We start from the raw sequence: 243,793 nt of genomic DNA, 5'->3' as shown, positions 1-243,793 counted from the left end.
AAATCTATAATCAACTGTTTCATAATACAGATGCTTTGCATGTACAAATAGGTGCATCTGAGGCGCTGCTGTAAAGTTAGTCTGGTTCACTAATTTCAGCAATTCTAATATGAAACCCATATTGAAACCAATTATCCGGATTCTTCAGCAATGATCATTTTCCATAGTTTTTGCTTTTATGTCATAAGTCCATACTTTAAGGGTAATTTTCGTAAGACTTATGACAAAATCATAAGGGTTGAAAGGTCTGTGATGGTATGCAATGAGTAAACAATAATGTGTACTCAGAAAAATGACTGGATATAAAAGAGCAAATTGCAGTGAAGTTGAAAATAACACAAAAGTAAAATGGAATGAAAGGTAAGCTGTTTATTCCAAAACTTTGAGTCAATGTACCAAAGAAGTTACAAATCTGACTGCTTGATCAGTACAATATACACAATAATATACATTAAGATATTAAAAGTGTACATTTATAATTGTACTGTTATACAGAAGGCACAAATCTGACTGCTTGACCAACACAATATACACAATAATATACATCGGGTGTTCATTATTAGTGGTACTGTTACACAGAAGGCACAAATCTGACTGCGTGAACAGTACAATATACACAATAATATACATTTATAATGTACATTTAAAAAGGAAATGTAACACAGACAGCACATGACTGACTTCTTGATCTATACAATATAAGTGTATACTTATAATTGTAGTTACAACAAAGGCAAAAGTCTGACTGATTGATCAATACAGTATACACAATAATATACATTTATAATGTACATTTAAAAAGGAAACTCAACACAGATGGCACACATGTTACTGGTTGATCTATACAACATAGGTGTACATTTATAATTGTAATGTTACACAGAAGGCATAAGTCTGACTGACTGATCAATACAATATACACAATAATATACATTTATAATGTGCATTTAAAAAGGAAATGTAACAGAGAAGGCACACATGTAACTGCTTTATCTATACAATATAGGTGTACATTTATAACTGTAATGTTACACAGAAGGCATAAGTCTGACTGACTGATCAATACAATATACACAATAATATACATTTATAATGTGCATTTAAAAAGGAAATGTAACACAGATGGCACACATGTGACTACTTGATCTACACAACATACACAATAATATACATCTGGTGTACATTTATATCAGAAATGTAACATGGAAGTCAACAAGTCTGATTGCTTTATGTATTTAATATATACAATCATATACATTATGCATACGTTTATTTTGGTACTATAAGTCAGAAGGCACAACTTTGCTTTATCAATATACAAAATAATATCACATGGTGTTAACATGATCAATAAGTATGGCGTGGTATGACAAATCTTTCAATGTCATGTACACAGAATTAAAAGTCCAATAATCCAGATCTAAAATATTACAAAGACATGCAAGACTGACTCATAAAAAACCCTCCACTAGTGATATTATCCAATGAAATTCATGTTAAAATAGGGCAACGTTTAAAAATATATATTGTACACACATTTCCAGTTACTATAAATATTAAAAGAACTTACCTTTTATAAATCAAACACAAAAGCAAGGTAATGAATATTCATTTCAAAATGAATGTTGAAACATTAAATAAGTACAATAAAATCATCTTTTAAAACAGTAAATACAGAAACAAAATTAAATCCAAAGTAACACGAATGGCACAATTTATGTCTGTCCTATGCTTAATCGTCCTTTGTGAAGGTGCTAGTTGGGTATGGTTCATTCTGGAGATTATTCACTGATGGGTCTCAGTGACCTAGTTGGGTATGGTTCATTCTGGAGATTATTCACTGATGGGTCTCAGTGACCTTAATCTTATTGTATAAAATCATTTTGCTGCAAATCTCATTTTCTTTATGTCACAATGACCTATGTCTTAAACTTTGACCTTTTCACTTAAAAATATAACATACCTCTCTTTCATACCTTAAGAACAAGCCCTCCTGATATTCTTGTTTCTTTCACCTCAAACAGATAGCCTCCTGTTACTCCCCTACATAATATAGGGATGTGTGGTTAGTTGTAACAATACAAATCTTGAGTTTTGACAAGTAGCTGTCCACTTTATGAATAGCTTTCTGATGAAGGTATGTTGTCTACAAGTAAGGGTGTTTGACAAATAAACATTTGTCCACCTTCAGTTACAATGAACTTCACCTTTGATATCTGCAGCCCAAATCAATAAGCTTCTTTCATATCTAACCATCCACAAGTTCTGGTGAAGGTAGGTTGTCAAACACTGAAATATGTGTGCAGAAATGATCTTTCTACTTTCAGTCATAAAATCTTTCAGCTTTGACAATTTGACCTAAACAGGCTTTTACTATACCAAAAGTACAATCCATCCACAAAATTTGGTGACTGTAGATGTGGAGTACTCAAGTCATTTTGTTGACACCACTTTTCTGCTTTCAGTTACAGTGACCTTGACCTTTGAAATTCTGACATCAAATCCTACTGAGTTTTTTTACTTAACCAAAATGCAAACCAATCAGTGTGGTAACTGTAGATGGTCAGCACCATGAGTTGTGCAGAAACTAGATTGGTAATGGATGGATGGATTTACAGAATACACACTTAAAATAAACTCACCTTATGGTAGATGTACAAACTTTTAGAAATTATGTTTTCATATCCAAGCATTAATGAATAAAGAAAAAGAAAGTTATGTTAGTAATTCACAATGCTGATACAAAGTTATTTTAGTAATTCACAATGCTGATACAAAGTTATTTTAGTAGTTCACAATGCTGATACAAAGTTATTTTAATAATTTACAATCCTGATACAAAGTTCAAACACAATTTACACAAGGTTGACACACAAAAAGAAAAGGAAGCTACTCTCCAAATAAAAATATAACCAATATACAAGTAACAGTATTCTAAAGAACAAAGAGAAAAGGAAGCTACTCTCCAAATAAAAATATAACCAATATATAGGTAACAGTGTTTTCTAAAGAACAAAGAGAAAAGAAAGCTACAGCTGACAATAGCTAGGGTGATGTGTTAGTTCTCCAATGACTGCTGTTTGGGAGCCCACTGTGCTAATTTGCATAGGTAAAGTTCATAAATTTGAACACTCCAATTTGTTTTGAGTTATAGGTAGGTCTAAGAGATACTAAATGTGTGTTGAAGAACAAAAGTTTTTACTTAGCATGAGTATGTTTAAGTCATCTGTTTTAAAGGTTACTGTTAAGTTTGTGAACAGTAGAAATGTTTCTTCTGAACTCAAATCTTACTCGATATATCAAATAAAAAGCATGATTAAAATATTTAAATTGTCGGAATAGTGTTCAAGTGTGATTCGTTTCTGAAGGCAATTCAGGAAGCAAAATGCTATCAGCAACGCAAGCAAAGACCAGCAAAAATTAATTTTAGAACTCCTGGTTGATGGAGCTCAACTTCATGAAGCAAAACAGCAAGCAGAACATTTAATTCTTTGCACATACTGCAACAACATATCAGTTTGTGTCATTCTAGGATGTATGCTGTCTGTTGAAATATGACACACTATACTGAACATTTAGATTAGTTCTCTTTTTTACTATTCATTATATTTTTCAGTTTAAACAACTAACTGTTAATTGACCCATGCTTTTCAGGATTTTACACCTCCCCTTTCCCTGCCCTGGTTTCACTCTATGAACTAGCCAGTCCCATTGTGCATATATTCATTTTTCTACAGAGATGGGTATATGTCATGGGCCAACTGCATTAAATACAGTTCTGACAATGCTAACATTATGGTTGTCAAGAAAAACTAACTTGTGACCATATTTCACTAAAGAATCCAACTGGGAAATTTCAACAACAGTAATCATCCAGTCTCTGGTGAGTGCAGAAATGAACACTAACGACACTTGCATTACCTTTATTTAAAGCAGCAATCAAAATGGATTTCAAAGAAAGAAATTTAGTGTATCTTTTTATTTAACATCAGTGTGGTTGCGATTATATGAGTGTTTGCATGTATGTATATGGCGACTATATCTGACAAAGGTAAGTCTACCAACTATTTTTTCTTTGTAATGTATCAAATGCTTTGAAAAAAACATACAAGTTGTTTTCCTTTAATCGGTTTTGAATTTCCAATCATTCTTTATAGGCTTATAAGAAAAGATAGCTTATTCTCAACTGGATGACATCGCTTTTCAGGTCACACAGATTCCCACCTCCCTTTGGATTTCACAACACACTTTTTGGGTCTCAAAAACACCACCAACACTGTGTGAGAGTACAACAGGTATAATGCAGATGACCCTAGGGCATTTTCACAATAACCCAAACACAAACATGAACTTCAACAATGGTGAAATTAGAAAATACAGGCAGGAAAATAATGTTACATTATTATCTATATTCTCCAAATGTGATGGAAAGGCCCTGATCAAGAAATCTTATTTTTCTTTGGAGCATTTTTATTCTTGGAAGGCTCTGAGGCTGATTGGTTCACTGACTGACTCCCCAGAGATGTTGGTGTAGACTGAGACACTGGATTTGCCCTTCCTCCTGTCTGGCCATCAAATAGATTGCTGTGAAGAAGAAAAAAATCATGTACATCAGTGCAAACTCCAACAAAATTATCACAAAAGGTTTATAATAAAGCCTGCTAATTGTCTTGTTAAATGTCAACATGACCTTGACCATAATATCTTAATCCTGAACTCATCAGGCTTCTTTCTCTCATCATGGCCAACCTGTGACATCTCGTTATCATCTAAAAACTTATATCCCTTAGTCAGACCACACTGACAATAACATTTTACTCTAATATGTAAAACTCATCAAACAAACAAAGAAACTGAAGCAAAATACAGATGGCCAATCCAAAACATGATTGGTTGTAAGTATATAAATATCTATAGACTGTAAAATTAACACAAACACATATGAAAAATGAGAGAGACATCTATGAAGCAAGTGAGCATATCTAAGTTGGAATGCATTTTCAATTGTCTGAAGCATCATCAACATTTCAATAATCATAACAATTTACAAATCTTGGGTTATACTAATAGTAGGTATCCATTAAAAAGTTTCTCAGATCAATACGTTTCTTGACATCTTCAGGAGTAACATATCTAAATAATGTAACAAAACATAAACTTTAGCAAGTCAAAGACAATTTTTTTCAGACACAAACCCAGGGCTGCTGACTTAAAAATATCATAAACCTTGACTCGAATTGCAAGAGTCCAAAAGATCAGCTTGTGTCAGAAGTACAGTAAGTAGGGTAGGAGCATATGGGGGACATTTATTAAATAACTAGGCTATTGGTATTTTGTAGCACTTGTTAAGCAGAGATGCAGTTATTGCATAAAAAAACTATTTTAATTTCACAAAACATGGTAACCGTGACCATTAATCTTTCGAGTGAAATCAATTGTCTCTTTAATATTATAGGGCAACATATCTGCCAAGTTGATGCAGACATGTCAAGCAGGACTTAGGTTATTACATCAAAACATCTTACTATAATTGGTCAGTGACTTTCACCTTTATCATTTTGACCCTAAAATCAAGGTTTTCTGTCTACCATAGGTCAACCCACCTGCGAAGTTGAGTAAATGTATACAAATTAAAAGTCATATCACTATATAAAAATCATTTTGCCTCCTACAGAAAAGTCCACCTTCAAGGTGTGGTGAAGGTTTTGGAACAGAGTTAAGGAGCTCACAACAAATGTAAATTGTTAAAAGACAGATGGTCAGAAAAAATAATAATTTTATATGACCAACTTGCAAAAAGCAAATAATAAAAAGCATAAACTTTATGCAATTTCTGATGATCACAAAAATATTCATTAATGAATGAGACATACACCTTGTTTTATTATGCAATTTAGAATGATACATGTACCTTTTTGTACTGTGTATTCTATAATAAGAAATAAACTTGTTTGTATTGTGCATTTCAGAATGATACCTGTAACTTTTTGCATTGTTTTTTTTAGAATGATATGTGTACTTTTTGAACTGTTAATTCTACAATGATTCATTTTGTACTGTATATTCTAGAATGATATATGTTCCTTTTTGTACTTAATATTGTAGAATGATACATTTTCTTGTAGAATGATGTGTATTATGGCATGATACATGTACCTTTAAGATATTCATAAATTCAGATTTAGTGGCTGATCATGCAGTATCTGCAATTATCTTTCCTGTGACTGTTGCTGTTCTCAGCATTGCATTTATGTTTTCATCAAAAAAGGGAATAATGGGAGGTAGCTCACTGTTACCTCTATGCTTGTAATGATAGCACCAGTAAGGAAAAGGAAAATTATACAATCTAAGTTGTCTGATGAAACAACAAAACAGCAAAGGAGCTGCAGTGAATTTCATTCAACAAGACACATATACAAGAATGGATCCCAAGCCATGGTCTTGAAAAGAAAACTGACCCAGGAAAGGCACATTAAAGAGCAGGACAATATTTTGGAAAGCCTGGAGCATCTAGTTATGCCAAACCCTAATAACATTTCAGGCCCATAAAATGACAAATTCTAATGTATACAAAAATCCACTGGTATGTGGTATTGAAGACTCCTGACCCCACCAGAATAACTAAGCTAATAAATAAACCTTTTTTCACAAAACATATGGAATCAGTAAATATTCAAAGAATATTTGAAGAAAATGTTCTATATAAATACTTACATTCAATGATTTTAATGTAAATCTGCCTTGCCTAATCCTATTTTGTTTAAGAAAGGCAATATAACTACCATAGTTGATTGTGTGTTTGCATCAAATTGCACAGACAGGTCAGGATCTGAAGCATTTGTTCTACTAACACATTACGCAAAGACTAATCAAGGTACATGTATGTAGTATTTGTCCTAGTAGCACATCATACAAAGACAGCTCAGGGTATGTAGTGTTTGTTCTACTGGCACTGCATGCAAAGAGAGAGACCAGGGTATGTAGTTTTTGTTCTAGTAGCATATCATGCAAGGACAGATCAGGGTTTGTAGTTTTTGTTCTAGTAGCACATCATGCAAAGACAGACTAGGGTTTGTAGAGTTTGTTCTAGTAGCACATCATGCAAAGGCAGACCAGGGTCTGTAGTGTTTGTTCTATTGGCACTGCATACAAAGATAGACCAGGGTCTGCAGTTTTTGTTCTATTATCACATCATGTAAAGCCAGATCAGGGTATGTAGTGTTTGTTCTAGTAGTACACCAGGATAAGCCAGATCAGGGTCTGTAATGTTAGTTCTACTGGCACTGCATGCGGAGACAGACCAGAGTCTGTAGTGTTTGTTCTAGTAGCACATCATGCAAAGACAGATCAGGGTCTGTAGTGTTTGTTCTAGTAGCATATCATGATAAGACAGATCAGGGTCTGTAGTGTTTGTTCTAGTAGCATATCATGATAAGACAGATCAGGGTTTGTAGTGTTTGTTCTAGTAGCACATCATGATAAGACAGATCAGGGTCTGTAGTGTTTGTTCTAGTAGCACATCATGCAAAGACAGATCAGGGTCTGTAGTGTTTGTTCTAGTAGCACATCATGCAAGACAGACCAGGGTCTGTAGTGTTTGTTCTAGTAGCATATCATGGTGCATGATGCAGAGACAGAATTAGGTCTACTGGTATCTTATGTAAAGACATATCAGTGTCTACGATATTTGCTCTTTTGGTGCATGATCATGCAGAAACAGAATCAGGGTCTATGCTATTTGTTTCACTGGTACATCATGCGAAGCCATTTCAGTGTCTATACTGTCTGTTCTACTGGTACAGCATGTAAAGACAGATCGGAGTCTATGCTGTTTGCTCCACTGGCCCATCAAGCAAAGACATTTCAATGTCTTTGCTGATTGTTCTACTGACATATCAGGGTCTATTCTGTTTCTTCAATTAGTGTATCACACATAGTGAGATCTGGCTTTATTTGGCACATTACAGAAAGGTAGATCTGGGTCTATGTTGTTTGATAATTGGTAGGCATTATACAGAACCAAAAATTATTATATAACAGTTAATTTTGATGTCATCTGATTGGTTACAATGCCAGAACTGTCTCTGTCAAAATGTTTTAACAACCGCACATGCAGAGTCCTCTAAGATTCCTTTCTACCGGATCTGTTTTTCTTGTATTTTATATTTAGATGATAAAATGTTTGGTAAGAATAATGTTTCATAATTTGTGGCAAAATATCTTTTGAAACTTGCCATCCATATGTTTGTCTGTCCATCTATCTCACACATTTTATGTCTATATTTTCATTTCTAATAAACAGTTTTGGTACCAAAATAATTGAGGAAAAAACCAAAATCGTTTTGATCATTTATTCATTCTTTTCCTTTTTTATATTTTCTTCAAATTACATGTCAGTATTTATTTAAAGGGATTTTTACTAAACTTTTCATATGAGTTGTTTTCAATGACACAGCTTACAGATATAATGATTGTTGTATCAATATTTCTAAAGTCAAAGAATATTATGAAATTAGGTCAATCAAGTAAGAAAAAATCTACTGACTTAGATTTAACAAGCCCTGTAAAACTATTCACCTTGGCCTGTGACCTCTATAAATATCATTCTTCTGGGCTTGATAAATCATTATATCAACTTCATCAGAGTTCAATAATTTAAGATTGTCATCACATGTATCGATACATACCATACTTCCAAATCAAAGAATCCCTCACTGCCAAATCGATATATGTGTTTAGACTTGTCTGGCCAGCGAACCTGCAATAAATTTTAATTCATGCATAAAAATGTTGTTCATAATAAAAACATAAATCTTATTTAAATTAAAGATTCTCCAAGCTTGTAGGAAACAACATTATTAGGTGAAAAATCAACACGAACTTGCCAAATTCAAGTTTGATAACTTCAAAAAAGTTACTTGTTATCTTCTGTTCATGAAGCAAACATCCCAACACATATACCTGTACAGCAATGTCAAGGGAATAAGAAACATAACTCTATTTAAACTTTAACATGAAAATATATCTATGTTAATTTAAATGAGAAATCCGAGTGGCATCCATTAATTATTTTTGCATCCTTGTTCTAAGATCACATAATGAACATAGACAAGTCAAAATAATTCCCACATGAAATATAAATTCTACACATAAATATGAGTAAAACTGAAAATAAATCATTTACATGATTATCTGGTGCAAAGGCTACTTTGGGGAGAAAAAGTACAAATAAAAATGTATGCAGTAAAATCCACCATAGCACACCCTGTTATGACATAAACTGGAATATAATGATTGTGGTGTGGCTCCTGAAAAGTCTTTTTTTTTCCACACAGAGATCAATTTTGCCAATTTCTTAAGTTTTGTGCCAAAATAGTAAAAGTTTGCTTCAACTTTCCTTTTGAAATTTTTCCATTATTACTTACATGTAATTCAGACACTGAATGACCAATGACAAAATTGCTAAATATTATACTTTGGTGTGCATACTTTAGATGGATTATGGATTTACTCTCAAGCATGCATTGAGAATGGCTGGTGAGTACATGGTGTTGATGCTTAAACTATTAGGCATGTATATATGTGTACCAGTGTGGTATATATATATATATATATATATATATATATATATATATATATATATATATATATATATATATATATATATATAAAGTTAAATAGTATATATGCAATATCTATTTTTACTACATGTGTATTTTTCAATAATATGCATGAATTTAAGATGGTAACTGTGCCACTAAAGTACAGTTTTACAACCCTTTTTATACCACCACCCACTCACCCACCCTTTATTTGGCCCATGCATCATTTTCTTCAGCTAAGTTACTTGGTTAATTAACTGACTTGGTTGGTTATAGTACGATTTCAGTACATAACATGATGACATTTTGTAATTCCTGACCATCATGTCATAGCAGGGTTACTGTGTATATATACTACCATCATGTTATAGCAGGGTTACTGTGTATATATACTAACATCATGTTATAGCAGGGTTACTGTGTATATATACTAACATCATGTTATAGCAGGGTTACTGTGTATATATACTAACATCATGTTACAGCAGGGTTACTGTGTATATATACTAACATCATGTTACAGCAGGGTTACTGTGTATATATACTAACATCATGTTATAGCAGGGTTACTGTGTATATATACTAACATCATGTTATAGCAGGGTTACTGTGTATATATACTAACATCATGTTATAGCAGGGTTACTGTGTATATATACTACCATCATGTTATAGCAGGGTTACTGTGTATATATACTACCATCATGTTACAGCAGGGTTACTGTGTATATATACTACCATCATGTTATAGCAGGGTTACTGTGTATATATACTAACATCATGTTATAGCAGGGTTACTGTGTATATATACTAACATCATGTTAGAGCAGGGTTACTGTGTATATATACTAACATCATGTTAGAGCAGGGTTACTGTGTATATATACTACCATCATGTTATAGCAGGGTTACTGTGTATATATACTACCATCATGTTAGAGCAGGGTTACTGTGTATATATACTAACATCATGTTAGAGCAGGGTTACTGTGTATATATACTACCATCATGTTATAGCAGGGTTACTGTGTATATATACTAACATCATGTTATAGCAGGGTTACTGTGTATATATACTACCATCACGTTATAGCAGGGTTACTGTGTATATACACTACCATCACGTTATAGCAGGGTTACTGTGTATATACACTACCATCACGTTATAGCTGGGTTACTGTGTATATATACTACCATCATGTTATAGCAGGGTTACTGTGTATATACACTACCATCATGTTATAGCAGGGTTACTGTGTATATATACTACCATCATGTTATAGCAGGGTTACTGTGTATATATACTAGTACATGTACAAGCATATACAAAACAATTTTACTGAGAAAAAATAATTAAACCCCAAAATCCTAACCAGGAATAAAAAAATAATAAAATATGATGCTATAGGTTTTGAGTTATATCAATAACTTAAATAATTTAGTCATCCTCATGAAATTTTGCATAGTTTAAAATATTTTAAATGTTAAAAGAACATAGGGATGCCATATAGTAAAGTTTTAATTGTGGTAGCAAATGGGAATGTGTATGTGACCTCTAAGATTCGAGTATTCTGGACAGTCTAGAAGAGGGTAATCACCATTTCAATGAAGGACTTAAAGTTAGATACATGAATTGTACATAAATCATAATTCAAACTACTATACTTTATTCACAGCCTAGCATGCATAAACTGTAACATTTAATAACTTACATACTATTAGTGGTGAGTGGTTTTTTTTCTTTATTCAAACAGCCTTTTAAATTATGCAATGAAGGAGTATTTTTTACCTCTCAAAGTAACAAATCCCATATCTGAATCATACTGGGTAAAAACAACAGGTTGAATAACATCCTGAAGGTATACAGGAACTAATCCATGGTAAATTCTGAATAAATGAATCAATTTATATTGGTGTAAGATTAGGCCTTCCAAGTTAGTTTCAGGGTACAGTTGTGCAGGGAATGCATACAGTTCCTACCAAGAAACTTTTGAAACATGCACTGTACTGTCAAAGTGTTTAACCCTTTGCCTCATACAGTATATGGCTTTTTAGCCCTTCGATGTAGCAAAGTTACCCAGTGCAGTGACAGAACACATATTACCTATCTGACTCCGTACACAGAGGCCTGCCTGTTAATTTTTAAGCAATGTAGTGTATGTTACATTTAACAGCAATTTTAACCATTTTAAAGTTTTGGTACACATCTATTATGTATGGAAAAATTTAAGAGTAAAGTCTGATCATTATAGCTGTGTAATTATTTTTCACAGAAGAAATTTTTATGTGCTTCAAAATCTTGAGAGAACTCATTTACCGTCAAGTCAGTGAATCCGCGTCACAACTGTAGTTGCCATTTTTCATGATCGAAATTTACAAGTTCTCTGTCCGTGTCTACATCACTAAGTCATCTGAATTTGATAATTAATAAAAACCAATTGCTGCCTACATCAATATCAGAGCCTTTACCTAAATTACTTAAGATTTCATAGTTGTGATTCTAATCGTGAAAACTTTGTAAGTACTGAACAAAATCCACGACCTTCATTTTTGGAGAGTGGAGAATACAACCCAGTTACTTTAAATAGCAGATTTCGACCAGAGCATAAACGGTGACCATATGATCTGATGTAATGGTCATTTGCATAAATGAATGTAGTATCTAATAGGGGGTTTTCTCTTAAGGTGGCGCTACAAAACCCTGCTCAAAATGGCTGAATTTACAGCAGGTGTCAAAAGGTGCTTGAATGCGAATCAGCTAGAGGTGTCCAAAGGTGCTTCTATGTGAATGGAGTAGAGGCATCCAAAGGTGCTTGCATGAGATAAAGGGTTAACTAGTATTGGATGATATCATTGATACTGATGTATTTCTTGGTTAATTTAGTATGTTATGTATACTGAGTCTGTATTGTTTGTAAGTTTTTTTTTCTCCTTGATTACATGTTATGTATACTGAATCTGTATTGTTTGTAAGTTTTTTTTCTCCATGATTACATGTTATATATACTGAATCTGTATTGTTTGTAAGTTTTTTCTCCATGATTACATGTTATGTATACTGAATCTGTATTGTTTGTACATTTTTTTCACCATGATTACATGTTATGTATACTGAATCTGTATTGTTTGCAAGTTTTTTCTCCATGATTACATGTTATGTATACTGAATGTAGTATCTAATGGGGTTTTTCTCTGAAGGTGGCGCTACAAAACCCTGCTCAAAATGGCTAATGTTTTTTCTGTATTGTTTGTAAGTTTTTTCTCCATGATTGCATGTTATGTAAACTGAATCTGTTTTGTTTGTAAGTTTTTTCTATCCATGATTACAAGTTATATATACTGAATCTGTATTGTTTGTAAGTTTTTTCTCCATGACTACATGTTATGCATACTGAATCTGTATTGTTTGTAAGTTTTTTCTCCATGATTGCATGTTATGTATACTGAATCTGTTTTGTTTGTAAGTTTTTTCTATCCATGATTACAAGTTATATATACTGAATCTGTATTGTTTGTAAGTTTTTTCTCCATGACTACATGTTATGCATACTGAATCTGTATTGTTTGTAAGTTTTTTCTATCCATGATTACACGTTATGTATACTGAATCTGTATTGTTTGTAAGTTTTTTCTCCATGACTACATGTTATGTATACTGAATCTGTATTGTTTGTAAGTTTTTTCTATCCATGATTACATGTTATGTATACTGAATCTGTATTGTTTGTAAGTTTTTTTCTTCATGATTACATGTTATGTATACTGAATCTGTATTATTTGTAAGTTTTTTTCTCCATGATTACACATGTTATGTATACTGAATCTGTATTGTTCATAAGTTTTTTCTCCATGATTACACATGTTATGTATACTGAATCTGTATTGTTTGTAAGTTTTTTCTATCCATGATTACATGTTATGTATACTGAATCTGTATTGTTTGTAAGTTTTTTTCTTCATGATTACATGTTATGTATACTGAATCTGTATTGTTTGTAAGTTTTTTCTCCATGATTACACGTTATGTATACTGAATCTGTATTGTTTGTAAGCTTTTTTTTCTCCTTGATTACATGTTATGTATACTGAATCTGTATTGTTTGTAAGTTTTTTTTCTCCATGATTACATGTTATATATACTGAACCTGTATTGTTTGTAAGTTTTTTTCTCCATGATTACATGTTATGTATACTGAATCTGTCTTGTTTGTACATTTTTTTCACCATGATTACATGTTATGTATACTGAATCTGTATTGTTTGCAAGTTTTTTCTCCATGATTACATGTTATGTATACTGAATGTAGTATCTAATGGGGATTTTCTCTGAAGGTGGCACTACAAAACCCTGCTCAAAATGGCTAATGTTTTTTCTGTATTGTTTGTAAGTTTTTTCTCCATGATTGCATGTTATGTATACTGAATCTGTTTTGTTTGTAAGTTTTTTCTATCCATGATTACACGTTATGTATACTGAATCTGTATTGTTTGTAAGTTTTTTCTCCATGACTACATGTTATGCATACTGAATCTGTATTGTTTGTAAGTTTTTTCTATCCATGATTACACGTTATGTATACTGAATCTGTATTGTTTGTAAGTTATTTCTCCATGACTACATGTTATCCATACTGCATCTGTATTGTTTGTAAGTTTTTTCTATCCATGATTACATGTTATGTATACTGAATCTGTATTGTTTGTAAGTTTTTTCTATCCATGATTACATGTTATGTATACTGAATCTGTATTGTTTGTAAGTTTTTTTCTTCATGATTACATGTTATGTATACTGAATCTGTATTATTTGTAAGCTTTTATCTCCTTGATTACACATGTTATGTATACTGAATCTGTATTGTTCATAAGTTTTTTCTCCATGATTACACATGTTATGTATACTGAATCTGTATTGTTTGCAAGTTTTTTCTATCCATGATTACATGTTATGTATACTGAATCTGTATTGTTTGTAAGTTTTTTTCTCGATGATTACATGTTATATATACTGAATCTGTATTGTTTGTAAGTTTTTTTCTCCATGACTACATGTTATGTATACTGAATCTGTATTGTTTGTAAGTTTTTTTCTTCATGATTACATGTTATGTATACTGAATCTGTATTATTTGTAAGTTTTTTTCTCCATGATTACATGTTATATATACTGAATCTGTATTGTTTGTAAGTTTTTTTCTCCATGATTACATGTTATGTATACTGAATCTGTATTGTTTGTACATTTTTTTCACCATGATTACATGTTATGTATACTGAATCTGTATTGTTTGCAAGTTTTTTCTCCATGATTACATGTTATGTATACTGAATGTAGTATCTAATGGGGATTTTCTCTGAAGGTGGCACTACAAAACCCTGCTCAAAATGGCTAATGTTTTTTCTGTATTGTTTGTAAGTTTTTTCTCCATGATTGCATGTTATGTATACTGAATCTGTTTTGTTTGTAAGTTTTTTCTATCCATGATTACACGTTATGTACACTGAATCTGTATTGTTTGTAAGTTTTTTCTCCATGACTACATGTTACGCATACTGAATCTGTATTGTTTGTAAGTTTTTTCTATCCATGATTACACGTTATGTATAATGAATCTGTATTGTTTGTAAGTTTTTTCTCCATGACTACATGTTATCCATACTGCATCTGTATTGTTTGTAAGTTTTTTCTATCCATGATTACATGTTATGTATACTGAATCTGTATTGTTTGTAAGTTTTTTCTATCCATGATTACATGTTATGTATACTGAATCTGTATTGTTTGTAAGTTTTTTTCTTCATGATTACATGTTATGTATACTGAATCTGTATTATTTGTAAGTTTTTATCTCCTTGATTACACATGTTATGTATACTGAATCTGTATTGTTTGTAAGTTTTTTTCTATCCATGATTACATGTTATGTATACTGAATCTGTATTGTTTGTAAGTTTTTTTCTCGATGATTACATGTTATATATACTGAATCTGTATTGTTTGTAAGTTTTTTTCTCCATGACTACATGTTATGTATACTGAATCTGTATTGTTTGTAAGTTTTTTTCTTCATGATTACATGTTATGTATACTGAATCTGTATTATTTGTAAGTTTTTTTCTCCATGATTACACATGTTATGTATACTGAATCTGTATTGTTCATAAGTTTTTTCTCCATGATTACACGTTATGTATACTGAATCTGTATTGTTTGTAAGTTTTTTTCTATCCATGATTACATGTTATGTATACTGAATCTGTATTGTTTGTACATTTTTTTCTCCATGATTACATGTTATGTATACTGAATCTGTATTGTTTGTAAGTTTTTTCTATCCATGATTACACATGTTATGTATACTGAATCTGTATTGTTTGTAAGTTGTTTTCTTCATGATTACATGTTATGTATACTGAATCTGTATTGTTTGTACATTTTTTCTCCATGATTACATGTTATGTATACTGAATCTGTATTGTTTGTAAGTTGTTTTCTTCATGATTACATGTTATGTATACTGAATCTGTATTATTTGTAAGTTTTTTTCTCCATGATTACACGTTATGTATACTGAATCTGTATTGTTTGTAAGTTTTTCTCCATGATTACATGTTATGTATACTGAATCTGTATTGTTTGTAAGTTTTTTCTCCATGATTACATGTTATGTATACTGAATCTGTATTGTTTGTAGGTTTTTTCTCCATGATTACATGTTATGTATACTGGATCTGAATTGTTTGTAGGTTTTTTTCTTCATGATTACATATTATGTATACTGAATCTGTATTGTTTGTAAGTTTTTCTCCATGATTACATGTTATGTATACTGAATCTGTATTGTTTGTAAGTTTTTTCTCCATGATAACATGTTATGTATACTGAATCTGTATTGTTTGTAGGTTTTTTCTCCATGATTACATGTTATGTATACTGGATCTGTATTGTTTGTAGGTTTTTTTCTTCATGATTACATATTATGTATACTGAATCTGTATTGTAAGTTTTTTATCCATGATTACATGTTATGTATACTGAATCTGTATTGTTTGTAGATTTTTTCTCCATGATTACACATGTTATGTATACTGGATCTGTATTGTTTGTAAGTTTTTTCTCCATGATTACATGTTATGTATACTGGATCTGTATTGTTTGTAGGTTTTTTTCTCCATGATTACATGTTATGTATACTGAATCTGTATTGTTTGTAAGTTTTTTCTCCATGATTACATGTTATGTATACTGAATCTGTATTATCTGTAAGTTTTTTCTCCATGATTGCATGTTATATATACTGAATCTGTATTGTTTGTAAGTTTTTTCTCCATGATTACATGTTATATATACTGAATCTGTATTGTTTGTAAGTTTTTTCTCCATGATTACATGTTATGTGTACTGAATCTGTATTGTTTGTAAGTTTTTTCTCCATGATTACATGTTATGTATACTGAATCTGTATTATTTGTAAGTTTTTTCTCCATGATTACATGTTATATATACTGAATCTGTATTGTTTGTACAATTTTTTCTCCATGATTACACATGTTATGTATACTGAGTCTGTATTGTTTGTAAGTTTTTTCTCCATGATTACATGTTATGTATACTGAATCTGTATTGTTTGTAGGTTTTTTTCTCCATAATTACACATGTTATGTATACTGAATCTGTATTGTTTGTAAGTTTTTTCTCCATGATTACATGTGATATATACTGAATCTGTATTGTTTGTAAGTTTTTTCTCCATGATTGCATGTTATGTATACTGAATCTGTATTATTTGTAAGTTTTTTCTCCATGATTACATGTTATGTATACTGAATCTGTATTATTTGTAAGTTTTTTTCTTCATGATTACATGTTATGAATACTGAATCTGTATTGTTTGTAAGTTTTTTTCTTCATGATTACATGTTATGTATACTGAATCTGTATTGTTTGTAAGTTTTTTTCTCCATGATTACACATGTTATGTATACTGAATCTGTATTATTTGTAAGTTTTTTCTCCATGATTACATTTTATATATACTGAATCTGTATTGTGTGTACATTTTGTTCTCCATGATTACATGTTATGTATACTGAGTCTGTATTGTTTGTAAGTTTTTTCTCCATGATTACATGTGATATATACTGAATCTGTATTGTTTGTAAGTTTTTTCTCCATGATTACATGGTATGTATACTGAATCTGTATTGTAAGTTTTTTCTCCATGATTACATGTTATGTATACTGAATCTGTATTATTTGTAAATTTTTTCTCCATGATTACATGTTATGTATACTGAATCTGTATTATTTGTAAGTTTTTTTCTTCATGACTACATGTTATGTATACTGAATCTGTATTGTTTGTAAGTTTTTTCTCCATGATTACATGTTATATATACTGAATCTGTATTGTTTGCACATTTTTTCTCCATGATTACATGTTATGTATACTGAATCTGTATTATTTGTAAGTTTTTTCTCCATGATTACATGTTATATATACTGAATCTGTATTGTTTGTACATTGTTTTCTCCATGATTACATGTTATATATACTGAGTCTGTATTGTTTGTAAGTTTTTTCTCCATGATTACATGTTATGTATACTGAATCTGTATTGTTTGTAGGTTTTTTTCTCCATGATTACACATGTTATGTATACTGAATCTGTATTGTTTGTAAGTTTTCTCTCCATGATTACATGTTATGTATACTGAATCTGTATTGTTTGTAAGTTTTTTCTTCATGATTACATGTTATATATACTGAATCTGTATTGTTTGTACAATTTTTTCTCCATGATTACACATGTTATGTATACTGAGTCTGTATTGTTTGTATTGTTTGTAAGTTTTTTCTCCATGATTACACATGTTATGTATACTGAATCTGTATTATTTTAAGTTTTTTCTCCATGATTACATGTTATATATACTGAATCTGAATTGTTTGTACATTGTTTTCTCCATGATTACATGTTATATATACTGTGTCTGTATTGTTTGTAAGTTTTTTCTCCATGATTACATGTTATATATACTGAATCTGTATTGTTTGTACAATTTTTTCTCCATGATTACACATGTTATGTATACTGAGTCTGTATTGTTTGTAAGTTTTTTCTCCATGATTACACGTTATGTATACTGAATCTGTATTGTTTGTAAGCTTTTTTTTCTCCTTGTTTACATGTTATGTATACTGAATCTGTATTGTTTGTAAGTTTTTTTTCTCCATGATTACATGTTATATATACTGAACCTGTATTGTTTGTAAGTTTTTTTCTCCATGATTACATGTTATGTATACTGAATCTGTCTTGTTTGTACATCTTTTTCACCATGATTACATGTTATGTATACTGAATCTGTATTGTTTGCAAGTTTTTTCTCCATGATTACATGTTATGTATACTGAATGTAGTATCTAATGGGGATTTTCTCTGAAGGTGGCACTACAAAACCCTGCTCAAAATGGCTAATGTTTTTTCTGTATTGTTTGTAAGTTTTTTCTCCATGATTGCATGTTATGTATACTGAATCTGTTTTGTTTGTAAGTTTTTTCTATCCATGATTACACGTTATGTATACTGAATCTGTATTGTTTGTAAGTTTTTTCTCCATGACTACATGTTATGCATACTGAATCTGTATTGTTTGTAAGTTTTTTCTATCCATGATTACACGTTATGTATACTGAATCTGTATTGTTTGTAAGTTATTTCTCCATGACTACATGTTATCCATACTGCATCTGTATTGTTTGTAAGTTTTTTCTATCCATGATTACATGTTATGTATACTGAATCTGTATTGTTTGTAAGTTTTTTTCTTCATGATTACATGTTATGTATACTGAATCTGTATTATTTGTAAGCTTTTATCTCCTTGATTACACATGTTATGTATACTGAATCTGTATTGTTCATAAGTTTTTTCTCCATGATTACACATGTTATGTATACTGAATCTGTATTGTTTGCAAGTTTTTTCTATCCATGATTACATGTTATGTATACTGAATCTGTATTGTTTGTAAGTTTTTTTCTCGATGATTACATGTTATATATACTGAATCTGTATTGTTTGTAAGTTTTTTTCTCCATGACTACATGTTATGTATACTGAATCTGTATTGTTTGTAAGTTTTTTTCTTCATGATTACATGTTATGTATACTGAATCTGTATTATTTGTATGTTTTTTTCTCCATGATTACATGTTATATATACTGAATCTGTATTGTTTGTAAGTTTTTTTCTCCATGATTACATGTTATGTATACTGAATCTGTATTGTTTGTACATTTTTTTCACCATGATTACATGTTATGTATACTGAATCTGTATTGTTTGCAAGTTTTTTCTCCATGATTACATGTTATGTATACTGAATGTAGTATCTAATGGGGATTTTCTCTGAAGGTGGCACTACAAAACCCTGCTCAAAATGGCTAATGTTTTTTCTGTATTGTTTGTAAGTTTTTTCTCCATGATTGCATGTTATGTATACTGAATCTGTTTTGTTTGTAAGTTTTTTCTATCCATGATTACACGTTATGTATACTGAATCTGTATTGTTTGTAAGTTTTTTCTCCATGACTACATGTTATCCATACTGCATCTGTATTGTTTGTAAGTTTTTTCTATCCATGATTACATGTTATGTATACTGAATCTGTATTGTTTGTAAGTTTTTTCTATCCATGATTACATGTTATGTATACTGAATCTGTATTGTTTGTAAGTTTTTTTCTTCATGATTACATGTTATGTATACTGAATCTGTATTATTTGTAAGTTTTTATCTCCTTGATTACACATGTTATGTATACTGAATCTGTATTGTTTGTAAGTTTTTTCTCCATGATTACACATGTTATGTATACTGAATCTGTATTGTTTGTAAGTTTTTTTCTATCCATGATTACATGTTATGTATACTGAATCTGTATTGTTTGTAAGTTTTTTTCTCGATGATTACATGTTATATATACTGAATCTGTATTGTTTGTAAGTTTTTTTCTCCATGACTACATGTTATGTATACTGAATCTGTATTGTTTGTAAGTTTTTTTCTTCATGATTACATGTTATGTATACTGAATCTGTATTATTTGTAAGTTTTTTTCTCCATGATTACACATGTTATGTATACTGAATCTGTATTGTTCATAAGTTTTTTCTCCATGATTACACGTTATGTATACTGAATCTGTATTGTTTGTAAGTTTTTTTCTATCCATGATTACATGTTATGTATACTGAATCTGTATTGTTTGTACATTTTTTTCTCCATGATTACATGTTATGTATACTGAATCTGTATTGTTTGTAAGTTTTTTCTATCCATGATTACACATGTTATGTATACTGAATCTGTATTGTTTGTAAGTTGTTTTCTTCATGATTACATGTTATGTATACTGAATCTGTATTGTTTGTACATTTTTTCTCCATGATTACATGTTATGTATACTGAATCTGTATTGTTTGTAAGTTGTTTTCTTCATGATTACATGTTATGTATACTGAATCTGTATTATTTGTAAGTTTTTTTCTCCATGATTACACGTTATGTATACTGAATCTGTATTGTTTGTAAGTTTTTCTCCATGATTACATGTTATGTATACTGAATCTGTATTGTTTGTAAGTTTTTTCTCCATGATTACATGTTATGTATACTGAATCTGTATTGTTTGTAGGTTTTTTCTCCATGATTACATGTTATGTATACTGGATCTGAATTGTTTGTAGGTTTTTTTCTTGATGATTACATATTATGTATACTGAATCTGTATTGTTTGTAAGTTTTTCTCCATGATTACATGTTATGTATACTGAATCTGTATTGTTTGTAAGTTTTTTCTCCATGATAACATGTTATGTATACTGAATCTGTATTGTTTGTAGGTTTTTTCTCCATGATTACATGTTATGTATACTGGATCTGTATTGTTTGTAGGTTTTTTTCTTCATGATTACATATTATGTATACTGAATCTGTATTGTAAGTTTTTTCTCCATGATTACATGTTATGTATACTGAATCTGTATTGTTTGTAGATTTTTTCTCCATGATTACACATGTTATGTATACTGGATCTGTATTGTTTGTAAGTTTTTTCTCCATGATTACATGTTATGTATACTGGATCTGTATTGTTTGTAGGTTTTTTTCTCCATGATTACATGTTATGTATACTGAATCTGTATTGTTTGTAAGTTTTTTCTCCATGATTACATGTTATGTATACTGAATCTGTATTATCTGTAAGTTTTTTCTCCATGATTGCATGTTATATATACTGAATCTGTATTGTTTGTAAGTTTTTTCTCCATGATTACATGTTATATATACTGAATCTGTATTGTTTGTAAGTTTTTTCTCCATGATTACATGTTATATATACTGAATCTGTATTGTTTGTACAATTTTTTCTCCATGATTACACATGTTATGTATACTGAGTCTGTATTGTTTGTAAGTTTTTTCTCCATGATTACATGTTATGTATACTGAATCTGTATTGTTTGTAGGTTTTTTTCTCCATAATTACACATGTTATGTATACTGAATCTGTATTGTTTGTAAGTTTTTTCTCCATGATTACATGTGATATATACTGAATCTGTATTGTTTGTAAGTTTTTTCTCCATGATTACATGTTATGTATACTGAATCTGTATTATTTGTAAGTTTTTTCTCCATGATTACATGTTATGTATACTGAATCTGTATTATTTGTAAGTTTTTTTCTTCATGATTACATGTTATGAATACTGAATCTGTATTGTTTGTAAGTTTTTTTCTTCATGATTACATGTTATGTATACTGAATCTGTATTGTTTGTAAGTTTTTTTCTCCATGATTACACATGTTATGTATACTGAATCTGTATTATTTGTAAGTTTTTTCTCCATGATTACATTTTATATATACTGAATCTGTATTGTGTGTACATTTTGTTCTCCATGATTACATGTTATGTATACTGAGTCTGTATTGTTTGTAAGTTTTTTCTCCATGATTACATGTGATATAGACTGAATCTGTATTGTTTGTAAGTTTTTTCTCCATGATTACATGGTATGTATACTGAATCTGTATTGTAAGTTTTTTCTCCATGATTACATGTTATGTATACTGAATCTGTATTATTTGTAAATTTTTTCTCCATGATTACATGTTATGTATACTGAATCTGTATTATTTGTAAGTTTTTTTCTTCATGACTACATGTTATGTATACTGAATCTGTATTGTTTGTAAGTTTTTTCTCCATGATTACATGTTATATATACTGAATCTGTATTGTTTGCACATTTTTTCTCCATGATTACATGTTATGTATACTGAATCTGTATTATTTGTAAGTTTTTTCTCCATGATTACATGTTATATATACTGAATCTGTATTGTTTGTACATTGTTTTCTCCATGATTACATGTTATATATACTGAGTCTGTATTGTTTGTAAGTTTTTTCTCCATGATTACATATTATGTATACTGAATCTGTATTGTTTGTAGGTTTTTTTCTCCATGATTACACATGTTATGTATACTGAATCTGTATTGTTTGTAAGTTTTCTCTCCATGATTACATGTTATGTATACTGAATCTGTATTGTTTGTAAGTTTTTTCTTCATGATTACATGTTATATATACTGAATCTGTATTGTTTGTACAATTTTTTCTCCATGATTACACATGTTATGTATACTGAGTCTGTATTGTTTGTATTGTTTGTAAGTTTTTTCTCCATGATTACACATGTTATGTATACTGAATCTGTATTATTTTAAGTTTTTTCTCCATGATTACATGTTATATATACTGAATCTGAATTGTTTGTACATTGTTTTCTCCATGATTACATGTTATATATACTGTGTCTGTATTGTTTGTAAGTTTTTTCTCCATGATTACATGTTATATATACTGAATCTGTATTGTTTGTACAATTTTTTCTCCATGATTACACATGTTATGTATACTGAGTCTGTATTGTTTGTAAGTTTTTTCTCCATGATTACATGTTATGTATACTGAATCTGTATTGTTTGTAGGTTTTTTTCTCCATGATTACACATGTTATGTATACTGAATCTGTATTGTTTGTAAGTTTTTTCTCCATGATTACATGTGATATATACTGAATCTGTATTGTTTGTAAGTTTTTTCTCCATGATTACATGTTATGTATACTGAATCTGTATTATTTGTAAGTTTTTTCTCCATGATTACATGTTATGTATACTGAATCTGTATTATTTGTAAGTTTTTTTCTTCATGATTACATGTTATGAATACTGAATCTGTATTGTTTGTAAGTTTTTTTCTTCATGATTACATGTTATGTATACTGAATCTGTATTGTTTGTAAGTTTTTTTCTCCATGATTACACATGTTATGTATACTGAATCTGTATTATTTGTAAGTTTTTTCTCCATGATTACATTTTATATATACTGAATCTGTATTGTTTGTACATTTTGTTCTCCATGATTACATGTTATGTATACTGAGTCTGTATTGTTTGTAAGTTTTTTCTCCATGATTACATGTGATATATACTGAATCTGTATTGTTTGTAAGTTTTTTCTCCATGATTACATGTTATGTGTACTGAATCTGTATTGTTTGTAAGATTTTTCTCCATGATTACATGTTATGTATACTGAATCTGTATTATTTGTAAGTTTTTTCTGCATGATTACATGTTATATATACTGAATCTGTATTGTTTGTACAATTTTTTCTCCATGATTACACATGTTATGTATACTGAGTCTGTATTGTTTGTAAGTTTTTTCTCCATGATTACATGTTATGTATACTGAATCTGTATTGTTTGTAGGTTTTTTTCTCCATGATTACACATGTTATGTATACTGAATCTGTATTGTTTGTAAGTTTTTTCTCTGTGATTACACGTTATGAATACTGAATCTGTATTGTTTGTAATTTTTTTCTCCATGATTACATGTTATGTATACTGAATCTGTATTATTTGTAAGTTTTTTCTCCATGATTACATGTTATGTATACTGAATCTGTATTATTTGTAAGTTTTTTCTTCATGATTACATGTTATGTATACTGAATCTGTATTGTTTGTAAGTTTTTTTCTCCATGATTACACATGTTATGTATACTGAATCTGTATTATTTGTAAGTTTTTTCTCCATGATTACATTTTATATATACTGAATCTGTATTGTGTGTACATTTTGTTCTCCATGATTACATGTTATGTATACTGAGTCTGTATTGTTTGTAAGTTTTTTCTCCATGATTACATGTGATATATACTGAATCTGTATTGTTTGTAAGTTTTTTCTCCATGATTACATGGTATGTATACTGAATCTGTATTGTAAGTTTTTTCTCCATGATTACATGTTATGTATACTGAATCTGTATTATTTGTAAATTTTTTCTCCATGATTACATGTTATGTATACTGAATCTGTATTATTTGTAAGTTTTTTTCTTCATGACTACATGTTATGTATACTGAATCTGTATTGTTTGTAAGTTTTTTCTCCATGATTACATGTTATATATACTGAATCTGTATTGTTTGCACATTTTTTCTCCATGATTACATGTTATGTATACTGAATCTGTATTATTTGTAAGTTTTTTCTCCATGATTACATGTTATATATACTGAATCTGTATTGTTTGTACATTGTTTTCTCCATGATTACATGTTATATATACTGAGTCTGTATTGTTTGTAAGTTTTTTCTCCATGATTACATGTTATGTATACTGAATCTGTATTGTTTGTAGGTTTTTTTCTCCATGATTACACATGTTATGTATACTGAATCTGTATTGTTTGTAAGTTTTCTCTCCATGATTACATGTTATGTATACTGAATCTGTATTGTTTGTAAGTTTTTTCTTCATGATTATATGTTATATATACTGAATTTGTATTGTTTGTACAATTTTTTCTCCATGATTACACATGTTATGTATACTGAGTCTGTATTGTTTGTATTGTTTGTAAGTTTTTTCTCCATGATTACACATGTTATGTATACTGAATCTGTATTATTTTAAGTTTTTTCTCCATGATTACATGTTATATATACTGAATCTGAATTGTTTGTACATTGTTTTCTCCATGATTACATGTTATATATACTGTGTCTGTATTGTTTGTAAGTTTTTTCTCCATGATTACATGTTATATATACTGAATCTGTATTGTTTGTACAATTTTTTCTCCATGATTACACATGTTATGTATACTGAGTCTGTATTGTTTGTAAGTTTTTTCTCCATGATTACACGTTATGTATACTGAATCTGTATTGTTTGTAAGCTTTTTTTTCTCCTTGTTTACATGTTATGTATACTGAATCTGTATTGTTTGTAAGTTTTTTTTCTCCATGATTACATGTTATATATACTGAACCTGTATTGTTTGTAAGTTTTTTTCTCCATGATTACATGTTATGTATACTGAATCTGTCTTGTTTGTACATTTTTTTCACCATGATTACATGTTATGTATACTGAATCTGTATTGTTTGCAAGTTTTTTCTCCATGATTACATGTTATGTATACTGAATGTAGTATCTAATGGGGATTTTCTCTGAAGGTGGCACTACAAAACCCTGCTCAAAATGGCTAATGTTTTTTCTGTATTGTTTGTAAGTTTTTTCTCCATGATTGCATGTTATGTATACTGAATCTGTTTTGTTTGTAAGTTTTTTCTATCCATGATTACACGTTATGTATACTGAATCTGTATTGTTTGTAAGTTTTTTCTCCATGACTACATGTTATGCATACTGAATCTGTATTGTTTGTAAGTTTTTTCTATCCATGATTACACGTTATGTATACTGAATCTGTATTGTTTGTAAGTTATTTCTCCATGACTACATGTTATCCATACTGCATCTGTATTGTTTGTAAGTTTTTTCTATCCATGATTACATGTTATGTATACTGAATCTGTATTGTTTGTAAGTTTTTTTCTTCATGATTACATGTTATGTATACTGAATCTGTATTATTTGTAAGCTTTTATCTCCTTGATTACACATGTTATGTATACTGAATCTGTATTGTTCATAAGTTTTTTCTCCATGATTACACATGTTATGTATACTGAATCTGTATTGTTTGCAAGTTTTTTCTATCCATGATTACATGTTATGTATACTGAATCTGTATTGTTTGTAAGTTTTTTTCTCGATGATTACATGTTATATATACTGAATCTGTATTGTTTGTAAGTTTTTTTCTCCATGACTACATGTTATGTATACTGAATCTGTATTGTTTGTAAGTTTTTTTCTTCATGATTACATGTTATGTATACTGAATCTGTATTATTTGTATGTTTTTTTCTCCATGATTACATGTTATATATACTGAATCTGTATTGTTTGTAAGTTTTTTTCTCCATGATTACATGTTATGTATACTGAATCTGTATTGTTTGTACATTTTTTTCACCATGATTACATGTTATGTATACTGAATCTGTATTGTTTGCAAGTTTTTTCTCCATGATTACATGTTATGTATACTGAATGTAGTATCTAATGGGGATTTTCTCTGAAGGTGGCACTACAAAACCCTGCTCAAAATGGCTAATGTTTTTTCTGTATTGTTTGTAAGTTTTTTCTCCATGATTGCATGTTATGTATACTGAATCTGTTTTGTTTGTAAGTTTTTTCTATCCATGATTACACGTTATGTATACTGAATCTGTATTGTTTGTAAGTTTTTTCTCCATGACTACATGTTATCCATACTGCATCTGTATTGTTTGTAAGTTTTTTCTATCCATGATTACATGTTATGTATACTGAATCTGTATTGTTTGTAAGTTTTTTCTATCCATGATTACATGTTATGTATACTGAATCTGTATTGTTTGTAAGTTTTTTTCTTCATGATTACATGTTATGTATACTGAATCTGTATTATTTGTAAGTTTTTATCTCCTTGATTACACATGTTATGTATACTGAATCTGTATTGTTTGTAAGTTTTTTCTCCATGATTACACATGTTATGTATACTGAATCTGTATTGTTTGTAAGTTTTTTTCTATCCATGATTACATGTTATGTATACTGAATCTGTATTGTTTGTAAGTTTTTTTCTCGATGATTACATGTTATATATACTGAATCTGTATTGTTTGTAAGTTTTTTTCTCCATGACTACATGTTATGTATACTGAATCTGTATTGTTTGTAAGTTTTTTTCTTCATGATTACATGTTATGTATACTGAATCTGTATTATTTGTAAGTTTTTTTCTCCATGATTACACATGTTATGTATACTGAATCTGTATTGTTCATAAGTTTTTTCTCCATGATTACACGTTATGTATACTGAATCTGTATTGTTTGTAAGTTTTTTTCTATCCATGATTACATGTTATGTATACTGAATCTGTATTGTTTGTACATTTTTTTCTCCATGATTACATGTTATGTATACTGAATCTGTATTGTTTGTAAGTTTTTTCTATCCATGATTACACATGTTATGTATACTGAATCTGTATTGTTTGTAAGTTGTTTTCTTCATGATTACATGTTATGTATACTGAATCTGTATTGTTTGTACATTTTTTCTCCATGATTACATGTTATGTATACTGAATCTGTATTGTTTGTAAGTTGTTTTCTTCATGATTACATGTTATGTATACTGAATCTGTATTATTTGTAAGTTTTTTTCTCCATGATTACACGTTATGTATACTGAATCTGTATTGTTTGTAAGTTTTTCTCCATGATTACATGTTATGTATACTGAATCTGTATTGTTTGTAAGTTTTTTCTCCATGATTACATGTTATGTATACTGAATCTGTATTGTTTGTAGGTTTTTTCTCCATGATTACATGTTATGTATACTGGATCTGAATTGTTTGTAGGTTTTTTTCTTGATGATTACATATTATGTATACTGAATCTGTATTGTTTGTAAGTTTTTCTCCATGATTACATGTTATGTATACTGAATCTGTATTGTTTGTAAGTTTTTTCTCCATGATAACATGTTATGTATACTGAATCTGTATTGTTTGTAGGTTTTTTCTCCATGATTACATGTTATGTATACTGGATCTGTATTGTTTGTAGGTTTTTTTCTTCATGATTACATATTATGTATACTGAATCTGTATTGTAAGTTTTTTCTCCATGATTACATGTTATGTATACTGAATCTGTATTGTTTGTAGATTTTTTCTCCATGATTACACATGTTATGTATACTGGATCTGTATTGTTTGTAAGTTTTTTCTCCATGATTACATGTTATGTATACTGGATCTGTATTGTTTGTAGGTTTTTTTCTCCATGATTACATGTTATGTATACTGAATCTGTATTGTTTGTAAGTTTTTTCTCCATGATTACATGTTATGTATACTGAATCTGTATTATCTGTAAGTTTTTTCTCCATGATTGCATGTTATATATACTGAATCTGTATTGTTTGTAAGTTTTTTCTCCATGATTACATGTTATATATACTGAATCTGTATTGTTTGTAAGTTTTTTCTCCATGATTACATGTTATATATACTGAATCTGTATTGTTTGTACAATTTTTTCTCCATGATTACACATGTTATGTATACTGAGTCTGTATTGTTTGTAAGTTTTTTCTCCATGATTACATGTTATGTATACTGAATCTGTATTGTTTGTAGGTTTTTTTCTCCATAATTACACATGTTATGTATACTGAATCTGTATTGTTTGTAAGTTTTTTCTCCATGATTACATGTGATATATACTGAATCTGTATTGTTTGTAAGTTTTTTCTCCATGATTACATGTTATGTATACTGAATCTGTATTATTTGTAAGTTTTTTCTCCATGATTACATGTTATGTATACTGAATCTGTATTATTTGTAAGTTTTTTTCTTCATGATTACATGTTATGAATACTGAATCTGTATTGTTTGTAAGTTTTTTTCTTCATGATTACATGTTATGTATACTGAATCTGTATTGTTTGTAAGTTTTTTTCTCCATGATTACACATGTTATGTATACTGAATCTGTATTATTTGTAAGTTTTTTCTCCATGATTACATTTTATATATACTGAATCTGTATTGTGTGTACATTTTGTTCTCCATGATTACATGTTATGTATACTGAGTCTGTATTGTTTGTAAGTTTTTTCTCCATGATTACATGTGATATATACTGAATCTGTATTGTTTGTAAGTTTTTTCTCCATGATTACATGGTATGTATACTGAATCTGTATTGTAAGTTTTTTCTCCATGATTACATGTTATGTATACTGAATCTGTATTATTTGTAAATTTTTTCTCCATGATTACATGTTATGTATACTGAATCTGTATTATTTGTAAGTTTTTTTCTTCATGACTACATGTTATGTATACTGAATCTGTATTGTTTGTAAGTTTTTTCTCCATGATTACATGTTATATATACTGAATCTGTATTGTTTGCACATTTTTTCTCCATGATTACATGTTATGTATACTGAATCTGTATTATTTGTAAGTTTTTTCTCCATGATTACATGTTATATATACTGAATCTGTATTGTTTGTACATTGTTTTCTCCATGATTACATGTTATATATACTGAGTCTGTATTGTTTGTAAGTTTTTTCTCCATGATTACATATTATGTATACTGAATCTGTATTGTTTGTAGGTTTTTTTCTCCATGATTACACATGTTATGTATACTGAATCTGTATTGTTTGTAAGTTTTCTCTCCATGATTACATGTTATGTATACTGAATCTGTATTGTTTGTAAGTTTTTTCTTCATGATTACATGTTATATATACTGAATCTGTATTGTTTGTACAATTTTTTCTCCATGATTACACATGTTATGTATACTGAGTCTGTATTGTTTGTATTGTTTGTAAGTTTTTTCTCCATGATTACACATGTTATGTATACTGAATCTGTATTATTTTAAGTTTTTTCTCCATGATTACATGTTATATATACTGAATCTGAATTGTTTGTACATTGTTTTCTCCATGATTACATGTTATATATACTGTGTCTGTATTGTTTGTAAGTTTTTTCTCCATGATTACATGTTATATATACTGAATCTGTATTGTTTGTACAATTTTTTCTCCATGATTACACATGTTATGTATACTGAGTCTGTATTGTTTGTAAGTTTTTTCTCCATGATTACATGTTATGTATACTGAATCTGTATTGTTTGTAGGTTTTTTTCTCCATGATTACACATGTTATGTATACTGAATCTGTATTGTTTGTAAGTTTTTTCTCCATGATTACATGTGATATATACTGAATCTGTATTGTTTGTAAGTTTTTTCTCCATGATTACATGTTATGTATACTGAATCTGTATTATTTGTAAGTTTTTTCTCCATGATTACATGTTATGTATACTGAATCTGTATTATTTGTAAGTTTTTTTCTTCATGATTACATGTTATGAATACTGAATCTGTATTGTTTGTAAGTTTTTTTCTTCATGATTACATGTTATGTATACTGAATCTGTATTGTTTGTAAGTTTTTTTCTCCATGATTACACATGTTATGTATACTGAATCTGTATTATTTGTAAGTTTTTTCTCCATGATTACATTTTATATATACTGAATCTGTATTGTTTGTACATTTTGTTCTCCATGATTACATGTTATGTATACTGAGTCTGTATTGTTTGTAAGTTTTTTCTCCATGATTACATGTGATATATACTGAATCTGTATTGTTTGTAAGTTTTTTCTCCATGATTACATGTTATGTGTACTGAATCTGTATTGTTTGTAAGATTTTTCTCCATGATTACATGTTATGTATACTGAATCTGTATTATTTGTAAGTTTTTTCTGCATGATTACATGTTATATATACTGAATCTGTATTGTTTGTACAATTTTTTCTCCATGATTACACATGTTATGTATACTGAGTCTGTATTGTTTGTAAGTTTTTTCTCCATGATTACATGTTATGTATACTGAATCTGTATTGTTTGTAGGTTTTTTTCTCCATGATTACACATGTTATGTATACTGAATCTGTATTGTTTGTAAGTTTTTTCTCTGTGATTACACATGTTATGAATACTGAATCTGTATTGTTTGTAATTTTTTTCTCCATGATTACATGTTATGTATACTGAATCTGTATTATTTGTAAGTTTTTTCTCCATGATTACATGTTATGTATACTGAATCTGTATTATTTGTAAGTTTTTTTCTTCATGATTACATGTTATGTATACTGAATCTGTATTGTTTGTAAGTTTTTTTCTTCATTATTACATGTTATGTATACTGAATCTGTATTGTTTGTAAGTTTTTTTCTCCATGATTACACATGTTATGTATACTGAATCTGTATTATTTGTAAGTTTTTTCTCCATGATTACATTTTATATATACTGAATCTGTATTGTTTGTACATTTTGTTCTCCATGATTACATGTTATGTATACTGAGTCTGTATTGTTTGTAAGTTTTTTCTCCATGATTACATGTTATGTATACTGAATCTGTATTGTTTGTAGGTTTTTTTCTCCATGATTACACATGTTATGTATACTGAATCTGTATTGTTTGTAAGTTTTTTTCTATCCATGATTACATGTTATGTACAGTGTATACTGAATCTGTATTGTTTGTAAGTTTTTTTTTTCCATGATTACATGTTATGTATACTGAATCTATATTGTTTGTAAGTTTTTTCTCCATGATTACATGTTATATATACTGAATCTGTATTGTTTGTAAGTTTTTTTCTCCATGATTACACGTTATGTATACTGAATCTGTATTGTTTGTAAGTTTTTTCTCCATGATTACACGTTATGTATACTGAATCTGTATTGTTTGTACATTTTTTCTCCATGATTACACATGTTATGTATACTGAATCTGTATTGTTTGTAGGTTTTTTTCTCCATGATTACACATGTTATGTATACTGAATCTGTATTGTTTGTAAGTTTTTTTCTATCCATGATTACATGTTATGTACAGTGTATACTGAATCTGTATTGTTTGTAAGTTTTTTTTTCCATGATTACATGTTATGTATACTGAATCTGTATTGTTTGTAAGTTTTTTCTCCATGATTACATGTTATATATACTGAATCTGTATTGTTTGTAAGTTTTTTTCTCCATGATTACACGTTATGTATACTGAATCTGTATTGTTTGTAAGTTTTTTCTCCATGATTACACGTTATGTATACTGAATCTGTATTGTTTGTACATTTTTTCTCCATGATTACACATGTTATGTATACTGAATCTGTATTGTTTGTACATTTTTTCTCCATGATTACATGTTATGTATAATTTAATTTTGAACTTGACCTTGTCCTGAATCAAGTTCATTTATTTTGTAAACAACATAATATGTGGTTAATATTTCTATATGCATGTGGGTTAAATATTCAAATCATTTATCAATAGAGTAAAACACGTTTTTTTTGGGTCTGGGTATAGGACACTGAAAATTCAACCTTAAAAATAAACCTGGTTGGCCTGAAGTTTCTCATTATCTATATTATAGTTTTAGTAATAGACCCTATATTATTGACAACTTAAAATGTTCTAGAAATTAAATTTTGACCCTCATTTTGATCTTATTTTTGTGTCCTAGCTTTTTAAAATATAATCCTGTGTACTTGAGAAATTACTCATTCTTGCTTTAATATTTTGGACAGTACCATTCTTATTGTTGTATTCAGTAAATGATTTGGATGCAATTATTTATTCAAATTAGTATTCACTGAAAAATTGAAAGTGCTCTATTCTGAGGCTGGAACATTCATTTGAAATAACAGTGAATCCAGACAAAGACATTTTGGGATTATAGTATTATGATACATCAAAAGACATCATCACAATCAAGACAAAAGGCATATTAGCATAATCAAGTCTCAGGCACATCAGGACATTCAGTATTGGAATATATTTGGAATACCACTGAACTTAATACATTTGGATTTGTCATTAAACGTTTACGACTAATGAGGATTTAATTTGCATTCTTGTAGGTTCTTGTTAAATTTTCACTTTGCATTTCAGAGAAATAAATTATTTGTTGAATTTTACACAACTTGATGGTTTTCACTCCTTTCTGATACTTAGTTTAAGGCCATAGAATCCTAACAGGTATTATGATTTCCATTTCTCCCTCAACACTGTCAGTTTTGCTCACTTTTCCATCTTTTCTCTGGCAGACTATGCAAGTTCTCTTACTTTTTTAATCCGAGTTTTCAAGCCCTGTTTAATTAAGCTGAATTTGGATAGACAATTCTAAATTTTCAATATTTGTTATAACATACTCCAATTAATGGTCCCATGTTAAGTAACAGTGGGATGAATGAGAACTGACAATGACATACTGTCATTAATGGTCCCATTTTAAGTGACAGTGGGATGAAAGAGAATTGACAACTACAAACTCCCATTCATCAATCATCCCATGTTAAATGACAGTGGGATGAATGAGAATTCACAATTACATACTCCCACTCATGGTCCCATCTTAAGTGACAGTGGGATGAATGAGAATTGACAATGGCATACTCCCAATTATGGCTCCATATTTATTGACAGTGGGATGAATGAGAATTGACAATGGCATACTCCAATCATGGCTCCATATGTATTGACAGTGGGATGAATGAGAATTGACAATGACATATTCCCAATCATGGTTCCATATTTATTGACAGTGGGATGAATGAGAATTGACAATGACATATTCCCAATCATGGTTCCATATTTATTGACAGTGGGATGAAAGAGAATTGACAATGACATATTCCCAATCATGGTTCCATATTTATTGACAGTGGGATGAATGAGAATTGACAATGGCATACTCCAATCATGGTTCCATATTTATAAGAATCGACAATGACATATTCCCAATCAGGGTTCCATATTTATTGACAGTGGAATGAATGAGAATTAACAATGACATACTTCCAATCATGGTTCCATATTTATTGACAGTGGAATGAATGAGAATTGACAATGGCATACTCCAATCATGGTTCCATATTTACTGACAGTGGAATGAATGAGAATTAACAATGACATACTTCCAATCATGGTTCCATATTTATTGACAGTGGAATGAATGAGAATTAACAATGACATACTTCCAATCATGGTCCTATATTTATTGACAGTGGAATGAATAAGAATCGACAATGACATATTCCCAATCATGGTTCCATATTTATTGACAGTGGAATGAATGAGAATTGACAATGACATATTCCCAATCATGGTTCCATATTTATTGACAGTGGAATGAATGAGAATTAACAATGACATACTTCCAATCATGGTCCTATATTTATTGACAGTGGAATGAATGAGAATCGACAATGACATATTCCCAATCATGGTTCCATATTTATTGACAGTGGAATGAATGAGAATTGACAGATGCATATTTTAAAGCATAAGATAACTCCTACATCTTCTAAGACCTTTAGTACCACAGCTACAGTCAGCCTCTTGGTATCACCTTGGTTACCATTCTCAACAGTGTATGATAATAATGAATGAGGATTGACTGACACATATTTGAAAACATACCACAACTCTTCCATCGTCTAAGACCTTGAGTACCACACCTACAGCATCTGGGGTCCCACCTTGGTTACCATATATCCAATCTTTTCCTAACAGACAAAATATATTCAAGATAAGAATTAATTATGTCAAACTCCATGATGTTTTTATCTGAATTAATGTGCTGATATATTTTAAAAAATAAAACAAACCTTGTATTATGTTCAGATGCATAGAAAGTTACTGCATGTTTCTGTCAAAATTATGTAAGTCATTTAAACTTAATTTGTTCCATCTATTTCTAATAACCAGACAATTAAAACAATATCACAGTTTCTGAGATATAAAGACATCATTCTTACTAACAGATATTCTCGTCATCATTGAAAACATATTTTTCATTACTTCTTAAAAACTGAATCCATTTTAGTTAGAAACATGGTACAGGATAAGACATGGTACACATGGGCAGCTGTCACTGCCAAAATTACATTAATCAAATGATGTAGTATGAAATCAAATGATTTAACCCAACAAATTAAATGATAAATCAAGATTACAAATGATATGGTGTCACATGAAATGATTTAACGAACAAAACCGAATGATGAATCTAGATTCCAAATGATGTGGTATTAAATGAAATGATGTAGTGTGTAATGAAATGATTTAGCCCAAAAAATGGAATGATGATTTCAGATTCCAAATGATGCTATGTATTATAAAAAAATGTAACATGAAATGAAATGATTCAACCCCAGAAACGAATTGAGATTCCAAACAATGTGGTATTAAATAAAATGATGTCATCTAAAATGAAATGCTTTAACTCAACAAATGAAAAAATGAATTTAAATTCCAAATGATTTGGTATTAAATAAAATGATTCAAACAGCAAAACAGAATGATAAATTCTGATTCCAAAAGTTTTATTAATTTAATTTACATAGCATAAAATCAAATGATTTAAACCCATAAATGAAATGATAAATTCAAATTCCAAATGATGTGATATTAAATAAAATGATTTTAAGAAGAAAATGGAATGACGAAACCTGGTTCCAAATGATGTGATATCAAATAAAATGATTTTAAGAAGAAAATGGAATGATGAAACCTGGTTCCAAATGATGTGATATTAAATAAAATGATTTTAAGAAGAAAATGGAATGATGAAACCTGGTTCCAAATGATGTGATATTAAATAAAATGATTTTAAGAAGAAAATGGAATGACGAAACCTGGTTCCAAATGATGTGGCATTAAATAACATAATGTAATCTAAAATAAAATGATCTGATCCAACAAATGAAATGAATTTAGATTCCAAATGATTTGATAGTTTCTATCCATGGTAATATGACATTCAAGCTGAATGGCCCTTTGCTATCAACACAACTCTGATCCTTATGGATTCCTACTGGCTGGTAGTAAATACTGTACACCACCTGCTATCAGTTCACATAGTGACCTTACTACACACTATTGATGCAGGCATCAGTGACTTAATAATAATTGTTTGTATGCATATAAAGCTGCTAAAAAGGACTTTTTACTTCAAGTATTTTCTAGCCGCAATAGAACATTTTAAACGGCTTTATGAATATTCTTTAAAAACGTTAGTATCCCGACCAGTTTTTAATTTGTTTGTCTCACAGAAAGATGTACCTATATTTTTGTAATTTCACAGGATGTGCATTTTAAAATCAAAAGAATATATGACAGTTTTAGAAACTCTGACAGAGAAGACAGATAAACTTTTGAAATAAACCCATATTCTAGGCCTTCATTTTTACAGCTGTTCTAACGGTACACCAAAGATATTTTATCATCTAGTGAAGACTAACTAACAACTGAAAAAAAAAACAGAACACTTGATATTGGTCTTCCTATAATGAAATCCAAGTCACACTCAAATTAAGTTAATTGCATTCAGACAAACACATTCTAGTAAAACATACAAAGGGACATGAGATTTTTACCATCAAAACAGGGGCATCTTTATTTTAACAATATTTTGACAATAAAGATCTATTTACAATGCCTTATATATAGATACATATATATATATATATATATATATATATATATATATATATATATATATACATACACAAACACACACACATACATGTCGTTTGCAATGTATCTGTGGTTCCAAGAAACAATGCATCAGAATTTTTACCGTCAGAATGGGGAACAAATACATGTGTGTACAAAGTGTCAGTGGCAGACATTATAAAATTAAACTGGGGACATTCCACACGTATGTAATGTGATTCTAAATAACTATCAAAATTATCCAAATGCTGCAGCAATTTCAACTCTTTTTACATAGTTCCCTTTCATTTTAACAAACTAAATTGAAGTATGACATTGATTTTTTAAATATGTTTTATGCAAATATAAGTAAAAATGAATCGTTGGAATTATGTGCATTTGAAACATCCCCCACTCCATTACAAACGAGTTAACAATTGTGGTTGTGGATGGGGGTGCTTAGTCATAGCTTTTGAAAGAAATGAATATGTGAATAATAAACAGTTGCCTCCCATGGAGTGTTTTATGACTAAAAAGAAAAGCACGTATCATGTCTCTAATTTTGCAAAATATTTTTTGCCTTCACAATTTTTGATTATCATGAATCGAATGATTAGACTTAAGAAACTTTAAAAAAAATCATATATGACTATCTATCTTCTTTTTTTTTTAAATTTAGACATGGCAGAAATAATATGTAGGTGGAAAACTGCTGAAGAATGAAACTATTTAACTACCTGATTCAGTTAATGCTAGACATTCACAAAAAATACAAAGTTATTGTTTTGGTATTAGATTTAATATATTGGGAGATAAAATACTACAGTTATTGTTTTGTTATTAGGTTTAATATATTGGGAGATAAAATACTACAGTTATTGTTTTGTTATTAGGTTTAATATATTGGGAGATATAAGACTACAGTTATTGTTTTGTTATTAGGTTTAATATATTGGGAGATAAAATACTACAGTTATTGTTTTGTTATTAGGTTTAATATATTGGGAGATATAAGACTACAGTTATTGTTTTGTTATTAGGTTTAATATATTGGGAGATAAAATACTACAGTTATGGCTGATAAAAAGGATAAGATATGGACAGAAATATAAGCTACAAAAGTAATAATTTGACTATTATTCCAATTGCTTCAACTTGTATAAATGCTGTCTGCACAAGCCTCAGGTCAATTTTTATTATATTTGTAATAAAAATGCTTTAATAAACTTCCATGTTAATGTTCACTTCCCAAAATATATATTCTAATGACCATAGTCTCAATCAATATATGCATTCAGCCTTATATTATTATTGCTGTTTACTGATCACACACTTTAAAAATATACCCAAAGACAATATCATGCCTTATACACTTTTCCCTTTATGTACTTTTACCAAAAAATGACCAACACATGAGAAATAAAGCAATATATACACCATTTACATGATTTGTGGAGGCATATGAAACTGACAGGATTAGATTTTTGGAGACAGTCCTATTATTAGTTGATTTTAAACCGAGTCAGTACTGAAAAGTTAAAAGCTAACATTGATATAATAATAATAGCAATAATAAATTGTTTTATGTCGATGAGAGACAGAGAGAGAGAGAGTATCCAAAACTGTCTTTACCCCAAGGGTTAACATGCTATTACTTAGAACTCACTCTGCTGGTTTTATGGGTCTTTTTTACAAACCCTGATGAAATCTATCAATGACACCTTTCCTTGGTATGTTCATACATCATTGCTAAATTTGGGTTTATTCAAGCATATCTGTGCTGATTTCATCACAAAACACTCCAAAGGTGGCAACTGTTTATTATTCACTATTTATTTCTTTGAAAGAGAAAAAATAAAAAATCTGAATGCATTTTTCCATTCAGTTCTTCAGACCATTTAATTCAATACCAAATCATTTTGATTTTAAATTTGTCATTTCTTTTGTTGGATTAAATCATTTCATTTTAGACTACATCATTTTATTTAATACATCATCTGAAAACAGATTTCATCATTCCATTTTCTTTTTTAAATCGTTGTATTTAATATCACATCATTTGGAATCTGAATTCATCCTTTCGTTTATGGGTTTAAATCATTTGATTTTATGCTATGTAAATTAAATTTAATATCACATCATTTGGAATCAGAATTCATCATTCCATTTTGTTGTTTAAATCATTTTTTTAAATACCAGATCATTTGGCATTAAAATTCATTATTTCATTTGTTGAGTTAAATCATTTCATTTTAGACTACATCATTTTATTTAATACCACCTATTTGGAAGCAGATTTCATCATTTTGCTTTGTTCTTTAAATTATATAATTTCATACTAAGTCATTTCATTTAAAATCATGTCATTTGAAATCTGAATTCATTATTTCATTTTTGGGGTTAAATCATTTCATTTCACACTACATTGTTTCATTTAATACCATGTCATTTGGAATCTAAAGTCATCATTTGGTTTTGTTCGTCAAATCATTTCATGTGACACAACATCTTTTGTGATCTGGATTCATATCTTAAATTATAAATGCAGTAACCTTTTCATTATTTGCTCATTTTCTTATTCTACCTAAGGTTTAACTATATAGACAAAAATAGACTACAAAAAACAAAGTAACTAAAAGTATGCCATGTTCCAAACTAAATACACAAGTGCACAGTCATCAATACACAACAACATTATTAATGCACATATAACTCCGACCAGATAAATTTGAATTTGATCATGCGCTAGACATAACTTTCGAGAGAAAATGGTGTTTTGGTCAACTTAAAATTGAAATTTGGAGTCATATTATGAATGGAATCACATTGCAACAACTTTTCCATTTGATCTGGAATGAATAAATTTTGTTATTTTTGTTGATTCTACAGAATTTCATGACTATGGACTGGATTTATCTGTGCCATCAAGTATATCCGATTTCAGCAGCATGTTGACATCTGCAAGTGTGTTTCTGTTTCTGTCACTGAATGTTTGAAATTATAATGTGGAAAAAATATGAAGTCTTTCAATTACAATTATCAAAAAGATGCTATGGAATATAATGTTTATTTCATTTTGAGTGCAGTAAGGAGGAAGTAATTGCACTTGGAATATAGTTGAAATTACAGTACATTTTCAAAATGTGTAATCCAGCTTGGGAAACCATGATGCGGCTCATGTAATTCAGATTTGCAGAATTAGGAAAGTATATTTTGAGGAAATTTAGGATGTAAAACTAAGTATATTTTTTGCCATTCTTATCACCAGCTAAAGAAGACAGTTTATGCCTTTTCACTTGCACGTTATTTGTAAGGACCCTGTCTGTTCCAATTTTTTTTATAACTGTGGAACCTCTGACAAATATGTTGAGTAAGAAAACCAAGTTTCCTTCATCTGAAAAAGGTCAGGAAGCTTTTGATAAGTTAAAGGCCATACTTAAGAGTTCACCAGTTCTTTCAGCTCCAAATTTCAGCCAATCATTTAAGATGTCTGTTGATGCAAGTGATGTTGGGGTTGGTGCAGTATTGATTCAAGAAGACAAAAATGGTTTAGATCATCCAGTGTGTTAGTTTTCTAAGAAATTAAACAACCACCAGAGAAATTATTCAACAATTGAGAATTAATGTTTGGCTTTAATACTGGCTTGCAACACTCTGAAGTGTATATTAGTTCAGCTCCTTCTCTGATTATTACATTTAGTGATCACAACCACCTAACGTTCATTGGCAGGATGCAAAACAAGCAGAAATTATTAAGGTTGAGTTTTATCTTGCAGGAATAAATAATTGACATCAATCACATCAAGGGAATACTTAATTTAATAGCACTTTCACATGTATAGAAATATTACACTGTTTTATGCATATTTTTGGTCATTCATGAGACTTCATCTTGTGTAAATTTTTACCACATGGCATTTGTCTAATAGTTACAAGAAAATTGTATTGCATAGATCTTTCTTTTTCTTGATGAATGACGTGTTATGTATATTTAATTTGCATTGTTGGATAGTTTTTTTTTTAGTTTGTTTTATTTTATTAACTGATGTAGGTGATCTAAAGTCATATTCTGTAGCTTACCTTGTCCAGAATCAAAAGTTCACTGTGTACCTGGCCAAAATCATTGATCTTTTTTATTCTGTAAACAACTAATACATAGCTAATATTTACTCTATGAGTCTGGGTTTAATATTAGGATCATTATTAATATAAGTCAACATATTTATCATGGTCTGAATCAAGGACATTGTATTTTCCATGTTTTGTATTATAATTTTAGTAACATACCTTCTAATTAAAACTAAAATTTATCTTGTAAACATTTTGTACCTTCAAGAATGAAATTTTCCATTAGTTAATATTTTTTTTAGAATATGCTAATAGTGACCTATGTTAGGTAGAGGAGTATGAAAACTTGTTACTGGAAAAATTATTTATTCATGTTGTAAGATCTGACCTGAATCAGTTTATTGAATACTTTAATCATTAGGGCTTGTGTTAAAAATTCTAGGATACTTTGTGATTTTTTTTCCTTCACAATTCAGTTTTTTCCCATTTTTACTATGTATTCAAGAAAAGTAAATTATCAACTGAATTTTACAAAGCTTGATGCTTCTTACTCTTTTCCATTACTTATTTTAAGGTCATAGAGGTGTAATAGGAGACTATTGGTACATCAGGAGATTCAAGTTCAATGGAATTCATACAGAACATTCACGCTTTTGGACTTATGATAAGATATTTAGGATTATTTGGAATTTAATTCACAACACTGTAAATGTTCTTGGATATTTCACTTTGTATTCTTAGAAAAAAAATTGTTTCTTAGATTTTACCTAACTTGTTAAACTTTCTTTCTTGTTACATACTTTTATAACCTAGAGACATTTAGGTTAATTTGGACATGCTGTCATGTCTGATCACACACGTGCAAATTTTTTAAAAAACTATTTGCGCTAGTGCAAGGATATTTGTGATGAGAGGTGAATGGGCCTTGTTATGCAATTGAAACAAAGCAATATTGACCATTGGGGGGCCAGCCGAACCCAGGAATGAGGTCACATGACTCGTTCAGCCAATGGAAGATAGTTAAGGAGTATGAATATATGGGTCAGCATCCTTAGCGTCACTTGCAAAGAATTCTTGGAGATACGGGTAGTATATTTAGAGATCATAAATTTTACATTTTTCTTCTTTTTCCTTTCGATCCTTTTAAGTGTTCCTGTTTTTTTGCATAATTATTTCTCATAATTGTGAGGATCATTTTCTTGCTCGCACTTTGGAAAGAAGAAGGTTAGTAGAATTTTCTTTATGTACATAGCCATCGTTTATTTCTTGGAAAGACAATGACAAAAGCACTTATTATGGGCCATTCACTTTGTAAATGGTTAGATCGGTATTTGAGGTCCTGGACGGATCTTAGACTAAGTCCGTCTTTTAATGTAACGGAAGTTTGTAATGTAAACATGAAGGGTATCGGTGGGCGCACAATCGACAAGTTTATGCGCCTTGACATGAATGAAGTCCGCTTAAGAAGCCCTGATATTGTAATTCTTCTGATTGGGGACAACGATGTAAACGCAGAGGCATCGCCAGAGGTAACTGCACATAAGATGGTCGCATTGGCTACGCTTTTACATAAGAAATATAAGGTTAAACAGATCGTTCTGTGTCAGCTTATGCCTAGATTCCCGGCAACATTACACCAAGTTGGGGTCACGGGAATACTAAACCATAACAATGAAGCAGCCGATAAAAACTATAAGGATATGTACTGTCACTTAGCAAAGGAGGTCAATGATATTGTGCGATCTGAAGTGTCTGCTTATCCTTATTTAACATTTTGGGACCATAATAGCAAATTTGCCTTTGAAAGGCCTCATGTGAGGGAGAAGTTTCGCTCAGATGGCATTCATTTGTCCCATAAAGGACAGTGGCACCTTTATAAGTCACTTCGGGGAGCTCTTCTCAATGCATGTTATAAAATAACGCACAATCATTCAACGGTAACTTGGCTAGGTTAGCTCTTGTACTAATTTTGCTTTCAATTTTATTTGTATCTGTCCATAAAGGGAGATATCAGGCCAGGTCCCATATCCCCGGAAAAAAGTGTTGTTCAATATCAAACTGTGGAACATGCTATTGCAATCATTAAAAAACTTGGTAGAGGTTGTGTTATGGCAAAAACTGACATAGCTAGTGCCTTCAGAATTGTTCCACTCTGCCCAACTCAGTATCATATGTTTGGCTTCTCTTGGAATGACCTATATTATTATGACAAGTGCCTTCCCATGGGCTGTAACTCCAGTTGTAAAATCTTTGAATATTTAAGCACTGCATTACAATGGGTGGCAGGACACAAATTGGGCATTGGTCACATGGTACATGTTTTAGACGACTTTCTTCTGTTGGAATCAAACTATCACACCTGTAAGGAGAAATTAGACCAATTCTTAATTCTTTGTGCAGATATTGGGGTTCCCATGTCTGAGGAAAAAACATTTCTTCCCAGTACAACATTGACCTTTTTGGGCTATGAACTAGATACAATCAAGATGGAGGTAAAACTTCCCATAGATAAACTCCAGAACTGCTACAGTCTGATAACACTCTGTCTACAAAAAACAAAAATGACACTCCATAATCTCGAATCTATAATTGGTACACTCAATTTCGCATGTGCAGTTGTCCTGCCAGGCAGAGCTTTCTTGAGAAGGTTGATTGATCTGACAGTGGGTGTGTCAAAACCACATCACTTCATACGCATTACGAGGGATGTTCGGGCTGATCTGCAGCTGTGGTACACATTCCTAAGAGAATTTAATGGTAAATCTTTATTCCTCCCTGATCGCTGGCTGGACTCTGATGCCATTCATTTGCACACTGATGCATCAAGCACAATTGGCTATAGCGGTGTACTAGGCAGCAAATGGTTCTATGGCACGTGGAATAAAGAATGGCGAGCACTAGATATCACAGTCCTTGAGCTATATCCAATTGTTCTAGCCATCAAAATTTGGGCCCCTCAACTTGCAAACAATTGCATTTACTTTCACACTGACAACAAGGCATTGGTTGATATTGTAAATAAGCAAACCTCAAAGAACCCTTCCATTATGTACCTTGTTAGAGACCTGGTCCTTGCATGCCTCAGAAACAAAATACTATTTCAAACCTGTCACATCCTGGGAAAGAAAAATGTTCTGGCTGATGCTCTTTCTCGATTGCAGGTGCACAGATTCCGGACCTTGGCTCCACATGCGGACCCAGAACCCGTGTCAATACCAGCACTTCCCAACTTGATTCACTAACAAACACACTTGATACGCTACTGGATAGTACACTGACACGAATGTCAAAAGCAGCCTCCCAACGCAGCTGGAACTTATATTGAGCTTTAACTGCAAAATATACCTTGGAAACCTCAATCCCAGTCTCTCAGGCTAATTTGGCACTTTTCATCTCTTATCTGGTTAACAAGCACTATGCCTCAGCAACAATATCCTCATATGTATCTGCCATTGGGTTTTTACACAAAATCAATAATTATGCAGACCCTACAAACTCTTTTCTAATACAGAAACTGCTGCAAGCATGCCACAGAAATAAAGTTTCTTGTGATGTGAGATTGCCAATTGATAAGTGTTATGTTAGAAAAACTTATCCACTTGCACTATAACTTCTTGGTACAAACAGCTCCTATTTCGAGCTATGTTTTCCTTGGCATTCCATGCCTTCCTGAGAACTGGGGAGATCACAGTGACAGTCCCTTAGCCTCCATAACCCTAATCTGTTGCACATTGATCAGTTGGCTCTGGGGAGATCACAGTGACAGTCCCTTAGCCTCCATAACCCTAATCTGTTGCACATTGATCAGTTGGCTCTGGGGAGATCACAGTGACAGTCCCTTAGCCTCCATAACCCTAATCTGTTGCACACTGATCAGTTGGCTCTGGGGAGATCACAGTGCAGTCCCTTAGCCTACATAACTCTAATCTGTTGCACATTGATCAGTTGGCTCTGGGGAGATCACAGTGACAGTCCCTTAGCCTCCATAACCCTAATCTGTTGCACATTGATCAGTTGGCTCTGGGGAGATCACAGTGACAGTCCCTTAGCCTCCATAACCCTAATCTGTTGCACTTTGATCAGTTGGCTCTGGGGAGATCACAGTGCAGTCCCTTAGCCTCCATAACCCTAATCTGTTGCACATTGATCAGTTGGCTCTGGGGAGATCACAGTGCAGTCCCTTAGCCTCCATAACCCTAATCTGTTGCACATTGATCAGTTGGCTCTGGGGAGATCACAGTGCAGTCCCTTAGCCTCCATAACCCTAATCTGTTGCACATTGATCAGTTGGCTCTGGGGAGATCACAGTGCAGTCCCTTAGCCTCCATAACCCTAATCTGTTGCACATTGATCAGTTGGCTCTGGGGAGATCACAGTGACAGTCCCTTAGCCTCCATAACCTTAATCTGTTGCACTTTGATCAGTTGGCTCTGGGGAGACCACAGTGACAGTCCCTTAGCCTCCATAACCCTAATCTGTTGCACATTGATCAGTCGGCTCTGGGGAGATCACAGTGACAGTCCCTTAGCCTCCATAACCCTAATCTGTTGCACATTGATCAGTTGGCTCTGGGGAGATCACAGTGACAGTCCCTTAGCCTCCATAACCCTAACCTGTTGCACATTGATCAGTTGGCTCTGGGGAGATCACAGTGACAGTCCCTTAGCCTCCATAACCCTAATCTGTTGCACATTGATCAGTTGGCTCTGGGGAGATCACAGTGACAGTCCCTTAGCCTCCATAACCCTAATCTGTTGTACATTGATCAGTTGGCTCTGGGGAGATCACAGTGCAGTCCCTTAGCCTCCATAACCCTAATCTGTTGCACATTGATCAGTTGGCTCTGGGGAGATCACAGTGACAGTCCCTTAGCCTCCATAACCCTAATCTGTTGCACTTTGATCAGTTGGCTCTGGGGAGATCACAGTGACAGTCCCTTAGCCTCCATAACCCTAATCTGTTGCACTTTGATCAGTTGGCTCTGGGGAGATCACAGTGACAGTCCCTTAGCCTCCATAACCCTAATCTGTTGCACATTGATCAGTTGGCTCTGGGGAGATCACAGTGACAGTCCCTTAGCCTCCATAACCCTAATCTGTTGCACTTTGATCAGTTGGCTCTGGGGAGATCACAGTGCAGTCCCTTAGCCTCCATAACCCTAATCTGTTGCACATTGATCAGTTGGCTCTGGGGAGATCACAGTGACAGTCCCTTAGCCTCCATAACCCTAATCTGTTGCACATTGATCAGTTGGCTCTGGGGAGATCACAGTGCAGTCCCTTAGCCTCCATAACCCTAATCTGTTGCACATTGATCAGTTGGCTCTGGGGAGATCACAGTGACAGTCCCTTAGCCTCCATAACCCTAATCTGTTGCACATTGATCAGTTGGCTCTGGGGAGATCACAGTGACAGTCCCTTAGCCTCCATAACCTTAATCTGTTGCACATTGATCAGTTGGCTCTGGGGAGATCACAGTGACAGTCCCTTAGCCTCCATAACCCTAATCTGTTGCACATTGATCAGTTGGCTCTGGGGAGATCACAGTGCAGTCCCTTAGCCTCCATAACCCTAATCTGTTGCACATTGATCAGTTGGCTCTGGGGAGATCACAGTGCAGTCCCTTAGCCTCCATAACCCTAATCTGTTGCACATTGATCAGTTGGCTCTGGGGAGATCACAGTGACAGTCCCTTAGCCTCCATAACCCTAATCTGTTGCACTTTGATCAGTTGGCTCTGGGGAGATCACAGTGACAGTCCCTTAGCCTCCATAACCCTAATCTGTTGCACATTGATCAGTCGGCTCTGGGGAGATCACAGTGACAGTCCCTTAGCCTCCATAACCCTAATCTGTTGCACATTGATCAGTTGGCTCTGGGGAGATCACAGTGACAGTCCCTTAGCCTCCATAACCCTAATCTGTTGCACATTGATCAGTTGGCTCTGGGGAGATCACAGTGACAGTCCCTTAGCCTCCATAACCCTAATCTGTTGCACTTTGATCAGTTGGCTCTGGGGAGATCACAGTGACAGTCCCTTAGCCTCCATAACCCTAATCTGTTGTACATTGATCAGTTGGCTCTGGGGAGATCACAGTGCAGTCCCTTAGCCTCCATAACCCTAATCTGTTGTACATTGATCAGTTGGCTCTGGGGAGATCACAGTGACAGTCCCTTAGCCTCCATAACCCTAATCTGTTGTACATTGATCAGTTGGCTCTGGGGAGATCACAGTGACAGTCCCTTAGCCTCCATAACCCTAATCTGTTGTACATTGATCAGTTGGCTCTGGGGAGATCACAGTGACAGTCCCTTAGCCTCCATAACCCTAATCTGTTGTACATTGATCAGTTGGCTCTGGGGAGATCACAGTGCAGTCCCTTAGCCTCCATAACCCTAATCTGTTGTACATTGATCAGTTGGCTCTGGGGAGATCACAGTGACAGTCCCTTAGCCTCCATAACCCTAATCTGTTGTACATTGATCAGTTGGCTCTGGGGAGATCACAGTGACAGTCCCTTAGCCTCCATAACCCTAATCTGTTGTACATTGATCAGTTGGCTCTGGGGAGATCACAGTGCAGTCCCTTAGCCTCCATAACCCTAATCTGTTGTACATTGATCAGTTGGCTCTGGGGAGATCACAGTGACAGTCCCTTAGCCTCCATAACCCTAATCTGTTGTACATTGATCAGTTGGCTCTGGGGAGATCACAGTGACAGTCCCTTAGCCTCCATAACCCTAATCTGTTGCACATTGATCATTTGGCTCTGGGGAGATCACAGTGACAGTCCCTTAGCCTCCATAACCCTAATCTGTTGTACATTGATCAGTTGGCTCTGGGGAGATCACAGTGCAGTCCCTTAGCCTCCATAACCCTAATCTGTTGCACATTGATCAGTTGGCTCTGGGGAGATCACAGTGACAGTCCCTTAGCCTCCATAACCCTAATCTGTTGCACATTGATCAGTTGGCTCTTGATCACCATTCCATCACTCTGATATTTAACACCTTCAAACAGTCAGGGTCAGAAGTTCACTTTAAAAATTAAAAAAAAAAAACAATAATACTGCAGTGTGTCTGGTCTCAAATCTCCAGCAATACATCCAAAAGTGAGGTACTGGTCCAGGCCCAATATTTATGTATCTTTCAAACACACCTATAACTCGGCCAGAATTCAATGCACAGCTAAAACTCGCTCTGCAGTTCTGCCGATTTGATCCAAAATGCTTTAAGAGTCATAGCTTTAGAATCGGAGCAGCAACAACTGCTGCTGAGCAGGGCTTGTCCGATAGTCAGATTCGTCAATTAGGGTGATGGAAATCAGATGCTTTCAAACAATATATTAAATGTTCTGAACGTCACTCCAACCTCTAATTTCTTTTGGGGTTTCAGTTAAGTTTGCACACAAAGAGGTATCGGGTGTTCTCAGTTACATTTTGTTTAAAATCCACCTTCAAGTACATTTTCCATCATAATCATAACTGGGGTAAATATCAGGTGCACCACTAATCCCTACATTATATATAGATAGGTTATATCACATTATTTTCATGCCAAATAAATACTCGCGCAAACATTTCTTTCCATTTCAGGTCTAGTGCGTTCACAGACCTGAACACACTGTATAATCACATCAGAATAGCAAGTGGGTTCACTGCTGATAAATATGACAGGAAAAGTACACACGATGAAACCTCAGCTGAAGTCAAGAACAATATAACTTAAATGTGAATATAACAGCATTGATAGTCGTTCACTAGGTGCAATCTTCACAGCTGGCACTTCTATCATTCTCATGTGGGAGTCACAAATGTCGGGGAGCAGACTGAGAAAGGCACGGTTGATGCGGGCCACAGTCCATTTTGGGGCTGCACAGGCCCCATGCAAAGTGGGTGACTTGCATGGTTCCTGTGTTATGGTGGTCTCAGCTCCCAAATGGATTGTTTTTTGGTTTGATGGTTAAAAATTTACATTCAGGTCCGAATTTAAACTATGTAGTTTATCACATACTATGTTAAAGTAATTTTGTAAATAACCTTATGCATGTTAGATCATATGAATATATTATTATTTTCAATACAATTGTCACTTATGTGGCCTGCATCAACAAATCATTTTCAGTGTTATTCATTATGCTCAAATTCTTACTTTCCTCCTTAATGTTGTTATCCTCTCACACATACTTCATCACAAAACTATTTGCACTAGTGCAAGGATATTTGTGATGAGAGGTGAATGGGCTTTGTTATGCAATTGAAACAAAGCAATATTGACCATTGGGGGGCCAGCCGAACCCAGGAATGAGGTCACATGACTCGTTCAGCCAATGGAAGATAGTTAAGGAGTATGAATATATGGGTCAGCATCCTTAGCGTCACTTGCAAAGAATTCTTGGAGATCTTGGCATCCGTCCGTCTACGGGAGACGATGGCGTAGATCCAAAGTACGCTTTTGCTTTTCCTTCTTTTTAGCTCTCTTCTTGGAGATACGGGTAGTATATTTAGAGATCATAAATTTTACATTTTCCACCACCACCCCACCATCTGCCTTGGGGTATAGCGTCCTAGGTGGTAGTTAAATTTGGTACAATAATTGTAGACAGGTTATATCATTTGAACATAACTTGTTTTAGCATTATATGAATTTCTCAGCAGTAACATTGTATGATGATAGCATTCACACTGATACTACACACATTTAAGTGTCATGTCTTTGTATCCTTTTTATGTGTATACATACGAGAACAATTTTTTGTATATAATTTTATATATATATATGTATATATATATATATATATATATATATATAATTAATAGCATGGTTCTTTCAGTTACATGTACATTATGGCAGTCTCAGCTCCCAAATGGATTGTTTTTTGGTTTGATTGTTACAAATTTACATTCAGGTCTGAATTTAAACTATGCAGTTTATCACATACTATGTTAAAGTAATTTTGTAAATAACCTTATGCATGTTAGATCATATGAATATATTATTATTTTCAATACAATTGTCACTTATGTGGCCTGCATCAACAAATCGTTTTCAGTGTTATTCATTATGCTCAAATTCTTACTTTCCTCCTTAATGTTGTTATCATCTCACACACACTTCATCACAAAAAGACATCTTTTGAACAGAAATAACAGTGAAATTATTTGATAATTAATATATCTACTTATACCCCAGAAGATTTAAAAACTTACTGCGTAGTCACAGGCAGTTGTTGAAATCAGCAAGAAAAGAAGGAATACTATTTGCCCACTCTCCTTTAAGCACTTTTTTCTGACATAAACAAGTGCATGTCTGTGCATTGTACTGTAATGTAACTGATAACACAGGACAGTTGTTTGTGTTACTAAATTATATGAATGACGTGTTTTATATTCAACCAAATAATTATATATATATATATCATTGAAAGTCTACATAGCACAGGATGTCAAAAGAATTTAGACTCTTTTACTTTTAGATGCTCTTAATGAAAAATGAATAATTTATTCAGCAATCCATAACATAATTCTGTCCAGTGTAAATGATTTCCCCCTTATCATCATTATAACCCAACCCCTTTCTATACTAAATTTCAATGTATAAATAAAGTGTACAGTATTATTGATGAGGTCACCTGATACTGGTCACTGCTCTATCCTAAATTTCAATGTCTGACAAAAGTGTCTTGTATTATAGATGTCACCAGATAATAGTCACCGCTCTATACTATATTTCATTGTATAAATAAAGTGTACTGTATAGATGAACTCACCTGATACTGGGGTTAATTTTACATTCGACTACCATTAAATATACAATAAGTGGAGCTTCAAGTATCAGAAGGATATTAAATGAGATAGACTATGGCACATTCACTGTAACAGACCTCGCTTTACATGGCAACCAGTTAAAATCAGGTCATTATAGTCCAGTAAGCGGGGCTCATCCACAAGAACAACGTCATATTTCCCCATGTCACCATAGCGATAGAAGTTCATATCTCCATTCCTGTCCCACTCAACACAGACCTCTAAAAAGAAAAACAGAATGTGCATTACAGAGCAAAGGTCCTGACTGTTCACAGAAAAAAAATTAAAACATGGTGTTTAAAAGGTCTTTATTACATGCTCATTTTTTTCTCCATTAACTTTATATTGTCAGAATCATGCAGTATTTTTCCATACTGCATGGCTTTATACTGCACAATGTGTCTAAAAATAGTATCATGCATTAGGAACAGATTTTGGTTGTAACCAAATAATGCACACTCATGTAGCAGAGGTTGGAGCTTTTGATTTATTAAATTTGTCTGTGGACCATTTGAAAGCTGAGATGATAAAGATAATGATGTGGATGAACACACTGAGCCACAAAAGTAACTGTCAACAAAGCAAATGAATAAACATGATATTCCACAACAAAACATGAGACATATAGTATTGAAAATACCATTCTGATCACATAAACAGTTATTTAGGAGAACTATTCGCAAATCAAATGGTCCAGACTATGACCTGTGCTCTCAAGGGTCTATTAAAACAGCATAGAGAGGCGTATTAAGGAAAAAGGCTATCCCATCTCCCTCAGAGTTGTCCCATTTTACAAATAAGTCAAAACACTAAATTTGCACACAAAAAAGAATGCAACTGAACAAGGCAGGTCTTGGCCTCAAAGCCAATAAGTCAAGATAACAAAAAAGTCTTATTTCCACTGGTTAAATGTGCTGTCACACCACAGCTTCTTTCCAATTTCCCCCCTTTTATATTTTAGATACAATGTTTGCATTTATAGTTGGGATAGAAAATCATACAGGTCATGTAAATAGCTGGAGTCACTCCAACAAAGAGCATGCAAGTGATAGGACATAAAATTATCTCATCTTGTAGCTGGTAATAATAAAACAATAATTATAATATCTTTTTCTACCTTGAATTTCCTCAAAATATACTTTCTAAGTTATTTATGCTAATCAGAATTAAACGAGCTCCAAAAACTGATCCACAGCTTGAAATTTTTTTCTGCAATTCAGACTACATTTCCAATACAAATCCAAAGTAGAATTTACTCTACTGAATTTTATATTTTCTAACAAACAACATTTAACCCTGCATCTTCTTGAGTGTTTCAATCAAAAGAATTTAATATTTTTCCATGTTACGATTCCATGCTATCAATGACATAACAGAAACACACATGCAGCTGTATCAAGGCCAATCTTATCATCATATGGAATAAACCCAGCTAATAAATCCAGTCCATCACACCTAGAAAAGCAGAATTTAGTTACATCAATAAAAAAACAAAGTCCCTCCATTCCAGACTAACTGGAAAAGTTGTTTCAAGACACATTCATTCATGATATGACTTAAGATTTCAATTTTAAGGAGATGAAAATGAGATTTATTTTTTTAATGAATGTCTGAGCATGCAATATGCTACAAAGTTCAACGGTTGATGAGCAGTGCTATATGCACATTAATACTGTTACTTTACTATCCACTGTTAAACTTACAGCATCCAGCATAACTACAATTGCTTTGTTTCTTGTAATGTTTTCTATTTATTATTTAGTCTTAGGTAGAAAAGCAAAATGAGTATATAATAAAATAGCTACTACATATGTCTAGGAAAATATGAACTTGTTTTCTTCTGAGCTACTGCACTCGTAACATCATGCAGTATTACACAGAAAAACTTGTTCATATTTTCCCATATAAAAGCAGTAACCTATAAATACTAAAATAAAAAACAAGGTGTGTAAAATGTCTATACAAAAATTTAAAACAAGGTGTGTAAAATGTCTATACAAAAATTTAAAACAAGGTGTGTAAAATGTCTATACAAAAATTTTAAAAAAGGTGTGTAAAATGTCTACTAAATGATGGCAAAATAATGTGTAAAATGTCTATACTAAATGATGGCAATACTCTAATAAAAACAAGGTCTGTAAAATGTCTATACTAAATTATGGCAGAACAAGAGTGTAAAATTCTATACAGAATGAGGGCAGAAGAAGGTGTGTAAAATGTCTATACTGAATGATGGCAGAACAAGGTGTGTAAAATGTCTATACTAAATGATGGCAGAACAAGGTGTGTAAAATGTCTATACTAAATGATGGCAAAATAATGTGTGTAAAATGTCTATACTAAATGATGGCAATACTCTAATAAAAACAAGGTGTGTAAAATGTCTATACTAAATGATGGCAAAACAAGGTGTGTAAAATGTCTATACTAAATGATGGCAAAATAAGGTGTGTAAAATGTCTATACTAAATGATGGCAATACTCTAATAAAAACAAGGTGTGTAAAATGTCTGAACTAAATGATGGCAGAACAAGGTGTGTAAAATATCTATACTGAATGATGGCAGAACAAGATGTGTAAAATGTCTGTACTAAATGATGGCAGAACAAGGTGTGTAAAATGTCTATACTAAACGATGGCAGAACAAGGTGTGTAAAATGTCTATACTGAATGATGGCAGAACAAGGTGTGTAAAATGTCAATACTGAATGATGGCAAAATAATGTATGTAAAATGTCTATACTAAATGATGGCAAAATAATGTGTGTAAAATGTCTATACTAAATGATGGCAATACTCTAATAAAAACAAGGTGTGTAAAATGTCTGAACTAAATGATGGCAGAACAAGGTGTGTAAAATGTCTATACTAAATGATGGCAAAATAATGTATGTAAAATGTCTATACTAAATGATGGCAAAACAAGGTGTGTAAAATGTCTATACTAAATGATGGCAAAACAAGGTGTGTAAAATGTCTATACTAAATGATGGCAACTTTAATAAAAACAATGTGTGTAAAAAGTCTGAACTAAATGATGGCAGAACAAGGTGTGTAAAATGTCTATACTAAATGATGGCAAAATAATGTATGTAAAATGTCTATACTAAATGATGGCAACTTTAATAAAAACAAGGTGTGTAAAATGTCTGAACTAAATGATGGCAGAACAAGGTGTGTAAAATGTCTATACTAAATGATGGCAAAATAATGTATGTAAAATATCTATACTAAATGATGGCAGAACAAGGTGTATAAAATGTCTATACTAAATGATGGCAGAACAAGGTGTGTAAAATGTCTATACTGAATGATGGCAGAACAAGGTGTGTAAAATGTCTATACTAAATGATGGCAGAACAAGGTGTGTAAAATGTCTATACTAAATGATGGCAGAACAAGGTGTGTAAAATGTCTATCCTAAATGATGGCAGAACAAGGTGTGTAAAATATCTATAGTAAATGATGACAAAAACAAAGCATATGTCTATGCTGAATGATGGCAGAACAAGGTGTATACAATGTCTATACTAAATGATAGCAGAACAAGGTGTGTAAAATGCCTACACTAAATTATGGCAGAACAAGGTTTGTAAAATGTCTATACTAAATGATGGCAAAACAAGGTTTGTAAAATATCTATACTAAATAATGGCAGAACAAGGTGTATAACATCTATAGTAAATGATGGCAATACTTAAATAAAAACAAGAATTTATGTTCACTGTTCAGTTTCATCTTATAACAATTCAACAATACAAGGGTCTCTACAGAGGTTGATGGTTTTAGACTTGCAGAGAAAAGAAAATGAAACAGATGTGGATCTTGAATACCTCAAAGTAGGGGAGACTGTAGTAATGCAACCATATAATGAGTATTTCTCACACTCAAAGTAGAGGAGAGTGTAGTAATGCAACCATATAATGAGTATTTCTCACACTCAAAGTAGAGGAGAGTGTAGTAATGCAACCATATAATGAGTATTTCTCACACTCAAAGTAGAGGAGAGTGTAGTAATGCAACCATATAATGGGTATTTCTCACACTCAAAGTAGGGGAGTGTGTAGTAATGCAATCATATAATGAGTATTTCTCACACTCAAAGTAGAGGAGTGTGTAGTAATGCAACCATATAATGGTATTTCTCACACTCAAAGTAGGGGAGTGTGTAGTAATGTAACCATATAATGGGTATTTCTCACATTCAAAGTAGAGGAGAGTGTAGTAATGCAACCATATAATGGGTATTTCTCACACTCAAAGTAGGGGAGTGTGTAGTAATGTAACCATCTAATGGGTATTTCTCACATTCAAAGTAGAGGAGAGTGTAGTAATGCAACCATATAATGGGTATTTCTCACACTCAAAGTAGGGGAGTGTGTAGTAATGCAACCATATAATGGGTATTTCTCACACTCAAAGTAGAGGAGAGTGTAGTAATGCAACCATATAATGAGTATTTCTCACACTCAAAGTAGGGGAGAGTGTAATAATGTAACCATATAATGGGTATTTCTCACACTGCACATAGAGAGTATAGTAATGTAACCATATAATGGGTATTTCTCGCATTCAAAGCAGGGGAGAGTGTAGTAATGTAACCATATAATGGGTATTTCTCACACTGCACATAGAAAGTATAGTAATGTAACCATATAATGGGTATTTCTCGTACTCAAAAAGTAGGGGAGAGTGTAGTAATGTAACCATATAATGGGTATTTCTCACACTCCACATAGAGAGAGTATAGTAATGTAACCATTAATGGGTATTTCTCACACTCAAAGCAGGAGAGAGTGAAGTAATGTAACCATATAATGGGTATTTCTCACACTCAAAGCAGGGGAGAGTGTAGTAAAGTAACCATATAATGGGTAGTTCTCACACTCAAAGTAGGGTAGAGTGTAGTAATGTAACCATATAATGGGTATTTCTCACACTGCACATAGAGAGTATAGTAACGTAACCATATAATGGGTATTTCTCACACTCATAGTAGGGGAGAGTGTAGTAATGTAACCATATAATGGGTATTTCTCACCCTCCACATAGAGAGAGTATAGTAATGTAACCATTAATGGGTATTTCTCACACTCAAAGCAGGAGAGAGTAGTAATATAACCATATAATGGGTATTTCTCACACTCAATGTAAGGAGAGTATAATAATGTAACCATATGAGTATTTCTCACACTCAAAGTAGGGGAGAGTGTAGTAATGTAACCATATAATGGGTAGTTCTCACACTCAAAGTAGGGGAGAGTGTAGTAAGAAAACCATATAATGGGTATTTTTCACACTCACAGTAGGGGAGAGTATATAAATGTAACCTTATTATATGCTCATTTTTTCCCCATTAACTTTACATTGTCAGAATCGTGCAGTATTACCTGATACTGAACCCGCACACCAATACACATATAGCATTCATATGAATAAAGGAACTACTTTCTATTGTAAACAAACAATGGATGCAGATGCCAGCACTTTTGATTTGTAAACAAATCATGTACACTCGCGTAAGAGGCACTTTACGTTGTGGTTGTTTGAATTTGTTTCTGAATTAACTGAAACAGATGTTCCATGGACTGCCACATACCAGCTGCTTTGGCACATTCCGCGTTGATACAATGTTTCGGATTTAGGCTAGCTACAATATACAACAGATGCAAGAAAAGGTCCTAACAAATAACATACAAGTGACAAGTCATATACTGTCTTCTTTAGCTGGTGATAAGAATGGCCAAAAAAATATTCTTACAGTTTTACATCCTGAATTTCTTCAAAATGTACTTTCTTAGTTCTGCAAATCTGAATTACATGAGCCATGTCATAGGTTCTCAATCTTGATTACACATTTTAAAATTGTACTGTAATTTCGATGATAAGTGCAATTACATCCTCCTTACTGTACTCAAAATGAAATAACCATTAAATTCCATAGTGTCTTTTTGATAATTGCAATTGAAAGACTTCATATGTTTCCCACATTATGATTTCAAACATTCAATGTCAGAAACAGAAACACATTTGCAGATGTCAACACACTTCTCCCTAGCTTCTTCAATCCGATGTATTTCATGTGGAATTGTCACATACAAATCCAGTCCATAATCATGAAATTTCATAGAATCTAAAAAAATACCAAAATCTATTCATTCCATATCAAATGGAAAAGTTGTTGCAATGCACATTCATTCACAATATGACTCCAAATTTTAACTAGACATGCAATTTTTTTGGAAACTTATGTCAAGCGCGCAACTAAGTTCAAATTTATCTGGGCAGAGTTATGTGTGCAGTAATAATATTGTTGTGTATTGATGAATATGCGCTTGTGGATTTAGTTTGGAATATGGCATACATTCATTTACATTGTTTCTTGTAGTGTATTTTGTTTATATAATTAAGCCTTAGGTAGAATAAGAAAATGAGCATATAATAAAAAGGTTACTGCATTTGTATGGGAAAATATGAACTCATTTTGTCGGATGGATATACTGCACTCCCAAGGTCATGCAGTATTCCATCCATAAAACTCGTGCATATTTTCTCATACAAATGCAGCAACCTATAAATATAATGGGTATTTCTTACATAGGTAAATTTTGGTAAGTTTGTTCAAAAACAGGGTATCTTAAGTTTTGCTATTTACTAGATGATTATGATAAGTCATAATCATTGCAGATCATGACAAAATTATAATATTTTAATTGGTAAATTCTAAAAGGATTTTTTCTGGCAAGCTCACCGTAAAACCACAAAATTGCTATAGTTTTCCACTGTAATAAAATTATACTATACAGTATTTTACAGCTGCTTACTTACTTATAGCTACAGATATAAATTGCAAAAACATGATTGACAGGCACTAAGACATATAACTAAAATGCAAACCATGGTTGATGGGCACTAGACATGTCTATAGACAGAATATAAACCATGATTGACAGGCACTAGATATATGCCTATAGATATAGAATACAGACCTTAATTGACAGGCACCAGACACATGCCATTCAGACATAGAATGCAAACCTTAATTGACAGGCACCAGATATATGCCTATAGATATAGAATGCAGACCTTAATTGACAGGCACTAGACACATGCCTACAGACATATAATGCAAACCTTAATTGATGGGCACTAGACACATGCCTACAGACACAGAATGCAAACCTTAATTGAGAGGCACTAGACACATGCCTACAGAGATAGAATGCATACCTTAATTGACAGTCACTAGACACATGCCTACAGACATAGAATGCAAACCATGATTGATAGGTACTACACACATGCCTATAGAAACAGAATGCAAGCCTTAATTGATGGGCACTAGACACATGCCTACAGACATAGAATGCAAACCATGACTGACAGGCACTAGAAACATGCCTATACACACAGAATACAGGTCATGATTGACAGGCACCAGACACATGCCTATAGACATAGAATGCAAACCATGATTGACAGGTACTAGACACATGCCTACAGACACAGAATGCAAACCATGATTAATGGGCATTGTTCACTCCTGGAAATGGGTATTTCAATCCTGGAAATGGGTATTGTTCAATCCTGGAAATGGGCATTGTTCAATCCTGGAAATGGGTATTGTTAAATCCTGGAAATGGGTACTGTTCAATCCTGGAAATGGGCATTGTTCAATCCTGGAAATGGACATTGTTTAATCCTGGAAATGGGCATTGTTGAATCCTGGAAATGGGTACTGTTCAATCCTGGAAATGGGTACTGTTCAATGCTGGAAATGAGCATTGTTCAAGTCTGAAAGTACACTTATTCACATGGCTACTGTGCTATTAACATGAACATAAATATCATAATTTTTATATGGGTAATACATGTATTAACATCTCAATAACTTGCACACAATAGGGTAGAAAAGCACAGACCACACTGTATGTGACGCCATGAGTTACTGAGGAACCTAAAATCAAAATAATCATATTCTGATCACAATTTTCTTCCTGTTAAAAAAATATGAGCCATTGGGGGTTGGGTATTTTCTAGTATTAAAAAAATGGGATTCAGGTTCAGCAATTCTGGGTTGTGATGAAACACCTGCCATTTTGGTTGCTTGAGCAGAGGAGGGAATATCTCTATTTCCTGGAGATGCTTTTGCAAGATTGATGAGGTCATTGATCCAAGATTTTTATTGTCTGAGTGGAGTAAGGAGAAGGGTGATGCAATTCCACAATGACTGCACAATCTCCTTAGTGGATGGCATTTACAACCCATCATGGTGTTCCATCACGAACAAAGGGGTGCAAATGAGTTGTTTGAGTGCACTTAGGCTTGGCCTTAAGATGGTCTTTAAGAAAGAAAGAGGTAGAGAGCACTCTTTCTCCTTCCACCAGTTGTATATTTGTAGCTGCTGTTATGGCATTGGCTAGAGCATGTTGTATATATTTGTAGCTGCTGTTATGGCATTAGCTAGAGCATGTTGTATATTTGTAGCTGCTGTTATGGCATTGGCTAGAGCATGTTGTATATTTGTAGCTGCTGTTATGGCATTGGCTAGAGCATGTTGTATATATTTGTAGCTGCTGTTATGGCATTGGCCAGAGCATGTTGGGTTGATATGATTAAGACATGGGTCGTTCCTCATGCATGTCCTGTGGGATTTTGGGTGTTGAAAGATTACCATAGATACTAGATCCAACAAAGTGCACACGGCCTTGAAATAGAACACCAATTTCTGTATCATTAAATGACTTCCAATCGATATCATACAGACGATTGCTTTGTCATCCCCACAACTGATACATCTCACTTGACTGGTGGGTATCCAAATGGAAAAGTGGTGTGTGGGACTTATAAAACCACAGACTAAAGTTTGGGGGAAGTCATTAGGATTTGTAATTGGCAATGTTAACAGTCCAAAGAGCAGTACCCTGGCTAGACTAGAAGTAACTGAAAGTAATTTCTTCCTTTAGTAAGTAATCAACTGAAATATAGTCCAGGAAGTTGTTGAAGAGAGAGGAGGAGGTAAGAACTCTGACAGCAGCAGAAGGAAAATGTCTTCAATCCGCGCCCATAAGGCTGAGTCTTCATGTATTATAGTAAGATCTAATAACAATTAAGGGACATAAGAGAAGTTTTCGTCATCTTTAGATAAAGCTGGTGAACCTGACATCTCTTGTGCTACCTGCGAAGTAGATGGAGAAGAATGTCAATGATTGTTCACGTTACTTGCAGCGCATCATGACTTTAATAATGTTAAGTCCAAGCCGTCACGAAGTACAGGCTCCCTTTGAGTGGCAAAGGCTTGAGAATAGGTGAAGCAACATCTCCTGGATACTGAGGCACCAAGCTGGGCATCATACACAGGAAGTGCTTAGAGGCACTATGTGGGTTAGACTGATCCATGAGAGTGCTTGAATAAACTGATGTGCTTTGCTGATGTTGCCCAGTTTTTGGGGTTTATTTTTTCTGAGCTTAATCTGTTTGTAAGCTGCATGTGAATATTGTTCAGTGCTGAGAACCCACTTTCACACTCTGCTGTCTGAAGGTGCATATACATAGCTAGCTAAGTAAGTTTCCACAAGTTGGGAAATTGTTCTTTAAGGTTATTTTTTACTGTTTTCCGCCACTCAAAGGTATTGTCTCTTGGAAATCTCTGCTCCATAATAAGATTTTCACTAACAAGAATGCTCCCACAGACAGACTTTCTTCATGTGCTTTGCTGACTTTTGTTCCAGCTTTCTCATCTGCTCCTTAATGCTGTATTAGGGTCTTTAGTCCTTCATTGCCACAGTCTCCTTGTTTATCTTTGCTAAGAAATGAGGTGGTAAAACATCATGCAATCAAATTTTGATAAAGCTAAACTCTTAGTATTCTGGGCTGGCTTACGTTTCTGGTTTTTGTGATGACCAAGGATGGTCCCTGGACCATCTTCATCCTGAAGGTCCTTGTCCCAGTCTGGGCCACGTCGAACTCTTGATCCTAGGGGAGGTAACTTGACATGTGGGTCATCAAACTCATGATGGTACTTCTCCATTGCATCTTCTCTTTCAGTATATAGGTCCTCATCAATGGCCTGTTGAGCAATTTCTAAAACCTCTGCCTGAAATGCACAAAGAAACAAGATGTAAATACTCATGAATTAATATCTTAAAGCACATGTAATAATGTAAGGGTTACAGATTTACAAGTAATTATCTTACAGCACAAATAACAATTTAAGGGAAACAGATTTACAAGTAATTATCTTACAGTACAAGTAACAATTTAAGGGTTACAGATTTACAAGTAATTATCTTACAGTACAAGTAACAATTTAAGGGAAACAGATTTACAAGTAATTATCTTACAGCACAAGTAACAATTTAAGGGTTACAGATTTACAAGTAATTATCTTACAGCACAAGTAACAATTTAAGGGTTGCTCATTTACTACATGTAATTATTCCCAGCTTTGAAAATTCTATTCAAAAGAATATTTGCTTTATTTTTGTACCAACTTTTTGATTTAACATTGTAGATGATGATTATGAGTATGTATGCTATATTTTTGGGGGACAACATACTTTTTAAAAATAAAATCAAATTTTCATAAAATCTTGGACAAAGTGCTCCCTCATCAAGCAACATTGATATACCTCCTACCTTATAAAATATAATAATGTGCAGCTGCAGCAATTATTGGCTTATGTTTGCAATTAATAAAAAACCAGCAAAATTATCCTGTAACCAAAAGGAAAAAGATTATTATGATCCCAATCAGATTCCTATGAAACTAAAATAAATAAAAGAAGCCCCACTCTCTTATCCTGGATCACTTTTAATAAAGAAAGGGGAAAGCATAATTATACTTTATTTTATAACCAATTTGATAAAATTATTCTTTTTTTATCAATGATCACAAAATTTATATGCTTTATCAGGATTTTTATGAGCGAGAGAGAAAGAGAGAGTATATTAGCTGTAAGGCATATGGCACAGGCACACTTGAGTTTCAGATCTGGTATATTCCTTGCAAAGACATTGTGTGGGCAGGCACACTTGAGTTTCAGATCTGGTATATTCCTTGCAAAGACATTGTGTGGGCAGGCACACTTGTGTTTCAGATCTGGTATATTCCTTGTGAAGACATTATGTGGGTAGGCACACTTGAGTTTCAGATCTGGTATATTCCTTGCGAAGACACTGTGTGGGCAGGCACACTTGAATTTCGGATCTGGTATATTCCTTGCGATGACATTGTGTGGACAGGCACAATCGAGTTTCAGATCTGGTATATTCCTTGTGAAGACATTGTGTGGGCAGGCACACTTGAATTTCAGATCTGGTATATTCCTTGCGAAGACAATGTGTGGGCAGGCACACTTAAGTTTCAGATCTGGTATATTCCTTGTGAAGACATTGTGTGGGCAGGCACACTTGAGTTTCAGATCTGGTGTATTCCTTGCAAAGACATTGTGTGGGCAGGCACACTTGAGTTTCAGGTCTGGTATATTCCTTGTGAAGATGTTGTGTGGGCAGGCATATTTTATATGAGATGGGCCTCCAGAATGAAGGGAAGGAAAATAAAAATAAAACACTAGACAGATTATTACAGATGTATTTGTTCCAGTGTGTGCCCCACCCACCCCTCAGCCTGCCATTATTTCATCAACATCATTAATGTCACTTAACCACTTAGAAGTCATTAAAAAAATCTGGCTCTCAAATACTTTGAAAATAATATTCTTGTACTGATGTATAGAAATAAATAGAACCTATTATATCCATTGTATAAGCTGAACAAAATTCATGAGATAAAAGAAAGAACAATATACAGGCTCGAAAGAAAATCCTCATCAACCACCCAAAATTAAACATAAAACCAAGCTACTTGTTCAATGTTCAGTGTAATGATGAAACAAGGAAATCAGTAAACTGTCAGGTTTGATATATACAAAAAATGTGTTATGCATTGACTGGGAATTCATTCTGAAGAATTTATAAATACTTGCAAATGAATGGGCACACACCCTCAGACATGACATCAATTGATCTTGTGTTTTAAAAAGGAGCTGCATACTCAAGAATAAATATAATTTATACCTGATTTTAGGTTGGAAAGTCTATTAATTTATCATTTAATCTGAAAGCAAGCAGCAACTATGGTTGACAATGTTGCCCAGTATTGACAAGATTTCAGTTTGTGTGTGCACACTCATTGGTGTACATATGCAACACAATGTACAAATCAAGCTGAAAAATAAAAAAAAATGTATAAGACATTCAAAATGCAGAAACTGAACCCTGGCAAAGTACTAAAAAGAGGCTCCAAAAGGACTGCTACATTTTTCTACATTTGCAAAACTACTCTCTCTCTCTCTCTCTCATCGTAGATACTCTAAGTGAAATGTCAATGGAGATATATATGTGTTTGATACCCATTTCATGTACACCCATAGCTCTATAATGATGTATATAGAGAGGCATACAGGCCAATACAATCTCCTTATAACAGCTACACCAGATATTAAAGCCATTGTGACCTAAAATTGATGTATACAAGTCTCATGTGACAAAAGCCCTTGTCTGTTAAGGTTTGCATAGCCATATATTTTTTGCAGTTGAATGGAGACCTTATGAAAAATGCTAAAAATAAATCTCTTTAAATTCAATTTACATGATATACATGCAAACCCTTTATGACTTAAGGACCCACAATTTCATTATTTTGGGGTCGGGGGAGGCGAAATGCACTTGCTTAGTTGGTAAGCCATCTGATTTGCATTGTAAGGGTTATGGGTGTGATACCTTCCCACACCACAGCCCAGGCCAGCTGTCTCTGTGTGTGATATTAAAAGGCAATTTGCTAACTTCCTTGACTTGGTAAAGCCACCAGTGTCTATAAGCATTGTTAACACTGACCCACCCACCCCCATTGCTGTCATTTTTGACAAAAATAATGTCTAAGTAACTAGTTCCAATTACAGTATTTTAAAGAAGAACAAAAAACACTACAATAATTAATTTTAAACTTCTTATTTAAACCTTTTGACAAATAAGTTTGAGTTATTCATCAGAAAGAAGAATCAAAAGACAGAAATAAAGAAATTGTGTGAACAGAATACACATGAATTACAGAATGCAAAATAAATATAAACTATTTCTATTAAAAAGAAAAGGAAATAAAAAATTATAAATGAAAAAATTAAAACAAAAATGTAAGGATGGTCTTGAATAGCTATTGTTCGATACATTATTACTAACAATGCACGCATATTACCTTTATACCATCAATCTCAGCACATGAACTGTTGACAATTAACTTTAAATAAACAACTCAGTGACCTGGTGAGGTTCCTTTGGGTAACAATATATCCAGAGCTTCATTTATGTTTTTCCTTTCCCTATTTTTAATTTTATAAACCCCCAAACAACAGATCATATTCACATCATTGCAATAAAAGTAAACAAACTGCACAATAATCCTTTTGTTCAAAAAATATTTCACTGAAAAGTGCTGCAACTGAGTATGTCTATTTTAAATCCCATCTATGGATGATAATTTAAAGCTAGGTACTAACAATTTCATGAAATTGAAATAATGATACTAATAAACATTGCAATTTTTCTGGATTCAGTGCTAAATTTCATAACATTAATGCATGGGTGTGATTGACAATGTTCATGTTATGATCCTGTTTGCCTGAGTGCCATACATTTGAAATCATCGAAGAGTAGAATATAATAAATGCAAGTTAATATGATCAGGTAATGAGAAAATGCATTGAGATTTATTTGTTACAATTGTTTCTTTTTAATAGACCATTTTAGTGAACATTAGATCATAAGGTTCTTCATTGTTTCTGTTGCTGTGGTGAACATCGTTCTTCAATGCACACATTCTATATTTAGCTTTTCTCATCCAAATATTCCAATTATGATTTGCACTAAAGAATGCTTCAAAATGCAACCAGATACAGAAAGAAAAAAAAATAATACAACTGCTGATACAAAAAGCAATCAACATTTGAATGTCAATGTTGTTTAAAGAAACAAAAAATGGCATTTTGTGTTACTGTTAAGTGGCACCCTATAATTGTGTTCTGACAAAAATTATGGTAGATGGTCCAAGTTAAACAATTTGCCTCCATTGTTCTGCTAGTTGGTGATGAATACAAACGAGAACATGTATAAAATTTGAATATATGTGCAAAAAATTATCTTCTATCAAGAAATCAAATATGCACTCAAATGTGCTTCTTAGTCTAGGAGGACTTACTTGAACAAGCTTGGAATCTGGCAAACTTTGAGCTTTTGATTGAACACAGCCCTATTTAGGAACAAAATTAACTGTTAATCTGTTTCAAACTATTTCATTATATCATATGCACACAGGCTGCAGCAAATACATACCTGTCAACTTGTATGGGTTACCCATAATTTGTATGTTTTTTCTTTCATTTTGTCAGCATACGACATCACTGAACAACCGTTTTGTAAGTTTTTTCTCTTAAAAACGTTTTTGTTTGTTTTTTACACCAAAATTGTTAAACATGGGAGTCTGGATGTAATTTTAGTTTAAACTGAGCACAGTCCAGAATCTTTTTTTGCCTGTGTGCAAGCAACATAGGGATAACTCAGATATGCTTTGGAAAGTGATGAAATCAGGGAATGCCGATATCTGGTTAAGTTGAAGTATCCTTCTTTAATGAAACAAATAAAAATATATTAGCAGTGAAGAAAGTGTTTAGATAGCTTTGTTTCATTCCAGATTCTTCTGATCCTTTTAACTGATTTCGGTATTCCTGGCTTCCATCACATTCTAGCCGACTGAAATGAAGGCCAATGGAACTTGAAAACATGTCACTTTGCTTGTGTGGGAATTTGAATTTAAAAGACATCAGTGTAAGTAAAGTCTGACTAAAACAGTATAACTTCAATTTGTACAAAAGCACCAATGTGGGATACTAAGTGTGTGAGATATTCCTGAAAATCTGACTTATCGTTCCAATGTTAATCAACATCAGACCATGCTACACAGCATCGTTATTGGGTAGTAAGACCTCGACATCCAAAAAATATCAGGTTGAGGTCTTACATTGTAGGAATAAGGGTTTATGGGAAAAATATAAATATGTAATAATGAGACCATGATAAATCCAAAGAAGTTAATGTTTCACCTTGAAAATATTTTTTTCAAATACCCTGCACGTAGCTTTTTTCTTTCCTAGCAGCAACACTTTCGTTTTTGAGCTGCTCCACACCTGGATCATAAAGCACTAAAAGATGAGTCTGAGGATTATTGCATGCTGCCTGATGAGTGTGTGCCTGTATTAACAGACGATTGCCAGAAAAGAGCTTTTGTAGCTACTGGCTGGATATTATCAGCCAGACAATTATTACTGGTGGCATCTGCTTCCCAAATCTGAAATTAGTTACTCACAAACTACTTATCTTGCCTCACGACAATGCGAGTGATCTTTGTCTATGATGAAAAAATACATACAGATTGTAGGAAGTCCCTGAATGCAGACAACACTAATATCATTTTTACAATGTAAAATAAACACTGACACCTGCTGCATAGACTTGAATTTTAGCCCCTGATTACATTTTGAAAAGTGCAAAGGGTGCATGTGTAATATAATAATGTGTGTGTTACAACACACTCAAAATCAAAAGAATAAAATAAAATAAAATTTTATAGATGCAAATAATTATGTAAATGTGTATAAAATTAGTTTGTTTATGGTATGTGTTGTTTTAAAACTTGATCTTATATAATGTATGAATTAATTTTTTTGTGTAAGGTTTTTATTGGTCTGGCATACAGGTTTTCATCTCAAGGGAATGATAGGTATGCAGATATATAGAGGATATGACATAACCATAACCAAATTCTTAAAGCACTTTTGTTAATCATTAATTTGAGGGCCAAAATCTAAACCTCACTGAATCCTGTCCTTTACTCATCTTAATCAACATTTTAAAAAAAAATGAAGACATCAAGACAAAGCACAAATTCCATGATTATGCTCTGAAGCCTTTAGTGTAATGTTTTGGTGCTGCTAATAGGTAATTGTTGTTACAGTTAATAGGTAATGGTTGTGACAGCCAATAGGTAATTGTTGTTACAGTTAATAGGTAATGGTTGTGACTGCTAATAGGTAATTGTTGTTACAGTTAATAGGTAATGGTTGTGACTGCTAATAAGTATTGTTGTTACAGTTAATAGGTAATGGTTGTGACTGCTAATAGGTAATTGTTGTTACAGTTAATAGGTAATGGTTGTGACTGATAATAGGCAATTGCTGTTACAGCTAATAGGTAATGGTTGTGACTGCTAATAGGTAACTGTTGTTACAGTTAATAGGCAATGGTTGTTACTGCTAATAGGTAATGGTTGTGACTGCTGAAAGTAATTGTTGTGACTGTAATTGTTGTGACTGCCAATAAGTAATTTATTGTCCGTAACCATTATGACTGCTAACATGTAATTGTTGTGACTGCTAGTAAGTAATTCTTGTGACAGTCAAATTACCCTATCTTCATTTGACAAGCTGGCTATCCGGCTCACGGGGTCTAAAAACTGCAACTCCTTATTACAACTTATGGCAAGCATCTGAAACATACAATCAATAGTCTAACTACCTGAGAATAAAGAAATCACAATATATATGGAAAATAATATCAATAAGTTTTACTTGCATGATATATATGTATATATATATATATATATATATATATATAACACATGATCAAAACATAACAAAGGCTAGTTTTGTAGCACTCATGTATATGCATATATAAAAGCACAGAAGAATCTTTCTTGAAACCCAAGGTACTAGAAAAATCAGTACAAGATGTCAATAGTTCAGTTTTTGATTGGGTGTTATTGATAGAGTGAACAGATACAGAACAGTGCAAAGTACTGGATATTCCTTTATTATTCAATGACTGTAAAACACTGTCGATGTGTGTGTGTGTGTGTGTGCAAGAGAGGTAGTTACGCACATTGGGATGCAATCAATGTAATAAGAAACTTAACAACAGTACAGAAGAAACAGAACTTGAGTCTATAATATAACACAACATAAGTTTCGTTACAAATCTATGGTCACAAACTAAGTAGCACAAACAAGCAAAACCAACAAGTTTTGTAAACCATAACAAAAATAATGTAATTAACGATGTTTCAAAGAATGAAAAGTTCTGTATAAATTTCAGAACCAGAAATGTACTGGTCCACCAAGAATTATAATGTTGTCAAAATAGCATCATCCAGAACTCTTTTGAATTGTACACAGAATATTATTATAGTCCATTGAGCACTTTCTTTTTCCACTGAATAATCGAAACAATTGTTTTTAATCTCATTAAATGTCTAAAAATAACATAAAATGAATCTGCAGACTTGACATTAAAACAGAAACACAAGAAATATGAATATGAATACTTCCCAGTCAAAGCTATTTATATATAGGCATATTTTACTAATACCATGGTGACAAATTGCAAATTTCCAACATTTTAGAACAAATCACGTGATTTGACCAATCCATCATGGCCAGTTAAATAAACTCTTTTAAGACTCAATCTGACCAACCTGTCCATTGGAAAATGGCCCAATCTCATCAGCATAATTACTAATACTTTTATTATTAGTAAATGTAAATACATACATAACCATCTATTAATACATCCAATGCAATTTTTACTGTCTTAGCATCCCTAAGCACATACACCAAAATTCAGCTCTAGATAATCACTATAATTTACAGTCATAAATAAAAATGACAAAAATTAAACAAAATCATGTACTAGGAGTTATAACAAATATAGATATACATGACAAGTATCATATACATAATATAACACAACTTGCATATTAATACGTAACATAACACAACTTGCATATTATATACACAACACAACTTAGTATTAGGTACATAACATTTTGTTATTTTTCTCTTGAATATTTTGTGTCAAATTTTTATGCATCCTTGTTCATTGACCCCTGGTGTAAAACACCAGAACATCATTGCTGGTTGTCACTGCCCTGCTGCTGTGTGTATGATAGAAATAATAAGCAGCCAGGTGGCATAATTAAATCATCATTAAATCAATAATGATGAGCAATTCTATGCTAACCATGGAATCTTGTACAGCTAAACTAGTTAGACAGTGACTTGAGGCAATTAATAATTATCTCCTCATCCATGATTATGTCAAGCAACAACTACAAAGAGCATCAGGAAGCTCAAGTAGAATTTACAGAAGATACAGCTGACTCATTTAGACCAGTTACAAAATCCACTGGCTTCAATTAATAGATACAGCTAGATCCACGATAAAAACAGTGGTACGAACAAAGGAAACAAAAAAAATTCTCCAGCAGATGGCTGCTCAACTGCAGCAGGTAATAAATAGTCTCTCCGAACATTGAGGCCAACATTGGTGTACTTAAGGATAGTATTCCAGCGTTGGATATAGAGGAAGAGCGGGTAACATTTAAAGTTGATCTAGTAGATAATTGACTGAGGAGGGTTTTGCAGCTATCAGGGATAAAGAACAATTACTTGTAATAATAATAATAATAATAACAATGACCTTATTTAAAGAGGGTAACACAATTAGCTAAAAACTAATCTACCTTGAGGCCCTCATACAAAGGAATTTATTTATTTAAGCTGCATCTCTGAAGCCACTGAATATATTGGGTTTGGAAGAAGGAAATAGAGTGGGCATTTCTAATCTCAGCTGGAATACTATTCCAGAGCAGAGTTCCAGAGTATTGGAAACTTTTTTTAAATAACTCCTTATTTGGTTTGGGAATTTTATACTGTTTGGTAGACATGGATCGCAGGTTACCGGGGGAGTATTACTAGGTAGCCTATACTGGAATAGTGATTGTAAATATTCAGGAGCACTATTCTGAGATATCCTGTACATTAATTTGGCTTTTCTCAAACAGATTCGGTCTTTAATAGGTAATATTTTTAACCTACCAGCTAAACTTTCCTTGCTTTCTTTCTGGATTGATATTAGCCCAAATGCTATTTTTTGAAGATGTGCCAGCTTTGCTATGTTTTTATCATTTGAATTACCCCATACTGTACTACAGTAGTCCAAATAGGGTTGTATGTAACTGTTATAAAATAGTTTCCTGTGCCTTTCAGGGAGAAAATGTCTTATCCTACTGAGAAGCCATAAACTTGAATTGACTTTTTTACTGGTATGTTTGATATGTTCAGTCCATGATAGGTTATTATCTACCAGAACACCAAGTAGCCTATCATGACAGACTATTTGCAGATTTGTATCCTTCCATGTCAGACATAGTTCATCACTATCAAGATTTGTCCTTCTTTGCCGTGTTGAGATAAGTAATATTTTAGTTTTACCAGTATTTACCACCATGCCATTACATGTGCACCAGTTTTCCAGTTTGTTTAGTGCATTCTGTAAAGAAATTTCGAGTTCATGCTTTGTGTTTTGGATGTCTGACAATGTTGTGTCATCTGCATAGAGATCTGTAGATGATATTGAGTCTCTTAGTAAAAGTGGTAGGTCATTAATAAATAAAATGAATAGTAGTGGACCTAGAATTGAGCCTTGTGGTACTCCATATCTAATTGTTTCAGGTTCAGACGGAACATTATTTATGTAAACATGTTGTGTTCTCTCATTTAAGTATGAAGTAAACCATCTAATTGTTCTTTCATCACACTGGTAGATTTTCAGTTTCTTCAAAAGGATTTCATGATCCACCATGTCAAAAGCTTTCCTGAAATCTACAAATACAGTTCCTATTATTCTACCTTGGTCAAGTGCTTGAAGCCATTTATCAGTTAGGGAGATCAAGGCAGTCTCACAGGAATGGTTCTGTCTAAAGCCTGAATGATTAGGGTGTAACAGCAAGTGTTTGGTTAAATATGACATGAATGAGTCATGGACATGTTTTTCAATCAATTTTGACAAGTTTGGTAGTATTGAAATTGGTCGGTAGTTATCAGCATCATCCTTAGAACCAGATTTGTGAATAGGAGTTACTTTTGCAGTTTTCCATATTTTGGGGACAGATGAGGTTGCAATACTTAAATTAATTATGAATGTTATGCTATCTACAATAGCAAAGGCAGAAGATTTAATGAGTCGTGGACCAATCTGATCAAGTCCTGTAGCTTTCTTGGTATCAAGTTCACTGAGACATTTTTTAACAAAGTTTTTTGACACTGGTGGGATAGAGAAACATACCTCCTTTGAGATTTTACTGCTGCAGAACTTTTTCAGTTCATTAAAGTTGTTTTCTATCACTGGCTCTTTTAACTTTGTGGTAATGTTGATGAAAAAATCATTGAAAACATTTGCAATGTCAGTTTCATCAGTGACTATGGTGTCATTTACCAGAAGTGAGTGAATTTTATTTGTCTGTTTTTTGTGCGTTCCTCCAGTGAGTTCATTGAAGACTTTCCAAATGGAGTTTGTGTTGCTCTTTTTGTTTTCAAGTAATGATTGATAATAAGTCTTTTTAGCTTTTTTGATCATACTTGTTATTTTATTTCTCCATACTTTATATTGTGCATGGTTTTCCATAGCCTTGAATTTGTCTCGTGTTTTCATAGCATCTAGGATTTCAGTAGTAAGCCAATTAGGTTGAAAATCAGTCTTTACTCGATGTACTTTCAGTGGTGCATGCTTAGATACTACATCCATAAATAAGTCAGTCCACACCCTCATGGCTTCATCTATGTCATCCAAATTTTGGATCATACTCCATGGAACTTTATATAGGTCATTGAGAAATTGTTCTTCATTAAAAGTTTTGAACGATCTGTAAGTGATCGTTTTATGTGTATTTTTCTTATTTTTCTTGCATTTAACCTTTCTTGTCAAAAAAGTAGGATAGTGGTCACTAAGACCAACATTTGGTACATTAACACAAGCCACATTGTCTGGTAGATTAGTATAAATGTGATCAATAAGAGTGCTTGATTTTTCTGTTACCCTTGTAGGCTCATTTACCAGCTGGTCTAGGCCTAATGATTCAATAAATTCCATCCAGTTGTTCCTTATTTGAGTATTGAGAAGGTCCTTATTTATATCTCCGAGTATATATGTTTCTTTCTCCTGTGCTAGAACACTTTCTATTTGTTTCAAAAAGTTATCATTCCAAAATGCTTTGGAGGAAGGTGGTCTATAAATGAAACCAGCTAGGAAAGATTTTGCATTATTTTGAAAAATTTCCACCCAGATACTCTCAATTTCATGTGACTCCAAGTCAAGTCGCCTTTTTACATTTACATCTTCCCTAATGTATACAACAAGACCCCCCCCGCTGTCTCTCTGTCCCTACGAAATGGTTTATTGTAGCCTTGACAGTGAAATAGATCATCATTGTGGTTAGCATTTAATTTGGTTTCAGTGAGTCCTAAAACATGTATATTATTTTCCATGGAAGACAACATTAACTTAATCTGGTCTATCTTTCCCACTATACCTTGTACATTTAAGTGACCTATGTTAAAACCTTTTGTATTTAGTTTCATATCAATTACATGTATGTCATCATGCAATGGGGTACTCACTGAGATTGTCTCCATACTGCTTTTATCATTCTGACATCCTATTTCTATATTTAAATGTTCATATATATTAGCATCTTCAAAGTCACATACAAACCCTGAAAATCCATTTACATTTGCATCTCCAATAGTGTCCATTGAATAGTTAGAGTCAAGAGTCCCACTGGGTACATTTAGTTTTTTTGTAAATGAAGCGTTGGCATTCTCCTCTTTGCCAGCTTCCTAATATGTATACATTGATGGACAAAGTCTTTGTTTGTGTCCATATTTATGGCACCTAAAACACTCGATCTGTTTGCCATGATGGCATACCTGTGTCAAGTGCCCAGTTTCTCCACAGTTAAGACAACACTCTTCATTAAAGTGCTTGAAAATAGGGGCATACATGTTAATATTTCTCAGTAGCTGAGAGGTTCCTTTTCTGCTTAGATGAATTTTGTCTCTGTGGTAGAGACTAAGGTTGACATCCTGATTCTGAATGAAGAAAGATTTGTATTGTGGAATGTACTGTAGGTTGAAATCTTCACATAAGTCAATTATCAGATCATTTATTTCTTTGGCCTTGGTGTCCACACGAGGAGATAGTCCCGATATCATTAATTTACATGTATTTGGGCTGCAATATCTAGCAGCATACAATAAACTTTCAAAATCTGTTTTGAGTTGATTTAGTGACCTTCCCTCACAGGCATCATTTCCACCTACTAAAATAATAATTTGTTTGTATTTGGTTAGGTCACTGTTCATTATTCTGTCAGTGATGTTGTTGATTTTTGCACCTCTTAAAGTCTGTACATCTGTTTTAAAAAGTCTCCTTGGTATTATACTTTTCAAAATTGAGGAGCCAATTATTAGAGTCCTATCTTTTCTGGCTTGTGATGTCGTGTGTTGGACTCTGGATTGTATTTCAGACACATATCTTGGAGGAAGGGGTGCTGAAATTGGTGTTTCAGTTGTGTGAACTACTGTTGTTGATTCTGACACATTTGTCTGAGCACTGGGAAATGTAGTTGTTGGTGAAGGTAACAGACTTGTTTGAACTGCGGGCCATGGATGTACACTTATTGCTGTTGCAGGTGTGTCACATGACTGAGAGGGGGATACTGTTGTCTGCAATGCAGGATTACTTTGGGCATCAGTTTTTATTTGCATGGTCATTTTACATTTTCTTTTGGCTGGTACTGGGATTGTCTGTGTCTGAGCATCTGATACTGTTGATATTTGGGAGTCTGTCTGAATTGCTATTTCACATGAGGTTACTTGCTCATTAACCCTTCCCTGTGCTGATTTAATAGCATGTAACTGTAGTTTTAATTCTTTGATTTGGGTCTCCAATTTCCTAATTGTTTTTTGATGTACACACATGGAGAAATCATTAAGGCTTAAGCCATCACTGCTGTGGTCATGATTTATGGAGCGTGTAATTGCCTGACACTCTGGAGGGGTGTTAATTTTATTGCCTGAGTCATTTAGGTCAAAGACTTTAGTAACTGTTTCATGTTTGGTACTACATCTAGTTACTGGTGTAGATGTCAGCATATAAATGCCTTTAGCATGGGTATTCTCATCCTGTTTACATTTACAGATAATATGATCTAACCATGTGAGACTGTTCAGCCCCTGTATATGTAAGACACATGTTGTTTTATACAATGTAGCTGTCACAGTGTTTTTCTCTTTTGTTCTGTAGATAATACCATTTTGTACACTTGAACTGCATGAAGTCATGCAAGGTTCTGAATCCAATATCTGTTTTACAAACTCAAACTTTTGTGGATCTATATTCACAGTGATACTGTATTTATTATGTTTGACCCTCAAGAATTCTGGAGTGTCAGCCATAATGGATAATTCCAAATCATCATCTGCACCATTGTTTTCATTTTTATTCTGAACATGACTTTCCTGCATGGGATTATCTGTGTGGCTCTGATCTTCAGGTATATCAGACATACTAAAGCCAGAGAATGATGCAGAAAAGGTTGAGCTGAGTGTGTTGAGTAAGGAACCTACAAGGCTGGTATTTAAATATGTTTCCATGATTCTGATATTTTCAGCTTGTTCATAGCAGTGATAGCAAAAGTATATCAGATCCTTATTTATGACTAGCACATATCCATAAACTTTTGAATGAAACTTGCATAATGTGTTTGAGTTGGTATCAACTGAAGTTCAGATATGGTAGGTGTAGTTCAATTTCAAGTATATCCACTTCGGTAGCCATCTTGGATAGCCAAAAATCCTTTGTTCTGAACAGGTTTCCAAATTCACTTGAATACATGAACATGTGCACATAAAATTTCACTTACACTAACTTAATATTGTCATAAATCCACAGTATAAATGATGGCTACAGGTATTAGCATATTTAACACCAGTTTTTACATCAAGTTCATGGAGCTGAGTGGAGCTGTGTTAAGACCACATATACATGGCAGCCATCTTATCAGAGTACAATGAATGGTTTATTTATGTGGCAAATAGCATCACAGCACAATGACATATATTCATGGCTTTCCAAGATAATGCTAGAGTAGACTCACAAACAAACAGTACAATGATATTTGACAATAATCATGTAGCACGTGCATATCATCATTTATAAGATGTGATCAAAATGTGGATTCTGGTCTACAAATATCACAACTGGATTTTACAGTGCTGTATCCAATTTATTACTTTTCACTGGAATACCTGGATTTATTTAGGCAATCTGTTGCTGATATACACATTCAAGCTCATGTGGCAAGAGGAGCTAATTGCCAATTACAGAGCAACTGATGTAATACTCTCAGACAAAACAATGTTGCTTCAAGGTATCAGTGGGCGAATGAGAGTCATTGATGCCCCAGTGGAAAACATGTAATTGAATCGCAAGTGATCTTGAGTACAAAGCATTTTATCGCTAGCAAATCAAATTGCACATGATATTATAATGTCATATCATCACGTTAATCTTACTCTGACCCCTGGTCAGATTGAAAAGCTACAATCAGCATCAAAAAAGAATTCTGGAATAAAAATATCACTGAAATCCACAGTGTTGCAAGACCAAAAAACCTATCACTGACAAAACATCAACTCAGACACTTCAGTAAAACCAAACGATCAAAGACTGGTGTTAGACATGATATTTCTGCGGGTGCCGTTAAGAACACAGCAAAAGATGGGTGGTATATTTCCACTTCTTGCAGCTATACCAGTGTTGATAGCCACTGCAACCCCAACTGTTGCAAAAGCAGCTGCGCATGTGTGCTGTTGGAACTGCCACTGGAATGGCATTAAAGAAAGGTAATAAAACTAAGGACGTGGGCTAAAGACTTCCAAAACGGGGAGTCTACTACTGCCAGGAACCCCCCATTGTGGTATGGTTGTCGTCTGAGACTGCCATGGACACTTTGTTAAACACAAAGCATTTCAAGCTTCCAACGTCCAATATTGGTTTACTTGATGCTGCTAAGAAATTAAACAACAAAAACTTTAGAGATGTTTTGATGCATCATCAATTACCAAAACAACCAAATATCCAAGAAAGCGGTATCATTAATCTTGATGGAAGTTCTGGTCCTTCTACCAATGGTGGTAGGGGCACTCACTGGGTTTCATATGTGGTTGGTCCATGTGAAGTTGTTTATTTTGATTCATATGGACTGGCACCACAGAGAGAATTTTTACAATATATTAGCAGTAGAATGCATAGCACTCTCATCTGGTATTCAACATTGCCAACACAGACATTAATAGATCCAACAATATGCGGTCCAGAAGTACTTGCTGTACTCAATGCTGTGTCAGCATCATCAATGATCACCAAAAGTTATGTGTGATGATCATGGCCAACCACCACCTCTTGTCGGTGAATCACCCCATAGCTGGTTAAAAGAATTCATAGATTATTATGAGGAAATACTTGATGATCATAGAGCTATTGATGAATCATTGAAAGAGTTAAAAAAGTTAATCAGACTGCAGCCAGATAGCATCCAGTAATGCGTGAGATAATTACAGAGACTGCGATGAGTGATTTTTTGGAATATGTGGAGGCATGCAGATCTGATTGTCACAACAACAGTTCATGATCCACTTCAGCAACAATTATTTCTGTTACATAAAGAGAAATTCTCAGATATACCTGTACCATTGTGTTATCACCCAGCCGATACATGTCAACAAAATACTGATGCTGAAATTCCAAGGTCATCAGAGAAACAAAAGCCCGTTCTTAATGATATTGTTGTTGTGCCTGTTAATGTTGTTGAGAGTGCATTAACAATGAATAAATCTCCATGGACTCTAGGATATGCTATAACTATTCATTTATCACAGGGAATAACTATTTCGGAGACTAATATTTGGATTGTTGATGATTGTATTGAATGGTAAAATTTAGTTTGTCTAGCAGTATCTCGAGTCAGAAGAATGTCTCAGTTACAGAGGGTTATCATAGACTGTGCAATGAATAATAATCTTACTCAGGAAATCAATGCATCATTGTTAAACAATATAGTCAGGAAAAAATTAGCTAGTTATCAGTGATGTGACAAAAAAAAATAAGCGCAACTTTGATCTTGATATTTAATTGATCAGTATGCTGAAATAAAAACAAAACAATCATTGTATTTGCTATAATACAGTAATGTTGTGGCAGTATTCCTATAATAATCAAAGACAATTTACTGTGGATAGAATTGATAGTAGCCTTGACCACACATGTGAAAATGTGATGCTGACCTGTCTTGAGTGTAATCAATGTCAAGGAGACAGTGCCTTATTGCTAACGAATCATCCTTCACATAAGTGAAGGAGAGGTGATAAATGTGTATCTTCGGAAATTACTTGTAATTGTTCAAGTCCAAATCAATGTTGAGAAGCCGTTGAATCTAATCTGTAGATTGCAGTTCTACCCATAGATCTTACCATGCTGGAAATTTTATGTGTGGTTACGCTCCAGATAGGATCAGTCACTACTTTTTTACCTCCTTCAAGTTCACCAGGTTCATATAAATATCCGACAGTCACATTACCAAGTAATGGTTGTTTTGAGGAAGAGTTATGTCGCTTAAATGGTATGTTTTTCTTTGAGATTGCATTGATGGGTTTAATAGAAATTCCACATGTAATTTCATTATTTAATGCAGCTATCACACATGGTAGTCTTGCAACCCATTCACGAGATCTCTTGTCCACCCGACCACCACGCTGATAAATTCGTTCAAACACAGATGCAGCTTCAGTTGTTGATAATGGTTCTGCTTCATTATATCTACTTGCAAACTTCAATGCATATTTGTATGTGCGTGGCTGATGTCTACCAGTTTCAACAGTATCATGTGGTAAAAACAAAATATCTGCCTGATGAACTTCATTGGGAGTGTGTGCGTACTGAATTTTTTAGGTGGTGGTAGATAAATTTGCCATATTACCTGTCATGCTAACCAATCTGCAGCAATGGAATGTGTGACACCTGCTGCATCAGCAAGTTTACTAATCATTTCTCTACCCCTCCATTATCCTCTTGGGCTATAATAAACTGACTCCATATAATAGTTATCTATGATTAATTACCGGTCCCTAGTACTAGTTTACCTTTTATCGCAGATCTTATAAACAAATTAGCAAGCTATTCTCTGAGACATTTTTTTATACAGACTTTAGAGTGTGAATCAACTTCACGTCTGCAAAATGTTGTTGATGTAGATCTGGATTTTTATACCCAATGTCATGAACATGGCATGCTTGATCAATCACATTTATTGGATGCTCTCCTGGTCTTGGTTGATCTTTCTCGTCAAGTTGGATATCACGTCGGGTTCCAAGACCACAATAATTATATCCAAATGGATGATTCTTGCCAGGGCCCCCTGATAATTTTCCTAGTGAAGCAGTGATATCACCACCATGTTTTGTTCCCATCGCCAGCAATGAGGATACAAATTTGTATTTTTTTGTACCACATTTCACACACTTGCCTGTAAGTGCACACTTTTTATTCCTTGTCGTTACTGTTTTTAATCCACTGGTCCCACTGATGATGGGGGTGGGTGCTTTGCATCGAACAAAGAATAAATCCATATACTTATCATATTTCTACAACATCAATATTGTTGACTTCTCAGTGACACAAAAGCAAGAGCCAATCAAGCATCATCCAGTGCTACCAAATTCTATCAGAGCAATTATCATAGGCCCATCTGGGTCTGGTAAGACTCAATTGTTCCTTAACCTGATAATGAGATGGCTCAAGTAGGATAAGTTGTATTTCAAGTGGCACCATCTAAAGATGATCAGTGATGCTACACCGTACTTAAAGATTTTAATGAAAATGTAAAGTCATTGGATGAGGATAGCAATGATATTATTGATTTTTTCACCAACATCAACGATGCACTGTTGGTAGATGATCTCAATGGGAAAATCATCTATTTCATAGAATACAATGATGTAATACTAGACAAACAATCAAATCCAGCTCAGATATTTTCCCGAGGCAGACACAAAAACACCGATATCAGTGATATGTGCAAATACCTAAGGCGACCAGAGATAACTGCAATCCTTTGGTTGTTTTTAATGGTGTTGATACCCACAAACTAAGGAACATCCACCAGACTTGGTGTTCAGGGGACATGGATATCATCAAGTTTAAAACTTCTTCTCACAAGTGCAAGCAATTGCTCATGGATTTATCATGACAAATTTACATGAACCAAGATCAAGGTATCTCATAGGTCTTGATACAATTTTTGGTTGACATACCTGTCACATGACTGCTACATTTTTTACCACACACATTGCTGCAGGGGCCGTGATGACCAACAATGATGTCCTAGTGTTTTACACCAGGGGTCTGTGAACATGGACACATACAAATTTGACACAAAAAATTCAAGAGAAAAATAAAAAATGTGCTAACCCGGTTAGAGGCCTTCGTATTCAGAAATGGATTTCTCCTAAAAGTAATATCCCCCCCTTCGCTGCTCTCTGGGTATGACTGATTTCCATGTTAAAGTGACTAGGCAATTACAGGATTGATGATTAAGACACAATCTGACCAACCTGTCTATTCAACCCATTAAGAGCTTCATCCTATGTAACAAATATCCTTTTATATATTTTTCACATGTGAAAATATAGGACAGAAAATATTATGAGAATTATTTTGACAATAAGTGTCTATATTTAACACTCAAGTATATATCCAGTTTCCAGTTGACCTTACCCTCAAATAGCTGTTCACTATCATTAATAATAATATCTGATTTGAATATCAATTTCTTGATAATTATTTCACATGTTGGTTCAGATATACTAAAGTATCTTTCATAGATTAGAAGTTCTCCACTTTTAAAATAATAATAAATCAAAAATGCTCAATCTACCAGATCCAGATTTGATACTGTACAAGAGTCTTATGATTCCAAAAGATTTTTCTTGATAAACAAAATCTGTTGTATGACATACAATCAGGCTTTCACTAGCATGTTAGAAAAATGGCTCAAAGCTTGAGACAATGGAGGACTAGTGGGAGTTGTGCTGGTTGATTTTAAGAAAGCTTATGATCAAGTTGATCATAATATCTTACTTGAAAAATTACAACTTTACAGCCTCAATAACAACTCTTTAAATTGGTTTAAGTTGTGTATGAAAAGATGAGAACAAACAGTTGACATAAACAGTGTTATGTCAGACAAAAAGCTTGTGATGTGGAGTATCACAAGGATCTGTTTTAGGGCCACTACTATTAATATTCTGTTTATACATGATAATATTCATGAATGTATGAAGAATTTGAAAATCATGACTGTCCATGAAAGAATATGTTTAAAAAAGGCTACATTATGTATACAATTTCTAATGGTTCTATGCCCAACTATATACATGATATGTTTAGTAAAAGGACAAATAATATCAATACAGTTTCTAGTCTATCAATGCTACCCTCTATGTCATCTAATAAATTTCTTCTTCCTAAGCCCAAAATGGAATTGTATAAAAATATTCTGGATTTCTCTGTCTACCTAAAGAAGTTAAAGAAGCATCATCAGTACCTTCTTTTCATTATAGATGTCTGAAATTGATGCAATCAAGATAATGTCTTGAACCAGTTATGGCCACTTTGTGGTATATTTCTATATGTATGTTACATAAAATGTCTCCAGGCATTCATGTGTGTGTGTGTGCATGTGTTGCATGTGTGTGTTTTCAATCATGTATGTCAGTGTACACAATGCTGTGTGCTGAATCCATACTTAGTTGTTATCATGTACATCAATCCATTATACCTATTGTGTACACCAATCCATTATACCTATTATGTACACCAATCCATTATACCTACTGTGTACACCAATCCATTATACCTATTGTGTACACCAATCCATTATACCTACTGTGTACACCAATCCATTATACCTATTGTGTACACCAATCCATTATACCTACTGTGTACACCAATCCATTATACCTATTGTATACACCAATCCATTATACCTATTGTGTACACCAATCCATTATACCTAATGTGTACACCAATCCATTATACCTACTGTGTACACCAATCCATTATACCTATCGTGTACACCAATCCATTATACCTATTGTGTACACCAATCCATTATACCTATTGTGTACACCAATCCATTACACCTTCTTTGTATGATGTTTGTTTCCCAGCTGTATTTTATATATTTGCCTGTACATATTTAGATAATCAAGGACCAAGGAGATTAGATTTTGTATTAATTGTGTCACCTTCATCAAATAAAGACTTTATTATTATCATTAATATTATTAACATTATTATTACTATTATTATTGGGGGCCCCGAGTGGCCGAGTGGTCTAAAGCGCTCTCCGTTACGGATCACTGCCATCTCACCTCTGTCTGCGGCGGTTCGAGTCTAGGATTCAGCCAATGTGGGTATGTGAGAAAGCTTGCCAGTAGCTTCTCGTGGGTTGGTGGTTCTTTCCGGGGTTTTCCCGGGTTCTTCCTCCACCATTAATACTGGCCGCCATGTATAGCCTATCGTGTGCTGAAAAATGGCGTTAAGCCCCAAAACAACAACAACAACTATTATTATTAATACTACTACTGCTAATAATAATAATAATAAAAATAATAAAAAAAATATTATCATTATTATTATTATTTTATTTAACTCAATTTCACACTATATGACAGGATAGATTTTTACAAGGCATTTCTTTTATATAAATGTCTACAAGGAACTGCACTAGAGTATCTTCAAGACTTAATCAGGTCTTTTTCAACACACTACCAGTTGAGATCAATATCACATGGAAACCTTCTACCACCAAAACCAAGAACAGAACAATTTAAAAAGTGCTTCCAATACTCTGGTACAGTTATGTGGAACAAGCTTCAACTACATGTAAAATCTGCTGAAAATATTAGAATATTTAAGAAGAGATATCATGAGCATGTTCGCTCTTCTAATAGATAATGGAATTTAGTATTTCAATGCTAACCATGTTAAAATAAACAGTAATTATTGCTGTCTTCATATCATGTGCATTGTTATACTCTCCTTACAGGGCCTCAAGGGAGAACAGCCCTTGACTAATGAGTCACCCTCTATAAATAAAACATTATTATTATTATTATTATTATTATTATTATTATTATTATTATCATCCAAACTTTCATTACATGGAAAACTTGGATTTCAGCTAGAAGAATGGTGAACAAATTGGTCACACACACATATGGATACGTATATGCAGCACATGCGCACACACACACACACACACACACACACACACACACACCAACTCCAATGCAATCCACCTCCCCATGATGAAAATAAGTCTATAATAAAACCAAGACATTATTCTTGCAAAAGTAGTTTGATGATCACCTTTGTAGCAATCTAACAAAAACCTTCAAGTCCAAGTAGGTACATTCAGAAAGTTCCAGCATACATTGCAATGAGCTATAATTAATAACTCTTATCAAAATCAGTTGTGTTTTACCCAGATGCAAATTTTCATAGGATGACCATAATATTTACAAACCATCAAATACTGGATGACTAACTGTACCAACAAGATTGTTTCTTACATTGTATTACCATAAGAGGGAAATAACTAACAAAAATTGATGGAGAAAATTGATATGGTAACAGCATATCTTCAGGTGAGGGCCATCAATTCAGCTGAGGGCCATCAATTCAGCGAATCGTCAAACTAGTGGACTTGTTGCACTAACAAGACTCATACATGGCATTAAGCTACATAAATAAGACTCACGTACTCCTTAAGCTACACTAACACGACTGTCATACACGGCATTAAGCTACACTAACACGACTGTCATACAAGGCATTAAGCTATACTAACACGACTGTCATACACAGCATTAAGCTACACTAACAAGACTGTCATACACGGCATTAAGCTACACAAACAAGACTGTCATACACGGCATTAAGCTACACTAACACGACTGTCATACACGGCATTAAGCTACGCTAACACGACTGTCATACACGGCATTAAGCTACACTAACAAGACTGTCATACATGGCATTAAGTTACACTAACATGACTCATACACGGCATTAAGCTACACAAACAAGACTGTCATACATGGCATTAAGCTACACTAACAAGACTCATACACAGCATTAAGCTACATAAATAAGACTCATACACTCCTTAAGCTACACTAACACGACTGTCATACACGGCATTAAGCTACACTAACACGACTGTCATACACGGCATTAAGCTACACTAACAAGACTGTCATACACGGCATTAAACTACACTAACACGACTGTCATACATGGCATTAAGCTACACTAACAAGACTGTCATACACGGCATTAAGTTACACTAACAAGACTCATACACGGCATTAAGCTACACTAACACGACTGTCATACACGGCATTAAGCTACACTAACAAGACTGTCATACACGGCATTAAGTTACACTAACAAGACTCATACATGGCATTAAGCTACATAAATAAGACTCATACACTCCTTAAGCTACACTAACACGACTGTCATACACGGCATTAAACTACACTAACACGACTGTCATACACGGCATTAAGCTACACTAACAAGACTGTCATACATGGCATTAAGCTACACAAACAAGACTGTCATACACGGCATTAAGCTACACTAACACAACTGTCATACACGGCATTAAGCTACACTAACAAGACTGTCATACATGGCATTAAGTTACACTAACAAGACTCATACACGGCATTAAGCTAAACAAACAAGACTGTCATACACGGCATTAAGCTACACTAACAAGACTCATACACGGCATTAAGCTACACAAACAAGACTGTCATACACGGCATTAAGCTACACTAACAAGACTGTCATACACGGCATTAAGCTACACTAACAAGACTGTCATACACGGCATTGAGCTACGCTAACACAACTGTCATACACGGCATTAAGCTACACTAACACGACTGTCATACACGGCATTAAGCTACACTAACACGACTGTCATATACGGCATTAAGCTACACTAACAAGACTCATACACGGCATTAAGCTACACTAACAAGACTGTCATACATGGCATTAAGCTACACTAACAAGACTGTCATACATGGCATTAAGCTACACAAACAAGACTGTCATACACGGCATTAAGTTACACTAACAAGACTCATACACGACATTAAGCTACACAAACAAGACTGTCATACACAGCATTAAGCTACACTAACAAGACTCATACACGGCATTAAGCTACATAAAAAAGACTCATACACTCCTTAAGCTACACTAACACGACTGTCATACACGGCATTAAGCTACACTAACATGACTGTCATACACGGCATTAAGCTACACAAACAAGACTATCATACACGGCATTAAGTTACACTAACAAGACTCATACACGGCATTAAGCTACACAAACAAGACTGTCATACACGGCATTAAGCTACACAAACAAGACTGTCATACACGGCATTAAGCTACACAAACAAGACTGTCATACAAGGCATTAAGTTACACTAACAAGACTCATACACGGCATTAAGCTACACAAACAAGACTGTCATACACGGCATTAAGCTACACTAACATGACTCATACAAGGCATTAAGCTACACAAACAAGACTGTCATACACGGCATTAAGCTACACCAACAAGACTGTTATACATGGCATTAAGCTACAATAACAAGACTCATACACGGCATTAAGCTACACAAACAAGACTGTCATACACGGCATTAAGCTACACTAACAAGACTGTCATACACGGCATTAAGCTACACTAACATGACTGTCATACACGGCATTAAGCTACACAAACAAGACTGTCATACACGGCATTAAGTTACACTAACAAGACTCATACACGGCATTAAGCTACACAAACAAGACTGTCATACACGGCATTAAGCTACACAAACAAGACTGTCATACACGGCATTAAGCTACACAAACAAGACTGTCATACAAGGCATTAAGTTACACTAACAAGACTCATACACGGCATTAAGCTACACAAACAAGACTGTCAGACATGGCATTAAGCTACACTAACAAGACTGTCATACACGGCATTAAGCTACACAAATAAGACTCATACACTGCTTAAGCTACACAAATAAGACTCATACACTGCTTAAGCTACACAAACAAGACATACTTGGCATTAAGGTACACAAACAAGACTCATACATGGCATTTAGCTATACAAACAAGACTAATACACGGCATTAAGCTACACAAACAAAACTTAAGACGTGGCATTAAGCTACACTAACAAGACTGATACACGGCATTAAGCTACACAAACAAGACTCATACATGGCATTAAGCTACACAAACAAGACTCATACACGTCATTAAGCTACACAAACAAGACTAATACATGGCATTAAGCTACACAAACAACACTCATACATGGCATGAACACATTAACGCCTGGTAATGAGTTTACGTGGCAGGAGGTAGTAACCTACTGCTGAACTCTGTAGCGTCAAGGTCATGTAAGATATTCTAAAGTGGGTGGTATTATAGAAAGGTAGACAAATGTAGCTCTATAATGATACCAAATAATCTGGAATTTCTAGTTGCACTACAAAAAACAGAAGGATAAACCTCATTTTTTGGACCTAATTTTTTCTACTCAAAATTCACCCGTGGTTGGAATCTGACTTGGTGTTTGGATTTTAGACTTTTTGGTCTCAGATCTAAGGCAGACCAGTATTAACTGCAAACAGACAGATGAACCTTTGCAAAAAGTAGGATAAGATGGGCATTTTGAATTAAAAAAAACCCAAAAAAACCCCAAAGAACTCCAACTTTTACCCTTCTACTCATGCACGAGCCAAACAGCCAATGAAAAATGATATTTCTAACACAACTAGGCAGTATGTTATTGGAAGATGACCTCGAAGTTGGTGTTTTAGGATGTATTCAGAAATAGCTTTCAAAAGGTGTTTCCTACTTGAATTTCAGACGAAAACAACAAAAATCTCCAGGGGTTAATAATGTGTTAAGCTACACAAACAAGACTGTTATACACTGCATTAAACAATACTAACAAGACTGTCAGACATGGCATTAAGCTACACTAACAAGACTGTCAGACATGGCATTAAGCTACACAAACAAGACTGTCATACACTACTTTAAGCTACACTAATAAGACTGTCAGACTTGGCATTAAGCTACACTAATAAGAGTGTCAGACATAGCATTAAACTACACCAACTAGAATGTCAGACATGGCATTAAGCTACACTAACAAGACTGTCAGACATGGCATTAAGCTACACAAACAAGACTGTCATACACTACATTAAGCTACACTAGTAAGACTGTCAGACATGGCATTAAGCTACACTAATATAGAGGGCAATAATTCTTACAAATATGGCAAGAGCAAAGATATCTACCTCTGATGACAACATAATTTACAAACTTTCTTGGAAATCCATAAAAAAATTACAGAACTGTTGCAATATCATGACTGTGTCATGCTACAGAACTGATTGCATTGTCAAGTCAGTGTCATGCTATAAGACTGGTTATACTAACAAGGCAGTGTCATGCTACAGGACTGGTTGCATTATCTAGGCAGTGTCATGCTACAGAACTGGTTGCATTATCTAGGCAGTGTCATGCTACAAGACTGGTTATACTAACAAGGCAGTGTCATGCTAAAGGACTGGTTACACTATCAAGACAGTGTCATGCTACAAAACTGGTTACACTATCAAAGCAGTGTCATGCTACAGGACTGGTTACAATATCCTGGTAGTGTCATGCTACAAGACTGGTTATACTAACAAAGCAGTGTAATGCTATATGACTGGTTGCATTATCAAGGCAGTGTCATGCTACAAGACTGGTTACATTATCAAGGCAGTGTCATGCTACAGAACTGGTTACACTATCAAGGCAGTGTCATGCTACAGGACTGGTTACAATATCCAGGAAGTGTCATGCTACAAGAATGGTTATACTAACAAAGCAGTGTCATGCTACAAGACTGGTTATACTAACAAAACAGTGTCATTCTACAAAACTGGTTACACTAACAAATGTCATTCTACAGGAATTGTTGCACTAACAAGGCTGTGTCATGCTACAGAACTGGGTGCACTAACAAGGCTGTGTCATGCTACAAGATAAAATGGCAAAAACAACTGAGTTGCTCACTATTTATTGACATGCGCATCTTTGTGTTGACCATATTATTTTGTAGTCGGTTTTGTGGCACTCCATGAAAAACTGGGACAAGTCATGTTAGAAAGATTATGCCAGATGGAAGGATGGTCAGATGGACTGACAGATGGGCACAAGGATTACTACAGAACAGTGTTTCTCTTTACCATCATTTGCACTTCAGAGACCACCAAATTGTTAATCTGACCCCAGTTTTAATACCAAAGTTTCTTTTTACTTGGTCTGACCCCCCCTTTTTCTATCAAGATGTTTTACTCTCAGTCTTGCACCCCTAGAGGATACACTGCATAGAGAAAAGGGTATAGAAAACATTCTGTATAAAGATTACTGTATAAGCCAGGGTACAGAAAACATACTGTATAAAGATTACTGTATAAGCCAGGGTACAGAAAACATACTGTATAAAGATTACTGTATAGACCAGTGTATGGAAAACATACTGTATATTAAAAGATTACTGTACAGACCTGGGCATATAAAACATACTGTATAAAAAGTACTGTATAGACTCAGGTACAGAAAACATACTGTATACAGATTACTGTATAGGCCAGGTTATAAGAAACTTACTGCATCCTCCAGTGTGAGCTCTGTGTGAATCCCACTCAGTATCTTCAAATGAATAGCATTCATCATCTTCCAGTGATTTAGTAGAAATCCAGCATTAAGCTGCAATGTAAGAATAGCAAATAATATGTGTTTCACAAGCAAATTTCAGGAACCAAAATTCTATTTCTTCCAGGACCAATACGTGTGAAATTCTCAAATGATGTGTTGTTTCCTCCCATGACATGCCTTTTTTTTCCCCAGGACAAGCCCTCTTTTCATATTCTGGTCAGCTGTGTCCAAACTGCACAATAGTTAACAGTTAGTGTTAAGTAAACATGCAAGAAAGTCAATGTTACTAATTAACAGTAAATCCTTATCATTGCAATTATCTTGTGAAAAGGACTGGCCATTCAAATTAATTCAAAGAAACCATGTTCTACAGTGTGTTATGTAAGCACCAGCAACTGTTTGGCAAATAAAAGATGTCCTAATTTGTTGTATTATATATGCAGTCTCAAGCTACATGTGGCAACTATTTTTCCCATGTTTTATATCCAACTTATTTCCTGATTCTCAACCGGAAAGGCAGTTAAATCTGTTTACTAATAACATATTTATTCAGAATTAGTTTTTTGAGGACACATAAACTGTGTGGTATGTTTCTTCATTCCTTCATTTAATTTATTGATGGTAATAAACATTTGTATACATGGGAATGGAGATGCTTAAGCATTCACAGTGATCATTTTTGGGATTGAAACTAATTGCTGACAATTTTATTGTTGTGGTTTATTTTTTGCTGTTGTTTAGTTCATGATTTTAGTATTGTTGTAGGGTTAAAAGAAATACATAAATTATCATGAATAATGCTTAAACATTCTATTTACTGACAAAACAATTCTTTGTAGTGTGATAATAATTATTTCATCACAATATATTCATGGTGGTAAAACATGGCTTCCGTGGATTGTGTATGATTTCTTTTAGGAGAAATGGAAATTGACAGACATAATATAGCAATCAGGAGTTTTATTCAGAAACTGGGAGATATTATGAAATTGGGAGGTAGACATGGAATGACCCTCAAAATTCGGGAGTATTTTCCCCCTGATGTGAGAGTTGACAGGTATGTGACCACTAAGCCATTGGACCAAAACTGAAGGTATGGGTCAACAGAGAGGGCTTGTATTCACTCACTTTGCATGCCAAAGCTGATATTGTCAGGAAACAGGTTTTGTATGAAAGAAACTTCAGAGAGGTCCTGACTAAAGGCTCAAATTTGTTTAAATTCAGCCAATTCAGAAACCAGGAAAGATTCCACTTGGGAAACAGTGCGAGTGATTCAGGCATAGGCATGTTGGTTAGATGTCATTATTATAACTGAGATCCTCTCCACCATGATGATGGAACATACTGATAACATACAGTGTTAGCCCTTAATAGTAATTGGTTCCAGCTTTTTCTCCTTAAACAGCCAGAGAAATAAAAAGTCAGCTAATTGTGGGACAGAGGCACTCAAAGGAAACATTTTAATGACTTTTGGACCAGTCCCCGAAAACACGCGAATTTTACCACTTAATCCTTTGCAGTAGAAGGTCTTCTTGCTTCTTCAATTCTTTACACAATCAAAGGGTTGAACGCTGAAGCATGAAGAAGAATGTCCAAGCAAAGGATGGAACATGTAGAGTTCGAGACTGTTAGGTAAGATTCAGCCTGGCCAGGATCTTTCTGAGAAGAGATCCATCGATAGACTGAGAAGATCCATCAATAGACTGAGAAAATATATTAACAGACTGAGAAAATCTATAAATAGACTGAGAAAATCCATCGACAGACTGAAAAGATTCATCAACAGACTCAGAAGATCTATTCCAGTGGAAAGGGGCAAACAAAATCATTTTGCACTTCTGGCCCATCAATATTTTTTAAATAATTTTTGGAACTAAGATGGTTGGGGGTTAGACAAAGGCCCACAGACCCTCCCAACTGATAGGAGCTTTAACAGACCAAGCCTCAGGATCCAGTACCGGTGAAATGAAGGTGGGCAGTTTCTCATTCCACCTGCTTGCAAAGAGATCTTTCATTGGATTCCCCAATATGAGGCAAATCTGATGAAAGATTTATGGATTGATGGAACATTCTGTATGGATGGATAGACTATTCTGTATGGATGGATGGACAGACCATTCTGTATGTATGGATCGATAGAAAGACCATTCTGTATGGATGGATAGACCATTCTGTATGGATTGATGGACCATTCCATATGGATTGATAGACCATTCTGTATGAATGGATAGACCATTCTGTATGGATTGATGGACCATTCCGTATGGATTGATAGAACATTCTGTATGGATGGATAGACCATTCTGTATGGAGAATCTGTCCCACCTTTACAAAGAATTGGCCAAGACACTGAGTATGGTGGGAATATATCTAATCTGGATGTCAGGGTTGTGATGCCGTGCACCAACGGCAAAATTTCCAAAACAGAAGGTGGAATTGGGGTGATTTGGTACCACTCTATTTGAGGAGGTAAGCCACTACTACTAATATGTCTGACACAAATAGCATGACCTTGCTCTGAAGAAATCTCTGATAGCTTTTATCTCTAAGAGACTGATGTAGAGACCTGTGTCCTCCAAATCACACTGGTGGCAGACAGTGTCAAAGCCTGGCATCAGATGGGATCCCCAACCATAGGTGCTTGCATCTATACCACACTCACATCAGCCTGCATTTTTCAAGAAGTATTCCTGTCATGAGGCAACCTTGGTTGTGCCACTGGTCGAGGAATGATACTATCTTATTCATTACACTGATCATGCATTGAAAAGGGGCACCACAGAGATAGTATCCATTAGGAACACTCCAAGGTTTAGCATTATTGCTGGTATACAATATATATAGCCATATTCACTGCTCTCTTGCATGGTAAACAGATTCTTATATTTAAGGAACTACTATGACATTTGTTACCAGTGAGAACTTAGAAAGCAATGATTCACTTAAAAATTGCTGAATACAATTTTACACTCAAAGCCTAAAACTTTAGTTTAAAATCAGCAATAACTCCCATGCCAAGAAAGCTGTGATGACTATTTTCTGAATGACTCCCATGCCAAGAAAGCTGTGATGACTATTTTCTGAAGACTCCCATGCTAAGATAACAGTGGTAAAATTGTAAGCAGCTTTTCACTCTGTGCTGACTGAGATTATATATAAATTGAGAAATTCTGACCCTTAAATCAACGCATAAGATGTTTTACCATTGAAATAGCAAAAATAGCCATTTCCATCCATACTCTATAAAAGTAATTCAACAAAAGACCCAAGCTGGCCAGAGATCACTCACCTAGCAAATATCTGCTTAAAAGCCTAATGAAGAGCAGATGGTTAAAAAAAATCCAGGTCAGAAGGTGCTTTCTGCTTAAGTTTCTTCCAATTATCTTCATTGCATATGTTATAAAAACAACTGTTTCAAGGTTTCTCTTGCTTACATCTCTTCAATGATATTTGATGGCACATCAACATAACTTATCAAATGCTGAATGGTCCCCATGCCAGGATGATTTTTATTAAACTGATGACACTGACATTGCAAATGTTTTCAATGATTTTTTCACCAACATTACCACAAAGTTAAAAGAACCAGTGATAGACAACAACTTTAATGAACTGAAAAAGTTATGGAGCAGCAAAATCTCTAAGGAGGTATGTTTCTCTATCCCACCAGAATCAAAAAACTTTGTTATAAAATGTCTCAGTGAACTTGATACCAAGAAAGCTACAGGACTTGATCAGATTGGTCTATGACTCATTAAATCTTCTGCCTCTGCTATTGTAGATAGCATAACATTCATAATCAATATAAGTATTGCAACCTCATCTGTCCCCAAAATATGGAAAACTGCAAAAGTAACTCCTATTCACAAATCTGGTTCTAAGGATTGGCATCAAAACTGTACAAATTTGAAAACCCTTCAAGCCACAATGTTTTGTGGAATATTTAGTTAAAGTTGGTCTGTTGATTTTTGAAAAGTTTAAATAGAAATTGCTGGTGGACACACACGTGCATGTTGCATGACAAATGCAGGGCCATACCATAAATTCACATGGCTTTAGACACTGGTGAGCAATAAACTATTAACTAAGTACTGAGAAAATAGTGTACTCTTGTTCCTCTGGCTCAGAATGATATTACATTTTAGTGAAGGCAGTGTAGACGTTTCTCAATTATTCAGTTTTATTGTTGCATAGCTTTTTGTACACTTACTGTATTGATTGTTTTCCTGGCCAACTTCCGTCCATCTTCAACAGAGAAAACCTTACCATCTGAAATACTTGATATTGTCTCCAAAAATGTCTAAAAGAAACATAAAATGAATTCAATGAAATTTAAACACTAATGTCATATCTAGGCAATTCAATGAAATTTAAACACTATTGTCATGTCTAGGCAATTAATAAAATTTAAACACTATTGTCATGTTTTATAATGTGGTGAACATTTTTCATTGACTTTATTTTCCAAAGGTGCTTAATAGAACTGAATACTAAAGAACAAGTCATGCAGACATGAGGGACTATTTCAGCTGAAGGTGTTATTATAAGAAACTGACTACATCTTTATATGGCTTTTATCCAATTTCACTGTCCATCAATCAATTCTCCTTTCAACACAAATTATATAACTGACCCAGGAAATACATTAAAAAATATCAGTGTTAAAGTACATGGGCATTTTTAAAATGAGGCTAATTGAGATGATTGATCCAGTGGAAATGAGACTGAATGTTATACGCTCTTATGTCACAATGACAGCAATGAATATTTGAAAAAATTTAAAACCCCTTGCACTGATAATGATCAGACCCAGTGTTTGCTTTTCTTGAACCAGTTCAGTTCTTGGTTCCCAATGGAAAGTCCATAGCAATATAAAAATGTACGTCTGCATGTTTTAGGATGACAATTATGGTGCTGATATTCTTCAATCAGAAATGAAAAGGCTTTGGTAAAACTAAATTAGTATTACATTTTTAAACAGCAATTAATAATTTCCATAAGATCAAGAACAGTACCTATATTGCCACAGTGATATAAGTTCAAAATACCCTCTTATAAATCAAAGACTACCAATACACTAAATATCAAAGACTTCCATTATACTAAATACCAAAGACTGCCATTATACTAAATATCAAAGACTACCATTATACTAAATATCAAATAAACTTTTAATAAAATATATGAAACCTTCTTAAATTTTCCTGTACATTTTCAAAGCTAGTTTATTTTTTCTGAAACATTTTTACCTTCTGGGCAGGCAACCCCAAAATGTCAAAGTCAAAAGAGTCTAAAATATTCATAAATCTTGAAAAATTAATCATATAACACAGAATCTAAGTAGGTCATTGACACAGTTATGTATTAAAAAAATTATTTGTCTGAGTCAGTGTCTTCCAAATATTACTGCAAGATTTTCACAAAAGGGTGAAAGTCAAAAAGTACAAAGGAATAATAAAATATAGGAAAATTGCTTACATAGCAAAAAAATCTACTGTCTTCTATATTTTACATCAAAATATGCATAAAGATATAATCTCAGACTTCAATGCATTACAGAATTGATGAGGGACACATATACAATAGGCAGGATGGTTTTCTTGAGGCCAATAGGCATGTTCAAAAAATGCTCATCTCTTTGGTAGACCTCGTAGTTAAAGAAAGACCCATCATTATATCTATAGTGGTGAAAAAGTTTGTTGCAAAACATGTCTGGTTTATGAATGGAATACAACCACAATGATTGCAGTGATTAGTTTTCATCCTTGTTCAACATTTACTGTCACACATTGGCTCTCAAGTCACATGTGTGATAAAAGAACCAAAGATCTTGCTAGAAATATTCTTATTCTGAGAGAAAAATGTCCACACACATGGTTGATCTATTTGATATGCAACTCTGTTTACTATCTGTGAAGGAATGTTGATGGTCTATTATGTATAAGTAGGTTTATGTTAGAGAGTTGTTTACTACTTGCTCACCCAAGCGTAATTTTACTTCCTGGCTGGAATGGCAGAAACAAAGTAGCTAAGTGTGTGATAGTCCTAGTGCAGATTGTCTGTGGAAGATATTTTCATTAGAACGAAGCCATCAGCAGTACAACTCCTCCCTTTGAGGCTAGCCAAGCAAGAGATGGTTTCCAAGGATTAAACATATGCCGAACTCCTTGTGCAGCTCTGCTTTAACAGTTTATAGCATAATTAGTAATTGGGTATCCTCTAGTTTTGCCCTACTGATGTCCTCCAGGTCAACTTCAGTGTCCATTATAATACCTGGCATGCCTGAGAGCCCAAGATTTTATCAGTCATTTAAGTTGGCCTGCTAGGATCCAGATTTTCTGTCTATTTCAGCTGAAGTATTGCTTGGAGTATTGAATAGGGTCTTAAAATAATGTAATTCTTCATTGCACTGGATGTAGGCATTGGAGAAAGCTGTCCATCACTCCTATTTTCAATCAAGTCACTTCCAGATTTGGTGTAGTGCTTGTATGTTTTTGTTTGCTTGATTTTAACCTCCCTGACATTTTGTTGGCAAACATCTATGGGGATAACATGGACAATACTGTATTGCACAGTCTAAAGATAAGTTGGAGAGGGTTTTGGTAAAATATAAATACTAACAGGCACACACAATGTAGAAGTGCCAGATTTAACAAAAGGAAGATGAAGTGTGCATAGCTTGTTTTATTATCAATGCATTTATACCATTCACAACATTAATTGCTTCACCACTAATTATAAAATCATGAATCAGGGAAGAAAATACATGAATTTCAGGGGTAAAATGATAATGGTCACACCAGTGAGGTCCTGGAAAAAATAAGTGTTTGGAGCATTTGAAGCATAGGTGCCAAAATAATAGTCCACTTCAGGCTTTTTGCTGTTATGGAGCAGCAAATTAAGGTACGGAATCACTTGGAATCAGCCTTCAAAGTATTTGCACAGTTCCTGTGGTTTTGCTGTTCTAGCTGACAAAACACAGCTTAATATAAATACCAAGCTGCAGTGAGTTTTGTTTTATGAGTTCACATGCTTCTGCCCTTTCAAAGGATGATCAGCTCATTTTTTGCAAAATCAATTATGAATATTGTGTGTGAATCATATGTAGATTCCTTTCTCTCAGAAACAGAATAAAGCTTGAAAACTTTGCATGTGTGAGAAAAGTACTAACATGGGACACTAAATGTTGAAAAAAAGATTGGAACTAATCATGGTAGGCAAGTCCTGTTTTTCATTCATTAAACTGACACCTTTTTTGCAACAAGCATTTCTGCCACTTCTTAAATAATACACTTTAGGCATAATAGTTTTCCTTCCTTCATTAGAAAGCTTACCCAACAGTTCAGCATTTTTTTCAAACATGTCTAATGGCCCAGAGTGATATGACCCAAAATTTGGTGTTTCATGTGGAAGCCATGGTGGCAGCAATGGCCACTCATACCCCACAAAAATTGGGTCTGATCACCTCCCCACCATCTAGCTGCTACAGGCTTATCTGACTGTGAAGCCATGTGTGCCCTATGCAACTCCTCAAACTTGCACTTACTGCAAATATTATAGATGAAATATCAAACTCATTATTTCTAACTTTATAAAATTTTACAGACATTCTTCCCTGAAAGTTCTTGTTTTTTAATGCTGGTAAAGGGTGACTTTGTAAGGTAGCCAATTCTCAGATAAAACACCAGAAGGTGTCAAGTCAACATAGTATCAAACTGTGAGTACAATGTAGTAAGTGTCAATTAGGCAGAAAAACATGATTAGTGGAAGACATTATCTTTCACGAAGAGGGGAAAAAAAGGTGCACAGACTAACCCACAAGTAAAACCATAAGTATTGCTGCAAGTGGTCAAACCGTATCTATAATTTAAAAATATGAAAGTGAAATAATCAAAAAGTAGCTGATAATAGTTAGTTTGCCCATATTGTGAAAATAGACAAATATTTTCAGAAGCAGTTTCAATAATTCTAACTAGAGTACCCCTTTAAATGATATTGTTGCAAAGCAATCTTCCAATTTAGGGCAAAATAAATTACTCTATCTCCTGCATGTGAATTGATTCAAGGAAAATTGTGGATGATTCAATCACTCAACTTGTGATACAAGTTACATCTACTAGCAAACTCAAGAGCAGAAAGGTACTTTCCCTTGAACTTACACTCCTATGAATAACAAATCCCTTACATTTATACAAAGAAGCATTTTGAATTAGTGTCTGAAATTTTTTTAAAGTATGGAAAAATGAAATAATTCTGAGCAGCATTATTGTGTAAATACCTTTGTGAAGAATGCAGGGTAAGACTACCATATTTACCATGTATATTGGAACACCATATTTGTTGGGAAACCATAAATTAATTTTAAAAGTCATTTTTTTTGCACACGGTATGTTCTGGAACACATAGTTTTTTATCAAATCGTAAGTTGTGGGACACCTTTTAAATCATTCAAATATTACATGTTGGAAAATCACTCCAACTGAAATTTTATTTAAAAAAACATAAAACTGTGTACTTGAGATAATCCACTGCAGCAGCATCTCATCAACACAACCCTTCCCCTGCACATGTATGATCCATTCTTTTGGTACATGAATATTTTTTTTAGCTTTCTCATGCCGTGAAAAATTGTTAACTGAAGCAGAAACTGCAAGAACTAAAGTCTGATATTTTCAAATCTTCCACAGTCTTGCTAATTCTCACACTTTTGACCCCCATCTTATCTTCAGTCCGTCCAGAAATGTGATCAAAGTACACTAGAATTTCATCCATGTTAATGATAATATTGTCGGCGAAATTATCTGCTTCTCTTCTGGCCTTCACGAATTCATCACATGATTATATTTTCTCCAAATCTTCTGGGCAATGCTGGGTCATTGATGTCCATGCACAAAGCACTATATTGTATCACTTTAAATATTGTTCCATTGTTTCAATTTGTTTTCAAAATTCCCATGAATACTGGTGAAAAGGAAACAAAGTTAGCTTTCATATCTCAGCCATCTTTGTATATTCAAAACTAAAAATAAAAATCGGCACACTTAAAAGAATCCAAAGTCGGCTTCTGAGGTCGGCTTGCATTGTAATAAAAATAACCTTTGTCTTTGAATCTCCTGTTGGTAAGTTCAAAGAAGGAGTTTACTGCTCACTGCTGGTTGTGTTTATTCAACACCTGGGCTTCTATGTGCTTGCCATCTGTAGTAATAATTAATACAAAAAAGCATTGATGTCTGCAAGGAAATAATGATACTTTTGTAACCCGTGCTGCGAAAAGATTGTTGCTTACACTCAAGTGAATGTGTTTTCAAATAATGATTCTTATTTGAGAGATACTGCCATACAGTAGACCTAACACTGTGTCATACGTGAATGACAGTCGTCTTCATGATTATTATTATTTCCCTCTTGTTTGTGATTTTCTTGGATCCAGTTTTCAGTCAGATAATATATTCAAACCTTTGAGCAGAACCAAACACAAATTGGTTCTCAATGCTCATGTCAACATGGCGTGTTTAATCGGACATATGCAATACACACTACAGTATGGAAGCCTACGGATTTCAAGGATATATTTTATCTTATTCTTTAATGTGCTTGTTAAAAAAAGGAATAAATGATAATAATACAAGGTTAGTTTCTTTCTTTTTATTATCAAATAAGCGTTTTGTTAATCTATTTTATTGCAACGTGCAGTGAAGGGGGAAACACAAATGCAATACAAATTTATTTCATTTCTTAAGTCTTGGGACATATGACCTAGGTGAAATAAAGTTTCACCATAAGTTCTGGGACAGGAAAAAAAATAATTATTTTATTGTGTCCCAATATACACCGTAAATACGGTGATAAAAGAAATGATGCTGACTAAAGTGCAATAACTAAATCTGTACTATGCAGCAATCTCTTATAATATGATGCTTCTGCATAGTGCAAAAATGACTGCTGGAATGAACTTTGGGTATATATACTCACCACATCTGCATCTCCAACTGGTACACAATGTATCCTTATTTTCCTTGATGAGATATTCTGCACTGCTTCCAGTACAGCCATCTGGTTCTAAAATTATATTTCTAATTTAATAGGAGCATGTTTTAACAATTTAGGAATCCTAAAAGTACATGTACATGTGTCATGTCACAGTAAGTAACTGCTCCTTTCATTACAGCCCACTCCTATTCTGCAATGAGGAGTGGCCTCATTACAGAGTAGTCTCTCTTGAGAGGAAAAAATAATAAAAATGTAATTTTGTGGTACAGTTTATTAGGGGTGATCTCTCAAACGAAGTCAATACTAATATGTATATGCCACTATTCTTGCCCATCCCACAAACAATATCTGCCATACAAACACCTTTTATATAAATGTATACTATAAAATCGTCTTAATTCATTGTATTTTGTTTGTCATATACATGTTACATACATGAAAACTGATCAGGCTGTTCTTTACATCAGCATGCCTCTTCCTAAAAGAACAGTAGGTCACAATTGTTTCCATTTATCTTATACTAATTTATTGTATACAGGCTATCACTTCATATAGGTGTACTTTATTATCTCTCAAGCAACACTTGTTAATAATAATAATAATAATAATAATAATAATCACCTCATTTAAAGAGGGTAACACAATTAGCTAAGAACTAATCTAGCTTGAGGCCATCATACAAAGGAAGTCACTGGATATATTGGGTTTGGAAGAAGGAAATAGAGTGGGCATTTTGAATCTCAACTGGAATACTATACCAGAGCAAAGTTTCAGAGTACTGGAAACTTTTTTAAAATAATTCATTTTTTGGTTTGGGAATTTTATACTGTTTGGTAGACACGGATCACAGGTGGTGAGTACTGCCAGGTAGCCTATACTGGAATAGTGATTGTAAACATTCAGGAGCACTATTATGGGATATCCTGTACATTCATTTGGCTTTTCGCAAACAGATTTGGTTTTTAACAGGTAATATTTTTAACTTACCAGCTAAATTTTCCTTGCTTTCTTTCTGGATTGATATTAGCCCAAATGCTCTTTTCTTAAGATGTGCCAGCTTTGCTATGTTTTTATCATTTGAATTACCCGATACTGTATTACAGTAGTCTAAATAGGGTTGTATGTAACTGTTATAAAATAGTTTTCTATGCCTTTTAGGGAGAAAATGTCTTATCCTATTGAGAAGCCAAAAACTTGAATTGACCTTTTTACTGATATGTTTGATATGTTCAGTACATGATAGGTTATTATCTGGGTAAAACTGGGTAAGAGGTGGAGGAAGAAACATCCCCTTAACCCAGAGAAACCATCTCTTGTCTCCTAAGATATGTGAGACAGCTTCTAGATAACATTACTGGGAAATAAACTCCAAATGTTTGGGAGAAGCTTTGAAAGGGAAAAATTTTCCCTCCTGCAAAATTCAGCAGAAGTTCTGAAGACGAGTCTTTATGAAGCTGTCGAATGACCCAGAAAGGTTTGTACCATGGTTAAAGGTTCTTCCTGATCAAATTGAGAATGAAAGATCTCAGAGAAGTGTACTTGGATCTCCATTCCACAGCATGAATAATTACAGTTAAAGAACATTTTCACTCTTATGCAATGTTTGTGTCAAAGGTCCTAACTTCATGAGCCAATATGCAATGCAAATTCTTTGGTGTTGGTTTAGTTGATATACACACTAGATGTCTCACTTCATTCAGAAAGAATGCATCCCTGTTGATATATCATCCTTCCACTCTTTTCAAGATAACATGAGGCATGATCTCTCGATGCAAAGAAATCAGTCTTCCTGAATATCACTTTACAGCTTGCAATGGGTCTGTAGATGACCTTAAGATGAATAGAGAGGAAAATTATCAATATCTATTTACCCTTGAATGGTAGCCTGTTCTTAGCAATGAAAGCAGGGGTCTTCATGAGTGATACTGATCCATCTTATCAGAACTACATGCAAGATGGGTCCACCAATAGGAATTGTATTCGATGATATTGTCTGTTCATTGTCAAAGCAGTGATGAGGCAGGACTTGTATCAGGGGTGAACTAATTAAGCCCTTGAGAGCACATCATATGGTGTCTTGCTCAGCCAGCTTAATACCTATGATAAATTCCACTTGGGCAAGGATATACTGTCATTGGCCAGGTGAAATCCAAAATGGACAAAAGATCAGATAGATCTTTGGTCTGTACAATATCCTCTCTTCCATGATAACACAATGTGCCAGTAATCGTGAAATTGTAGTTTTAATTGTGACTGGTGCTAACTGTTTCTCATTTATGAGCCATAGGAAGTTAGCTATTCAAGTATCGATGCCTACACTAGCGCTCTTGAATTATATTCCATTCCCTTTGTACACCTCTAAGGTGGATGGCCAGCTCACATGCGGGATTCTCCACCATTTTTGTGAGAACTCTTTGTTCTTAAGGACATATTTAATAAGATCCAGATGTGCAGTAAGTCTGAGCTTGGATGAAACACCTGCCATTGTGCTTGCTTTATGCAGATAGGGAATATCTCAATTCCTGTGATTCTGTTGCAAGGCTGATGAGGTTGGAACAAAATGTCCCATTTTAGTGGAGCAATCAGAATGAGGATACACTCAGATTCTTTTGATTCCAGTATCACTTTCAGAACCTGATGTGTTGGAGAAGTGTACACATTTGGCCATTCCAATCAACAGAAACAGCATTGATTATCCAGGCCTTTTGGATCCAGGACTGGAGAGACAAAGGATCAGATTTAGGCATCCCACCTTGTCACCAATAGCTCCATCATAGGTTGATCCCACTGAGCATCTATTCAGTGAAAACTGAGGGATGAAGAGTCATTCCATTTGTATTAGTTCCTTCTTGCAGGACCATGAGTCACCAGTACATTAGCCAACCTAGGATATGTTGAACTTAAACATGGATTTGTCATTGATGACAAGAAAATCCCAAGCAAAAATACAAAACTCTGAGTATCTGCACTGCTGTTTAAGATGAGTCATCAAAGTGAACTTATTGGACAGAATGAGAATTCCAAGCCATCAATGAAAAGATTTCAAACTGATTTTCATCTCAAGGATGTTGACAAGTTAATATGATCCTGAGGAGGCAACACTCTATGGCATCTTGAAAGGGTAGGAGACATGATCCCCCAGTCCTCTGTGTTTGCACTCAAAGCAATTGAGATTGCTGGAGGATGTACTTGCAGATGTATATTCGATGCCAGTCAAGAATCTCCCTTCGAGATGCAACCCAATATTGTGCAGATAGTGAAAGTTTGTCAATAGTCAAAGGTTTGACCTCCATTTGGACCACAACATCATCGTTGTGGGGGCCCAAGAAAATGAACAAGGACAAAAAATTCCATTGCTCTAATGAGCAACACATGGCAGGCAAAGGAATCTTCTAGAAGATGGATTGCTCTGTATATACAAGGAATGAACAACTGCATGAATTAAATTCTTGTTCTGTTTATCTGAACACTGATTCCAGACTTAGTCAACTGAAATCTTCAAAGGGTACATGGTTGGAGATGCCCTTGTTGACAAGGAGAGTGAGAATAAAAAGGAGGGTAACATGTGAAATCATGTCTTGCTCCAAAATATAATTAGCCTGCTGCTTTGTAACTTGTTGTAGGCAAGTCACAGAACTTCTGGAAGCCGTTTGAGTGGGGACATGAAGTCATGCCTCTTTCAAGTTCACATTGATTGCATAGTCTGCACAATGGATGGCATTAGAACCCAATGTTGCATTAATTCATGAACATATGAGCACAACAGAGTCAACTGAATGTGCTTAGGCTGACAACCAATTGATAAGTGTTGCATTGTAGCTGAAATGAATTCTGAGTAAAGGCTTAGGAGGTGCACCGAGCCTTATACTGAGTACCCATGTCATGGTAAATCTTCCCCATTTGGGAATGAAAGATTTGAGATTTCTTCCCAACCAGGATCTGTGGCAAGGGGTGGTGGTGCATGGATGTATGTCATTTGAGATAATAAAGGTCTCGTCGAAGGCTCATAAAAATGATTACCTCCCTTTGACTCTTCCACTTAGTTCAAGAGAATGGTGGTTTTCAGGGTGGGAGAATGTAAGCTGTGTTTTATCTATTGAAGTTACCCATAGATATTAGATGCCATGTTGATCTTATGGTCAAGATGTTAAAAATGAACTCATGGATATCCAATTGGAAAACAGAAAATGTATTTTCAAGAAAAAAATGTACGTTGAAACTTGTAATTGACAATGTGAACAGTCCCAAAATGTCAGTAACTTGTCTGATTGTGGACGCAATCAAAAACATATTCTCCATAGAAAATGATCACCTGATGTCAGAAGTGTAGACCTGGCAGGTGGTATAGAGGAAAGAGGTGGACACAACTCTGATAGGAGTGGGTGGAAAACTTCTTCAGTCCAAGTCTTCGCTCGTTAGAGTAGAATCTAATAATGAGAAGGGAACTTGAGGGACAGTTTTCATCATTTTTGGATGAAGGTAGTGAAGCTGATTTTTCTTGTGCTACCTGCCAAATAATTGGAATGGAATGTCAAGGATGGTAGCTCACTAAACTTGTAGTATGTTGTGAGCTAGGTCCAATTACTTCGAAGGTGTCGCTAAGCAGAGGCTCCCTTTGGGTGGCAAAGGCTTTAAGGCAAGTGAAGAGACATCACATGGAAACTGAGGTACCAAGATGGACATTGTATAACAGAAGTGTCATGAGGTACTATGCACGTAAGAATGATCCATGAGGATGCCTATTTAAACTGGACATTGTCCACAGGAAGTGCCTGGCAGCACTATGTAGGTTAGACTGATCCACACTGAATAGGTGTCATCTGCTGGAAGTGATTAACAGTAACATGTGGGTTAGTCTGCTCTAAAACTGGTTTCATGAAGTGGGTTATTGGAAATTACGGCACTAAACTGGGCATCATATGCAGGAAGTGCCTGGAAGCACTATGTGAGTCGTGGAACTGGATGACAAGTCTGTTTTCTGGTGGTTGATAATGTTTGATTAATTAAGGGTGTGACCAATTGTGGGAAGTAACCTGTGGGAAGACCAATTTTTAACTGCATATACCAGTAAAATTAATGAAGCATTATTTACAGTAACTACATGAATGAAGTGAAAGGCAAATAATCAATTCTAGTAACAATTTACCTGTAGGAAGGCCAAAGTTTTAATGCAAATCAAGTCAAATCAGTGAAGTGGCACTCATTGCACATCAAGTTTGAGATGGACATTACTGAGTAAACCACATACATGTATAGAAAACTTAACCAGTTTTTGTCCGACCATGCTATAGAGTAATATAAATGAGTTCTCTACATTACACATAGAAACCTGCAGATAAAAAAGAACCGAAGCATTGATAATTACAAAGTACATGCTATAATATCCATTTTGAGATACTCTTACCTGCAGGAAAAGGCCCAAAGATGTTCAATACAGGTAAAATTAGTAAAGCATCATATATACAACTATGAATTAGGTACTAAGACAAGATAATACAGAAACTAAACTGTATATATCCTGACTCAGAGGAAATTATACAGCAATATTAAATGACTTAGATATCATACGCCATACATGCATTTATTAATACAGTTATAAGAACAGTGTGGCGGGAATACCATCTTTTCCCATGCAGGTATGGTGTGTGAAGATGGCAAAGTGATAACATAGAAAGTTCGTAAACTTTCTCATCCATGATAGGAAGAACAGTAAAGTTGGAAATTTATAAAGTATACTTCATTTCAAAGATGAAACTCATCCAACTTGTTTTAAGGTAGAAAACTTCCTAAATGCTTGTATTGATTTTCTGAGGCCTCTCTGTCTGCAGAGAATGTTTTACTTGGCACTAACGGATGTAGTAACTGATGATTTAGTGGGATGTGGGGCCAATCCTGGCTTCATGGGGAGATCACTCTAAATGCCACCTAGGTGGGTAGATTATAACTTTCAGGTTTTTATCTAAACTGTTCTAACTTGGGAGTGCTGGATTTGCAAGGTGGTATTAGTTCTCAGAAGGTATTATGATTAAGTAACATAGTTGAAGAAATCTTATGTCTGAAATATACTGGAAAAAAGAAATATTCTCTTATGAAACCCAAGCTTACATCACTGGTAAATACTGTCTATACATGTGGAGAACAAACAATGAAGCTCACAGGGACTGACGGACAAACAGACTGATGGGTAGATGAAAGGACAAACAATGCAAAGCCCTTATAAAGTTCAAATTTTGATTTTCAGGTTCAAAATCAGATTTACCAGAGCTTTTTTCTCTGTGTTGTAAACATCAGGACCAGATGCAAGCAATGGATCTGAGGGCTTGCCATCAGAGATAAGGATGATCCGGTGCAGAACTCTGACACCAGCTGCTGTAGCAGAATGGGTATTATCTGCAAAAACATAAATTGCGGATAAATAAGAAGAAAACTAGAATGTGGGCTTAACTGGAAAACATGAAATTTTCACACACCAATATAGTTTAGCATGTAGTTTAGAAAAACAATTGTGAGAAAAATTGGTATCTCTTGTCAGACTTTATTCAAAGAATATCAGGAACAATTATTCAGTTTCTTATATAACATAAATGTTCTATTCTGAAGCCTATCATCCCATTGTATCATTAGATATTTTAAAAATGAATAGACAAGAAAAAAATTGACTCCAATTGCAATTTAGCTGTCTTCACCTTTTATCTGTGCAAACATGAGAATAATATAAATGTGTTACATAACTTGTTTACTTTCATAGATTTGTGAATAACATTTTTTAACATATATGCTATTTTTCAGAAACTTCAAACTGCTTCTCATACTGTTGTGTACAAAGGAATCATCCCTTGTGACATCATAGTCAAGACCACCCTGTGTTTGACATCATATTCAAGACAAGTCTGTGGTTGACAATACTCAAGACAAGTCTATGGCTGACAAAATATTCAAGATAAGTCTATGGTTGACATCATACTCAAGACAAGTCTGTAATTGACAATACTCAAAACAAATCTGTGGTTGACATCATATGCAAGACAAGTCTGTAATTGACAATACTCAAAACAAATCTGTGGTTGACATCATACACAAGACAAGTCTGTAATTGACAATACTCAAAACAAATCTGTGGTTGACATCATATGCATGACAAGTCTGTAATTGACAATACGCAAGACAAGTCTGTGGTTCAATGCTCAAATTCAGTAAAAGTCTATGGTTGATTTAGTTTTAGTGGTGTCATTTTTCTTTCCATGTAAGTTTAAACATGTAGGTATGTCCTGTATGTCAGTTATTATGTTGCTTGTTATGTATTGTTTAACATCAAAAGATGGTCAGTTTCAACAATTACATGGTCCCAACTGGAATATGGGCACACACTGCTAGTACTGAATAAAAGCTATGGTTTGAAGAATGTATATGTCCCATATTTACACAATGTATTATGCAAGCATAAACTTGTTGCAAATCCAGCCCTCCCTCCCAGGCATAAACTTGTTAGCTAAAAAAAAGCTGCTACCTGATGACCTTCGTTGGCACCAAATCCTGTGAATACTTCAGTTACTACTGGAGCATATGGCATGTTCTCTGTTTGGATGTGACTCTGGGGAGGCTGGGGCAGTTATGTATATTATGTTTGGGTAAGTATTATTGAAGGAACATATTTTACAAGAAAAAATTGTTTTTTTCTTTAAATACATTTCCCAATAAAAAAACTTAAGAGACACATCCCTTTACCCTGGAGAGACTATCTCAAGTCCCTACAGCCTATTACTCTGGAGAGACTATCTCCAGTCCCCTAAGGTATGTGTGACAGCTTCTAGATAACCCGAATGGAAAATAGACTCCATATATTAGGTAATGCCTTCAAAAGGGAAAAATGTTCCCTAGCTCCTGCAAATCCAGTGGAAATCATAAAGCCACATTCCTTATGATGTTGTCGACAACCTGGGAAGGTAACCTGTTGTGCCCCAGCAACAGGTTCCACCAGATTGAGTTGAAACTTTTAGGATAAAAGATCTCAGAGATAAAAGTTTGAAAAGTGGACTCTCCATCCGATGGCATGGATAATGACAGAGGGTAGTTGCACTCAAATGCAATGTCTGTGATAACTGCCCTAACTTTGTGAGCCAAGATGCAAAGCAAATTCATTTGGTTTGGTGTTACTTTCTAATATGCAAAATGATTAACCCACTTTATCCAGGATGAAAGTGTCTGTGCTGATATATCATCCTTTAATTTGCAAGGGATAAAAAGAGGTGTGATCTCCCTCAACACAATGGCTCAGTCCTTTTTTAAGCACCACCTCAAAGCTTTCACTGGGTCCTAGACGAACTTGAACAGGTTGAGGTGACACCACGAATCTCTTGCTTTCTGTATCACCTTCAGAATCAGAGTTGTTGGTGGGTAAGTGTATTTGTCCAGACCATTCTAATTAGTAGAAAGAGCATCAACTGCCCAAGCCTTCAGATCTGGGACTGGTAAGGTATAGGCTGGGAGTTTGACATTCCACCTTGAATAAATAGGTCCACCTCTTTGCAAATATTTCAGTGAAAACAGGAATGAAGAGAACATTCTGTTTGTATTAGTTGATTCTTCCAGGACAATGAGTCCACGGATCCATGTAGTCAGCCTGGAATATGACAAACCTGGACGTGAATTTGTTGTAAAGATGCCACTTTTGTTTTTGGTGTTGTTGTTGTAGGGTTTAATGTCATTTTTCAGCACATGATAGGCTATATATGGCAGCCAGTATTAATGGTGGAGGAAGAACCCGGGAAAATCCCGGAAAGAACCACCAACCCAAAAGAAGCTACTGGCAAGCTTTCTCACATACCCACATTGGCCGAATCGGAGATTTGAACCCATGTAGACAGAGGTGAGATGGCAGTTATCCGTAACAGAGAGCGCTTTAGACCACTCAGCCACTCAGGGCCCCTAGATGCCACTTTTGAAAATCCCAAACAAGAATGCAAAGGTCTGGGGACTTGGTTCCTCATTGCCATTTGAGATAAGTCATCACTGTGGAGTTGCCGGACAGAATGAGAATTCCTGTGCCATGAAGATCCTCCTGTCACCAATGAAAAGCTTTCTAAACGACTTTCATGATAATGTTGATGGCAATCCTAAGGAGGCCACACTCCACTGGCTTCCTGGAATGATGGAAGGATGTGTGCCACCCAGGCCTCTGTGCTTGCATCCATACAGATTTTGTGATTTCCAAAGGTTGTACTGCTGAGGTATATCTAATGTAAGCCAAGTGAGGTTACCCCATATTTTGAGAAGAAACATCATATTTACACAGACATTGGTCTAATGGGCAAAGTCGCAGTCTCCATCTGACAACATAATAATTTGTAATGGGTACATAAATATGCAATCTAAGACTTAGATGTCTGTGGCCACACTGAGGAATCTCAGCATGTGAAGGAATTCTTGGGTGGTAAGACCATCACATAAAATTAAGGAAGCCACCTTTGTCCTGGTTTTCTATACTAGTTACTAATACAGACATTTACTTCAGTAATAAACTACATAACTAGATGAACAAAATGTTGAGATGGTACAAGGTTGGATTCACTCCTGTTGACAAGGAAACTAAGGTTGAGAAGGAGGGAATAAGGGATATCATATCTCACCTTATGTTTTTGAAGAGTGTAGTCCAGGTAGTTGATGTGGCCAACATGGAGGTGGACCAGACAGAGGTTATTTACTTCCCTCATCCATTAATTGACTGATGCTATGTCCAACTGGGAGTGACCTGAACTAGTAAACAGTGTCTTTGTAGGAGAATCCTGGAAGCCATGTGAATGGGGACTTGAAGATATGCATCTTCCAATTAAACAATTATTGCATTTTCTCCCTTCTGGATAGCATTTAGAAACCACTGTGGTATTTCCATCATGATCTAAGGGGCACAACTGATTTGATTGAGTGTGCTTAGGTGCATGGCAGGGCAGAGTGCCATGTTTGTAGATGAACACTGGACAAAGGAGGAGGTGTGCTGACAATAATGAGTCCCTTGGAAACCACTTGTCAGATCCATAGGTCGTCATGGCATATCTTGTCCCATTCAGCAGCAAAGAATTCCAGCTTTCCCCAACCAGGTTCTATGATACGGGTGGAATGGGGATGATGCTTTTGACAGGGAGGCTCTTGTGGAGAGAAATACTAGCAAATATGATCACCTTCTCTCTGCCTCTTGTCCAGCTTTGTCTGGGAGAACTATTGTTTTCAACAGCTGTAGATTCAGAAACACTGATTCCAAGTAGCTTGTGTCCTAGGTGCATCCCTGCAATCTTTTTGTTTATTGCCTTGAAAATCCCTCCACTGTAGCTGAGATTGTGAGGGGAGGAGTTGGTCTGCTTGGTGGCTTGTTTGTGGATTTCATCAAAGGACACCTGTATATCTTGACCTTATGTTGGTCTTAAGAAAGGTGGAAGCACTCATTCTACTTTCACCAGCTTTAAGTCTGTAGCTGCTGTTATGGCATTGACTAAAGTGTGTTGGGCAGTTGTGTTTAAGAGGCAGGCCATTCTGGAAACAGACTCCCAAATATCATGTGGGATTCTGGGTGGGAGAAGATATCCCGTGTTCCACCTGTTGAAAGATCATCATAGATATTGATCCAATATAGAGCCCATGGCCATAATGTTGCATACCAACTGCTGTGTGTTATTAAAAGACTAACAATGTATGTATCATCCCCAAAGCTGTGATATCTCAGTTGACTGCTGAGGTATCCAAATGGAAAACTAGTGTGGGACTGCTGACTAATGTTCGAGGGAAGGCATTTTAACAACAACAAAAAAAAAGAAAGGCCAACCCTCTAACCTGACAAGCAGCCAATATATTACTGCAAAAATATAAAATTTACCCAACACAAGCAGCCAAATTTTATTATTAATATGTGTCCAGAACCAATATTTAATTCACACAGTAAGGACAGTAATCTGATTATCTTTCCGGGTGTCAGTTTCCTAATGTCAGGTTTTCATTACTGAAAAGTGTTGCCTAAAGTATATGTACCACTAAGGTTAGCATTATATACCTAACACTAGTGTTTACAGGAAATTGGGTCAGCAATGTTTTGATAAAATTTAGGACTTCACAAAGCAGCTGAGTTTTTTTCTTTGATGATTATTACTGGACGTAATTGTCAAGATCATAACATGGTCAGCAGATGCTAAATATAAATTTTCTTGATTAACCTTGAACAAAACAGGGTACCAGGCAAAGATCAAAAAATCATGTGACAGTACATGTATCACTTCCTTTATAAACAAGGCATTTACTCCACTGTACAAAAGTTTCATCTGCAGAATTATAATTAAATTGCAGTACTGTATAATTAACAACATAGGAATAAATCATTACAAAATTTTTGGATGTCATCACTCTGGAAAGGACACAGTCCTGGTGCAGAAGGAATAGCTGTATAAGAGAGGGAGCATAGTTGATTCTTTCTTTTCAGTCAATAGTCAACTGATGCTGGAACTTTAGACCAGGCAGTTGTTGATGAGGGAAGAGAAGGACAGAACTCCAGTGGCAGTAGGCTCACTAACTTGAAGATCATCCTTAGATATTGTGACTTTCACTAGGTTCAGTTTCCCTTTGAGTAGCAAAGGCTTGAGAACAATGGGGAGTGAAATCTATTGGATACTGAGACATCAAGCTGGGCATCATTGCTGGGAGTGCCTAACAGCGTTATGCAGGTTGGACTGAGAGTGCCTGTATATAATGGGTTCATGAAACTGGACAAAGCTTGTTCTTGTTGGGGGCTGATACTGTATGATCAGTTGTAGTCATGACCCATTACGATCAGAGGTATATCATGGTCGGTACATTATGGACCTCGGCCATCTTGGTTTGCCTGACATTGCACCAGTTCTTGAGATTTGGACAGGGTAGGGGATATTGATGGCTATGTAGCTGGTCCTTAATTCTGATATGCAAGATGGTAACAAACAGTTTGTCTGCTTTCTATATTGCATCCCAGCAAGTGGTATGGTGTTGAACCCTTGTTTGCAAATTGATGATGTTCTTGTCCCTCAAGGTGTACGTTTGAACCTTCTCCTTTGTACACCCAGTGCTGCAGCCCATTGACTTCTGTCCATTATGTGAATCAGACATGTATTCGTAGAATGACAACTAGCATAGACTACATATGTAGTGTGGTTGTCAGTCTGGTCTTGCCCATGATCTGTAGGACAAAATAAAGCAGACAATATAGACAGGTGACATCAATTGGATACTTAGACACCAAGATGGCCATCATATGCAGTGAATGCCTAGCAGCATTATGTGGGTTAGACTGATCCATGAGAGTACCTATATTTCCAGTCGTTCATCTTTGCTTGTATATTTTATCTTTTATTTAACTTTGAGCCATTTGCATTTTGGATAAGAAATACACTGGAAAATATCAACACAGATTGTAGTTAATTCAAATGTGGTTAAAAGCATAATAATGAACAGTCTACATAGTAGTAATCATTTCTTTCCTCCAATTAACCATGATAGACTAAAATCTAACAAGTTAAATCTTGCATCACTAAGAAATAAAAAGTTTTGCAAGAGCTTGTACATGGCACCAGTCAAAATTATGAAAATACAAGTTTTCATACTCATAAGATATGTAGTGTTGCTTGAAGTAACTGAAATGTGCAAACTTGCTGAGGTACAAATAAAGTAAAATAAAACATTCAAATACATTCTGTTTGACTCTGGGGTAAATAATCAAATATTTCTCATTTTTTCCTCTTGTTTAGTCAGTACTTTTTTCTTAATCTCTGCATATTTCCTGATTTCTCTCTCTCTCTCTCTCTCTCTCTCTCTCTCTCTCTCTCTCTCTGTGCTATGTTCCTTTTGTCTTTCTTCCTTCTTGCTAGCTTGTTCTCTCTCTCTCTCTCTGTGCTATGATCCTTTTGTCTTTCTTCCTTCTTGCTAGCTTGTTCTCTCTCTCTCTCTCTCTCTCTGTGCTATGTTCCTTTTGTCTTTCTTCCTTCTTGCTAGCTTGTTTTCTTTCTGGCTGTAAGTCCCTTGTTTTCCCCTATTTCCAAGGAATTGAATGACAACAGTCATTGTCAACTGGAAGATTCCATAACACGCCAACTACAATTTTTCTCTAACAAATAAATGTCCACAAATACCCAATTAATTGCATAGTTTCTCCTTATTTCCCATATTTGCATGACTTTGCCACTAAACAAAAGGCCAAACATTAATTCTGTTGCATGAATAGTGTATATTTAGTGACCGAGTCCAACACTCGCATGAGTTCTGTTGGAAGTCCAGTTATCTAACATGCCAAGACAACAAATAATTTTCCTCTATGCAATCAGTGGCCACAAATATCACAACTTCACAACTGCATGGCTTTTCCTTGTTAGAATTTCATAGCAGAACGTCAGTACTTCTTACCATGAAAACACAAATCACAACTCAAGCACACAATGCAGGGAACTATAGTGTGACTCTATCCCCAGTTCAGTCGAAACATAATTCTAAGCCACAGTTCATGTGTCCTTCCACCAAGCTGTCTTTTCAGCAACAATAGTCATCTCCAAATAAGGGGACAACCCGCTTCTAAATTATTTTATGGCACAAAATATTAGTCCCTGTCATATGTATTTCAATTTGGAAGGCACAATCATGCATTGTGTTAAGCTTACAATAAATGAGATACTATGACTTAAGATAAATACAAGAGAAAATTACTGAAACTTGGGGTAAATGTTTATATATGAAAACATATCTTACCCTATGTGTACACAAGAGATGATGCCTGAAGTATCCAAATCAAAATATAGTTATAAAACTGAAATTTTCAGCAGTTTGAACAGAACAGTGGTACATTTGCCAAGAAAGAATTTAAAATAGCCTGTTTTTTTCTGTGTTCATTTTATATAAAATACAAAATGTTTTAAATATTTTTCTTACCAAGGCTTCTAAAACATGAATCAGTCAATTCCTTTCTTGATTTATTTTAGTTCAAATTCCATTATGATTTGCAGGTAACTTGGTTACAAATAGGCTTGTGCTATTCCATGTAGATAAAAAATAAGTGATAACTGTTTAATAGTTGTCTGTAGTTCAGTTGTCCTATATAGCAATTAATCTCATGTTTACCAATGAATCCAGTATATAAGAATAATTATCATTCAAATGTAACTTGCCTCCAACCCCTGCCAGAGCCATCAAAAGGCCACCATACATGACAGAGGGTCCTCCTACCTTCAGTGTACCTGTAAATTATGGATTTCATTAAATAACAGTATAAACTAATTTTTTCTAGTAAAATATGTTTCTTCATGAATGCTTAACCAATCATAATACCTTAGGGAGAACTAATACTACCTTGTAAATGCAGAAAAACGCAAATAAAACCTTTAGCTAAAAGAGCAAAACATTATCTGTCCACTTAGGTGGTGGTCAGGCAGAGTAACCTTCCTTGATATAGGAATTAATGGCAAAACCCATGAATACCTCAGTTACTACTGGAACATAAGGCACACTCTCTATATGGATGTAACTGAGGAAAGGCTTGGAGCATGTATGTGCATTATGATTGGGTAGGTATTCTCAAAAAGAAACACATTTTACAGTAAAAAATTGCTTTCTTCTTAAAATACGTCACCCAATGATAATACCTTAGGAAAATATGTAACAGGCAGCAGGAGGTATAACCCCTTACCCTGCAGATGAGAACTCTGGTTCCCTAAGGTATGTGAGATAGCTTCAAGGTAACCGAACTGGAGTTTCAGACTCCATCTGTCTGGGAGCAGCTTCAGAAAAGGAAACATTTTCCCTCCTGCAAATCGAGTGAAGTCATGAAGCCACGTGTTATGAAGCTGTCAGTTGACCTGGGAAGATGGCTTATTGTGCTGTAGCTATAGACCCCACCAGATCAAGTTTAGCCCTTTGGGCTGAAAGATCTCTGAGGTAAAAACTGGAGCATGAGGACTTGGATCTCCAGCCCATGGCATGGATAATATCTGTTAGAGAACAGTTCCGTTCAAAGGCGATGCTTCTGGCAATGCTCTAATTCTTGTGAGCCAATATGCATAACAAAATTTCTTGATATGCAGAGAAATAATCCACTTAATCTAGGCCAAAAGGGTCTGTGCTGTTATATCATGCTGACCCTATCTGAGAGGTAAATATAGGAATGATCTCTCTTAGATGCAATGGCATCTTTTTAAGGTTCCACTTCAAGGCTTGTACTGGATCCTGAAGTTGGCCTTGAATGGAAGTGTCCTGAGTAGACAATGATTTCAGTACAAAGGTCTGGTTGCCCATGGACGGAAGCCAGTTCTTGGTGATGACAGATGGAAATGTCATAACTGAAACTGACCATCTTGCCAAAAATGCATGTAATTCGGGTCCCATGATAGGGAATTTGCTTCACTGATTCTGCCTGCCATTGCTAATGTTATAAGGAGGCAGGTCTTGTTTGAAAGTTGAGCCAAAAATGACTTCAAATGGTGTTTTCTTCAACTAGGTATGATAGGTTCCATTTTGGGCCATGTATAATCAAAGCTGAAGAAGAGGTTGGATAAGTCTTTGTTTTGTCCGACAAGTCCTTGTTTTGTCCAATATCTTCTCTTCCATGATGATGAATGTGTCAGTGATCATGCAGCTGTAACCTTTGTTTGTGCTTGGTGCTAACATTTTCTCACCAAGCAGCCAGAGGAGCAAGTTAGCTATTTCAGGTATAGATGCCTGTAGTAGAAGAATGTGTTCTTGTTTACACCACTGTGTAAAAATTTTCCTTTTGCCTCTGTACACTTTCAGAATAGATGGCTTTCTTGCTTGAGAGATTGTTTCCACAACTGGTTGCAAGAAATGTTTATTTCTGAGGGCCTGTTTAATATGATCCAGATGAGCAGGTTCCGTAGGTCTGGGTTGGGGTGAAACAAATGCCATCATGGTTGTTAGAGTAAGTGAAGGAAATTCACTATTTTTTGGGGAAGTTTACATTGTGAGATTGTTTATGTTGTTGATGCATGATTTCTCCCATCTGAGTGGTGTAATGAGAATGAGGCTACACTTTTCTTCTCTTGCTTTTTGTTTCACCTTTGGAATCACAGGTGTTGGAGGGTATGTGTATGCATTCGGGCCATTCTAATCTACTGATAGCACATCGACTGCCCAGGCTTTAGAATCTGGGACTGGTGTGACAAAGGTTGGGAGTCTGGCATTAATCCTTGCCACAAACAGGTTCACCAATGGTTCGTAATATCAGGTGCATATCTGAGTGAAAACTGACGGATGGAGAGACCATTCTGTCTGCATCAGCTGATTGTTCCAGGAAAAAGAATCTGCTATTATGTTTAGGTGTCCAGGAATATGGCAAACTTGGACCAAACCACCTTAGAAAGTCCTACACCAGTATGCAAAAGTCTGGGGACTTGGTTCTATCTTGCCATTTGAGAGATAAATCACCACTGCAGAGTTGTCAGATGGAAACAGGACTCCCTTTACAGTTACAAATTCCTGCCACTAATGAAAGGCATTCAAAATGGACTTCATCCCAAGAATATTGATATGCAGATGCAGGTCCTGGTGAGACCACACTCCACTGGCTTCCCAGAAAGACGGTAGTAAATGCACTCCCCAGCCATCTGTACTTGCATCCATACAGAATGTGATCTCTGGAGGTTATACTTGTAGAGGTATACTCACTGTGAGCCAAGTTAGGCCACTACAAGTCTGCATAAGGTACCTCATATTGTGCAAATGGGAAGCAATTTGTTCAGCAGGCAAACTTTTGACATGAATTGGGATAAAAAAAATGATTTGTAATGAGCACATTACAAAGGAGACCCTGGGATAATGAGGTCAGCTGCCTTGTTGAGCAAGCTTAGAAAGCTAAGGAATTCCCATGCAGAGAGAAAATCCTTTGAGAGTAAAGAAGCCACCATGGTCCTGATTTGTAATGCGCATTCCTAAGGGAGAATACTCTGTTTACCTGTGTGTTGAATTCTATACCTAGATGAACAAAATGGACTTGGTTCTACCTTGCCATTTGAGATAAGTCACCACTGTAGAGTTGTCAGATGGAATGAGGACTCCCTTTCCAGTTAAAAATTTCTACCACCAATGAACAGCATTTAAAATGTGTTTCCATCAAGAACCAAGCAGCATCAATAAATTGACTGAACGTGTTTTGATGACAGGGCACAGAGTGCCATTTGCCTTTGGGACCAAGAATAGTCCAGGGAATTTATATTTTGCATGATTTATCCTGTCCTTTTCTGGAATTGTTGTTCATTCCTTGCCAATAGGGGGTGGCTTTGAAAGGGTCTGTTGGAATGTTTGTAGCTGATGGTACTCTGGACAGAGGAGATGTCTTGAAAGTGATGCAGAATCCTTTGGAAACTATTTGTTGAGTCCAGTGATCATTGTGGCAAATCTTGTCACATCTGGCAGCAAAGAACTGAAGCCTTCCTTCAACCAGGATCTGTGGGAAGAACGTTGTGGAGACAAAAATGTCATGTTTTTGAGAGATGGAGGCAGTCATGTAGAGAAACTTTAGCCTAAGCAATCGCTAATTATTTTTTTTGTCCACTGTGGCTCATGAGAACCATGGTATTTTACATGAAGAAATATGATACAACGGCTTGCCAGAGGTTTGTGTTTGAATCGTGTCCCTTGGTGTGTTTTGTAAATTTCAGAAATATCCCTGTATTGATGTTGCGGTAAAAGGTGGAAAACTTCTTCAATGGAAGCTCTGAAGGCAGAATAATCCCAAGATATAAATGAGATCAAGACATGAAGAAGCCTGAGAGCAAGCATTGTTATCACTGCTTGCATGAGGTGAGGCTGACATCTCTTGGGATGGAGCTGGTGAAGAGTGTCAAGGACTGCCACTGAAAACACTCATGGAGCATGTTGAAGTAGAAAGGGTGATTTCCAAAGTCACTGATTAAAGAGTCCCTTCTATTGACCAAGGATTGAGAGAAATGAGAGGCAGCATCTGTCAGAGAATGAGGTACTAAGCACTGCATTGTAATGTAGAGTACAATGAGGCCATATGTGGGATAGACTGGTCTCCGTAATTGTCTTCATACACCAGGTTTGACAGACTGAACAACAGATTAATTTCCAGGAACTTACTGTGTTGAGGTCTTTGTCCCTGAAGATCCTTTGTAGGAGGTCTAGGCTTATTACAGCAGAAATAGGCCATGTTTGTAGGGGCACATCGTCCGACTCATAATGTTGGGATGGGCCATTTGGATGTTTGATCTACTTAACCACTATGTGTATCGGTCGAACGAAAGAATCCATCATTTTATTTATTTGCTCATTATTTATCATCAAGAACTGTAGAGTGGGACCCTGAAGAGGCAAGGCCCAAAGCTATAGCCAGCAATGAGGAGTCTCTGGTTGTGACCTAGATGCTGGTCTGTCTGTGATCGTATAGATTTCTGACATTTTCTAACCAGAGAGTCCTTTGATGGTTTATCTCCCTTATCCACCAAAAATTCCCGCACTAAGACCATGTCAGCATGAAGGCTAACAGTGTCTTCATCCTTAGTTTTGCATTTCTGCACTTCGCCCATGGTCTAATCTGTAAGACAGAATGAATAAACCTGTTGTAGTTATGCACCTGTCTCTTATCATTGAACAGAAAGTCTGTGCAAAGCTATGCCTTATAGTATTACCTGGACAATAGCAGATCAATTTGACAAAATAATTAACCATACTACCTGTGAGAGGTTCAAAGACAAACCATACAGGTAATGCAATGAAGCGTTGCATCCAGACACTATGTATTAGCAAAGATAACTTACCTGTATGTAGCCAATTGTTGTTTATTAGAGTTTTCTATTGGTCTCAGGGACCTGCACATTAACAATATAAAACTACAGCCCAAACTTATCTGTGAAGTCAAATAGGCTACCCGTGCAAGTACTTAAAGTTGGAAATATAGATGTCCATTGTGACTTTCCTTGTGATGTGGAAACTCCTCCAACTTGTATCAAGGTTAATTCTGGCTTTAGCAAAGTCTCTCGTCTTGACAGAATGCTTCTTGGTTGAGTGGAAGAATAACTGAGATATTCATGGTTTTGCCACCAATCTCTATATCAAGGGGAGATCAATCTGCCTGACCACCACCTAGGTGGGCTGATAATTTTAGCTCCTTTGGCTTAAATGTTTTATCTGGAAGGGCAGGATTTGCAAAGTAGTAGTAGTTCTCTTAAGGTATTATGATTGGGTAATGTATTTAAAGAAGAAACACCTTTATTTCATTTGCATGCCTATTAATTATTGTAAAACATAGCAGCAATTAACCTCTTGGGAAACAAAAACTACTTTATTATATAGCAGAACTTTGATTATCCATCAGGGTACAGGACCAAGACCATGAGAGATATGAGAATAGACGGATAATAGAATATGTGCATTAAAAGTATTATATAATAGACCGGGTCATTGAAAAATCATAATATCTACACATGTACATCTACCTGTTTTTAATACTTTGACATACAATGCCTTGACAGTTAACAGAAACTGATGGTTAATCAGATGCCAGATAATCAAAGTTCTACTGTATCAATCATTTGCCATACTCCTTTTAAAAAGTATCCATTACAATTCATCTAAATTGCAGATTTAATTCACACTAGTAAATTCATTGTATCCATGCTTTACTGTACATCCATTTGTATGTACATAAACTTAGCCATGACAACGAAATCAAAACAACTGCCACTCACATTGATGTTTATCAATTAAAATACACAATAACAGTTCACAAAATTACTGTCATTGTCATATTAAAATAAATTTCTTGAATACAAGGGGACATATGCTAAATTTAGGGCTCATGTTTCAGAGACAGATTTTTACCATTATTGGTAGTTAATTAAATGAGTAGCATCATTATAACCACCAACACTATCTTCGTCACCATTATCATTACAATTAAATATCATCAACATCATCATCACTGTCACTAGGACCATCAACATCAATTAGCTCTATCATCACCATATCAATCATCATCACTGTCTTGCTTACCAAATGCTTGCCGCAACGTTGAGAAATCATTGGTAAGACGTTTGATGACCTTCACTTCCTTACCAAATACAGATATTGCTACATGTTCCTGAGTGATACCAAACTCGTCCCTCACTTCCTCCAGGCCTGTGTCAATGAACAAACATTTTACAGTAGAATTGCAAAGAAACTAAAAACTACCAACTATTGATGCCTATCAATCCAAACATCATATTGTCCATCAATCCAAACATGTCAGAATATTGTCCATTAATTCAAACATCTGTCAGAATATTGTCCATCAATCCAATTATCTGTCTGACTGGCAATAAGTAATGGTTTACATTTAGGTCACAGTCTCAGACATTATTACCTTCAAAGTTATGAAGGAGCTACAACATCATCTGTCTGTCTGACCAATGTCCATCAATCCGTTTGAATATTGTCCATCCAACCATCTGTCCATCAATCCAATCATCTGTCTGACTACTGACAGTCAATCAAACCATCTGTCTGTCAGACTATTATCAGTCAATCCATCTCTCTGACAGAATACTGTCCATCAATCCAACAATATGTCTATCTGAATACTGTCTATCAATCCAACTATCGGTCTGACTATTGTCCATCAATCCAATCATCTGACTGATTATTGTCTATCACTCCAACCATCTGTCCATCAGACTACTGTCCATCAATCCAACCATCTGCCTGTCTGAACATTGTCCATCAATCCAACCGTATGTCTGTCTGTCTAGCAAACCCTTTACATTTAGGTCAGATTCTCATACCTTATTGCCTGCAAAGTTTTGAATAGCCTTGTCTTCCTAGTTATTGTCCATCAATGTGACCATTTGCCTAACAAGCAGGAATGGTTCAGATTTTCAGACATTATTACCTGCAAAGTTTTCAAGGAGCCCTAAGAGGAGTCCTACATTATTCAGGCAAAAGTTAGATCAGTGTGTCCCATGTTTCATGTTTCAGTGACTTATATTAAATTTTGCTCTTTGAGTTCTTATTGTTTGCAGTGTATTTTTAATTAACTTAAAGTGCACCGTTTTAAAACTGGTAAAACAACCTTCAGACAACATTGTCACTGTGACCTAGTGTGTTTACTCCAGTAATCTGCATAAGATTGTGTGTTTATCTCAAATATCTCCGACATATTGCCAGCAGAGTCACATACCATTATGACTGGTACTAAACAATTAGACAAAACCATACTTTGCAATCTTGTCATGCTGAAATTGTCATTCTTTGTTCTTAATACTATTTGGATACAACAAGGCCTATATCAACTTCAAATGCATGGGAAATGCTCTAATGGCATCTAAATTGCATTAGAGGTGCTGGAAACCATTTTAACTGGAGAAAACCACTAACACTGAAAAGGTAAATCATGTGCTAAACCATGTGGGTGCTGGTACCATGAATCAAACCTAAGATCGCAAAGACACAAAGCAAAATAATCATTAAATAAAATCTGGATGTATATCATCCAAATTACCCCCCCCCCCCCCCGTGTATGAGGGTCCTGTTTCTGATCACTGGAGTTCTACCTCATCTTAATCTTAATGTTTTCCTAATTCCCAGTTCTACTGATCTTAGTGATTTTCTAATGCACTTTCCTACACCTCATCCCAGTTCTACTGATCTTAGTGATTTTCTAATGCACTCTCCTACACCTCATCCCAGTTCTACTGATCTTAGTGATTTTCTAATGCACTCTCCTACACCTCGTCCCAGTTCTAGCTGATCTTAGTGCTTTCCTAATTCACTTTCTACACTTCATCTCAGTTCTAATGATTTTAGTGATTTTCTAATGCACTCTCCTACACTTCATCCCAGTTCTAGCTGATCTTAGTGATATCCTAATTCACTTTCTACACCTCATCCCAGTTCTAATGATCTTAGTGATTTTCTAATGCACTCTCCTACACCTCATCCCAGTTCTACCTCATCTTAATGTTTTCCTAATTCACTTTCTACACCTCATCTCAGTTCTACTGATCTTAAGTAAAATAATGGCTAAATTAAACCTGGATGTACATGATCTAAATTCTCCATTATGCATCTACAGGCCCTGGTTCTAGTTGCAGATCTATCTGATCCTAATGCTTTTCTAATGCACTTTCTACACCTCATCCCAGTTGTACCTGATCTTAGTGCTTTCCTAATGCACTACCCTACAATTCATCTCAGTTCCAGCTGATGCTAATGCTTTCCAAGTGCACTTCATACACCTCTTCCCATTTCTTATAGCTGATCTTAATGTTGTCCTAATGAACTTTCTACACCTCATCCCAGTTCTAGCTGATCTTGATGGTTTCATACTGAACTTTCTACACCTCATCCCAGTTCTAGCTGATCTCAGTGATTTTCTAATGCACTATCCTACACCTCATCCCAGTTCAAGCTGATCATAATGGTTTCCTAATAAACTTTCTAAAACTCATCCTAGTTGTACCTGATCATAATGGTTTTCTAATTCACTTTCTACACTTCATCCCAGTTGTACCTGATCTTAGTGCTTTCCTAATGCACTCCTCTGCACCTCATCCCAGTTCTAGCTGATATTAGTGCTTTCCAAATGCATTTTCTACACCTCATCCCAGTTCTAGCTGATATTAGTGCTTTCCAAAAACTCCTATACACCTCATCCCAGTTCTAGCTGATCTTAATGGTTTCATAATGAACTTTCTACACCTCTGAGGCCACCTGACACTTACAACTTAGGTGCTCAGTGCACACTGTATAGATTATCAGAACTTCTTGTACACTAGAACAACCCAGTAAATTAATAGTTTACAGCCACAATGCCTCTCTTACATGCAAAAGGTCCTATGTGCCAAATCTTCTGAATAGGACTGAATCTTACAAGATATTGGTCCTAAGCATCACTGGTTTCCATTAAAACCAGATAACATCAGTGTTTCATCACATTATGAGTCATATAATTTCTCTGTTGAACTGAGAAACCTGGCCATTTTTCATGTGTAAAAATTAATGAGATTTGATCAGATAGCTTTTTTTAACAAATCCTTTCCTTCCTTGCAAACATTAGTTAGACTGGAAGAATGGTGAAATTTGTCAAAAACAGCAGCAATCCTTTTGAAATCAAGTAATTTGAAATAACTCCAAACAGCACAACCTACAACTTTCAGTTTAACAGCCCAGCTTCTACTGAGAATAATCCTCCAAAACATAGGTTATATCGTATTCTAAACGTAAACAAGGGGTCACGTGATCATCTTTTTGAAGCTTATAGAAACTAAAAACTTTTGTTTACATCTTAAGCACAAAGTCCCATCATGACCTCGACAACAACCAATCATTTTAAAATAAAGATAGAACTTGTTTACATGGTTGCCACAAATTTTGAAACAAGGTCAGGATTTAGATCAACACCTGGTGTTTATAATCTAACAGTCAAGGTCAAATTATTTTCTGAAAAGAGTATCATCTCTAGTGAACAAATTTACATTACATCATGTAATGAAAAATAATTTTTTTAAAAACTGACAAACAATTAAACTAAAAAAATACATATCAAATCAGATATAATTAAATCAAATATTCATAACAACATAAATAAATATATACAAGACAGTCAAATACATACAGATATAGGCAACACAATTACAATTGTCATTATCACCACTGTACACACATCTATACTGTATACAAACTATAAAACAATTTAACAGATATATTTAAGATAAATAAAGAAATCAATAAATACCACTGATGAACTGATTGAAGAACTGTTTTGTTTGCATCCAGGCTGACCCTTGTCTCATGCTGGCAGAGGTATCCACACAAAGAACTGTGTGTAATTCTCCTACCTTCCTTTTTCTAGCTACAAAACAAATATAGCTATAGCATCACTGGAGTTTTTCCTTATTTATTTAAAGGAATAATATTTACTTCAATATCCCAACAGTAAAACAATGATTGTCCAGACATATCAAGACAAACTGACTAGGCCTCAATAACTGGCTATCCAGACATATCAGGACAAACTGACTAGGCCTCAATAACTGGCTGTCCAGACATATCAAGACAAACTGACTAGGCCTCAATAACTGGCTGTCCAGACATATCAAGACAAACTGACTAGGCCTCAATAAATGGCTGTACAGACATATCAAGACAGACTGACTAGGCCTCAATAACTGGCTGTCCAGACATATCAAGACAAACTGACTAGGCCTCAATAAATAGCTGTCCAGACATATCAATACAAACTGACTAGGCCTCAATAAATGGCTGTACAGACATATCAAGACAAACTGACTAGGCCTCAATAACTGGCTGTCCAGACATATCAAGACAAACTGACTAGGCCTCAATAAATGGCTGTCAGAAATATCAAGACAAACTGACTAGGCCTCAATAACTGGCTGTCCAGACATATCAAGACAAACTGACTAGGCCTCAATAACTGGCTGTCCAGACATATCAATACAAACTGACTAGGCCTCAATAAATGGCTGTCCAGACATATTAAGATAAACTGACTAGGCCTTAATAACTGGCTGTCCAGAAATATCAAGACAAACTGACTAGGCCTCAATAACTGGCTGTCCAGACCAATCAAGAGGTATGGACTAACTGAGTGTTCAGACACATCAAAAGGCATGGACTAAGCCTAAATAACTGGTTGTCGGGACATATCAAAAGGTATGGACTAAGTCTAAATAACTGGTTGTCAGGACATATCAAGAGGTATGGACCAAGCCTCAATAATTAGTTGTCCAGAAAAATGATAATTTTATGCACAATAACTTATTTATTCAAAGGACATTTGGTTGGTCCATATTACTGTTTCAGTATGGAAAAACAGAAAATCAATGTTTTACTGTTATACAACAAAAAATATGTGGAGATTATTTTGGATTCACAACCTCACAAAAAAGCTGAACCTCTAAATGAGAGGTCACCCCATCATCCTAATACAATCAACAAATTTGGACATTAAAATTTTTTTAACTTAATGGGTTACCATAATATTAATATATTATTGCCATATAAATGTACTTTCTTTCAAAACTAACACAATTATATTCTGACGATAAAGCGATATAATTAAAATATATTATTGCCATAAAAATATGCTTTCTTTCAGAACACAATCATATTCTGACAATAAAGCAATATAATTAAAATATATTATTGCTATAAAAATGTACTTTCTTTCAAAAATAACACAATTATATTCTGACAATAAAGCGATATAATTAAAATATATTATTGCTATAAAAATGTACTTTCTTTCAAAACTAACACAATCATATTCTGACAATAAAGCAATATAATAAAATGTTGCGATGATATGCTTAAGAACTAGTGACAAATGAAAAAATCTAAAATCAGACACTATAAAAAAATGTATGGCTATACCAATATCAAGTTCTTCTTGGGCCAGAGTTGCCCAATGCCCAGCATCAGGCACTCGAACAATTTGTGCATACTGATCCAAATCATCTGAAATGAAACTTTATAATTATGTACTGAATAACTTACAAGTCATTAAATTATATGATGTACAAATTATCTTGTACAATTTCAAGCAACACAACGATTATTTGATGACACTGAACTTTCAACTGTTGAACTGTCAGATCTCTCTCTTTCATATATATATATATATATATATATATATATATATATATATATATATATATATATATATTGTTGTCTATATTTAAATTGTTTGCTTGACCTTTGTTCATTACTGAGTTTATGAATCAGTTAAAGAATCATTAGGTTTTAGTCCTTTTGAACTGGTTTTTGGACATACTGTCCATGGACCATTTAAGTTATTAAAAGAGAACCTTCTTTCAATAAAGATTCCAAGAAAAATCTTCTTGACAATGTCTCTTATTTAAAATATAAGTTGTCAAAGGCTTGTGAAGTAGCAAGAACAAATCTTCACTCTACTCAGTCAAATATGAAATTAAGGTATTACAGAATTACAAAGTAAGAAGATTTATTCAGACTGGTGATAGTCCTGCCTCTCTTTCCCTTACCTCAAAATCCTCTTCAGGTTCAATTGTATGGTTCTTACACAATTGAAAAGAAGATAAATGACTTAAAGTATATCATTAATACTCGTGGGAGGTGGGAACATAAACAACTTTGTCATATAAATATGTTAAAGAAGTATTTTAGTCGAGACAACCCAGTTAATTATTCAATCAATTTAGTTGTACCTGTCCCACACAGTGAGTATGGGATGGAATAAAATTTGACTGTAGAGCTTTTGGTTTAACTATTCCTCAGAATTTGGAAATATCAATAATTTGGAGCCTAAACTTTCACATCTACAACAACAGGAAAATAAAGTGAACTAAAAAAGCTATTATGTGAATATGAGCACTTGTTTCCTGATGTTCCCATATGAACAATAAAATCTATCATGATGTTTAGATTGTAGATTCTACACCTGTAAATTAACATTATTACAAGATGAATCCATTCAAGCAGGAGTGTTTGACAAAATGAATCTTTTGACAATTGATAGCAGGCAACCAAGTTAAAGTAACTGTAGTTCACCATGTATTATTGTGCCTAAACCTGAAATATATTGTTACAAGCCAAGGATCTTTACTTGACCCAGCGGTGTCAAAACCCTGTCGTGATTCCTGCTAAAAGACACAAGTTTACCCCAAATTTCCAAAGACTTCCATACAACTTCAGTTGTAAATTAGAAAGCCCAGTGTGTCCATTCTATACATTAAATTTTACTCTAATCAATGCAAGACCACAGATCTCACAACCTGCCAAATATCTATCAACCGCACATCTGCATGGTTTCTCTTCATTAGGTTTCCAAAAAGCCAGTAGTTCACGCCGTAGAAACTATACAACTAACCCATAACACAAGGAACTATTTTAACTCCGCCACCCTAGGCCAGTCAACCCATGGTTCCAGGCACATTTCGCCAGTATAACTGCACTACATTTGCAACCATGGTGACATAAACGGTATCTGCCGTGTCCCTTCTTATTGGTTCCATAGTGTAATTTACCAGTTTCCTACCATAAATACTGCCACTGCAGTCACACCACCAATGTACACCACTTGATTTTAGTAGGGACTTTATTATTCCATGGACACTCATTTGGTTTGGACCTGAATCCACTACTAGTGAACCAAGGCATCATGGAAACTCACTAACAATTTACTCCATGACGTTTGCTCTTAGTAATTGGCTAATTATTTCAGGCAAAGGAATATCTCTATTGCATTAAATTCCAATAATCAGACAAGTAATCACAAAAATCTAAGAATTCCTTAAAACAGGGCACTATAACCAAATGCACATACTCCAAATTTATTACAATACTTTACAGATGTGAACTGGCTATAGATAAGTCAACAGTGTCACCAAAATAGATTAATTTCCAATGCCAAGAATAGATGACTGCATTAACAAAATTGGAAATGCAAAATATGTCACCATTAGTTTGACCTTTGAAAAGGATTCTGGCAAACTCCACTCCTGTGCAAAGGAAATTTTTGCATTTGTAACTCCAGATGGACCACATCAATATAAAGTGAAGCTGCTTGGCATGATAAATTCTCCTTCAACATTTCAGCATTTCATGAACATGACAATATCTGGTCTAGTTAACTGTGATGAGTCCTAGTACATCAATGATGTCATCATCTATGATACCTGGAAAGATCACTCGGAAACCATTCAGAAATTGTTTGATTGACCTCAGTGATGCAAATCTGACAATTAATTTATGTAAAAGTGAGTTTTGCTTATGTCACATTTTTAGGACAAGTCAAGTTAAACATATATAAGTTAATTCACAGTATCAGTAAAAAGCAACTGATGTGATTTTGGGTATGGCTGGATATAATCATTTTTTTTTCTTCAAATTTCTCCACAACTGTCCAGCCTGTGAAAAATTTGTTCAGTAAGAAATCCATGTTTCATTGGTCCGATAAGTGTCCTGAGTCTTTTTACAATTTAAAAGTACACCAGTTCTTTCAGCTCCAAATTTCAATCAATTATTTAAAATGTCTGTTCAATGCAAGTAATGTAGGGGTTGGTGAGGTATTGATTCAATTAGACAAAAATGGTGTGGATCACCCAGTGTGCTAATTTTTGAAAACCTAAACTAACATCAGAGAAATTATTCCACAATTGAAAAGAAATGTTTGGTTTTGATATTGCCTTTGCAACATTTTGAAGTGTATGTTAGTTCAGCTCCTTCAATTATTGTTTTCACTGATCACATCCCCCTTACTTTCATTCACAAAATAAAAAATAAAAATAAAAATCAGAGATTGTTGGGTGGAGTTTGATCTTGCAAGAAAGCTTATATTGTCTGCTTGACTTTCGTCTGTGACTGAGGGTAATGCCTTCCTGATTTTTGCCATGATTTAAGAAGTAAACAAGCCTAGTCTGATTTGAGTCCAAGACCTGTTTTTTTTTTTTCTAGGATATTATTTTGTGTCTTTGGTCAAGTGTAATATGTATCATTACAAATCTCTGCATCATCTTTAAAATTATAATCTAAATTTTTATTTAATTCATGTGGGTCTATGACAGTTATATTTTGAATTCTATAATTCAGTGGCTGGCTAGCACTATAGTAAAGTACATGTTTGCTACATTATAGGATCTCATTCATAAGCCAAGGTCAAATCAACAACTATGTCAGTCAATCATGCCAAGCTTTGTTTGAATGGTGGTCGTGTCAACATAGCATTATTTTGGGGAGTACATTTGTACATGTATTGTGGAAATATCACAAATGCCCTAGCCATGACTGAATAATAAATAAAAAAGTATGTTGATGACCATGGTATTCGGAAAGGCTTATAATATGATTTTACTTGTTTGCTCGATTTTCCTGTTTCATATCAGTCTTTGGGAATCTATGGTCAGAGTTTACAATTGTTTTCAGATATATTATGAGAGTAATTATCAATTTAAATTATTGATTGGAATTAGAAAATCTCATTGATTTTTTTGGACTAAAACACTATTTTGGGATTATTTAGGACACAGTCAAAGGCATTCTGGATTATATATCATCGTGACCTATCAAGATACATGTATTCAAGACTATTGGAATTCATTTAGAAAATGTTATACCTTTGGACTTTTAATAGAACATTTAAGAATATTTGGGATTTAATTCAGAATACTGGGCCTTTTGAAGTTACACTTTGTATTCTAAGGAAATAAATAATTTATTGGTTTTACTAAACTTGTTGCTTTTGCTTCTTTCTTTGGCAAATCACCAATCAAGTACTGACTACACTGTATGTCTTGTGCATATAGCAAATCACCAGTGAAGTATTGATTACAGGACTAGCACATATAGTAAATTACCAGTGAAGTATTGATTACAGGACTAGTACATATAGCAAATCACCAGTGAAGTATTGATTACAGGACTAGTACATATAGCAAATTACCAGTGAAGTATTGATTACAGGACTAGTACATATAGCAAATCATCAGTGAAGTATTGATTACAGGACTAGTACATATAGCAAATTACCAGTAAGGGATTGATTACAGGACTAGTACATATAGCAAATTACCAGTAAGGGATTGAATGCATGATCAGCAAATCAGCAATAAAGCATTGACAACATTATAGGGATAGTAAATATAGCAAATTACCAGCAAGGGATTGACTACACTATATGACTAGTACATATAGCAAATTACCAGTCAAGTATAGATTACAGAACTAGTACATATAGCAGATTACCAATAAGGGACTGACTATACTACAGGACTAGTACATATAGCAAATTATCAATAAGGGATTGACTAGACTATAGGACTAATATATATATATATCAAATTACTAATAAGGAACTGACTATATTATAGGACTAGTGCATATAGCAAATTATCAATAAGGGATTGACTACACTATATGACTAGTACATATTGCAAGTAACTAATAAGGAACTGATTAAACTATAGGACTAGTACATATAGCAAATTATCAATAAGGGATTGACTACACTATAGGACTAGTACATATAGCACATCACCAGTCAAGTATTGATTACAGGACTAAAACAGAAGCAAACTAATATCAATATGATAGTTTACCTCTGGATCTTGCATTTTCATACCTGTGGATGCAGGAGTTGTGTCTGTATGACCATCCTTCCTCCTTTCATCAAACTGCTGATGTTGCAGACTTTCCTTGCTCCCAGAACTTTGTGTTTTTCTTTGAAAATTTGGATTCTTTATTGAACCATTTTCTGAACAAATGTTTTCCCCTGTATCTCTAGCTTTGGTATCTTTTATTGACTGTACAGCTTTCTGGAAGTTGTCTCCAGTAATTTCCACTTTCAGTCCTCTGTCACTATTTTTATCTGAACTGGAAACTTTGGCTTGTTGGTTAACTGTCTGTTGTGGTCCTGGAGTTTGGATTTCATGGATCTCTGATACTGAGGCAATTACAGAATCTGCTTCTCTGGAAGCATAAAGTGAGGACACTAGCCTAACAGTCAAAAAAGATATAAAACATGGAATTTACAATTTCACCTCCAAATAATAATATGAAACAGCACTCCTGGAATCCCCCATGACCACAATGCTTTATCTGCCAATCATCACGTCAATTGCAATATTTGATATATCACTGATAACAAAATATCAGTCCTATCTTGGCATCAAAATAAAGTGATTGAAAATGGAATCATTTTTGTCAGATGGATATACATGCAGTTGCCAGATGGATATACATGTAGTTGCCAGATGGATATACATGTAGTTGTCTGATAATTACTGACCTTTTGATAGACATGTTTGTTTGAGTGGAATGCAAATAAAAATTATAAACTGACATGTATAAAATACATCTTTCCAATCTGATAGCAAAATACTGGAATTTTTTTGCACACTGAAAGATAAAGTTCGGATAATTGCATTTTGAGATACACTACAGTACACCTTTTCATTGTTTTGAGTAAGCATCTGATATTTGTCAAAATTTCCTTGGCACATCTAAAAGTTGTTTATCTTTTCCCTAAAAGTATGATGAATACTGCTTGGATCTACTCACCCATCCCACCCCACCCCTGTAACCATATTCCTTTAACCCATCATTTGCTATCTTCTATCCTTCCTGCTGAACACACATACATGCTCCTATGTTGTAACTTCTAAATATTATTTATATATACGAGATGGAGAATGATAAAGTCATTTAAATATGGTACACTGCCTACAATAACTGCAGTACTGTAATGCCAACTATAACATTAACACTGAAGTGCTTACATTTATGGTATTGTTAAGCCTACAATAAATATGTCACTGTGCCAGCTTTAGTCTTTCAATGCAGTTGAATAATCCCAAACAACTGTGGGTGAAATGGTGCAGTCCAAACTGATGTCTATGTATACATGCATATATGACACCCTAACCCCTCTCTATAAAGCCACATGCCTCATCCTCAACCACTCACCATAAATTCTGATACAACGACCTCTTTTATGGTGCAGTATGGTTATGGCTCACTTTTAATTTGTCACATTGTGTTGTGTCATTGCTACCTAATCTTACTTTGTTTCATTTCAGTTTATGATTCATGAGATCCAATTATAACATAATTTCAGATCACTAAAGCTGTACTGTCTTGTGATTAATGCACTATTAAGACACAGCCTTGTTTTAACACCCTTTATTATAAGGATCTCTCACTTATAACGCAGATCAGTGACTGATAACAACATTATAAAGAGGGAACGCTTTACATGTATGAAGTGTCTATCTCATTTCATGTTATCTGTTAGATTATAAACACTTGTAATATTTAGTACGAATGGTAAGCACTTGGCCATTCAAACTGGGCACAACTTTTACATAACCAACAATGATGCCCTCTACAGAGCCTGCTTTGGACTCTATGTACCTTTCTTTTTTACTTGATCCTGAATTTTGTGAGTGACCCACATCCTCTGTTAAACGTCGAACAATTTGCAGATTTGTTGACTGGTCTACTAGCTCATTTCTCTTCTCTGTTTGCAGAATTTTAGTCTCTTGGACTTGGTGTCCTTCACCTTGTGAAGCTGTTATTCTATGGACTGTATGATCTAATTCATGACCCATGTTGGTGTTTGGCCATTTTTTGTCTCTAATGTCTGCATGGTCTATATTCTTCCCATCAGCCTTTCCACTCAAATTATTCACAAGGCTAATATTATTTTGCCCATGATCACTTTTAGCACTCAGTTCCTGCTTTACATGAGTACTCTGTGTTTGGTTATCATTACAACTTCCTAGTTTATGTTCGTCATTACAATTCCTTTCATTATCGATGTTCATGCCAATAAGCTGAGCACAGTCTTCCTGTGAATTGCTTCCTTCATGTTCAAACCTGACCACTCCTGTTGTCTCAGAATGCACTGTTGCAAAATCTTGATCCCATTTGCTTTTGTTTCCACTCTGAGAAGCAATTTTCTTTGCTTGAGCAATTTCAAGAAGTTTATCAAAATTTTTCATCACTGTTTTTAATGATCCAGCCAACTTTTTCATTTCATCCTCTTGGTGTCTCTCTTGTTCCTCAAGTATTTTGACTTTCTCTTGTAGCTCTACCAAATAAATTGTAAATCTGAATATTAATGCTGGTGATTTAACTGGCTGAAATTTAAGCCTAGATTAAAACTGATCAGTCAAATATCTTAAAATGTCAAGTCATTATATGACTACCCTAGCTTGTAAAAAAAATTCTATCCTTTTCGGCTCTAGTGCATGAAAGGTAAATTTTGAATCCCACATCAGTACTTGATGAAATTCAAAGCAGGTGGAAATGTTTCCATTGAGCTTTTTTCTTAAACTCTGTGTAGCAGAATATGTCCATGATTGAATGAGTTTCTTCAACTGATGCAAGCTCATGGAATCAGCACAAATACAGTCAGGGATAAAACATTCCATTGCCTAGACAACAGAAAATGAATGCCAGGCAACAATATTTTCCAATGTGAAAACCCAGTTGGGCAACCAAAAGTATTAAACAATCACTTAAACAATCATGTTACCAATTAAAATGAAATTACATACATTTTTCAGTGACAAACATTTGATCACAAAATTGTCTCTCTAGATACCTAAAGCAAGGTGCCTGAATTGTCTCTGGAGCTAAGTGTCAGGACTATGCCTCTGGTTCAGAGCCACACTAATCTGCATTATATATATATATATATATATATATATATATATATATATATATATATATATATATATATATATATAGTGTGTCTAATTTATGTTCATGATTGAGGTAATGCCTACCTGATTTCTGTCATGAATCTAAGAAATAAAGAAATCACAGTCATGCAAAGTCTTACATAATTATGTGATTCATTCATCTGGTGTTTTATGGCATAGCAATCCAAGTAGCTTATTTAAGGTTGAGGCACAGTGGTAGAACCCACACCCTTTTGATCACTAGGCCAGCATGCTGACCACTGATTCATTGACTCATGCCTGCATTAGCTGCCACTTTTGACATACAGGACAGTGCACTGAGTCTATTCTCATGTGTCAATATAAAGGATATACAATGGGCTAACATCAAAGCCATGCCATCATGTGATAAATAACATCATAAGTTACCTACTATCCATGTTTGACTTTCAATCTCACCTGACATTAATCCCTTTGAACTAACCTAACAACAATCCCCCTTAACTCACCTGACAATAATCCCCTTTCTATAATGCATCATCATGGGCCTGTGTAAATTGAGCCCATGGAAGGGAATTTTTTGTATATGAAAACTGGTAATGAATAGATATTTTATGTTAAGGGACTACAGAATAGAATGGCCTCTGCATTCATTTTAATCCTTGTCAATATTACAGTGAAATTGCAATAAAATGTACAGTCAAGGGACACTATGTTGCAACAGACTGATGTCAGTATTATACAGGGCAAGTACTTCTGATGTGTTTTACAGGTCATGCAGCTATGCGTGTTGCATAATATAATTAGGGATAATATGATTCCTTCAGAAACTAGAGTTCCTTGAGAGAACCTTTTAATCACCAAAAACAGACCTCAGCTAATTAGGAACATGTAATCTTTGAAATGGAACTGTTGGTGTCAGATGGAACATAAGCTTGATAAAACCTTCAGACCTGTTGCAATAATACTGTTGACATTATGATTATGGAGATGTACATCTGAACTTGGAATGAAATGATCACTTGGTTTGCTTTTATTGTCAAATCTGAAAGATTTTGTTTGACAGGTATATGAAACAGATTTGTTATCAGATTTATGGTGTTTAAGTTAGCTAAACCACAACTGATGTGTTTGTATTTAGGTAGATCTCACTGTTGAAATGGTGTAAGCATTATCGGAATAAAGGTGTGCTGTCTTATTGTTCTGGAGACCGTGCCTTATTATGTCCTATTGTGGCCTCCAAAACAATCTTAAAAGTAAAAGGCATCATGTACGTTAGATTTATTAAACTTGTAATGTCAGATTTATAACCGAAAGGAATTACAATGCTACCTGTTCTGTTGGTATGCTACATAATACTCCATTTGACTTATGTACTCTCACCCAATAAGTGCCTCCTATTCTTGTTTATGAAATATTCAAATAGAGACAAAATATCAATTACTTACCATTTCAAATTCCAAGTGAAAAGCAGCTGATTTGATATAAATATATTTTAAAATTTTTCCTTTCATCCATTTTCATCATGTACATTCTGTTCGTATATATGGGAGCTGTGGTGGCTCATTTGGAAGAGCATCAGACCCCTAATCCAAGGGTTACAGGTTCGATACCCATCCATGTAAGCCCATGTAGGCACCCATCCATGTAAGCCCATGTAGGCTGTCTCAGCACAATGTGGTCAGTAATGTTAAAAATGCCAGCAAAAACCACAAAAACATATCTTTGCATATACAGTAATGACAGGCTGACTTTGCTGTATTCTATTTCTTTGAAGGATTCACCAACCAAATCAAATAATGAAAGTTGTCTTGTTTCAAAGAATAACAGCTGGTCACTCATCACTTTCAAAGACACAGGAAACACACACTTCCAAGGTACTGAATAGTAAATGTACATAAGTTTTTGCTGTCACATCATTTTATGGCAAAACTTGCCAAAGTACTAGTTTACAATTATTGAACCTTCAGAAATTCCCAATTTACATTTAAAATATGGATACTTAATGACACTGTGGTATAATCATTTTGACTATCTATTTATTTTATCAGGGCAACAGTTCCAAAGACATTTATATTCCTTGATTAGACTTTATTCTGACAAGTATATATACATATTATGGTCAGATGAATGGGATGTTGGTGGAATGAGGGGGGCAAGAAAGATAATTTATCTCATGAATTTATTTTTCAAAACATATTTTTTTAGAATAAATGATAAACTGAATGTTCAAATATGGTTTTCTGCCATTTGTCAAATCAGCAGGTTACAATGTAATTTCTATACTCCTTTGTATATATGTCAAATTATGATGGTATCCAAATAAACAGTAAAATGTCTTTGTATTAGAACCCAAACAACGATCACATCTTATATACAAATAAGTGGCATGCATGAGGAGTTAGAAACAATGCATCATGTCAGAGGCTGGCAAAAAGAAAGAAAGTAAAGAAATAAAAGATAACCATGTACAGACAAGTAGATTGATAGATAGAAGGATTGTAGAGGGACAAATATAAAATAAATTAGAAGTAGTACATTGTCTGACTACACAAGGCTCAACCAAAATCGTAAAAAATGTAACTAGGTATAGTGTTCTATCAGTTAGCCACTTAGATTAATAGTGTGTCTTATAAAATTCAGATGATTACATCGGTGAAGGGATACAAAACATTCCATCTAGTTAATCATGGTCTATAACACAGTGCATGAGGTGGCATGGTTACTAGTCACATGGATCAGGTGGTCACCAACTGTAGGCAAACTGTATTAGAAATGTCAAGAGGACGGAAACAGTGATGCTTTCAATCACCAAACACCACTTATAATAAAATATGTGCCACATAACAACTATATTTTAATGTGATAGTCTTACTCTATAAACATCTTTAAGTGTAAAAAATAACATAAATCAATGTAAAACCAGTTACACTATTTTTTTTATTCCTAACTTTCATTTCAATGTTTGCGAAAGCTGGCTAATCGCACATTTAGCAATAATTAAATTTATTTTTGAGAAGCAACCTGAAGATTATGGTGAAAGTCCTGACTGTCATTAGCCAAATTTTGGCCAAGCCAACATTTTTAGCCCAAACTGATTTTATTGCCAAACAGACAGATACGCTGTAATTAGGTTATGTAAATGCACATTACAAAATTGGCTAAGCATACATTTATTCAAAGTTTGGTTTCTGCCTAAAAATCATGCATGTACCTTATGGAAAAAGGCAATGAAGTGGATAACTAAATTTGGCTAATCATACAGTTACCTAGATTTTTGGTTTCTAACAGTCATGCATGTAGGTTAGACATCAGAGCATTGCAGACACTAGGCAAATTTAGCTAAACATAAATTTATCCAAAACTTGGTTTTGGTCTAAAAGTTATACAAGTGCATCATGGAACAAGACAATGAAGTGGATATCCAAATCTGACTAATCAGACACTTAGCCAGATTTTGGTCTCTAGCATCCAGGTTATAAAAATGCTTTGCAGACACTAGTAAAACTTGTATATAGTCCAATTTTGGTTCCTACATAGCAGCCATATGTGAAAAGTATGAAGATTACAGCCCATAGCCAAATTTGGCTAAGCATACAGTTAGCCAGATTTTGGTCTCTAACCATCTCTTTAAGCTGTATAGCAAACAATTTCATAACCGTCTCTTTAAGCTATACAGCTAACAATTTCATAACCGTCTCATTAAGCTATACAGCTAATAATTTCATAACTGTCTCTTTAAGCTATACAGCTAACAATTTCATAACCGTCTCATTAAGCTATACAGCTAACAATTTCATAACCGTCTCTTTAAGCTATATAGCTAACAATTTCATAACCGTCTCTTTAAGCTATATAGCTAAAAATTTCATAACCATCTCTTTAAGCTATATAGCTAACAATTTCATAATCGTCTCATTAAGCTATAAGGCTAACAATTTCATAAAGCATGATTTGAGAGTGATCACTGAACTGATCTTGATACAGAGTATAACAATGGGGCATTGATGATACTGAATATAACAATGGGGCCTTGAGGATATTGAATATAACAATGGGGCCTTGATGATACTGAATATAACAAAAGGGCCTTGATGATCTTGAATATAACAATGGGGCCTTGAGGATATTGAATATAACAATGGGGCCTTGATGATACTGAATATAACAATGGGGTCTTGAGGATATTGAATATAACAATGGGGACTTGAGGATATTGAATATAACAATGGGGACTTGAGGATATTGAATATAACAATGGGGCCTTGAGGATATTGAATATAACAATGGGGACTTGAGGATATTGAATATAACAATGGGGACTTGAGGATACCAATTTAGTTTCCAGGTCAATTTATTTGAAAACTATACAATTTGTCAAGCCTTAAAAAAAGTATATAAATATACAGGAAGTGTGCAGAATACTTATATAGTCTTATGACTCTATGTCTTAAGCTGTGTAAAAGAAAGGAAGTAAAATCAGCAATTGAAGTAAGTAAAATTCAACAAAAATTTATTTCTCTAAATTACAAAGTGAATGTTAGAGACATTATAGTCTAAATGAAATCCCAAATAATCCTAAATGCTCTATCACAAGTCCAAAATGTATACAATGTTCTAAATGAATTCAATATTTTGAATGTCCTGATGTACCAACAGTCTCGAATGTCCCACTATGCCAATAGTCTTGAAAGTCCTGATGTGCCAATTACTATGAATATTTGATTGTATTGTTTGTTGGGTTTTCTTAATGATTTTATGTTATGTATATCTGTATTTTCTTGTTACGTGTTAGGCTCTAATAAACAGTAACAAAGAAAAAGTAAAGCCAACAAGCTTTGTAAAATTAAACAAATAATTTGTTTCCCTAGAAAAACAAGGTAAAAATAGAAAATAGCACTTACGGTATTAAAAATTAAATCCAAAAATAATCCAAGAATAATCCATGAATTAAAAATTATTAATCCTAGTAATAAAATGTTCTAATGAATTTGAGTTTGAGTCTTGATGAAAATCCAAAATGGAAGGTGATGACGTCTACTGTAGCCTGTACAACAATGATGTGTCAACAATTCTTTGTTAAACCACAGAAAATAATCCAGTGTGAGAATTACGAATAAAATGTCAAGAAATATCTTTGTCCAAGAATTCTGTATGAGTACTCAAATATTTCCAGAAAAATGAATAAATAATTCCATAAAATAAAATTTCAATTCAACTGGTCACAACAAAACACCTTTCAGTGTTGAAGGTAAAACAACCAACTGGCTAAATTCTCTCTAGACAAAGGTTATATAGCAACTTGAGACGCAGATTTCCCAGATAAGAGTCAACCCTCCAGTAAAACCAGAATTTCTAGAACATCATAGAAGCTATTTACGTCTAAAGTCATGTTGTCGCACTCAGCCTCGATTCCACCCTATAAATCACACATTAAGAATAAAGAAAAAAAGAAGTTGTTTATAAGAACTGTTGCTAATTTTGAATCAAGGTCAGGAACTAGGTCAGCATTAGGTGTTTATGACTAAACAGTCAGTTCAAACTAATTTCTTGAAAATATCAAATTCCAGTAAACAAAATAACATTACTTTAACATGTAATGAAATATATAAAAATTAAAATTTACAAACAGACAATTAAATTAAATCAAATATAAATTAAATCAAATATACATATCACTTCCCCCATAAAGAAAAAGAAAGATCTATATGAGAAAGCTTTCTTTTTACCATAGATTAATAATACATGAGGTTAAATAAACATAAGAACTCTTATGAATTATACACAGTGTACATGAAATAATACTTTTCTATACATAAGAAAGTGCATCTGCTATTAAATTATATTTCCCTCAATGTGCCTGATGTCAATATCATATTCCTGTAACAACAAACTCTACCTTAGTAGTCTTTGATTTTTATTTTTCATCTTGCCGATGAGAGTAAGGGGCTGTGGTCACTAAACACAATAATCAAAAAAGGAGCTAAACTAATGTAAACTTCAAAATGTTGTAATGCCAATATTAAAGCCAAACATTCCTTTTCGATTGTTGAATAATTTCTTTAGTACTTATTTAGTTTGTCAGAAAAATAGCACATTGAATGATCAACACCATTTTCATCTCCTTGAATCAATACTGCTCTAACCACAACATCACTTGCATCAACAGACAGTTTAAATGATTGGCTGGAATTTGGAACTGTAAGAACTGGTGTGCTTTTAGGTAAGGCTTTTAACTTATCAAAAGCCTCCTGACAATTTTCAGTCCAAAGGAACTTGTTTTTCTTGTTCAATAAATTTGTCAGGGGTTCAACAATTATAGAAAACTTGAAACAAAATTTCTGATAGTATCCAGCCATACCTAAAAATCACATCAGTTTCTTTTTAGTAAAAGGCACAGGGAATTCAGATATAGCCTTGACCTTAGCATCTATAGGTTTAACTTTTCCATGTCCCACGATATGTCCTAGAAAAGTTACACTAGCATGCCAGAACTCACTTTTGTATAAATTAATTGTCAAACTTGCATCTGTGAGCCTGTCAAAGAATTTCTGAATTGTTGCTAAATGTTCCTTTCAGGTGTCATTGTAGATGATGACATCATCGATGTAAGCATCACAATTGTCTAGACCAGAGGTAATCATATTCATGAGATGTTGAAAAGTACTTGGCGACCATTTCATTCCAAATGGCATCAGTTTATACTGATAAAATCCATCTGGAGTCACAAATGCCAAAATTAACTTTGCTCTTTCCGTTAGTGGAATTTGCTAAAATCCTTTCAGAAGGTCAAATCTGGTGACATACTTGTTATTTCCGATCTTATCAATAGTCATTCATTCTTGGTAATGGAAATGAATATGATTATGTCACACTATTCACCTTCCTATAGTCAGTGCAAATACGGAAAGTTTTATCTGGTTTTGGAACAAGTATGCATGGTGAACTCCAGTCACTTTTACTGGGCTCTATAAAATCATTCTCCATCAAATACTGAATTTCTTTTTTCAAGTATTCCTGTTGGAGAGGGTTCATCCTGTATGGGTATTGTTTCACAGGTTTGGAATTTACAATTTCAACGTCATGGAAAATTTTGTTTGTTCTTGTAGGAACATCTGGAAATAAGTGCTCATATTCGACTAATAACAATCTTCACCCGTATAAAAACAATATGATCAAATCATGTTTTTTATAGGTCTGAAGAAATCTTTCTAATGCCCCTAGGTTCTCAAGGTGATAGGCAGAAGATTTAAATTGTTGGATACCTAATTTGTACATAACTTGCTGAAAAATTCCAGACATGAAATGTGAGCCTTGATCAGATTGGACAGATTTGGGAAGGCCAAATTGAGTTAAAAACTTTATCAGAGCTTTTACTATTGTTTTAGATTTAATATTCCTCAAAGGAATTGCCTCTGGAAACCTTGTTGATGCACGCATAATGGTCAACATGTATTGGTTACCTGACTTGGTCTTAGGTAAGGGACAGACACAATCTACCAAAATTCAACTAAATGGTTCATTAAACACAGGAATAGGTTGCAGATGAGCCTTAGGTATCTTCGGATTGGGTTTTCCTACCATTTGACAAGTATGACAAGATCTACAGTATTTACAAACATCACTTTTAATTTTTGGCCAATAGAAGTGAGTCAAGATCTTGTAATAAGTCTTATTATTCCCTCAATAACCAGCCAAAGGAGCTTCATACTAAGTATTTTCTGTCTGTAAGGTTTTGGAACTACAATTTGATAGTTCACTGACCAGCAGGTACCTTGAGAGGTTGCCATTTTCTCATAAGAATTCCATTTTTAATGATATAACAGACAGGTACTTCAGTGGCTTCAGTTTCACTAATGGCCCTTTGCAACAAACAGGAGATCTCAGGATCTTTTTCCTGTTCGATGACAAGTGATTGTCGTTTGTCACCCTGATTAGAATAATGTGATGTCTGATGTGATTTGGATTTTTAACATAGCTTGAACAGTTTTTCAGTCATCTTGCTACGATGTCTGCAATGCAGCAGTTTATAGTGATGTCTAGCATTGGGGCATCATGCTGCAGACATGTAGCATGATGTCCCACCCAGTCACATCATCCTGACATCAGGCCAACCAGTTTTAACACTAACCTCTTAATGCTGAGCGCCAAGCGAGGCAGCTATTAGAATAAAGGGAATGAGTAGTTAAAAGAGGATCACTGTGATCAATACCTTCTGACTGATCCAAACAAGGAGTGAAAGTGACCTCATCAAAAGCCTGACAAATACATGTGTCAGCTAAAGGAATACTTTCCTGATCAACATATTCTCAAGAGCTTTCACTGCCATATCTCTGGTAACTGCACAAGCTGGGTATAAATCAGAGAGTTCTTTTTCAATTGAATTAACTTTCTGATCCAAACAATGTTTGTCAGTTACAAGTGGATTAACCACAACCTTGTCTCCAGCTAGGTCATTGACTAGTAATAAATGAATGCCCTCAACAGGTAAAGTAGACAATGTTCCGACTGTCACAGGTCCTGAGACTAAGTCTGATGACAAATTTACACAATGGTAAGAAACATTAACAAAGCCGTACTCTACTCCCTGAACAAGAACACTTTCATTAGAAGATGACTTCTCAGAAAAAGGCAAAGTACCTGACAATAGAAGAATCTGAGAAGCTACTGTGTCCCTTAAAATTTTAATAGGGATAGGATTGGCCAAATCACCTAAGAGTGATATAGAACCCTTCTATATGAATGGTTCATAATTCTCCATAATAAAATCAGACTGGGGTTTATTAGACCCAACAAATGTATTGCTTTCAAAACATGACCATGACCTAGAAATAAAAGCATTTGGAAGTTGAGTATGTTGAGTGGAAGTCTTATTTACAAAAGAAACTCTATGAGCTAAAAAATACTTGTCAGACAGACCATCTTGATTCTGATGCCTTTTTTCAATTTGTAGCAATCAGAAATAACATATCCTTTCTTCTTGCAATAGGTACACGTAAGAAGAGACAATGATCTTTGATCAAGCTTATCTGAAGCTTGATTTTTAAAAGTTATGCCAGTTTGAGATTTAGAAGGGCTTGTATTAGGCTGAAATATTTTTCTGCCAGAAGACTGTTGAGTAGAAGTCTTATTTACAAAAGGAACTTTATGAGCTAAAAAAAATACTTGTCAGCAGCATGAGCAGCATTTTCCAAGGTTTCAATCTTATGCTTGTCAGGATAATGTCACTATGGACACAGTGCTTGAATTCTTCAAGTAATACAAGCTGTTTGAGACTTTCATAATCTTGTTCAACTTTCTTGGCTAAGCCCCAACTATCAAACAACTGCTTTTTTTCTCTAGCAAATTCAACATGACTTTGTCCAGCTTCTGTTTTATAGTTTCTGAATTTTTGCCTATAAGCTTCAGGGACTAACTCATAACCCCTTAAGATGCATTCCTTAACCAGATCATACTGACCAATTTGGTGAACTGACAGAGTGAGTGGTAAATATTGGCTTTATGAATAAGTACACATTGTAATAATTGAGTCCAATGCTCCCTTCTCGATTTCAAATTTTCAGAAACTTTTTCAAAACGAGTAAAATATTTATCTACTTCTCATTCTCTGAAAAGGGGCACTAAATGAATTATTTTTGTTTACCCAGTAACCTTCATATGCATACCTGAGCTTGACCTATGACACTAGAGAATGTTCTGGAAATCATTTCCATGTATAAAAAAAATCCTCTAACTCATAAATAAGGTTAGGTTTTAAAATCAGTTTCTTGTTTTACCACTTACAATCATGACAAAGTCAGGTACCCAAAAACTTCATCCTCAACCATCAATCAAAGTCAAACACACAATATATATATGATATATATACATACACATCTACATACAAATCTTCTCTAAATCAATGTACACTGGCTTGTTATAAGAAATAATAAGTAATATAAAAATAAGCTAATGTTAAACTCCTAAAATAGAAAATAATTGTTCTCTCTTGCTTTGACATTTGACTAAAAGCAAAAACATAGTTATTTTTTTTTAAGTCTATTAGTCCAGACTCTAAATGCACTCTTCACTTCCTGGATATCTACTAAAGGTGAGGCTGGACACATTGTGAAGTATCCAAATGAGTCTATCTGGAAAATGTTTGGTTTTCTTCTGGTAGGTTTAAGTAAGAAGAACAGGAGTGTGGTAAATAAAAACCATTTGTCAGTAAATTTATTTAACTTACAGGTCAATCGGCTAGCTATACCTGATGTGAGATTGGCAAATCCCCAAGTGGGAATACCACTATCATGTATTCTGCGGACAGCCTTGTTTGTTTATTAGTCCAAATGATTTTCTTTCTATCACCGATTTTGTTTTAGAATAATCAAACAATAAAGTAGTGCATGTACCAATGACTCAAACAGCATTTAGTCTGTTTCATTCAAAGCAAGTATACCAACAATGGTATGAGCATCTTAGAATCTTTTGCTGCATGTTAGTGATCCTATTAATTATTCTACAAGAGTTTGCAGTCATTTAATTTGAACAAAATTAGAACTGTCTGTCGTTTTTTTATAAATCAATACATTGCAATAATATCATAGCATATCATAAAATATTGCAACATATTGCAATCCAAATGTTAATTCATTACCCACTCTGATTTGGTGGCAATACAATGTGCAGTGAACAACTTACCCCAGTAACTTAACTCACCCTTTACAGCTTCTGCTTCATCTTTTTTTTGTCTGAAAAATTAGGCAAAATAGGCAACATGACATGGGTACCAAACTTTAGGAAGGAGAAAATGAACAATATATGTTCCTTTCTGGCCACATGACATGTATACCAAAATGAAAGGCAGATAAAATAAATACATCCTTTTTTGGCAACACAATATGAATACCAAACTACTGGAAGATGAGCACATTCATTTTTGACAACATGACATGAATATGAAACTGAAGAAAGGAGAAAATAAGCACGTCTCTTTTTGTCAATAATTTTAAGAATTTAAATGACAAGGGCTATTCTTGTACATATTTATGTCATGGCTCTTACTTTCAAAACTAAATTATGCACACCTTATACATACCACAAAATGGGTTGTAAACCCAGTATTTCTTAATATTCTGAGAACTGTTTTGAATGGAACCTAATTGATTTTGTTTAATTCTGAATACAACATAGTTTGTTGGGCACCAATTTTGTGCATTTTGTGGTTGCAAAACAAACCATGAATTTATAGACACAATGAACAATATAAATAATAGGACCCCTTCCATGGACTAGATGTATATGTAAGTATCAGTTTGTGGAAAAAGCTTGATCCTTTCAATGAATATGTAAGTATCAGTTTGTGGAAAAAGCTTGATCCTTTCAATGGACTAGACGTATATGTATGTATCGGTTTGTGGAAAAAGCTTGATCGTTTCAATGGACTAGATGTATATGTAAGTATCGGTTTGTGGAAAAGGCTTGATCCTCAATTTCATTGGACTAGACGTATATGTAAGTATTGGTTTGTGGAAAAAGCTTGATCCTTTAAATGGACTAGACGTATATGTAAGTATCGGTTTGTGGAAAAAGCTTGATCCTTTAAATGGACTAGACGTATATGTAAGTATCAGTTTGTGGAAAAAGCTTGATCCTTTAAATGGACTAGATGTATATGTAAGTATCGGTTTGTGGAAAAAGCTTGATCCTTTCAATGGACTAGACGTATATGTAAGTATCGGTTTGTGGAAAAAGCTTGATCCTTTAAATGGACTAGACGTATATGTAAGTATCAGTTTGTGGAAAAAGCTTGATCCTTTCAATGGACTAGATGTATATGTAAGTATCAGTTTGTGGAAAAGCTTGATCCTTTCAATGGACTAGATGTATATGTAAGTATCAGTTTGTGGAAAAAGCTTGATCCTTTCAATGTATATGTAAGTATCAGTTTGTGGAAAAGACTTGATCTTTTCAATGGACTAGACATATATGTAAGTATCGGTTTGTGGAAAAAGCTTGATCCTCAATTTCATTGGACTAGACGTATATGTAAGTATTGGTTTGTGGAAAAGGCTTGATCCTCAATTTCATTGGACTAGACGTATATGTAAGTATTGGTTTGTGGAAAAACCTTGATCCTTTCAGTGGACTAGATGTATATGTAAGTATCAGTTTGTGGAAAAAGCTTGATCCTTTCAGTGTATATATAAGTATCAGTTTGTGGAAAAAGCTTGATCCTTTCAATGTATATATAAGTATCAGTTTGTGGAAAAAGCTTGATCCTTTCAATGTATATATATAAATATCAGTTTGTGGAAAAAGCTTGATCCTTTCAATGGACTAGACGTATATGTAAGTATCGGTTTGTGGAAAAAGCTTGATCCTTTCAATGGACTAGATATATGTAAGTATCGGTTTATGGAAAAAGCTTGATCCTTTCAATGGACTAGATGTATATGTAAGTATCAGTTTGTGGAAAAAGCTTGATCCTTTCAATGTATATGTAAGTATCAGTTTGTGGAAAAGACTTGATCTTTTCAATGGACTAGACATATATGTTAAGTATCGGTTTGTGGACAAAGCTTGAACGTTTCAATGGACTAGATGTATATGTAAGTATCGGTTTGTGGAAAAGGCTTGATCCTCAATTTCATTGGACTAGACGTATATGTAAGTATTGGTTTTTGGAAAAACCTTGATCCTTTCAGTGGACTAGATGTATATGTAAGTATCAGTTTGTGGAAAAAGCTTGATCCTTTCAGTGTATATATAAGTATCAGTTTGTGGAAAAAGCTTGATCCTTTCAATGTATATATAAGTATCAGTTTGTGGAAAAAGCTTGATCCTTTCAATGTATATATATAAATATCAGTTTGTGGAAAAAGCTTGATCCTTTCAATGGACTAGACGTATATGTAAGTATCGGTTTGTGGAAAAAGCTTGATCCTTTAAATGGACTAGACGTATATGTAAGTATCAGTTTGTGGAAAAAGCTTGATCCTTTAAATGGACTAGATGTATATGTAAGTATCAGTTTGTGGAAAAAGCTTGATCCTTTCAATGGACTAGATATATGTAAGTATCGGTTTGTGGAAAAAGCTTGATCCTTTCAATGGACTAGACGTATATGTAAGTATCGGTTTGTGTCAATGACTAGATGTATATGTAAGTATCAGTTTGTGGAAAAAGCTTGATCCTTTCAATGGACTAGATGTATATGTAAGTATCAGTTTGTGGAAAAAGCTTGATCCTTTCAATGGACTAGATGTATATGTAAGTATCGGTTTGTGGAAAAAGCTTGATCCTTTCAATGGACTAGATGTATATGTAAGTATCAGTTTGTGGAAAAAGCTTGATCCTTTCAATGGACTAGACGTATATGTAAGTATCAGTTTGTGGAAAAAGCTTGATCCTTTCAATGGACTAGATGTATATGTAAGTATCGGTTTGTGGAAAAAGCTTGATCCTTTCAATGGACTAGATGTATATGTAAGTATCAGTTTGTGGAAAAAGCTTGATCCTTTCAATGGACTAGACGTATATGTAAGTATCAGTTTGTGGAAAAAGCTTGATCCTTTAAATGGACTAGATATATGTAAGTATCGGTTTATGGAAAAAGCTTGATCCTTTCAACGTATATATAAGTATCAGTTTGTGGAAAAAGCTTGATCCTTTCAATGTATATAAATATCAGTTTGTGGAAAAAGCTTGATCCTTTCAATGGACTAGACGTATATGTAAGTATCGGTTTGTGGAAAAAGCTTGATCCTTTCAATGGACTAGATATATGTATGTATCGGTTTATGGAAAAAGCTTGATCCTTTCAATGGACTAGACGTATATGTAAGTATCGGTTTGTGTCAATGACTAGATGTATATGTAAGTATCAGTTTGTGGAAAAAGTTTGATCGTTTCAATGGACTAGATGTATATGTAAGTATCAGTTTGTGGAAAAAGCTTGATCCTTTCAATGGACTAGATGTATATGTAAGTATCAGTTTGTGGAAAAAGCTTGATCCTTTCAATGGACTAGATGTATATGTAAGTATCAGTTTGTGGAAAAAGCTTGATCCTTTCAATGGACTAGATGTATATGTAAGTATCAGTTTGTGGAAAAAGCTTGATCCTTTCAATGGACTAGACGTATATGTAAGTATCAGTTTGTGGAAAAAGCTTGATCCTTTCAATGGACTAGACGTATATGTAAGTATCAGTTTGTGGAAAAAGCTTGATCCTTTCAATGGACTAGACGTATATGTAAGTATCAGTTTGTGGAAAAAGCTTGATCCCTTAAATGGACTAGACGTATATGTAAGTATCAGTTTGTGGAAAAAGCTTGATCCTTTAAATGGACTAGATGTATATGTAAGTATCAGTTTGTGGAAACAGTTTGATCGTTTCAATGGACTAGATGTATATGTATCGGTTTGTGGAAAAAGCTTGATCCTTTCAATGGACTAGACGTATATGTAAGTATCAGTTTGTGGAAAAAGCTTGATCCTTTAAATGGACTAGACGTATATGTAAGTATCAGTTTGTGGAAAAAGCTTGATCCTTTCAATGGACTAGACGTATATGTAAGTATCAGTTTGTGGAAAAAGCTTGATCCTTTCAATGGACTAGACGTATATGTAAGTATCAGTTTGTGGAAAAAGCTTGATCCTTTAAATGGACTAGACGTATATGTAAGTATCAGTTTGTGGAAAAAGCTTGATCCTTTCAATGGACTAGACGTATATGTAAGTATCAGTTTGTGGAAAAAGCTTGATCCTCAATTTCATTGGACTAGACGTATATGTAAGTATCGGTTTGTGGAAAAAGCTTGATCCTTTCAATGGACTAGATGTATAAGTATCGGTTTGTGGAAAAAGCTTGATCCTTTCAATAGACTAGACATATATGTAAGAAGTTGTTTTTGTATTTCCATTTTTCAGCACAAGATAGACCATACATGGCAGCCAGTATACCTGGGAAAACCTTGGAAAGAACCACTGATCCATGGGAAGCTACTGGCATGCTTTTTCATGTACCTACATTGGCCAAGCCTGAGAATCAAACCCATGCAGAGGTGAGATTGCAGTAATTCGTGACATAGACCACTTTAGACCACTTGGCCACTCTGGCCCCTGTATATGTAAGTAGCAGATTGTGAAATCAAAAGGACATCTGTCCATGTCCTTACTGTATATGTAAGTAGCAAATTGTGAAAACAATAGGACCACTTTCATGGACTTACTGTATATGCAGCAGATAAACAACTAGACCCCTTCCAAGGACTTACTGTAAATGTTGCTGATTGTGGAAACAAAAGGACCCCCTCCATGGACTTCCAAGAGCCATGAACTTACTGAATATACCAATACCAAATTGTGGAAACTAAACTATGCCATCCTGAATCCACAAACTTTCAGTATATTTAAGTATTTCCAAAAGAGTCACTGACAAGAGCACAACATAAATACATGTGAAAATATATTAATTCACACAACTTTGCCATTTTATCAGTAACTAGCTTCTACAAGGATTATTAAATATTTGTCTCTCCATTAAAACTGATATTAATTCTGGTGTCAATAACAAATACCTTTACAATCTAAAACCTAACAATTTGTATCCAAAGCACTACAAGTTTTCAAATTTCTATTACATACATATATATCAGAGGAGTGGGGGGAGTTAAACAAGTGTAAAGTAGTAGCTCAGGATGCCAGCCAAAAGTGATTGCTATAAACAAGTGGTCTTTCCTTCCAGGCGAGTATTGGTACATACATATACTATGAATAAATGGGTCATTAGTCATTATATAAATGTACTTTTAAATAAGCAAGCCAGGGATTTCTACAGTATGCTTGACTTTATATGTAAAAATCTATTACATTTTATGCCTGTGTCAACCAACTGGTTGAAAATAATTCTTACAATGACCAACATCTGCAAAAGTACCTTTTGCACTCAGGACATTGAGTTTGTTCCCTATCCCCAATGCCTCTGCATAACACATCCAGACGACTTTCAAAGATTCTGTTACTTTCCTTCAGGTTCACGAATTTCTCCTTCAACTCCTGGAACTGGACAGAAATTAGAAAAACTTCTGTAATTGCCTTAGTACAAGAGTTAAGTGGTCTGTGCTATTACCTTAGTACAAGAGTGAAGTGGTCTGTGCTATTGCCTTAGTACAAGAGTGAAGTGGTCTGTGCTATTGTCTTAGTACAAGAGTGAAATGGTCTGTGCTATTGCCTTAGTACAAGAGTGAAGTGGTCTGTGCTATTGCCTTAGTACAAGAGTGAAGTGGTCTGTGATATTGCCTTAGTACAAGAGTGAAGTGGTCTGTGCTATTGCCTTAGTATAAGAGTAAAGTAGTCTGTGCTATTACATTAGTACAAGAGTGAAGTGGTCTGTGCCATTGCCTTAGTACAAGAGTAAAGTGGTCTCTGCTATTGCCTTGCTACAAAAGTGAAGTGTTCTGTGCTATTGCCTTAGTAAACAAAAAGTGAAGTGGTCTTTGCTATAACCTTAGTACAAAAGTGAAGTGTTCTGTGCTATTTTCTTAGTACAAAAGTGAAGTGTTCTGTGCTATTGTCTTAGTACAAGAGTGAAGTGGTCTGTGCTTTTGCCTTAGTACAAAATTATTGTGGTCTGTGATATTGCCTAAAGTACAAGAGTGAAGTGATCTGTTCTATTGTCTTAGTACAAGAGTAAAGTGGTCTGTGCTATTGCCTTAGTACAAGATTAAAGTGGTCTGTGCTATTGCCTTAGTACAGGAGTGAAGTGGTCTGTGCTACTGTCTTAGTACATGAGTAAAGTGGTCTGTGCTATTGCCTTAGTACAAAAGTGAAATGGTCTGTCCAATTGCTTAGGTACAAAAGTAAAGTTGTCTGTGCTATTGCCTTAGTACAAAAGTGAAGTTGTCTGTGCTACTGTCTTAGCACGGAAGTGAAGTGGTCTGTGCTATTGCCTTAGTACAAGAGTGAAGTGGTATGTGCTACTGCCTTAGCACAAGAGTGAAGTGGTCTGTGCTATTGCCTTTGCACAAGAGTGAAGTGGTCTGTGCTATTGCCTTAGTACAAGAGTAAAGTGGTCTGTGCTATTGCCTTAGTACAAGAGTTAAGTGGTCTGTGCTATTGCCTTAGTACAAGAGTGAAGTGGTATGTGCTATTGCCTTAGTACAAGAGTGAAGTGGTATGTGCTACTGCCTTAGCACAAGAGTGAAGTGGTCTGTGCTATTGCCTTAGTACAAGAGTGAAATTGTCTGTGCTATTGCCTTAGTACAAAAGTGAAGTTGTCTGTGCTACTGTCTTAGTACAAGAGTAAAGTGGTCTGTGCTATTGCCTTAGTACAAAAGTGAAATGGTCTTTGCAATTGCTTAGGTACAAGAGTAAAGTTGTCTCTGCTAAAGTTAGTACAAAAGTGAAGTTGTCTGTGCTACTGCCTTAGCACAGAAGTGAAATGGTATGTGCTATTGTCTTAGTACAAGAGTGAAGTGGTCTGTGCTATTGCCTTAGTACAAGAGTGAAGTGGTCTGTGCTATTGCCTTAGTACAAGAGTGGACTACCTTAGTACAAGAGTGAAGTGGTCTGTGAGGCAGAGAAACAACACACTCTGTTGCATAATCTGAGTAACAGAAAGAAGCAAAACCAACAAGTTCTGTTTTATAACTTAACAAATAATAAAATTATCAAAGTTATTAAATCAAAATGAAAGAGGAACTTACAGCATTATGAAGTGAAAAAAGTTCAAGTCAAATAGAATTGGATGTTCCAAATGAATTTCAAATCCTTGAATGTATGGATCTGCTAAAAGTCTTGATGTATTAAAATGGCATTGTCCAGAACTCCTTTGAATAATTTACAATAGTCCCAGCATATTTCTTTACAAGCAGTGATGAAAATACTTCAATATTTCTTTATATGCAGTGATGATTACACTTCAGTATTTCATATATATATAGTGATGACTGGATATCAGTATTTGTTGACAAGCTCTGATGACTGTACTTCAATATTTCTTTACAAGCAGTGATTAATGCACTTCAATATTCCTTTTTATGCAGCCATAACTACACTTCAATATTTCTCTTTTATGCAGTGATGACTACACTTCAATATTTCTTTTTATGCAGTGATGACTACACTTCAATATTTCTTTATACGCAGTGATAAATACACTTCAATGTTTCTTTATATGCAGTGATGACTATGCTTCAATGTTTCTTTTTATGTAGTGATGAATATACTTCAATATTTATTTTTATGCAGTGATGACGACACTTCACTATTTCTAAATATGCACTAATGACTGCACTTCAATATTCCTTTATATGCAGCTGATCACTGCACTAAAATATTTCCTTACAAGCAGTGATAAGAACACTTTTTTTTACCAAGCAGTGATGACTGCACTTCAATAATTCCTTATATGCAAACTTGTCTACAAACAGCAATGACTACACATTGATTCTTTATCTCCAATGATGACTACACTTCAATATTTCTTACAATCATGCAGTATTGACTGTACTTCAGTATTTCTTTAAATGCAGTGATGACTGCACTTCAATTATTTCTTTACAAGCAGTGATGACTACACTTCAATATTACTTTTTCTGCAGTGAAGGCCGCACTGCAATATTTCTTCTTATGCAGAGATAACTACACTTCAATATTACTTTTTCTGCAGTGATGACTGCACTTCAATATTTCTTTTTATTTGCAGTGATGACTACACTTCAAAAAAATTCTGTAGTGATAACAACACTGCAATATTTCTTTTTATGCAGTGATGACAATACTGCAATATTTCTTTTTATGCAGAGATGACAACACCGCAATATTTCTTTTTATGCAGTGATGACAACACCGCAATATTTCTTTTTATGCAATGATGACAACACCGCAATATTTCTTTTTATGCAGTGATGACAACACCGCAATATTTCTTTTTACGCAGTGATGACAACACTGCAATATTTCTTTTTATGCAGAGATAACTACACTTCAATATTACTTTTTCTGCAGTGATGACTGCACTTCAATATTTCTTTTTATTTGCAGTGATGACTACACTTCAAAAAAAATTCTGTAGTGATAACAACACTGCAATATTTCTTTTTATGCAGTGATGACAACACTGCAATATTTCTTTTTATGCAGTGATGACAACACCGCAATATTTCTTTTTACGCAGTGATGACAACACTGCAATATTTCTTTTTATGCAGTGATGAATACACTTCACTATTACTTTTCTGTAGTGATAACAACACTGCAATACTTCTTTTTATGCAGTGATGACAATACTGCAATATTTCTTTTTACGCAGTGATGGCTGCACTGTAATATTTCTTTTTATGTAGTGATGACTACACTTCACTATTACTTTTCTGCAGTGATGACTATACTTCAATACTACCTTTTCTGCAGTGATGACAACAATGCAATATTTCTTTTCATGCAGTGAAGGCTGCACTGCAATATTTCTTTTTATGCAGAGATAACTACACTTCAATATTACCTTTTCTGCAGTGATGACAACAATGCAATATTTCTTTTTATGCAGTGATGACAGTACTGCAATACTTCTTTTTACGCAGTGATGGCTGCACTGTAATATTACTTTTTATGCAGTGATGACAACAATGCAATATATCTTTTTATGCAATGATGACTGCACTTCAATAATTCTATTTAAGCAAGGTTTCAATACACTTCAATATTACTTTTCTGCAGTGATGACTTCACTTAAATACTACTTTTTATGCAGTGATGACTATACTTCAATATCACTTTTTATGCAGTGATGACTACACTGCAATATTTTTCTGTTGTGATGACAACACTGCAATATTTTTATGCAGTGATGGCTGCACTATAATATTTCTTTTTATGCAGTGATGACTACACTTCAATATTACTTTTCTCCAGTGATGACAACAATGCAATATTTCTTGCATTCAGTAATGACAATACTTCAATATTTCTTTAAATGCAGTGATGACTACACTTCAATATTTATTTTATACAGTGATGACTTAAGTTCAATGCTTCTTTATATGCCGTGATGACAACACTGCAATATTTGTTTTATGCAGTGATGACTTAAGTTCAATGCTTCTTTATATGCCGTGATGACAACACTGCAATATTTCTTTTTATGCAGAGATGACTACATTTCAATATTTCTTACATTCAGTGATGAAAATACTTCAGTATTTCTTTACAAGCATTAATGACTACACTTCAGTATTTCTTTATATGCAGTGATAACTGCACTTCAATGTTTCTTTTTATGCAGTGATGACTATACTTCAATATTTCATTATATTCAGTAGTGACTGCACTTCAATATTTTTCTACAAGTAATGATGACTACACATTGAAATTTCTTTACATGCAGCGATTCTCTGATTCTATGATTAATACTTGGCAAAGGCAACAAAATATCAATGACACACAACAAAATACCAATGATAAACTAACAAAATACCAATGACACACAACAAAATACCAATGATACACAACAAAAAACCAGTGATATACAAACAAGTACCAATGATGCACAACAAAATACCAATGATATACAAACAAGTACCAATGATACACAACAAAATACCAATGATACACTAACAAAATACCAATGATACACAACAAAAAATACCAATGATACCCTAACAAAATACCAATGATACACAACAAAATACCAATGATACACTAACAAAATACCAATGACACACAACAAAATACCAATGATACACAACAAAATACCAATGATATACAAACAAGTACCAATGATGCACAACAAAATATCAATGATATACAAACAAGTACCAATGATACACAACAAAATACCAATGATACACTAACAAAATACCAATGATACACTAACAAATACCAATGATACACTAACAAATATCAATGATGCACAACAAAATATCAATGATATACAAATAAGTACCAATGATGCACAACAAAATATCAATGAGAAAACTAAAATATCAATGATACACAACAAATCCCAATGATACACAAACCAATATCAATGATACACAACAAAATATCAATGATAAAAAACAAAATAACAATGATATACAACAGAATCCCAAAGATACAAACAAATACAAATCATGCACAGCAAAATATCAATGATACACAAGAAAATCCAAATGATACACAAATGACAATGATACACAGCAAAATATCAATGATACACAACAAAATCCCAGTGATACACAACAAAACATAGATTTTTTAGGTTTTGTCTACCAGCATAACTCTATTCTATGATGTTGTTGTTGTTGTTGTTCTAGGGTTTAACGCCATTTTTCAGCACAAGATAGGCTAAACATGGCAGCCAGTGTAACTGGTGCAGGAAGAAACCTGTAAAACCCAGGGAAGAACCACTGACCCATAAGAAGCTACTGGCAGGCTTTCCCAGGTACCCACGTTAGGCGAGCCTTGGACTCGAACCCACGCAGAGGTGAGATGGCAGTGATCTGGAATGGCGAGCGCTTTAGACCACTCGGCCACTTGGGGCCCCTCTATTCTATGTTGAAAATTACTCGTAAATTAAAATTTTCCATAATTATAAACAATCAGATGTAATTTCATCATGAAGCTTCTGCTCATATCTTGCTTGGAGTGTCATGTTGCTAAATTATGCACTCATTCTATGATTTCTAACTATGCCAATTCATGTACAATTTTTAATTGCTCAATATGGCAACCTAAGTTCAATGAACAGTTTCTAAATTTGCCAACCCCATTATCAATGGGTAATTTCTAAATATGACAAAGCCATATTCAATGAGTGATTTTTAAACATGCCAAACAATCTTCATTTCATAATTTTCTGTATGAAATAAAAATCTATATGTTAAACACATGTTGAATGAAACAATAATAAAAGGGTCAATAAATTTATAAACATTTACTTTTTAATACAAATGGAAGCAAACAATTGCTTACTTATGTCGTAGTTTACATTTGACTAGAAATATTACCTTCTGGTATATTTCTTCATCGGACTGAATTACCAGGTTTGGTTCTTGGTCATTGTTTACAGGATGCTGCATCTCTCTGTAACAAAGTATATTATAAAAAACTAAAGTCTTGAATTCTTGTACATTATATCATAGCTGTTTTCTCTGATTAATTTTGCATAACTGTCTAGACCTAAACTGCTGTTCATGAAGTGGAATGGTTCAAAATTTTAACAAAGTTAAAAACAATATGACCTGTAGATAAAACAAAAAATATCAAGTCTGTATTTCTAATAATGTGTGTGTGTGACATGTGCAATTATAAATTGACCATAATCACTGTACTGCTAATAATGTGTGTAAATGTGTGTGTGTTTATAAAATGACAATATTCTCTGTTGCTGATATGACTCTATGGTTTAAGTAAGTGCAATAGTTTGGAACTTATCTGGGTTTGCTTTTATTCATAGATGATAAACCACCTAATTAAAGTAATGCACTTTGTTTTCTAGAACAGTCTATTTCACTAAACTGTCATCTGCATCCAATATTTGCAATCTCTAGTTTTAATATTGCTAAAACAATCTGAACAAAAAAATAGGAGGAACTCTTGTATACGTGTGTTCGAAGAGATGTAAATCTAAAATTTATGAAAATATTACAGGTTTTCAAAGACAGTCAACTACATCATAATCACTGTAGTGCTAATAATGTGGGTAAATGTGTGTGTGTTTATAAAATGACAATATTCACTGTGTTGCTGATATGACTCTATGGTTTAAGTGCAATAGTTTGGAACTTATCAGGGTTTGCTTTTATTCTTAGATGATAAACCACCTAATCAAGGTAATGCACTTTGTTTTCTAGAACAGTCTATTTCACTAAACTGTCATCTGCATTCAATATTTGCAATCTCTAGTTTTAATATTTCTAAAACAATCTGAACAAAAAAATAGGAGGTCTCTTGTATACATGTGTTCAAAGAGATGTAAATCTAAAATTTATGAAAGTTGTTCGGTTTTCAAGGACAGTCAACTACATCATATATGCTGCTCGAAAAGAAGCAAACAGGGTGACTGTGTCTGTAAAGACGCTCCCTTTTGATTCAAAATGCCAACAAGATGACAGTTTTTGGGACCCCCGGCAACAATCAGGTTAGAACTTATAAATGGTATAGGTAGAAATGACAAATTATTGTTCATTTTTTTTATATCCTTCATGTCTTCTGTTTTTAAAATCGGTGTGGGTGTATGGGTGTGTGTGTGTGTGGGGGGGTTTACAAACAAACGGGATGGTGTGACAATACCATAGTACGGGTATTAATACTGGTACCAGCATAATTCCAGTAAATTATATCAAAACTTCACATGCGGCGTCCAATTTAAAGAAAGCACAAAAAATATATCTAGTTAAACTCATTTATGAGAAGGTACTTAAGTCGTAATGAAGAAGAAACAGATTATACCATACCGTACTTCGTAGCCACCCCGACTCTTATATTGCAGTTACAATTATTACATAAGTGCTACAGCTTCAAGGAAGTTCTTTTTAGAAAACGAGTGATACTAACTGAAATATTTTGAACAAAAAAATGTGGCGTGAAACGTATTAATCAGAGTTGTGATAAGTGACGTTTTCTTTCAATATGCAGATATGCAGATAAATATTTTTTTCTTTCTACTTTCACTTTGTAGTTGTGCTTAGAAAACCATAACTGCTTAGCAGGTGGCGCTATTTTATTTTAACAATAGGAACAGTGCTCGACCATTTACGGCAAGTCGAGAAGGAACTTAAAAGTTGTTTACCATGATTTCTACGATATCGCGGATGCAACAGTGAGGGCCAACCATCTTTTTTTCCCCCGGGGGTATGGGTCGTTTCGGTGCCGGTCCAAGTTTTCGGTATTTTTCTAACAAAAAAAAAACAAACATCTATCTTTTGCTTATTTTATAGGCCTATACATTGCATGATTTCGGGAAAATGTCGGTATTGCTGGCAGGTACGCTATTTAAACACTCCACCCATGAATATCACTGTTTCACAATATAGCCGAACCCCACGTTCTAAATAAAGTTTATATATTTTTAAAATCGAAATCAATGTAATCTGTTAACCAGTTTGTCGTCTGATAATGTACAATATGTCATGCAAGTGTCAGATCACATGATTATCATATTTGTCAGGAGGCATCGGTTTGCGATCGACAGTTGATTACTTTGAAACTTTGTCGTACTCCATCTCTTAGGGCATTAAATGTGTATTTAAAATATATTGACAAAATTGTATGTACCAGTATTTGTTTCAAAATAAAACCATTTCCTAAGCAGCGATGAGGGCCAACCAACGTTTTTTTTTTCCCCTAGATCGTTTCAGTGCCGGTCCCCACGCAATTACAGTGATGCCTACCCTCCAACTGCGTCACGTCGGCAGATACGAGCCACTCCCACCCCACCGAAAATGTACGTGATGGCCCTCACTGCTGCTCCTTGCATTCCTTGCAACTTGTTTAAAAATAATTTTATAAAAAAAAACCACGCAAAAATACACGATAAATCGTGAATGCATTTAATCATTCCCCCAGCGGAGCCTTACTGTGGATCGCTAAAAATAACCTGGACGGAATTCCAGTCTTACCTAAGTAACGTATCTCAGCCTGAATAAGTCAGTCTGTCCAATCCTTATTTCGTGCGTCGAATCTCAGGAAGAAATTAAGAGTTGATAGATTTTTTTTTTTTTCAGCAGCAGAGAGCGCGAACCTGACAAATTTCTTGGAGAGTCCATTCATTAAAAAAAAATCTTCGTACAAAAATGAAAATTCAAGGTCAATAACATTAAACAGAGAACTCGGACACTTCATTGTTGTTGCGCCCTCTCTGCTGCTGTTCTTTGAACCAAAGATTTTATCAAGACCTACACGATATCATGATCGAGGATCATATCAATTTTTGTTATAAATCCATGTTTGGTAGATTGCGCTTTTGAAAAAAAAAATATAAATTTAATCTTGTCCATATCTATTGAACACCAAGTCTGAAGAATAATTCTCAGAGTATGTGTATCAACTCCATTAAACACAACTAAAATATTGCAGTTATCTTTGGACACTTTAGGTATTTGTGTATATCGCTGAGTAACATAAATCACATCTGTGATTTTGTGTCTGCCTCGAGAAATATCCGAGCTGGATTTGATTGTTACTCCAGCATTATATCATCGTACAATACTAGATTATTAATGAATCGAGGTCGTCTATGGATGGGGCTTTATCAATATGGGTGATAAAATCAATATCATCAACGTCCTCGTCCAACAATTTCTCTTTATCATTAAAATCATACCATCTGTCATCATCAACTGACGGAGTCACCAAATACAACTTATCCCACTTTAACCATCTCATTATCAGCTTAAGTAACAATTGCGTCTTAGCAGACCCAGATGGACCTATGATAATTGCCCTTATATAATTTGGTAGCGCTGGATGCTGTTTGATTAGCTCTTGCTTTCGTGTTGCTGAGAAATCAGTGACATCCATGGTGTACAAATATAATAAATAATATGGATTGATATTGTGTTCGATGCAGAGCGTCCACTTTCACCAGTGGATTAACAACAATAATAACAAAAAATAAAAAGAGCGCACTTACAGGCAAGTGTGTGAAATGTGGCAAAAAAATACAAATTTATCTCCCTTGACAAGTCAAGGAAAACAGGTGGTGATATCGCTGCATCATTAAGAAAATTACCAGGAGCTCCATGGGCTAAATACCCAGGAGAAAAACATCTTCTTGGATATAATTATTGTGGTCCTGGAACCCGACTTGATATCCAACTTGACAAGCAAGATCAACCAAGACCTGGAGAGTATCCATTAAATGCGATTGATCAAGCATGTCACGTACATGATGTAGTGTATAAAAATCAAAATCTACACCAACGACATATTGCAGATGTCAAGTTGATTCACTCGTTAAATTCCATTAAAAAAAAAAATCTCTCAGAGAAAAACTTGCTAGTTTCCTAGTAAAATCTGCGATGAAAGGTAAATTAGTGCTAGGGGCCAGTAATTAATCAACCGATTATTAAAATAATGGACTCTATATATTATAGCCCAAGAGGATACTGGAAAGGTAGAGCAGCGATTAGTAAAGTTGGTGATGCAGCAGATGTCACACGTTCTTTTGCTGCAAAATGGTTAGCATGACAGGATATATGGCAGATTTATTTGCTACCACCTAAACAAATTCAGTATGCACATTTTGATGTCAGCACTCCCAAAGAAGTTCATCAACAGATATTTTACTTTTACCACATGATACTATTAAAATTGGTAGATGTAAATCGCACACATACAGATATGCGTTGACTGTTGTTGGCATTGCAATTAGATATAAAGAAGCAGAACCATTATCAGCTAAAACAGCAGCTAAAGTTACAACTGCGTTTGAACGAATTTATGAACGTAGTGGTCTACGATGGTCTCAGTTGTTACAGGTTGATCCTGGCAAAGTTTTTCTAGGTGCAGTATCATCTCTGATGAAAAAACATAACGACAGAAAATCAGATGAGGACATACCGCATTTCATCGCGATCAGGCAATCGTTGAGCGATTTAATCGACACTTGCTGAGCAATTGTTTGGATATCAGTATGCGAAGGAAATAATTCAGAAAGACAAGAGATCTCGTGAATGGGTTGCAAGACTGCCAAGTGCAACACTTGCGTAAATAATGAAATTACTCGTGCAATTTCTATGAAACCCATCGATGCAATCACAAAAAAACATATACCAATACAATGACATGACTTTTCAAAACAAGTAGTACTAGGTAATATGACTGTAAGATATTTATATGAATCTGGTGAACTTGAAAAAGGTAATAAAAAAAAAGAGCAATTGTTTGGAGTGTGACGACACATAAAATTTCCAGCGTGCTTACGTCTACAAGTATACCTGCAATCTACAGACTAGTTTCAACTGCTCCTCAGGGTGGATTTGTACGTGAACAATTACAAGTAATTCCTGAGGATATGCACAATTACCACCATGTTAACTTTTGTGAACTGGCGCCACGACGTCGATTACATTAAAGACAGGTCAGCATCACAATTTCACGCGTACAAATATAATAGACTATTATTGATTCCATCTACGGTAAACTGTCTTGGATTATTATTTGAATACTGCCACAACATTACTGTGTTAAAGCTCACACAATGATTATTCTGTTGTTGTTTCAGAGTCATGATAAATTCAACATTGAAATCAAAGTCACGTTAATTTTTATTTTTTTGTCACACTGTTTATAACTATTTTTTTTTACTACATCATCGCTATTGCCAGCAATGGTTTCCTGAGTTTGATTATTATTTTCTGCAAAGTCTATGATAACCCTCTGCAGCCGAGATATTCTTCTGACTCGAGACACTGCAAGATAACTAAGTTTGACCATCCGTATCATCAACAGTCCAAATATTAATATCGGAAATAGTTAATCCTTGTGAGGAATGAATCGTTATAGCATATCCTAGTGTCCGTGGAGTATTGTTCATCGTTAACACGCTCTCAACAGCACTGACAGGAACTAAAACAATATCATTTAATACAAGATTTTGTCGTCCTCCGCCTAGAATCTCAAAATCGATATTTTGCCGTCGAGCATCTGCTGGCCGATAACACCATGGTACAGGTAAGTAGTGAATAGGGTCACCCTAGCCTCAGTGGGAATTAGCATTACAGGACCCCTTGGGTCACTCTAGCCTCAATGGAAATTTAACATGGGGAAAAATCATGGGTCACTCTAGCCTCAAGGGGAATTTAACATGGAAAAAAGTCTTGGGTCACTCTAGCCTCAAGGGAATTGAACATGGGGAAAAAGTCTTGCGTCAATCTAGCCTCAAGGGGAATTGAACATGGAAAAAAAAATCTTGGGTCTGTTGAGCGACAAGGGAAAATGGAACAGGGTCGGGACCCTATTTTAATAGGGTCCCGACCTGATGGGTCTATGGAAAGGGAACAGGCGAAAAATGAAACAGGGAGGGGTTTCTATTTTTTTTTAAACAAAAAATAAAAAATGGGGTAGGCAATTGAAAGTCTATCTCTTTTCGAGACCTATGAGTGGCCCTGAAAAGGGCCTTTGGGTTTATGTTAATATACCCTTAACATAAAGGGCATCTGCGGCATCTTCTTGTCCTCAAGCTGCGTCTTACTGCAGGGCCATAAATCAGAGTCCTCTTGAAGCATCCTTGTCTTTCCACATACACTCTTAGTAGTGAATGGGGATACTATACGTAAAATGGGAATTAGCATTACAGACCCCCCTTGGGAACATATACGTACAAGGGAAATTTAACATGGCGAAAAATCGTGGGTCAATATACGTACAAGGGGAATTAACATGGGAATAAATCGTGGGTCAATATACGTATAAGGGGAATTTAACATGGTAATAAATTGTGGGTCACTTTACGTAAAAGGGAATTGAATATGGGATTTTTTTTTTTTTTTTAAATTTTTTTAAAAAAAGGGTAGGCAATTGAAAAGTCATTCTCTTTTCGAGAAATATGGCTGGCCCTGAAAAGGGCCTTTGGGTTTTTCTTCTTCTTTTAACTTCTTAACTTTTTCCACCATCCTCTTATTTTATCCATCATTCCTTTCTTCTTCTTCTTTTCTGTTTCCGGCATCCAGTCCGGGTGACCCATGGCTCGGAACTTATTTTGGATTTTCATCCAATTGTTGTTAAGTCGCTCAAACTCTTCCTTTTTCTTTTTGTTTTCCACATCTTTTCTTTCTTCCCTCCATTTCTCTTTAATCTTCTCTACTTCTTCCTCCATTACTTTTCTCATCAGATCTTCCCCTTTCTTCACCTTGTCCAACCCCCATTTTACATTCCTCCACTCTGTCCAGTATAATATCTTTTCTAGGAAGCACCGGACTTGGATGACATGATCCAGTGCTTCCTTCAAACTTCCCACTCTGAAGTAAGGTGGGTTAATGAAGCCTCTTGACTTATTGACTTCTTCTTCAATCATCCCTGCTATGATATCTCTTGCTGTCTTTAGGTCTTGAACTTGATTCGTTACAAAGTCTTTCATATCTCCATGCCTCCATTCCTCTTCTATTCTTCCTAAAACATATTCTACATCCATTATCCAGAAATAGATGTCTCTCAATAGATTAAATAGAACTGATACTTGAGTCATTTTGTCTCAGTTATTCCGTAGAATGGTTCCAACGACGAACGTGGTGGGTTCTTATACTGAAAGCGCGGACGTGAAGGAAAACATCCCCCTAAAACATAAAATTGATCTTACCTAGATCATGACCCAATAACGCGCGGACGTGAAGGAAAACATCCCCCTAAAACATAAAATTGATCTTACCTAGATCATGACCCAACAACGCGCGGACGTGAAGGAAAACATCCCCCTACTTTCTCATTTCATATAATAGAACCCTAACTATACTCTTCACATACGCTAAGAAACCCATAATCTACTATTCACACAAACATACCTGAGCTCTTACAAACACAAACACACAAACACACAAACACATACCCTCACATTTTTTTAAAAAAGAGTTAGTGTTTATATTCACACTACTCTACCTACACACATTGGCAAATTAATAGTTATTTCTCTTCTAGAGTATTGGGTAGCCCTTAAAAGGGCTGTTTTTTTCAACTCCAGATGCACCTATCTAATGGTTGCACCTTCCAGGCCTGGCGCCACACACACATCTTTGACTCCAGTCTCTTTTTACTTTTTGTCTTGAGAGTGCAGAGGCGGGATGGTTCGCTTCAGCACCCCAGTCCTCTGTCTCGGGAATATTGTACGACATCCTCTCTTCTATTTTCTTTTCCTCTTCTTCCCTCTCTCTTCTCTCCTCCTCTTCCTTCTTTATTCTTGCTTCTTCTACGATAGCCTCCGCTGATAGTTCATTTACTATGCGCCTGGCATATTCCAGGTGCACCTGGAGTTCTAACAGTTTCACAATTCTGGTGTTCATTCTTCTGGTGGTGGTGTTGATCAATCAACAAGGGTAGCTAGACTGACGAATGAGTTTCAATTTATAGTGAAAGCGCGGACGTGAAGGAAAACATCCCCCTAAAGACATAAAATTCATCTTACCTAGATCATGACCAAAAAAAAACAACGCACGGACCTAAAAGAAACACTCACTCACTTTTTATGCTACCCATTCCTATTCTAAAAATTTTTTATAAATCACTTCAATAGACTATTTACATACGCAAAGCAATCCAATCTAAGCCCAAATATACACCTCAAACACCAAAAAAAGACATTATTTTAATCTACTATTCACACAAACTTACGTAAACTGTTACAAACACAAACACACAAACACATACACTCTCACTATCAATAAAGAGTTAGTGTTTATATTCACACTACTCTACCTACACACTTTGGCAAATAGATAGTTATTTCTTTTCTAGAGTATTGGGTAGCCCTGAAAAGGGCTGTTTTTCTTTGTTTCCTATGGCATTCTTTTTAAGTTTCTAAGAATGCGATGTCCTCTGATTATAGACTTTCTGGCAATAGGTCTGCTTCTTCGGAAAGAGAAGAAGAACTCTTTGGTGTCGATACGGCAATCGACAAAGCCTCTGTCAGGTTCAGGTTGCTGCTGCTGCTGCTGCTGCTGCTGTTGTTGTTGTTGCTGCTGTTTCTGAAGTCTGTACTTCTCTGTCCATTCTTCTTTCTCCCTGTTCACTTCTTCTCTGAAGAGCTCTTCTATCAGGTCTTCAGTGACTTTTAGCATTCTCACGTTCTCTATTTCTTCTGGCTTCGGTATCAGACTGTGTCTGACCCTATGCAAATTCACGTAGGCTTCGTTGAGCTTAGCTAGTTTGGAGCACATCTTCGTAGGAGGATGAGTCGACAATGGATGGTTAGATTGGAAACAACCCCGGTTCTTAAAGTCAAAGCGCGGACGTGAAGGAAAACATCCCCCACGGTTTTCGAGTCGCAACGTTCAAATAGTGTTATGGGAGGGATAGTAAGAAATGAAAGAGCATCAATCCATCAGTCTTATAGCTAAACAAAAGACAAAGGCATTTCAAAACACAACATTTTTTATTCAAAAATCACTTAACACTAACCAACAACAACTCTAACATATTTTTAAACAATAATCCAACACTATAACATCAAACATTTTCTAAACAAATGACAAACATTTTTCTCAATTGACAGTCTACTTTAAACAGGGCTGACAACGTTGTGAATTAAATTGTGATTTCCACTGTTGGAAATCATTAGGCCATTGATGGACACTACGTTTCCTGGCTTGAGACAAAAGATAAGCATAATGGTAACACGTCTTTCTCCGAGATGAGACTCCAAGCTTCGTCCAGATATTCGTCCAAATTTTCTTCTTGACTTAACATCAGGTATTTGTCGTGTTGAATTTGACTGGGATGATCGTTTTGACATCCATAGCAATTTTTCTTGACCAATTCCGTTATTTTTTCAGCCAAGTGTTTGGCAAAACAGGAGACTAAATGGGCTTCTTGTTCTGGCCATCTCGACTTCATCATGATCACTTCTTCTTCTTCCACAGTCTCCTTACATTCCATGTCCAAAGTTTCTCCACTAGGTAAAGAGGGATAACAGTCTTCCATGGCTTCTAGTAATCTAGAATGACTTCTCTCAAACTATTGATTTCTATCGTATTATCAAATTCGGCATACAGGATGACGTTCACCGTTACATCAGGGTCTCGGTTTGAAAACTGAATTTCCACACGAATCTGGCCAGATTTTATAGGGTGGAAATGTCCCTCGTCGCTGCCTTGGTCTGAAGTGAAATCGAAAGCCCACAAAGCATAACCTCCTGCATAATCCTCGTAGGTAATGCCGTGACTGGTGTTCGTTCCTAACTGGCCGGTGGCTTCGTACAGGGACAAGTACGATCTCAAGTAATTCTTCTTCTCAAAGTCAGGTTCGAAAGGTCGGGTACACAAGGTCTTGCCATCGCGACTGACTTCGATCTTGGACACGCCAAAGTGTTGAAAGTGGAAAGGATTTTTACCCAAAACTCTGTTGAAGGCATCATTCTCGACGATACCAAGGATTAAACGTTTGGGTAGCTGTCCTTGGAACAGATGATCTTCGATCATGGATCGCTGTCCCTTGGGAATGGTGAACGTTTTCACTTCCACGCGTCGTATGGGATACTTCGGGGTCGTTCTGCTCAACGTCTGACTGATGTCGTTTCCCACTTTAGGTAACACTTCCACACGGCGTACGCAGAGCCTGGCTTCCTCGATGACAGTTTTGCAAACAGTAGTACCTATGAAATGGAAAGCGGCACTGCTACGATTCAGTCTCAGGCGAACATTCACCCCGTTTAGCAAATATTTCTCTTGCAACCACATGTCCAGATGTAAACGATCCATCAGTTCTAAACTTTGTCCATTTTTGATTTTGTTTCGTCTTTCCTCATAGCCGTCATTGTCAGTTGCGTCAAACTTGCCCGCTTCGTCAGGTTCCCACAGCACACAAGCATTGAGATGAGTATTCTTGGCGTCTATTCCGTACGTCAAGAGATTTTCCAGGTACGCTCGATAAGGGTAAGTATCCATGCTGCTGCTGACCAGTTTGTTGTTCAAGTACAAGTCCACACCGCTAAACAAGGAATGCAAGAAATTGTTGACGGGAGCTATTACCTCATCGCCATCTAGGGTCGAATTGTCCTCATCGACAACTTTGACTTTCAAGTACAAGTAACTGCTATTCAGATCGATGTAATCTTCGGGCTGCCCTTTGATTTCAAACTCGATGGGAACTGAGGCTGTCAATGAGGAGACGGGGTGAAATTCCACCCACTGGGATTCTTGCATCGTCATCATGGTGGGGGGCATGGCAAACAGATCCAGTTCCGTCTTGGAACAAGCGCAAGACTCTCGGTGCATAATTTTTCTCTGTGTTTCAATAATCGAAAACGTCTAAGTCTCGAACGGTTCTTCTTTTGTTGGCCTTTCTAGCTTGAAGTCTGGTGAAAGGGTGTTTTCTTCGTCTCATTCTGCCTTCTCCTTGCTGAATGCCTGATTCGGTAGCGTGCAGGGCATTTATAGGTGTGTCTCGTCGGCCCAAAATGTCTTTGCCCGTTTGCAGCAAGACATTTTTGCCTGCCCTCATGAAAGCTTCTTTAGGGTTTTGTTTGTCGATGATGACATTTTGGAGAAATTCTTTGCCTTGCGTCAGTGCCGCATCTTTCAAGGCGTGCAATCCGCGTGTCACCATCGGTTTCAACACTGCGGCCACCGAACGAAAGGCCGATTTTAACATATCTCCTAAACCGTGTCCTCGCTGTCGAGCAACCCCTCGGTACACTGGATACATGACTTACTTACGAGTCGTGAGAGAACCGTTTTCGAAAATGGAGTTTCACCGTGACTTTTCCTTTGGTGAATGGAATATTTTGTCCCAGATCTCCTTTTATAGAAATGTTGACCGTGTCCAAATACGACTTGCTGACGGGCAAATAGTGAGGATGGACAAATTCGCGGTGAACGTGGTAAGTGTTTCCACCTTCCTCGTCAGCGTTCGTGGCAGAATCCACTTTGAAAGGAATGACACGCAGTAACGGTACGAAGGTGTGTCCCACCACGTTATACTCCACCACATCGGAGTACAAGAACATCAAATTCAGTCCTTGGTTCAGTTCTAACGGGGTACGAAAATACTTGGCAAAAGTCTCGTTGTCGGCAATGATTGGTAATTCGGGTTTTTGTTCTACTTTCTTCCTCAGCTCCATGTCTCCGCCCAACATGTCAAACAATTCAGGACAAAATAAGAAAGACATGATTTTACGCCCCTCAGGAAATTTTATCAGGAAGCGACGAGCTGTTTTGTGGTACTCCAGGGTGACGATACCTTTATTGACACTTTCCAAAGCTTTCAGAAACACGACATTAAACCTGGTGGCTATGGTGCTGACCAAATGTTGACCACTAAAATAATAGCCTGGGGGAATGAACAAGTGATAGGTGGTGTACTTTTGATTTTGTAAACGGGTTTTCTTGTCATATTTGCTATGGGTATCCATCAACTGTTGCAATTGCTCGTCATAAACTTCCACCGTAAAATAATTTTGATTGGGAAGGACATTGAGGACTTGGGTCGGGTGAATCATTTCCACTAAAGCCACTTCCCAATGGGCTTCGTGATCTAAAGGGATGGCCTGAGGCAATTTGGCCGTGTAACAGCACAACGTGTTGTGGGGAAACACCTCCATGGAACTGTCACTGGGTAAGGTTAAGTAAAATTGGTTTTGGTGACTCATAATTCCAGAGTTCTGTGGCTGTCCGAGGGGTTATTACTGGACGTCAGAGGCGTGTCTCCACCAAAAATGGGGTTCTGGTTTTGGTTGGACTGGTGACTGGCACTGGCACTGGACACAAGGTTCCTGTGGTTCCCGTTCGAGGAGAATTTCAGGGAGGGATTGGGAAGCAGGTAACCGATGCAACTGCTCAATAAAATGGTCCACAATTGTTTGTCTCCTTGTTGCAAACTCAAATTGGCAATGGCTGCCCCGATGACACAATACACCACGAAGATTTGGCAGAAAAAGACGATTTGCGTTTTAGGCACACGTTCTCCACACCACACCCACAAGGGTTGTTTTTGTAAATCTTGCACAGAAGAACTAGGTGAAGGAGGAGTGGTCGACGTAGCTGCGTCTGCTGTGTGAAAGGGCATGATGGTCACTTCTTTTTATAGTCGATGACTTGCGAAGCGTCGATCCAAGAATCAAAACTGGGTGGATATCCTTTCCAACGTACTTTGACTTCTTTGACACGTCGTTTTCCCACTTTACGGGTTCTGCGTTCGAGAATGCTTTCGATGTCGTACACGTCGTCTTCTGTTTTGGTGACACGTTGTAACTCGGGCAAATAAAACGTTCCTTTGAGCACTTCTCCGTTCATGTCTTCCAATTTATAGACGGCAGGATGACGGCCATGCACTCGTCCAGTGACGCGAAACAGTTCGGTCGTCCAGTTAGGTAAGTAACCTTTGTCGAAAGTGCGTTTGGTTTTGCCAATGCGCACCCAGTCTCCTACGGTCAACTCTCCACTTTTTTTGGGAACAGCCCTCGTCGGGGACGTACCAAACAGGCGCTCAAACACCAACACTTCGTTGTCGGGAGTCACGTCTTGCGGGGCACGTCCGATGCTTCGATGGTAAGATTGGTTGTACGCTTGCACCAGGTGCGGTAAGATGTCGATGTACTTCAGAGTATGGTGATGCGTAAAATATTTCCACATGCGTTCTTTCAAAGTGCGTTGAAAACGTTCCACGATGCTGGCTTTGGTTTCGGGATTCTCGGTGGTAAAGAAATGAATGTCACGTTTCTTTAATTTTTTTTGGAAAGCTTGGTTCAGAAATTCGGTGCCTTTGTCCGTTTGCCATCGAAGAGGGTGACGACCGCTTTGTTTCAACACCCGTTGCAGGGCTCGCACTAACTCGCTGCTCGATTTGGAAGTCAAGGGCACGACCCAAGCAAATTTGGAAAAGACGTCGATGATACAGAACAAATATTTGTAGCCACGATTGTAGCTGGCCAAATGAGAGACATCAGCTAAATCGGCTTGCCATTGATGATCGATGCCTTCCACTCGGGTGCGACTTCTGGCAAACTTGCGTCGAATGGGTTTGTGTAAAGTGTAGGTAGCTTGTTCTTGTAACCATCGTTGTACTTGAGGTAAATGGAGACTTTTCAGTTGAGTTTTGGCAGCACGATACAATTTTTGAACTCCTGCGTAACCTGCAGGATGCGAGGGATCGTAGTAAATGCTAGCTAAGACTTTTTCCATTTTTTGTGTTTGTGTGTTAATAAGGTACCCACTCTTGGAAGAGGCTACTCTTTTCCTCTTGGGGTACTTTCTTGGATTGCAATGCTTTGCGTGTGCGACCGGCAATAGGTGTTGAAGAGGAGGAGGAGGATGTCTGAGCGGGGGATATCGGTTCTTGTTTCACTTCTGTCTTCACTTTCTTTTTCTCTTGTGATGAAGAAGGGGTAGCCATCATCTTTTTAATCCATCCAACTCTGGAGGTAGGTGGTGTTGTTAACTTGCATACTTTTTCTGGTGGAGTTTGAAACCCTTCTTCTTCTTCTTCTTCTTTTCCTTTTTCTGTCTTGACCACCGGTACTGGTACTGGTGATGGTGCTGAACTTTTCATCAACGTCTTAAAATCTTTCAAAGTGGGTAGAGCTGTTTCGTCTAAAGCTTTCTGGTGAAAGAGTTGCAGTCGTTGCAAAAGTTGACCGTACTTTTGCGATTTTTCTGTTTCGGACAAATCTTGGCGATCCATCAAGGATTGCAATTCGTGTTGTAACTGGGACATCTCGCTCAAATTGGGATTGGGAGGTAAATGCGGGGTGCGTTGTTCTTGCCACCGATGGTATTCCATCCATCGTTTGTAAGGCACTAAAGCTAGTTTTCGTCCTTCCATGGGGTTGTCAGGGGTCGATTCTGAGATCTTGGGACTTCCGAGGGCCTTTTTATCTTGTTCCCACCAGTCCTCCCAACATGGTTCCCAAGACTCCTTTCAGTATGGGACCTAACAAGAGGGGCAAAATGCCTCCACGTTGCACTAACATCTTCTTCTTTTGACGAATGGGAATTTTCTTTTGAACCATTTGGCGAAGAACGTGACGATGTTTGCCTAAGCATTGTTTCTGGTGTTTGGACAAAGGGATCGTGCCTTTCAAGACGTTCAAACAACATTCGCACACGGTATCGATGACCTCTTTGGAGGCCGATTGAATGAGTTTTTTTCGTAGAGGTGAAGAAGCTTTGGACAGGACAGTTAACATGTCCCCATGTTTGACTAAACGTGGTGGTAGTCCTTTCCTTTTCTTTCCTTGGGGTTTTCTGGAGGGTGACATCTTTGAGTCTTCAGGAGCACCAAAAAAACACTGATACCCCCAACTTGGTCAAACACCTTTTTTATACTGGAACGCGTCGCCACTGATTGTCTTTACGTCGTATCAGTTTGAGGACAGGCATGACACGTCGTGCAGGGGTACGCAACGGACTAAATCGAGCCAGTTCTTGCTTGGACAAATCCAGTAAACTTTGTAACATGCCCGATCTTTCATGGACTTTGATTTTGGGAGAAGGTACTTTGTGAGCAGCAGCCACTGCCACTAAATTGGAGGTCCTGCCACTGGGGAAGTTCTTTTTGGGGTCATCAACGGAGAAGTTCTTGGTGTGATCAACGTCTCCAAGTACTCTTCAGTTCCTGGTGTCATCAACGGAGAAGTGGATAAACGTGAGGCTGCCGGAGACACAGTCGCCGACGTGGCAGGTCGTGGTTTGCGAGTGTAAGGTTGCGTCCTGGCCGAAGTGCCTCTCTTGCGACTAGTTTTCTTCTGTGGACTTTTCTTTTTCTGGGGACTTTTTCTCTGTTTCTTTTTCTGGGGGCTTCTTTTCTTTTTCCGGGGTGGTGTCTGGTAAGAGGAGGGTCCCGCCACTGGAGAAGTTCTCCTTGGGGATTTGGTCTTTTTCTTCTTGGGGCTTCGTTGGACTTTTTTCTTGGGGATAACTTTGGGGGCATTAGGATCCCATCTTAAGAGTGAGCGAATGATGACCCCTCCTAGAGTACCGCTCCCTCCAGGTTTCAAAATGATTTGTTTTTTGGTTTGAGTGTCGATGCGGGGATCGGCCAGTTGGGTCAAAGCGACTTTGTTTCGATCGAAAATGCGTTTGGTTTGATGAGGAATATGAATGATTCCTTGGAGTAATGGACGTGCCGTCACCGTGAACCATCGTAAGACTTCTTTGAGACTAGCTTCTAAGACACGAGCTCGTGTTTGTGGATTTTTTTCTCGACTGATGCCATACAAGGCACGAATCAATTTGACGGGAAGATGCGACTGAAGGGATGTCATGTTCACACTGTGTGAGACAGACGAAAAGGGTCTGAGGTTTTTATATATTTTTTTATGGGGAGTGAAAATGAAGTCGAGGACGGAGACGTGTACAGGACAGGCCCTCCGTCTAGGCACCAGTGGTGAAACAAGTGGGTACGAAATCGCAAATCCTCGGGGGTGGTAGGTTTCAAATCTACGAGTAAATAGACGTGTGGCGTTTGAGTGGCATCGTCGTACGCCTGAGTCAGCCAAGGCGTTCCTAACTGTTTGGCTAAGACTTGCACTTGCGATTTATCTCGAGGGCTTTTAAACAAGACCACGTAATGCGCATTGAGACTGATGGTGCGATGGGCTTTACTTTGTTGAAACAAATTTTGGGTGATGTAAACGACACTGGCATTACGATGATGCCCTTTGCGCGTGAACCACAGTTTAATTTCTTCTTCGTCTTCTCCTAACATGTCGTCGAAAATGACCAAATGGGTTTGACGGGAGTCAGAGACGATGCCGTCGTCTTCTTTAGGAATGCCTTCCACAAACACGATGGAATCGCCTTGACTTTCTCGCAAGAGGCTGTACGCCGATTGCCACTCTTTGTAACACCACACGATCCGCTGAGGTGGTCGATCGATCAAATGATGTTTATGTTCGATCAAACGTTTGACGAATTCGGTTTTGCCTGAACCGCTAGGTCCAGCAATGAGCATGTTAAAGGGATGGCGAAGATACAAAGCCTCCCAACTGGCACGATCTAAGTGTTCGTCGATGACTTTGACAGTGGAGGAAGAGGGAGCAGAGACAGCATAGGTAGCCATGGTGTCAGAAATGTCACTTGTGACACGAAAACAAACAAGACAAGAGTTTATATACTTTTTTCAGAACACGTTTATTAAATGTTTTTTTTTTCAAACATGAATACGAAAGACAAAAATACATAAAAGCCAAAGGCTTAAGTACAAGGATAAAAGGCACATAATAACCATGAACGTGGAATAAAAACAAGTGTCTGTACAACATGTTTTGGGTAATGTTCTAACCAGTTCTATAGTAGGGGGTAAAGTCAGACAAGTGTCCTCCCGAAAGGGTCTTTCAGGTCTGTCCACGACAGTTCCGTCCTGGGTGACGGGTTCTTCTGGCACCGTCACTAACACAGGTTGAAAAGTAACTTTTTTCCTTGAACAACTCTCGTGCATACTGGGCCACTTCTTGGGTCCAAGCCTCAAAACCCCATTCTTTCCAGGCACGGACATCTGTCCAATGGGGATGTAAGTCACAAGCTACACACACATCGTCATACACGTCTTGGGTAGCTAAAAGTTGACGAATCTTTTTTTCCTGTTGAGGTCGAGAAGTATCCAGATGAAACCGCAAGGCTTTGAGCAAAAGGAGTTTTTCGTGACCATTTAAGGCCATTGAGGTGGTAAGTACTGATCGTAAAGAGTCCACAAGGAATCGGCTGGTAAACGAAATCGCAGAAAACAAGTCACTAAGACACACACCACTTGTCGTCCCAAATTGAATGGATAAAGTTCTTGTAATAATCGATGGTAATGATCCACGGTTTGAATATGGTCATTGAGTTCCTTCCACGGAATCTGTTCAATGATATGTGACATAATCCGTGGCATGGCAACTTGATTTTATAGTGTCTTCCTTTCGGAAGCAATAAATGTAATTTCTAACCAAACATGTTCGTTCTCCAGTAGGGAATTTAAATGTTACATACCGTAATTGAAACGTCAGAGATTGTCTAGATGTTTCGTCTTTTTCTAAGCAGATTCCATGTAACAAATGTTGGTAATCCTTTAACTCGTCTTCCTCAATACGTTGCAGTAAGTGAATCTCGAAGTAACCAAAATTACGAACGTCTGGTCCATCATCATCCACAAACTGAAAGTGATCAACAAGGTCTGACCACTGAAAAAATTTCTGACGAATCAGTCCTCTTATACCATTCAGGTACCAGTGGTTAAAGATCTGGTGACGTAACGGATGCAATTGTTCTTTACGTTTCACTTGTATTTTCACCAGCTCTCGGTAAATCCTTTCTCTCAACTCCTCAGGCAAGCCCAAAATGTTTTCTTGTAAAGTATCCATAAGTATATACACTGTTTTTGGAATCGTTGGGTGGTGGCCAATAGCCTCGTTTAACTTTGTGCCTAATGTAATATCCACTCATAATCAGTCTTCTTGTACTTTGGAACATAGCATAATTTAAAAACGGATGAATCACTCTGAGTTTGCGTTTCACTTGTATTTTGATCATTTCTCGTTAAATGCGTTCTCTCAACTCCACAGGCAAAGCACGAATGTTCTCTAGCAAAGGATCCATGAATAGGTCATACTAAATCCTCTTTGGTCTGACACAAGAAATGTACTGTTTGCACAAACATGGTTTTACTTCAGTGTCGAATTTAAATCGTTTAGTCACTAATCTACACATTACAATTCGTTCAGAAGTTTCCTCTTTCACTAAGTTGACATTGTGTTCAAGATGTTGGTAATTCGTTAACTCTTCCTCTCGAATTCGATGCAGTAAGTTTACAGTGATGTAGGTAGAATCGTCCATACCAAACCAATCCTTTTTAAAACTAGAGGATCGTTCATCAATGTCTGTCCGATGGAACACTTTCAATTGAATCAGTCCTTGTATAGCCTTCAGGTACCAGTGGTTCAAACACCGGTGACGTAACGGATGCAATTGTTCTTTACGTTTCACTTGTATTTTGACCAGCTCTCGGTAAATCCTTTCTCTTAACTCCACAGGCAAAGTACGAATGTTCTCTTGCAAAGTATCCATAAACAGATTATGGTAAGTTACTTCAATGTCTCGGTCCCACTAAGGGTAAGTAATGACAATTCGGTGACCATCGAGCATGTTCTACGTAGGCCGAATCTTGCGGTTCCCAGTGGTGAAGTGACACACCGCAACTGAAGCACTTGACTTTATCTCCTTCGCCCAAGTAGAAAAATCCGGCTCTGGCTAATTCTTCGGGGGTCGGTCCTCCCAGATACTTAGGCCGTTTTCCTTTGAACGATTGAAGACGATTTTCAACGTCGCAGTATTCCGACAAACGCACAGGGAACGAATATTTGTCTTTCACAGGCTCGTTTCGATAAGGGTTGGGTGACAGGAACAGGAGTTTGCTCAAGGCTGGATGACATCCGTAAGGGGGTAGACGTGAAGGTGAACATTCCCCTTTAAAACGAAACCCAGTAAAATGTCCAAGAGGACGAGCGGCATCCCTTTCGCATCCCTCAGGTTTTACACGCACAGCATCACTTTCCATGATAGGGGTAGTGACACTAAAGTTCCCATGATGCTTTACGCCATCGCTCAGGTCACAAGGTACAGCATCGTACCCATCGCAAGGCTCACAATCGCATTCCACTTCCGAAGCCCCACACTTGAATTGTGCCTTTCTAAACAACTTGTTTTGCATTTCTCTGAAAGTATTCATCTTGTTCGTTCGGTCTTGGTAGTCCCAATGAACTATCGATCTTGCCTAGGGTTCCTTTTTATATACAGACCAATACCGATGTGTCCATACGGTAAGGTGAAATGATTGGGAAGTCGCACTCGCTTCTGGTACACGATTTGATAGACTTTTTCCAAGGGCCGACTGACGATGTGGTGAGTGGGTAAACGTACAATCTTGTTGGGTTGGTAAGTGGTCACTTTAAAGTTTGCATCCTCTCCCGATTGCAAGGCTTCTTTCACTACCCCAAAGTTCACCACTCGACTGGTACGATAATTCAGAGTCAGTCCTTTCACTTTACACTTCGTGTGCACTTCTCCTTGTTTGTCCCGGTATTCGTAGCCGTAATTTTTGGGACCGCCACTGACGAAACTTAGAATCTTGTCGTCGGGATGTTCGTCTGTCCAGGCTCCTAAACGGTCTCCTTCGATGTCAGGGTGATGTTGAATCGGGTGATGGATGTAAATGCAACTGTCCATGTCAAAGTACAGGACGCGTTCCCCTAACAGTTCTAAAGCTTCGTACAATTTTAAGCGAGCATGAGCTGTCACGTAAGCCGCAATGATGACATTTCCAAAAGGGTCGTCTTGTACAAAGTCCAGATCTTCATCGTAATTGACCAAGATCAAATTCTCTCGAACGACGTCCACGTGAAGGGAAACATCAGTTTGCCTTGACAATGGTGAGGTAAGACGGGATGGTATAGGTTCGTGGGAGGCAAAACTTTGCACTTGATCAAGCCTTCGTATTGTCGAATGTTTTTCAGGTCCATGTGTTCCGTAAACAATTGCGGGTGCCCTACAGGAAAGCGACAATATTTGCACACGTAGGGATACAGCGAATACACGTCCAAGTATTTGATTTCTTCTCCTTTCTCTTCGTCGGCTTGGTACAGCAAACAGGTGGCATTGGTCCTTCCTCCATGCAAACTATCCCTCGGGTTCAACGGGTCCATGAACTGGTAACTTTCCACGAGGCGTTTAAACTCGGGATCAGTTTTCATACGGTGATCGTACTCGTGTTCCCACATTTCCACCACTTGGTATCCTTGCTGTTCTAACTTTAGGCGTCGCTGGCAAGTGTCCTGGTACAAGTCTTCCATGGTTCGTTGTAAAAACTGATTTTTAGTGTCACGGTCAGGGTAGCAGACGGGACATCCGTGAAATAAGCAACCGTTAAACTCGTACACGATCTTGGGGTTTTCTAAGTCCCAGCCATCGACCGAATACGTTCCGATGGTCTTTTCGCCTCCTCCGTTGCGGGCATGCTGAATCCATTTGTCTTCCTTGTCGCACAAGTAATGTAACCAACGTAGGGCTTTGACCGAGTATTGACGTTTGACATAGTGGGTCGTTTGTGGGCTGATGACAGCCACGGTGTTTTCAGGCATAAATCGTTGTCGATACACTAAGGAACACGCTTTGGCAATGGTGCAAGCTTCTTTCAAAGGATCGACCCCTCCGTGTTCCATGAACAGTTCTCGAAATTTTCCACAGCAACGTCGTAAAATGTCCACGTCGGAACGACAATACTTTAGCATTTCTTCCTGAAAGTCGAAAGGGTCCGAGGCGTGAGCCTGGTACCAAGCGTAGAAAGCTTCTCGTTGTTCGGTACGCATGTTGTCGGGGTCGTAATAGTGAGCCTCAGGTAAATGGGGTAGAACGGCGTGTTGATTGGCTTCCGTATTGAAAAAGTGTGGAAAGTACCCTTTAGCCATTTCTGTCATTCCAAACGTTTTAGGCATTCGACTCAAAGGCATGGCCAAGTAGCTCATCGAATCTTTAAACTGTACTTGTTCCACTTGCATGAAAATGATTTTGGCTCCGTTCAAAGTCACTTTAGGACGTTCGGTGCCTTGTTCCGTATAGTATCTGAGAAGAAACTGTCCATCGTATCCGGAGAAATTGTGAGCCATCACAGTAGCATGAAGATGACAATCTCCGTAACGTTCGATGTCCTCTTGGCTCCACGTCTTGTCAATGGGGTCTAAGACCCATCGAGCGAAATCGGCTAGCGTGTTCGGTCCCCGAAAGATTTTTTCAGGTCCTCCAGGAACTTTGCTGCAGTGAGGGCAATGACTGAAGATAGGTTCTTGAATGCACTTCTCGCACGCTCGATGAGCCACGCAGAAATTAGGAATGTTAATGCCAGTCTCTTGGATGCATTCGAAATCGAAAAAGATGAAATTGCCTTTCTTCTTTTGATCGTCCTCTTTCTCTCGTGGGGGTTGGTATTTTTGCACGTAACATTCGTGTTCCAAGTCCACGATGTGGTGACAAATGTGACATTTTTTCTTTCCTGAACATACGTGTGCCTTGGTACTATTGGCACGTAGGCCTTGTCCACAGGTAGGGCACAATCTCAGCAGTTGACAAGCACATTTCTTCTGTGAACCTTGTGTTTTGAGATGTTGTTGGTAACAGGTAGGGCTGACAAACGTGCGCAGACAAGTTGAACAAGGCACTGGTTCTTCGCTCAGACAGGGTGGAGAGGCCAAACATCCTGGGCATTTCGATCCACAATGCTTGTGTTGCTCTCGATTGTTATAACCATAATCGTATTTCTCACAATAATAACCGTATCCCAGGAATCCAGTGATACTGGTAATGGTATCGAAATGGTCATCGTGATAATAGACATGAATGTATTTTCCGTCCTTAAAATGTTGGCCTCGAAACAACAGAGGCCCGCGCATTTCTTGAGGGTGCACTTTCAAGGTGTAGCGTGGAGCGAGGACATCTTGCAATTTTTGCATCTCAGGAATGCCACAAGGTTTGTCTTTGGACAGGCCAGCTTGTTGCAACAGGAGTTCTGCTTCGTTTCGTTGTTTGGCTCGATCGGATCGTTGAATAGTGTTCCAGGTTCTTTTCCATTCTACCGTGTCGTTCTTGTTGGCATAGGTTCGTCCCACCACGATGGCACGGGCTAAACACATCTGGTCATGAGGATTGTGAATTTGGACAAGGCTACGCTTAATGCTGCGAAGCTCGTTCACCAATAACATCTTTTTGCGTCCGGTCCCTTGAGGAGGAGAGACGTGGGTCATGTCTAATGTGGCTTTTCCATCAGTGATGTCAAACTGGTCATTAGATTGTTGCACGTGTTGAATCTTGTCCATGACTTTGGAAGCAGTCAATTCTGCAGGGGTGCTAAACTCGATCCAAACAGGGAATTTCAAACCGTCGTGTTGTATGGAAAGTCTCAAGCGATCGTCTTCTTTGGGTTGACATTGTCGCTTGAGTGCAGTGAGCAGAGAATCCCACACCCCAGTGATAAACACTTCTGCTTTCTCTAACGGCACTTCTGCCTTGAAATCTTTAAACTTCACCGTGTATTTGTAAGCCGTGGTTCTAAATTTTCTAGAGGAGCGCTTTTCCGTCTCTCGAATGGAATAGTATTTTTCAGGGTTGACAAAGGGTGGCAAACTTGGTTTAGAGGTTTCAAATTCTGGTTCACTCATGTCCTCTTCAAAATCACTGGCATGAATTTGTGCCAAGATTTCAGCCCTGGTTCGAGGCAATAGATCACGTTTTTGCCTCTTACTTTCTTCTTCTTTCTTCTCGAATGAATAGGATCGTTTCATCTTGAGTGTAAAACGTCAAATGACTCAAGTTTAAACACCATAGACTAATTTATAGTCATGGCAGACCAGCGTATATAAAAGGGTGTGTGTCTTGTCCTTTCACTATTCATTTCACTCTCAAGCCGATCACAACGATGGAAGAGACTAACCAAATCGAACGTTTCATCAGAGCTTTGCGAGGGGTCATTAGAAAATTCTCTTCAGACCAGCCGACGGACTACTCTCCTTCCTTTCGAGATAAAAGTCAAGATACTTGCTATATCTGTCAGAAGAAAGGGCATTGGTCTTCAGAGTGTCCAGACCGTCAAAAAAGAAAAAACAGGGACTAAAAAAGACAGAAGTCAAGATACCTGTTATTATTGTCAAGAAAAAGGACATTGGTCTCCAGATTGCCCAAAAAAGAAACAAGAGGAATTAGAAGAAAAGAGGAATTCTTCAGAAGAAGAGAGGGATTCTTCTGAGGAAGAAAGAAGACAGGTGAAGAAAAAGAAACAGGAGAAAAAAAGAAGAAGGGAAGAAAGCGAGGAGGAGGAAGAAGAAGAGGAAAAGAGTGTGACGGTGAAAAAATTCAAAAAAACAGAGAGACTAAACAAGGAGACAGAAGAAGTCAATGAACTTTTAATTAACGTGTTCTGTTGCGAATTGTGAATTGGATTGTAACAATGGATAAAAGAATAAATTAATGATATAAGGTAAGTGTCTTTGAGTTGTGATTTTAAAATAAGAAGCTACACTCACGCACTCATACACAGACACGTACTATAAGGGTAAAATGGGTGGGGTTTTTTTTGAGTTATTGGCAAATTGAAAGGCTATCTCTTTTCGAGAAATGTGGGTGGCCCTGAAAAGGGCCTTTTTTCTTTATGGCGTAGGGTTGAGTTTAAGCAATCAACTTTAACTGTCTTAAGCCTTTGCCACGGCCAAGGCCTGCTTCTGGACTGCGTACTGTTGATGATGATGATGATTTGGTTGAAATCACTAAGGGTGGTACGGTAGGCTTAGTCACAGGGTTAACGTGTTTAGCTCGGGAAGGTCGTATTCTCTTCGGTCGTAATAAAGAAGTCTGATACATTTGTTTCAGACTTCTTAACTCCACTAAAATGTCCAACAGTACCGTGACCGTTTGATTTTCACCCTCTTGTTTCTTTGCTGCTGCTTCTTCTTCTTCTTGCTGTTGTTGCTGTTGTTTTTTTCTTACCTCTTCTTCTTGCTGCTGCTGTTGCAGAAAAGCTTGTTCCGCTTCCTTTTGTCGTTGTATAAATTTCTCCAATTCTTCTTTCTGTCTCTGTCTAAAATTCTCCACTTGCGGTAATGAAGAAGGTAACGAAGATTCCGGAACAAATTCTTGCGAGGTAAGAAAATCCACAAAATCCCAATTCACCTCTTCTGAAAGTAAGTCCGGGTTCCCTTGGTCGGTCTCCCCTGTTGGTGCACCCCAATGGATCGTTTTCTGAGTTTCCGTCATGTTGAATCACTGTCGCATAGATTGACTGCACACAAGCGCTAGCAAATCTATATAGACCACGTAAAGTCACAGACTGCTCTCTTCGGATTGGATGCGAGCTGACTGAATTTTGTAACGCGTGTTCAGATTGGTGAATGAACTCAATCCGTTTCAATCCTTCCTCTGCCTACAAATAAGCGCAGTTCACTGCATTGATTCACCTGTTCTCGTCGCTTCAAGATGTGGACCGATGTGCAATCTTCTACGCTTGTGTCTTCCATGATGTTCCGGACGGACATGCCCATGTATGTCCGATCCAAGTGGACCATTGTCCACAGGACAAACACCAGCCTGTGGATACGTAGGATCTACGTTGAAAGACAAGGATGCCTGAAAAGAGTGCTGATTTACGGACCAACAGTGAGACGCAGCCTAAGGACAAGAAGAAGACCAATGCGGTGCCATTTATGTTAATGAATACATTAACATAAACCCAAAGGCCCTTTTCAGGGCCAGCCATATTTCTCGAAAAGAGAATGACTTTTCAATTGCCTACCCTTTTTTTAAAAAAAAAATTTTTAAAGAAAAAAAAATCCCATATTCAATTCCCTTTTACGTAAAGTGACCCACAATTTATTCCCATGTTAAATTCCCCTTGTACGTATATTGACCCACGATTTATTCCCATGTTAATTCCCCTTGTACGTATATTGACCCACGATTTTTCGCCATGTTAAATTTCCCTTGTACGTATATGTTACCAAGGGGGGGTCTGTAATGCTAATTCCCATTGTACGTATAGTATCCCCATTCACTACTACTCTTCGTATCCACAGACTGGTGTCTGACTTGTGGACAACTGTCCACTTGGATCGGTCATACATTAGCATCTCCGTCCTAAACATCAGTGAAGAAACAAGGGTGGATGATTCGACTGTGGTCCACATCTTGAGGCAACGAGAACAGGTGAATCAATGCAGTGAACTGCGCTTATTTATAGGTAGAGGAAGGATTGAAACGGATTGAGTTCATTGCCCAATCTGAACACGCGTTACAAAATTCAGTCAGTCCGCATCCAATCCGAAGAGAACAGTCTGTGACATCACGTGGTCTATATAGATTCGCTAGCGCCTGTGCGCTGTCAATCCATGCGACAGTTCTTCAACATGACGGAAACTCAGAAAACGATCCACTGAGGTGCACCAGCAGTGGAGACCACCCAAGGGAACCCGGACTTACTTTCAGAAGAGGTAAATTGGGATTTTGTGGATTTTCTTACCTCGCAAGAATTTGTTCCGGAACCTTCGTCACCTTCTTCATTACCGCACGTGGAGAATTTTAGACAGAGACAGAAAGAAGAATTGGAGAAATTTATACAGCTGCAAAAGGAAGCAGAACAAGCTTTTCTCCTACGGCAACAAGAAGAAGAGGTAAGAAAAAAACAAGAAGAAGAATCAGCCAAGAAACAAGAGGGTGAAAATCAAACGGTCACGGTACTGTTAGACATTTTAGCGGAGTTAAGAAGTCTGAAACAAATGTATCAGACTTCTTTATTACGACCGAAGAGAATACGACCTTCCCGAGCTAAACATTCCAACCCTGTGACTAATCCTACCGTATCACCCTTAGTGATTTCAACCAAATCATCATCAACAGTACGCAGTCCAGAAGTAGGCCTTGGCCGTGACAAAGGCTTAAGGCAGTTAAAGTTGATTGCTTAAACTCACCCCTACACCAAAATAAAGGCCCATTTCAGGGCCACTCATAGATCTCGAAAACAGATAAACTTTCAATTGCCAATAACTCAAACCCCCCCCCCCAAAAAAAAAACCATTTTACCCCTATAGTACGTGTCTGTGTATGAGTGCGTGAGTGTACGTTCTTATTTTAAAATCAAAACCCAAAGACACTTACCTTATATAATTAATGTATTCTTTTATCAATATTTACAATTCAATTCATATTTCACAACCCAACACTTTAAAAAGTTCATAGACTTCTTCTGTTTCTTTGTTTATTCTCTCTGTTTTTTTAAATTTCTTCACCGTCACAGTCTTATCCTACTCTTCCTCCTCACTTTCTTCCCTTCTTCTTTTCTTCTCCTGTTTCTTTTTCTTTACCTGGCTGCTTTCTTCCTCTGAAGAATCCCTCTCTTCTTCTGAAGAATCCCTCTTTTCTTCTGACTCCTCTTGTTTCTTTTTTGGGCAATCTGGAGACCAATGCCCTTTCTTCTGACAGATATAGCAAGTATCTTCACTTTTATCTAGAAAGGAAGGAGAGTAGTCCGTCGGCTGGTCTGAAGAAAATTTTCTAATGACCCCTCGCAAAGCTCTGATGAAACGTTCGATTTGGCTAGTCTCTTCCATCGTTGTGATCGGTTAGAGAGTGAAATGAATAGTGGAAGGACAAGACACACACCCTTTTATATACGCTGGTCTGCCATGACTATAAATTAGTCTATGGTGTTTAAACTTGAGTCATTTGACATTTTGCACTCAAGATGAAACGATCCAATTCATTCAAGAAGAAAGAAGAAGAAGAAGAAAGTAAGAGGCAGAAACGTGATCTATCGCCTCGTACCAGGGCTGAAGTCTTGGCACAAATTCATGCCAGTGATTTTGAAGAGGACACGAGTGAACCAGAATCCAAACCCTCTAAACAAAGTTCACCACCCTTAGTCAACCCTGAAAAGTACTATTCTATTCAAGAGACGGAAAAGCGCTCCTCTAGAAAATTTAGCACCACGGCTTACAAATACACGGTGAAGTTTAAAGATTTCAAGTCCGAAGTACCAGAAGGGTTCATCACCGGGGTGTGGGATTCTTTGCTCACCACACTCAAGCAACAATGTCAACCCAAAGAAGACGATCGCTTGAGACTTTCCATACAACACGATGGTTTGAAATCCCCTGTTTGGATCGAGTTTAGCACCCCTGCAGAATTGACCGCTTCCAAAGTCATGGACAAGATTCAACACGTACAACAATCCAATGACCAGTTTGACATCACCGATGGAAAAGCCACACTTTACATGACCCACGTCTCTCCTCCTCAAGGGACTGGACGCAAAAAGATGTTATTGGTGGACGAGCTTCGCAGCACCAAAACAAGTCTCGTCCGAATTAACAACCCTCAAGAACAAATGTGTTTAGCCCGTGCCATGGTGGTGGGACGAACCTATGCCAACAAAAACGACACGGTAGAATGGAAAAGGAACTGGAAAACTATTCGACAATCGGACCGAGCCAAACAACGAAGTGAAGCAGAACTCCTGTTACGACAAGCTGGCTTGCTCAAAGACAAACCCTGTGGCATTCCTGAAATGCAAAAATTGCAAGATGCCCTAGCTCCACGCTACACCTTGAAAGTGCATCCTTCCTCAAGAAATGCGTGGACCTCTGTTGTTTCGAGGGAAAGACTTTAAGGATGGAAAATACATTCACGTCTATCATCACGATGACCATTTCGATACCATTACCACTATCACTGGATTCCTGGGATATGTTTATTACTGTGAGAAATGTGGCTATAACAATCGAGAACAACACAAGCATTGTGGATCGAAATGCTCAGGATGTTTGGCCTCTCCACCCTGTCAGAGTGAAGGACAAAAACCGGTGCATTGTTTCACTTGTCTGCGCACGTTTGTCAGCCCTGCCTGTTACCAACAGCATTTGAAGACGCAAGGTTCACAGAAGAAATGTGCTTGTCAACTGCTGAGATTGTTCCCCACGTGTGGACAAGGCCTATGTACCAATAGTACCAAGGCACACGTATGTTCAGGAAAGAAAAAATGTCACATTTGTCACCACATCGTGGACTTGGAACACGAATGTTACGTGCAAAAATACCAACCCCCACCAGAGAAAGAGGATGGACACAAGAAGAAAGGCAATTTCATCTTTTTCGATTTCGAATGCATCCAAGAGACTGGCATTCACATTCCTAATTTCTGCGTGGCTCATCGAGCGTGCGATAAGTGCATTCAAAAACCTATCTTCAGTTATTGCCCTCAATGCAGCAAGATTCCTGGAGGACCTGAAAAAATCTTTCGGGGACCGAACACGCTAGCCGATTTCGCTCGATGGGTCTTAGACCGCATCGACAAGACATGGAGCCAAGAGGACATCGAATGTTACCGAGAATGTCATCGTCATGCCACGGTGATGACTCACAATTTCTCCGGATACGATGGACAGTTTCTTTTGAGATACTATACGGAACAAGGCACCGAACGTCCTAAAGTGACTTTGAACGGAGCCAAAATCATTTTCATGCAAGTGGGACAAGTGCAGTTTAAAGATTCGATGAGTTACTTGGCCATGCCTTTGAGTCGAATGCCTAAAACGTTTGGAATGACAAAAATGGCTAAAGGGTACTTTCCACACTTTTTCAATACGGAAGCCAATCAACACGCCGTTCTACCCCATTTGCCTGAGGCTCACTATTACGACCCCGACAACATGCGTACCGAACAACGAGAAGCTTTCTACGCTTGGTACCAGGCTCACGCCTCCGACCCTTTCGACTTTCAGGAAGAAATGTTAAAGTATTGTCGTTCCGACGTGGACATTTTACGACGTTGCTGTGGAAAATTTCGAGAACTGTTCATGGAACACGGAGGGGTCGATCCTTTGAAAGAAGCTTGCACCATTGCCAAAGCGTGTTCCTTAGTGTACCGGCATAGATTCATGCCTGAAAAGACCGTGGCTGTCATCAGTCCTCAAACGACCAACTATGTCAAACGTCAATACTCGGTCAAAGCCCTACGCTGGTTACATTACTTGTGCGACAAGGAAGACAAATGGATTCAGCATGCCCACAACGGAGGAGCTGAAAAGACCATCGGAACGCATTCGGTCGATGGTTGGGACTTAAAAAACTCCAAGATCGTGTACGAGTTTAACGGTTGCTTATTTCACGGATGTCCCGTCTGTTACCCTGATCGTAGCACTAAAAATCAGTTTTTACAACAAACCATGGAAGACTTGTACCAGGCCACTTGTCAGCAACGCCTAAAGTTAGAACAGGAAGGATACCAAGTGGTGGAAATGTGGGAACACGATTACGATCACCGTTTGAAAACCGATCCCGAGTTTAAACGCCTCGTGGAAAGTTACCAGTTCATGGACCCCCTGAACCCGAGGGATAGTTTGTACGGAGGAAGGACCAATGCCACCTGTTTGCTGTACCAAGCCGACGAAGAGAAAGGAGAAGAAATCAAATACTTGGACGTGTGTTCGCTGTATCCCTACGTGTGCAAATATTGTCGTTTTCCTGCAGGGCACTCACAATTGTTTACGGAACACATCGACCTGAAAAACATTCGACAATACGAAGGCTTGATCAAGTGTAAAGTTTTGCCTCCCAAGGACTTGTACCATCCCATCTTACCTCACCATTGCCAAGGCAAACTGTTGTTTCCTTTGTACTGTACTTGTGTCGAAACGTGTAACCAAGACCAACCTTGTCAGCACACCCAGGAAGAACGGGCCTTGACGGGAACCTGGGTCAGCGTAGAATTGTTCAAAGCTCTGGACATGGGATACCAACTGTTAGAAGTGTACGAAATTTGTCACTTTCCCAAGACACAACAATATCACAAGGGTGACCCCACTCAGAAAGGCATTTTCGCCGACTACGTGGATGCCTTTTTGAAACTGAAGCAAGAAGCCAGCGGCTATCCTTCCTGGTGTCACACTCCCGAAGACCAAATAAAATTCAAAGAGAAATACTATGAACAAGAAGGCATCACTTTAGACCACATCGAGAAAAACGAAGGCAGGCGATCGTTTGCCAAAGTGATGTTAAATTGCTTGTGGGGTAAAATGGCACAACGACCGTGTTTACCCAAGACGGAATATTTGACAGAACCTTCCTGCTACTTCCAGATGATTCACGACAAAACCAAATACATGAAACACGTGGACGTCGTTCGCGAGGATTTGATCTTGGTCAATTACGAAGAAGATCTGGACTTTGTACAAGACGACCCTTTTGGAAATGTCATCATTGCGGCTTACGTGACAGCTCATGCTCGCTTAAAATTGTACGAAGCTTTAGAACTGTTAGGAGAACGCGTCCTGTACTTTGACACGGACAGTTGCATTTACATCCATCACCCGAGTCAACAGCACCCTGACATCGAAGGAGACCGTTTAGGAGCCTGGACAGACGAACATCCCGACGACAAGATTCTAAGTTTCGTCAGTGGCGGTCCCAAAAATTACGGCTACGAATACCGTGACAAACACGGAGAAGTGCACACGACGTGCAAAGTGAAAGGACTGACTCTGAATTATCGTACCAGTCGAGTGGTCAACTTTGGGGTATTGAAAGAAGCCTTGCAATTGGGAGAGGATGGAAACTTTAAAGTGACCACTCACCAACCGAACAAGATTGTACGTTGACCCACTCACCACATCGTCAGTCGACCCTTGGAAAAAGTCTATCAAATCGTGTACCAGAAGCGAGTGCGACTTCCCAATCATTTCACCTTACCGTATGGACACGTCGGTATTGGTCTGTATATAAAAAAGGAACCCTAAGCAAGATCGATAGTTCATTGTGACTACCAAGACCGAGCGAACAAGATGAATACTTTCAGAGAAACACAAAACAAGTTGTTTAGAAAGGCACAATTCAAGTGTGAGGCTTCTGAAGTGGAATGCGATTGTGAGCCTTGCGATGGGTACGATGCTGTACGTTGTGACCTGAGCGATGCCGTAAAGCATCATGGGAACTTTGTTCTTACGACTCCTATCATGGAAAGTGATGCTGTGCGTGTCAAACCTGAGGGATGCGAAAGTGATGACGCTCGTCCTCTTGGACATTTTACTGGGTTTCGTTTTAAAGGGGAATGTTCACCTTCACGTCTACCCCCCTACGGATGTCATCCAGCCCTGAGCAAACTCCTGCCCATGTCACTCAACCCTCATCGAAACGAACCTGTGAAAGACGAATATTCGTTCCCTGTGCGTTTGTCGGAATACTGCGACTTTGAAAATCGTCTTCAATCTTTCAAAGGAAAATGGCCTAAGTATCTGGGAGGACCGACCCCCGAAGAATTAGCCAGAGCCGGATTTTTCTACTTGGGCGAAGGAGATAAAGTCAGGTGCTTCAGTTGCGATGTGACACTTCACCACTGGGAACCGCAAGATTCGGCCTACGTAGAACATGCTCGATGGTCACCGAATTGTCATTACTTACCCTTAGTGGGACCGAGACATTGAAGTAACTTCTTACCATAATAATCTGTTCATGGATACTTTACAAGAGAACATTTGTGCTTTGCCTGTGGAGTTGAGAGAACGCATTTATCGAGAACTGGTCAAAATACAAGTGAAACGTAAAGAACAATTGCATCCGTTACGTCACCGGTGTTTGAACCACTGGTACCTGAAAGCTATACAAGGATTGATTCAATTGAAAGTGTTCCATCGGACAGACATTGATCAACGATCCTCTAGTTTTAAAAAGGATTGGTTTGGTATGGACGATTGCAGTTACATCATTGTAAACGTACTGCATCGAATTCCAGATGAAGAGTTAACGAATTACCAACATCTTGAACACAATGTCAACTTAGTGAAAGAGGAAACTTCTGAACGAATTGTAATGTGTAGATTAGTGACTCAACGATTTAAATTCGACACTGAAGTGAAACCATGTTTGTGCAAAGAGTACATTTCTTGTGTCAGACCAAAGAGGATTTAGTATGACCTATTCATGGATACTTTACAAGAGAACATTCGTGCTTTGCCTGTGGAGTTGAGAGAACGCATTTACCGAGAGCTGGTGAAAATACAAGTCAAACGTAAAGAACAATTGCATCCGTTACGTCACCAGATCTTTAACCACTGGTACCTGAATGGTATAAGAGAACTGATTCGTCAGAAATTGTTTCAGTGGTCAGACCTTGTTCAACACTTTGAGTTAGTGAATGATCGAAATGTTCATTATTTTGGTTACTTCGAGATTCACCTACAGCAATACATTGAGGAAGACAAGTTAAAGGATTACCAACATATTTTACGTGGAATCTGCTTAGCGGAAGACGAAACATCTAGACAAACTCTGACGTTTCGGTTACAGTATGCAAGATTTAGATTCCCTACTGGAGAACGAAGATGTCTAGTTAGAACTTACCTTTATTGCTTCCGAAACAAAGAGACTATAAAATCAGGCTGCCATGCCACGGCTTATGTCACATGTAATTGAACAGATTCCGTGGAAGGAACTCAATGACCATATTCAAACCGTGGATCATTACCATCGATTATTACAAGAACTGTATCCATTCAATTTGGGACGACAAGTGGTGTGTGTCTTAGTGACTTGTTTTCTGGGATTTCGTTTACCAGCCGATTCCTTGTGGACTCTTTACGAACAGTACTTACCACCCCAATGGCCTCAAATGGTCACGAAAGACTCCTTTTGCTCAAAGCCTTGCGTTTTCATCTGGATACTTCTCGACCTCTACGGGAAAAAAAGATTCGTCAACTTTTAGCTACCGAAGACGTGTATGACGATGAGTGTGTAGCTTGTGACTTACACCCCCATTGGACAGATGTCCGTGACTGGAAAAAAGGGGGTTTTGAGGTTTCGACCTAAGAAGTGGCCCAGTATGCACGAGAGTTGTTCAAGGAAAATAGTTACTTTTCAACCTGTGTTAGTGACAGTGCCAGAAGAACCCGTCACCCAGGACAGGACTGTCGTGGACATGCCTGAAAGACCCTTTCGGGAGGACACTTGTGTGACCTTACCCCCTACAGAACTGGTCAGAACATTACCCAAAACATGTTGTACAGACACTTGTGTTTATTCCACGTCGATGGTTATCATGTGCCTTTTATCGTTGTACTTAAGCCTTTGGCTATTATGTAATTTTGTCTTTCGTGTTCATGTTTAAAACATTCGATAAACGTGTCCTGAAAAAAGTATATAAACTCTTGTCTTGTCTGTTTTCGTGTCACAAGTGACATTCCTAATACTATGGCTACCTCTGCTGTCTCTGCTCCCTCTTCCTCTACTGTCAAAGTCATCGACGAACACTTAGATCGTGCCAGTTGGGAGGCTTTGTATCTTCGCCATCCCTTTAACATGCTCATTGCTGGACCTAGCGGTTCAGGCAAAACCGAATTCGTCAAACGCTTGATCGAACATAAACATCATTTGATCGATCGACCACCTCAGCGGATCGTGTGGTGTTACAAAGAGTGGCAATCGGCGTACAGCCTCTTGCGAGAAAGTCAAGGCGATTCCATCGTGTTTGTGGAAGGCATTCCTAAAGAAGACGACGGCATCGTCTCTGACTCCCGTCAAACCCATTTGGTCATTTTCGACGACATGTTAGGAGAAGACGAAGAAGAAATTGGTTTTGTTTAAAAGCCCTCGAGATAAATCGCAAGTGCAAGTCTTAGCCAAACAGTTAGGGACGCCTTGGCTGACTCGGGCGTACGACGATGCCACTCAAACTCCACACGCCTATTTACTCGTCGATTTGAAAACTACGACCCCCGATGATTTGCGATTTCGTACCCACTTGTTTCACCACTGGTGCCAAGACGGAGGGCCTGTCCTGTACACGTCTCCCTCCTCGACTTAACTTAACTCAACAAAAAGAAAATGTATAAAAACCTCAGACCCTTTTCGTCTGTCTCACACAACGTCAACATGACGTCCCTTCAGTCGCATCTTCCCGTCAAATTGATTCGTGCCTTGTATGGCATCAGTCGAGAAAAAAATCCACAAACACGAGCTCGTGTCTTAGAAGCTAGTCTCAAAGAAGTCTTACGATGGTTCACGGTGACGGCACGTCAATTACTCCAAGGGATCATTCAGATTCCTCATCAAACCAAATGCTTTTTTGATCGAAACAAAGTCACTTTGATCCAACTGGCCGATCCCCGCATCGACACTCAAACCAAAAAACAAATCATTTTGAAACTTGGAGGGAGCGGTACTCTAGGAGGGGGTCATCATTCGCTCTCTCTTAAGATGGGATCCTAATGATCCCAAACTTCTCCCCAAGAAAAAAGTCAAACGAAGCTCCAAGAAGAAGAAAAAGACCCGGTCCCTAAAAATACCCGTGTCTCCAAGAACTTCTCCAGTGGCGGGACCCTCCTCTTACCAGACACCACCCCGGAAAAAGAAAAGAAGCCCCCAGAAAAAGAAACAGAGAAAAAGTCCCCAGAAAAAGAAAAGTCCACAGAAGAAAACTAGTCGCAAGAGAGGCACTTCGGCCAGGACGCAACCTTACACTCGCAAACCACGACCTGCCACAGCGGTGACTGCGTCTCCGGTAGCCTCAGGTTCATTCACTTCCCCGTTGATGACACCAAGAACTGAAGAGTACTTGGAGACGTTGATCACACCAAGAACATCTCCGTTGATGACCCCAAGAACTTCCCCAGTGGCAGGACCCTCCAATTTAGTGGCAGTGGCCGCTGCTTACAAAGTACCTGCTCCCAAAATCAAAGTTCAAGAAAGATCGGGCATGTTACAAAGTTTACTGGATTTGTCCAAGCAAGAACTGGCTCGATTTAGTCCGTTGCGTACCCCTGCACGACGTGTCATGCCTGTCCTCAAATTGATACGCCGTGAAGACAATCAGTGGCGACACGTTCCAGTATAAAAAAGCTCTGTGACCAAGTAGGATATCAGTGTTTTGGTGTTGAAGACTCAAAGATGTCACCCTCCAGAAAACATCCCTCTTCTAAACAACCCGAAGGAAAGAAAAGGAAAGGACTGCCTCCTCGTTTAGTCAAACATGGGGACATGTTATCTGTCCTGTCCAAAGCTTCTCCACCCCTACGAAAAAAAACTCATTCAATCGGCCTCCAAAGAGGTCATCGATACCGTGTGCGAATGTTGTTTGAACGTCTTGAAAGGCACGATCCCTTTGTCCAAACACCAGAAACAATGTTTTGGCAAACATCGTCAAGTTCTTCGCCAAATGGTTCAAAAGAAAATTCCCATTCGTCAAAAGAAGAAGATGTTGGTCCAACGTGGAGGCATTTTACCTCTCTTGTTAGGCCACTTACTGAAAGGAGTCTTGGGAACCATGTTGGGAGGACTGGTGGGAGCAAGATAAAAAGACCATCTGAAGTCCCAAGATCTCAAAATCGACCCCTGACAACCCCATGGAAGGACGAAAACTAGCTTTAGTGCCTTACAAACGATGGATGGAATACAATCGTTGGCAAGAACAACACACCCCGCATTTACCTCCCAATCCCAATTTGAGCGAGATGTCCCAGTTACAACACGAATTGCAGTCCTTGATGGATCGCCAAGATTTGTCCGAAACAGAAAAATCGCAAAAGTACGGTCAACTCTTGCAACGACTGGAGATCTTTCACCAGAAAGCCTCAGACGAAACAGCTCTTCCCACTCTGAAAGATTTTAAGACCTTGATGAAAAGTCCAGCACCATCACCAGTACCACTACCACCACTACCAGTGACCAAGACAGAAAAAGGAGAAGAAGAAGAAGAAGGGTTTCAAACTCCTCCAGAAAAAGTACACAAGTTAACAACACCGCCTACCTCCAGAATTGGATGGATTAAAAAGATGATGGCCACCCCTTCTTCATCACAAGGGAAAAAGAAAGTGAAGACAGAAGTGAAACAAGAACCGATATCCCCTGTTCAGACATCCTCCTCTTCGAAACCTATTCCTGGTCGCACACGCAAAGCATTGCAATCCAAGAAATTACCCCAAGAGAAAAAGAGTAGCATCTTCCAAGAGTGGGTGCCTTATTAACACACAAACCAACAAATGGAAAAAGTCTTAGCCAGCATTTACTACGATCCCTCCCATCCTGCAGGTTACGCAGGAGTTCAAAAATTGTATCGTGCTGCCAAAACTCGACTGAAAAGTCTCCGTTTACCTCAAGTGCAACGATGGTTACAAGAACAAGCTACCTACACTTTACACAAACCCATTCGACGCAAGTTTGCCAGAAGTCGCACCCGAGTGGAAGGCATCGATCATCAATGGCAAGCCGATTTAGCCGATGTCTTTCATTTGGCCAGTTACAATCGCGGCTACAAATATTTGTTTTGTGTCATCGACGTCTTTTCCAAATTTGCCTGGGTCGTGCCCTTGACTTCCAAATCGAGCAGCGAGTTAGTGCGAGCCCTGCAACGGGTATTGAAACAAAGTGGTCGTCACCCTCTTCGATGGCAAACGGACAAAGGTACCGAATTTCTGAACCAAGCTTTCCAAAAAGAATTAGAGAAACGTGACATTCATTTTTTTACCACCGAGAATCCTGAAACCAAAGCCAGCATCGTGGAACGTTTTCAAGGCACTTTGAAAGAACGCATGTGGAAATATTTTACGCATCACCACACTCTGAAGTACATCGACATCTTACCGCACCTGGTGCAAGCGTACAACCAATCTTACCATCGAAGCATCGGACGTGCCCCGCAAGAAGTGACTCCCGAGAACGAAGTGCTGGTGTTTGAGCGCCTGTTTGGTACGTCCCCGACGAGGGCTGTTCCCAAAAAAAGTGGAGAGTTGACCGTAGGAGACTGGGTGCGCATTGGCAAAACCAAACGCACTTTCGACAAAGGTTACTTACCTAACTGGACGACCGAATTGTTTCGTGTCACTGGACGAGTGCATGGCCGTCATCCTACCGTCTATAAATTGGAAGACATGAACGGAGAAGTGCTCAAAGGAACGTTTTATTTTTCCGAGTTACAACGTGTCACCAAAACAGAAGACGACGTGTACGACATCGAAAGCATTCTCGAACGCAGAACCCGTAAAGTGGGTAAACGACGTGTCAAAGAAGTCAAAGTACGTTGGAAAGGATATCCACCCAGTTTTGATTCTTGGATCGACGCTTCGCAAATCATCGACTATAAAAAGAAGTGATCATCATGCCCTTTCACACAGACGCAGCTACGTCGACCATTTCTTCACCTAATTCTTCTCTGCAAGATTTGCAAATACAACCTTTGTGGGTGTGGTGTGGAGAACGTGTGCCTAAAACGCAAATCGTCTTTTTCTGCCAAATCTTCGTGGTGTATTGTGACATCGGGGAAGCCATCGCCAATTTGAGTTTGCAACAAGGAGACAAACAATTGTGGACCATTTTATTAAGCAGTTGCATCGGTTACCTGCTTCCCAATCCCTTCCTGAAATTCTCTTCCAACGGGAACCACGGAAACCTTGTGTCCAGTGCCAGTGCCAGTCACCACTCCAACAACAAAAACAACAACCCCATTTTGAGCGGAGACACGCCTCTGACGTCCAGTAACCCCTCGGACAGCCACAGAACTCTGGAATTATGAGTCACCAAAACCAATTTTACTTAACCTTACCCAGTGACAGTTCCATGGAGGTGTTTCCCCACAACACGTTGTGCTGTTACACGGCCAAATTACCTCAGGCCATCGCATTAGATCACGAAGCCCATTGGGAAGTTACTTTAGTTGAAATCATTTATTCAACAGAAATCAAAAACATCACTGAAACTCAAAACAATTTTGACGTCGAAATTCTGGACCAAACGGTGCAGCAATCCATGACGACCACTTATCAACATAAATCACTTCCGAAGACCCCAATACCCCGCAGCAGCAGTGACACTTCTCCTCCTTTTTACGTTTATCACTTTAAAATTAACTCAGGCCATTATTTTAGTGGTCAACATCTGGTGGAGGCAATCGCTGACAAATTATATGCGGTATTTGACGAAGTTCTGACCACACTAAGAAAACGTGTCACCATTGAGTACCATCAACTGTCTCACCGTCTACTCATCAAATTTGAAAGTGAGGAAAAAAGTATACGTATTAAATTTTGCCCTGAATTGTATGACATTTTGGGTGGAGACCTCAATATGGTAAAAAAAAAATGAGAAAGCAGACATTGGGAACAACGCGCATTTTGCGAGGTATTTTCGTTTCCCGGTAGAACTGAACCAGGGACTGAATTTGATCTTTGTGTACTCCGATGTGGTGGAGTACAACGTGGTGGGACACACCTCCGTGCCGTTACTGCGTGTCATTCCTTTCAAAGTGAATTCTGCCACGAACACTGACGGGGAAGGTGGAAACACTTACCACGTTCACCGCGAATTTGTACATCCTCATTATTTGCCTGTCAGCAAGTCTTATTTGGACACGGTCAACATTGCTATAAAAGGAGATCTGGGACAAAATATTTCATTCACCAAAGGAAAAGTCACGGTGAAGCTCCATTTTCGAAAACGGTTCCCTCACGATTCGTAAGTTATGTATCCAGTGTACCGAGGGGTTGCTCGACAGCGAGGACACGGTTTAGGAGATATGCTGAAATCGGCCTTTCGTTCGGTGGCTCCGGTGTTGAAACCGATGGTGACACGCGGATTGCACGCCTTAAAAGATGCGGCACTGACGCAAGGCAAAGAATTTCTCCAAAATGTCATCATCGACAAACAAAACCCGAAAGAAGCTTTCATGAGGGCAGGTAAAAATGTCTTGTTGCAAACGGGTAAAGACCTTTTAGGCCGACGAGAAACACCTATAAATGCCCTGCACACTACCGAGTCAAGCATTCAGCAAGGAGAAGGCAGAAAGAGACGACGAAGAAAACACCCTTTCACCAGACTTCACACGTCTAAAGCTAGAAAGACAAAGAAAAGAAGAACCGTTCGAGACTTAGACGTTTTTGATTATTGAGAAACAGAAAAAAAATGATGCACCGAGAGTCTTGCGCCTGTTCCAAGTCGGAACTGGATCTGTTTGCCATGCCCCCCACCATGATGACGATGCAAGAATCCCAGTGGGTGGAGTTTCACCCCGTCTCCTCATTGGCAGATTCCGCTCCCATCGAGTTTGAAATCAAAGGACAGCCCGAAGATTACATCGATCTGAATAGCAGTTACTTGTACTTGAAAGTCAAAGTTCTAGATAAGGGAGGAGATACTTTAGTAGACGAGAAAGTAGCTCCCGTCAACAATTTCATGCATTCCTTGTTCAGCTCAGTGGATTTGTACTTGAATAACAAACTGGTCAGCAGCAGCATGGATACTTACCCTTATCGCGCCTACCTGGAAAATCTCTTGACGTACGGAATAGACGCCAAGAACACCCATCTTAATGCCTGCGTACTATGGGAACCTGACGATGTGGACCAATTTGAAACATTCGAACCGGATGTAAGCAAAACACCACGCAATGAGGGATTTGTAGAACGAAGAGACAAAATATTAAATGGAAAGTGTTTAGAACTGATGGATCGTTTGCATTTGGACATGTAGTTGCAAGAGAAATATTTGCTGAACGGTGTAAATGTTCGCTTGAGACTGAATCGTAGCAGTACCGCTTTCCATTTGCTGGCTGATAGTGCTGGCGTCAATCCCAAAAGCAAAATCGAGGAGGCCAAACTCTACGTACGACGCGTGGAAGTGTTACCTAAAGTGGGAAACGACATCAGTCAGACATTGAGCAGAACGACCGCCAATTATCCGATACGACGCGTGGAAGTGAAAACGTTCACCATTCCCCGTAACCATCATTCCATGATCGAAGATCATCTGTTTCAAGGACAGTTACCCAAACGTTTAATCCTTGGCATGGTCGAGAATGAAGCCTTCAACGGAGCCTTCACTAAAAATCCTTTCTACTTTCAACACTTCAAGGTGAAGAAAATCGAAGTCAGTCGCGATGGCAAGACCTTGTGTACCAGACCTTTCGAACCTGACTTTGAGAAGATGAATTACTTGAGATCGTACTTGTCCCTGTACGAAGCCACCGGCCAGTTAGGAACCAACACCAGTCACGGTATTACGTACGAAGATTACGCTGGAGGCTATGCCTTGTGGGCTTTCGATTTCACTCCAGACCAAGGCAGCGACGAGGGACATTTCCACCCTATAAAATCTGGCTAGATTCGTGTGGAACTTCAGTTTGCAAAAGAGCTGGAAGAGACGGTGAACGTCATCCTGTATGCAGAATTTGACAATACGATAGAAATCAACAGTTTGAAAGAAGTCATTCTAGATTATTAGAAGCTATGGAAGACTGTTATCCCTCTTTACCTAGTGGAGAAACTTTAGACATGGAATGTGAGGAGGCCGTGGAAGAAGAATCTCAAGATAAAGACGAAGAAGTTATCATGATGAAGTCAAGATGGCCAGAACAAGAAGCCCATTTAGTCTCCTGTTTTGCGACATTCCTGGCAGATGTAATGAAAGAATTGATCAAGGAAGAGTGCTATGGATGTCACAACGATCATCCCAGTCAAATTCAACACGACAAATGTCTGATGTTGAGCCAAGAAGAAAAATTGGACGAATATCTGGACAAAGCTTGGGGTGTCATCGAGATAGAATTCGTGTTGAACGAGTGGTATAAAGGCTTGGATAAACATTCTTCTCCTCCATTAACGTCTCTGGAACGCCGTCGCATCGAATCTCTCTTTGACCAGAATAAGAAGTCGGAGCCAAACGCCTTTTACTTGTCAGACATTTTCAAGCAAAAAGTCAGGATCGAATTGATGACTTATCATTACCTGTGAAGAAAAAAAAACAACACAAATCAATGGATACCTGGGAACTTTATTATCTTTTGAACCACAGTTCGTACACGTCTTCTTGGAATCCTCTCGTCTGTGCTAAAGATGAACTCCCTCATCGTAAACCTCAAGACCATCAAGCTTATGTGATCAACACGGACGACAGTCATCTCCCAGGAACCCACTGGGTAGCCGTCTACTTTCCTCAAGAAGGATGTGTGGAATATTTTGATTCGTACGGATTGCCTCCTTTGGAAGATGATATCATTGACTTTATGAGAAGAAATGCTCAGACCACCCGATTCAATAATGTGAAATTACAAGGTACATATTCTTTGGTGTGTGGACAATATTGTGTGTATTTTCTGCATCATCGCAGCCTGGTCTATTCCTTAGAACATTTAGTGACTCATTTTGATCCTCGTTCTTCTTCAAGAAACGATGTGAAAGTAGATCGATGGTTTTGTGACCATTATGCTTATCTTTTGTCTCAAGCTAGGAAACGTAGTGTCCATCAATGGCCTAATGACTTCCAACAGTGGAAATCAAAATTTCATTCACAAGGTTGCCAACCCTGTCCAAAATAATGTGTAAATTGAAAAAAATGTTTGTCATTTGAAAAAAATGTTTGATGTTATATTGTTTGATTATTGTTAAAAATGTTAGAGTTGTTGGTTAGTGTTAAGTGATTTTTGAATATAAAATGTTGTGTTTTGAAAAAAATGCATTTGTCTTTTGTTTGGCTATAAGAATGTTGATTCATGCTCTTTGACTTCTCTCTATCTCTCGCATGACACTCATTGATCGTTACGGCTCGAAAACCGTAGAGGGATGTTTTCCTTCACGTCCGCGCTTTGACTTTAAGAACCGGGGCAGTTTCCATTCTAACCATCCATTGTCGACTCATCCTCCTACGAAGATGTGCTCCAAACTAGCTAAGCTAAACGAAGCCTACGTGAATTTGCATAGGGTCAGACACAGTCTGATACCGAAGCCTGAAGAGATAGAGAATGTGAGAATGCTAAAAGTCACTGAAGACCTGATAGAAGAGCTCTTCAGAGAAGAAGTGAACAGGGAGAAAGAAGAATGTACAGAGAAGTACAGACTTCAGAGACAGCAGCAGCAGCAACAACAACAGCAGCAGCAGCAGCAGCAACCTGAACCTGACAGAGGCTTTGTCGATTGTCGTATCGACACCAAAGAGTTCTTCTTCTCTTTCCGAAGAAGCAGACCTATCGTCAGAAAGTGTATCATCAGAGGACGTCGCATTCTTAGAAACTAAAAGATTGCCATAGCAAACAAAAAAACAGCCCTTTTCAGGGCTACCCAATACTCTAGAAAAGAAATAACAATCGATTTGCCAATGTGTATGTAGAGTAGTGTGAATATAAACACTGACTCTTTTGTGGTGTGAGTGTATGTGTTTGTGTATATGATTGCGTGGTTGTAAGCACTCACGTACGTTTCTGTGGATAGTAGATTATCATCATGTTGTTTTTGCTGTTTGACGTGTGGGGAGAGTAGATTTGGGGTTTGTTTATTGCTGCTCAGCGCATGTGGATAGTATATTATTTTTAATGAAAATTTTTAAAATAGTAATGGGTAGTAAAAAAGTGAGTGAGTGTTTCTTTTAGGTCCGCGCGTTTGTTTGGTCATGATCTATATAAGATCAATTTTGTTTTAGGGGGATGTTTTCCATCACGTCCGCGCTTTTAGTATAAATTGAAACTCGCTCGGCAGTCTAGCTACCCTTGTTGATTGATCAAGAGAATGAACACCAGACTAGCAAAACTGCTTGAACTTCATGTACACCTGGAATATGCCAGGCGTATAGTGAATGAGTTGGCTGCAGAGGCCATAGTAGAAGAGGGAAGAATGAAAGAGGAGGAGAAAAGAAACAAAGAAGAGGAGGAGAGAAGAAACAAAGAAGAGGAAGAAAAGGAGAGAGGAAATTTCAGAATCCCAGAGACAGAAGATTGGGATTCTGAAGCCACTTATCCCGCCTCTGCTCTCCCCCCAAAAAGAGTGAAAGGAGACTGGGGAAGAAGATGTGTGTGTGGTGCCAGGCCTGGAAGGTGCCATCATTAACCAGGTGTCATCGAGTTCAAAAAACAAACAGCCTTTTTCAGGGCTACCCAATACTCTAGAAAAGAAATAGTAATCGATTTGCCAATGTGTGTATGTAGAGTAGTGTGAATATAAACACTGACTCTTTTTTCCTAGTGTGAGTGTATGAGTTTATGTATATAATTGTGTGTTAATAAGCGCTAGCATAGGTTAGTGTGGATAGTAGATTATTGGGATTTGATTTTAATGATTTGGGTGTGTGGATGGTAGATTTTGGGTTAGTTTATTGTTGGTTAGCGTATGTGAATAGTAGATAATATGAAATGAGAAAGGTAGGGGATGTTTTCCTTCACGTCCGCGCGTTTCAAGTAATGATCTAGGTAATATAAATTTTGTGTCTTAGGGGCATGTTTTCCTTCATGTCCGCACTTTAACTATAAGAACCCACAACGTTCGTCATTCGCACCATTCTGCAAACAATAAAAAGAAGATGGCTTCGAACCAGCTTGATAAAATGAAAACATTGCAAGACGTCCTGGACAATTTGGGTATGATGGAGCAAATGTTAGTGAGGTTAAACGAGGATCACTATTCTTATAGTCCCCATCGAGTGAAGATGGAGATTAACAACTTCAGAAAAGTAAAGGAAATGATCAGTGCTCTGATGAAAGAAATAAAGGAGGAGAAGGAGGATGAAGAGGAAAGGATAAGGATGAGAGTATGGAACGAAAAAATTGAAAAAGAAGAAGAAAATGAGAAGAGGAAGAAAGAAGAGGAGGAGAAGAAGAAAGAAGAAAAAAAGAAGGAAGAAAAAAAAAAAAGAAGAGAAAAAGTGTAGGACAGAAAATAAGAATCTGGTGGAGAAATAGAAGAAATTAAAAGAAGAAACCCAAAGGCCCTTTTCAGGGCCACCCACATTTCTCGAAAAGAGATAGACTTTCAATTGCCTACCCTTTTTTATTTTTTTATTTAAAAAAAAATAGAGACCCCTCCCTGTTTCAATTTTCGCCTGTTCCCTTTCCATAGACCCATCAAGTCGGGACCCTATTAAAATAGGGTCCCGACCCTGTTCCATTTTCAATTTCCCTTGAGGCTAGAGTGACCCAAGACTTTTTTCCATGTTAAATTCCCCTTGAGGCTAGAGTGACCCATGATTTTTCTCCATGTTAAATTTCCATTGAGGCTAGAGTGACCCAAGGGGTCCTGTAATGCTAATTCCCATTGAGGCTAGGGTGACCCTATTCACTACTCAGGTAGATCTGAAAATATTTCTTTATGTAACAGAAATAATTCTTGTTGAAGTTTGTCACGAACTATTTTTCTGCTTGCAACTATCAAATCATCTGGTCTCCACACGTGCAGAAAATCATTCATAGGAGTTTCTGGAATTACAACACGTATTACCTCACGTTGAATCTTATCTGGATGTAGTCTGATTAATTTCTTAAGCTTTCTTAATTTTAGATCAAGCGCTGTATGATCATCAGTTATAATCAACAAAAGTTTTCAACCATTCATGTGGAGACAATCCAACAAAAGGCGGTTGTTGACCATGATCACCACATATTATCACAGCAGTATTTTTCGTCAGCAACCAATCGAGAAATATTTTTAATGTCTCTAGCGATACTGTACGTATATCATCCCAGATAATAATCTTTGGAATATATTTCTCGCCCATTCATCCATGTATCTCCCTTCCATCAAAAGAATATGTGGTAAATATGAGATTTAACTCCTTGTTCATTCATTTCTCTGGCGAGTCTATGTGTAGGTGTTAACACAATCATATCAACAGACTTTGAAGAACTCCAACAAAATAATTTAATCACCTGTGTTCTTTTACCAGAACCTCTCAGTCCATTGAGATAAACAGTTTTATGTCTGCTTACATGGTCATATACTGATGGTGCAGATGACCATTCTGATATTTGATTATTTTGGTAATGAATGTGTTTGATTTCAACGTCGGCAGATTCAGAATAAGTATCTTTTCTTGTTTAATTCTCCATTTGCCACATGATTCATCAGCGCCGATATGTAGTTGTTCTAGCAATCCTGTATTTTTTTACTGATATAAAATGAATCTGTGGCGACAGCAGCATCAGAAAATCTGTTTATCATCAATAATAAATTTATCGAAACGTAGGAGAGCATTGAAAATCTGAAATGAGTAAACTGCGGTGACTCACCATCGATATATCTCACAACTGTACCTAATTTAGTTCTATCCTGTAAGTTGACATTAATTCGATTTATAAACGTATTTCTCTTCATGGTATCAGCAGTTATGAAATCTAACTCAGCATCATCTATAATTATTCTTACACAATGTCGTTTATGATCATGTGATGCTCCTTGGGTAAATTTACCGAATATTTTTCTGCCATTATCTTTTGCTATTTTATTCTCAAAATCAGTTATATCAAGATTTTCATCATGATAATATTTCTCTTGTTTTTGTAACCAAACTTTTGTCTGCGGATGATATGATATTATTGCTTCACTTATTATTAACAATAATAGTATTTTTACATCAAGCATACATTGTAATAAAACTATTGGTGCCACGTTTGCCAAACCAGATAAAACAAATCATATGGAGATCTTTAACAAACTGAAATGGCTCGATATAAGCATATCCAGTCAGGTCAAAATCTGGTAAGGGTCCGTTTATCGCAACTCTGGTCATCTTGTGTGTTGGACATCCAAATCGCTCAAAATATTTAGAACACTGTCACATTCCAAGAAAACTTCTAGGATAACATGCAACCATAGAAACCAAGATAACATCTTTAAAATCGTATTTAGTATTCCACAATCCAGCGTGTTGGTATTCAACACAACTGCATTTAATTTTTTTAAGAATTTCCAATCGTGCTGGTCTCCATGAATATTCATTCTGAGCAAAATGAGCAGCAACTGATGGAATAGTAAAACAATTACTCAGTAATTGTTCAAACATTGTCATGGGTATATATCAACACAAGATTTTTCATTTCTTTATGGAGTGATTCTGTACGATAAATATCTCAATTAGATCTTACAAACTGATCATAATTTCCATCATCGAAACATGAATATTGTGCACCTCACGCACAGTAGAGTGAAATGTGGAAGCAAAGGACCAATTGTTTGTATAAATTGCCGATGTGGAATGTGAGACAAAACACAATTATGTGCAAATTGTTGAGGTAAAAAATATAGAGAATTGATGTGGTATTATACAAGGAAATATAATACTGATATTATTTGCTTCAAGGATTATATGGACAAATTTCCACTAAAATGGCAATTCATAACATGTACATTAGCCTGGTTTACGGACTGTAGCATCTATCACCGGTTGCAACAATCCTTTTTTTTAATATTCCTTTCATGTTTATTTTTTTATCAGAACAATCATTACTAATCAAGCGGTTGTTGTAACAATTGATTGCATATAGGTCACTGGAGAATGTTTTTGCGATAAGGTCATTAATAGGAATGCTGGGTCCTACAATAAGGCCAGGAAGCAGGCTAAGTGTGGGAATAATTAGTATGGTTCTCTCTTTTGTATGCTTTCTGTGTTGCTCACCCCTATACCAAGAGCAGAGAACAACGCAGGGAGTATACGAAGCAGGGTACCAGACTAGGAAATAATCTACCTATACATTAATCTGGTTTATGACAGAAACTATAAAACACTATTAGCATAGGTAAAAAAATTCATACATTGGTAGCCAGCCTTTTGTTTAAAAAAAAAGTTGTATTTAGAATGGTATGAGCGGTTGTTCTTACAGGGATTAAATAAAGGTCGGTGGAGTTTATCCTCATTTTTGTGATGAGGTCGTTCATTGCAGTGTCGAAATGCATATTTTGCCAAGAAAAATCATTATATGCAATGAGCTATTCAATTTATATCAGAAAAATCATATGCAATGAGCAAATCAATGTATGTAATCAGAAAAAGTATTGTATGTAATGAGCAAATTACAGTGAAGTTGAAAATAACAAGAAAGGAAAATGAAATAAAAGAGTAAGCTCTTTATTACAAACTGAAGAATCACTTTAATACATAAGGCACAAGTATGACTAGTTTATCAATACAATATATACAAAAATATACAATAGGTGTATATTCATAATGGTACTGTAACACAGAATGCAGACAGACTCTGCTTCATCTATACAATATCATTAAGTGTTGACTGGTAACATGCATGAGTTGAGCAAAGTCTGTATCTTTCAAAGTCACGTACACAAATTTCAACGACCAATAATTCGATCCAAATTTATTACAAAGACATGCAAGTCTTATTTACAAAAGCTCCACCGGAGATATCATCCAGTACATTTTTAAACAACTTTTAAAAAATACAAAATTTGCATACATTTTCAGTTACTACAAATATTAAATGAATTTACCTATTATCAATCAAACACAAAAGCAAGGTAATGAATATTCATTTCAAAATGAATGTCAAGACATTAAATAAATGCAATAAAATCATCTTTTAAACAGTAATTGCAGGAAAAAAATAAATCCATTGCCATGTGAATGGCACCATTTACACCTGTCCTGTGCTTAAATATCCTTTGTGAAAGTGCTAATTGAGTATGGTTCATTCTGGAGACTATTGACTAAATGATCTTTTTATCTTATGTGCAATTTGGATTTTTTAATGTAGCTTTAACAATATTTCAGTCATGTCACTATGATGTCTGCAGTGTGGCAGTTTATAGTGATGCCGCAGACACATAGCATGATGTCCCACCCAGTCACATTATTCTGACACCAGGCTGACCAGTTCTAACATGAACCTCTTAATGCTGAGCACCAATTGAAGCAGCTGTTTTTAAAAATTTTTGGTAGAATTCAGCTGGGGATCAAACCCATGACATACCAGAAGCTCTAACCACTAGACCACCGGATTTTATTGTATAACAAACATTATGCTGCATATCTCATTTTTCTTTATGTCACAATGACCTATTACTTAACCTTTGACCTTTTGCTGCCAAAAATTTAACATACCTCTTGCATACCTGAAGAGCAAACTCTCCATTAGCTTTGGTCAAGGTATGTGGTCTACAATAAAAGTATTATGCAAATATTTTTTCCACTCTCAGTCACAGTGATCTTGACCTTTCACATCATCATTCTCAATCAATAACTGCTTTCATATATAAATATCCACATGCTCTAATGAAGGCAGACAGTCAAATAATGAAATCTGTGTGCAGAAACTGTATTTCTTCTTTCAGTCACTGTCCAAGTCTGTCATGCATAAATAATTAAATTAGTATCCAGAACCATCATATTTCTTTCAGCCACAGTGACATTTTGACTCCAAAATAAATACTTTCAGGCTTATTCATTACCCTTAGAGCAAAATCTTCCATAAATTTTGATCCTGGTCTGTAATGTATAACAAATGCTATTGTGTGGAAATCAATTTTCTTCTTACAGTCAATATGACAGTGACTGTTGAATTTTTACTCCAAAACTGATAGGCTTCTTGCTTCTTATCTCACGTGCTTGTAAAGTTTGGTTCAGGTATTTGATGTGAAACTAATTTTATTGTGCAGAAACCCCCATTATTTAACTACTAGTTGTTGTTGTTGTTGTTGTGGGGTTTAATGCCATTTTTCAGCACACGATAGGCTATACATGGCGGCCTGTATTAATGGTGGAGGAAAAACCAGGGGAAACCCCTGGAAAGAACCACCAACCCACGAGAAGCTACTGGAAGCTTTCTCACATACCCACATTGGCTGAATCCGAGACTCGAACCGGCACAGACAGAGGTGAGATGGCAGTGATCCATAACGGATAGTGCTTTAGACCACTCGGCCACTCGGGACCCCTTATTTAATTAGTCTGTAACCTTGACGTATAACCCCAAAATTTACAGATTACATCCATACCCCAAGTACAAGCCATCCACAAAGTTTAATAACTATGGAATGCTGGAGAACTTAAGTTATTGTTCAGAAGCCAGCTTTCTACCTTCAGTGGCAGTAACCTTGACTTTGACCTTTTGACCCCAAATGTATAGGTCTTTTCTTACCTCAAATGCAATATATTTACAAAGTTTGGATCAGGTGTGTGAAGTGGAATTAATGTTATCATGCAGAAACAGTTTCTATTCTTGTAGTCTGTGTGATTGACACTTGACCTTTCAACCCTGAAATCAACAGACTTTTGCCATACCACAATTGCAAGCCAACCACAAATTTGGTAACTGTAGATGTTGGATTACTCAAGTTATTTTGCTGACACCTGTTTTTTCTTTCAGTCACAGTGACCTTGACCTCTGACATTCTTGTGGGGTTTTCCTTAAACAAAATGCAAGCCAGTTGCAAAGTATGGTAACTGTAGATTGTGAACACCACGAGTTATTGTGTAGAAAATAGATTGAAACAGATGGCTGGCTGGCTGGACAGAAAACATAATTACAATACAATCATCTTATGGTAGATGTATAAAAGGTCCAAGTTTTAGAAATTATGTTTTCATATCCAAACCATAATGAATACTGAGAAAGAAAGTTATTTTAGTATTTTACAACATTAATAAGATCAAACACAATTTACACAAGGTTGACACACAAAGACAAAAGAAAGCTAAGCTCCAAATTCCAAATAAAAATATAACCAATATACAGGTAACAGTATTCTAAAGAACAAAAAGTAAAGATGATTTTAATAACTTATTTTGCTCCTCAGTACAACAACCTTCTTTATAAACTGGAACTTATTTTAATTTAAATATGGTAGTTAAACCCCTGCTTACCAATTATCTCCATAAATCAACCTAAACTGGGGTCCCAGTGTTGTATGCATAATGAAAGTCATAAATCGACCTAAACAGGTGTCCCAGTGGTGTATGGGTAATGAAAGTCATAAATCAACCTAAACTGGGTTCAAAGTCATGTATGGGTAATGAAAGTCATAAATGTATGGGTAATGAAAGTCATAAATGTCATGGGTAATGAAAGTCATAAATGTATGGGTAATGAAAGTCATAAATGTATGGGTAATGAAAGTCATAGATGTATGGGTAATGAAAGTCATAAATGTATGTGTAATTAAAGTCATAAATGTCATGGGTAATGAAAGTCATAAATGTCATGGGTAATGAAAATCATAAATATTATGGGTAATGAAAGTCATAAATATTATGGGTAATGAAAGTCATAAATGTCATGGGTAATGAAAGTCATAAATGTCATGGGTAATGAAAGTCATAAATGTATGGGTAATGAAAGTCATAATGGACCCATACTGTGGTCCCAGTGGTATTAGAGCAATGAAAGTCATAAATGGACCTAAGCTGGGCTTAGAGTTGTGCATGGGTAATGAAAGTCTTAAGTGGACCTAAACTGTAGTCCCAGTGGTGTATGGGTAATGAAAGTCATAAATGGATCCAAACTGGAGTCCCAGTGGTGTCAGGGTAATAGAAGTCATAAAAGGACCCAAACTGGGGTCATAGTGGTAAACGGGTAATGAAAGTCATAAAGGGACCCAAACTGGAGTCCCAGTGATGTCAGGATAATGAAAGTCATAAATGTCATGGGTAATGAAAGTCATAAATGTCATGGGTAATGAAAGTCATAAATGTATGGGTAATGAAAGTCATAATGGACCCATACTGTGGTCCCAGTGGTATTAGAGCAATGAAAGTCATAAATGGACCTAAGCTGGGCTTAGAGTTGTGCATGGGTAATGAAAGTCTTAAGTAGACCTAAACTGTGGTCCCAGTGGTGTATGGGTAATGAAAGTCATAAATGGATCCAAACTGGGGTCATAGTGGTAAACGGGTAATGAAAGTCATAAAGGGACCCAAACTGGAGTCCCAGTGATGTCAGGATAATGAAAGTCATAAACGGACCCAAACTGGGTTCCCAGTTGTGTAAGGGTAAGTCATATATTCATTTCATTGCTTGAGTAAATTAGTGAGCACATTTGTGTAGCTTCTTAGACATGGAAACTGATTTTACAATCTCAGATTGTTTTTTTGTTTTTTTTTATTATAACAGCACATGAAGCATCCTTGGCTATATCATATCGAGGAAATGGAAGCTAAGTCCCAAGGTCATGCCAAGACCACAGGCAAACCAGCCTTACCTGAATGGTTATTAAACCAGTGATCCTTGGATTATGAGTCCAACGCTCTAGCAACTAAGCTAATGCAGCTACCTAATCTCAGATGGAGATCTGCATGAAATATGAATTTGAAAAGTGAAGTTATGATGATGTCAGAAACTTAACACAAATAACTGAGGGCATATCCACAATTACAGTAACACAAGCATAAGCAACAACAATGGTGAAATTAGAAAGCAGAGTCAGGAAAGTAATAAGAAATTATCTCCTATGTTTTACAGATGTGATAAAAATGTACTTATCTAGCATTCTTATTTTTCTTTGGCAAATTTTTATTTGTGATATTTTTATTCTTGGAAGGCGCTGAAGATGACTGTTTCACTGACTGACTCCCCAGAGATGTTGGTGTGGACTGAGATGCAGGCTTCCTCCCTCCTCCTGTCTGACCATCATACGGATTGCTGTAAAACAAAAATAATCAAGTACTTGATTGCAAACTCCTATAAAAATATCATGAAAGGTTTGTAATAACCTGCCACTTGTCTTGTTAAATGTCAAGGTGACCTTGACCATAATATCTTAATCCTGAACTCATCAGGCTTCTTTGTCTGATCATAACTAACCCATGACAGCTTCTTATTTTCCAAAAACTTATATCACTTTGTCATATCACATTGACTATAACTCATCATGGCCAACCCATGACAGCTTCTTATTGTCTAAAAACTTGTATCCCTTTGTCAGATCACAGTAACTTTCGTCTCATCATGGCCAGCCCATGACAATTCTATTTACTTTTGATCCCTTTGTCAGATCACAATGATCATAACTCATCATGGCCAACTCATGACTGTCTCAAAACTTGTATCCCTTTGTCAGATCACAATAACTTTTGTCTCATCATGGCCAACCCATGACAACTCATTATTATCTAAAAACATATATCCCTTCGTCAGACCACAATGATCATGACTTGTCTCATCATGGCCAACCCATGACAACTCATTATTGTCTAAAAACGTATATCCCTTCATCAGATCACAATGATCATGACTTGTCTCATCATGGCCAACCCGTGACAACTCATTATTGTCTAAAAATGTATATCCCTTCATCAGATCACAATGATCATGACTTGTCTCATCATGGCCAACCCGTGACAACTCATTATTGTCTAAAAACGTATATCCCTTCGTCAGATCACAATAATCATGACTTGTCTCATCATGGTCAACCTGTGACAGCTTGTTATTGCTGAAAAGCTTAAAGCCCTTTGTCAGATCACAATGACCATAACATTTTAATCTGACATGTAAAACTGAGCAAACAAACAAAGAAACTGAAGCAAAATACATATGGCCAATGCAAAACTTCATTGGTTGTACAGTATATAAATAACTAAAGAACAGTATGTAAATATCCACAAATACATATAAAAAATGGGAGACAGCTAAGAGGAAGTAAACACAATCTAAGTTGGAATGCATTTTACACAGCTAAAAACATCATCAGCTTTCAATAATTATAAGAATTTAGAAATCTTAGGTTTATGCTGATAGTAAGAACCCATAAAATAATTTCTCAGATCAATAGGTTTCTTCATATCTTCAAAAGCAACATCTATACAACTTTAGCCAGTGATAAAAAAAATTATTTTGCGCACATGCACAGGTTTGATAACTTTATAATAATCACCAGCCCTGACTCAATATTTATGTGCCCAAAAAGGGCACTATTTTTGATACTATCATGAATCACATGACATTGCTACCACTGTACGTTAAATATAACAAGAAAAACACAAAATCACATTTTTTGGTCAGGATCTTTTTTTTACCTAACCTCTGCCAAAAGGATGGCAGATGCATAACTAAAGACTAAAAAGCCATTATGGACAACTTTTGATCATTTTATTACTTATGAGACTAAAAAAAAATCCTGCATTTGGCCTAAACTCTCCATATTACAACAATATAAAATCAGTTAACAGCTTGTTGTATATACATGTTAGCTTTAATCTGATTACACTATAATGTCTCACTGTACCAGTCTCAATGACTGCTGGAACAGTTCCAGTCACCAGAAGACTGGTTCTGATTGATTTCGCAGTGTGTGGATAGAACACATAAAAATACAATCCTTTTCATTTTTTTTAAAATTAAAAAGAAAATCTTTCAATTTTTAAAAAGCGGTAGGTTTCAGCAATAAAAATGTAGATAGCCTTAAAACAGTATTTTTGTAATACTGATGGAAGAATCACATGTTAAAGTCAAGTGAGCACTAATTATAGGCAAACTTGAAGGCAATCAGTTGCCATTTTTATAGGTCACATACTTCGCTTTGTACATAAAATTCACAGCTTGAAGAACAGTAATAAGATGATCTGCATGTAGGTAGGAGTCTTCATAAATGATCTGCTAGTCTTTCAAAAACTCAAAAAATGAAATCAAGATTTTCTCAGGCAAATTTAAAAATAAAATTCTCCAAAAGTCCAATGGGCACTTTACTTAGAATACTGGAGGGGTCCTGGGCATTGAGCTATCAGATCTTTCGAGCAGAACAAAAGTTATTGCATGAAAGTATCAGGTAACCTTAACCTTAATTCCACAAATCATGCTAACCTTAACCTTATGTCTTAACCTTAATTTCACAAATCATGCTAACCTTAACCTTATGTCTTAACCTTAATTTCACAAATCATGGTAACCTTAACCTTAAGTCATAACCTTAATTTCACAAATCATGGTAACCTTAACCTTAAGTCATAACCTTAATTTCACAAATCATGGTAACCTTAACCTTAAGTCATAACCTTAATTTCACAAATCATGGTAACCTTAACCTTAAGTCATAACCTTAATTTCACAAATCATGGTAACCTTAACCTTAAGTCATAACCTTAATTTCACAAATCATGGTAACCTTAACCTTAAGTCATAACCTTAATTTCACAAATCATGCTAACCTTAACCTTATGTCTTAACCTTAATTTCACAAATCATGCTAACCTTAACCTTATGTCTTAACCTTAATTTCACAAATCATGGTAACCTTAACCTTAAGTCATAACCTTAATTTCACAAATCATGGTAACCTTAACCTTAAGTCATAACCTTAATTTCACAATCATGGTAACCTTAACCTTATGTCATAACCTTAATTTCCCAATTATGGTAACCTTAACCTTGAGTCTTTTGACTCAAATCAATAGGTTTTCTTCAATTTGATAGGGCAACCTATCTGCAAAGTTGATGAAGGCACGTCAAGCAGAACTTTCATAACTGTATCAAAAACATTTTGCTATGATTGCTCACTAACCTTAAGGTTTTTTCTTGCCTTACGTAGGTCAACCTACCTGCTATGTCTAGTAAAAGTATATGAATTAAAACTTACCTCACTGCATGAAAATCATTTTGCTATGTTTGATGAAAGCCTGAAATTTGATATTTTAACCCCATAGAATTTGAGTTCTTTACATATTACAGAACAGCCTAAAACCTTAAAAAAGTGGTGAAGACATATGAGGCAGAATTTGAGATATCACAAGGAATGCAAACTTTTGAAAGAAAGATGGTCAGATGTAACAATTTTACATGAACACCTTACAGAAGGCACATAACAAGTATAGGTATTGGTAAATTCAGATTTAGTGGCTTATCACACAGTATCTGCAATTATCGTTCCTGTGACTGCTGCTGTTCTCTGAATTGCTTTTATAGTCTTAAAGTAAGTCTGGGACTTGGCACTTGAAAAGAAAACTAACCCAGGAAAGGCACATTACTAGGTAAGAAACAATTATTTTCAATGTTCAAAGAAGGACAATGCTTTGCAAAGCCTGGAGCATCTGCTGATGTACAGACCTAATGAGGTTTCAGGTCCATAAAATAACAAACACCAAGGGATAACAAAAATTGCCTGGTATATGATGTCTAAGTCTCCTTGCCCCTACAAAACAACTACTAACTTGAGCTTTGTTTTCACAAACATTAGGCACCAGTAAATATGCTTCATTCATGAAAATTGTTATAAGAAAAAAGTTGAAAACACAATGCATTCATTTTTCACTCAATTACACTTAGAACTAAAACTTTACAATATCGGAAAATTGTATAAAGTTGGACTTGCTATGAAATGTTTACTGTAATTGTGAGGTTGGTAGGACTAAAATTTGTAGGAACTTGGACTTGCCATGAAATGTTTCACTGCAATTGTGGGGTTGGTAGGACTGAAATTTGTATCAACTTGGAATTGCTATGAAATGTTTCACTGTGATTGTGGGGTTGGTAGGACTATAATTTGTAGGAACTTGGACTTGCTGTGAAATGTTTCACTATAATTGTGAGGTTGGTAGGACTGTAGTTTGCTGGAACTTGGACTTGCTATGAAATGTTTCACTTTGATTGTGGGGTTGCTAGGACTTAAAATTGTAGGAACTTGGACTTGCTGTGAAATGTTTCACTGTAATTGTGGGGTTGGTAGGACTGTAATTTGTCCAAATTTAGGCCATGATCACAACTTCCTGATGCTTTGATAACTAGTCATTGTGAAAAAAAAAACAACCTAAAAGAACACTAAACTCATACTTTCCTGTAAATGGAAATTAATTTACTAAATGAAAAGCTGCTAAATAGTTATATTTTATGACTTTTGTGTAAAATTTACATTTCTTGACCCTAATTTCTTCTAACAATGGCAATATAAATAATCTTGACAATAATCAATTATGAATTTGCATGATTTTCAAATGGTTCTGACAAATCAGGATCTGAAGTGTTTGTTCTACTAGCATAACATACCAAGAACAATCAGGGTCTGTGGTGTTTGATCTACTGGCATAGCATGCAAAGAAAAATCAGGGTCTGTGGTATTTGTTCTACTTGCACATCGTGCAATGACAGCTCTACTAGCACAAAATGTAAAGAAAGATTTGGGTCTATGATGTTTAATCTGCTGGCACATCATGCAGAGACAGATCAGGGTCTACGATGTTAACTCTACTTATACATTATGTTGAGATAGATCAGGGTCTATGATGTTCACTCGACTGATACATTACATAAAGTCAGATCAGGGTCTATGATGTACATTCTACTGATATATTATGCAAAGGCTGAATCAGGGTCTATGATGTACATTCTACTGGCACATCATGCAAAGACAGATCAGGGTCTATGATGTACATTCTACTGGCACATCATGCAAAGACAGATCAGGGTCTATGATGTACATTCTACTGGCACATCATGTAAAGACAAATCTGGGTCTATGAAGCACTTTCTACTTGCACATCATGCTGTGACAAATTAGGCCTGTGCTGCTTGTTCTACTGCTACACAAAGCAAAGACAAATCAGTGTCTATCCTGTCTGATTTTCTGGTACATTATGCAAACACAAATCAGTGTCTATCCTGTCTGATTTTCTGGTACATTATGCAAACACAAATCAGTGTCTATCCTGTCTGATCTTCTGATACATTATGCAAACACAAATCAAGTTCTATGCTCTATGTTCTTGTCACAGAATTGTGTTTACTTAATGTCAATGCTTTATATATAAACAAAAATGTAGTCATGTTCCATTACCGCATACAGCATTACCCGAGGGTGGTTTATTTACATTTTTAATAACTTCAAAATACTCAGTCTGATTCACCCAATGCTGCATGAGCAAAGTGCTTGCAGTGAGAAAACCAATTACCTTAAGTTCTCTGGTTGTGGATTTCACCATAAGACTTAAAACAAAATCATACTTGTTGGCAGGTCTGGAAGCTGTCTCTGTTAAAATGTTATAACAACCTCACATGCACATGTGAGAGTGCTGTAAGATTTTGTTCTACCATATATCCTTTTCTTGTATTTTATATTTAGGTGATGAAATGTCTGGGTAAGAACCTTGTTAATAATCGGTGGCAAACTGTCTTTTTAGTTTGACCATCTATTTGTGTGTCTGTCCAACTATGGCTCACTTTTTCATCAGTCCATATTTTAAATTGCAACAAAACAGTTTTGGGACCGAAATTTGAGAAAGGACAAATTTGTTTTGATCAGTTGTTTATTCTTTCTGTTTTCCATTTTTATATTTTCTTAAATTTGCATGTCAGTATTTGATATAGTAAATAAATAAAAAATATTTTACTGAACTTTTGTTGTGAGTTGTTTTTACTGATATGCTCAAAACAAATATGACTGTTAGTTAGTCAATGAATATTGGGAAATTAAGTCATTTAATAAAAAAAATTACTGACTTTTGGATTTTATTTGATGCAAGGATTTATCAATCCCAGTACAACTGTTCACCTTGGCCTGTGATCTTTATAAATATCATTCTTCTAGGTTTGATAAATCATTATATCAACCTCATCAGAATTCAATAATTTAATATTGTCATCATATGTATTGATACATACCATATTTCCAAATCAAAGAATCCCTCATTGCCAAATCGATACAAGTTTTTAGATTTGTCTGGCCAGCGAACCTGCGATAAAATTTCATACATGCATAAAAATGTTCATAATAAAAGCACAAATTTTGTTTAAATTAGGATTCTAAAAATTTGTAGGAAAATGCTATTAACATTTAAAAACAAATAACATTATTAAGTGTAAAACCAAAGCAAATTTCCACATTTCTGGAAGAGAAAAATATAAACATGCTGACCTAGTTAATGTTTGATATCTTTAACAAAAATTACCTGTAACCTTGTGTTTGTGAAACATACATCCCAACACTTATACCTGTACAGCAATATCAAAGGTAAAAAGTGAACATAACTTCATATAACCATGAAAATACATCTGATTATGTTAATTTAAATCAGAACTCAGAATGGTGTAAATTATTTCTTCATCCTTGTTTTACGATTACAGGAAGACCACAAAGCCAATGAACTTAACCAAGTCATCATAATTTACACATGATTACAGGATGGTCACAAAGACAATGAACATAATCAAGTCATTGTAATTTATACAAGATTACAGGATGGCCACAAAGACAATGAACATAATCAAGTCATCATAATTTACACATGATTACAGGATGGCCACAAAGACAATGAACATAATCAAGTCATCGTAATTTATACAAGATTACAGGATGGCCACAAAGACAATGAACATAATCAAGTCATCATAATTTACACATGATTACAGGATGGCCACAAAGACAATGAACATAATCAAGTCATCGTAATTTATACAAGATTACAGGATGGCCACAAAGACAATGAACATAATCAAGTCATCATAATTTACACATGATTACAGGATGGCCACAAAGACAATGAACATAATCAAGTCATCGTAATTTATACAAGATTACAGGATGGCCACAAAGACAATGAATATAACCAAGTCATCATTATTTGCATCTGACCTTCCTACTTTGAAACTGGCAAAAAAAATTTTCTGAAAACACTGGCACTTTTATCAAGGAAAGTCAGGGGATTATACTACAAAAGTTTAGTAGATCTAACCATGTCATAGAAAACTTCAATAAAATGCTTTTTTCCTATCCTTGAAGTAGCCAATTAATGAATCTCAAATGAAATCTTTTTGAATCAATACCATTCGATTTCTGTTGATGAATGATGTTATGTATATTTGATTTAATTTAATTGTTTATTTGTTAGTTTTATTTTTTTTAAAATTCCATTACATTCTATTGTAATGTAATTTTATTTACTGGATTTGTCATTTTCCAAAAATTCAGTTTGACCTGACTGTTTTTCATAAACAACTAATAACAGAAACTTTGTATCTAATGCTGACCTAGTTCTGACCTTGATTCAGAATCAGTAAGAGATGAAGTAAACAACCTTTTAAAAAAAATCTTTCCCAGAGTAAAATCATAGGTTTTAGTTAAGGCCATTCTAGGAGTACATGATGTTAGGCATGTAAAAACCTTCTATCTTGTTCTAGAAACATGATGATGTGACCCTCATATGGGAATCTGTTTAGTGTCTTAAATTAGTGTGTAACTGTTTTCTATAGAGAATTTGGGCAGTTGGGTTTTAAACCATTGACACTTTAAGGTGTTTTGTTATGACCAGTTTGAGTTGAATTTTTAAATTTTCTTCAAATTATTTGGATTCCAAGAGATTATTTTTCCCTGGAAATAATTGTGCTCTAAATTAATTCTTCGAGAAAGACAGTGATCAAAATTTGCTCAGAATTTAAACACTGGAATATTATTTTCTGTGATTCAACAAAGAACTATTGACACATCAGTACAAAGCTGACCACAGCATACGTCGTCTTCCATTTTGGATTCCATCAGGATTCGAACTCAGTTTCATTAGGACATTTTATTACAGGGACTTCTATGTTTTTTAATTCTTCGATTATTTTTGGATTTGATTCGTAGAACCATAAGTTCTTTTTTTTCTTCATTTTTACCTTGTTTTTCTAGGGAAATAATTTATTTGTTAAATTTTACAAAGCTTGTTGTGTTTACTCTTTTCTTGTTGCGTTTTGTAAGAGCCTAAGCATAACAATGATAAATACACTGCAAAATCTTGGTTGAAAATGTATTTAATTACTTTGATAAGATTAAGACACAGTTGCTGGAAGGCATACATACATGTTAAAAGTGTGCTTTAATGAATTAGTAAATACCTCAAATGCAAAAGACAGCACAAAATTTCACATATTTGGGTCTGAACATTACACATGCTCATAAACAAATGCCATCAATGACATCAAGTTTTAATAAGAATGTGGAAGGATTTGATGACTTCACTAATAATGGAAATGAAGAAGTGAAGAAAAAGGCTTGTTGTTGTTGTTTTGGGGCTTAACGCCATTTTTCAGCACACGATAGGCTATACATGGCGGCCAGTATTAATGGTGGAGGAAGAACCCGGGAAAACCCCGGAAAGAACCACTGACCCACGAGAAGCTACTGGCAAGCTTTCTCACATACCCACATTGGCTGAATCCTAGACTCGAACCGCCGCAGACAGAGGTGAGATGGCAGTGATCCGTAACGGAGAGCGCTTTAGACCACTCGGCCACTCGGGGCCCCAAAAAGGCTTGTGACAGCTGTTTAATTAACCTGAATCTGAAGAGACAATTCCAAATTCTGAAGATTTGTTATATTATACTGCCATTCATGGTCCATTTTTAGTGACAGTGGGATCACTGAAATTGACAGTGGTATATTCCCAATCATGGTCCCATTTTTAGTGACACTGGCATCACTGAAATTGACAGTGGTATACTCCCAATCATGGTCCCATATTTAATGACAGTGGGATGAATGAGAATTAACAGTGGTATATTCCCAGTCATGGTCCCACATTTAGTGACAGTGGGATGAATGAGAATTAACAGTGGTATATTCCCAGTCATGGTCCCACATTTAGTGACAGTGGGATGAATGAGAATTAACAGTGGTATATTCCCAATCATGGTCCAATATGTAGTGACAGTGGGATGAATGAGAATCAACAATGACATACTTTCAATCTTGGTCCCATATTTAGTGACAGTGGGATGAATAAGAATTGACAATGACATACTTCCAATCATGGTCCTATATATATTGACAGTGGAATGAATGAGAATTGACAGATGCATATTTTAAAGCATAAGATAACTCCTACATCTTCTAAGACCTTTAGTATCACAGCTACAGTCAGCCTCTTGGTATCACCTTGGTTACCATTCTCAACAGTGTATGATAATAATAAATGAGAACTGACTGACACATATTTCAAAACATACCACAACAATTCCATTGTCTAAGACCTTGAGCACCACACCTACAGCATCTGGGCTCCCACCTTGATTATCGTACTGCCAATCTTTTCCTGAGATATAAAATATAGATAAGATAAGAATTATTGATGTCCAACTCCATGACCCATAGATCTCAATCAATATGTTGATGCTTTTTAAAAAATAAAATCCATTTTTTCTAGTAAAATCTATTGGTTTACAAATTCTTACCAAATCTTATGGTTGTAAGTAACAGAAATGAGTGAAAACCAACAAGTTTTGTAAAATTCAACAAATAATTTATTTCCTGAGAATACAAAATGAAAATTTAAAAAGAAATTACTATAACGTGATTTAAATTCCAAACAGTAATAAGAATAAGAGTTTCATCACAAGTCCAAAAGTATAGAGTATTCTGAATGAATTCCAGTAGTGTTTCAAATGAATTCAAATATTAAATGTGCTGATGTGCCAGTAGTCTGGAAGTGTCTATGTGCTGATGTGCCAGTAGCCTGAAATAGTGTTGATGTCCTGATGTGCCAGTAGTCTGGAAGTGTCAGTGTGCTGATGTGCCAGTAGTCTGGAAGTGTCGATGTACTGATGTGCCAGTAGTTTGGAAGTGTCAATGTGCTGATGTGCCAGTAGTCTGGAAGTGTCGATGATCTGATGTGCCAATAGTCTGGAAGTGTCGATGTGCTGATGTACCAGTAGTCTGGAAGTGTCGATGTGCTGATGTGCCAGTAGTCTGGAAGTGGCGATGTGCTGATGTGCCAGTAGCCTGAAATAGTGTCGATGTGCTGATGTGCCAGTAGTCTGCAATAGTGTCGATGTGCTTACAGGAATGAAGAATTTCTGTCTACATTATCCTCATATAAACCCATAATTTGCAATATGAAGATCAGGATGAGGGTTAAAAGTTGATTTCTAGAACATTCTAAGTTGTCAACAATATTCTGTCAATTACTAAGACTCTAGTAAAGACATGGCATTCAACAGGTACACCATGAATTCCTGAGGAAAATAAAAATGCCCTTAATTCAAACTCAAGTAAACATGTTCACCAGCAAATAATAATACCCGTAATATATAATCTAAACTCATAGACAAGTGTTAGCTATATTAACTACTGTTTGGATCTCTCACTTTCTGACATGTTTCTTAAGTGCCATCTGCCCATTTATCAGGACTATAAATTACCCATCAATGCGTGCCTATGTTTGTAAACAATAATGTCATGCTCCTCATGATGACAAGAATACTTTCTGTATTAACTCTCAGTACTTGAAGCAAAAACTGGAGTCAATAGGCATTAAGGGACTATTGCAGAAAATCCATTTTCTGTGAATGAACTGTTTCAGTGATCTTGGCATCACATACACATTTTGCTGCCTGCAAGTTCTTGGACATCATTTGCTTTCACATGTTTCTAATACAATCACCTGTACTCTGTAATGTACATACTTCTTGTGAGTTGAACACATATATAAGGATAATATCTGAACCACATTCTAGGCCTAAATTTTACATTGCAACATGTCTTGATCTTCCAAATCAACTGCAACAATGTACATGATACAAAGGAGAAATGTCTTCAATGTTTCATATTCCATCTCATTTATATATGGCTAATGAAACACTGTACATGAAGTCTACTTCAACAGAAGAGTCATGTGGTAATGCAGTGCACTTTTCAGAAAGTGGGAACAAATTTCAATGACATAAACATGGTATCTACCAGTAACACTATGAGCTATTCGACTGGAATTGCAACAGGGTGTGTTGACCTAGACTACAAGATCTGCTTTTAACACCAAACTGTTGTTGTTGTTGTTGTAGGGTTTAACGCCATTTTTCAGCACACGATTGGCTATACATGGCGGCCAGTATTAATGGTGGAGGAAGAACCTGGGAAAACTCGGAAAGAACCACCGACCCACAAGAAGTTACTGGCAAGCTTTCTCACATACCCACATTAGCCGAATCTGAGACTCGAACCCACACAGACAGAGGTGAGATGGCAGTGATCCGTAACGGAGAGCGCGTTAGACCACTCGGCCACTCGGGGGCCCCACACCAAACTGTAATAAACTACTTTCAAGACCAATGTTTCTATAGCAGTTAAATGCATGTAATAAAAAACAACAAAATCCAAAAGCAGGAAGCCAGGTTTGTTACATCCATTGTGACTATAGCTTGGGCGCTTTCACTTCAATGTTGCACTGGTTGTTTTGGAAACCATTAAACTGAAATTGACTGGAAAATACCTTCATTTGTGGGGTCCTGAGTGGCCGGGTGGTCTAAAGCGCTCACCGTTCCGGATCACTGCCATCTCATCTCTGTCTGCGTGGGTTCGAGTCCAAGGCTCGGCTAGCGTGGGTACGTGGGAAAGCCTGCCAGTAGCTTCTCATGGGTCGGTGGTTCTTCCCTAGGTTTTCCAGGGTTCTTCCTCCACCAGTTATACTGGCCACCAGGTATAGCCTATCTTGTGCTGAAAAATGGCGTTAAACCATAGAACATCAACATCAACAACCTTCATTTGTTCTACAAAGGTTTAAAACAAAAAGCAAATTATCCTGCTACAATTTAATCAACCAAAAGAACCTGTAGAAATCAGGTTGAATATGCATAATACCTTACACAATAACAGATAGTTAGCTTTTCCCAAAAAACGATACATTTATTACCACAAATTTCTATTACAATTGATCAATCTTCAAAAAGCCAGTTGATAACTTTTCAAAAATGAGTATGTGCCCATTTTGTCTAATGTGAGTTTTATTTTAAAGGTTGAAGTCATGCAGTGCAAATACTTCAACACATCACTCTAATCAAGAGGAAGACATCAGCTACTTTTCATTAAAATTCAATGCCTTCTAACTTTGGGATAGGTGCTGCCACTTCTGCAGCTAATGCAGGGATGAAGGGTCAGATGTCATATGTTAGACCACAATTCATATGTTAGACCACAATTCATATGTTAGACCACAATTCATATGTTCCTTATAACATTTCCTCAGATGTAAGCATTCACATTCATTCTGCAGATGTATTCCTCTCAGATGTGAGAATTCATATTCATTCTACGAGTATATTCATCTCAGATGTGAGAATTCATATTCATTCTATGGGTATATTCATCTCTGATGTGAGAATTCATATTCATTTTCTATGGATGTATTCCTCTCAGATGTGAGAATTCATACTAATTATATAGGTATATTCATCTCGGATGTGAGAATTCATATTCATTCTATGGATGTATTCCTCTCCGATGTGAGAATTCATACTAATTATATAGGTATATTCATTTCAGATGTGAGAATTCATATTCATTCTATGGATGTATTCCTCTCAGATGTGAGAATTCATACTAATTATTTAGGTATATTCATTTCAGATGTGAGAATTCATATTCATTCTATGGATGTATTCCTCTCAGATGTGAGAATTCATACTAATTATATAGGTATATTCATTTCAGATGTGAGAATTCATATTCATTCTATGGATGTATTCCTCTCAGATGTGAGAATTCATACTAATTATATAGGTATATATATAGGTATATTCATTTCAGATGTGAGAATTCATACTAATTATATAGGTATATTCATTTCAGATGTGAGAATTCATTCTAAGGATGCGATTTGTCTGGAGGATGCGTACAATTCTCCATAGTGCTAAGTCTCAGGGTTACTAGATCATTGTAGAGTTCTTCCTATGTAGCAGTGGTCATCTGATTCTTTTGCATTCCACACTGTTCTGTACACCCTTAGCACATGTACTCCCTTTTTCACATCATGTTTTATGCAGCAGTGATCATTAGATTCCTTTGCATTCCACAGTCTTCTATACACCAAAGGTGTGTTTTTCTCTTGTTTTACATCATGCTGTATGTAAATTTAGGTACTCATTACTCCTGTACCACCTAATTTTTTGCATATCTGATTTTTATATTTCATTTCAATGTTACATTTGTTTATGGGGCCTCGAGTGGCCAAGTGGTCTAAAGCGCTCTCCGTTATGGATCACTGCCATCTTACCTCTGTCTGCGTGGGTTTGAGTCTCGGATTCAGCTGATGTGAGTATGTGAGAAAGCTTGCCAGTAGCTTCTTGTGGGTTGGTGGTTCTTTCCGGGGTTTTCACAGGTTCTTCCTCCACCATTAATACTGGCCGCCATGTATAGCCTATTGTGTGCTGAAATATGGCATTAAATCCTACAACAACAACAACAACCTTTGTTTATGGTGACATGGTCACACTCTGTGATGTTTTTGTACTTAATTTCATAACATCCTTCAGTTCTACCTCCTCCATTTAGTGGGATTGGCATCTAGTTTTACACGCACAAATAAATACTACTTTTGGGCTGGACTCTGAACAGTGAATATGTGCTGATTTCTAGCTTCTAGCTGATGCTACACAAAGTGGACAAGCAACCATATGACTGTCCTCTGGAGAAGAGTCTACCTCTCACCTACACAACACTGAGAACGTCTTCTCGATTTCCTTCATAGCTACCAGCACCTAATCTATTCATTCAACAAGCTGTCGGACCACCAGAACATTCTTTAGAACTTCCCAATACAAATGTGTGCTGTGCCATTTGCAAATGCTAAGAACTATATGGACTGAGAGATACCATAAGTACATTAATGTGCACTCCATAGACTTAGCAACACAGAGATGGACGAAAGAGCCTGTGCTTAGCCATATATGGACATTACATATATCATTTTTCTAATACCATTATATCATTTGAATATTTCAGAGACTTAACATGTATCTATGAACATACTTAAAAATTTCATTTCTCACACTGATCATTCTCAGCTTATCGTCTTTTAGTGGTCATACCATTTATGCATTACATATATTCCATATTTATGCATCATAGATTATTATGCTGTTCAAAGTTTAATTTTACAGGGAGTTTCCCCAAGTCACCCTTCTTGCTATCATTCCAATATGCTGCAGATATCCTGGGTTTTCTAGGCCCTTTGCTGTATGTCTTTCTTAGAGTACCATATATATCTTGAGCAGGTTCAAGCTCTTCTGTGGGTGTCTGCCTATCAATCCTGTCATTACCAGCCAGTTAATGTAATAGCTTGTAACTAATTTTAGAGCTGTTGTCCTGTGGAGTCACTATGACGATTGGTAGAGGAGAGTCATTCAAGCACTACAACTCTATTGTTTACATTCATGCTACAAACTTGGCAAGTTGGTAGGGAGGTGCTTCTGTTTAATCTAATGTTACTCTGAAAATGAAAATGCCACCTACAATACTGCCTTTCACTATGTCATACTTGGGATATTTCTTGCACAGTGTGTTACTTCAGCTGTTCTGTCCCATTGTCAGTTTCATGCATTCACAACTTTTGCCTTCAAGTCCCCAATTCTTCCTTCTCTGAGTACTTTAATGTTTCAAACCAGTATGCTCACACACATTGCATCAGCTTCCTTCAGTGTATGTTTGGTGTATCAGGTGCTGTTTTTATCATGGCAATCTTCGGACTCAGATACTTGTATCCATATATGCCTTGTATCAAACCTGTTGTGGCACCATATACAAGTACTGGACACTCTGCACATCTGTGCTAACCCATCTCTTCTGAGGTGTTTTGTGTAGACAAATTCGGTACTTGGCTGGTGAAGTTTGCCATGAAGATGTTTGCCCCATTTTTACTTGTACATAACACCGTAGGCTTTCCCACTTTTTAAATCCTAAAGGGACAACAGCTGCTATGCATCTATTCTCTTTGAGCATTCACTTCATTCCAGTCCATTTTATTCGCCCAAGAATCTAATGTCCACAATTAAATGGTGCATATTCAAATTAAAGCCACTGAGTCAAGTCCACACAGTTGGCGAGTAACACATTTTGTATAATAAATTCTATGTATGGCATATTTGATGGGTAATTGATGTTGTATAACAAATTCTATGTATGACATATCTGATGGGTAATTGATGTTGTATACCACATTCTATGTATGACATATCTGATGGGTAACTGATGTTGTATAACAAATTCTATGTATGACATATCTGATGGGTAATTGATGTTGTATAACAAATTCTATGTATGACATTTTTGATCAGTGATTGATGTTGTACACTAAATTCTAATATATTTCATAAATAATACATTTTTTACACTTAATTCCATGAATAACATATTTCATGGGTAATAGATGATGTATACTAAATATTAATGTAAGACAAAAGTGTACCAAGTTAGAGATGAGGTCACCTGATATTGGGGGTTAATTATACATTAGAGTGCCTTAACACCTGCTTTTGGGTTAATTATGTATCAGTCTCTTTCCATCTGATACTGGGGTTAATTATACACCAGAGTACATTTCCACCTGACACCTGGGTTAATTATGTATCAGAGTGCCTTATACCAGATACTGGGGTTAATTATGTATCAGAGTGCCTTATACCAGATACTTGGGTTAATTATGTCTCAGAGTGCCTTATACCAGATACTGGGGTTAATTATGTCTCAGAGTGCCTTATACCAGATACTTGGGTTAATTATGTCTCAGAGTGCCTTATACCAGATACTGGGGTTAATTATGTATCAGAGTGCCTTATACCAGATATTTGGGTTAATTATGTTATCAAAGTGCATTCCACCTGATACTGGGGTTAATTATACATCAGAGTGCCTTTCCATTTGACATTGGGGTTATTTATATATCATAGTGACTTACACCTGATATGTATCAGAGTGCCTTATACCTGATACTAGGGTTAATTATACATCAGTGTGCATTCCACATGGTACTGGGCTAATTATGTATCAGACTGGATTTATGCAATATGAACTGAGACTAGTTCTAACATACAGTATTCCCTGACTATAATTATACGTCAAAGTGCTTTTTCCTCCAACCATGTTATAGATAAGGTCAGCTGATACTGGGGTCAATTTTGCATCAGATTGCAATTCCATCTGCCATGTTAAACACATGTTCAGCTAATACTGGGGTCAATTATACATCAGAGTGCATTTCCATCTGCTATATAATAGATAAGGTTAGCTGATACTGGGGTTCATTATACATCAGAGTGTGCATTTCCATCTGCCATATAATAGATAAGGTCAGCTGATACTGGGGTCAATTATACATCTTGCTAATACTACATGATGCAATATGACCAAGACTATACTTGCCTAATAAATGGACTGTTTTATACTAAGCACATCTTCAAAATTTCCAAGGGCTAATAAATTGTGATTGTTACTTGCCCATTCAACTTCTTACATTCGCTGCATAAGCACCATCAAGCCATAAATGGCAAAATGCATGTTTTTAATATGATAATATTCTTTCATCTAAAAAAGGAATGCATCACATATAATAACAGCATGCTGCATGCAAATCTCTATCTATAATTTCTGAGATGGAAATTAACCTATCATGTAGTATATAAAATGTAACATTTTGCAACATGAAAATCTACATAAAATTTGTTGCTTGGCTATGTGAAAACACTTGCCCTGGGTAATGAGCAATGGAAATTAAAACAAACATGAGAAAGCACCCTATAGTAAGGGATGACTGTATGCTCTTCAAAATTAAACACACCTTTATCTACAATATTAACAAGAATGTTTTTCTAATTTGTGGCTTAAGAAGGTTTTTTTTCTACTTATAATTATGCTATCCTTATTATTCTCTGTTAGTCACATAGAAACTTTAAAGTCAGTTAGTCAAATAGAAACTTCAATGTCAGTTAATCGCATAGAAACTTCAAAGTCAGTTAGTCACAAGAAACTTCAAAGTTAGTTAGTCACATAGAAACTTCAAAGTCAATTAGTCACATAGAAACTTCAACGTCAATTAGTCACACAGAAACTTCAATGTCAATTAGTCACATAGAAACTTCAAAGTCAGTCACATAGAAATTTCAAAGTCAGTTAGTCACACAAAAACTTCAAAGTCAGTTAGTCACAAGAAACTTTAAAGTCTGTTAGCCACATAGGAACTTCAAAGTCAGCATAAAATTGACAGACCTCGCTTTACATGGCAACCAGTTAAAATCAGGTCATCAAAGTTCAGTAAGCGGGGCTCATCCACAATAATAACATCATATTTCCCCATGTCACCATAGCGATATACTCCCGAAATTCCATTCCTGTCCCACTCAACATAGACATCTAAAAATAAAAACAGTATTTACATTACAGAGCTAAATAAATGACTATTCAAAAACTATAAAATAAGGAGTGCAAAATGTCTATACAAAATACAATACAATAAAAACCAGGTGTGTAAAATGTCTATACTAAATGATGGCAAAACAAGGTGTGTAAAATGTCTATACTAAATATGGCAATACTCTAATAAAAACAAGGTGTGTAAAATGTCTATACTAAATGATGGCAGAACAAGATGTGTAAAATGTCTATACTAAATATGGCAATACTCTAATAAAAACAAGGTGTGTAAAATGTCTATACTAAATGATGGCAAAACAAGGTGTGTAAAATGTCTATACTAAATATGGCAATACTCTAATAAAAACAAGGTGTGTAAAATGTCTATACTAAATGATGGCAAAACAAGGTGTGTAAAATGTCTATACTAAATATGGCAATACTCTAATAAAAACAAGGTGTGTAAAATGTCTATACTAAATGACAGCAGAACAAGGTGTATAAAATGTATATACTAAAAGATTGCAATACTCTAATAAAAACAAGGTGTGTAAAATGTCTATTCTAAATGATGGCAGAACAAGGTGTGTAAAATGTCTATACTAAATGATGGCAGAACAAGGTGTATAAAATGTATATACTAAATGATGGCAATACTCTAATAAAAACAAGGTGTGTAAAATGTCTATTCTAAATGATGGCAGAACAAGATGTGTAAAATGTCTATACTAAATGATGGCAGAACAAGGTGTGTAAAATGTCTATACTAAATGATGGCAGAACAAGATGTGTAAAATGTCTATACTAAATGATGGCAGAACAAGATGTGTAAAATGTCTATACTAAATGAAGGCAGAACAAGGTGTGTAAAATGTATTTACTAAATGGTGGCAATACTCTAATAAAAACAAGGTGTGTAAAATGTCTATACTAAATGATGGCAAATAAGGAGCATAAAATGTCTATACTAAATGATGGCAAATAAGGAGTTTAAAATTTTATATGAAATGATGGCAAAAAAAGGAGCATAAAATGTCGATATGAAATGATCGCAAAACAAGGTTTGTAAAATGTTTATACTAAATGATGGAAAAACAAGGTGTGTAAAATGTCTATACTAAATGATGGCAGAACAAGGTGTGTAAAATGTATATACTAAATGGTGGCAATACTCTAATAAAAACAAGGTGTGTAAATTGTCTATACTAAATGATGGCAAATAAGGAGCATAAAATGTCTATACTAAATGATGGCAAATAAGGAGTGTAAAATTTTATATGAAATTATGGCAAAATAAGGAGCATAAAATGTCGATATGAAATGATCGCAAAAAAAAGGTGTGTAAAATGTCTATACTAAATGATGGGAAAACAAGGTGTGTAAAATGTCTATACCAAATGATGGCAAAATAATGTGTGTAAAATGTCTATACTAAATGATGGCAAAACAAGGTATGTAAAATGTCTATACTAAATGATGGCAAAACAAGGTGTGTAAAATGTCTATACTAAATATGGCAATACTCTAATAAGAACAAGGTGTGTAAAATGTCTATACTAAATGATGGCAAAATAATATGAATAAAATGTCTATACTAAATGATGGCAATACTCTAATAAGAACAAGGTGTGTAAAATGTCTATACTGAATGATGGCAGAACAAGGTGTGTAAAATGTCTATACTAAATGATGGCAGAACAAGGTGTGTAAAATGTCTATACTAAATGATGGCAGAACAAGATGTGTAAAATGTCTATACTAAATATGGCAATACTCTAATAAAAACAAGATGTGTAAAATGTCTATACTAAATGATGGCAGAACAAGGTGTGTAAAATGTCTATACTAAATGATGGCAATACTCTAATAAGAACAAGGTGTGTAAAATGTCTATACTAAATGATGGCAAAACAAGGTGTGTAAAATGTCTGAACTAAATGATGGCAAAACAAGGTGTATAAAAAATGTCTATACTAAATGATGGCAAAACAAGGTGTGTAAAATGTCTGAACTAAATGATGGCAAAACAAGGTGTATAAAAAATGTCTATACTAAATGATGGCAAAACAAGGTGTGTAAAATGTCTGAACTAAATGATGGCAAAACAAGGTGTGTAAAATGTCTATACTAAATGATGGCAAAACAAGGTGTGTAAAATGTCTATACTAAATGATGGAAAAACAAGGTGTGTAAAATGTCTATACTAAATATGGCAATACTCTAATAAGAACAAGGTGTGCAAAATGTCTATACTAAATGATGGCAAAATAATGTGTGTAAAATGTCTATACTAAATGATGGCAGAACAAGGTGTGTAAAATGTCTATACTAAATATGGCAATACTCTAATAAGAACAAGGTGTGTAAAATGTCTATACTAAATGATGGCAAAACAAGGTGTGTAAAATGTCATCACTAAATGATGGCAAAACAAGGTGTGTAAAATGTCTATATTAAATGATGGAAAAACAAGGTGTGTAAAATGTCTATACTAAATGATGGCAATACTTAAATAAATTGTACTGTTCAGTTTACTCTTCTCATTAAACAATTCAACATTACAAGGGTCTCTACGGAGGTTTATGGCTTTAGACTTGCAGAGAAAAGAAAATGAAACAGATGTGGATCTCTGATACCTCAGAGTAGGGGAGAGTATAGTAATGTAACCATATAAGTTTATTTCTCACACTCAAAGTATGGGAGTGTAGTACTGCAGCCATAAAAGGGTATTTCTCACACTCAGAGTAGGGTAGTGTAGTTATGCAACCATAAATGGATATTTCTCACACTCAAAGTAGAGGAGTGTAGTAATGCAACCATATAATGGTATTTCTCACACTCAAAGTAGGGGAGTGTGTAGTAATGCAACCATATAATGGTATTTCTCACACTCAAAGTAGAGGAGTGTGTAGTAATGCAACCATATAATGGTATTTCTCACACTCAAAGTAGGGGAGTGTGTAGTAATGCAACCATATAATGGTATTTCTCACACTGAAAGTAGGGGAGTGTGTAGTAATGCAACCACATAATGGTAATTCTCACACTCAAAGTAAAGGAGTGTGTAGTAATGCAACCATATAATGAGTATTTCTCACACTCAAAGTAGAGGAGAGTGTAGTATTGCAACCATATAATGGGTAATTCTCACACTCAAAGTAAAGGAGTGTGTAGTAATGCAACCATATAATGAGTATTTCTCACACTCAGAGTAGAGGAGAGTGTAGTAATGCAACCATATAATGGGTAATTCTCACACTCAGAGTAAAGGAGTGTGTAGTAATGCAACCATATAATGAGTATTTCTCACACTCAAAGTAGAGGAGAGTGTAGTAATGCAACCATATAAGGTATTTACTGGATATTATAAGTTATAATCAATACAGATCAAGGAAGAAATTATAATATTTAAATTGGCAAATTCTGAAAGGATTTTGGGGAGGGGCAAGCTCAATCAAAGACCACAAAACTGCCTTTTCTCCATTTAAAACAAATTCTTGCCATAAAGTATTGTATAGCTGCTTACTAACTACAGACATTAAATTGAAAAAAAAAACATGACTCATATAACTAAAATGCAAACCATTACTGATAGGTACTAGACACATGACTATAGACATAGAATGCAAACCATGACTGATAGGCACTAGACACATGACTATAGACAAAGAATGCAAACCATGACTGATAGGCACTAGACACATGACTATAGACAAAGAATGCAAACCATGACTGATAGGCACTAGACACAAGACTATAGACAAAGAATGCAAACCATGACTGATAGGCACTAGACACACGACTATAGACAAAGAATGCAAACCATGACTGACAGGCACTAGACACATGACTATAGACAAAGAATGCAAACCATTACTGATAGGCACTAAAATCTTATAACATTTATTTTGTGGAAAAACCATCAATGTTGAGCCTCAAGTTATTTTTATTGTTCTACTAGTAAAGTACTGATTCCACTGTAAGTAATTATGATGCTACTTTTGATCCTTGAGGAAATCTCAGAGTGCAGACTCAGGAATTTTAAGTTTACTACAAAATCTGGATCTCACTTCTCCATAATTAACCATATCTGTAAAATAAAGCTTGATACTCATTTTGCTTGGTTTCCTTGCTATCTTTGAACACATTTGTGAATGAGTAGGCTAACTAACGGTAGTTGAATTATACAATAAAAGTTAAAAAAGTGTTCTGTTGATCTATTGATATGAGTTTTGGCCAAAATTTCTGTGAAATCTCACCAGAATTTCAATGAAAGTTTTGGTCAGAATTTTTTTGAAATCTTACCAATATTTCTGTGAAACTTTAGTGAAAATCTCACCAAGCTTTCAGTGAAATGAAAAAAAAAGACTTAATGATGCCATCATGGATTAGGTTTTATATGCAAGAAAGAAAATGAGGACAAGAAAAACCTAAACTTTATTTGATAATGTCTGTCAAAATAAAACGTATGATCCAGTTTAAAAATTATTGTGAATATTTATCATTGATTCCCAAAAATGTTTAAGCATAATTAGGCAGTTTAATAGAAATTTGACACAGATTTTTTATTGGATGATTTTTATGTGGACATTTTAGGAAAGAAACTTTGGGCTGATTTTTATTTCAGGTGGAAATTTCAAGCAAGATTTTTTCAGGTAGAATCTTATTTCAGGCAGAAATCTTAGATGGATTTTTTTTGTTTAAGCGGAATCTTAGGACAACTAATCTACATATTTCAACTGAAATTCTGCCAGAAATCCACCCAAAGTCCACTTGAAATTCGCCTAAGCTTCTTTAAGTTTATGGTTAGGCAGAAAATGCTTAGAAACCTCAGCCTTAAGTCCACTGCAAAATTTTTTTAAAGGATTTCAGGCAGAAATCTTAAATGGAATCTTTATTTCAGCAGAATATTAGGACAATTAATTTACATTTTTCACCTGAATTTATCTGAATTCCGCTTGAAATCTGCCTAAAAACCCTTAATATGAGTAGTTATGATTTAGGCAAATAGCACTCAAAAACCCTGTCTGAAATCTTCCTTAAGTCCGCCTGGAAAATTTCGTATGGGCCTTTTGCACCACAGGTAAATGTTCCTCCAGAACAAATTGAGCCTTTTAGCATGAAAGATTTCTGATAAAAACTGTAAAAGTGTAATCGGATCTTCATCCCATGGCATGGATAATTACAGTTAGAGAACAGTTTCAGATGCAGAGGTTCGGTTACACCAGTATATGCTGGTTTTTGTCAGTAAAATTTGGCCTCTGTACCGGAAAAAGATGAGGCTATCAGTTTCATCTACCAACAAACTGTTAAACCTGTTTTATATCTTGAAAATTAACTGTTTCAGCATCAAAGTCTGTAAGAAACCAAACTTATTCTTTACATACAGCTGTAGATCCATATCCCTGCCGACTTTGATCGGTGATTGTCGGCAACAACACAGCACCATTAGGAGAGTCAGCTTTTATCTTTGATGGATTGCAAGGGTTTGATATTTAATTCAAGATGAAACAATCCAAATTAAAGCACTCCTCCTTCTGTTTCATAGACATTCATCTAACAAGTCACTTTCTGGTTGATTCCATTTGCGTTCAATAACCTGTAATCATGGCACAGTGATTGAGAAGTTCATTTTTAAAAAATACTAATGATAAATCTATGCCAGTTTCCAGTACAAATGCTGCAGAAAAGATGATCATAATGTTCCAGTTTCAAAGGATTACTAATCAAAGGCATTTTTACCATATATGGCACATATTTCAAATTCAAGGGCAGAGAAATCAAGAACTACTACAAAGAAATTAAGCAAAAGGAGTTTCCATTTCAATGGGTAACTAAATATTTCAACTCCATACATCAGGGCAACTACATATTTCAACTCCATACATCAGAGTTGACATTAAAGCAGTAGCAAAACCATTACTGGTATTTTCTGAGCTGTGAAATAAATGCTTGAACATCAAGATATTTCTTTGTTAACTTTAAATGAATACCATTGGTGCTTTTATTTACTCTTGTTCGAAACAAATGAATACCGGTAAGCACATGTTTGTTTGTTTGGGGGCTGGCTTGGTTTGTATTTTGCTGGTTTCTATTTATAAATGACTGAAAGTCATGTGATCAAGACATCTGAAGCTGAAGGCTTTTACTCATAACAAGCCAATAAACTAAGCATTTTATGCAATGCATGGAAACACTATAACTATTTACTTTATAAGTAAACTCTGAACCAAAGTTTTTAATTGTTTTTGGATGAAGTTGGTGACTGACAGTGTCAATAATGAAATGGGGTTACACTACAATTTGTTCCACACAGCATCACAAATTTTATCCTATCTCTAACTTGGTAAATTTTCAGGTTGGCATCATCAAATGTAACCTAATTCATTTTAAATACTTTGTGTGAAATGAATAGGTATTTTTTTAGCTACATTTAATTATGTTTAACCAATAATTTACCAAGTTACAGATAGGATAAAATTTGCAATGCTGTGTGGAACAAACTATAGTGTCATGGTGTTGACTGTCCATTATAAAAACACAGCTACTGTAAAGGTCTGAAACTAATTTATGCCATTGTATTACTCTAAAGTATTGTTTACAATGTAATTTTCTCCACCCAATCAAGTGATAAACCATGCACTGACAAGACTGTTTGTGCCAGTAAAATTTGGTCTTGTACCAATTTCTTCTATCTTTGATGGTACAAGGTACTGGTAATAGTGCAACCCTAGTGGAAGTGTTGCTCACATGCAATGTCTGTGGTGACTGTCCTAACTTAGTGTTTGTGGTGACTGTCCTAACTTAGTGTTTGTGGTGGCTGTCCTAACTTAGTGTGTTTGTGGTGACTGTCCTTACTTAATGTGTTTGTGGTGACTGTCCTAACTTAGTTTTGTGGTGACTGTCCTAACTTAGTGTTTGTGGTGACTGTCCTTACTTAGTGTGTTTGTGGTGACTGTCCTAACTTAGTGTATTTGTGGTGACTGTCCTAACTTTGTTTGTGGTGACTGTCCTTACTTAGTGTGTTTGTGGTGACTGTCCTAAATTAGTGTATTTGTGGTGACTGTCCTAACTTATTGTGTTTGTGGTGACTGTCCTAACTTTGGGAGTTGCTATGTAAAGTATATTAATTGGTGTGGGTATAGTCCGAAATGTGGAACAGATAGCCAGTTTTATTCAGGACAAAATGTTCATATTGATATATCATACATCCCCCCTTTTGAAGGTAAATGAGATATGATTTCCCTTGATGCAACAGTTCAGTATTCACTACAGAGCTCGCACTGGTTCCTGCAGATGACCTTGAGATCAAGTACCCAGAATGGACAGGAATCATTACCAATATCTAATTACTGGTGGGCTTCATGAACAATACTGATCCAATATCCTGTCGGAAGAGCATGTAGATGGGTCCACCAAAAGAAGTGTATTGCTGATTTTGCCTGCCAATCACCAAAATAATGAGGAGGCAAAACTTACATGACAGGTGAACTAATTAAGCTCTTGAGAGCAGTTCAAATGGTGTCTTGTTCGGGCAAGTTAATACCCATGATAAATTCCACAATTGCAAGGGTCCAGTTTCATAGGCCAAGCAAAATCCAAATGAATAGAAAATCAAAAAGGTCTTGGTTTATCCAATATGCTCTACTCCATGATAGAGCAGTGTGATAGTGGTCGTAGAACAGTAGGTTTAATTGTGAATGATGCTAACAGCTTCTCATGGAAGAGCCATAGAAAGTTAACTATTGATGTACAGATGCCAACATTGGTATTAAGTGCTCTGTGCATTCCAATGAGATTTGATGTAGAAGCTAAATTTACCTTAATATGATTCATTATGGGCACGAACATTTCCCTGAAAATATAGCTTCCACATCAAATATATTACCTTATAATGGATTCATTAAGGGTACAACCATTTCCTTGCAAATTTAGCTTTTACATCAAATATATTATCGTATAATGATTCATTAAGGGTACAACTATTTCCTTGAAAATCATTATAAGGTAATATATTTCGTGTGGAAGGTAATGTACCATTATCAGGAACTGTATCCAATGGGATGGTTGGATTTGCAAAGAAATGGTTGTACTCCTAAGGTATCATTATTTGGTGATGTATCATATGGGATGCTTGGACTTGCAAGGCAGTACATGTACCCTTATTGTATCATTATCAGGTAATGTTTCTGATGTGAAGGCTGGATTTGCAGTATTCCTAATGTATCCTTATCAGGTAAAGTATCTGATAGGATGTCTGGATTTACAACAAAATGGCTCCACTCCTAATGTATTATAGTCAGCAAATGTATCTGACATGAAGACAGCATTTGCAAAATGACGTACTCCTATTTTATTCTGGTCACCTAATGTATCTGTTGTGATGGATGAATTTGTATGAAAATGGGTGTCCCCCAATGCATTTTTTAAATCAGATAATGGACCTGATGGGACAGCTGAATTTGCAAGGAAATGTTTGTACCCCTAATGTATCAATGTAAAAATATGTACATGACAGGATGGCTGGATTTGCAAGGAAATGGGTGTACCCCTAAAGTATCATTGTAAGGTAATATATTTGACAGGATGGCAAAATTTGCAAGGAAATGATTATGACTGAATTATTAGGTAATGTATCTGATGGGAGGGATGTTTCAATTATGGGTTAGGCTGTGCCCCTAGGGTATCATTATCAGGTAATGTATCTGATGGGAGGGATGTGTCAATTATGGGTTAGGCTGTGCCCCTAGGGTATCATTATCAGGTAATGTATCTGATGGGAGGGATGTCAATTTAAATGGGTTAGACTGTGCCCCTAGGGTATCATTATCAGGTAATGAGTCTGATGGGAGGGATATCTGGATTTAAATGGGTTAGACTATGCCCCTAGAGTATCATTATCAGGTAATGTATCTGATGGGAGGGATGTTTCAATTTAAATGGGTTAGACTATGCCCCTAGAGTATCATTATCAGGTAATGTATCTGATGGGAGGGATGTTTCAATTTAAATGGGTTAGACTATGCCCCTAGAGTATCATTATCAGGTAATGTATCTGATGGGAGGGATGTTTCAATTTAAATGGGTTAGACTATGCCCCTAGAGTATCATTATCAGGTAATGTATCTGATGGGAGGGATGTTTCAATTTAAATGGGTTAGACTGTGCCCCTAGGGTATCATTATTAGGTAATGTATCTGATGGAAGGGATATTTGGATTTAAATGGGTTAGACTATTCCCCATGGGTATCATTATCAGGTAACGTATCTGATTGGATGGCAGTATTAACAAGGAAATGGTTGTACCAGTAATGAATCATTATGTATTGTATCTGAAGTGTGAAGGTTTATTTTGCAAGGAAATGGTTGTACTCCTAATGTATTCTTATCAGCTAATGTGTCTTATGGGATGGTTGGATTTGAAAGGAAATGACTGACTCCTAATGTATTCTTATCAGGTAATGTATCTTATGGGATGGTTGGATTTGAAAGAAAATGGTTGTCCTTCTAAAGTATTATTAACAGGTAAATTATCTGAAAAAGAAACTGAAAATGCCACTCTCAAAAAGATGGCAAAACATTATATAATGAATTTTTAATTAGGTTAAAATCATAGTTTTCTGGACTGGCTTACGTCTCTTGTCTTTGTGATGACCACAGATAGTCCCCGGACCATCTTCATCCTGAAGGTCTTTGTCCCAGTCAGGACCACGTCGAACTCTTGTTCCTAGGGGAGGTAACTTGACATCTGGGTCATCAAACTCACGATGGTACTTCCCCATTGCATCTCCTCTTGCAACAAATAGGCCCTCAGCATTTGCGTCTTTGGCAATTTCAAAAACCTCATCCTGAAATGTACAGAAAAATAAGACGTGAACACTCATAAATTATTATCTTAAAGACCATGTAACAATGCTAGGGTTACATATTTACATGTAATTATTATCCTACAGCCCAAATAACAATGCTATGGTTACATATTTACATGTAATTATCATCCTACAGCCCAAATAACAATGCTAGGGTTACACATTTATACATAATTATGTTATAGCTCACATAACAATGTAATGGTTACACATTTACTTGCAATTATTATCTTGGACCACACTTAACAATGCAAGGGTTACACATTTACATGTAATTATTCCCCAATCTGAAAGTGCTAGTCAAAGGAATATATGCTGTATGAAATATAAATTCTATAAAACAAAGTCAATTTTTTTACACAAAATTAATATGCATATTAATATTGTAAACTAAGACAGATTTCAATCATGAATATGTACAGCTTTTTTGTACAAAATATTTTTTTAATAAAATAAAATTTTCATAAATTTAGAAATGAAGGACAAATTGCTATCAAGTCAACAACTGTTGATATGCCTCTTCCTTATGACACATAATAATGTGCAGCTTCGCACTTCTTGGCCTATGTTTGCAATTAATAAAAAATCCAAAACAATTATTCTGTAAACAAAATTTACTCAATACAGTCAACATGTTTAAACAAATCAAGACATCAAGACAAAACACACTAATTAAATTCAATGATTATGTTTTGATGACTTTAATGTAAATTTTCAATGCTGGTAATATGTATTTTGGTGGTAGCTAATATGTAATTCTTCTGACTGCTAATAGGTAATTGTTGTGACTGCTAACAGGTAATTGTTGTAACAGCTAGTAAGTAATTGTAATTGTTGTAACAGCTAGTAAGTAATTGTTGTGACTGCTAATAGGTAATTGATGTGACTGCTAGTAAGTAATTGTGACTGTTATTATGTAATTGCTGTGACTGCTAATAGGTAATTGTTGTAACAGCTAGCAAGTAATTGCTGTGACTGCTAATAGGTAATTCTTGTGACTGCTCATAAGTAATTGTTGTAACAGCTAATAGGTACTTGTTGTGACTGCTAATCAGTAATTGTTGTGACTGCTAATCAGTAATTATTGTGACTGCTAATAGGTATTTATTGTGATTGCTAATAGGTAATTATCATGACTGCTAATAGGTAATTGTTGTGACTGCTAATAAGTAATTGTTGTGACTGTGACTGCTAATAGGTAATTGTTATGACTGCTAACAGGTAATTGTGACAGTTAAATTACCCTATCTTCATCTGACAAGCTGGCCATCCAACTCTCTGGGTGTAAACACTGCAAGTCTGTATCACAATTAAGTTCAAACATCTGAAACATACAATAAATAATCTAACCACCTGTGAACAAAGCAATTAAAAATACATGGAAAAAAATATCAATCATGTCATCTTATGAGAACTACTACTACCTCACAAATCCTTCCCTCCCAGATTCTATTTTGAACTAAGAGAGCTAAAACTTCTCTTCTGACCTATGTGGCAGATGGGCTCAGTGATCTCCCCTTATGAATAAGAATTGGTGGCAATATCTAAGAAACTCTCAGCTGGTACTGGAGCAGAAGGCATGCTGTCTATGGATGTAACTGCAGGGAGGCTGGGAGGTGTAAATACATTACTCAATCATAATAAATTAGAAGAATAGGTAAGAGGAGGTATATCTCATTACCCTGGACTTAAAAAAATGCATACCTTTATTTTATGTTCCTATTGACATGGCTACCAGGCCTACAACATTGTATACCAATTCAGGGCACTTCATTGGGACTCAACATTAGCCCCTGGGTCTTCACTCATCTGATAAATCGAGTAATGGCTCATGTCCAGACCATTTCTATGGCAGCAACATCAAGTTACCTGCAGAAAAATCAGGTGAGTTATATCTAAAAATGACATGCTAACCCTTGTTACATTGCTCATCAGCCTGGGCTTCTCGTCAACAAGGAAATATCCGATCTAGTACCATCTCAACAATTTGTTCACCTAGGTATGGAGTTCAATACACAGGCAACATTGTTAATCTCCCTCAGGATCAGCCATTGAAAATAAGGACCATGTTACTTCTTTACTTTCGAGGAATATTCTATCTGCACAGGAATTCCTTTGCCTTCTAGGCTTGTTCAATCCACAGCAGAAATCATTATCCTAGCTCACCTTTTTATGTGTCCATTGCAAATGATTCTTCTGTCCCAGTGGAAGCCAAAAAGTTTGTCCACTGGTCAAGCCTATCCCAATCTGCACACATTTGCAAACCAACTGCAAAATTGGGTAATCCATCTTCACTCACAATTGGTGTAGCTCTGCATGTAGAGCCATCTGAGATTACAGTCCATACCAAGGAAGGTACAGAAGGCTAGGGAGCCCACCTTCTACCATCCTTACAGGAAGCCAGCAGTGGATGGTCTCCTTAGAAACACCATCTGTATATCCTCTTCTGGAGATGAATACCATTGTGAGAGCCTTTCATTGGTTGCAGAAATCTCATTCTATCTGACACAACTATGGTATTGACTTTTCTCAGTCAACAAGGATGAACTAAGTAGTCAGACGATTGCAACATGGTGTGGGACTTTCTAAGGTGGTGTTTTCAATAACAAATCCATATACATGTTAACCATATCCAAGGATGCCTAAATGTACTGGCCAATTCTTTGTCTCGGAACAATCAACTAATACAGACAGAATGGTCTCTGCATCTCTCTCCATTTTCATTCAGTAATGTACTCTGTGTGTGAGACTGACCATTGGTGGACATTATGAACCAACTTCAAGGGTATCTCTGGTCCACCCTTCTTCCAAGACCTGTTTCCTCATGGCGTTGGAAACTGCAGGTAGAGTATGTGTGTGTATGATTAGGATTTTTAACGTAACTTTAAAAAAATTTCAGTCGTATCGCTATGATGTCTGCAGTGTGGCAGTTTATAGTGACGTCTAGCACTGGGGCATCATGCCACAGACATACAGCATGATGTCCCTCCCAGTCACATTATCCTGACATCAGGCTGACCAGTCCTAACACTAACCTCTTGATGCTGAGCACCTAGCAAGGCAGCTGTTAGTACCATTTTTGTAAGTCTTTGGTATGACTTGGCCGAGGTTCGAACCCACGACCTCCCGCGTCCTAGGCAGATGCTGTAACCACTAGGCCAACTGCAGGAAGAATTAGTGAAATACATGCCCTATCAGCCGCATGAATCAAATGCATTTTCCACAAGATGGGTCAGTCTCACTCATGCTGGAATCCTCTTTCATTGCAAGAATTGGCTTCCTTCCATGGGTAACCAGACTTTTATCATGAAACTTCTGTCTTGTCTGGACACATCAAATGAAGGCCATCAACAAGACCCAGTTTCAGGCCTTGAAGTGGTTCCTTAATTAAACAGCCATTGTGTCAAGGCAGGTAACACCCCTTTCTACTTTTCAAGATGGGACAGGAGGATATATCAACACAGACTATCACATCAAGATTAAGTGGGTTATTCGCTCAGTATATAGAAAAGTAACCCCAACTCACATGAACTTATTAATACATATTTCAGCTAACAATGTTTGAGCAGTTGCCACCAGCCTAGTATTCAACTGGAATTTTCGCTAACCATCATCATTCAGGGACGGAGATTGGAGTCCACATTTCTGAGTTTTTATCTTTGAAATCTGTTATACCAAAGGGCCCAGTTTGATTAGGGAGGACTTATATCTGCAGCTCAACAGGTCACCATTCCAGGTTGATCAACAGCTTCTTAAGATGCGACTTCACGACTTCTGCTAGAATGGGTGGGGGGATTATTCCCAATTTGGAGCTGCCCTTGACAGATGGAGTCCCCTCCAGTCGAGTTTACCAAGGAGCATAAATGAATTGATTGAGGGCACTTAGGTCGATGACCAGAGGCAGAGTGCCTTTGCCTTTGTGACGAAGAAAAGTCTGGGATAAAACCCCAGAGAAATGTCTGAATAAACGAATGGACTGTCTTGGTACTATATTCACTCTGGGTTGTGAGAAGTGTGGACATCGCTGAGTTGAGCATTGATAGAACAGTTTTCAGAGGTTTGTGTCCTATGCCCTTGGGTGTTTTTGTTGATTTCATTTACTATCCCTGTATCGACACTGTGGCTGCAGGGGAGAGAAAATGGCCCCCTTGGTGACTTTTTTGAAGACTTCTTCAATCTGGCCTTTAAAATGATTGTGCTCTTAACCATGGCCTTTTGCTGGTTCTTCAGGAAGAGCAGGCAGAAAGCACAGAGTCTCGTTCCTCCAACTGTAAACATATAGTTGTGGATACAGCGGCTCTGTTAAGTACTCAGGTCATTCTTGAGACTGATTCCCATACATGCCCTGAGGTATTCATTGTGGGAGGGGAGAAGCCATGTTCTGAGTGTTGGAAGATAACTATAGAGATGATATCCACCATCTAAGCCATGGCAACAATATAGAACACTAACTGCCGAGTGTCATCAAAGGCCATCTGGTATGTGGGTTCAACATGTCCCTGCACATCTGCAAAAGTCAGGTTCGACATACTGCAAACCCTGCTAACAGTGACTGAGCCAGTAATATTAATGTTTTGGCCCTCTGTGATCCCCAGTATGTGTGGTCCAGGCTGGTCACAATGTAATATAGGCCATCTATGTGGGAGGATACCGTTAGGATCATCAGCTTGGGATGGGTTACAAGAAGTTGATCCACATAACCTGTTTGGAGGTCTGCTGAATCAGAAGGATCTTGGATATTTGTTAGCTCTGTCCCTCAGTAATCCACAATAGGAATGAAGTAAAACTCCATGGAGTCAAAGTAGAGGGAGTTGACTATAATACTGAGTCCTGTGGTGGTGACTTGGGGGTCAGAGCTGTTTCAAAGCTTGTTCATGCCCGGCACTTCGTGGCTGAAGGGTAAGAGTTGATATATCTCTCATGCTCTCAATTCCACCAGAAATCCTCACACTGTTAAAAAGTTAGCATGCAGACTGGTGACATCTTTGTCATGAGCTGTGTGTTTCTGCTCCTTGCTCATAGTTCTAATCTTTAAGACAAATAGAGCAAAATGTATAAAACTGTAGCCCTGCACCTGTCTTTAGAATGCAATGTTGGTGCTGAGCTCAGTCTTAAAAAGTTGACTCAGAAATTGATAAAAGGCAGTCTAATAATGCAATGAAGACTTCAGGTAAAATATAATGACAATACCACCTGTCAGGAGGTTGAGTATAAACCTGTGGGCCTGCACATGTTATGTTTGAATACAGTGTTGGTGCAGAGCTATACCAAATGATGGTTAACTGGAAACAAAGTGATAGCAGATGATCGGAATTACAATGCTACCTGTAAGGAACGTCAAGGATGGCATGTACAGGTAGAATCATTGAAGCATGGCATTCCAATGCCAAGGATGCTGTGGTAAAGGAAAATCACCTGTTATGTACCAGAAATGATGGAATTATACATATATAAGGAGTTTCTTAAAGGCATAAAGACATGCACACATATAAATATTGTGTCCCAAACCTATCTTGTAATTAAAATTTCAAAATGCTCATTTTTGTTGCTGCAGGTATAACTTCTTTATGAACACAAAATCAAGTGTCAGCATAACATAACCTGAAATCCTATATTTTCATATGTGAAAACAAGAGCCTATATTCTTCAAATGCAAAACTATAAGAACGAAAATTATTTGCCAACAATTTTCTATATTTAAAACATATATATATATATACACACCAAATTTTGTATGAATGCATAATTAGAGCTGTATGTGTTGGTTAGAAGTATTAATAACATATTTAAATTTCAAAAACTGTTTAACTGTTATCTTTTTGTACTGAATCATTTATAAGTTCAAAAACTTATCTTTTTGTACTGAATTATTTATAATTGCAATAACTGTTTAACTGTTATCTTTTTGTACTGGATCATTTATAATTTCAATAACTGTCAGTTATCTTTTTGTACTGAATCATTTATAATTTCAATAACTGTTAGCTATCTTTTTGTACTAATCATTTATAATTTCAATCACTGTTAGTTATCTTTTTGTACTGAATCATTTATAATTTCAATAACTGTTAGTTATCTTTTTGTACTGAATCATTTATAATTTCAATAACTGTTAGTTATCTTTTTATACTGAATCATTTATAATTTCAATAACTGTTAGTTATCTTTTATACTGAATCATTTATAATTTCAATAACTGTTAGTTATCTTTTTATACTGAATCATTTATAATTTCAATAACTGTTAGTTATCTTTTTGGACTGAATCATTTATAATTTCAATAAGTTGTCCAAAATCTTTCTATAGAAAGCATGCAAAATCACTAGTGTGCTGACACAAGGCATCACATTTATAAAAAGTCACATCTATGGAAAAATATTACTAAGCTAGAAAACTGAAACATTGTTTGAAAACTCTTCTTTTGAAATAATAATAAATAAAAAAGCTTCTGCCAGACCCAGGTTTGAAATAATAATATATCAAAAAGCTTCTACCAAACCCAGGTTTGAAATATTAAAAAGGCAAAAAGTTTATACCAGACCCAGGTTTGAAATAACGATAAATTAAAAAGCTTCTACCAAATCCAGGTTTGAAATATAAAAAAATCAAAAAGTTTCTACCAGACCCAGGTTTGAAATAATAATAAATAAAAAAGCTTCTGCCAGGCCCAGGTTTGAAATAATAATAAATTAAAAAGCTTCTACTAGACCCAGGTCTGAAATAATAATAAATCGAAAAGCTTCTACCAAACCCAGGTTTGATATACATGCTTGCATCCAAACTTTTATTTCAATGAAAACTTGGATTTCTGCTAGATGAATAGTGAACAGTTTGCCCAAATAAATACATCCAACCTCCAATGCAACCCAACTATGCCATTAAATAAGTATCGAGCAAAATGAAGGCATAATTTTTGCAAAACTGTGAGTACGTTGATTGGCCTACATGCACATCTTCTGATAATCAACATATCTTCTGATAATCAACATATCTTCTGATAATCAACACATCTTCTGATAATCAACATATCTTCTTATAATCAACACATCTTCTGATAATCAACATATCTTCTGATAATCAACATATCTTCTGATAATCAACACATCTTCTGATAATCAACATATCTTCTGATAATCAACACATCTTCTGATAATCAACATATCTTCTTATAATCAACACATCTTCTGATAATCAACATATCTTCTTATAATCAACATATCTTCTTATAATCAACACATCTTCTGATAATCAACAAATCTTCTGATAATCAACACATCTTCTTATAATCAACACATCTTCTGATAATCAACATATCTTCTGATAATCAACACATCGTCTTATAATCAACATATCTTCTGATAATCAACATATCTTCTGATAATCAACATATCTTCTTATAATCAACATATCTTCTTATAATCAACACATCTTATAATCAACACATCTTCTGATAATCAACACATCTTCTGATAATCAACATATCTTCTTATAATCAACATATCTTCTGATAATCAACATATCTTCTTATAATCAACACATCTTCTGATAATCAACATATCTTCTTATAATCAACACATCTTCTGATAATCAACACATCTTCTGATAATCAACACATCTTCTGATAATCAACATATCTTCTTATAATCAACGTATCTTCTTATAATCAACATATCTTCTGATAATCAACACATCTTCTGATAATCAACATATCTTCTGATAATCAACACATCTTCTGATAATCAACATATCTTCTTATAATCAACATATCTTCTTATAATCAACATATATTCTGATAATCAAAAGCCTGCAAGTCAGAATAGCTGCATTCACAAAATTCTGTCAAACCAATTATAAGTCCTAATTCTTTTCAAAATCTGCTAGGTATTTCATTAATATTCAAATCTTCTGGTGATGCCATAATTACAATCCATCCAAAACTGGGAGACTAATCATACCAACAAGAACGTGTTTTACATTGTATTAAGCTATAAAATAAAAAGGGAAATAACTGTAAAAGAAATTGAGGGAAAAAAGTGCTTTAGCAACATCACATTTTCAGGTGATGGTCCTAATGTTTAGAAACCCAAATGGTAATTGATCAAAACTTGCTGTACTTGTTGCACTAACAAGACTGTCATAAACTGCATGAAGCTATAAAACAAAAGGGCAATAATTCTTACAAATATCGCAAGAGAAAAGCTATTTATAGATTTGTGCATCAACATGTCATGACATTAATATTTAACTATATCTTAGATATCCATCAAAAACTGCAGTACTGGTTGCACTAATAAGACTGTATCATGCTCCAGAATTTGTTGCACTGGCAAGGCAGTGTCATGGTAAAGGACTGGTTGCACTAACAAGGCTGTATTAGGCTACAGAACTGGTTGCACTAACGAGGCTGTGTCAGGCTACAGAACTGGTTGCACTAACAAGGCAGTGCCATGCCTCAGAAATAGTTACACTAACAAGGCAGTGTCAGGCTATAGAACTGGTTGCATGAACAAGGCAGTGCCATGCCTCAGAAATAGTTACACTAACAAGGCAGTGTCAGGCTATAGAACTGGTTGCATGAACAAGGCAGTGCCATGCCTCAGAAATAGTTACACTAACAAGGCAGTGCCATGCCTCAGAAATAGTTACACTAACAAGGCAGTGTCAGGCTATAGAACTGGTTGCATGAACAAGGCAGTGCCATGCCTCAGAAATAGTTACACTAACAAGGCAGTGTCAGGCTATAGAACTGGTTGCACTAACAAGGCAGTGCCATGCCTCAGAAATAGTTACACTAACAAGGCAGTGTCAGGCTATAGAACTGGTTGCATGAACAAGGCAGTGCCATGCCTCAGAAATAGTTACACTAACAAGGCAGTGTCAGGCTATAGAACTGGTTGCACTAACAAGGCTGTGTCAGGCTATAGAACTTGTTGCACTAACAAGGCAGTGTCATGTTACGTGACTGGTTGCACTAACACAGCAGTATCATGCTATGGGACTGGTTGCACTAACAAGGCTGTGTCCTGCCACAGGACTGGTCACACTAACAAGGCAGAGTCATGCTACATAAATGGTCATGCTAAAACATAAAATGGCACTCCATCAAAAACTGGGACTAGTTGTGTTAGAAAGACTGTGCCAGATGGAAGGATGGTCTGATGGACAGACAGATGGCACAAAGATTGCTGTATAGGTCAGGGTATAAAAAACATAATGTATAAAAATTACTGTAAAGGCCAGGGAATGGAAAACACACTGTATAAAGATTACTGTACAGGTTACAGTATATAAAATATATTGTATATAGTTTACTGTATAGGCCAGGGTATAGAATGCATCCTGAATTAAGATTACTGTATAGGCCCAGATATAGAAAACATACTGTATAAAGATTACTGTATAGGCCAGGGTACAGAAAACATACCGTATAAAAATTACTTAATAGGCCAGGGTATAGAAAATATACTATATATAGATTACTTTATAGGCCAGGGTACAGAAAACATATTGTATAGAGATTACTGTACAGGCCAGGGTATAGAAAACATACCCCACTCTCCAGTGTGAGCTCTGCAGAATTAGAGTCACTCAGCATCCTTGATTGTAAGGACTTCATCATCATCGAATTATTTAGCAGTACTCCAGCATTAATTTAAAAATGCAAGAATAACAAATGTGTTTAGCAAGTGAATGCAATGAAAAAAAATTCTATTAAAATATGCAGAATGCTGATAATATAACCAAGCTTTTACCAACAACAAACAACAGTCCAAATTTTGTTGAAATCAAGCTAAAATTGTCAGAGTTATTATGTAGAAATGAAAGTAAATGGGACATACTGTATAAAGATTACTTTATAGGCCAGGGTATAGAAAACATACTATATATAGATTACTTTATAGGCTAGGTTACAGAAAACATATTGTATAGAGATTACTGTATAGGACAGGGTATAGAAAACATACCCTACTCTCCATTGTGAGCTCTGCAGAATTAGAGTCACTCAGCATCTTTGAGCGTAAGGTCCTCATTAGCAGTAATCCAGCATGAACCTAAAAATGCAAGAATAACAAATGTGTTTAGCAAGTGAATGCAATTAAAAAAAATTCTATTAAAATATGCAGAATGCTGATAATATAACCAAGCTTTTACCAACAACAAGCAACAGTCCAAATTTTGTTCAAATCAAGCTAAAATTGTCAGAGTTATTATGTAGAAATGACAGTAAATGGGGCAACCAGGGTATAAAGTTGTCTATCTAATTTGGTTCTAATCTATAAATGAAGAAATTGTGATGCAATTAGGATAGCTGATGTTTGTCAATCAGAGTAAGAAGCTGTGATGCAATTAAGATGGGTGAAGTTTGTCAATCAAAGTAAAAAGTTGTGGTGCAATTAAAATGGCTGAAGCTTGTCAATCAAAGTAAGAAGTTGTGGTGCAATTAAAATGGCTGAAGCTTGTCAATCAAAGTAAGAAGTTGTGGTGCAATTAAAATGGCTGAAGTTTGTCACTCAGAATACGAAGTTGTGGTGCAATTAAAATGGCTGAAGCTTGTCAATCAGAGTATGAAGTTGTGGTGCAATTAAAATGGCTGAAGCTTGTCAATCAAAGAAAGAAGTTGTGGTGCAATTAAAATGGCTGAAGCTTGTCAATCAGAATATGAAGTTGTGGTGCAATTAAAATGGCTGAAATCTGTCAATCAAAGTAAGAAGTTGTGGTGCAATTAAAATGGCTGAAATTTGTCAATCAAAGTAAGAAGTTGTGGTGCAATTTTAAGATGGCAGAAATTTGTCAATCAAAGTAAGAAGTTGTGGTGCAATTAAAATGGCTGAAGTTTGTCAATCAGAATACGAAGTTGTGGTGCAATTAAAATGGCTGAAGCTTGTCAATCAAAGAAAGAAGTTGTGGTGCAATTAAAATGGCTGAAGCTTGTCAATCAGAATACGAAGTTGTGGTGCAATTAAAATGGCTGAAGCTTGTCAATCAAAGAAAGAAGTTGTGGTGCAACTAAAATGGCTGAAGCTTGTCAATCAGAATACAAAGTTGTGGTGCAATTAAAATGGCTGAAATCTGTCAATCAAAGTAAGAAGTTGTGGTGCAATTAAAATGGCTGAAATTTGTCAATCAAAGTACGAAGTTGTGGTGCAATTAAAATAGGTGAAGTTTGTCAATCAGAATAAGAAGTTGTGGTGCAATTAAAATGGCTGAAGCTTGTCAATCAGAATACGAATTTGTGGTGCAATTAAAATGGCTGAAGCTTGTCAATCAGAATACGAAGTTGTGGTGCAATTAAAATGGCTGAAGCTTGTCAAAGAAAGAAAGAAGTTGTGGTGCAATTAAAATGGCTGAAGCTTGTCAATCAGAATACGAAGTTGTGGTGCAATTAAAATGGCTGAAATCTGTCAATCAAAGTAAGAAGTTGTGGTGCAATTAAAATGGCTGAAATTTGTCAATCAAAGTAAGAAGTTGTGGTGCAGTTTTAAAATGGCAGAAATTTGTCAATCAAAGTAAGAAGTTGTGGTGCAGTTTTAAAATGGCAGAAATTTGTCAATCAAAGTAAGAAGTTGTGGTGCAGTTTTAAAATGGCAGAAATTTGTCAATCAAAGTAAGATGTTGTGGTGCAATTTTAAAATGGTGGAAATTTGTCAATCAAAGTAAGAAGTTGTGGTGCAATTAAAATGGCTGAAATCTGTCAATCAAAGTAAGAAGTTGTGGTGCAATTAAAATGGCTGAAATCTGTCAATCAATGTAAGAAGTTGTGGTGCAATTAAAATGGCTGAAATCTGT

General features: G+C 35.9%; 3 protein-coding genes across 8 annotated transcripts in view; 1 reads left to right on the top strand and 2 right to left on the bottom strand.

Annotated features, from left to right (window-relative positions):
* Positions 1-356: 356 nt before the first annotated feature.
* On the bottom strand, positions 357-155,297 carry LOC149800706 (uncharacterized). 2 transcript variants are annotated; one of them, XM_089954751.1, is made up of 20 exons: positions 154,962-155,297; positions 153,178-153,253; positions 147,126-147,250; positions 141,903-141,934; positions 129,931-130,609; positions 128,141-128,487; positions 123,418-123,501; positions 121,757-121,873; positions 118,036-118,161; positions 112,182-112,250; positions 104,276-104,406; positions 97,999-98,085; positions 92,237-92,326; positions 87,979-88,077; positions 67,649-67,729; positions 61,015-61,228; positions 51,209-51,352; positions 35,244-35,329; positions 8,688-8,758; positions 357-4,584 (listed from the first exon to the last, which is right to left on the bottom strand). In XM_089954751.1, the coding sequence occupies exons 2-20, from the start codon at positions 153,247-153,249 to the stop codon at positions 4,440-4,442; spliced, it is 2,799 nt and encodes a 932-aa protein (XP_089810877.1). In that variant the 5' UTR covers positions 153,250-153,253; positions 154,962-155,297; the 3' UTR covers positions 357-4,439. The 2 variants fall into 2 exon arrangements, with proteins under 2 accessions (XP_089810877.1, XP_089810878.1); XM_089954752.1 differs by lacking the exon at positions 154,962-155,297 and adding an exon at positions 154,627-154,860.
* Positions 40,779-44,569, top strand: LOC149800707 (uncharacterized). The gene has a single exon (XM_089954422.1). It carries the CDS (start codon positions 43,436-43,438, stop codon positions 44,567-44,569), a length of 1,134 nt encoding a protein of 377 aa, XP_089810548.1. The 5' UTR covers positions 40,779-43,435.
* A 44,865-nt stretch (positions 155,298-200,162) lies between the features above and the next one.
* Positions 200,163-243,793, bottom strand: part of LOC149800705 (uncharacterized) — a 133,764-nt gene continuing 90,133 nt past the window's right edge. For all 5 annotated transcript variants that reach the window (XM_089954748.1, XM_089954747.1, XM_089954746.1 and 2 more), the window contains 7 exons: positions 241,972-242,058; positions 233,250-233,330; positions 231,772-231,985; positions 221,994-222,137; positions 213,971-214,056; positions 210,650-210,720; positions 200,163-204,703 (listed from right to left, as the gene is read on the bottom strand). In XM_089954748.1, the coding sequence (XP_089810874.1) occupies positions 204,541-204,703; positions 210,650-210,720; positions 213,971-214,056; positions 221,994-222,137; positions 231,772-231,985; positions 233,250-233,330; positions 241,972-242,058 (846 nt within the window). In that variant the 3' untranslated portion in view covers positions 200,163-204,540. The remainder of the gene's footprint in view (positions 204,704-210,649; positions 210,721-213,970; positions 214,057-221,993; positions 222,138-231,771; positions 231,986-233,249; positions 233,331-241,971; positions 242,059-243,793) is intronic.

Source organism: Sinohyriopsis cumingii, chromosome 4 (genome assembly GCF_028554795.1).
Source record: "Sinohyriopsis cumingii isolate HCF-2022 chromosome 4, ASM2855479v2, whole genome shotgun sequence".
Lineage (NCBI taxonomy): Eukaryota > Metazoa > Mollusca > Bivalvia > Unionida > Unionidae > Sinohyriopsis > Sinohyriopsis cumingii.
This window is presented reverse-complemented; position numbering and strand designations above follow the sequence as displayed.

What these genes read in the sequence shown, in the direction of transcription:
- LOC149800706 (XM_089954751.1), bottom strand. Translation starts at nt 153,249, where the DNA reads ATGCAGCATCCTGTAAACAATGACCAAGAACCAAACCTGGTAATTCAG. An exon ending in CCAGGAAAACAATCAATACA is followed by an intron (nt 88,078 to 92,236) that starts GTAAGTGTACAA and finishes CTTACATTGCAG; the next exon opens with CTTAATGCTGGATTTCTACT. An exon ending in TTCTTTGATTTGGAAGTATG is followed by an intron (nt 4,585 to 8,687) that starts GTATGTATCGAT and finishes TCTTCTTCACAG; the next exon opens with CAATCTATTTGATGGCCAGA.
- LOC149800707 (XM_089954422.1), top strand. Translation starts at nt 43,436, where the DNA reads ATGGCAAAAACTGACATAGCTAGTGCCTTCAGAATTGTTCCACTCTGC.